The 288,358-nt window shown below is 27.4% G+C and overlaps 11 protein-coding genes and 1 pseudogene across 13 annotated transcripts in view; 6 read left to right on the top strand and 6 right to left on the bottom strand.

The window, feature by feature from the left end:
• The first annotated feature begins 9,841 nt into the window (after positions 1-9,841).
• Positions 9,842-35,087, top strand: LOC113548637 (FK506-binding protein 1). The gene is made up of 3 exons (XM_026949612.1): positions 9,842-10,180; positions 32,879-33,042; positions 34,290-35,087. Exons 1-3 carry the CDS (start codon positions 9,966-9,968, stop codon positions 34,583-34,585), a joined length of 675 nt encoding a protein of 224 aa, XP_026805413.1. The 5' UTR covers positions 9,842-9,965; the 3' UTR covers positions 34,586-35,087.
• An 18,713-nt stretch (positions 35,088-53,800) lies between these two features.
• Positions 53,801-62,070, bottom strand: LOC113548482 (vinculin). Its single transcript, XM_026949376.1, is given in 11 exon segments — positions 53,801-55,843; positions 55,926-56,659; positions 56,751-57,012; positions 57,014-57,078; positions 57,157-57,287; positions 57,359-57,495; positions 57,574-57,993; positions 58,051-58,250; positions 58,333-58,477; positions 58,546-58,995; positions 61,707-62,070. Coding segments are annotated over 11 exon segments (2,862 nt in total). The 5' UTR covers positions 61,764-62,070; the 3' UTR covers positions 53,801-55,582.
• A 13,539-nt stretch (positions 62,071-75,609) lies between these two features.
• On the top strand, positions 75,610-79,329 carry LOC113548600 (U1 small nuclear ribonucleoprotein A). The gene is made up of 6 exons (XM_026949559.1): positions 75,610-75,812; positions 76,299-76,385; positions 76,500-76,672; positions 78,187-78,370; positions 78,895-78,985; positions 79,050-79,329. The coding sequence occupies exons 2-6, from the start codon at positions 76,319-76,321 to the stop codon at positions 79,207-79,209; spliced, it is 675 nt and encodes a 224-aa protein (XP_026805360.1). The 5' UTR covers positions 75,610-75,812; positions 76,299-76,318; the 3' UTR covers positions 79,210-79,329.
• A 14-nt stretch (positions 79,330-79,343) lies between these two features.
• On the bottom strand, positions 79,344-83,018 carry LOC113548598 (leukocyte elastase inhibitor-like). Of its 2 annotated transcripts, XM_026949557.1 has the most exons (7): positions 82,829-83,018; positions 82,023-82,484; positions 81,738-81,958; positions 81,448-81,672; positions 80,130-80,270; positions 79,729-80,065; positions 79,347-79,658 (listed from the first exon to the last, which is right to left on the bottom strand). In XM_026949557.1, the coding sequence occupies exons 2-7, from the start codon at positions 82,482-82,484 to the stop codon at positions 79,347-79,349; spliced, it is 1,698 nt and encodes a 565-aa protein (XP_026805358.1). In that variant the 5' UTR covers positions 82,829-83,018. The 2 variants fall into 2 exon arrangements, with proteins under 2 accessions (XP_026805359.1, XP_026805358.1); XM_026949558.1 differs by lacking the exon at positions 82,829-83,018 and having other exon boundaries at positions 79,344-79,658.
• Positions 83,019-97,518: 14,500 nt separating this feature from the next.
• On the top strand, positions 97,519-101,125 carry LOC113550463. Its single transcript, XM_026952294.1, has 5 exons — positions 97,519-97,826; positions 98,985-99,269; positions 100,398-100,686; positions 100,796-100,875; positions 100,963-101,125. The coding sequence occupies exons 1-5, from the start codon at positions 97,773-97,775 to the stop codon at positions 100,984-100,986; spliced, it is 732 nt and encodes a 243-aa protein (XP_026808095.1). The 5' UTR covers positions 97,519-97,772; the 3' UTR covers positions 100,987-101,125.
• A 570-nt stretch (positions 101,126-101,695) lies between these two features.
• On the bottom strand, positions 101,696-105,374 carry LOC113550462 (serine/threonine-protein kinase Aurora-2-like). The gene is made up of 7 exons (XM_026952292.1): positions 104,652-105,374; positions 102,992-103,180; positions 102,723-102,914; positions 102,518-102,649; positions 102,234-102,392; positions 101,928-102,159; positions 101,696-101,855 (listed from the first exon to the last, which is right to left on the bottom strand). The coding sequence occupies exons 1-7, from the start codon at positions 104,987-104,989 to the stop codon at positions 101,766-101,768; spliced, it is 1,332 nt and encodes a 443-aa protein (XP_026808093.1). The 5' UTR covers positions 104,990-105,374; the 3' UTR covers positions 101,696-101,765.
• A 624-nt stretch (positions 105,375-105,998) lies between these two features.
• On the top strand, positions 105,999-107,980 carry LOC113560482 (FYVE, RhoGEF and PH domain-containing protein 4). The gene is made up of 7 exons (XM_026966375.1): positions 105,999-106,110; positions 106,179-106,309; positions 106,373-106,594; positions 106,664-106,850; positions 106,928-107,358; positions 107,422-107,565; positions 107,641-107,980. The coding sequence occupies exons 1-7, from the start codon at positions 105,999-106,001 to the stop codon at positions 107,752-107,754; spliced, it is 1,341 nt and encodes a 446-aa protein (XP_026822176.1). The 3' UTR covers positions 107,755-107,980.
• A 190-nt stretch (positions 107,981-108,170) lies between these two features.
• Positions 108,171-109,878, bottom strand: LOC113560483 (uncharacterized protein F13E9.13, mitochondrial). The gene is made up of 7 exons (XM_026966376.1): positions 109,449-109,878; positions 109,255-109,337; positions 109,053-109,193; positions 108,791-108,990; positions 108,555-108,682; positions 108,345-108,465; positions 108,171-108,262 (listed from the first exon to the last, which is right to left on the bottom strand). The coding sequence occupies exons 1-7, from the start codon at positions 109,522-109,524 to the stop codon at positions 108,199-108,201; spliced, it is 813 nt and encodes a 270-aa protein (XP_026822177.1). The 5' UTR covers positions 109,525-109,878; the 3' UTR covers positions 108,171-108,198.
• Positions 109,879-112,019: 2,141 nt separating this feature from the next.
• Positions 112,020-113,893, bottom strand: LOC113560853 (annotated as a pseudogene).
• Positions 113,894-114,198: 305 nt separating this feature from the next.
• Positions 114,199-131,417, top strand: LOC113550172. Of its 2 annotated transcripts, XM_026951871.1 has the most exons (13): positions 114,199-114,707; positions 116,688-117,275; positions 117,372-117,973; positions 118,286-118,399; positions 120,651-120,816; positions 121,084-121,305; positions 122,700-122,990; positions 123,411-127,047; positions 127,124-127,246; positions 127,798-128,872; positions 129,033-129,100; positions 129,281-129,438; positions 129,982-131,417. In XM_026951871.1, the coding sequence occupies exons 2-13, from the start codon at positions 116,692-116,694 to the stop codon at positions 130,463-130,465; spliced, it is 7,524 nt and encodes a 2,507-aa protein (XP_026807672.1). In that variant the 5' UTR covers positions 114,199-114,707; positions 116,688-116,691; the 3' UTR covers positions 130,466-131,417. The 2 variants fall into 2 exon arrangements, with proteins under 2 accessions (XP_026807672.1, XP_026807674.1); XM_026951873.1 differs by lacking the exons at positions 114,199-114,707; positions 116,688-117,275; positions 117,372-117,973; positions 118,286-118,399; positions 120,651-120,816 and adding an exon at positions 120,884-121,016 and having other exon boundaries at positions 129,982-130,465.
• Positions 131,418-135,537: 4,120 nt separating this feature from the next.
• On the bottom strand, positions 135,538-258,303 carry LOC113561352 (adenylyl cyclase 78C-like). Its single transcript, XM_026967707.1, is given in 26 exon segments — positions 135,538-137,270; positions 147,678-147,894; positions 150,453-150,598; positions 151,658-151,772; positions 152,175-152,281; positions 153,116-153,242; positions 153,436-153,546; positions 153,548-153,760; positions 153,762-153,953; positions 154,215-154,514; positions 154,753-154,944; positions 155,026-155,084; positions 157,594-157,747; positions 157,830-157,923; positions 158,001-158,137; positions 158,561-158,710; positions 158,783-158,862; positions 159,273-159,422; positions 159,499-159,691; positions 160,294-160,475; positions 161,130-161,303; positions 161,719-161,904; positions 188,969-189,020; positions 189,094-189,193; positions 242,344-242,406; positions 258,111-258,303. Coding segments are annotated over 25 exon segments (3,996 nt in total). The 5' UTR covers positions 242,400-242,406; positions 258,111-258,303; the 3' UTR covers positions 135,538-136,761.
• A 29,842-nt stretch (positions 258,304-288,145) lies between these two features.
• The window catches only part of LOC113559044, a 10,747-nt gene continuing 10,534 nt past the window's right edge, over positions 288,146-288,358 (top strand). Inside the window, exon 1 of the mRNA XM_026964671.1 lies at positions 288,146-288,328. Within this exon, the coding sequence (XP_026820472.1) occupies positions 288,189-288,328 (140 nt within the window). The 5' untranslated portion in view covers positions 288,146-288,188. The remainder of the gene's footprint in view (positions 288,329-288,358) is intronic.

Genomic DNA, 288,358 nt, shown 5'->3' with positions numbered 1-288,358 from the left:
TTCTTATGATTTTGAAATATAAAATAAATGATTTATATGAAAAAAAAATGTTTGAACTATTTCATATTATAATAATTTGTAATATACCTTTTTGTATATTATCAATTGTAGCTATGCTACCAACTTTTTTGAAACATTTAATATTATTGTATTATTGTTTATTTTAGTAGGTTTTTTTATACATATGAGTAATTTTTATAACTAGCATTTTTTTCATTTTTTTATATTATTATAATATATATATTTTTATATTTTTGCACATTATATGTATAATCAATTTTATTTTATCAATTATGGAAATCTTTAATATTTTCATACATTTTTTATTTTTATTGACTGTTTGAATTATAATGTATTGCATTTTTTTTTTATGAACTTACCTTCTATTATTTTTTTTGTCATATAATTATTTGTTGCTGCAGTATGTTTTTATTTTGTCTAACAGGTAGGGTACTATTTTGTAATAATTTTATAAAATGTCAATAAAATAAAAACAATATTATAGACATAAATTTAGTTGATTTAAAACTAATATTTAAAATATTTACGACTAATATGTATGATATTATAATATAAGTACATATATCCATGCCCATAGTCTTGGTATATTATATTTATTTATATAGATTATATAAATATTATATTATATTATTCCTTTTCCTAACCTTACATTACATTTTGGACTCTACTAACCGGGCTATTTTTGTGGGCTCTATAATAAATATATAAACTTCCAATAAATAATAATACAATTCACCATGAATTATATAAGTAAAAAATAATCAGTATCTTAAGAAAAAAATTTATTTTTATTCCAATATTATTTTAAATGATTCGGATCCGGGTTCGGACTATTTGGTGTGTATATCAAAATGGCAATTTATGTAGGTATACATACGTATAATATAAAATGCGTTTATCAAAATTTTAAAAATTACAAGCTCATTGCAATGGCCCAATAAAATAACCGAACCATGTACTTCATATCCAACCACTTCCCATTTATGAGTACCCTGATATAGGACCTCCAAATCGTATTTGGTAATACCTTCTTTGGTAAAAATTCTTTGGTAAGTACTACAATAGATTCATTGAAAAAAAACTAAGAATTCGAATAAAATGTCGGTATACTTATTTGATTTTTACATTGATTTTGGTATTTACACATACAGTCTATATTATAAAACTATGTAATAATAAAATGAAAAAGATACAACTACAAATTAGTTAGATATTAAGACATTAAGTACCTGGTATTATAAATAATTTTTAGCAGTTACTTTTTAAATGTACGACACTGGAATAAGGTTCTGTTTTTAATTCTCCATTTTTTTTACTTCAAATATAGTATAGTAAAATTTATAGTTTATAGTTGGTGTGAATTATAACGTGGAGCTTAAAATAATTTTAAAAACTATAGTTAACGATCACCAAAGATTATTATATGTCATAGGCTCCGAAATGGTCATTTTTTAGTAATTACAATTAGGATTACCAGCCAAAATGTGATTAAAATTAATTAGTAATAAAAAAATATTAGTTGGGTAATTTGAAAAAAATTGATAAAATTTATTGTGAACAATTTTTGACTGTTTTTATTAACATTTAAAAATGTGTCAACCTACTCATAAGAATGTATAAAATAATTAAACATTATTCGGGATATTTTATCTGTTTTCCTATTGCAACGCTGGATGCATGAAACTCAACTAAACTAAATTACTAAAGGACGTCTGAGCCTTCGTGTAACATTAAATATTGCTAAGCCAAAACTTTGAAATTACTATTAACTCATTATTAGTAAAATGTATTTCAATTCAACTTTATTTATAAATAATAAACGATAAATGATTTTCCGATGTCTTCATTGAGGATACATGCTATTGTTATATTTATATTAAAACTATAATTCGTAAATATGTATTATTCATGTAATATAGTTATCTGTTCATATTTGTATTCTATTAATTTTTTAGTTATTCCTTATCCATTATAAAAATAATTATGAACATATTATTTATACCTAATTCAATTCGATTTGACTAATTTCTAATTAACAAATATACGCACATATTAAACTTAAATTTAATTGAACTGCGAGTCATATATTAACTTAAATCACATATCATAATAACTTAAATAAATACTTAAAAATAACTATGTAATTTAAAAGCTGTTGAATCCGAAACCATTGAAATATTTACAAAAATTATAAATATTCATAAATCATAATATATAAAATAAGATTTCAGAACCAGAGATAAAAATAATAAAATATTAATATAATATTTGAGTCTACTTATGTCTTATACACTAATACACTACAATAAATTCAATAAAATACTATAATATTAAACATTAAGAGTTAAAAATTGACCGTTTTCACTATCACTGCGATATTAAATATAAATAAATAATTAAACTAAAACTATATAAATTGAACGGGTATATAAATAATTTACATTTATGAAAGAATTCTAAAATAATATGTATTATTTATTCGTTTAGTTGCTAATACCTATATCTAATACGTAATTTAAAAAATATCAAATGATCAAAGAATCAAATATTTTACGTGACATATGACAGATACTTTACTATATCCAGAAAATCTAGACATTGAACCATTATAAAATGGGATTTATATTTATATCGTGAGGTTAATCAATTGTTGTATACGTTTTCCTCTTTCCCGCCAGGAGTGGTTGTGTATTCAAACGTGAAAGTTATTTTGCAATGAAAACAAGAAGTCTCATACCACTTAATTTCTCTGCCTCGTTTATAAATCTAAGATATACTACCACTGATCCGGCTATGTACAATATAATATATACATAATGGTACGTAGCTTAGATAGGTATTATGTATAATGTAAATCTACAAAGATTTACGGATTCTCGTTAAGGCAACAGGTTACTATGAGTAGTACGATATGTTTGTATGTTATATCGTAAACATTTAAAATATAAAACATTATGCATCAAACTTATAATTTATTATAAATAGTTTATCTACGTCTCTTACGATGCGTATAATGTTAGGGTCGTATTTTTAATGTTGTGTTTTTAACTTCAAAACGAACGGCTGCATCCGAATTGGTGCCTATACCTGAAAATTGACATCCGGATTGGTTCCCGATAAAGACTTACGAAAAAGCAAAATACGAATAGAACGAACTACTAATTGCTGTGAAATATTTCACTAACATATTTCAATTTATGGATGTATTAAAAAAAGTTCAAATTGAAACTTATATAAAATTGAGAAGTTCAAACAAACTACAAAACCTGAAGTCTAAAAATAAAGAAATATTCATAAAAACAGAAATGAACAAATATAAAAATAACGAAATCAGTAGATTTGAATTTTTAAAAAATGTAAAAAATGTTTGTTATAAGTTTTTACATCAATAATAGAAAATAATAACTATAAAAAAAATGTACGAATTTAAAAAAAATGATATACCTATATTTATTATATTATTAAATTAATATTTGAATTTTTTAAAAATGTATGTTATAAATTATTTATAAAGCCACAATTTTTAACAACCCGGAAACCAATTCGGACACTTTGAAACGAACAACATTAACAATTTTCTCTGACAAATAATAACAGAATATTAACAAAATTTGGATGTATTTTTCATAATCTATTCTGCGAAAATAAACTGTCAAATTTACACTTATTGTTATTCATACATAATATACATATATATTATACGTGTCCCAAAGTGACATATTCAATAATATTAAAAAAAAAAAAAATAATTTACACGAGTATTTAAGTATTTTCTTATATTGTAATTCTATCTCATATAAATTGAGTGATTCTTTTTTAACAGAAAATATTTTTATCTCAAAATATATCAAGGTTTTTTTTTAAAATATTTTTTCAAAGTAATATTTATTTGAAATCATTCAATATAACAGCACAACAGTTTTTCGCATTTTTGAACAACAACACATATTATTAATTTAATATTCCAAAGCAATATACATATATATTATTTTTAGAATTATTATGATGAATAAATATCGAATTTGTGTAATCTAAAACTCAGTTATAACTTCAATACTTTTTGAATTAAACAAAAATAAAATTTTCATGATTCTGTTGTCAAAATAAAATGTTGTCAATATTTTATTACCAAACAACTGTAAAAAAATATACCCGGCCAATAATTACAAAATTATTGTCAATTTATTGTATATAATTTCACAATAAAGGTAATAGTGTAAAACATTTTTAACTGAATTAATAATTGCAATAATTCTATTAACTTTTTTCCGAAAATAAAATATTCCAATCATTGACGCCTTGTAAACTTTCTCACAAAATATTAATGATGTATGTCTCTAAATAACACTATTAACTGCTTAAAAGTTAGTTATTTTTAGATAAAAAATAATTATTATATTGTTAGAAACAATTGTATGGTTAAAATTATTTTTATGCCTTCGAAAAATGTTTATTTATTTTGTATATTATTGTATACAATCATTTTTATAAAGATTGATATAATGTATTAATTTACTTGTAAAAAAAAGTTCTAACTGTTTGAAAGTAAAAACAATAAAAAAACACGTTTTTGCCTTTCTTGAAACCCTCGAAAAACGTCGCTTAGCCCCTTTTGCTTTGTAACCATCGATTTATAACAATCTTTCTTCTCATTTTTATCTTTAGCTAGCCGGCCGGCTTTAGGACCACAGACTTCATCATTTCCTTTGTAATGTGTAGACGGTAGTAAATTGTATCACTGGCGACCAGATGAGAATCTAAAACAGCCGTCCTTTTCGACACGGTTATAAATAACGGAGTGGGTACCGTATGTTTTCGAAGACGGTGTAGGCCAGTGGCGTCGGCAGTCCCGTAAACTGCCATGGTCTTGCCGGTGGAACAAGGAAACCATCGGTACTTGGGGATCAACAGATACAGCGGGATTTTTCACATAATTTCCGGTGGAATAGTGGCTATGTCTGGACTCATCTTCAAAGTCCAAGCAAATAATATTCGCAGTGTTCTTTATTACATCTACTCTACACGCAAACACACAAAAATGTATTTGATGAAAACATAATTGATTTCTTTTATAGTTAAGGTTGGGTTAGGCTATAAGTATCATACAAAAGTATAGAATGTATTACTTTCTAGGGTTTCAATCCACGTCTCCATGTTTGCGAATCAACTTTTCCGTTTTCCCTAAACAAACGAACAACCGCATGCGACTATATACTATATACTTTATAAATGTTTTTTTCTTATGTACAAATAATGTATTTATATATTATTGAGTTTAAATTACTTTCTTTGGAAGCAAATTTCATTTTAAGGTTGTTGAATATTATTTTCAACTCGTCATTACATTTTTTTTTTTATCGTTTCAATATTACGCCCAATGTTCCCAAGCATACCGTCGATTATATCTGTATATAATAATATGACTGCTAGTTTTTTTAATAATTTTTCAATCTTGAACCGAAGACTCGTAAAATTTCAACGGTATATACGTGTATGATTTCGTTAGTAAAACATCATCGTTCTGACATAACTGAAATTGAAATAAAAATAATTTATTACTTTGGTTATACATTCATGCATTACGATAAAAAAATATATTTTTTTTGTAATGAGTAAGATCTCTAGACATTTGTTTCTTTTTCAACTGGTCTGTTTACTATTATTTTTTTCGCATAATATACGATAATATTAATATTATTATCTATCATATAAAATAAATATCTTCAAACTCCGTATGAATTCTTTATTTTCTCTTTCTACACGTTTTTAAGACTATATTATCGGATACAATATATAATATAAGTACAAATTAATATTCCTTGTACACCTGAATTCTTTCATATTTTACGCATTTTTTGAATTTTTTTTATTTTTATTATTCAATCCAATCAACCCAGAAATCAAAACAATTACATTATTATATTATTATCTACTATTAATAATACGGTAAGTTGATTTAAATTGAAAAATGGTTTTCTCGTAGGATTTTATCATTATGTGGCTTAAAAGATTTTTCTTTATTACTATTTGAATACAATGGCACACCGCACGAATCACGCTTACATTCTTATATGATGATGTGTAGTCGCCTCCGAAATAGAAACGGTGAAAGGGGAGAAAACAAATTAAATAAATCCCGAGGCCTATAAGCGGCGTCAACGCCTAAGACCTTATTTCCATTTTATTTTATAGGAATACGATTCATTTATTTTGTGGTGTTTATATCTACATAAACTGTGAAATAATAAAATAAAACGTAAATATAATATTCATTATTATAATATAATAAATCGTCTTTTAAAGACAATACATATTTATAATGTCAACGTACAATGACGACGCAATAACAACAAACTAACAATCATATATTTTAACAAATTCTAATGACGAAAGCTGGTGCAGTGTTCGGTGAGTTTCAAGTTGAGTATATGGTGTGGGTGTCACCGGGCGATGAAAACATCAACCTATATAATATCTCTAACGATATTATTAATTATTATTATTGTATTTAGTTAACAATTTGGGCGGCGCGTACTGCAACTCGACGGCAAACCGATCCTTGTCTACCGTGTTTTGTTTATTTTTTGTTGTTGTCTAAGTCTAACCAAGACGTACGACGCTATAGAAAACTCGGGTGGTGTGCGGCTGCTCCACAACACAGCAGTCTGTAGCGGTAACGACTTTACGAGGGAGATGAGCAATATTTCTACTATTCAGCAACTAAAATAAACAAAGCGCAGCCATGTTTGAACGAATCACAATATTTTATTATTATGTTATACATAGTATCAGTTATTTTTATATCGAATTTATAAAAATATTTAAACGGATTTGAACTATTTGTATTGTTTTGTTTCCGTTGATATTTTTGATAATACATAGAACATTAATTGCACACTATAGGGCTTGAATCCATTATACTACAATTAATATGCTATTTATTTTATATTTTGTAAAAATGTAGAAAATATAGTCGATATTTTGGTAAATTAACATGAAAAGATAACATATGATTTAGAAATTAAAATTTAATATTAAAAAAAAATATTTAGGTCAAAAATCTTTTAATTGTTTAAATAATATCTTAGAAAATATTAAGAACAAATTAATGGTATTTTTCTAAATAAAAAAATAGAATACTAGGAAGGGACTACCATTCAAAAGTCAAAACAAACCGTTTTACAGAAAACCAACTAGACCAATCGAGCCGGACTTATCGCATTTTAAATTCATTACAGGCTAATCTAAAATTATGTAACAGGCTGGACCGAGAATTTAATAAAAACAATTATTAAAAAAAAATTCTCGGTCCGGCTTGTTAAATATTTTTGGATTAGTCTGTAATGAATTTAAAATGCGATATTTTAATAATTATTTTCACGATAATATGTTTTTATTAAATTCATAATTTATTACTTTTTATTTTACTAAGACTTAGTGTTTTATAAAATACTACCAAATAAATTATTTATAATTATTATTATATTAGATGAAAATTATTAAATTTAAATAATACGTATAGTATCTAGGCAACAAAAAAATTGAAAAATACATTGAAACCTGGCCAGGTTAGGCCAAACCTAACTGGACGATCCGATCCCGGCTAAAAATTTCAGTTCTCACATATCTATATCATATTAGTATACAAATACACACACACACACACACACATACATATATATATATATACGTACATACCATAAGTCTATAGTGTATAAGTGCACTTAAAATTTTACATTTAGAGAAACTTTAAAGTATAATGTCCCGTACAATATTTCAACATTATACATGTTACCTTTAAGAGGCTTATTATGTTTTCCATCAATCTTTACTTTTAAATCTAACAGACAACAGCTAACATTATTTGTCACTTTATGACACTTAATTTATGTTATATTAATAATTATTAACAACAAATAAATATTTGTACCGAACCAAGTCCGCCAACGTATATTCTCTGTATATTAGAGTATATAAAACGCATGTTTGTCGTTTATTATATTATATATTAAAATAGCTGGTAATGTCCTAATGTGAGAAATTTAATTCTGAACCAACAAAAACTGACAGGATAAAATCTTAAATCGGTGTACAATGGTTAGGAAGTCTTATTATAAGGATTTTTTTATTTTATATATATTTTAATATTATTATATTTTAATCGAAAATAACAAGTATCATATTATATATTATTTCACTTTGAATTGTATACTTAGGTACTACGCAAATTTTGTTTAAAACAATATAAAAAACCCGGGTAACTCACCCTGTTGCGTTATATTTATTGTACTGCATCATTGAGAAGGTCAGTATAATAGATGTATTAAAATTAAATTTCATGATAAATCATTATATACAATAAAAAGACATTCTGAATAGAATATCAGCCTATAATGGATATAATATTATAATACACCTATACATTTTTATTAATATAATAGTAAATATACTATAAGTTGAATTAATTTTGTCAAAAACAAATGGCATTAATGAAATAGTAATTATGCACTATTAATTCATCTATAATATTACTAGTGGTTTTAACTTACAACTTACAAGTCGATATGGACGTATAGTAGAATGGTGTGAATTAGTTAGAAGAATAAATAACTTAAAATTAATCTAAACATTTTGAAGATTCCATTGTGTACAGTGGTAAGTAATAATATACGTGGTAGTAAAAAGTTTCTAATCCCCATGAATAATGCTTTTAAATTACAGTAAAATAATTATAAGATAGTTATTTTTTATTTAAACATACAATTTCGTTAAAATTTAAACTTAAAATGTCTGTAAGAAAAAACATTGTGTATAAGATTTTTTTTAATTTAAAGTTTCCGTAAGATTGTGAGAACGACTTATAAGAACTTAGTACCTATATAATTTTAAATCTTTTCTTCTAAGTTCTAAAATTTAAAAAAATTGTAAATAATTTTGTTATTTCAACGAATATATAGTCAAAATGTTAACTTCAAACAATTATGAAAAGATAACCGTGGCATCGTGCTTATATATATTTCCAATATTTTTAAATAATTTCTATAAAAAACAACACATTATTTGAAGATAATGTTTATTTTCAAGATTCTATTTAGTTTTTAAGTTATAACAAGAGAACTGCTATAGTATCGTCTGAGAAAGTGAGAAGAAAAAGTGTACATATATGTCGTCAAAATTCAATCGACTTTTTTTTTTTTTTTTATTTAAAGAAAACGCTTCAACGACTAGGGTTATGCCTGAATCGCTTTTTTCTCGATTTTTAAAAAAAAAAAGTACTGGGAATTTTAGTACCAGCTAAAGTCTAGATCCGATTTGCTACCTACCAGAGACCATTATCGAAAATTGAAAAATTGAATCATTTTTTTTTTACTGTTTCAAAAGACGGTGAAACGAAAAAACACACGCGTCATTGATTGTAAAATCAATAAGATTTAAAAAAAAAAAAAATACGGCTGTGGCTGTATTCCGTGTAAGCCGTTTTTATTGTTTGAGAATATAAAAAAAAAAAAAAAAAAAATATGAAAAACTTTTAAAACACAAATCTGGACCAACGGAATTCTCACGACGTCTATACGCGGACGACCGGAGCGCCACAGCGGCGGCGACTGTGAGCAGTATATTATAGCCGCGACGGACGAGAGAAGCAGTGGTGGTCGGCCGCCGCCGCGTGTACACAACGATGACGACGTTGCGCGGGTAGGGTGAAGCGCGGTGGTGCGGCGAAGCGGACGGTGGAAGATCGCGGCGGCCAAACGGCCACGGCGGCGTTCAACAGTCGTCAGTCCGTCAGTCGTCGTCAAACAGTCGGCCGCGCGTCACCGTTCACCGTTCACCGCTCCCGAGACCACACGACCTGCCCACGTTTCCACTAGCGGAACGGCAATTTTTTCCCGATTTTTTTTTTTTTTTTTTTGCTATCAACACTCGTCCCCTCTCGGCCGACGATGAGGTGCAGCTGGTTATGCGCGTTGGCCGCCGTGGCGCTGGCCCATGCCGCCGAGCAACAGGCCACCACCGGCCAGTCCGAGACGCTGGCCAACGGTCTGAAGATCGAGTACGTGTACACGCTGGACGGATGCGAGCCCAAGTCCAAGATCAACGACATGCTGACCATGCACTACACCGGCAAGCTGGTGGACGGCACCAAGTTCGATTCCAGGTAAGCTCGGCCACAGTGTTTTTCCGTATATCGCGTTATATCATAGCAGGCATATCGATATATAGCGGATACCGCACAACAGGTGCACGCTCGTTTGACGGGCGCTCCACGTTGTTATTTGATGACACGGTGATGATGACGTATCAGACTTACACAACGAGGACGACGCGTCGCGTTGACACGTCCTGCGTCCGCTCGTCTGCGCGTCGAAGTATAAAAAAATAATTGACATCGTGAAAAAAACCAAAAACAAAAAAAACACGCTCAAATCAATCAGTGTTCAAGTATTGGCTATACATTATCGTAACGGTGGTTTTCGCGTTGTACAGTTGCTATAGTCGTCGGTTCATATACGTTCTCCTAAACACGTTTGTCATTATCAATCATATCGCATAAATAGGTAGCTACCTACCATACGATTACGGTCCAAACAAAATATAATATTATCAATGTACAGGATTTGAGCGTAAAATATCTTCTAGTGACATAATGATTTATGTATTGTTCTGAGTAAATTTTATCCGCTTTGATTTGTCAGTGCTCAATGTCACTTTGCGCTCCTACGGACAGAATAATACTTATAGGAAATCATCGAGCAGTAGTGTCCGTTTTCGGTCAATTTTACGTGTTGTCGTAGCTGTAATATTCAAGAGTGTCTCCTATCGATATTTTTCTACAACACTGCTCTGTACACAGAAGTATTTGATAATATATGACCATCCGTCAATTTGTTAAGACATCGTAAGTGCGCGTTTTTTTTTTTTCTAAATAACACGATGCAGTCTCGAAAGATTTTTTTCTCGATCCGAAACGAGGGCGCCAGCGTGTCACTGCACCTACACGTCATATCATATCAATACCTACGTGTTAAAACACTAGTCACCGCCGTTTCCAATTTCGTCCCATCGGATTATAACACGGATTATGATACACCGACACGGTTACACAACAAGTGGCGTTTGTAAATCGCTGCTGTTTCGAAAACTTCGGGAACATCAATGATAATAATTAAATTATATTGTATCGCGTATTATTAAAATATTATATTATTGCAGACGCGTTTTTATTGCAGCGATTGAATCTACTGCTGCTAATAATTTATCTTAACTGTCTACACAACAGACAAACACGCACATGCCGTTATGTGTACGGTCGTTACGGTTAATAATAATAACGTCATCACCGCCGTATCGTCGCTCGTGTTCGTACGTTTTATGTACGAAAACGCCTAGGCGGCTCGGAAGTCCTCGACCCGACATACGCGTCCGTTATCGAATAGTCGCGAGATGGGCGTAACATTTGAATTCCACGTTGTTGTTGTCGGACGTGTTAATGTTTAATCGTCAAGTTATTATATAACACGAATTTTTTGGCTGTCGCTATGACGTGTTAACATCGTGAGCATTTAAAATATAAAAAATTGTCCATTATACTTATACCCAACCACCCGTGGATTGCGCTTGAGTCAACACATCAACGGGAACGACCATTACCTACCCGTAGGGCAGTTACTTTCCAGATTTTTATGTAATATAAAAAAAATACATAATATAGTCGTAATGAAGTTCACACAGTCACATTAACAGATTATCATCGCTTTGTGGATACAATTATCCAAGCCACATCGCCCCTTGAACACTGTTTCAAAGATATATTTCTCAAATTTATTAAAATTTGTAAATACTTATTAGCACAATAATATATCTATTTACAAGCTAAAATATTATTTTATCTTAGTTTATAGTCAATCATTTTTTTTAAACTACAAGTATTTAATTTATACCTATATATATATATCAAAACATTAGAGGTCCATACATATTTCTGTCAGGTCACCCTCTTCCTTTTTCTTTCTATAGATCTTGGCTACGATGGTATATCATGTACGACATGACACGTTTTAACAATTAATGATTTTCATACGCGTTTAATGGTGGATACAATTCCGCTGGTCATTAGATTATTTTAGTTATACATGTATATTACGTACACAGTGTATTATAAATTAAAATTATAATACTATAATAATAGTAATACAATAATACTATTGTGTGCATAGAATAGAAGTTGCGTTTACAGATTAATATTATCATCGTGGACTCTGTTCTAATTAAAAACAGACTGATAACAACAGTTCGACTGAATGAAAATATAATTTTTAACGATGTTGATGTGTAACGTGTGTAATTGACAACTGTTACAAATAGTTTGTGATATAAGTGTACAACACGTATATTATACGCATTTATACCCGTATTATCGTTTTAAACGACTTCTTAACTATTTAAAAACCGGTTTTGTCGGAGAACGTATAATATCATTTTCTAAACTCGAAATACTTGAAAAACGTCTAGAATTAATATAAAAAGAATATTACTTTACCTGCGACACGTAGCCACGTAGGAACTGCGACGTGTAACCTATATATTTATTGTTAACCTAAACATTGCTTGTCGTAACTGCGGCAAAGGAGACTACGCATAGTACTGTCCAGTGTATCGGCTGTCCTTGCTTCGTTACAATGCATACGTCCTTTTTATCGTTATAACATAAAATTGTTCACCCAACGTGCATAATGTGCTTCGTCCAAGAAAACGTTTTTGAACTCTCGAGTCATAAACTTATAAGTATATAGGTACATAGTACAAAAGAGAGCGAACGAGACTTTTATGTTTAACTTTTGATCATAGCATTTTTATTTTTTGACTGTAATTAATGGTATTCATCTATGCGACAGACAACTGAAACTTGGTAAACCAATATTGTGCAGAAAATGTGCCAAAGAAAAATCTCATCATTAATTTTGAATAGATTTTCTGCCTTCACCTCACCGTAGGTATATACACCTACCTGAAAGGACCTGAGATATCTCGAGCCACCTCGGTAAACTGCAAATTAATAGCTTTCGCCCCTAATTCCCATCACGCATCCGCGCCACCCCTTTTATAGCTTTGTCCCGTGGGACCACGGTAGAAATAATTTAACCAATTTATTAAAACACGGCGCTCCAGACGACATAAAAATCCAACGCCTGTAGATAGAAAACGATAACGATAATACGTGAATTTACAGGTGAACGATTGCTCGTCAGACCTATTATTAAGCTCGGCGTGAGATGCGTATTCACAAAGTCAAGTGCGATCAATACAAATATTATAATAAACACTCAAATCGAATACCGACTGAATAATATAATTTATATTTTCCAGTTGTGATCAATAACATTTTGTAATGTATGCTCAGTAGTTTAGTACCAATAGTACCAGATAACATAGTCATGAAAACGCTCCGTCAGTTATATCTATTAATAGTGGCTGAAATATTACGTGCAGTGCGTATATACTGTATTATATGTTATTGTACAATGAGTGCGACAAGTTAAAATGTTTTTCTAAACTTAAATGATGTAAAAAATAATCAATAATATATAACGACCGGGTGATAAGTATATATTGTATTTATGTGCAGGTTTCATCGTTAAACTTGTGATATAGATATGAAGGAATATCTATAGTCTGAGTGAAACTGAATAAACAGAAACGTCTATACATAACATAATACTACAATACGTCAATAGGTTAAATTAGAGGTTAAAATATAGCTTTTATGCTTGAAACATTATTTACGAAACATTGATTGAAATCGTACCAACTATTTCGGCATTTGAAATGCTGCTGTCATCTGCATTCAAACAAACTCAGTAAGAAGCTATAAGATAACAAATTAAAAATGCACGCGTTCGTATTTATTATTTATATAGCGTATTTTTTACATACATTTATAAATATAAACAATAACGCGTAATCGTTCGGTTGATCTAAATTTATTTAGACTTATTTTGTTTCGTATGTTATATTGTATTTCGCATCATAAATATTCTTCACTTCTCTGCGGCCACAATTATTGTCTACTTAAACACGGACAATAAATATCGGACACATTCTTTATTGACGCTAATATATTCATATGCGAATAATTAATGTTGATGATGAGAGGAGTTATAGTCGGCTGTCAAACTCCGTTGAAAATCCAAAAGCTTCAATAATGAAATCCGTCACCGCAGTGTCACCAAGTTTACCGTTGCGGGTCAAAAGAACAATGGGTCGAAATATTGTGACAATAAGCTACGTGAAAATCCTTTTAGTGACAATGCTCGGGGATGTGAATGTTGCACATAAACCGCCAGCCGTTACAGCAGGAGTACAGCGATATTAAATTTATCGTTATTAGAAGATTCACAAAATATGATAATTTAAAACAATTTTTCGAAGTTATTATCTTTCACTTTGGCATAGCTCGATTAATCATAAGTCATACAGTATAGAGACGTAACGCACTATACCTATACAAAACATACTTTTGCATCCTTTCCGCAGGTTTTTGAATTTCGTAATTTTTTTCCTCGGCAAAGGAATGTAGGGAAAACCTTTTTTTGTTTTTTTTTTTTTTTAACTGAGCGTAAGATCCAGCTAAGAAACATATATTCTGGAAAAGCCGGTGTAAATCATTTGTCACGTAGTGCACGTTGGTTCGCATAGTGAAAAGGGGGAAGTTTTGTAGAATACCGTTAAAAAAAATAAAATAAACGTCCGGGTAATCGGTTCTCATTTTCATTGGGAAATGTAGTGTAGCAATGTGAGACCAAATGATAAATGACCGTATTTTATGATAACTAAATATCGCCAAAGCATTTATATTACATATATAACTGACATACGTTACTTTTTCTATGACACTACGTTACTATTATTATCCGTACGACGCTTTAATATAAATCATACACTACACCATGCTACTCTGGGCAGAAACATCGGAAAAAGTAAAACCGTTAACTTTTTTTCGGACTCGATAACATCAGCAGCAAATCCATCGAATCGTTTTCAATACGTCTTACCCTCACATCTCATCACAAACTGTACAAGTCATAAGTTTCAAACTATTCTCAAAGACGTTTTAAAAGTACAATTATTTGCTATTATCCTCAAATAATACTTACTATCAAGAATCCATTCCTTTCAAATCACAACGATAGTGGGTACCTATATACCTGTACTTATAATATTATCATCGATACTTTTCTGTAATCAATGAGTACATAATTATATACACAATAATATTATTCTAGCTGTACCTACCACAGATTCGCATGTACGCACCTGTCTACAGTTATTAAAATACAATGTTATTCATTTTATTCGAACAGAAATTTTAAGTAAATATTATTTTTAGTGATACTCGAGTACTTACCTATGTCTTGTAAAGGAATCAAAATATATTATTGTTACCACCTCAATAATATATCATGTATATAACTTCTATTATAATCATTTTCACAAATCTTATATTATATCTTTAGGTAATATTATCTTTAATAGTGCCTAATTATACCTTATAGCCTATACTGGCTATGCTAGACTATATTTAGTAGGGCGAAACCCTTTACAATCAAATTCGTACCCTTCGTTTTTTGGCCAACTCAAAAAGTTTAATAATTACTTTATGTTATACACATATAAAAGAATTAAAAATATAAGTTAAAATAAATACAATTAATGTAATATCAAAATAAAATACATGCTTATCTACGTAATTGCTGTCATTAATTATTTATTAGGTAATCGTCAAGTTTAATTTAATGACTTAAATACTTAACTACCATCGACATACAATATATACCAAGACGTAAATACTAAATAATTTTTATAAAACTCATATCATTTTTAATAGTTTTCAATTTATATTACATTATATTCTACTTATACTATTGTATATTATGCAACATAAAGTACCCAAATGTGAATATAATGTTTGCTGCATAGTAAATTGTAGTAAATACTGATCAAATAATTATTGAAAAAAAAAAATGGTATATTTTTGTTTAAATATAATATAATCTGCATACAACATATATTGTATTTTTAATACTTTTATGTATATATATATAAAATTAAGTGAATACTTAAATTTTTGATTCGACTGAAAACTACGATTTAGTATTTTACCCGATACGTTCTTTATAAAAAATCTACAGTATATGAAATCATATACAATCGAAATCATTAAAAGTAATAATAAGACAAGTGCCTTATGAATTGTTATTACAACATATATTATTATGATAAACGCGTGGTATAAACATAGAACCTCGAATATTTTATAACAATTTATTATATTTTACTAATCGTAGTTATTATATCGTTATTTCTGTAGTTGTAAAACCTATTATGTATACTTGTCTTTTGTTAAGCGACATAAAACGAATTTAATTTCTACTTAGTGGAAAATATACGTTTTTTATCGTATTAGGTACCTACTTAGTCTTGTGAACTCTTTATAATAGTATATTTAAGAAAAAAAATGTATTAAAATATATATTTTGAATATATTATTTTAGTATTTACATTATTATATTCGAATACCTTTTTCAGAAAAAAAAATATTTAGGAACTTTTTATTTATAAATTATAAACTTGCAGTTTCCATAATTTAATCAAAAATAACCTAGATGTCTATAGTATAGAATAAATAAGATTTCATTTTATTTTATTTTTAAACATTGTATAACGTAGAATTAATAAAGAATTTAAATAACCAACATTTAAAAATTGTTCTAATACGTCTTATTCGGAATAATAAGGTTTTGCTCATTAATTTGAATACAAAATAAAAGTATTCTTTACAAGAACTATCACGAAATTACTATAAAAATTAAATAAAACAGATATCCAATATTGTTTCCATTAATTCTTGTAGAATAGGTCTATAATATTATAAACAGCAATGATTCGAATAATGTTCATGTATTGCAACAGGTATTATTACCTACCCATATATCTACCTTGACTTTGTGTGTAGGTATACATACTACACTTATATATTATGCTTGTTGCTTAATACAACAGTGTGTAGCGCATAAAATTGTCTCTCATACATCTATCAACGGGAAAAAAATGAAATGTGTAAGTATAATAATATGCGAAACATTTTCGCTCTTATCCCTCGTCATTTGCAGGGATTCGTCAAGACCCGTTCCAGAGTTTACCTTATATTATGATACAACATTCGACTCGATATCATGTCGTCAAAATCATTACATTATTGTGTATTTGTGTATAATATTTCAACGAAGAATTCATACAATCGTGCACTTTTAATCAACAAATGCGTTTGGATCAAATCAATAGCTGTACACCGGTACAGGAGAAGATCGGCTTAGACGTGACCAAAATATTATACCGCGGGTCGTTAAACCGGATGAAAATAGCAGTTTTAACCGAAAATCAAATAAAAAATAGTCGTATACTTAAATTTTAATAGTTATCTTCGGTAGTATACACTCTCAGTATATTTGTCCTTTTTATTTATGTATATATAGGTATAATAGTTCGCCACAGCGTTTTATATTACCGCCGACGTTGCACATTACATTATATTATAATATTATGGCGCATCGCGTAACAGCTGCAGCAGAAACCGATTTCGAACATTTAGCCATCGCTGTACGATATAATTTTAACGACGATAACAATAATTAATACTGTCGTGGCGTCTTGACATCATTACAACAGTTACTGAAAAATAAACGTATAATCGTAAGTGGTGTTTATTTTTTTAATCACGTATATAAGCGTATACAAAGAAATTTCAATATATATTAGATTATATTATATGCATAGCGGGTTCGCGTCACATGATATCGTTTCAAAATAATTTGTTTGAGGTTCTGAAAAACGTTCGACGAGATATAATTTATCAGTCCGACTAAGAGGTAAAAACAAACAATGTTTTCATACAATCATATGATATTACATTGGGCGCGTTGAACGATGAAAAACGATGACGTCCCGCCAAGGGAAAAAAATCGGGAGTTGTCGAGCCGCAAACGTCGCCGATGGTTATTATAATAATATTCGCGTTGCATATCATTGTAATACACACGTGCAATCGTACGTGATTATTTTTTCTACTGAATTGTTATTGTCTTATCTGCTGGATTCGACCTGGGCGACCGGGTTGCAAGTGTTGGGGGAGGGGGGCGCTACGGTTTTTAAACGTGCGGCTTCGACCCTTTCACGTCCCCCGAGAGTCGAAGAGGGTTGTTATCACGTAGGCGTGTGCCGCAGCAATACCTACAACACACGCACCTACCTATATATAGGTATATATATTATATAGTGTGTATAAGCTCTGGTGCGTTTTTATGAATATTTCACAAGTCGCTTGATTAGAACACCATACTTATATATATATACACATTTGACTATGTATATAAACACACGAGAATTTGGTGATTTTTACACACACCCCTCGTACGGTCGCCGACTACATATTTATAATGAACAGACTGCACTCGGTTATACATAATAATATATTTACAATATTTTAACGGTACGTTACATACGGTGAATATATTATAATGTTATCGTCGTCCGTCGCACTTCGAAGTTCGTTTGTTATGACGTTTTAAACGCACGCATAACCCACTACAATTTATAGCATCACACGATCGGAACAACGTTTCTACAGTGTTCAGTCACACATGATTATCGATCAAAGGTTAACAAAAAAAATCGGTAGTCTGCGATTCCAGTTTTGCAGCGAGATTTATACGTTTCCATCTTCTCGGGTCGTATACGCGTGTATAGGCTTTACGCTCGATTTTTTTCCAATTGTATAATATAGTATAAAAAAAATAAACGTGCGTGTATACATATATATATATATATACACCTATGTATTTGTGGTACAGTACCTGCAACCATTCGACCGAGGGGAATAAAAAATGACCTCGCGCTCAGACTTGAGACTTTATGCACGGGGGAGAGGAGTTCTCCATTAACTTAACGTAGCCTGGTAAACTGGAAACCGAATTTTTCGATTAACCCGCCAACGAGTCTACGAATTATGGTGCGTGTTTTCTAAAGGTTTTATATCAAATACCATGCAGCATAATATTTGTAGAGGTATAATATACGCACGTCGTGGTGTTTTAAAAAATAATTTTACCGATTATTTTCTGGATAAAATGCAAAAAGATAAATATTTATTGTTGACTTACAAAACACCAGAAACACAAGCATAATAATATGATGGTTTAAATCTTGTTTAATTTTTCTTCTTTCCTCATAATATACATTATACTTACGTATATAATGTACTAAGATAAACAATTTTCCTATAAACAATACAAATAACTCTGCAAAAATCGTGTCTATTGCGCAGTTTAAGTGTAAATAAATTATTATACCTGTAACAAAACAATAAATCACTGTTTTGAAAATATATGGTTTAACAACACTTATATGGATATACGACATATTTTAATTTCTATTCTTTTTATTTAAACTAATTCCAAACCAATGTACAATTGGTTGTACATTTGTAAACGTTTTCAATTTTTTTTTCTGAATAAAGCTCAACCGATAGGAGCCTTTTGAAATATCAATCAATATTAGGTTCTTAGCAATTTACTTTAAAAATACTCTCGTTCATCATGCGTGTATACAACTGCTAGTTGAAGTTTTCTAAGTATTATCAATGTAACGAATCTCTTATTGATTTTATACTAGTTCTATGTCCGTAATTTATTACAATTCTTCAGAAACTACTCAAAATATATTGGTAAAGGAGATAGAGATAAGTCATGGCTGGATCCTGGATGGATAGTGGGAGTAGCGGTGACTAGCGAGAGGGGCGTAAAAATCAGTCACGTCGCACATATTTAATATTAGGTATTATTTCTTTACGAGTTTCCAAACGGGAAAAATACGATTTTACAGTAAAAACTTATCCATTGCCGACCAAATACATGGCGAATACATCACACATCTGTGAATATCCGGTATTACATGTATATATCCGAAAGTCATACTATATAGTATATCATATACACTGCGTGAAGTAAAATAACATTATGGACGCAATGCGTTTTAATATTATTACAGACATTATGTATGTGGTACATTTATATAATAATAAACTGATGTGGGTTCGCGACGCCGCTGCCGGTCAGTGTGCGTCTGAAAGAAAAACACGAAATGGATAACGGAACTCTTTATTCCATTTATTTTTTCACGCATTTTGTGACGAGCTTTATATTATAGTAAACATGAAACGTTATGTACAACGTGGCGATACTTAAGCCATTCCAACAAAAGCGACCACGGTGGCGTAGATTAGATTCCAACTTAGTTAAAATTAAGGTCTGAAAGGTCATTTGAATTTTAAATGACCCAAAGAGAGAAAAATCGCTTTTGAAAAATATAATAACCCTTCCCGAAGAATTTTCACTTTTTTCCATTTATGTTTGTGCCACGGAAAAAAAATAAATAATAAAATTAACCAAGCTCAAAGCCGCTTTATTATATATTATACTACGTCCAACCCCGCGTCATATTTTTCACCGTAATAATGATTTGTTTTTCATTTTCAGTTGTATGCATGTACGTTACTACGACTTACAGTCGTATGAAAAACAAAAAATTTCATACCAACACCGGTAATACCGGTTTTGCATATTATACTCGTGACCACATATTTTGATCTTTTATACGACAGCAGTTTTTGCGGCTAAAAATACCTGCGACTTAACGGGTCGGGTGTTTGACGAGTTTGAGGATTCTGTCCCGGCAACAAATAGCATAATATAATAACAATAATAACCAGGAGAATTATTAAACACATTATGTACAGAGGAGGTGCATATAAATACTTACACTAAATACACAGAGTTTATTTACACAGATTCACCTTATGATTTATAATTTAAATAATTATATTTTATTCGCACAATATCTTAGAAAGTAAATTTTAGACTTCCGAAAGTGGCCGGGTTATGGGCTTTACACGTTGACGTCACGTTTATAACAGTAAAAACAATATACTTGCACGCAAAAAAATAGCTGTCGTATCTTTATTTTTCTGCTGGAAGAGATACGATGTATTATTATATTAATCTATTTATTCGTATGGTGAAATATATATATATAGTAGTTGGTTACAAAGACGCGAATATTAACCGACGTTTCTTTAAAAGTTTACGAATAATCTTCGCGTCATTATTTTAACTAATTACATACAATTCAATATGATTTTCTATGAATATGACTAACGATAATGATAAAAGTATTTGAAATACAAAATTTCTTCTTATAATATTATACAAACCCGCCGGAAGATTGAAATGTACACGTCGTCATCGTGTAATACACCACTCATAAAAATAGGAGTCAATTCGTAACAAAAATATATTTTATAGGAAAAGTCTACGAAAAACCAAAGAGGCTATATGGAGGCTACATCTTAAGTATAAATACGAGAGTCCACAATCTCTTTACAAATTTTTTTCTCATAACTCTACTTTTCAATCGACTGCACAAACGTCTCAATATATTATAGCTTATTTAATTCTTATACCAACGTTAATCATAATAGTATGGCTTGTATATTATGTAAGCACTATATAAATAATATTAAATAGGCATATGCCATATAGCCAACTATTTTTGTGCTGTATTTTGAATTTCTGAAATAATTTTTTCAACACTAATTAGATTACCAACATCAAACGAATCCCCGAGGAGCATTGTTCATGAGACGACAACAACGAGTGGGCTAACCTTTTTGCGTTTACATAGATTATACCTCTAATAACTAATATTATATACTACATATTAGCATATTACTATAGGTAGGTACATACGGTATAATAATATAATAGTACGTAATACGGTAATATTACCTATACGGTTTTGCCTCGAAAGAGTTTTCGTTTTTCTTACATACTTATTTTGTTTAGTTAGTCTTATTTTTCATATTATATATGTATACTATACCTATATACCTATATTATACGTAAGTCTATGAGAGGTACCTACATTATTACTATGATTTTATGAATGACGTTTTATAATACTTTTTTTTCAATACTGACTCGAGTAAATCGTATATTTTTTTGCCCCGCTTGTTTATATATCATATAACAATAACAATAACATGTAACCTATACAACGTTTTATATAGGAAGGTACTTGATAATTTTCGTAATACAATAACCGAGAACGTGAGCTGACAAACTGAACAACTACAACCGTACATCAATAGTTAGTAGACTGTAATATGACAGGGTAAAAATTATATTGTGTAAAAAAATAAATATTGTAAGTTGACACAAAACAAATGAACGCCTACGCACAATTTCGACGAGAGTTTCACTACACGAATCATAAAAGTAATTTAAGTGGAAAATACTTTGTTTCCCTGCTGTATATATGAAACATTCAATGTACCTATGTACTATACAAAGAGTGAACTGTAAAAAAATGTAATTAAAATCCATGCACAATTTAATAAAAAATAAACGCTTGAACGTTTTAGAGTAATTTATTATTAAAAAAAAAAAGGAATTTTAAACTTTTATTACAACTGGATAATAATTTTATAATATAATATACGAATAAAATAAAATACGATGTATAACTAATTTACTCAGCTGCTTGAAAACAGTTGTAAACATTAGTGATCACATCATGTTGTGGCACGAACGACGAAGTTTTAAATTATAAACTTAAATCCGATCGTATCGTGTAATTTTATTAATTTAGATTCATTTTGTGTGTGAAAATCGAAAAATATGCTGACAATGACAAATATTATAGCGTCTGTTGCCTTTCAAACTTTATTTTCTACCGATTTATTCATTCACATAGTCATTAAATAACCCACAACCGTTTCCACAGTTATAACTATGTTTTAGTAATTGTATAAGCATATTAAAAATAGTGCAAATATAAATTCAGGTGGTTTATACAATTATTTTCCAATGATCGTTTAATAACGTGGTTAAAATTAATAATGGTATAATTTGATTAGGATTAAAATTCATTCGTATGTTTAAAATTTAAAAATAATTTTAATAAGTCATATGTTAAAAAATTACGACGCGTGGTTAAATTTAAACTTTCTCTGTCAATTGATTTTGGATTCATGATTATGGAGGTTGGTCGGTTAGAATTATAACAATATTGAGAATACAATTTTGTATGCTATACATTTTTTAAACGGTACTCTTTGTTTACACGCATATATTATGTTTATTTAGGGCGTCAGGGCGACGTTCGTATTTCGTATTAATTATTATCATGTATTTTGTACGCGTCCATTGGTGTTCAGAGAGAAAGGGTGAGAGAGAGCTTTGAGGGGAAATCAGAAAATTGAAACGAGTTCGCTGTGTAACTGTACAACACACTGTAGTAGTACAGTTCGTACAACCTGCCTACCTACAGCCTATACTACATATTATTGTTATACGTCGATATTCGTGTAATATATAATATATAATTTTACCGTAGGTGACTAAATTCTGGCGCGTCATCATTAGCTTGCTGCAATGTGTCGCGCGCGCGTTAAAATTGACATCCGGCGGAGTTAAAAGGAAGTCCTCGAATGACAATACGAAATTTTATATATCGACTAGATGCCAGTCAACGTATACACAAGCAGTGTGTTTAATAATATTGTGCGGGTTCAGCGTTTCCCTTTGAGTAGGTATCAATAACAAAACGGAAGTAGATAAATAAAATATACATATAGTAACTATATAATATGTGGTAGATACAATACTGCACGCCATTATGTAATACGCGTAACATATCATTATTATTATTACACGCATCGTAAGATTCCGCGAATTTCTTAAAAAACACATTCGATTTAAATCGATATTATTATGAAATAAATAATTATAATATGTGAGTTGCTTCCATATAATTACAACATTTTTACGAGTTTACTAAAAACTAAATAAAAGCGATAAACAAATCTGCCCAATATTATGTTACGTACACAACTAGTATACCTTTATATAATAAATATTATAAGTAATATGCTGGCTTGCAACTTCGCTGCGGTTTTATTTGTTTGCCACAAACAAATAAAGTATCTACATGTAGTTCACCTTCACCAAAACCTTTTATAAAAAGATTAATTTTTTATTTGGCGCGCACCAGAAATAACAACTCAAAACAAATACACAAAAATGGAGAAAGTTATAAAACAGTATTTGCTCCGATATATAATTATCTACGATAAACAGAACGATTGATAAATAGTAAACATACCGTACAAGCAAAATTATAAAACTAAATCTACATATAATATAGTTTTTGAATAAATGTAAGTTAATTAATTAGACAAATTATCAATACTAATTTATTATTGTTGTACAGTCTTGTTAAAAAAATAAATTGTGGTAAAAATATAAATTTAATAAAACATAATTTAGGTATTAAACCTATACAAATATGGTTGTGATGATTATTCACCAATTATCCATGTAGAAAGAAAATGTAATATTTATGGAGGTTTAAAAAGTAATCAAAAATGACTATGATGCGTAGTATGATGTGTGTAATATAGATTAGACGATTAAGGTTCTGGAATTATTTAAAGATGAGATTTTACTTTCAATTAGTAATTAACAAACGTGTTAAGATATATCTAAAATTTTCCTTCAGATTCAAACGATTACAATACAACAAGATACTAATTATTAATTAACAACAGCGCAATGTACCTAAATATATGTTACACGACATACATTTTCAAATCCTCCATACTCACTATGGGTTTACATGGTACATGGACGACGTGCAATTTATAACCGTTGGTCCCGACGTGAAAAATAGCGTTTTGTCAGAACAGGTTAAAACGAACCTATAAAAAATTACCCTCTATCTGGACAGGTTTAATATAGCAATTAATAAATACATACGAGGTATCTCTTTATTATAATGTATTCGTATATGATTCAAATATTTTATAATTTATAGTTAGGAAAGTTAATAAAAACCATAAGCACAATAGTTAAGTGAACACGATATCATTAAATTAGAAGCTGATAATCAACAAGTTATACATTTAACTTACTAAGGTGAAGTTAATATAGAAAATAATATTAACTTAACTCGGTTACGTGAATATGGTGATTGGTCTATGAATAAATTACATGAACAGTATTTTTTACCTATCTACCTAATTATTGTATAAAATTATTTTATCAAGAAACCTTTCAGAAATTATGGTATTATTACTATTTTTATAATTTATTGTAGAATTACCCATTACAGTATTATTAAATAATCATATGAAATCGTAAAACCAAAAATGTCAAAAATAGTTTTAATTTAAACTTGATGCGGATTATTTTTAAATCACCTGAAAAACCGTTGTTATTTCAACAGCCAATTAAACTAGTTGAGGTCTTAAGTTAATTAGAAAATGAACTAACCTTAAAAGTTAATGCCCTCGCCCTTCGCGTACACTATGTACCTATAAAACATATACGACGTATACCTTAACGCAGTGTTATCCATAGCGGATATAGTGGATATCCGATATATCGGCCGACTGACGTCGGAAGGGAGTTAGCGAAATGAAAAATAATAACGATAATAATACCAAACAAACAAATAAATAAAACGCGTGTACGTAAAATTGTCTCGCCCGCAGCACCGTCGACTGTGCCAGCAACCAGTGTATCATAATATAGTAAAACGATATACGATAAACCGTCCGACGGGCGAAAGGTCCGGCGGCCTGCTACTTACCTAAGCACTACACCTTTATTGGGTTGTTGTCGTCGTGTGGGTAAGCGGCTGACTTTCACCGTGCACGCTTTCCAAACCGGATATGCGATCGTAACGATATCGTTTGCTTCCGACTGTGCGCGCGAGCGAGCGAGCGTCCGGCGCGGAGCGCAGAACGACTTTCCCGCGATTGCGTGGGCGGCCGCGTTCATAATACAACGATTATAACTATTTTAATTCAATTTATAATTTGATTACGCGCGTGTGCCGTCGCGACACGTGCACAAGGCGTTTTGCGCTTTTGCGTAGTAACGCCAAATACTATTATTTAAAAAAAAAATTATAGATTTTTACAAACGTTAAATTTATGTAGTAAGTATAATAGTAATTATGTGAAATGGTATCTAATAATACTTTAGTGAAACGTGCGAATAGCTCTCGTAAACGATTAAAAAGTTTGATGATTAATTAACAATTAAAACGCTGATTTATAGTATAATCGATGGTAGTTGATAGGTACACGTAAAAACCCGTAAAACAATGATCATAAATTTAAAAAAAAAAATGCAGTCGAAAGTACTCAGAGTATACAGATGATAGAGGAGTATAACTAATAACTATATACCTTTTCTCAAACAGAGATTTATGAATTGGGCACCCCTTGAAATTGACCGCACGACCGACGGTTGACGTCATGAGACTTCACATCACAATATAATATATGACCCGTATACGTTTGTACACAGTGCCAGACGATCATTTGTATGCGTTATTGTTATTACATATTTTGCATATTTGTCTATGTGCTCGTGTGATTACGACAATGTTATGACGTCGTCCAAAACGCCAATGTAAAAACGCGAAATATTGTAGTGCGTACGATAACACTTTTGCGAACATTTTGTTTTTAACTCCTGACAGTTTAATCCTCGTTTGTCGATTTTTCGGACTCGTAGGCATTTCGGTGCAATATAAATGAATAAATCAATATTCGCCATTAGTATTCGTGTTAAACGAGAGTGTAAAACAAGCGAGTTCCATTATGTCTTAGCTTATATTTTAGCATATCGTATTCGTAGCGGTACGCATAACATGTCTAACATACTATTAATATTTAACATGTGGTTTGTGGTTACACGTGCACCAGGTAATACGTTATAGCCGTTATAGGTATTAGTTTTACGACTGCACTATGATCACGTTCCGGTGCGCGTTTGACAATACGATCCGGTGTCGATATATGAGACAAACTATTTCATATATGCGGCCCAGGTCTATTATATACCACGCCAGCGGTACATGTTGCACTTTGTATTTTGTACATTTTTTATCGATTTTTTTTTTTTTTGGCCGAGGCTATTGTTTTATTTAATATGGCACACACACGAAACGTGTACAAAAAAGTGCTGATAACGAAGTCAGTTGCAAAAAAGTTTGGCAAGGCACGTCATTAAAATAATACCCATCATATAGGTAACACTACTCACTGCCATCGATACAACCAGCTATTCCGCACGTTCTACCTAAGCAAACCCAAAAACATAAACCTTTGATGTTTAATTGAAACTGATCATAATAATATACGCTTTCATCGCGGATATTTCGCAGTGCTATCGCGATAATAAATAAATAATTTTTCCGATCTATAGGAGATAATATTATATTATAAAGTACATAATCGTAAATGATCCCCTCCACGACCACAAAAAATATAACGATCAATAATTACGTACACGACGATAGACATTATGCACCCGGTTTCTTCGATTTGTGTTTTGTTAATTTTCTGTTTAACATATTTACCGTTTTGAAAAGTTTTCCAGGAGTTTTCTTTGGAGAAACAAATTTAAAATAAACAATATTATAAATTTCGCATGAATAATAGCGCAGTGTTATTATTACCAAATCGCGTAGCAAATTATGTATAACTCGCTAATAACTTTTTTTCATCTAATATTTACGTGCATAATATTATGGTTTGTTTTCATATATATATATACATGAGTCAAACGATTTGAATAAATAATTACGCTTCAAAAACGATGACGTTAGCCCGTCTGTTAAACTATTAAAATTATAATATTCGAAGTCCATTAGGTATTATTGATATCGTACATAACAATATCTATTATATATTATATGCGTTTGCTTTTTTTAAAGCGTATTTCAAATATATCATTTAAGACATACCTACATATTCCGAGTTTTAACTTGATGAGTTAACTTCTGTTAAAAAAAATTTTGAATAAATTCGCATTGTCAATTAATATTTTTATATATTTTTTTTTACACAAAGTGAAAAATGTTTATACAAATAACGTCTTCGTATTTGATAATCATTATGGACTTTATCGATTTAAGTATAATTGGTAAATTATTATTACTTACTTATAAGTTTTTAGCGTACATATTTCTCCGTGCAGAATATATAAAAAAAACATTTTGCGTGCAAATAAATCATTTTTTAATCACGTTAATTTAATATTTTAACGTGACTTGCGAGATAACCAAATTCATTTAATACACCGCGCAGGACTTTATTGAATATTACATAATTTATACAATACGGCTGTGGCATAACGACACGTTGTCGAATAATGAATAATGCAATATTATATCTCGTTGCTGTTTTTAGTTTCGTGAATTATCATGTGTCATCAATATATTATATGCACGGACTACGCTGCGTCCAGAAATTACTGAAAGGTATAACGATTTTAAATATATCTGGTGCCCGTATTTGGTAAAATATTATTTTTGGTCCGAAATAATTTGATTCGTTTTAGCGGCTTTACGCGACTATAATATAGAGCTTCAGAAATAAAACGTGCTGTCGTATAAAAGTAATAATTTCAAAAACTAAGTTTTGTTAAGAAATTATTGGAGCTTTTATTTTCTTTTTCGTAAACGACCGCTTGTGGTGCTATTTAAAGTAAGTGTTTTTTTTCTTTTTATTTTTGTGCACGTCGTCTACACCTTTTGGATTTTCTTTCTTATAATTACGAAAGTTGCGGCGGTTATTGCAGAAGCGTGTACCTGCGCGCGGCTGTGAAGTTGATTATTTGGAAATGGTAGAGGTTTTTTTTATACTCGTCATTTTACAATCTTTTTAACGATTGTAATATCAATATATACATTTTCCGCGACACTTTTTTTATTATACACGTGCACACTTGTAATATTCGTCGTAAGAAGTAATTTAAATTCAAAAAAATAAATATAAAACGAAACACAGTTTAGTTCCAAAAACAATTGTGGACAACACAATTATTTATTTTTCAAAATACAGAATTTTTCACAAAGCTATAAACATTTGTTATAGACATTTGAAACTATGAATAAAAATTATTTTACATTCGTAATAATAATAATTCAATAGATATGTTATAATGACATAATACTATTACATTTACAGGTACAACTATTATAATATTATTATACCCTTTAGACTATATTTATGTTTACAATACGAATATATGATAATACATGCATATTATAGGAAGTGCCTAGAGGATATAGGTGTACTAGTTAATATCATTATTACGGTTGCAAAAATACCTCGACGTTTCTACGAAAACTGTACAACATGTCAAGAACACGTAATAAAGAGATGGTCATCATTTTATAATATTATATTTCCACAAAATGTCCTGTGATATTGAAAAAGTTTTTATGATTATTATTATTATTATTTTGTATTGTTGATGTGAACACTTTGAGTTTAAAGGGTTAAAACAAAGAGAGTTTAGGAGTAAAAATAAGTAGTAAAAAATCTTTTCAATTACAATATCCCTACGTGTGTCCCACACTCACTGCTTGTATAAAATAATGTATACTGTATGTCATGCGTCGTACGTAATATACATATTATAATATGTGCTTGACGTGGTATGTTCGCACCTCCCTAACGATGCAAAGGAAAGAAGGAACAAAAGACGAACAAAACGCCGACAACTAGTTTTTAAAATGTCAGACACTCCGTATGGTAAATTATCGAATTTTTTTACATTTCTAACACTGACATAAATGTACATTCGTTTCTCTATAGGTAACCGTGTGTTTAACGAAAATAATAAAAAATTAAAAGTTTGTCCACACAAAAAATCATCCATTTTCGATAAAAATAGACCGTAAAGTGTAGGTAGGTAAATAGGCTATTTTTATAATTATTACATTGAAAAAAACAGAAAATGGTTTGTAGATATTTAATAAACGCAGCGTAGTCTTCATAATATATATTATTATGTATTCATAAATTATTCATATAAACCGCATGGTAGAACTTTTTAATTATTACATTATAATTGTAGGCACTTGCCAGTGCTTTTTTTTTTTTTACACGTTTTGCGTGAAACTAAATCAAAACCAAATATATTTAAATAATGAAGCACGGAAAAGAAAATATAAAAACGATGGTCATAGAACTATACTCAAAAAATATTACGAAAATTCCTAGACGTTTTCATGACAAGAAGCAGGTATAATATATTTAGACTTCATTATATGCATCATTCGATATTGATTTATACCTTGAAAATATGTAAACACGATGATGATGATAATAATATATAACATATACCGTATAGTGGGGGTGGCATCATATTATGAGGTTTTGTCTTCGGAGGTGCACAAAAAGCCAATATTCTCTTGTGTGTTAGGGGCGTCAAGCCACTCTTTCTTCTTTTCTTTTACGATTTGTTTACGTGATTTTACCGTTCTACTCCTCCTCCTCCTCCGACCCGTACGATGACTTTTATACACGCACTTCTATTAACTTGCATGTCAGGGATATGCCACGGCCACAATATGCAATACACGATATATCGCACACACATATCAATTCGACCGCCCCGGTTCTAAAAACTTAGAAAACAAATTTAAAACTCCGAACCGTCAATTATTTCGTCAGGGCTGATAATCAAAACGCCATTCTTTACTGTCAGAAGCTAACTGTTTAGTTAGCAAATTCATAAGAAACCTCGACGTGGCCGTGTATCCTCGCCATGTCTTCGGAGCGTATAGTAAAACCGAGAACAAAAGTTGTTGTGGTCTTTTTGTATGTAGGTTAAACGCGATAGTCGTCTGTTTGAATACAAAGCAACGAAAAGGCCACCGAAACCAGGAAGCAACTTCCTCTCCAACCTCGTACGTATTTTTATACGGGAAGTAATAGATATGAATTTATCGTTTATATTTGAGAGGGTGAGCCTAACATGTATTGTGCGCTGTAGATGATGACACCCCTGTCCCAATTCCTTACTTCCATATCCGGTATCTTAAATCTATATGAAATTATAATATGACGGTCTTCTCCACTTTTCCCTTGTACGGTTATCATCGCTTAATATATAGCTCTTTTATCAACTATTCCTTCTTTTAATTTACGATTTCTGAGTGTCATCGCCGCCCCCTTCCCCATCACAGATCATAGTGATATTATGTACGTTTAATTATATTAGTACACACACTTGCACACATATTATACACGACTAACGTGCGTTTGTGTATTTATATATTTCTAAACTTTTAACACACCGGGGTCGTGTTTTAATCAATGATGGTGAGAACTCGTTATACACACATGCCGCGTGTCCAAGTAGGAAAATAGTTTTCGCCAAACACGCGAAAAGTTACCTCATTTTCAGTACGGCGTTCAATTATAAACGAATATATCCGGAACGCGGCGAGTGCGATCCACCTGGTTTTTTTCCTCTCCCATAGGTATAATATATATACAACGCCAAACCGCACAGACTTACGTGATAATAAGTAATATCGTAAGTTTTTTCACAACAAATACTATATACGTACAGTCGCGAATAGAAAACGAATTCGCAATAATTGACATCATACTGACGACTGGCATGGCTGGATATTCACTTGTGCACACACGTCACACGCGCGCGCGCCCCATCGCGTCCGTCGTCGGTCACATCCAATTTTTGCGGTGATTAATATTGATGTATAACATACTGCATATATATTGTATACATTATTTTACATTACGGTCCATTCGTATTCGTCCACTGCACGCAAACACGTGCGCGACGATCCCCAACCAAAAGTGCAAAATATACATAGGAACATCACACGATAAATTCATTGATCCTGTTTCAGCTGCATATATACGTTAAATAATATAACACTATGTATAAATATGCTTACCGCTCAACTCTTATTTACGGTTATTTATTATTTATGTATAGGATATCTATATTATTTCGGCTATGAGGTCTAAACGGCGTATTTCTAATTTTTTTCTTGTTTATCATGATTAGTTCATTTATTTGGAATGGTAACTATAATGTATATGTATTATAGCTTATAACTTTTAAGGCTACGAACATATATAATTTATATTTATACAGATGCATATTTTGTGCCTCTTATTTCTAGATACGCCCACTACGCTTACATAATACATATAATACGATATGTGCTTTACTTTACTACTTTACTATTTATTTAAGAGAAGGTATTTCTAAAATATATTAAATAATATATGGATTTCGTTCTACGGGAATCAAAAAATACTAAAGGTTAAATTTTTCGACACTGCAGCAGCAGCAAGAATACATGTATAGGTATTACGTGTACGCACATTCCGACCCGCGGTTAAGAGGAAAAATTAATTTCGTTTAATTTTCTCCTGCGATGGTCGTTTCTTGGTGTCCGCGCGTTAAAAGTTTGGACATAAAAATGGGAGAAAAACAAAAAAAAAAAACTTCACAATGGCCAAAGTTTGGCATGGCCATAATATAATAGGATGAAGCGACCGCCACCGCGTTGCTATATATATACTAATTATATCCGCGCGGTCGCCCCTACAGACTCAAAAGGTCCTTTGGGGCATCCGTGGTTGTTTCGTCCACCTCCTTCATGTGTGTTGTGTATATATATATATATATAACTTGGTCTCGCACCCGATGAATTCTTTATGGACATGCGCGTGTACGACGACCTTTATGCTCGCGAATTTCTATTTTCTAAAAAAAAAAACCAAAAAATTATGTGTAACTATACCTATTCTTATGCTATATACGTTATGTGCATTTTAAAATTCATGAAGTTTGTAGATTGTAATACGATTTTGTTTTTTATTACATTTTTGCAGTCATGACCGAGACCAGCCATTCACTTTCCAATTGGGCGTGGGACAAGTGATCAAAGGATGGGATTTGGGATTGACCAAAATGTGCGTTGGCGAGAAGAGAAGGCTGACCATACCTGCCAATCTAGCTTACGGTGACCGTGGAGCCGGAAACGTCATTCCCGGAGGTATTTACTACTGTGAAAGCAACAACAATTTTTTTAATATATTATTGCTAGTGCGGTTTAAAAAACTTTAAATATTCACATCGTATAAATAAAGGATTGTAATGAAGCTCTGCGGTATTCTTGCGTATAGAATAAAACATTTTTAGGTGCAACTCACTTGTTACAATAGCATCAAAATATTTTAAATTACTATTTTTTTTGTAATCATATAAATATATAATATGATCAGACAAATAAACAAAAATCGATTTATAAATTAATTTAATTTAATAAATTGCGTGACTGGTGCGCACTTTTAAAGGCAATACCTTCTCAAGTAACACATATAAAATAACTTTACACAATTTTAATTTTAAAAAAAATTTCTGAAAAACTGCATTACAAATTGAAAAAACGATACAATTAAATTTCATAAATACTATATTTTAATTACTTTTTTAATAAAACGCATTTACAGCTGTAACACAATACATCCAATAACTAGTCTGCCCTGCACATATAAAATATTATGCTACGTATTTTATAAATTGTCACAAAAGAAAGAAAAAATAACAATTATAATTGTATTAATTATGATTACAAAATATATAATTTGTCTAAAACTATTAAAAATCCTTGTATACGCAAGCTGTGTGATTTTATATTAATATATAATAACATGGATATACCATGATTTATACATGTCTATAATATAAACATTAACCTAATAATTACAATAAATTTTTTTTAATATTTTCTTCTAAAATACAAATTTGCAAAATTTTATATTTTACAAAATAGCATGAATATACTCATTGTGGGAAAATAACTTTAATTAACTGCAGTGAAAACAGGCGAGAATATATCAAAGTTCATGTTTATAATGTTAAAAAAAAAATTATGTTCGAAGTATTTATATAATACTATATAATATTTTTACTATATCATTTTTTATTACTTTAAACACGGAGTAATATACTAATGGGAAATATCTTATGATTATCTAAACTAACTAATCAATTTTCAATAAAATAAAAATATCTTGCCACAAAATTGTGATAATAATATCATATTATACACTGTACGCAACCAACTCAATTAGCGAGTGCAATTTTGTCACAACTTCAATTTAAAAATCACGAGCATTGCCTTTTAGTTTTATCAAATAATTAAAATATTTATTACTATTATTTATTATTAATATATTGTGGTCTTCTACCGCATGTAAAACAGGACTGTACTAATAAGCAGGTATATGATATGTTTAGGAGCCACTTTGGTGTTCGATGTCGAGCTATTGAACGTTGGCGACCAGGCCCCAACTACAAACGTGTTCAAGGAGATCGACCAAGACCAAGACAAACAGCTGTCCAGAGACGAGGTGAGCGAATATCTGAAGAAACAGATGGCTGCGGCTGAGGGTGCGGAGGGCGGCGATGATATCAAGCAGATGATGTCCGACCACGAGAAGCTCGTTGAGGAAATATTCCAACACGAAGACAAGGACAAAAATGGTTTCATATCGCACGACGAGTTCACCGGGCCCAAGCACGATGAGCTTTGATGAGGGACACGGAAGATGTATGTGTATGGGATGGGAGGGGGAGCGGTTCGTGGAATTACGCCGCGCACGTTATCATAATATGGTATACTACAATATATAATATATGTATACGCATTAATATGATATCTGGACGGAAGTGCTCGCTTAATCGAGGTACTCCAGCATTATTTTTCTTATTATAATTATTATTATTGTTTTTATTTTAATTACTTTAATTTTTAACGGGAAGTTCGCCAAAAACAAAAAACCAAAATTCCTCCTCGAGAGGAATGTTTTTATTATTTTATTTCTTTTTACGAATAATATAATATAATATTTATTTGATTCAGACACAAAATTAGCATAATATACATCTTTATAATATTATTATATAATATAGTCGTAATTGGACTACTACTATAAGCATATACTATACATTTTTTATAGTCCGCGGATTTTTTTGTTTAATTGAAAACTTTTGTAAGAAGACTGTTGTAATAAAATGTTTTATATATACAATTCATACTGTGTTTATTTTTTTCTATTTATTCTTGTAAAGTTATACGCATATTTATTGTATATAATATATAAATGGTCATACGGCACTAGTAAGTATAACCATGCCATCTAACCCAATATAATATACAATATACATATTATTATTAATTTAAAAAAATATTTATTCAAAGAATACAAAAACATTAAGTACCTATTCATCGACAAAGGTAATAATAGAATCAACCATACATGAAACTTAAAGCTCTTCAAAATGCAGAGAAAAAATTATTTATCGTACCTGCAAGACTTTTGATATCCACCTTTGTTCCTAATGGTAAACTCATGCACTCCGTTTAAATACGTAATAAACCTACCACACAAATTGACGGTTTTTATGAGAAAGGGCTCAAATCAAAAATTGTTATTTTTCAGGAAACACATTAAACCTTCTAACTTTTTGTCTTTTTAATATTTTTAAATTTTATATTCATAACTATGTCTAATATATTTATTATTATTTTTTCTATTCAATACAATTTTTTTTTTTTATATATATTTATACTAATGACTTACCTATTGCATATACCTCATGTGCCTTAATCATTTTCGCATCATGACATATAACCTACCGCATATGCTTTTATAGGACTTACACCCTTTGACGTAAAATACAATACTATTTCAACTACTTATATATTTATTTGATAACTATGATGAAAGCATATTATTTTTATTGATTTAATTCATATGTTAAATTCAAAATTAATAGCACAGCATTTAATAAAAAAAAAATTGTATAGATATTTTTAGAAAATAAAATTATACGCTTTATAGCAAGTTTATTGAACTAATAAGTTTACGAATTAAAAATACATTTTAAATAATATAATAGTTATAAGAAGCTCTCAAATTAAAATATAATTGCATGGAAACTAGTAATACTCATATACAAAGAAAATAACAATAACAATACTAATTTAATCTTGTTTAAATATTTAAGTATAAAATATTTACAAAATTAACACAAAAAATAATAAAAAAAAAATGTATATAATATAATAAACAATCATGAAACCTCAGTCGAATTCCTCAACTAAAATATGGATCTGTGATATCTCCTTTTGCCTTCAAATTTAGTTGATATTCATGAAAGACATGGGGTATTAATGGCAACAGAGATAAAATATATTTTTATTTTCATTTGTAATTGATGGAGTACCATTACAAGCAATTGACAAAATTACATCATTTATAGTTTTATTAATTTTTATACAGGACAAATCTAACTTTTTTAAAAATAACATCGTCCTTAAGTAAAGTTTTGTAGACATTTTTTTTTCCTTCTTTTATATACACTTTTTGTAGTAGGTAATCATTTTACACTCTCTCTCTCCAAGTTAATTTTTCTTCTTCATTTTGTACTTTTTTTTTAATGATTTTGGAAATTATTGAATTAATATCTTCGACCTTAAACTTAAGTTTTACTGTCCATTGTATTAACTGTAACCAATCATAAGGATGATTTATTGATGACTAGGACCTTTTCGGAGTTTTTTTAATCTTGACTTGGTCAGATTTGCACTCCATTCTAGTGTGTCCAAGGACTATGGATTTATGGTACATAACTGAAATAGATTCACCCTTCTCTAAAAAACCAAAGACACATAACCATAATTATGCTATTTTTGTTCTGCAGACCGCAACAAACGCTACGTATTATTACGTGATTTATTTAAACTGAAAATTTACCTAAAAACTTAAATAAACATGAACCTATTTCATGATTCCTTATTTTAGCTACAAACTCACTCCATAGTCCACATATTATAACAGGAGGCAGCTGAATAAAGAATATTGTATATTTTCATTATTATACGCCCTTGTTACTTAGGATGGTCTACTTGGTCACTATCATCTTCAGAGATTCCCGGAATCATATTAAGATAATAATTATCTAAATAACTATTACTTCTTGTACTTGCATTGTATCATTAACTTCGCTAATTAAGTTATCATGTTCTTGCTTTGATATAAACGTAGTTTGTAAAAAAATTGTATTGTTTTATAAAATAATAATAAATTATTACAACGTATATATTATATAGGATATAATATTAATATAAAATATATACCTATGTTTATTATAATATAATAAATATATTTAAAAAAAAATTCAATTATGAATCAAGCATCATAGTACTCTTCATTACTAACCATTTGAATTATCTATTAAAAATATAATATTAATTGTATAATGTTATTAATTTGTACTTTCCAGTTACCGATTATCATTGACAAAAGTTAACGATTCTTTTGGACATTTTATATAAAATCTAAAAAACTAGGAAATAGATATTAAGAATTACATAATATGGATTTTGGATTTAAACTATCAGCCAAAAACCAAAACCTTTGCAGAACTTACCAGTAATCAAAAAGCTCCCGCTGTTTGCACATATTTCAGATACCTACATTATTACAATTTATTTTTAATTTCAACTCACTAATCAATCCACTAATTACACTTCTTTTTCAGATCTTAATACTCTCATTACCATAGACTCTAATTATTTTCGTCCAATTTGCCATCATATAATCTCATCTACTCTACCTATCGGCTATCATGCCCTCATTATAATATCTTACACATTTCAACTCCGTTTCAGTATCAAGCTTTAATTAATATAACCATATCATCATAAAATATACTTGTAATTAAAATATTGTGTACTTTAGTATATTGTAATTATTATAAGCCATCTTAGTTTATACTTGTAGTTATAAGATAAAAAAAGAAAGAGAAAAGTTTTAATGTAAATAGAAAATTAAAAAGTGACTTAAAGTCCTTTCTCATAAAAATCGACCAAATATTATGATTTATATGCAAACATTCATCCGCTGTGTTTTCCGTGCACGGTAGAAAGGTTCACACCTACATGCTTGTTGAAATTGATTTCTTTCTCCGTCTAGCACATAACGGAATCGCATAAAATTACCTATTCAAACAGGACGTATCGAAATGTCAATCAAACTACATATTATAATACATATACCCACGCGCGCAGTTCGGAGAACAATATTGAGATCTATACATTATACATAATATTATAAATACCATTATATCTATATGCATAATAATAATATTGTGCTATATAAAACGAACACGAACGTTTCGGCGTGGTTGTTCTAACGGAAGTAGATAATAAATAGGTACGTAGATACATAAAATAATAAATAATATTTATTGGCAAAAAAAACAAAATAAAGATAAAATAAACACAAAAATAATTAATTACATCACATATATTGTACAATATACGTACTTACTTTTCTCGTGTAATGTATTTTTTATTCGATATTACAATATTTATAAATTATAACTATATACAAACACAAATACATTTAATAAAAATTAATACAATTAATTTTCCAATCCTAAATTATGAGCGATACCTTGTCGAACAGTCAATCTCTACAGGTTCGTTAGCCTGACAAGCCAAATTCAAACTTTTTAATAACATTAATAATTATTAATCAACAATTTGAAATATTTAACTCAAGTCTTATTTCTGAAATTAATTTTTATTTTTGATGGACTTTATTTTTACTATTATAATAATAAACTAATGGTTTTAAAAATGTATTTATCGATAACAATATTTATTTATTTTGAGGACTTTTGTCAACTTTTAATTCCGGTCACTGAATTTTTTGAAGACATACAATGAAATCCTGTATTATTGAATAAGTACCTAACCTTCATTTGAATATTAAGCCACCTATTCACTTCCTCTATATGATTATTAGTCTTATCACTTTAGAAAGCTCATTTGTGAACTTTCCAAAAATTTGAAGACATACACTTTGTCGTTGATTTCTTTAAACCCTACCTATTTATACTTTATTTTAAACCAGAACCAATGTGGCTGATAGAGAAGTAATACTAACACGGTTTTCTTTTCAAGTTGTCAGTACAATACCATATGAAAAAATGTGTATTATAAAGTATGATATTGAATTCGGTGCTTCAGGGAAATTAAATCAGAATGAAATATAATAAAGAACGATCGATATACTGAAAGCTTATTGAGTACTCGGCATCCCCGTTTCAGTACGTTCGCGGACTACTATACATAAACAATTCACATATTAATTATTATTATAATATAATATAGTATGCATATGAGTCAATCGAGAACAAGGCGCTTCAAAATGAAGAGTGAAGAAAGGTTACGGTCTAAGGTATATAAACAACGTTCAACCATTCATTATTATAAATTATAATACCCAGTGGTGTAAACTAGGTGATGCAAATGCAGCACTTGCACCACCACATCTAAAATGTTTTTGCTACCCCCAAAAAATCATTGAAATATATAATATAATATATAAACAGGTACAAAATTGTAATTTTCATGCATGTATTAGGCATTGTCAATTAAATTATTATTCTATCTATATTCTAAAATAGTAAAATCAAAAACATGATAATAATTCAGTACCTGTCAAATTAGAATCAAAAATAGAATACATAAAACAAAATTACATTCAAAAAGGTTTTCCATTAATTACAGGGACATTAAAAATATGCCAAACAATACCTACTTATTAGTACAACAGGTTGCGAAAGATCTTTTTCTTGTCTAAAGAGGTTAAAAACTTATCTTAGAACGGCTATGGGACAAGAAAGGCTTAGTAGTTTAGCTACTTTGCAGCTCGAAAAAAAGAATAATATTAATTTAGACCAAGTAATTGATGAATTTGATTCGGGATCTGTAGAAAGAGGACGTCGTCTCAACTTAAAATAAATAAAAAAACATTTTTGACTGTTTTTTTATTAATGTTATAATAATAAAGGTTTTACTGCTAAAATAATTCAAAATACATTTATAATTAGGGAAGGATTTTACTTAGGAAGTTGGATTATTAGTGTGTTGGAAATAATTATAAGTTAAAAATATGCCACTGCACCACTAGAAATTGGACCCAATTTACGCCACTGATAATACCCAATATCTTTCAAAAGTTTCATTCAAATAATTTAAGTAAGTATCTACAATATTAATATATACAATGATAAAAATAATTGCACACCGGGGCACGGTACTATATTAGTTACCATGTAATGAACAGAATATTGGCAAAGATTTCAATCATATTAATTAATATATCAAATAAAATAAAGAATGGTGTATGTATTGAATATAGCTTCAAAACAATTTTATCGTTTTTGAAGAGTAGGATTTGGTAGGAGTCGGTTTAATTTAGGTTTCAAAGGTGACCGGTGAGCTTTTAAATTGTTAGGCAACTGATATTCAATTTTTAGCAATTAGTATATTTAAATAGTAAATAATAAAACAAAATAAAATATGAAAAGTTGTTTGGAATTTGTATGACGAGTAGCGCTTTCAATAACTAAAAACTTTAATGTAATCAAAAAGTGTACACGATATCACTATGAATGTGATTTGTGATTATGTTATCAAAGATACTAGCATACTATTAATACTCGGAGAAATAAAGAAGTCGACGGTCAGATAATTAAATAATACTACGGTTGTATATAACTGACAACTGTATATTATATTGTAATTATTGTATTTTATATCATCTTTAGTAGTGCTTTATACTACATAGTTGTTGTGGTTGTTTTCTCAATATAATAAGTGATAAGTGTTAACTTTTCAAGTACAATATTATTAGTTTAACTTATATCAGTGGGGCTGTACATTTGTGAAACACTGCATTATTAAGTTTGTTGTACATTTTTGAGAAATAGCGTTTCAGCGTACATTTTATATTATTTTGTTCGGCCGAAACGATACAGAAACCAAGTTAAAAACTCGAATAACATATTTTATACACGTATATATGATGCCATAATAATATAAGTACGGTCAGGCGCCACTTCACAAAAGTTTTTTATTTCATAATCGATAAAACGATATATTAGATATATGCACGCGTGTGAGTGTAAATGTAAAGTAAAAACAAAAAAATAAAAACGGAGAACGCACAAAACATTTCTCTTTTCGGAACGCGAGAGCGTATATTACTATAAAATCCGGTATGTCCTATATCCGTCCAATCATCCGCGTTCCTTATAAATTATAATATAGGAGTATATAACCTATTATTGTAATTACAATTTTAAAATGGTCGACCATTAAAATCTATGTATTAAAAACACGTTGATGTCGTCTTCCGCGGCAACTAGCTCGGTTAAGTCTTTATTATGATACAAATATTGGTAACAGCGTAATATTTTAGATTTGTATGTCTATACTTCATACAGATCATACCGAAATATCGAGTGTTATCATTTGCCAATAACGAAAATAACTACCAAACTCGGCTTTTATAAGTTACAACCATGTTTATGTATAATATATATATATATATATATATTAGTAATTTTCGAAGTGGAAAAATATGAAGGGGAATTCTAAGTAAATAAAATTAAAATAATTGAATTCAACCTAACTTTCTAACTTGTGGGAAGGGAAGTGAATATAATAATAATAAGTTATATACAGACATACAGTTCATCAAGTTGAATACCAAAAATAAATATCTAGATATATCTTATTCAACACAATTTCGCGAAATAAAAACTACATAAATAATGTATACTAAAAAATATATTTTAAAAAGAACATATACCTATACCATTTTCTAATTCTAATGAAAATAAGTATTATATGTGCTCTCGATAAATAAAAATAATAGATAAGTTTCGCCCTCTCACATACACTCTCAAAATTGAGCATTATATAATATATATTAAAATATTAGAACATACCTATGTCTATTGTCTATACCTATTGGCTATTACACGCATTTACGCATCTATTATAATAGGCTATTATTGTGATATTGAATTCGATGCATAGAAATGTAAACTGAAACATTTCAGGTTCAAATTGAATTAAAACCGGATTGAAAAATTCATTTATTTGTTATCCCAAATAAATTAAGCATTTTCGGGACAATACACCACTAGAGCATATTTTGGTAAGAGTCATAACTATATTAATTATATTGATCTATTAACCTGCAGTGTTAAAGATACAGTAAATTTACGTACCCGACTAGGTAACAAAACAATCTTGACCGAGAAATTTAAAATTGTTGTTTGATTATGCACCTCGATATTGTATCAACTAATGACCTTAAAGTACCACCAAACCACCGAACTTTTCAAAATAAAATCCGGGCTGTTTATAAATGTTTAACTATTTGTTATTCAAGATAGTTATCATTTAATGGTGTTGATCTTCCATCTGTAATACTCCAGTAAAACATAATTTGTGCTACGTATTGTTACACAATGCAACTAATAAAATTATGTAGGTATCCAAAATCCAAAATTGATTTGCTTTATTGTATCTTAATAATTGAATTAAATCACAAAATTCAATTGTATTATCCCCAGTATTATAAAATCTATTGTACTTAAATTGCTTTCCTACCAGCTATCATCTTCAAAATATTCTTATATAATAGCTGATTTTCAAATACCACGTATTTCTACTTTAAAAACTAAAATAACAAAATTTTATAGTAAAATTATGTTTATTAAATATATTATGGTAAATTCGTGCAATATTAACGCGAATAACATGTAATCTGAAAAATACATAATTTCTAGAATGGGACCACTTAAAAAGTATAAACTTCACATTTCAAATTTAATTTTTAAGTACTTAATTAAATTATTATAAAAGCTCAATCAACAATAACTTTTATTTTTTATAGAAATATATAATAGTTTATAGGTGGTTTTATTGGTTTTAGTCTACACTTTTTAATCATATACTTTGCGCTTGAATAAGCTCCCATGGTGACAGTAATAGATTTATTATTATCTACTTATAAATTATAACACTATGTTTACCTAATTAAAAAGTATATTTATACTGAACTTTTTTATGTTAACAAAAAATTAGAGTGTTGAAAAAGAATTTTGAGCCCGTACAATCCTCTACTACGTACATAACTATCATTTCCTACCAGCAGAGTAGTTCTGAGCTTTCTTTCTACCGGAATTGTGCACGTATCACTGAAAAAAATAACATCGTAGAAAATTCTGTCCACAGATAATATACAATATAGTAATAAATTATAATTTTAACAACACGAAAGTAAATAATAATGTACATATTTGAAACCGAAAAGCGTGGAAATAGACTTGTGATTTTGGAAAATGAAAACAGAAGCTTGCGATAAAGTTTTAAACATTCGTAATATTCATTATTCGTTTCTTCTTGTAGAATTAGCAAAATCATAATAATTTCAGAAAAAATATGGATATATAATATTTAGGTATACGCAAAAGAAAACTTATAACCAGGATAATCTTACACACGCACCGTCAACAGGTTATCGAACAGTATTTACCTCAGAATAATATTATACTTGTATAATATTTTAATTTCTATAGTTGACCTTATATTTAACTTATTTCGATCATAAAAGTAAAATTATATATTATTATATCTATCGTATTTTATGATTTTCAGATTGAAATCGCGTAAATTATTGTTATTGGTGATTTAACGTTAGGTAATATTATCTATTTACTATGATTACTATATTATTATTATTAAACCGATAATGTAACGTAAAAACGATTCCTATTTTTCGAATTCGGTTTGTTATCCAAGTAGAAAGAGTAATAATGCAATATACAAAATGCAATATGCAGTATGTATACACAATATATAAGTGGAGATTTTCTATATAAACGATTTGAAGTCACCGCGCGGCGGTACATATAGCTAAAACGATGTGCGTTAAAACGAGAAAGAATGTAATAATAATAATAATACGAAAAACAACAAGCACCTACCTATTACGTCACTAGGTTCTTATAGTATAGAAAGTCAATTGCCCGGCGCGGGGTAGAGAAAGTGCGAGCCTTAACCCGACGACGACTCTAATAATAATCACTATTTATATACCCACGTACATAATGTAATATACGGATGAGAGATACGCATCACGATGACTGTGTCTTGGCGATCAGCCGCAGGGCGCCAAGCTACGTAAGTATCGTGTGCATCGGATACATTTAACACTCATTGGAACAACAACAATAACGACACAATTATAAATATTATCAATAACAGTAAGACTTGAGACGTGCTTACACAATTATTGCGCTTATATCTGGTTCTTACCGCGGTCCACCACGTATTTATTATTACTATTATAAGTAGTTACTGTTATATACAAAATGTATTATGAGTTACTTACATTCACGTCAATCACCAATCATTTTTTTCGGGATTTAGTATGTATCATCGATTGTTAGTTTAAAGAGGATTTAAATGTAAGTACCTCTATTCGACGTATTATTTTTTAATTTTATTTCCACCTTATCAGTCGCTAATTGTCACGGCGTTACAAATAACATCATTAATGTCTTTGCCTCCGAAACCAGTGCTACATCGAGTTCGTAATGTAAAACACAATATTGTTATAACGTTGTAAATATGATTTTCAGAATAAGAGTAGAAAAATAAGGGCAATAACATAAATATACAATAGGCAACAATAGACATTAAAGAAAAAACTTAAAACTTTTCGAATCAACTAGTATAATCTGCCTCTGAAAGAACCTCAGTGCATGTGCCGCCGTGGTGGGAGTATTATAAGTTTAACCTTTATAAATATAGTGTGCTGCAGCTGCACAAAAGAATAAAATACGATATAAATTACTCACTATATATCGTTTTAGTTCGTACATTCTCGTGTATAAAATATAATTTCCCATATCTTATGCTTTTACATAACTGCAGCAGCTACCATAGGCGGACGTGATGCTTAGTGGCGTGAAGCGTTCGGAAGTTCCGTACACGCGATATATCATCTGTGGCCACTGCATCCATGGCACTCACGTAAATCCTCAGGCCAAAACGCCCAGAGCGAATTAGAAATCACGTGTAAATGTATAATAATAATATATTAAATAATTCATACATTGTATTATACCACCATCGAGTGGACAGCGTCGTCATGCCGCGGAAGTGTTTCAGCTCCTCTCGAGTGCATTACGAATATATTTTTTTATAATACTTATACTACGTTTTATATAGATAAAAATGAAAAATTAATTATGTGAATCGGCTTTGGGCAGCTTTTCTAGAGACTCGTTTAGACTCGCGTGGTGGTGATATGCAACGGTTTAGAAGTAACTCGCCTTAAATTCAATGTATACTTAAAACAAATCGAAACGATATGTCAGTTAAGTGCCGAGGGGCTATCGAATTATTTACTAGCGGTATAATAAAACATTTTAATTCCAATCAATTATGATTTATTGAGACGATGTAAATAATATATACTAATACTAGCTATACGTAAACTACTGAGCTCAGCTATAATTCACTACGATTTATTTACGACTTAAAATTAATACAATTCACATAAGGTAAAATACTTTTAAAGGTAAACTACAATCATATTTGGTGTGTCGAAAAGAATGAATGTTTTTGGAAATATTTTTCATTCATAATAATTTGAAGAAATTATACAAAATTATATTTTTGATAAAATTCATACTTTTCGAGATAATGAGCCAATGAGTGTTAACTGTTAAAAAAATAAACCTGTACATAATACGGAAAGAAATATAAACAGGTAAAAATGATTTACGTGCGGATTACCAATGCACGCAGGGTTTTGATGGGTTGTTCGCAATATCATCAATTATACAATACAAGAGCGACCCGCGGTGGCGCGCACGAAAAGCAACACATGTCGTAAAACGTAAATAAAAATAATAATAAAAACAGGAAACGATAAATACCCGATTGCAGTACGTATATTATGCAGTTTATTACTCGTGTGTTCGCCATACATGATCATGAGACATGAATGGAAATTATATTAAGCAAAAGAGGTTTTTTTTGAAATATACATATACATATATTTTAATTACAACTTCAACTTTTAATTTCATAATATGAATTAGAATATAATTATGAATATGTCGACATATAAAATATAATATTGAAAATAGTTTCTTGAAAGCATATTCTGTACAATGTGCGTTAATGTTTGCACATGAGTTATTATTATACATCATTTAAAGTTTAGATGAAAGAGATTAAATGAAAATAAAGACGTACCACTCGAAACGTTTGGTGCCCTACTCCACTCATCCGAACCGAGAATTCTCATTAATAAAAAAACTGTTTGTTTAAATTGATGTTGAAATTTATAAACTAAAATTAATCGTATGTAGAATTAAAGTTAAGGGTATATTCATGAAAAAAAAAAAATAATAAAATAAAATAAAATACAAAAACCTAAGAAATATATTTTTTTTCAAAAAGTGACGTTTGTTTAAGTATTGATATATTAATAGACAAGTAACAATAGTATACTTTAAATTCAAACTACTACATAAAAACATGACTGAGATAATTTAGAATAGGTACCTACACTGTTTAAGACAATCACTTAATTTGCACTTATACCTACATATCTACTGAAAATATACATGAATTTATGTGATGCGTATTATACACGGATTGTTACAAATTTTATACGCTATTGCGCCGACTACCTACCAAACAACGGATAAACATCTAATCTTACACTTTCTTCTACGGTGGTTTTATACAACTATCATACGTATTTATCGTGAAATGGAATAGTGCTAAAAACTCGGGTAACATTATTGAAAACTTAACCTTATTATTTGCTTATAATACATTATGTATCGACGTCCATTTTAAAACAACTTCTCGTCTAAATGCGTTTAAACATTAAGCATAATATTATATAGGTACTATACATTTGCATTCTGCGTGTGTGAATAAAACATACGTTTACTCGAACTAATAGAATATTTTCATTTTTAACGGGAAACTATATTTTTGCAGTAGTGGGCGTAATAATATATATGGTGATTTGTAACGTTATGTATATTATAATAATCGTTCAGTAGGTATGATACCTGCAATGTTCGACTATATATATATATATATACATTATTTATACGTTTTCCGTTTACGTAGTATCTTTGTGGAGGTATGTAAAGTATGCAATAATTATTATGTTAAACATAGTTACTCGAGTGGTTGCATTGTTAAAGACAACAGTTTTACCCAGTTTATGACTCCAAAGTAGAAAATAAATGTAATATATACAGTATACACATAACGTATATTGTATAGTATATGTAATACACATGTAGAATATTATTCTATCAATATTTCGACTTTTTAAATATAACATATTCATAATAATTAAATAATATTTAATATATTATTGCTGCTTATATATCTATATAAACGACTAAACCCAATATTATATTTTTTTTTATTTTCCAACACGGCCGGTATTTAGTTTTGAGTTGTTCTATCGGTTGTAACGACATCTATAGAGCGAATGTTTCGCATGTACCGCGATTCGCGTGTGTATACAAAGGAACAAACGCCGTAGTCCGTAGTATATAACGGCGGCTTATCGCTTATCGTACACTCTGACAGCGCACGTTTTGAAGACGGTCTAGCATCGTTTGAAATCGGCGGCGTTCAATACCTAAACGGATGTTGTATATACATACCGTCCAGCACTTTTATTGTATAAAGTGTAAGTACTAAGTATATAATATGTATTTTATAATCGTTTGCAGACACGTTCGGGTCTTATTGAAAATCCGAAAGCCACACCTCTAAATCCGCATCCGAACCAAAATTGTATTTGTCGAAAACATATATAATATGTCGCTGATATTCGATTACTTAATCGTTACCGATGATGATTTGAGAAAGACAGACACATTTTTCGGGTAAATAGTGTATCATTGGTCTGGATGCAGTGACTCCAAAGCAGCTAGACAGCTACTAACCAAAATAATACAGCTACGCTAAATCTGCGCAGATCTCCTACCCGTGTTTATACGAAAATTGACTCAACAACAAACATAGCGCTAACTACAAAATTATATTAATTACTTTACTATACAAAAAAATCAAAAAATGTTACATAATTATTAGTTTATGTTTGACTTGATTGAATCCACCTCCACACAACTACCACTGTGTTGCGACTCGGCAAGAGAACAAAAATGTGTGATGAATAATTTTATCAAATCATTTTTGTCTTTGTCAGTGTATACTATACAGTGCATATACTTACCTAATACCTATTGACATCTTGGTAATGAGATGTCTGGTCAGAAAAGCGGTTGAGATTGACTCGATTTGTTTTTATCAACAAAAAACTATTGGACGATTTAATGTGTTATATTATATATTTTTTTAAATGTTTATAGTAAAGTCTGAGAGTTCGATATAAACATTTGAGTCCCACCCTTGCAGCTATATTATATACAGTAGTTGCAACACTGATAATATAAAGCCATATAATATAAAATCAATAACAATTGTTTTTAAATGTAATCGAAAAAAGTTCCTACAACGACTTGCCTACGTTATGTACATCGCTATACGATGTTTTCGGGCAATTCGTAAAGTTTTCCCAAGCGTTAATGGTTTAGATGGGGCTAAAAAAATAAAACAGTCAGCAGGCAGGTAACCCGCAATTATATAAAACGCGCGAGAGCATTCAACTCTCTGTACGAAAACTTTTATACAATAGCGAATCAATTGAGCAAAGTTTAATCTTCGACTATATGATGATCGAACAACACGCCAAATGTTTTATTTTTCCGCGTGAAGTGTGTTGCTATACAACGTATAGGTAGTGCGACTAGGAAAACGAGGTTAATGGTGCTTAACTAAGATTTTTGGCCATCCCCGCCACGTCCCAAACAAAAAAAAAATAAACTATTGACATGAAATTTTTTTTTTGTCACTCGTGTTTTATGAGTAAATGAATTTCATATTCGTAATTAATTTTAAAAATAACTGTTAGCTATTAATAGTAATCGGTGTACAGAATTTTTCATTTATTTAATGATAATTCAATATAAGTACTATATTTATATGCCATTCAACAAATAAAACATTAGTACACTGCGTTTAAATATTTTTCTTCGTATTTCGCATGAATATCTTAAAATAAATGTATACATTTATGAACCGAATTTCTTAAAAAGTGCAAAATGTCCCATCTTACCCACATTATTCTTTATAACAATATAAAGAAACATTATCATGTTTTTCTTAAACGTGCCTTTTAACGTTAATAAACAAATATCCAATCATTGGCAATAGTACTTATTACTATTATTTATCCAATTTTCATACTGATTATACTCACAATTCAGGAATAATCAACAAATATTAGTATATTATCTATAGTTTATTGATAATTAAAGTTTTTGATATAATATTGTTATTGTACAATGTGATACATTATTCAGTCTTCGCACGACGAATGTACGAACGAAACAAGGTCCCCTCACTCCTCCTCATACAAAAAACGGTTTTAAAAAATACAGCCTTGCGCGTATAGTATTGTAGTATTGGTATAACGTAGGTATAGATTTTTAATTAATTACATATGAGCCTTGTTAATAGAATATTACGCCTATTATATACTTAAACGGCGTACAATAGCATCGTATAGCTGGTATACTATTGTCGTTGTATATTGTCATTTAACAATTGTACTTATCTACCAATAACTCGTAATGCATAATTAATCATTACAAATATCTTAGTTTATTGTGCAAACACACATTCGATTTTTAATGCGTTAAGCTCATTATATTATACTACAGCTTACAGCAGTGTTGTTTTGAACTTATTCACGCACGCGGATCAGTTTGCGCCAGTTTTCTCGGCGTATGCGATAACCGCGCGGTATGCACACTGCATGCAAACCTTGTACATAGGTACCTTCCTATAGGCATAGTATTATGATTAATGAATTATTATATGGCGTACGTATATATCATTGGAAAACGAATTCGCAATCGCAATAACATATTCCGACCAATAGACTATATAGTGTGTGATATGTATACCTCTACCTTCCATAGGTATTCTACAACCAACGGTATGACTAAATTGGTAATTGCCTACGCTATATATATATATATTATTATACGGTGAAACATAATGTTGGCTATTTATGTGTAGGTATAATAATAGGTATATAATATAATATATTATGCGCCGCGTTATATTCCGACAGGCGACAGTAAATTGTCGCCGCCGCCGATCGGATTTCTTTTCGACGAGAGAAATTCAAATAAATAATTGCAATTATTCTGTGTGATACACTGCCGTGTAGACCGTACCTATTGTACACATACATGCGGCGTGTCAGCGGTGTAGTACGCTGTACGTCGCACGCGCAATAACGTTGTACAGCGTCTCTGTTTAACAAATAATTGTAAATTTATGTCCGTACGCGCGACAGCCCGCCTGCAATTATATCGCAGCACGTAGTACGCTGTCGTACGTCTGTACAATATTATATATCTACGCGCGTATAATACAGACGTGGTACTCGCTACGGTGACGGATATTTGTACCGCCGGCCGAGTCTCGACGCTCTCGACTCTCGTTCTCACACCTTTACTCCCGCGCCGGCCGAAGCCAATTATTACATTATTATATTGTCGTCACAACCAATACCACTGTCGCTGTACGGGGGGGGGGGGGCTGCAGACGCGGGCGTATCATCATTGTACATTATGACGGTTGTATATCGACTGGGCATACGGCGTATGACGGAGGCACCCATATAACTATATACGTGCAGTGGTATAGACGGCGTGTGTTATATATAGTCGCACGTAATAATATTTTGAGATGCACGTATACACGCCTATATAGAAGTAACCTTACAGCAGTAAATTTGATTTGATTTCTTTTTTAATAATAAAAAAAATGAGAAATACAACGCGTTACGATTCGGTTATGGTTCAAATCGTCGTATAATAATATTATGTACCCACCAACAGACACGGGTACATAATACATATATATAATACGAATAATAAAATAATTTTAGAATAAAAATAATGTGTGAAATGGTTGACCGCCCCTGGGTACTAAATATAGGCAGTACTAGGTTTGTGTTAATTCGTAAAAAAAGAAATTAAAATTACTTTTAAAATTTAGGAGCCAATTTGAATACACCTTTTATAACAACCCGGTAACCCATTCGGACGCTATAAAACTAATTCGGATATTTCGGTAAATAACTAGGTACCACATCGCAGGATTATGGTCGAATTTCACTTGGGTTAAAAGCAGATAATAGTCGAACTGCACTCGGATTTGGAAAAGGCGTTTCAAATATCACGCACTTGAAAAAGTTCAACGTTTTGAAAAAACGCTTATTTTCTTTCCCGCTTACAGGCTTAAACTTTAAAAGTGACAATGATTTTAATCATTTGCATAATTAAAAAATAATTTATAAATTTATATAATTATGTTATAAAATGTGACATAATTTTTTATAAAGCGTTCTAAAACTTGTCAATTATTTTTTGAATTAATTATAATAAACTAAATTATTAAAAAGACCTGTTGATTGATTTTTGAGCATATAAGTTAATATATTTTTCAATTTTTATTTATTTTTTGGTTCCTATTCACGTACAAATAATACGCTATTAAATACCTACGTTATACGTTCGTAAGAAAGATAAGTATAACGTTTAACATTAAGTTTATTTTTCAAATATTTTGTTGGAACCCCTTTCTCAAACGACTGCGGTTTAAACATTATTTGTTTTTAACGCAAGTGCAATTCGACTATCCCGTTACATAGAAGGTTTTGAAAAGGTAATAGGTATAGATGACGATTATCTATTAGTCTGTAGTCTACCGGATCTAAGAGTAAATAACCGTCATAGTCTAATACGTAATTATGATTAATGATGTACATGTATTAAGTACTTATATGAAATAAAGATTTTTCTAAATTTAACTTATTATTTTTATAATGCCCTGTGAAACTGTTTAGTGAACTTTATTAGTCATTTATATGTACTATGGCGAGTTTTCATTTTATTTTAGCCAATGAGACTCTTTGAATATTATGATTACAATTATTTTTAAAAAAAAGGCTCATTTACACGAAAAGATTCCGGACGGTGCACTCTAACGGGTACTGATTGCCATTTATGAAATCACCTTTGAAGTGTAAAAGCATATAATAATTAAAAGGTATATACAAAAAAACATAGTGCAATAATAATTCAGGCACGTAGCCAGGCAATCCATTATAGTAGCCAGTACGCATAAACAGTATTAATAATACACCAAGCTATAAAGGGATATAAGTTTCATATTCACAGGCCTACCACATAAGATTTTGGACCCATGGACTAAATATTTTTCCTGGCCCTATACTATGCTTTCAATAATAAAATTTACCATAAATTCTTAAAAGTTAATAATTAGTATTAATATACCTATAATTTAAATGATTTGAATCTGAATTCAGGGCTTAACACGCAGTGTATTGCTGCAGTTGCACAATATTGATCAAATCTAGCCTAAGGGCTAAATAATAGGTGTATAACCCAATACAAGCGTTACGAGAGTCACATACAGGTAATCTCATCTAGGTAATCAATGATTAACTTGTAAATACTCCTACAGGTCCAACCACCTGCCACCATCCCTTGTACTGCAAGGCTTGTAGTGGTCCTGCGTGGTTGCATTTAAATTATATACTATAAACATTGTAAATCTGAGAGAGAAGAGAGTATCCTCCTTCCTCAAATTGCGTAAATTAGAAATGATTTAAATTCGTATGTCAACCAAACATTCTAACACAAATCAACAATTTTGATACATTTAAAAAAATCTAACGTGATACTCTTCATTGCTTATTAATTTTAAGTTTATTACTAATAAACTATTAGTTATTAGTAATAAGCAATACGTTTACATAGCTACACAATAATGTGTTGCCTCAATAATTGATTCAATTATACAAACATACAATATAGCAAAGCTAAATTCAGTAAAACCGATTTGTGTCGTATATCTAATATAAGGGTGAATTGACCCATAATCAAACTTAATTATAAGAGCATTATATATTTTTGTACGTAGGATTTGTATGGTATTTTAAATTTAGATTAATGAACATTTGAATATTATTATATATTAAACACTCATAACTTGCTTAAAATGTATAAAAGTATATTTTTTTTAATTTTTACTTTTTTCATTCATTTTTTGAAGCAAAATATTTTTGGAATTTGAATTCACATAAATTTAAATTCGGATGAATAATTTATAAGTTATAAGTATTTAAAGTTTAGGTAAGCGAAGTAGTAGACCAACATTTTGCGAGATATCCCATACATCAAAACTCCGCTCACTAAACACTTATAACAGTAACATACTAATTATCTCATAAATAACTCGTCGTGATTTCGATATTTGTGTATAAAATTAAAAATTTATGTTAGCATTAAAATAAAGTAAAAACTTATAAAATATTTTGAAAAACATAGATTTTGAAATAATGAGTGTTGTTTGATAAAAGAGTTAGTAGAGTCACACTGTATAGATCTGATAACTGAAGATTGTTATGCTCGGAATAATTATTTTTTGTCAATACATTTCCATTTTAGAAAATCTAAAATCAAATTACATTTCTTTTAACCTTAATATTTTATAAAAATTCAAAATCTTTTATAAAATATAAATTTTTGTTATAATAACTAAATAATTTTAAAATTTTAAGGAATTACTAAAATACAGGTTGACTAGGTAAAAGGTAAATAATACAAGTTTATAAATATTAAAAATATTAACATTGGTATGATAAAACACATCCTGAATAATGGTAATAGTTTATTAGCACCAACTATATTAATACAATATTTTGTGTATGAGTCGCTTATGAGTAAAATAAAATATACCAAAAAAAAAGGGGGTAAATATGCTAGTATAATAGTTTTAGTTAACGCGTTGAAAAACTAGAAAGTTAGGAACTGAACACAACATTGTTTATTAACGGCAAGTTAAAATTGATTCTTTTAAAGAATTTAGCGCTAGCCTAGTTAAAAACCAGGTTACAGCATTTTTTTTCGATGTTAGTCATTTTTTAATGAGACAATGTTGTATGAAAAATAAATAAAAATAAAATAATAAAACTCAAGAAAGAAGTTAAATACAAATAAATACAATATTAAATTACAGTTAATGATATTTAAAAAACTAATATGTGATAAGAGTATACAAGAAAAAAAATAAATAAATCATATATTTTATACATTTTATATGATGGCGATTCTGTTTTCATATTCAGCAATACATTGTATCCAAAACAAAATTCATATTGTACACAACAATAAAATAGAATATTTACTGACAAACATTTACTATTTTCAAATAGTGATTTTTTAAAAATAAACATACTATTACAAGCAGCATAAAAGTCAATACTAACTTAAAATAGAAAAAATAATGCATGGAAAACACAATTGTGACGGCTATGAAATGGCACTAAAAAATTTACATTCCGAGCCACACAAGTTTTGTTTAACATCAATATTTTTTTACTGTCTTAAACTAATTTTCTTAAGTCTTATATTATGGATGTGAATGTTATTATTTTGTAATATCATTGATATACTATGTGTATTTAATATTTATACATTTAAAAGAACATAAAAAAAATAAATCATACACATTTGATACATTATTATAAGTATAAAAATAATACAATTGGAACATAGTATTATTAACAATTATTATAGATACAAATCTTAACATGTAAGTGGCTCGGTAGTTTTTGTAAATTAAAATAACAACTATATTAACGACTTAATAAAATTGTTTCGTTACAAACATTTTAAAGTAAAAACCAGATATTATAAAATGGAAGCACTGAATACCTTTACAACAGAACATCTAGAAGAACATTGTTGCAATTATAAACATAAATTCATAATAAAAACAAATAACAATATAATATATAAATATTCTAAAATATGTTTGTATGAAAAATATTTTTCTAACAATCTTTGATTTCTATTTATGCACATTATCAATGCAGAATAACAAAATTATAAAAGCCTCTTTAAATTACCCTATATAAAATTATTTAGAGGCATTTAAAATAACAACATAATATGTAATTAAAAAGATATTAATTCGTTGTGAAATTGTCTCATTTGATGATTGAAGCGTCTATATATATATATAGGTAACTCAACAATAAAAGTTAAAGCTCGATTATTAATTATTATTTAAATTTGATTTAACACTCTTAAACCAAATAAGTATGTTTAATATTAAATACAACTCTAAGCACCGCAAATCAATATAAATATAAGGCACATGTCGACCCGTTGGAATGATTTAATTGCCGAAATATAGAAAATAAATTTTCCAAATTTGTATTATTTATTTTATCTATTTATTCCTAAACCACAAATTCAAAGACTTTTTTTAATGTAAATGAATTATAGTACTGCCAATGAGCCAGAGACTACAACCTATCACACATTGTGCCCAAAGTGATTTATACCAATTACTTTGTTATAGCTTATAAATACTTAAATAATATTGAACACCTAATTATGGCCATGGTATTGGAGGCAAATGGAAGTTATTAATAATGATACCATGGTTGACGTCTGACCCAACATAACCGTATACCAGTGTCAGTTCTTATTTTAATTGAAGCTGCTTCAGCTGCTCTTACGGTTTCTTTAACAGACTGCATCAAGTTTTGTGCATTACCTACCAACATGTCAGTAGCTTCTTGATCTTCTTCTGAACCATGGGCACCCAACATAGTTGCTTTTACTGTGGATAAAATCTTCAATTGAGTACCAATAGTCGGTATACGTTCACACACTTGCAGCAAGTTCTGAAAATTTAAATTAAATTTAATATTATTATAACTTAGAAAGAAATTACTAAGTTGTTATTATTTTTAAAAATAAACTTACAGTTCTCATTCTCTTATCAGTGCACTCTCTAGCCAATTCTTTGGCTAAACGTGTTACTTCTTCAGAAGCTTCGGCAATTGCCTTAGCACAAGCAATAAGATCACGTTTGGTACCAGTTTGTCCGCGAACCAATTGGGATAATCTGCCCATCAAAAGTGCCATTTTCTTTGCAGCAGCAATGATCTTGTTATCTTTACTTGACCATTGTCTCACTTCTTGATGAAGTCCATGAGCTGCAGCCATAATAGGTTGATTAGGTAATGGTGCATGCTTGAACATTTCATCTTCATCATCAGTTTCAGCAGGTAATGGTGGTCTTGGTGGAGGTGCCTGTTCACCAGGTAACGGTGGACGAGGTGGAGCTATTTCAGGCTCAATAGACAATTCATACAGGTCTGGTACAACAGTGATAGCTCCACGCACACCACGAACCGCATCCAACAATACATTATTAGATTCTCTCCAACGTTTAATAGCTTGATCATTATTGGTATTTAATGCTACTGGCTTAGCATCTTGGACCATTCTTGCCACAGCAGCTTGTAATATATCTGCTGCTCTATTTAATGTTGCGTGGAACACAGGATCTTCAGAATTGTCAGCTTCTTGCTTGGCAACTTGATATACTCTGTTTCCTAGACGAGCAATAGCTGTCGTATGTTCTACCATTTTATTGGGATCGTGTCTGGCAATAGCATCCTCACACAGTTTTGCATGTTTACGCATCTGGTCCTCTATAAATAAAAATTAAGTAATTAAATATTAGTATAAAGGAGAGCTGAAACAAAAATTTCATACCAAATAATTATACAATTTTATACTAACCAGATAATCGAATAAAAGTTGCTGAATCTGTAGCCTCATCACAAAGATTTCTTATGTGTGTAGCTGTATCGGCATACTGAGAACACAAATTGTCAAAATGCTCTCCGGCTACTTTATTATCAGAGTATTGTGATCGGATTTGTCCACCATTTATTAACTGAGGTCCAAGAGATTCAAGTTGTGTGGCAGCTTGATTTAGAGCTTCAGACAACTTTTTTCCACCACTACCGGTCGCAGCTACGAGTCGTCCAGTTCGACCTGCAGCGTTTTGACCAGTCAGATAACCTAGTTGCTCGATCAGCAAAGTTTGCCTCTCTACCAGGAGTTCCTTAACAAAGTAAAAATAAAATTTGCCATATATTAAATAAAACAAACATAACAAATATTGTATATTATGTAAGCTTACCTTTTGGTACATGCACTGCATCTGTAAATTGTTTTAAAGGTGTATTTATGTCAACAAAATCTTCCACAACACGACTGACCACTGCATCTTGTATCATTTTTTTCAATTCATCTAACTTGTGAGATAATTTTCTAGAAATCATAGCATTACAGTTATAAGCTTATAATATAATATACAAAAAAGACAATTTATTGATGATTACCTGGCTATTTGTTGCGCTTGAGGGGAGTTACCTTCACCACGGCGACATAAATCATTTAATTGTCGAGATAAGGTATCAACCTCATCACAGAGATTCAATATCTCTGCTCTTTGAACACCAGGAAGTCCATCAGCCACCTAAGATATTTCATATATTGAATAATGAATACTAATAACATGACATAAACAAAAGGTATTAAATTTTCTCTATTTTACCCTATGTGCTTCATCAATTATCAACGAAATAGCTCTTTGCCCCAAGCCATTATCATTTCGTTCTGGATGTAACAACCATTGTCTAGCTTGATCTAATTGTCCGCCAAGTGTATGAGCCACTTGCTGTCCCTTAGCAGCAACTCCACTTCTCTCTGTGTCATTAACTGCACGTGTAACTAGTTTCACTAACTCTCCAATTCTTTCATCAATGCTACGCGATAAACTTTCTGCTTGAGCAGTAGCGCCTTTTCCATCATGTCTCAGTTCACAAAGAGCATCAGTCATAGTGTTGATTTCTGAACACAATTTCTGTATTGGCTCTCGAACTTTAGGTGAACAGCGCTCTGATATTAAATGAGATTGTTCGAGTAAATGGCGAATGGACTTTTCACCCAGACCACCAGGCATTGATAATGGTTCCTAGAAAACAATTTAATTTAAAATATTAGCTAAAACTTTATATTATTTAAAACTTACTTGTAACCAATCATGGGCTGTATGGACTTTACCTTCGATTACATTAAGAGCTTTTCTCATTACAGTTATGTTATCGGCTTCCCATTCATCTTCATCATAAGTGGTCAACTGTAATACTCTTATTATTTCTAATAACTCTCCTGTCATTCGGCTAGTAAGATAATCTCTATTCTCAGCTGCCTCAGCGGCACCCTTACCACCTAAAATTAATATTTAGTTAATAAAATGTAAAAAATAATAAAAAAAGTATTTTAAATTATAATAATTTTTTGATTTTACTACCTTCTGAAAGAATATGAATATAAATTTTCATGCTACATATAAGTATTGGAGCTAATGTCTTCACTTGATCAAGACAACGAATAAGTATATCTCGATGAACTTGATGAGTAAGTTCTTTTTCACGAGCTCCTACTTCTCGAGAAACCTAGAAATATAAAAGAAATTTTAATTAGTTCAATATTATTTAAAGGAAATAATAATTAATAAACTTACTTTACTTAAACATGGACTTAAGTCTTTAAGAAACTGCACTAAGTCTTCCATACTTTCAATAACTTCGGCAACAGCTAAATAATCTAAAACTTTTTTACACTCTCTAATGATTTTTCTAACTTCAGATTCATCAAAACACAACAGCAATGATGATGTTCCTTGCAAAATTCCTCTAGATCCTTCTATCAGTTTTCTCCGAGCTGGTCCACTATAAGGATCTTGTTTTAACATAGCTGAAGCTTCTTCGAGTAAACGAGATGCCCCTTCAACTCGATAAAGGGCTGAAGGAAGATCTTGTTTAAGTATTGGATCATCACTACTGTTTATAGTTTCTTTTCCAACTTTGATAAGGTTCATAACTGCACGACTAACAGCTTGAACCGGCTTTTCCAAGTCTGGCATTGCACTTCCATCTTCAGCATCTTCATGTAAAATAACCAATCTGGATACCTATAAATTTAATAAATAGATATTATTATTATATTAATAATATTTAAAAAATGTTTACGACATATATTATTACAAGTGTTATTATAAAAATACAATGAAATATTACAATGCACTTTCAAATAATAAACTATTAATACACTGTAAATCTAGTAAACAGTAACTAGTAAGTAACTAGTCATTTAAAAATATTGAGTGTTAAAGAGTCATTTGGAATCCATATGTATCATGTTCTACTCTAAAAATAGTAATGTTTTGTCTCAACTGTAAGACTACATTAGTTATAAAAATAGAGTAGTTAAAGGGTAAACTAAATTATTTTAATATACATCTCTCTTGGGTTCTTTTAGTCAAAGAAATATAAATATATACAAGAAACCTGAGTTTGAAATACATCCTGTTTTGAAAAACATATTACCAGAAGAATCACATTTTTTACAAATATCTTATTATATATATATAGATAAATATAAATTATAACTAAAATATTTATATATCATGTAATTTAAACTAAATATAATTTTAAGCTAACAAAAAATTATAAAAATATGACAAATAATAAATTAATTGTGAAAATTTGTCAGAATAATAACATCCAATATAAATTTTTAGTTTTGATATTATTGATAAATATAATTATTATAATGTTTAATACAATAAACATGTTAAGGAAATTAATTATTAAGTAATAAAGTAGATAAGTATTTAAATTTTGAAAATTCATATTATACCTAACTCTTTACAAAATAACTTTTAAAAGTATCAAACAAGTAATATATAGGTAACTATCAATTCGATCCAACTATTTATTGATTCATTAATATATTAAGAACCCAAATTTATCAATAAGACAACATTTTTAATAAACTTGGATTTTTTTATATTTATTTTTGCTACAAACCTGCCTCTTAAATATTCTTGTTATTAATTACTATAATATGGTATATATGGATATAAATATGGATTATAAATCATCAAACTGCATTATACTTATAGTAATAATTAACATAAATAATAAATGTAATAAGTTAAAATAATTTATTTTATGCATTTCATTATTGGATATCTATTTATTTATCTATATCTTTCATTATTATACCTAATATATTAATAATATTTTAGGGATTTTATTTATCATAATAGACACTAAATAATATTATATGGCAGTATATTCCTAACTAAATCCAAAAATTGTATAAGATATATTTTTCACTAAATTATTAAATTATTTGTTAATTTAACTTTTAAATAAAAAGAATATTCTGATAGTAACAAAAAAAAATATTTTTTAATAAATATTAAAAGTAACTTATAGAGTTGTGAGTATTAAATTTTTTATTAAAATAATAATTTTAAAAATTTAATGGTATTTAAGGTATTGAAGCTATTCTTTTAATTGATTATTAGTACAAGGAAATACATTTGGTATTTTATTTCAATTACTCAATGTAAACATAAAAATATAATTTCCAATTTTAAAAGATTATCATACTACTCAAGTTTTTTCATAATCTTTTATCATACCAAGAAAGAATTAATATGAATGCATTCTGTATTTGAAATTTGAATTGTTTACAGGTAAGGTACCCATAATTTATCTATGTGACTTCAATGTCACATGACTCATGCCCTTATCAAAACTACCTATAGGTACTTTAAAAAAATGATATTAACATTAACTGTACTTTACTACTTTATTAAATAATACATTTCTTGAATTTTTATCAACATTAAAAAGATAAAACAAATTCCTCAATATAAAACCATGTAGTTTTGATTGTTGTAAATAGTTTTCTAAATAATATTATGTTTAATAATTAATAATCTACACAGTTTACAATAAAACTTATTAAACTACACCAAATTGTCATTGAATATTATCTATCATCTATTCATCTGACTATTAGAAATACCGTATAAAATTGTTCACCTTGTCAATTTACAAAAATGTACTAAAATAATAAAAAGAATATCAAGGATAACTAGAAGACTCTCTCAGGCAAACTAGGAAACTCGAAATGGTCAACGTTCAGTAATCAAAGAGCTTACAACAATGTACTACAGTAGCAAAAGCCAATGAACATACATGACGGTCGTTATAAATCAATCATCATGTAAAACATTGCAAACAAACATGATATGAACATGATGGAAACATTAATTATTGAAGGCACATTGGCAGGAGTCCATCATACATTATACATGAAAAATCCTTGAGATCAGATCAAAAGGAAAAAATATAATAGTAATAATAATGAAGTAGGTATCTATATGTATTATATAAACATATATATAAATAAACATAATTTTTCATTATTACAATATAATATTATAAATTGGGTCAAGCTCGCTGACGAGAAAAGTGACAAGTGTAACACACACACACACACAAGCACAATAACATTCGATTATATTCTACGTACACGACAATAAAATATAGATATAGTAGGACAACGATTATGCGAGGAGTGTTGTTGGCATTGGGCAAGAGCGACGGCGGCGGTCGCAGCAGCAGATGGTCGTCCTAAAGGTCCGAGCTCGATATTTACAAAGCCTAAATTACACGCAGTCTACCTACACATGCCTACACACGTCAGACGTGATACAATAACGATAGTATACGTAAGTATAGGTGTTATGCGTCAAATCATATCGTATAGCCTAATATACACCTATAACACTTGGAACGGGTACGTTAAAAAATTAAAAATTACCTGTTGGGCAACGGGCTCCAATATGCTCTCGATGGTTTTCGTGTGAAACACCGGCATTTTGGCGGCAGAAAATTCGAAAAAAAAAATTCAAAACCCTTACGAAACTCGTACGCCGACGGGACGTGGATAGGTACCTATCTATCTGGCGCGAGCGCCAATAACACACGCACAAACGCGACTGTCGCGCGGGCGGTGGTGTGGTGGGTAGGGGCGGTGCGGCGCACAAAGGTGCAAAAAAGCGGGCGCACGCAGCAACACGAGCACAACACTACCACTGTCAATGGACCAGCGAAATAACCATTTATAGGAAACGACGTCGACTTCTTAAAATAAACACAATTCTACTGCGGCTGTGTGCGGTTAGGCAGACGGTTCAGCAGCGCCAGCAGCAGCACTGCGCTGCCGTCGCCACTCGCCGCCACTCGGACTCGATCCGCCGCCACACCTCCTCACGCACTCCCACCAGGCGCGCGGCGTAGACGCCGTTTGGTAGTCGCGGTAGACCCGTCTCTGCCACTCCCCCCCCACACGAGCCGCCAAGACACCGACGACCCATCGCGTCGGCCGAAATGTCGTCCGGACCGAGTTAATTATATTATTATGTGTGTATGTTGTATGCATATATATATTATTTTGCCGCCCATTTATTCGGCGCCCACTACGATAAAATTGAAAAAAAAAAAACGTATACGACTTTCAGCGATACATCAACAAAAATAATAACCGTGGTACTCATGCAAGTGATATTTGGTTACGATATTTATTGTTTTAAAGAGCTTTCTTAATAATCAAATGCTCTCGGGGCTCTCTAATTATTATTAAATTATTATCGACGATACCGCGCAGTAAATTATTATTTAATGCGGATAATATTTACACGGGAAGAAAAACAAAGCCGCGTACGAAATTTGCATTGTTTATAAAATATATTATTTCTATAGAAGTTCAAAAAATAATTCGATAAGTATGCCCATATTTATAATTCCTTTAGTTTTATACAATATAACCCGTGTTTTTGTTTTTTTATCATCGGCTTTGTCAGACAATGAAAATTAATCATTTTTAGAGAGATATATACTAGGCGTAAAACCAAGAGTGGATGGCCAGGCTTTGCTAGTCATGATAAGCTAATTTAATAATTTATAGTTATGTAGTTACTTAGTTAATCGTGGTGCTAGTGTGCCATAGATTGTAACTTAAAACACTGGTCTGGTTCAACATGTTGGCCTGGGGCCGCTGAACTGCTGAACAATATTACTACTTATTATACATATAGTTTATTAATTTATCATTGTAAAATACAAGACCGCATACCTCCCAGTCCGCTCCTGGCAGGCTAAGAGTAACCCATATAATATAGTTCTATCTTTTTTCTTCTTTCTACTTCCATTAAAATTAAAAATACCTTATAAATTAAACATTAATACGTGTTAGTGTTACCATAATTCCCATAAAATTGTTATCAATATACACGAAAAGATACTCTTATATTATACTACAAGTATAAGAAAATAAAATAGTAAAATAAAAAGCCAAAGGGACGAGAGAAACATATTTTCGACATTTCCTTATACTTCTCATAAATACGTCACTGCCGGACTACCCACTTATATTATTGTGATATTGCAAATTTGAACATTATTAAATACTAAATTATATATTTCGTGTTTTCGAGTGAATGAATCTGCAAGGTCCAGTCCTCTTATAGGACAGTGTACGTTATTGTCGCCCACCGAACAAAATTATATTCTTTAAGTATATAACAAATTCATATTATTATTTTATTAACATAATAATATAATATACGTCTACATAGAAAGTTCGAATTTTGTATAGTTTTGCGTATTAATATGATATTACATTTATTACCATACAAATCGGTACCTAATACCTATGAGGCTATATGTACAATATATGAATTTTTATATTTTTATAGTCATCATATATAGATACATACTGTATACTTTCTATTAACCCAATTATTTCCATTTGAATGCTATTCAAACAAATATAATTTACTAATCACGGCACACTCACTTATCACTTAGTTACAGTTATATTAGTTATAATAATAATTTGATAAATGAAAGAAAAACATCCACACCCACCGAATTCAAATTCAAATATTTGAATAAATCGTCCTAGCACAAGGTTTAATTATAATTCTTTCGATTTCTTAGCCAACGCACTAATCTGTATATTTAAATCGACTTCAATATATCCAACCCGAAAACGGAAATATTTATAATCTTCTTAGTTCTTGCCCATTTTTGTCAAAAGTACTCGGTGGTCAAGGCCGTCTTTAAGCTTTTTGAGGCCCTAGGCAGTGGTATAATGGGGTCCCTATGACTTGGACAGAGTAATATTTTATTAAAACAGGTAAATAGGGTGGTCAGTAAATAAGAAAAAATCTAGATTAATTGAAAACCTGGGGGCAACAACGAGACATGTCCATGCTTTAGTCAAAATCGCATTTTCACGTAATAAAATAGGAAAAAAAACCCGAATCAATTGGTGTAACAATCAGATATATCCGACTGTTATACATGGAGTTATAATATAAATGGACTTTTCTTGTTGTTGTTTTGGTGCAACAACAAGATATATCCAAACAATATTGCATTACGGTGCAACAATAAGATATGTCCAAACAAGTTTTTATTGCTTTCTTAAATTATTATTAAAAGTTAAGCATTACCTATAAGTGCATAAGTTGTATGTACCCTAAAACTTAAATCTACCATTTTTTTAAATTAAATTTTTTTTTTTTTAATTTATAATGTTTTTTTGTTTTCTGAATAAAAATAAAAAAGGACATATGTCCTTGTTGACCCCAGGTCTTCGATTTAACTATAATTTTTTTTTATTTTATTATTATTATTATCTATAGGGTTCAGATTTATATGCTCTACAAATCCTAACCTAACTAAAAAATATGCTAAAAAATCTGATTTAATTATTTTTAATATCTTTACAAAAAATTATTTTATATTATGACAAATTTTCAATGGTGATGTCACATATTATAATTTTAATCTGAAAAAGCAATAATGAAAATATTTCTTAATAATTCGATATGTGACTATATGAAAATAAATACATGCCAAAAGCAAATAATAATATAACTATAAATACGTTATTTAATTAATATAATCACAATATTATATATTATATTATGTATTTAAAACCCGTCTATATGTAAAGGAAAATCTAAAAATACAGAAATATGCTCTACAGTGTACGTGTCGAAAAATGGCAAAATATGTAAAATAAAACTGTATTTTAGATCTATTGATTGTAATTCAAACTTGTAGCTTATCTATAGCTACTTTTTGGACTGTTTGTAAAAAACATACAAATGCATATAAATTCAAGCCCTAATTATTACTATTAGCGATTATCCTTTGATTTTTCTCGAAATAAGTTTATTTATCGGTAATAAATATTGATTATTGGTTCCGCGCCCAAAGTGCCCAATGGGAAAGAAGTACCTGTCAGTAGTGCGCTACTACTCTCCCTCTACGCACAAGAAAAATTAAGAATTATAGTACGATTTTCGTATGTAGATCTCAAATTCTCAATATCCCGAAAGAGTGAGAAATATATCATATCTATATTCGTGATCTCTAAAAATCACTTTCCTTAGATAAACCAGACACAACACAAATACATATCTAATACGTATAATTAGGAATTTATAAAAAAAAGTTTATTTTTATTGTACTTTTTAATCTTTTTATAGTATTCAATTAATGTAAAATATATATTTATTCACATGAAAGGCGTGTTTACTATAAGATAGAATGAACTGTAAACTGTACGTGGCACGTTGACCTACGACCACCTACGCGTTTTTAATTATATAATATTCTATATAGGCTGACTAAGCACTAAAATACATTTATATATTATATATTAACAGAAATCACCATATCGTTGATTTATTTCAACGTAGATCGCGGATACGTCATACATAGCCCATAGGTATCTATCATAAATAATGGTTCTAAAAAATATTAAACAAATCGGATTTTTGTGTCTGCGCATCATATACCATAGTCTATACCGACTATACCCCATAAATAATAAATAATATAGATACGTGATAATATTAATAAATTATAACATTGTTATTATATTTATAATAACGATTACGCGACGCTGATGAAATGTTTTTACTTTTTATGTACCTAATAAAATATATTATAGGTATATTTATATATTAATAAAATCCTGACAGTCTGACTCACTGCATGAGAGCGCGACTACATCGAACACGTCCAAGGTAAATAAAACCAGACGATGGATTTTGTGACGAATGGTTTTTTTCCACTTCCTTTTCCGACGATGACGCGAGAACAATAATTGTCGTCTACATAGTTTCCATCATCCGCGGTGTAATATTTTATCGTGTTGTCTGTAATGTGTATTTGCGTTTGTACAGCACGTACGTCGTATAATATTAAAATGTCCGTGCTTACAGTGCGCGTAAATAATAAATAGAATTAAGCGTGTGCCTAAGACACGACTTCTATACGATTTAACACTCGCACATTGTTATTATTTTTTAACAATTGATAATTTACTTTTAATTGATATAATTACCGTATTGATTGCTATTTAATTAGTATATTATGTTTCGTATTGTTATATAATTATTGGCTACCGCAGCAATGTAGCCGTACACGGTTAAACAGTAATTATAAATTACGATAGTTGTAAGTTATGTATATTATGTAGGTAATATTAATGGTAACTGCAGTTTATCATAAACGACTATATTGCCCGTAATTTCACAAACTGAATGAATGAATAAATGGAAATCTATTTTGGTCATTATTTATGAAGACTTAACGAAAGGTCGATTTTTTTGTCGCCTTTGGTCGTTTATGAATCATTATATGTTATTAGTCATTAGTATCATTACTCATTACATAATAGAACTCAAGAAGCGTTAACAGACGCATGCAATATATATATATATAGTTATTAGTTACTCACATTAAAAGTATATCATAAACATCATAAAACTTATGACAGTATACGGCACGATCGTAATTTATATAATAGACAGGACCATTGAAATGTTATATGGAATGTACAGCGGGTGGTATTTAGATATTTGGTAATGATCAAATCTCGCTGCAGTATATATTACATAATATTTGAACTGAGGAAAATCTAGTATTCTTTGAGAATTAATTTAACCATACGAGTATACAACATATCACATACATGCTTCTTACCATATTATTTTCATACATCTAGATTCTGTAGTCTAGTAGTCTACTAAAACTCTTCATACACTATTTTATAGTGTATAGTTATAAACTTTTTATTCATAACTGTAAAATACCACAATTTAAAAACATATAGCTAGGTAAATCTATATTATAATATATAAATATATACAGAATTATTGGGCAAAATATTATCTAGATAATTATTCGAATGATTTTTTTTTATAATTTTTAAATAAAAATGTAATTGAATCATTTTCAAACATAATGCCAATACAAAATACAATTAATAAATTCAAATTCTTTACTGTCTAATTTCTTCTTTAAATAATTCTATATTTGTTTCATTTATTAGTATTTTTCTATTTATTTCAAATAAAAAAAGATTTACAAACGTGAACTTAAAATACAGTGCTAACTATTGTTTTTTAATAAGTAAATATTTTAATTAATAAAATACCAACCATATGTTAACTAAAAAAAAATTACTGAAAATTATTCGAATAACTACTATGTTTAATAATTATTATACATATATAAATGCATAAAAAATGTTGAAGTTTGATTAATACATTTGAAGTTTGGATTATATAATTATAATTCTTAATACTAGTTATAAATGGGATGGATAAAATATTTAATTTATTATTTTACAGGCTGCAATATTAATATATATTATTATATAATATAGGTAACTAAATTATTGAGACTAGTAGACTGCTCTAAGTTTGAGCGTAAATTAGTAACTTGGTGTAAGTATAAAATTAAAATATTCAATTTTAAATAAAACTAAAGATTTGGGCCACCATGTAATATAAACAAATAATGGAAAATATGTCTCTAGAAAAAATGTACTGAAGTGTCAGTAACAGTGTACAAATCTCATGTAAAAAAAAACTTAATATTCACTCTATATAATATAATAATTAGTAAGTTTTGTGTAGAAAACAAGTAAATACAATGATTAAGTTTAATTGCACTAATAAAATGTCTTGGTATATAGGAGTGTAGTCAGTCAGAGGAATTATAAATCATAATATTTTATTGTGAAGTAAAAGGTTAAAATATTTTATATTTTTATTGATGATATATTAATATTAAGTATACACATATAGATATAATACATTTTAATTTTTAAAATTCAATAAAGTCAACATTATAATAACTTATAAAATAATACACAAAACCATCATAGAAAATTGTTTAAATATTTTTATAGAATTATTAACTACAGCTGGAAATATTTAGTAACACTGCACTACACGTCTACACACACATAATATTTTTATAAATATTACATTATTTTATTTTCGAAAATTTTCCCTAAGAATATTTTTCCAGCACTTTTCTGTTTATCATTAATATACACACATTATTAACATAACTAACTTATTAATTATTTTAAGATATAATAACTGCAGTAGTTTGCATTGGCGTATTTCAGAATATAGTTTTTACTCGTAGAGTTGTAGACTTATCGTACAATACATGGTATTATATTGTACCTACCTATAAATGTGACTAATGACTATGCCTCCTCATAACACATTGACGCTTTATTTTTTATTAACTTAATATAATATTTAGATATATTTTATAAATATGTTTATATATATTAAATATATAATAACAATAAATATGTAAACCTATTATTTCATTTTCACTTGCCAATTGGCAGTGTTACAAAATAATAAGGTAGGCATTATAAATTGTCAAAATGTGTTATACATTAAGTTCACGAGGTCGTGTGGACATTCAAAATAATTGGCAAATACGTTGTGTTTATTGACTATAATTTTATTTTTATAATGTTGATGGTAAACTGTGTAGTATACAGTATAGTATTGTACATGCTGTTGTATGCTGAATAGTAGAGATGGTGAGTATGTCACTATAATGGTTGTGTTAAATTTGAATGCAATGACAGGTATTATTGTATACGAAAAACGATTCTGAACAGAGATGATTTGTCAGTCTAGGATAATTAGTAGGATATAATATTATACTATTACCTATATTTAAATCGTAATATATCGTTATTTTACTCGATTTCGTAAAAAAATTAATTTCATTTGAAGAAAGATTAATTGAGAACCTTGTATTGAGATTTTTATACACCGTATGTATAAATTACAAAATGTTACGAATTTTTAAATTCAAAATTCCTTGAAAATTTTCTCGATTTTGACATATTTCGTAAATATTTGAACTTTAAACGCTTATCAACAACAATTGTAATTAACGATTTTTGATTTTTTTTTTTTACTTCGATAAGAACAATTTATGATAAACCTTATATTAAATTTTAAAGACTTTTTGGAAAGCCAAATTTTTTTTTATCGGCATTTTAGGAAAAAAAAATTAGAAAAATCAAAAATGTCAATGGTTTATAAATAGTTTAAAAAACTTCTAAATATTTTGAAAATTTAATCATAAATATATAACACATAATATAAACATTTTGTGAAAATGTCGAGTATTTACAATGATTTGTTTTTGAGTTATAGCAAAATCAAAAAATCGATTTTGTCGAAAAATGGTTATGCGTAAAAGTTCCCGTTTTCCGTTACTTTTTCGGAGTTCTTCCTGACGCTTTTGAAAACTACTAGAAATTTTTTACTTTTGACCCCCCCCCCCTTCAAGTATCAATTAGATTCAATTTCCTTTTCAAATAGGGGCTTAAGTCAAAAATCAAAGTACTATTAGTAATTACTACTTCAAAACGTGACGACAGACACAAAAAAAAATTGAAAAAAACACACATTAACACATAACGTTATATAAATTAAAATTCTCGAAAAACTGGGAAAATCGTATATATTGATATACCTATAGTAATTACTAATTAAAGTAGTTATCGTGTGTTACAATTTTATTTAACAGGCCAAATTAATGAAAGTGTTAAAATACTTAAAATTGAATTTAAAGATAAAATAATGTAAATGACAATGATCATACGAAAAACGATTCTGATCGAAGATGACCATCATACTATATTATTATAAGTAGATATTTATTTTTATTATGTATTTATGTTGCTATTAGTTATAATATGATTTGGTTGAATTAATTGTTGATAAAAACATTACATTTAATATATTATTATAACAATTAGCAATTATTAAAAATTTTGTGTCAACTGTCAATACTGACTTACTATAACCGTGTGTGAATAAATTCGTGATAAACAGGTGTATATATAAAAAAGCAATAATTCAAAATAAATCTAAATATTTTAAAATGTCCATTGTTTATGTATAGTAAAATATAATTGTGTACGTAAAACCGTAAAAGTTTTAAGGTAATGTTAATATTTTTAAATTAGAGTAATAAAAAAAAATAACTAAAACGATTTTTTTAAATTTTAAAAATTTTAGGTATAAATAAAAACTGCTTATATAAAAAATTATACTTTATTTTCAAGCATCAGCTATTAAAATTGAAAATATACATTCTTATAACTACAAAACAATTAAAAAATTTTTGAATTTGCGGTATTTTATCAAAGTTTTTAATTTAGATACTTAAAAATATAACCTAACCTATATATTTTAAATATTTTTAAACTTCTTTATAATTACAGTTTATGTTCCGAAATTATTAATATAGTTTTATTTAATGTTCTGAGAATTTAATACCAACTGGCAACTAGTTACTAGATGCAATTCGCGCTACCAGAAACAACTCACAATAGGTTGTATATCGAAAAAGCGTTTTTACTACTCTAAAAAGTTATGACATGGACACAAAAAAAAACATCTTTGTAAAACTAATACTTTCATCGCTGGGCTCATAATTTAAAAATGTATGTATACATTTTTCTTTTAAACATTCATTAAAATTATTAGAACGATTCAAATACCCAATCTTAAAATCTATTTACACGGCGCATATAAATGAGTATATTATGACTATGTATAAGTGTTATTTATGACAACATGAAAGACAAATTAAATGGTACCTATACGTATTGCCCAGCAATAAAACTTTTAAAATTATTTTATTCATGTTTTTAAAATTTAAGATGCATACCAGGTATGACATAATTTCAATGAATTGCATTACCGTAAATTTTGATGAGATTATTGGGAATAATTATTTCCCTCTAAATATTGGTTGTCATTCGCCCTCTTCGTTTTAACAAATAGTAGGTACTTATATTTTTTTAATTTCGTTTCAGTTAATCAGTAGATATTGAAACAATAACTATTGAAATTCAGATGAAAAAATCAAAACTATAAATTATAAATTTATAAATCACAAGCTATTGTTATAAATTGTAAATTATAATATTATAAATACTCGCATTATAAAGTTAACACAATTTTAATATTGAAAATAAAAATGTATCAACATTAATGTTATTTTGAATTATTCAAATGTAATAATAATTTTATAAAGCGGGTATCAATTTATTCTTGCAATGAGATGTCTTGACTCTTGAATCTAGATTGATATCTATTTTTTTTCATTTAAAACTTTGAGACTGGTCATGTTTCACTGTCTCTGTGTCCTTATAATATAGTTATTTGAGTAAAAATAACAAATGTGTATTTATAGGCGTGTTAGTGTAGGTGTACTATTTTGTTTTTTGCCAGATTGTTCAAGTCACTAGGTCTGAGTGACTGATTCCTTGTTATTTTATCGCATTTAGAGCTACTATATTAGAATATATTCTACAGTATACGAACACGGTGGACTGATTTTTTTTATCTACCATCTGCTTTTAAATTCTCAAATCTTATAGATATTTATTAATTTGAAAAATATTAAACTTATAATATACCTAGTTTAAATTAGAATGTAAATATTCATTTTAATAGAATATTTAAAATTCATTCATATAATTAGTATTAATTAAAAATCATATACCTGAAAAATAAAATGTTTAGTCAAAAATATAATGTAATATATTCAGTTGAATTTAATTTATCATTCATTTATAGTACATTCATAGCCTCATAAGTGTGTAGGTACTATGAGTCTGTGTATAGAATAATGCATAACTAATATAAACGTAGGAAGAAACGTCCTATAATTCGAAAATACATCAACCTAATTGAATAATTATTGTAAATTAGGGCATACTAATTCCTAGTAGTACTTATGTACCTAGGTAGTATTCATTATTCATATAACTTAATAGTTAATACCCATTAGTATCTGATGGCCGATTGCCCAACAATATTAATGATTTATAAAATATCATTCTTATAATATAGATAATTATTAATTAGTAATTATTGTGAACAATGTATTGTAGGTATATAATTTTACATTAATGTCATAGCCTTATTGATACTAATTGTGTTAACTACAGACGTACCAGTGGGCAATAAATCACCAAATTTATATTTATAGTTGGTAAAAACATGTAAAAAAATAATATTGAACAATAATACTTTGCCTTTGGTAAAATAATTAATACTAAATACCATCTCTATAATTATATTAACAATAAAAATTACATATTTTTATTTGTAAAAAATCATTTTCATAAAATTACTACTGGTATTTTACAGTATTCATTATGTTTTTAATATTTCAGTTATTAATAGGTAAACAATAAATAAATATTATCTAATATTATAGTCCATACAAGTATACAACAATACATCGATTTATAATAATACATTAATACATTATAACTTATAACTTATAAGCTATATTATAAAATATCTTATTGTTATTGCAATAATCTATATTGTGGTAAAAAAAATTTTCGAGAAAAAACTGTCGGAATAAAAGTTACGGTTTTATAAAAAAAAAATAATAGAAATAAATGATATAAGAGTTACTTTTTATAGTTTAGTAAGTTCAGTTATCAGATCACAAATATTTTTTGTTAGCTAAAATTATATTGTGATTAATAAAAGCTTATAATAATTGTAAAAATATATTCTACGATAGTTATGTATTTATGTATATACATATAAATCTATAATAATTATTTTCTGTAGCAGTAAAAAAAAAATAATTCTAGCTATAACTTTAGTATTAATCACATGAGCGTTTTTACCAAAGTCAACAGTTTTCCTATACCTATTAAAATACAAAATTATTATTTTTAGTCATGACCTCGTAGTAGATATGTAATAGTGAGACAGCAGAGACTTGAGTCCTGAAAATATTATCAATTAACAAATACTACTCATATAATGTGATACTAATAGTTGTAAATGTACACTACGTCACTACTCACTACTACCTTCCAGAAGTTTAACCGGTTGATTTTCTTCTGTCGGGGTCAATATACGCTAGCATACACATTTTTTCTCAAAATTCTACATTATGCTATCTGTTAAAATTAAAAAAATATATAAGCTTAATTGATAAATAAGATAAAATATTTACAGGAAGAATAGTAAGCACTTAGTTTGCTATATCATAAATATTATAGCAATAGTGAATAGATGATTTTACGAATAATATATCTGCACGTCTAACGAGTCACGGACTTCATTGAGAACAGAGTAGGTAGTAGTAGCATTGATTATAAATAGTATTTATAAGTGTACAATCAGTGGTAGTAGGTACTGATTATCAGACGTCATACCGTGGTTAATTACTAAAATAATATTAATGAATGTGCGTAAGTTTATTTTTATTACTGATGACGTGTTTCCGAACAATTAGGAATGTTTGGATGTTAAGTTTCAAGTACACTGTAATACAGTACACTATAGTATTATACTATTATTACTATAATATGAGTTGGTATATGACTATAGTATTATATTAGGTAGAACCAAAAAAACGTTCTATGGTAGAACGAAGGCAAATCGTTTATACGGTAATACAAACAATGCAGTATAGTATAATTAATATAACTAATGCACCTATATACATAACTACATGTGTCCAAACACCGAATTGAATTCGACATTCTTAGTGTATTAATTTAATTTCTTAAAATAATGTGTTATCTTTGTACTTGGGTGTGTGTTTGTATTCATATCACAATAATCACATAAACTCATAAATAACAATTCAATTATGTCCAAACGACACATCACACGTATGACATGTACGATGTATACATTTATATTTAATATCTATTGGCTATTATAACTTATTGTTATCCATTTAATCTCCTTTTTCTCTTTTATTCTTGCATAGGTACTTACAGTGTTATTTACTATATTTTTGCTATAGTTCGATTGCCACGTAAATATGCAAGATGCAAGATATGAATACAAGACAATTTACAAGAGTCAAGAAGACTGTGTTTAAAATTAAAATTTATAATTTATAAGTATATTCCGCATTGAACGATAACTTTATCGTTTTTATCAGCTCATCATTGTCACGAGAATTGTTGGTATTTAATGTTTATAATTAATTTCTAAAACCTATACAGGCTAATGGTTATAACCAGTGGCCGGTGGCGCCCGTGTAACAAATAAATAAATATACAAATTACAAATATATAATAAATAAATAATGCTAGTATTTTTATTTAACAGTTTAACACACACATAATAATAGTACATAATAAAATATATAATAGTATAATACATACAACATAATAGATTAATAGCAAACAACTTGTTAATTTTACCTGTGGTATTGGAAAATGGAAATATATAGGTATACACATTTTGCGAACTAATGGTCACATAGAAATTCTCAGCACTTACAGTACCATATAGAGATTGAACAATTGGGTTTGAACTGTTTGAACCATTAGCAATAATGAAATCTAAGTTGACTTTATCTAGGGGATCTGTACTATCTGTTCATGATCATAAAGATCACGACTAGCGAGTATGTTTCCTTTACAACAGAAATTACAAATATGTTTTGATAATTATTGGTTTTATGTAAAATGTGGTAAAATTAATTATTATCTATCGAGTACACTAGCTATATTTCATAAAAATATAATTAATGCGATACCTACCTAATTTTTAATTTTAGCTATAAAACTGAGCGTTATAGTGGCTATTATGGAAAGATTCTGGCCCATTGGTTGTTCTTGCTTCTGTTGATGGTTCAATTGCCCAATGCTCATACAATTGGTAGAAAAGCGGCATCAGATGATATATAGTTGTAACCTAACCTAGAACTACGTTTTTGAGCCAAAAAGTTAAAACTTATTTTTTGTTATATATTTTTTTTTTTTTTTTAACGTCTCGTAATAATTAATAATTACTACCTAATTGGTGTAGTGTACTATTATAATTTTTTTTTCGATTATACATATTACGTTATTATTAATGTTGGTAAATTTTTTGAATTAAATATTTGTGTTTACTCAGAGAAAAAAGGTAAAAGATGCACAATCGTATTGTATTTTCTCAAATATAAAAAGGTGAAAAGTGCACAATCATGTTACGCCCGGCAGCCAGGTAGGTAGTCTGGTAGTAGGTATTCAACTCAACAGAAAACGGCATGGTGTATAGCGCATACTGCATAATATGCACTTACGAAGTTATGAATTTACGATATTTACTATAAAGATACTAAACACGGTTTTATATTATAATAAGAGTAATAAGACCGTGATACTATTATACGTCATATTATGTTATGTCAATGTTTTTGTCATTAGTGGCGCCATCTAACGTCGTTCTTCAAGACTAACAAAAACCATAAGATACAATGCCAAGCGATGGCCGGACTGATTTTGATTAGCATTAGCCAACGCCGTTTTGTTTATGATGTGCGGTTTCGTTATCGTTACCAAAGTTGTGGATGTCGATTGTAGAAGCCGAACTCCAAAATTGTCATGTTTTGAGATTTATTTTTTACTGAATATTGAATTGTTTGTCCCGAAAATTAATTGTGGTGCGTTCGATTAATCAACGTTTACCGATATCTTACAACATCAGAGTAAGATTTTCGTCTGTACATAATTGATTAGGTGAGTACGTTCGAAGTTTTCATCCTCGACGACGTTGTGTCGGCGATGTGTTTTCTTTAAATATAATGTTTGAAAACACGTCATTGGATTTTCAGCGTCGAGCTTTTGCCCGTTATTATTAACTATCCTACGATATTGCAGACATCAACTCGATGAAATAATGTATTTCTATGCACTTTATTTGACTTAATATATTCCATAGATTTCTTTAATAAATCACATGCATATATAAATATAAATTTTTTTTTGTATTAAAATTCTACAGTTAAAAAAGTATTTATCACATATTAAGATACAGTAGTTAATATTAATTGTGACATTTAATTTACTATAACTTCTGTAATTAAAAATTATGCATAAATTCTGTACATTATTCTGCAATTCATAAATTAGCCAATTTTTTTTTAATGTGTAGTCAATATTAGCATCTTATTTTATTATAATTTTTGTATTAAATATTATGTTAATTAATAATATTATTTTCAGTTAATAGAAATTGTGGAAAAATGTTGGACACACGTCCAAATCATACTATATATATAAACAATTTAAACGAAAAAATAAAAAAAGATGGTAAGTTTTCTTGGAGTCAATTTACTAAGAAAAATAGTTATTTAAAATAAGTGTATTGTTCTAAAATATTCAATAATTGTTTACTATAATTTTTATATTTTTTTATTTTTAAAGACTTAAAGAAATCTTTGTACGCAATATTTTCACAATTTGGACAAATACTTGATATTGTTGCAATGAAAGGTATTAAAATGAACGGACAAGCTTTTGTTATATTCAAAGATATAACTAGTTCTACAAATGCATTACGTGCAATGCAAGGATTTCCATTTTATGATAAGCCTATGGTAAGATATATTTACTTACAGCCCGGGAAAATCATAATTTTAGCGGTCCTTAGTACACTAATGGCCCTTTATATATATATATACATAATTATTATATACTTTTGCAAACACAATTTAGCTTTTAAATTTTTAAATATTATAATTAATTTGTATAAAACAAAATAAAATAAATAACTATTTGAGATTCTATTTTTAATCTTGTTACAATAAGTTGTCAACAACCACGAACTGGCTGAACACAAGCCGGTCAGACATTTTAAAATAAACAGAAACCTGGCTTTTTATGTTTAATAATATTACATACTTATTAGATAATAATTTCAGAATAATAATATTATTAATATTATTAAATATATATTTTATACAAGCAGTGGCCCATCGGGAAATTTCCCAGTATCTTGGTTGTCCAGTCCGCCACTGGACGTATTATACGTCTATGCATTAACTGGCTTGAGTTGATAAGGATAATACTTTCAAATACTTTTAAATTACTTTAAAGTTTATTTAATATTTTGTGGTATTAATATATTTTTAAAATACATTTTTTCCTTTAATATTGTATACCATTAATTGATGGTTTTTAAATTGAAATCTACTGAAGATTGAACTATTCTAACCTACACTATATGATACGTTCTTTAAATAATCCCGTAATACAAAAAATATAAAACAAAAGTAACTAACTTAATTTTTAGGTTACATCTTGCATTTTTTGTTTTCCTAAATTACTTAACTGTATTACTATGTAAGATGTCTCTAACTTTGCTTGATCTTGTTTTTGTATTAGTCTATTGATTAGTGTATTCTTGAAAATTGATATTGTATAAATAAATAATACAAAATTTATTACATAAATAAAAAACAGCTTTAAAAAATAATTATTTTGCTATACTCTATGTCTTATATTAAAGATTTATTAATTAATTTCAATGAATGATCAAATTAACTTGGTTTTTTATGCAGTGGGCAGATTAAATTTTCAAGTGAACTTTCTGATTACTATAATTTATAAATATTTATAGTATTTTACCAGGGCCATCAATAATTTTGACATTCACTCTAGTTTACATAATCTTTTTCCAGAATAAAATTATGTGTTTAATTTTAATACATTTTATTAACAGCAGTTTTAATACATTTTTATTCTAATATTTTAATCTAGTTTTTATTTTAAACAATTTGATTAAATTATTTTTTTGCACACATTTAAGTGCATAGATATTTTTCTTCGTGTATCATAATTTATTCATTTAAATTTAATAAAATTCTTGTATTTTAATCATTTTTTTAATATTTGATATAAATTAATCAACATACCATATTCGTCAAAATTAATAATATGTTTTAAGTCCTTGAAATAGAAATCATTCTAGTCATAGTCACTTCTAAAATATGAACACTAATATAATACTAATGTACCTATAATAAACATAATCAAAAATTGAATATTTATACTACATGTGTTTGAACAATATAGTATTGGTTTGTAGAATCATTTTTATTTTATTTTTCAGCGTATACAATTTGCTAAATCAGAATCAGATATAATTGCAAAAATGAAAGGTACTTTTGTTGAGCGCCAGAAAAAACCTAAGAAGCCCAAGGATGATGAAGAAGCAAAAAAGAGACGTAAAGCAGCTAAAGAACAGGCTCGTGCTTTGGCACAACAAAATAACCCAGGAGGTGTATCTGGTGGTAGTGAGTGTTATTTATACTTTTACTTGTTTTACATTAAGAGGAAATTGTGTATATATGCATTCTTTGTCTTACTAATGCATAACATACCAAAATGTACGTCTAGTAGCTCCAATATTGTGTTGTTAGCTTAAGTATTCGAGTGAAATGACTTATTATTAAATTCACAGTTGAGAATAATATTTGTGTTGTCTTGTTTATATTTTACAGTACTTTAACTTTTAAGTAAATTATGAGCATTTTTAAATATTAATAATTGACATATTCATAACTCGCTTAAAAATTAAAATACCATTAAAACCCAACAAGAGAACTCAAATGATGTTCTTAATTTTGGGTTTGATAATAGGCCATTTAAAGTGAAATAGGATCATTTCACTCTAATATTTAAGCTAAACACAATTAGAACGGCTGATATATATATTTTGGTATATTATGTGTCAGTAAGATGGAAATGATACATGCAGATACGGCGCTTTCTTAATTTTCTTGTTATTGTATCAATACTAATTTTTGTTCTTCAACAGATGTACCTGAACAGCCACCTAACCAGATTCTTTTCTTGACCAACCTTCCTGACGAAACGACTGAGATGATGTTATCCATGCTTTTCAACCAGTATGTTTAATTCTATCGTTTTATATACAATTGAGCTTAATGTGAGCTATTTTAATTTCTATAGGTTCCCTGGATTCAAAGAAGTACGACTTGTACCAAACAGACACGACATTGCTTTTGTTGAATTTGAAAATGAACACCAATCAAATACTGCCAAGCTATCATTAAATGGTTTCAAGATTACACCTACTCATGCAATGAAAATTACATTTGCCAAAAAGTAAAATTGTTCATGAGTAATGCACTGATCATTTGTGAAATAACATTACTACATAACATATATATTATTATATTTGTATAAGTATTCAAGATTACAATAAAAAAAAAAAATTTAATATTTCAAATTATACTAATAGGTGATTTATGTTTTTTTATAAGAATTTGAATTTGGCGGTGTTATTGAATATGGTGTAGGTTTATATATAGTACTCCAAAATACTATTGTATCACTTTCTATGTGATGAATAAAAAATATAAATGGCTTGTTTACATTAAAAATAGCCTGGCCTCCTCTTGTTATAGTTACTACGGTAGCTGCCGATGCCACTGTACCAACTTCATTGACATCAATTTCAACTTGGTGTAAAATCTCACCGATGTAAGAGCCTGGATCTATAGCCATATTTGATAAATCAGCCTTTAAAGGGTCAAACATTTTGTTAATTCCTATATTCTAAAAATAAAAACAACATATGTTAGAATAAAACTATGAAAACATATAATTAAAATTATATATTGTGTACCTGTAACACTGGCCGTAGGTTAATCAAAGACTTAAGAGTCATTTTAGGCACAAAGTATGTGAATTCTGCAATCTTTGTATCTTTGGTTATGTTTTTTAATACTTTCCCATTCATTTTGGCAGTTAAACTTCTTAAACTAACATTTGTGTCAGGAAGCACAAAATATGTTATAAATTGATTGCCTTTGTATGGTAGTCCAATGGCTTTAAATTCTAATTCTTCATTTTTATGAAACAATACTTCACTGCTACCTACCATCATTGGAACGTAAATGCAACCTTTGTTTTGATTAGATGACTTTTTATCACCAGTATATGATCCATTACAAAATGGTTTTCTAAAATAAAAATAATATTTATAATAGTTATTATTTTAAAATATATTTTAATAGTTAAACTTACATTCTGGTGTAATTGACAAAAAACGGATTTTCCCATTCACCTGTGAAGTATAATGCACTTGCAATAATAGTTTTGGTATCCGCTGGAGGAGTGTCAGGCATAATATCATTGATTTTTCCATGTGTCTGATTAGATATCCATCTATTTAAAAAAAAAAACTTGTTATTAATCATAATTCATAATAAATTTTAAAATATTAATTATATTTTTAGTATAGAATATAGATTTAAAAAAAAGTTGACTGAAATTTTAGTTAACTTATTTTAACAATCGTTGTGCTAAAATTTAACAGTACTCATAACATAGTTTTAATACATATCATTAAAAAAAAAATAAATTTTATTAAACCTAATATATTATTCTTGAGTAATTTTTCATCACTTAATAAATGTTTTTATGTAATACTATAAATGATTTAGTTTAATGAATCATTTTATTACTATAATTAAATAATATATAATTATAATGAAATAATTAGTCTTCCCTATTATAAAATATAATGATGGTAATTTGTAGTACTGAGAAAAAAATATCATTAAAATTTATAAAAACTATATTTATTTAATAATTTAAAATTGATAAATTTCAATAAGTAAAAATTGATTAAATTTATTTGTACTAAAGGGATTAGATGATGTTATTGTGATGTAGAAATAAATAAAATTAGATTATAAAAACTAGTTTTCAAAATTAATTATAATCTATGATTAATCTTGTTTATCTTTATTTGTATTAGTTATAAAATATATTTTTAATTATTATATTATACTGACCCATATAGGTAGTAAAATATTGAATAAATATATATTTAATGAAATTCATGAATTTCTAGTTATAGTCTATAGATAAAATTCTCGTAAACTTAAATCATCAGTTAATCATCTACCTAGTTTTTTTTTTTGCAACTGTAGGAATTATTATATCCTTGTGAATTATTTAGTATAGTTTATGTATTAGCTATAAAATATTTTGTCTTTAAATTACAAATTGATCAATTACTTAAATTTAATGAAAAAATAATCATTTACTTAATTAAAAGCTTTATCATTATAAAGTTACATTGTAAAAATCTAAAATAAATGTATATATTTATAATAATGATTTTTAGAAATGTAATGTATAGAAACAGAAAAAAATAGCTGAACATAAACCAGACATATCAGATTACATAAAATATGTATCAGTTAAAATAAATATTTGATAATTTAAAAACAACAATCATAATTAAAACTGAAATGTATAAATAAAAATGAACTACCTATTTAAAACTTCATGATTTACTATATTTAATATTATATGGTTTGTAATTAATACGCACTGGTTGATAATCTGTTTTGCTTTTTCTCCATCTGATTTGAAATTAACTGTAATCAATTTGCTAGTTAAATATTCTTCAGCTGCTTTTATATAACTTTTTGTAATATTATATCCATTTTGTACAAAAACTGCTTTTGCTAGATTAACTTCGGAGCCCAATTTTTCACCAGAGTTGGCTTGAAAATAATTTAATAGCATTCCCAAATTCTTAAAATTTTGGCTATTGCTATGAATATATAAAATATATTTTTAGAATATAATTATTATAAAATAAAATGTACAAACTCTTACTTATCAGCTAAATGGTTTGTTGTGTTCTCATCATAACCAAATAATTTACCAACTTCAGTTTTAGTTTCACCATTAGCTCCTAAAAGGACAAGTGACATAGCAGCCGCCATACATATTGGTGATATAACTATATTATTGTCACGATTAGAGCCGTATGATCGCAAACTATCAATTGATCTGTCAATATTCAATGTTGCATCAAATAAACCTAGTGACAATACCTGAAAATTTAAAAATAAAATTTACCAACAAATTCAATATAAAATTATAGATAAAATTATTTACTTCTCCTTCTGCATTATTTGAAGTTGAGTTGTTTTGTATGTGTGGATGAACTGTTTCATTATTCATAGTTTCAGTTTCATTCATATTTAGTGATTCATTCATAGTTGTATTTATCTTCATAGGTTTAGTTTCATTAATAGTTTTATTTAGGAACATAGCGCTCATAGGTTTAGTTTCATTACTAATTTTATTTGAGAAAATAAAACTCATAGGTCTAGTTTCATTAATAATTTTATCTGTGAACATAGAACTCATAGGTCTAGTTTCATTAACAATTTTATCTGTGAACATAAGACTCATAGGTCTAATTTCATTCTTAGTTCCATTTTCATTTACAGATAGGGTCTCATTAGTCTTCACCATAGGTTCCAAAAATATAATTTTATTATTGCCATTATTGCCATCCACTATTGACAACAGAATGTAAATATTTAAACTTAACAACAACATTTTTGACCACATCTAAATAAATAAAAAAAATATATGTAGTTTTTATAGATAAATTACTCACACAAAAAAAAAATAGTACATTGTGTTCAAACTAAACAGTCATTTATAAGAAAGACCATTTAATTTTAAATTACATAATATTATATTACCTTTTTTTAAATAAACAATTATATGTATTGTGTAAGTGTATATTAAAATATAATATAAAATATATCATATATACATAAAAAAAATAAAAAAAACAATCCTATTTCATACACAGGTACCGGGGTTCACCAATTAGAATATTATAAATATTGACGATGATAATAATTATTATTATTTTAATACTATAACATTAAAAATTTTAAATATACCTCTGCAGTAGGTCCGACGGGGTAGTATCCTATGTAGAGAATGTGGAGTTCACGTACTTCGCCGTGAATTCATTAAGTATAACTGATCGATTCTCAATTCAATATTTAATAATAATAATATAATACTCGTACGTTAAAGTAGTATAAATGATAATAATGGTCAAGGTCTGACTTGTGTGAGTGTGCTTATAGTATTTATGTATGTGCGGAGTGGTGGGGCCGTGGCGTGCAGGAGCGTATGTATATGTACGTTGGTACAGCGGTTCGTACAGGAATGATTCGTTTTGTTTTTGTCTTCCTGTAATTATACATTATATCAAATGAATATATATGTATTTATATTTTGTATACACATATCGGTGATGTTGGCCGTCGGGGCGCTCTCAACAAAAAAACTCGTTTTTGCACGTTGTAAATTGTACTCCATTTTACTGTTCCATTTCATGTATATTCGACGCGTAATAATATTATTCCTATACTTAATATTATATTATACATACATATAACTCGCTCCGGCGAGCAGTTTAGTCTCTTTTTTTTTCTGAACTTGATAAATAATCACTAACGTCGTGTAGGTATGTACCCACTATAAATATAAATATCGTGAATTCTGATGTAGAAATGCGCGAGGGGGAGCTAAACAATTATTGATGTTACATTATTAGGAAACATTTACAAACAGCGTACCAGTGTCTCAGTATCTGCAGTAAGAAATATAATTTACGCAACGTGTATTAAACACGTCGTAGATATAATAATAAAACATAAACCCATTTCTACATATTTTGAAGTATTAGCAGATGAGCGAACAATGAACAATATTCATGCACACTGTTGTATTGTTGGACATTTTAATCATCATATTATTATTGTTGGCCCGTCGTTTCCGTGTATATAAATCTTTTACATCGACGTCGCGATATCGTATAAAATCGCATGCATTTTTAAACGTTTAGATTTAGAACATTAGAACAATACCAACTATTGGTTAAAAATACTAATCACCGACATTTTACCAACCACTTGTCAAACAGTGATTGTTTTTTTTTTGTGTAGGTATGTGTAATACCTCCTACGCGTTATTATAAAATAATTAAGGTACCTATTGCAAATGATCACGAAAAACTTGTGAGAGCGAAAAAACAAGATTTTTTGCATATTTTCATCAATAGCCAGTTAGCTATACCTGCGTAATAATCTATATACGTATAGGAGACCGCTCCTATTCACTCATCAACGCTCAGACCTAGTCACTAAGAAAGGATTTTTCAAAATTCGACCTCTAAGGGGGTAAAAGGGGGGTTTTTATACAGCTTTAGGTCTATAATAATATGTATTTTTTAATTGTTTAATAATGGTTTGTTGTATTTTGTTACAGTACATTCGTACAACACGTATTTATTCGAATACACTTTGAAAACCGTTTAATCGACGTGAGCTTCACACATTATTAACGCGTCTAATACAGGGGTAACGCCGTGACGGAACAGCTATAGTATAATATAAATATGTGATAGGTGTCTACCAGGCATCCACTATTTTATTAAGGGTGGACAGTGGTGGCAACAAAAATTGCAGTCACAGTCCACCGAAGGTGTAAAATGAAAGCCTACCTGTCACTTTATTTTCAATTTGCCCTCCATTCTAGAAAACTTACTAAAAACAAAAATATATAGTATATTTAAGTATGTAGCAATCAAAATATCAATTGATCGCCAAAAGATAAAAGTACAATGAATTGTGGCATTGTACATAAACTATGTCTTAATGACTATATACATATTAAATATTTTGTGTAATAAGTAGGTATTTACTGTTTTACCTTTACCAACTACAGTTTAATTCTCACTACTTACTACTTTTGAAGATAGTAGTTATACGCAAGTACCTATCTACACAAGTCGACCTATCGATATTAATTTATTATAATTTATAATTATAAACATACTTATTACATAGATTAATGATTATAGTTTTAATATAGATAGGTATCTAATATATATTTTATTATCGTGCACGTTATATTATTAAAGTAAAATTATATACAGGTAATATATATATATATATACAAAAGTAGCCTACGGCGGCGTCCATGTAGAGTGCAAAATAGTGCAATTGCACTAGTTTCACATTGGTGATGGGTCCCGGGGCCTAAATAAAAAAATTTGGTTATGGACTTGCAATATTTTTAAATTTATTTAAGGAAAACATGAGAAGTTTAAAAGTGTTAACGCGTTATGCATTATAGATAACAAATTGTAGCATTAAAAATATATATATTTAATATAACATATTTGAATTAAGTATCAAAAAATAAATTTTGAGCTTAGAGGCTCTATAATACTATAACTGCACTGGTTTATGGAAAACCTGTGGGCGCCACTGGCAGCTTGAACATTTTTACCAGGGAAACAAAATATTTCTATTGCACCATTCACACACATCTAAACTTTTTATTAGCTCAGTAACATAATTATGGGAGAGAGAGTTGTCTCTCACATAACATGACATGGTTTTATTACAAATTTATTCCACTGAAAATCCTTATTATGCTTCAATAAAAATAATTTGTCATAATTAAATAAACAATGAAATGAAAAAATAAATTTAAATAATAATAGATAATTGTGTACTTGTATTATGTGTACCTTATAACTATTAACATTGAGTATTCATAATGTTAATGTATGTATATATTTTTTAGAGTTTGAGTGGAGTGAAACAGCAATGAATGTATGATTTTATAATCATATGTACTCTAGTGTTTTTTTTTGGGTATTCATGTTTTATAGTATGAAAAATGCATTGATTTTAAATTTTAATATCTTTTCCTGTAAAAAAGTGAAACTAGTTAAGCTAGAAAAATTACAAATTCCTAATATTTTCAAAGCAATCGAAAAAAACAAAAAGAATCAGTAAAAACGGAACATTTTACGCAAAACTAAAGTGTTTTACAAGATCGATTTTCTTATTTTGATACATTTTTGCAGTCACATACCTAAATTGTTATATTAGCATTTTCTATAAAATTTTCAAAATATTTAATTCTTTTTATGCTATTTATAGATATTTGAAATTTTAGATTTTATGATTTTCTTTTCTTTAAATATTATCCATACAATTTTCATTCAGTTAAAACGCTTAAAAATCTAATGGATGATTCAACATAACTCATAAGTCATAAGTTGCTATTTAAAAATATTAAAGTTGTAGGTATACAGTTTTAGAGTTGGTACTTAGAATAATAAAAAACAAATTAATAAATAAATACCCCCAATTTATTTTATAGACATTTTAAGTTCAAATAATTTTTTTGAGGATTTGTAACGCTTATATTATTTTATACACAATGAAATTTTCAAAACAATTCAATAAATATTGTGCGAATGGTTTTGCGTAAAAATGTCCATTTTACATTATTCTTTTACAATGGAAAGTAATAACCATGAAAAGTATATTAACTTCCCTCTTCAGACACATACATAAGTGATAGCTGATAGTCAGAAAACTTTAATGTTTAGAAAATTTACGGGACGAATTGTTTATAACCTTTTGACGAGCATTTAGGTACGTTTAAAAAATGTAGACACGAGGGTCGAGGAGTATTTGACATAAATTTATACGTTTTCAAAGCCACCGATGTTTTTTTTTCTTTATTTTATAAGGTTTATCTTCAAAACTCACGTATATATTATACATTTAAGATGTATTTGCATTTCTATCGTTAAAAATATGGTAATAAAAATGATACGTTTTTACATACGTCATTGCTTCAAAGTTTATAATTTTTATTTCGGTTTACATTCCTTATCCGCTTTCTGAGCAGCGCCTGCAGTGTATTATATATTAATATATTTCAATATTTGTATTGTTCGTCCAAAAAAGTATTAGCATAACTGTGTGTATGCAGTAATAGTGTTATCATCATACATAATTACCTGTTTTTCCATAAATATATATTATACCTTTGAGCCTTGAGGGCTATACAATATATTGTATATTTTGGTGCAATTCCCAATCTTTAAAATTTTTTTAATACTTATATATTAGTCTTATGTGTATTTCTATCTCTCACCTATTCTAATTTCTATGTAACAATTAGCCAACTGACGTCAAGACGCCAAATAAAACTGCTTAAATTAGCCCGCAGTGCACAGATATTATATAAATATATATATTACCTAGCTATGTACCTTAAACATATAATTATTTGAATAGAACTACACCACTGACCACTATACTATTATTAGTTCACAGGTGTTAAGTATACGTTATTTATTAACATCTTTCTAAATATTATTATTAAGTATTTTGATCAACTATAAATATCGTATGATTATAGGTTTATCTACACTCTACAGTCTACACACTCTGTTGTGAAAATTAATATACTATAAATATGTGTTTGTGTGCACTCTATTATTTACGGACTATTTGTTATTTTTTAAAAACCAAGGTCAAATCTGAGCCCAGGCCTGAGAAGTCTCCCAGATGTTTAGAAATGTATACATTAATTGTATTCTTTTAGACTTATTTTACAAGGGTGCGAACGTAACAATTTATAAGAGGTTAAATATAGGGAATTTTGACGAAAAATTAAAAAAAAAAACAAAAATTCAATAATTTAAAAAAATTTCATGTTACGTTGCGTTATAATTTTTTTATATAATACTTTTTTCTAATTTTTCTAATCAGAAGTTCTGTAAATTATTTTTATTCGATTCGTAGTCCTTCCTAAGACAAGTCAATACGGAATGTATTGAAAAAAACACGTTTAGGTACTTAAAATATTTAGATAACTTATATCTATATATAGCTATACCTAAGTTAATTATAAGTATGGTATTTTTTTTTAACTCTTAAATCGATTATGTAATATAATATATATTTAAAAAATGCAAATTATACTTCCTAATGTTTAAACGCGTATATAAGATATAAATATAATGATGGCATATAATATAATATATTAGTATTTAGTACCATATTGTATTCATTAGAAGTCCGCAGTTACATTAAATTAAAGCTTTTGAATTTACTTTACTGAACAAAATAAGTTTCTGCTATGTACATTTAATAGATAATAAAAGAGAATATAAATGTTTAAAGTATAAGTATGAATTGATTGGTAAAATTATTGCTTTCTCGAAATTTTAATCGACTAATATTATTATCAAAATAAAAATTAAATTGCATTAGTCATCACTCATTACATATTTACGTTGGCAGTCACTAGTCACTGTTTATTTGTATACCAATACTCATACCCAAATAATTTAATATCTGTTAACAATTGTATTCCTTGTATATGTACATGTATATTATAAAATACAGATAACCTATGATTTGAATTTTTAAAAGTGCTGTAAAATGGTTCGATTATATACTATAAAGTGCAATTATGTAATAAAAACAATTTTTAATACATTTTATAACCTAATATTAATACAATTTATAAGGTAAAATATTTTACTAAAAAGGAGCAAACAAATTAAAACCATCAATGACTTTTTAAACTATTTCATTTACCGTACCTATGTTATATTTATTATTTACTGCGTGAATCTATTTATAAACAGCACATTTCATACGCATAGTATTTAAAAATGCTGTTCTCGATTTCTACAAATATTTACTTAAAACTATTTTCTCTTATTAACATAACTTAAATCCACGTTAATATAACGTGGATTCAAATTTTTAAATGTCCCTAATGTATTATGATGATTACTTTTATGTGCTTGTAACCAGATTTCGCGCGTCTAAGCAATTAACTACAAAATAATTTGTATAAATATTTACTGATTCTATCGGCGAGATCTAAGATATATTATAAGTGATTTTAGCGATCATTGATAATACATGTATAATATCCGTGAAGGTATTAAAAAAGACTTTTACATACTCACAACAAGTGTAAGACTGTATGACTATCATATTATTTTACCGTTTACTGAAGGTGTGGGGAAAGTGAATTTGATTCAACGGAAACTCTGATTTACTTCCAATAAGTCGAAAGTGGTGTTGGGGTGTTTAGATACTAGAAGTCAATAATTTGTAGGGAAAGTCGATAACTGGCTAGCAATTTACAAACTACCTTACTAAGCTAATTTTAGTTTTTACTATATGTACTATTTAATCTATAAATCTAAATTTACAAATTTATTATATAATAAGTAAATATATATATATTAATCGGTCATCTATACTATTTTCCTTGTGGTCCTAGACAATCATCATGATAAATAAAAATAAAAATAAAAATCATGATGAAGTAAATTGAATAAATTATTGATCACAAATAGTAATACAGTCTAAATTGTGAATATCGATAGGATTTAACTACAATAATATTATCATTATGAATATTTCGTTTATCGTTGCTATAACTATTTTGAATACTATTACTTACTGGCTACTATCTGGCGTATTACGATGTCATATATATAGCAAATAATGTATGCTCTTTTTTTCTCATTCATACGTTTATAACATATAAAATATTTAAATATTATTATTATTGTTTATTTCTTCGAAAATATAATATATGTATAATTATTATAATTTAAGTATCTGTAGCGGTAAAGGTCAAGTTGTCTAAACGAAATAAAGATCAATTAAAAAGAAAAACAACTAAATATTAAACCTCAATATTGTGTCACATAATTACATCAATCATTAAAATATTCTAAAAATATTTAAAATTATATTTACCTATAATTATATGCATAATAAAAGCAGATACTAAATGTACTGTGGGTATTCATGCATAATATAATATTTATTGTTAAAACCCAAGAACCTGGTTAAATATTTAAAATACTAATTATTATCAGTTAGTTATATTTATTTATTTTTAGATTTTACTAAAATATCACTGAGCGACTGAACAGTAATTTGGAGTAAATATACATCTTGTATAAAATTTAAAAATCACATGCAAATGTGTATTAAAGCCTGACAGTTTACGGTTTGATTTGTGTAATACGAATATATAATTTGTAGTCTTGTAGAAATTATATTCTATAAAAAATTATATAAATTATTTATAATTGACTGATGATCTAAATGATAACTTAACCTTGTGCTATTTTTTTCTTTTGACATTTGCCATGATAAGTCTTTGAAAATCACCACAAAACTCAATGTCACATTGTAACCGAATAAATAAAACTAAGTAATTAGAATCTGATGTTGTCGTTGAAAATTATTATGATTTCTTATTTTTTAAATAATTTTACCATATTATAATAATAAATACCTATTTAATTAAAATATACCAGAGTATAATTTCAGGAAATACTTTTTGAATATAAAATAATACATTAAAATAATTATATCCTTCAGGGCTCACAACAAATTTCACATAGGAACGTTTCGTACATAAAATGTATATATAGTGAATATAATTGAGCCTGCTATAGTGTCATGATACTTTAATACTTATATACCTGCTAATATCTAAAGAAAAAAGAAAATTGAAAATTTTACAAAAAAAAATTTTAAGTATCTACCTAATAAAAGTGTGTTAACTATTAAGCGAATAATTTGAACGGAAGGATAAAAATTATGAACGTGAACTTAGGAGTATACTTAATTTATACCTACTTACTTAAATAATTTGCATTGAATTAATATATTATGCACGTAGCTAATATGTTTTGTTTTAAAAAATTAAAAAGAAATAGTGATAAATAATAGCGTTATCTATGTGTAAGCTATTACACGATACATACATATTCGAATTATTAAGTATTCAGTATATCTATTCATAGCTGCAATGTCGTATTTAATATGGCTTCTTAGTCGAAAATTATACTTGGCCAAATCTATTTAAAATTATTTTTTAATACCATTTCGTTTTTAATTGATACTTTTACCTAATTATTAAAATATAATATAACTTATTAGTTTTTATACATCTATTAATAATTAAAATTTGAAAATTTTCAATATACATCCTATTTATTTAAATATGAAGGCGAGGATTAAATTAAAAAGGTTGATAATAGAAAACATTTAGTAATGCATTCTAATGTATTAATATTTACAACTTTAAGTTATGTAGTTTTAATAACATTGTCAAGGTGTAAATCATAGTTGTAGGGCGATGAATTTTTTTTGAAAGGGAGGCTTATTATATATTTTTACTGTGCAGTTCAAAGTGGCGAGGGAAGTAATGCTAACGCAGGTCATGTTAGCATTAGGTTTTGTAGAAGGAGGTATGTCGCCTATGGGTGTAATCAATGCGAGATGAGTGGGTGACATTGGGCACCCCTGAAAGGCGTGTGGTGTACATGATAAATATAAAATTATGCGATATAATTAGGCGATAGTAAATCACGTATAATATAATTATTGCAAATGGCAAAATTTATATCTAGTTTATTAGTATCTGATCATCTTTATTGCTATACTCAAATGAATTAAACAACTCGCCATTACACTATAAAATTTACTTAAAAAATAATTATTTATAACTAATAAATTAATTAATATTTATTTATAATTTATAATTTATGTATTTTGATTATTATTACTTATAGTTACATAACACATTTTAGTCAGATTAGCAAAAAATTAATAATCGTCGCTTAGAGATTAGTGAACATCAAAATATCCAATTATTGATGCTAAAACATTCATGAAACATTAATACAATAATGCCAAAAATATATAAACATAGACGCAATATACGCAGTTTATTTTTTTATGCATTATACCTATATTATTATATCAGACTGACAGAGCGTTAATACCTATTATGATTTATTGTGGTGACGCGTATCGGACTATATTATTATAGAGGAAATAATTTTTGAACAGAAATTATAATGTTTACATTTTAATGTTTCATTATAACAATTATAACTGTATTTCCACTATTACCTTTTGTATAGGTATCTATATAGGAAATAACTTTTGAACAGAAATTATTATGTTTACATTTTAATGTTTCATTATAACCAGGGCTCAGATTTTATAGCATTTGCTAATTATTATAGGATACAGATAAAAATAGCAGAGTGAGCTATACATTAGTTTTATGTACCAGGAACTCCAAATATGAAAATTTACAATGCTATTTTTTGCATATTTTAAGTATTTTAGATTTTTAGTGCTATTTTTCAAGTTTTAATGGTGCATTTTTTTGCTAATTTGTATAATTTAACATTTTATTTTGTATATTCATGAATCTAGTTTATATTACGTGGTATAAAAATTATAAAAATGTCATTAATTTTATTTTTTTTTTTCTGTATACATTTGAAAAATACCCACATTTTTGTTCACATTAAAGTATATTTTTAAATAGTCCGGCGTATTGGCCTATCGAACGGTAATTAAAAATGTAAACAAACAGTAGTTTTTAATTAATTATAAATTTACTTATTAAATATAAATAATTAAATAAATCTTTAGTTAATAAATATAAGTTATTTTAAATTATGAACAGAATTATGTGTTATATCTATATGTACCTAACAAATTCGTCCATGAACTTCGAAATGTTAGGTGCACTGCAGTGAAATTATTATTCTTCGTTTAAATATTTAATTTATTCCAAATTTGAGCTTAAAATGTCAGTATAAAAAAATTGTACCTATATATATTTTAAATAATTTTATATAGTTATAAGAACTAAATATGCGTAATTATATGTATATGTATTAAATTTTCAAGCTCTTTAACAGAACCTTAACTTCTTTATCGATATCTTAAGTATAAAAATAATAAATATAAAATGTTTATAAATACTTAAAATAGCTTAAATTTAGTTCAAACATTTTGAAAATGTCATCAAGTATCGAAAATAATAAATTTAAAAAGCTGCGGAATGTTTCTACTTTCTACGGTTAATACTTTTAATTTGAATTACTTATTTACATTATAGATTAAAATTGTTATTTTATTTTACACTACAAAATATTTTAAAAAGTTTAAGTGGTTTTTCTTAAAAATTTCAATATTATAATGGTTTCTGATTATTTAATATACTGGAGAGTAAAAAATAAACATAAATATATTATAAAAAAAATACTTTTATTGCTATATGCTTAGAATCTAAAATTATTGACAGCAAAAATAATGTAATTTAATTAAGATTTTATGATTTTAACATATATTGTGCTAATATTTCATTAATATTAAATATTATGCTATATGAAAAAAATATTCGTCTCATAATACTGGGGTATAAATAAAAAAAAAATCAGGGGATGTGGTTAAAATTAAATGATATAGGTTTAAATATTATGTAATGTAAAATTTTTTTGCAACATTTTGACGAGAAGGGGATTAAACCAACAAACGGGCCACGCTTTATATACTTGCTAGCCCAACGGTTGTATACCTACTTATATATACAGCGTATTTCTTTTTAAATGGTCTAATCGATAATTTTTGATTTTGGTAGAAGAATTATATAATAGTATTATTTATATTTAGACAACTATACGGAAAATGAGAATTTTTTATACGTATACAAATAATGATATGCAAAACAAGTAACAACTAATGATATCGATGACGAATGTTGCTGTGCGAGTTTCATAAATCCGGTCACGGTTCAACGATTGTGGGTTGTGCACTTGTGCAGGTAAATGTGTTTATCACGGGAATACCGTTTGTAGGAAAAACCTAACATTTTTTTACTCATTACCATACATAAACAGTTTTAATTCCCGACAACCCGGGGCTGATGTTTTTGTTAATAAATTGTGCCATATCGATTAAATTAATCGGTAATTATGCATGTTTAATAAATAACAATTTTTTCTTTTGAATTAACTGTTAACAACTAAATAAACAGGATGAGTACTTTGGTGTCTGGTTGAATATTGTTGTAAATTATAATACATATTTGATTATGTACCAAAATGCAATGATAATTAATTACTAATAAATTTATAAAACAATTTTAAGGTTGAGTTGACTCGATTTCAAAAAAAAAAAAACCCACAAAATGCAGTATTTAAATAATTATAAGTACCTATGTATTAATAATTGTGGTAAATATCAAAATTAGCTAATAATAAACAATTTATTATTTATTACACCACAAAACGTCATAACTACAAAAATTGATAATAACATTTAATATCTCATTCTTTAATCAAATATAATAGTTGCTACCATAGTCCAAATTATATCATTTTTTTATTGTACTCATTCATACATTAAAAACTTAATAATATTGTCATACATAGTATTTATATATTTTGTAATTAAAATGAAAACACGAGTAATAATTATTAACAATAACACATTATGTACCTTTTTAATAAAGAAACAACAGCTATTTCATAATAAATAATTATGAAATTCCAATGGTAGATGAGTATAAATTATAAGTACAACCAAATTTAATAGCAACACTCAGTTGTCTCAGTTAGCCTTAAATGATTTATAAGTATTTATTAGGTACTATAGTAAAGCTTTACTGCTCTGCTCCAACTAACCATTGTCCATTGACCATCCCTATACACCTATCACTTGTGAGAACTCTTTTCGTTATTTTATTATTTAAATGTGTTTTAATTATTTATCACTAAATAACTAGGGGGGTGTTAATTGCGGGCATGCATTTGCATTTCATTTATACTCTATTCCAAATTTCCAAATAAGATCAGCCTTATTCGGTGGTCAAGTTGTGCTCATGTACGCGGCTTTACAACACAGCAGGCATACATGTAGGTTAGGATAAACGGGTGTTGTCTGACCGCCGCCGAAGTCTGTTCTTATTTAGAATAGAGTATAGACTAAAGATGCTCTTTAAAGTTAACACATTTTATATTAAAATTGATAAGTTTGATAGTATCAAATAGTATTGTTGGTATTCTGATACAGTGATATTCATTTATCAATATCTTCAATATTCTGAAAGTTAAATCTAACTTCTTTAATATAATTTTTATTCCCAGAAATAAATTCATTACAATAATAATAATGTTATTTTATTATAAATATATTATTCAGAACACAACCAGCGTAAAAATGAGATGGACCAATTAAAATATGGTATTTTAAATGTCTCCACGGCTTGGCTGAGTTGCTCCTGGCTGGTGGCCGGTACCGGCTGATCAGGCATTTCACCCTTTGTCACCAGTAGGTCTACCTCCACCGCTACTATGAAGGAGAAGATAAAAGCCAGAAAGAAATTGATAAGCTAGTTAGCTAGCAATACCGACTAGCTATGCAACCTGCGCCAGGTTGTATGACTAGCCAGTATTGCTAGCTTACCAATTTCTTTCTGACATTTATCTTCTCCTTCAGCTTTTGGAACTTCCTATGGTTCCGCAACTGCTGTACTTCCGTCCTCACCTTCATCACTGGTGTGCACGATGCCCCTATACCGGTGCCGGCTCCTCGGACCCCGGGCATGACGGGGCTGAGTTCACTCGCTATTTTTGCTGTGGCTTGATGTTGCAGTAGTTGTTTTTCTGATGGCTATGACTGGAGTGCATCCCTGTTTGGTTGCAGCAGTAGTGATCGCTGGATGTCTACCGTCCGGTCTGCCCAGCCCCGGCGGTATACATAGCCACCCGCAACGGGTTCTGCAGTAGTTGATCGGTGGACATCCTGTCGAATGGCCAGTATGGGTGATGACATCCAGAGTAGATATTTTTATTGTAATATATAATATATTACATTTTATATATAAGGGCAATATAGGGCAATTATAGGCTATTAAAAATAGATTAAGTACTATAGAAATATTTTAAGTAGGTATACAAATATTTGAAATATTACAGAATGCTTACGACATAAAATTTATAACGTTACAATATTACGCTAAATTCTAAATGTTGATAATAATTTAGAAAATTAATTCACAGAATTATTATTAAATATAAGATACATACTATGTTAAAGTTAAAAATATAGGATTCAAAATTATAAAAGAAATACACTTGTCTACAAGTAATACAAGTAAGTGTAATACCTCCCGATACCGACTTTAATTTACTATTTCAGATTTAAGATATTTTAATAAAAATAATATCAGGACAGTATATGGTGCCCCTAAATCCGTGGTTGTGTAGGCTGCAGCTTATGCTACTTATAACTTAATTTGGGTCTGAAAATCATCAAAATGTTTAATGTCCTCTCCCCTATAATATTTTCTAAAAATAATATATGATCACTGATCAATACCTAACTATTAAGTACTATTACATTTCGGCAGAGATTTGAAGGCATAAGTCCCACATTTTCTCTTCTATTTACGACAATTGCTAAGTACTAATACCTAGCTATATATTTTATTTTATTATATATTACCTACGTTTATACAGGATAATTATTAATTACTCATTAGCCATTATTGATTCACCTAGTGGCTAGTATATTAGTAATGTCGTAGTGATTTAAGCTATTTTTAAAATGATAACCTCGTTTATTTTCTATAAATTATTAGCAGATAAGTTTATTTTATTTATATTTTATTAATTATAAACATTTGACTTAAATTCGATGTAAATAGAAGACTTTAGTCCTTACATAGATGCAGAGTGATTCTCCAAGCTCATCTCCATTTGATCTTTTAATAATGTATTTTTTCAAATTTTCATCAAGTGAGTGCGATGTATACACTTAGAATACTTAAAAGTTAAAGACCATATATTTCTGCCATTTCTGATGAGAAGGTTTAAACCCGACTGCCCACTCTCCCTCCAAAGTGCATACCATCTTTGTACATATGGGAAGTTGATACCGAAAATCATAAACGACAGCATAATATATATATATAAGCTATTATACCTAACATATATAATACACACATTATATAATATTATTATTACGTACGTCCTTATAAGTTATCGCATCTGTAATAAGAGTGCAGAAACTCGAGTAGGTTTATTTATATTGTGATAATATATGAACAAATATATAACATATTAACATTGTACCTATTCATACGTAACTTCTCCGGTCCCATTGCAGACATCCGTAAATGCCGTATAAATCTCGAGACGATTAATCAATTTCAATGATTTCAATGTCAGACGTATATTTTTTAATAAGACGCGTGTTATTATGTATGTTTGCTGTTTGCATTATTCCGCAGGAATAATATTATTGTATACGGTAGTCTTCTGTAATTCAATTTTCGAAGTGTATATAAATAGGCGTATATATTCATCATATATATATATATAGATATTCCTTTATTATTATTGTCCACTTAAGACACGGAAACATATTTCGATTCTTTCGTAGCGGCGAGTCCATCTCGTCTATGTTTACGCACGTAGGTATGTACCTCGCTATATGTATATATATATATATATAATATACATATAATAACAATAACAACAATATACCTATATTATTATAACGCGCGCGACTCTGTAAAATGATATATACACAATTTTGTATCGTTGTCGCGGATTTATGAGGCGTTTGTTCTCCAATTGAAATGACGACCATTATTGTTCGGGAACGACGGGGTGTTGTATATATGCGGCGCGCCAATTTAATTCTTTAATTCTCACGTGTACCGCACAAACAGGACGCGTCACTTATATATAAAACGCGTTCGGAGGGAAAATGGAAAAAAAATTGACGTCCTCGCGTCAATTTGGTCTCCGCAGAGACATTGCATTTCATTGCTATTTAATGTGCACAGAGGTCATAATCATAACACCGCGACAAAGGCACCCGGGCCCCTATAAAAGACCTCGGGTACCGCGGCCGGGCGTCAGTCGAAATCACGCGTCGATCGTTGTACGAGGTGACATAATACTGCAGCTCATCGAAGAGACCACAGAAATCAATATTGCCGTCGTGTCGCGTTATAAACTATTGTATATATAAGGACAAACACGCGGGCAGACTTCATTTAATTCATTACACTGCACAGTGCAATATCACAGATCATCGTGCGAGAGGATCAGCTCTTGCAGCAGCATCGTGTGTACTCAGTACATTCACCGACATTATGAAGGTATCTGCAGCGACCGCCGTCCTGGTCGCTCTGGTCGCCACCGTGCAGGTAAAGTCATTTAATACTACATGATGATCGAATATATGTATAACGTTAACAGTAGGATAGTTGGTTATTAGTTATATTCTACTTATTACCCATCATGTAAATAGGTATTTGAATAATCATTATATTTATAATATTTTTTTTTACACTGCAGCTTTTCCGTTGGGTATAAATAAAGAGTTGAAAGGTCGGGGTGCTTTTCAATAGCTATTCTAAAATTAAAAAAAGATTATTAAAATGTAAATGGTTCCACGACAAAATATTCCGTGTAAAAAAAAACTTAAAATGTTAACCGTTAACCTTTATTATAAAAGTTGTGATAAGATATAATAATCAAACTTATCCAAAGCGATTGTGTGTTTTAAACATTTTTCAATTAATTTTTTTTGTATTTTATAAATGTTAAAAATAGTTGTATTGTATTACTATTAATAATATCTATGTACATTTTATAAAAAAAGTATACATTTTGAATTAATATTTACTTGGGATATTTTGTCAGAGATATTTTTGACGTGTCACTAGTTCGAAGAGTGCTATAAGTATGTATTAAATTAGCAAACAAATATTAATTTTAATATAACAGGACGCCAACATTTTATTTAAGTACACCTGAATGACGTACAATCGAATATTAGTTATTTACCTAGAATTATTTCATAAAAATCGGGATTCTATATAATTAAATAATTATATTCATATATATTTATGAAAATATGAATCTTCTATAAATTATACATACCTACCTAACTGTGCTAATACTGCTAATGATCAATGTTAACGACTTAGTAAAATCTTAATCTGAAGAGTAAAGGTTATTAACGTAAAATTATGAAAGTTCACAAACATATGAAACACATTTGAAAATACAAACATATTTTATAAAAATTTAAGTATTGTTATTAAATTAAATATTTGTTAATCTTTTAACATATCCATTAAAGTGCATACTGTGTATAACAAAGTGGTTATCAACTTGATGGTTTTTTTTTAAATATTCAATTTACACATATAACATATAAGTGTCGTAAATAATAAATAATATTTAAAATTGATAGCAGCGAGTCTAATTAAGTTAAAGACCATTGGTATTGGTATTTAAATGTACCTACACAATGACAAAATGTAAATCATCATTTCACCTCGTTTTTTCGTCTCTAGAGCTCAGACCCATGTAATATATCCACTTGTTACAAGAGTGGAACCACGAAGCCACCGACGACCGTGACGCCCACTCGTCTTCCGGTGCAGTCATCGTCTACGCCAACCAGCCATCAACAAACCACGTACGCTAAGGACCATACGCATAGTTCGATCGCCGCTAAGTCTGGAGCTAATGTCACGGCTACGACAGCCAGCGGAACGACTGTCAACGGCACGGAACGGCCAACCGTCGCAAAGTCTTCCTCCGGGGTAGCTGGAAATGCCACCACACCAAAACCAACAGTATAAATCACTATAAATTATTATCTAAATTAAATCTCAATCAACCTGACTTTTTAGAAAGATAATTTACTATGAACGAGAACGCGCGATTTGTTTTGACTTTTGGCATTGACATTTAATTAAATTTAATAATCAGTACAATAACAGACTAATAAAATAAAATTCGAAACTAAACGTAGACCGTTTTGAATTTTTGATATATAGTGTCAGATTAGTCTCTGAAGACCGAGGTGCAACTGTAATTCGACACGTTAATTGTATAATCTTTTGGTTTTTGATAATATTGATGGTGGATTTAAAAAAGAAAATATTTCAACTAGGCACACCTCATACCTTATGTGTTCCTATATGAATCGAACCACTAGCTCATAACAGTTTAAAATAAACAGGTGCAGATAATTTCATAAAATACTTTTTTTTCTTTACTATTAATCAATATTGTTCTTAATAATTTATCACTTTTCAAAATTATAAAATCTAGGACATTAATCTGACGCCCTTAAATGTTAAAACAAACTCAGTCTTAATGAGACTCCAGTGCATTATTACATTTCCCTTTAAATTCGGCACTGCGTATAGGCAATATACACATTAGATCAATGGTAGCAGTTATTTCGGCATCTCGCATACAAATATGTAAAGACGTTAAGTTAAGACACGCTGCAACACATCCATAAGTCAGAAATCACGATCAATCACCATGATGTCAGACTATGAATATACAAGTGATGAGGCTTTAATTTAATGCATAATACAAAAGTTATAATTTAAAAAATAAAAATAGCAATTTATTAAGTGTAAAAAGTTTTAATTGACAGAACTTAATAAAAATAGGTATACTTTACCTAATTCAAATTTCAAACTTTCCGTCAAGAAAACTAAGTATAATATTAATTTCTCTACAAATTCATAGTCCTATTGACGATATACCTATTAACGTTTCTTAATAGTTAATCAGCAGGGGGGGGGGTTAGCTTATAGTTGTATTGAGTTTTCAACTACAGAATAAACGCTATTAAGATTAATAATATTTATGTTTATATTAATATAACTTACTAATCATCCCTAGAACGGTTTAAATTCGTATTATGTCTGTCACTCGAACTCATATAATATTCGTTTATACAGATGACAGAAGGACATGTAGCTTTGAAACAGAAGTTGAACACAATTGCGGTAAAGTGCAAGGATGAGCTGCACGCACCTCAGGAAATCATGGCACTGGTCAGCAACACGGTGGTACCACAGAATGAACAGCAAAGGTGTTATTTAGAGTGTGTATACAAAAATCTAAATTTGATCAAGAATAACAAGTTCAGTGTGGACGATGGCAAGGCGATGGCTAGGATACGCTTCGCCAATCAACCCGAAGAGCACAAGAAGGCGGTGACAATAATAGAAACTTGCGAAAAAGAAGGTAGGTTGGCGATTGTGAAGATAAATTGAAAAGTCGCGAGTCGGATAAACATTCAAGTATACAAACACATCAGAATGATAATCTAATGGTTTTTGTTTTATTCTTACAGCTATTATCGATCCAAAAACCACCGAAAAATGCGCGGCTGGACGAGTGATTAGAAATTGCTTCGTTAAAAACGGAGAAAAAGTGAGGTTTTTTAGTTTTAAATTTTGAAAAAAATTAGGTTTAGTTTATGATATACTTATATTTTAAATCTATATACTTACTATTTAGATAAATTTCTTTCCTAAAGCATAAGTCTGGTTATGTGAACAGAAAACGGAAAGTATGAGTTTGAACATTTCAACCAAACACGGATATACTATAAATACCTATATTATGTAATAATTAATTATTTAAGTTATGATTTTTACCAATAAAACATAAAAAAACATTATCAAGTATTTATTTTATTTACTTAATTCATAAAAATATTTTGATTTACAACATGTTAAAAACTAAACATAATGTCAAAAATAATATACTATTAGTATGTACAAATTAAAATTATAGTTTGTTTTTAATATTATACAAGTATCCAATCCAATGGAATTTATTGAGTATACATAATCACAGTTTAGTGTGCTTATTTTCACATAGAGAGGAAACAAATTACTTAAACTAATATATAAGAAAATAATAACTAAAAATATTCCACATTTTTTTTTTTGTATCTGCATTAATAATTAAAGAACAATTGCAAAATTGTATTTTACTTAGTACATATTTCATATAAGTGTAGTAAAATATAATGATAGGTGCATATAAAAAATATGACACAATTAATTTTTTAAAATATAATAAAATTACCAAAGTAAGACTTATGAGCTTTTAAAATATGATAAAGTCTTATATACAAAAATCTGTTATTAATGCTCAGTCAATAATTATTAATAATGCAATTCAAAGTGACACTATCACAAATAAAATAGAGAAATTTAATTAATAAAATAAGTCTAATTAAACATTTTTTTTTTTTTTTATATGGTTATGTAAAAAAATAGAGATATCATAAAATTGAAATCTTAAAATTTTCATTACTTTAAGAGATTTGTGTGTAGTTTTATCCAGTCATGTAGTAACAATTCTTGGAGAGGTAAGCGACTCTCCGGTTTTACTCTTAATAACTAAATAACAGCAAATATAATTATTATGCATTAAAATATGTGAAATGAAAAATTATGTTTAAAAATACTTACACGTGATATGAGATCTCTAGCAAGTGGAGCAACATGTTGTGGGAAAATATATTGGGCATTTAATATTCTTTTATATGTTTCTTCATATGTTGGAGCTTCAAAAGGTGGTTTACCAACTAAAATCTCATACAATAAAACACCTACACTCCACACATCAACTGATTTATCATGGGAATTGCCACTGACCATTTCTGGTGGTAAATAGTCCAAGGTTCCACATAACGTCATACGCCTGAAAAATAAATTTTTTTATAGATCATAATTTAAGGTGTAAATATTAAACTCAAAGCAGTATTTAAAAATTACTTGGAATCACGTGTATGTACAGACCACCCGAAATCAGCAATTTTTAAGTCACCAGCTTTAGTAAGTAGAAGATTCTCTGGTTTTATATCACGATGTATAATATTTTTATCATGGCAATATATCAATGCTTCTGTTAATTGCTTAATATACAATGCTGCCCTATTTAACACCATAGTAGAATAAATCAAATTTTTAGTTCCAGTAAAATAAATTATAACAAGGTAGACCTTTAGAACTATTTAAATCAATAATACATATTGTAATTTTTTTTTGTAAATATTTACCTCACTTCAGAGAAACGTTGATTTTCTTGAGCTTGTAGTTCTTTATAAAGTTGTTTGGGTGCATACTCTAGGATCATATATACTCTAGCATCATCATGGAAATATCCAAACATACGTACAATATTAGGGTGCCTAAAAAAAGAAAAAGAATCAAATTGTATTTCAATCCAGATTTTTATTTTTATATAATTGCTTGAATAATTACCTTAAATGTGTTTGAATTTCAATTTCTCTTTTGAGCTGATGCTCAACATTTGCTTTTAAAATTTGCGTTTTAAATAAAACTTTAAGAGCAACAATAAATCCAGAGCTCTTTTCTCTGGCAAGATACACATTTCCAAATTTTCCTTTTCCCAAAGCTTTTCCAATATCAAAATTATCCAAAGTCCATTTCATTCTATTTTAATAATCAAAGCACACCATTATTAATGATCTTTTTAAAAATTATATTGATTTGTTATGATGCAAACTTACTCATCTTTTTTATCTGTTAGACCCATATTTTTATTATTTTCTTGTTCAGTACAAGGTTTTTCTTCAAGACTGGCTGCTTTCATATTATTCTGGAGTTGATTAACCGTTGTAGGTGGTTTGGTCACTTGTGCATTTCTTTTTGGTATATTGGCAACAGTTGGAATTTTAAATACTTCTTTGGAGGGAATCCTGAAAAAAGATAATATATATATTTTTTTTAATGGGTACTGTTCATTTTAAATTATTTTCAAAAGTTATTTATGGTTTATTCATTATGATATAAAATAAGGTTTGTAATAGAAATTTAAAAAAACCCTACATAAATCATGGTCATTAAATAACATTTAATGAAATTGTGTAAATACCTTACACACGAGACATTTAAGATTTCTAAAGAATTAACTAAAAACATAAATTATGGAGAGAAATTAGGATAATATGATTTAATATTGTAAAGGTTATGAAGAACAAATTGTTTTATTTTATTTTAATTAATACTCATTAATTGTAGGATATTATAATATAAAATATTGGTTAATAATTAATCTAATCTTTTAAAATATTTATATCCAAACAAATATTACTATGAACTAGTTATTATTATTTTAAATCATAACAATATGATTACATTTTAAAAATCTATAAAAGAATTATTGATGAGGGAATTTCAAATATATATTAGATTATATTAATCTAATCATTATTTTGTATGCTGAGAATAAATTGTAGGATGTTATAACTGGTGATTGACCGTGATGGACTGAAAATATTTTTTTCCCAAAATAGTTTATCCTGGTTCAACTTCAACCAGACCTCAAGTCTATAGAATAAAATAGTTCTGTGTTTTAAGTAAAAACACTATGAACAATATTATGTCCTTTTTTATTTTATTATTTCATTTATAGTATCTTAATTTTTAAGACATTTCTTCTATAGATCATCTTTAACCTATAAGGTTTTACTTGAGATTTTATAAATATTCATTTTAGATTTCTTTTTATTAGGTACTTGTATATAAATCCAAGTACATAGCTAAAAATAATAGTTAATTAGTTTTTATTTTAGTAAAGAATATCTACAACTTGTTTTCCAGCACAATATTAACAATTAAAATAAATATATAGTGATAGGGAAACAATAAAAATGAATAATGATAAGTATTACTCTCTAGTATACCTAATATAGGTAGCTAGAAGTGAAAGATTATCCATTGATATAACTTGATGTTTTTAAATTATTATTAAATAGTAAGCTTCCTGTAGACTGTAGATATACAATATTCATTTATAAATTGTAATATTTTATTCCTAATACTCAGAAATGTATTTACCTATATTATAAATCATCACAGTTTAGATGGCCAAGTCAAGGGAAAATTATTTGTAGTTTTGAGTAAGGTAAGAAATAAGATGCATTAATTATGATGTATTGATTAACCAATTGGAAATATTGTACAATATACACTGAAATTACATAATTTTTGTCAAAAATCTGTTAATATGGTAGGTACAATATATTTAGTTCAATACTCAGGGACAACCACTTTGTACAATGTGGTATTATAAAACCTTAAATCTTTTCTCAGACTACCACTATGTCACCGTTCTATTTCCAAAACAAGACAATTCATATCCATAGGTTAAATTGACAAATATCTCACCTTGCCTGGGCTGTCGGTTCACATGGTTGTGATGGTGGTTTCTGTGTGGTTTTGGTAGGCAGATTTTTAGTGATGTCTGGCTTGCAACTGCGGTTGGACAGCTGTTGGCCACCAAACTTGGGCGGGTGTAATAAATCCGGTGTCTTGCTAATAGTAGTAGTCACTGATCGGCGGTACTGCGCACCAACTGGCTTTGCAGTTGTAACGGTGGTCGTGGTCGTTCCAAAACCCACGGTGCGACCAGATGCGGACGATGTGTTTGAGGAAATGGTGGTTACCGGAGGTATCCGCGGTCTCTGCATTCGGTTTTCTTTTGACTTGAGCGCGAAACTACTCATGGTTAACAAATGGGGAAAAGGAAGGTCGAAAAACAGACGGAAAATTGTAAATGGCAGAAAAAAAGATTGTCTTAAGGATTTGAAAAATGTTGATTGGAGAATTCGCAAAAAACTAAGAACAAACGAGACCGAAAATACTATGTGAAATATTATAAAACCCTAATGAAAAATGATTTCAGGAAATCAACAGGCGCATAAATGTCGATTGTTGATAGTGTTGATATTTGATACTTTGATATAGTTATTATTTTGAGACATCAACACAACTACATAAGCATAATATACAGAACTAAAGAAGTTGGAAATAGAAAATACAGAATTAAAAATATTCAATAGATAATGAAGACAAAATTCTTTGGACAACGACGGTTATTTTTAAAAATTGTTGTCCAATCCACGAAGGAACTTATCTGGCAATATACAGTGCATACACAGAAAACGAACATTACATCTTTGAGAATCAGTGTGGCAAACTAATATTGGCTGTAGAATTATTTCCATTTTATGTTTTCTCGGTTAAAAAAAAACAATAACAGGTGCATTGACAAATAATAATTAATAATTGAGTCCATAGTCGGCGTAAACATATAAAATGATGAAATTCGTAAGATAATTTTAGGTGAGACGATAATGGATTGACAGGACAAGTGAAGACAATATTCGACTGTTTTTTATAATCTTTATAATTTTTTACGAAACAACCAGCGTTATATTTTAATTGGCAACGGTATCTCCGACAATATGGTCATACTGTAATGGTCGTAACGTACTTTTTTTACGTTTTCCGAAAAACGTAATTAATTCGAATACCGATTATCGCTGCAGCCGATTTCTCCCGTTTTCCCGGTTTCCCACTATAATAATAATATCCAATCGCTAGCCCTATTCCCCATACGCAAGTTTAATCTTAAATTTATTGGCTATTTACTATTTAGTTAATCAGTTTCTGCGATCAGTTGTTTTGATCTGTTTCTGAGCATCGCGTTCGCTGAATTAATTGCTTAATAAAATGGACGAAATGAATTCGTTTGTGCCTATGACGCCGCCGAATCATTTTGTCAAAGAACTGCGAGGAGTGTTGGATCAACAAAACATACTTTCGGCCAAAACCAAACAAAAAGGTAAAAACAAAATAACACTAGCTTCCATTAATTGTATGCTTACTAATTATTTTGTTGTTATACAACAGTATTGCGAGACTTGGACCAACATATTTGTGATGACAATGAAAAACGCATCGCAAAGTTGAGGATTCGATCTATTCAAGAAATATGCGTCTCCGAAACAAATTATATTCACCAGTTAGACAAATTGATCACAGTGAGAAGTTTGAGTCATTCACTCCTTCACATTGTTATTTAATATTCAATTTTCTGGTTACAGTATTTTAAACGTCCAATGGAAGAACAAAAACTTGCTTCAAGCCAAGTCATCAGTAAATTATTTGGCAATGTTGAGACAATTCTGAATGTGAATAAAGAATTATTGGTTCAATTACATCCGGCCAAAGAAAATATTGGACAAGTTTTCTTGAATACTGCTCCTTTTCTTAAACTTTATTCAGTTTACGCATTCAATTACAAGAACGTATTGGATACACTTCAAGTAAAAAATATTTCTTTTATTGTTTATAAATTATAATCAATTTGAAAACCTAATTATATATTATTTTAGGATTTACCAAAATCTCATCCAAAACTTTATCGCTTTATATGTACACAAGAATCAAGGCCAGAAGTATCTGCTAAATTGAATTCACTTTTAATAACTCCCATTCAAAGAATACCTCGTTATCTAATGCTTTTACGTGAACTTCAGAATTATACTCCTATTGAACATCAAGGTTATAATGATATTAAAGGTATGCAATTACAAAAACTAAAAAATTCATTATATTTTATAAAATTTATAATTGAATATAATATTTTTTGTTTAAAGCTTCTGTAGAACAAATAAGTAAAGTTGCAGACCATATTAATAACTTAGTTCAAGAACAAGAAAACATGTCCAGATTAGTAAGCATTCAACGTAGTCTTTCAGGTTGTGGCAAAGTTAACATTGTACTACCAGGACGTAAATTAATTAAAGAAGGTCCTCTGATGAAAGTATCACCTGAGGGCAGTACATCTATTCCCCGTTACTTAATATTGCTTAGTGACATGATACTATATTGTAAAGAGTGGGTGGACCCAGAAAAGTTGGTTTGTCTCAGAGTATTGCCACTCAATAAGTGTGAAGCCAAATCTGTCATGTACAAAAGAGGATTGTTTTCAATAAATTGTCAGTCTGTAGAATTTGTATTTTACACGATGGATGCACCTCATGCTACATGTTCTTGGGTAGAAATGTTACAGCAATCTATTGACAAGGTATGCTATTGATAGGTATTATTTATAATTAATTATATTTTTGTACAAATTATTTTACTTCAGTGCAAAGCCAACTCTTTGATGCCAGTAAAAAGATGCGGTCCTTTGAAATTAGTCAAAAGAAAAAAGGAAAATAACACAATTAGAAATGATGACAATTGTTATTCAAGTCCAACTAAAAAAATGAAATCATTAAATAGTCTTAAAGTAATATTTTAATATTCAACATTTTTTCTTAGATATTCCTATATGTCTTGTTATTAATTAATTTTTCTTATGCAGGATACAACAATTGTTAAATCAAATCAACAAATGTCATATATGGCTTCAGCAAGAAATCTTGTTTTTAGTTTTGGATCAACATTAAAAAAATTAGTGGGAAGAAATTCAGTATAGAAATTCAAAAAATAAAATATTTTCTTTTTACTCCATCCATATGAGATCTCAGCTATGTTGTCCATTTTTGTTTAGACATAGTTTGTAACAATTAACTAATAATGTTTGAATAATATCTTTTGTGGTAATACTTCCTAATGCAGTAACATATGTTACTTAAAAGTAAAAATTATAATGTTGTAATTATTTTTAAATTTGAATATTTTTCACATTTATAAAGTTTGTGTGTAAGTAGAACAATTATTTTTAGTATTTAATTTATTTTTATTAGTAATATGTAACTAGTTATTAATTTTTATGTAAAATACGTATATTTCATATTAATAATATTAAAACGAAGTCCATAATATATTGTGTTAATGGCCTCTGTCAATTTTCTGTGTGGAACCTAATATACAATAACATACATTCAATAATGAATAATAAAATAAATAAATCTTTATTTCAGTTATTTTTTAAGCAGTTCATAAATTCTAAAATAACAGTCTCGTTAAGTTCATTTTGCCACCTGTAAACAAGTTACGGTTATTAATATTGTTTTTGTAGAATATGTATAAATAATTATTGATGGTAGTATAGAAGGTGCATACATGCCATCTTTCTTGAAGTGAGATCCAATTATGAATCCATCAGCACCTTTGTACTTATGTACATTGTTAACAGTTATACCAGATCCTACAAGTACTGGAACAGTCACACACTTTTTCACTTCTATATTACATAATGGTACATTTATCAATATATAAAATATCCATGGGTAAAATAAAATATATTAATATTATAGTAAAAGTATATTATACCAACTACATCATATGGTTTGGCGGGTTGTCCAGTTGCAGTACCTGTTACTATAACTCCATCAGTTAAAAAAAATTCTGCTGCTTTAGCAGTTTCAATCAGACTTACATCTTGAGTGATAGCATGTGAACTTTGAGGAACAAAAAAAAAAACAATTTTTTTCTTGTCTTATATCTCACAATTTTCAGATATTTAATGTAATTCAATAAATATAATATTTTTTATTCAAAGAAATTACCTGTGTTTTTTTTTTATATCTGTAAATATACACACATCTTCTGCTCCTATTGATTTGCGATATCTCAATAACTTACCAGCACATGCATCCATGTAACCTTCATCAGCAACGTGGCCAAAAACAAAACCTTCAGCCCTAATAAACTGGAAATCTGTTGCATGTGCAACAGCAATTGCTTCTTCATTAGCTGCAGCCAATATCTAAAGTTGTCATTGATAATTTAGTAAATGCTGTACAACAATAATTTCAATTTCCAACCCACTTGGAGACCACAAGGTACATGTTCAGGTACCACTTGTTTAACCGATGTACAAATTCTAGTCATTGAGGATACAATTTCTGGACCTATTTCTTTGGCAGGCACGTAAGGTATGTCATGCATATTTTCAACAACAATACCGTCCTATAATTGATACTTATTATTATATTGGGTGTTGGAATAAGTATATCTGTTGAATGCTTACTATTCCATATTTCATATATATTTCAGCCTCCTTGCAGGCTGAGTATATTATTTGTTTTATACTTCTACCATATAACGGTGTACCTGAATATAATTATTAATAATTTAAAAGATAGAAATCAATTTTTATCTAATAGGAATAGTGAAATATATATGTAGTTTCTCGTTATACTTAGTATACTAATACACTCTTACCTGGTAATGGTTTAACATGAATCATCCCAAAGACATTATTCAATTTGGCCTTGAAAATATTTTGTATGGTGTTCATTATAAAATATATAATTATTTCACATTAATAATGTGTCTCCTATTAAAAATCAACTATTAGAACTTCTTAATTATCATTCGATAATTTCACTATTGTGGATTCATAAGTTGATAGATAATCACTATTCCCCAAATGTTTTATTGTTTGAAATATACTTATCACATAGATAAGTCATATTTGACAGTTGTTCATAAACCATAACATGAAATCGCTTTTTGTCTTTTGACCTTTGTTGAATGGTGCAACATAGTATTTTTTAATAAATACTTCCATAAGTTGTAATAATTTTAATCAAAAGTAACATTTTTTTTTGAATTTATAACTCCACTATTAGTTAGTTCATTCAACTTGAATAAATTCAATATTAATTTTAATTTTTTTATTTAATTTTCTGATGGCAAACTTATTGATGTTGAAGTATTTCTTTTCTCAATTAAATAAGGATTAATAAGATAAACGACAATGATTTTTTTTTGTAAACTATATAATATATTATATTATATTATATATATTTATTAGAATTAAATTTAATTATAATAAGGAAAATAATAGGATCTAAATATTGATAAACAATCTTTTAAAGAAATTATGATAAATAAATGTTTGTTTTCATAACAATAATTTTATACTTAATTGACTTAATGTATAATATGTGTATGTATATTATAAACTCTTTTTCTTTATTTTTCATTTTAAAATAATATTAAGAAGACAAAGACTAGAGATTGACCAAGGGGATAAAAATGAAAAATGGAAAGAATTATTACGGGTTTATCAATAATATATATTACAAATGTATTTATTTTTCTAGATTACCTTAAAATTTAAATAGGTTTGTATGATTAACAATAAGTAGATTGCTTTCAATTTGTTTTTAATAATTGTCTAAATATTATTCATTATCCACAGCCTATATGTACACATCAATATTATATACAATAAAGCAATATAGATCCTCACATTTGACATAATTTTGTCTATTTATAATATTGATATAAGACCATACATAATAATATATGCTATTGAGGTTTTTGAAAATTAACAATACAATTTTAAATAACCATCTTTAATTTTTTGATTTACTTTACAATACTTGACATAAAATGTTGACACCAAATTAGATTTATTAACAGACGTATATAAATTCTGATTAATGTGTGAAATGATTTAGTTTGTTTCAAAAGAATCTTAAATTAAGTGTGGGAAAATATTAAATTTAAAATGGAGAAAAGAAAAGAACTAATGAGGTACAAAAAACTGGAAGTATCAAAATATTGATGAATGCACATGAAAAAGAATGTAAAATAAATGTAGATAGCATTGTTCATTCAAGTTGGAAGTCATAATTAAAGCATGAATTGTACTTAATAATAATTCAAAATTATCTGCGCGTATATTTAAAGCGCTTTAAACATTTGAGCCAAACTATATATTTTATTTTTATATCAGTATAATAAATAATAATGTCTAGACTACTTTTAATACTATACAAATATTGAATACTTAGATATTACCTTAACTAATTAAAAAAAAAAAATTGCATCAAGCTTTAAGAAGAAAATATTTGTGGACAGGGTTTGGTTGGGAGAATATAGTCACACTATGTAGAAAAAACATTAAGAACAATATTTTATAACACTAAATAAGAACAATATCAGAACGCAATAGAGCGTTTTACATAATTCTCAAAAAAAAAAAAAATGTTCATGCAAGTTAAACAACAAATTTTAAGTTGTCCTCTCACTAAGTCAGCAACATACATACACAAAGATGAAAATGGTTTAAAAATAGATTAAATGTTAAAATTAATATACAATATAAGTTTATGGTACATTCTAGGATAATGTGATGAGTCTATAAGAGAATCATTTTACATCTTTCTCATTTCCCCCATCTTATACATACAGTTCAAACAAAAATAAATAAAGTTTTTAATAATTAATTAAAATGATGGGCATAATAAATATAACCCTCTAATTGTTTAAATGAACTGGTATCCCAACCAACAATTTTAAGGATATTTTTAAGTTGTTTTCCTAATTAGAGATTACTGATTATCATATAGATTTTTAGGTATGCTTAGGGAGACATCACGCAAGGTTTAAGCACATGTCATCACAAAACGAATATCAATATTTGATAAAAATAAATTTAACTGATCACTGGCCATTTCCTTATAGGACTAGTATGAAAACACTAAACTTTTGTTTCAAATCATAAATACTGAAAGTTCTTAAATATTGAAACAATTTCAGTATCTAAAACTAAGTTCCTCAGGAAAAATAAAATAAAATATAAATAACTTTATTGCAGTTGCAACTATTAAGTAAATCCATACTTAATATTTATCGACTTATAAAAATTTAACATAATTTTAATAAGATCAAAAATACCAAATTGTAAATTTAGCAATTTTTAATTAATATATTATTTAGTGGAGATAATGAACTTTATTTATAATCATTTATGTTTATTATTGATTATAAATTCTGTTTTTATAATCAATGATATTATGCTTGATTTAAGTTAATGTATTATCTTGTTTAAAAAAATCAATTATGTATTGAAATAAATATTATGTCCATTCTTCCATAGGGGACAAATTATAATAACTTGCATTGCAATAATGGTAATTAGCTTTAAGCCCAAAATGGATATTTATGAAATACTCCTTTGGTTACATAAGTTATTAATCTAAATTCCGATAATCTAAAATATAACATACAAGAGTAAAGGTGATCCACAGAAATGTCTTAAAACACTATAAAAGAAATAACAAAATACAAGAAGCGCATAATATTGACAGCGTTTTCACATGACACGCTGGGAACTATTTACAATGATATTAAGTAATCTTTAAACCTTTAAGTGATAAATAATAATTAATAATATAAATATACATACATTTTGGCAAGAATTTTTTCTAAATACCAGAGATGATGAGTTGCTTTTAAAATGCCCACAACTATTATGGTATGTAATACTCTGGATGGTCAGAATCTTTTTCAAACCTTTTTGCTTCTTCCTGCATACTTTCTTTAATTTTCAATATTGCCGCAGATTCATTTTGATCATTGTCCACAGGTCCACCATATCCTCCTAGGTTATAATCTCCCATACCACTACCACTATCATCTCTTGGTGTGCTCGGCCCATCAGGGGGAGATCGTTTTATACCTTCAATACCATCACCATTCATTACAGGGCCCATTGAGTTTGGTCCCATTGGACCTAATGGTCCCGCAGAGTCAGGATTTCCCATCGAAAATTCACCTGGCATACTACCGCCAGGTACAGATTTCATCATTGTATACATGTTTTCACCACCAGAGTTTGAATCTTGAGGACTTGCCATTAATGGTGTACCAGGACCGGGGGGACCTTGCGGGTAATTTCCAGGTGATGAAGAAGAATAACCCATTGGATGATTTGGATTACCTGGTGTCCACTGTGGTCGACCGACTGGACCCATGCCCATACCAGGATGCATTCCAGGGCCAGGGCCGGGGCCCATAACATTACCAGGAGGCATACCTCGCATTGGAGGACCATAGCCACCCCGTGATAGATTCATTCTCGGATTCATTACTGGTGGTCCAGGACGCATAATATCCATATTATTCATCATAGGTTGGTTTGGGCTATTGAAATCATTAGGCATATGTGGTGGCATTCTTACACCAGGCCGAGGTCCACCGGGATACCTAGGGCCCATAAAAGGCTGATTCATCATTTGATTGTGGGGAGCATTGGGTGGCGGATGAGGGCTCGATTGTGATACAGGATGAGTGGGAGACGGTCTCATGTTTGAGTTGTTGAAAAAGCTTGGCGGCATTCCGGGTCCGGGAGGAATTGAATCGTTGGGCGGCATCGGGCCCATCGGTCCTGGGGATGGTCCAGTGTTGTGTCCAATGCCATTGACGCCACCGGGGTTGTAATTGGTCGGATTAACGAAACCATAGTCGTGGAATGTTTTGGCTTCGCTGGAATGTTCGCAGTTGTCACGGCGTTCGGGCGCCGCGCAGTATAGATCCCAAAATACGCACCACCAAGAACTGAGGAACCCGGGTGGCTCACCTAGTGTGATGTTTTTGTCCCAGCGAATCTCGCTGAGGAACGTTTGCGCCGCTTTGGAGGCGCCTGTGTGTAATAGGTATTCGTAAACATAAAGCGCTAACCTTTCTCTGGCCTGTGCGTCCGACGGCACCGACGACCCCTTGCCTTTCGAGTACATGGCGAGCACCGTTCGCCGAACACAAACTCAACGGTCGATACGAAAGTCCGCCAAACCTATGTCAGACTGATCTTGGATCGCATTAAATACATAATTTTAGCATCAATAAAAACGTAAACACTACAAAACAACAAAACCATGATGGATTCTACTTGATTTGATAACACTGTGCGAACCCCGAAAGAGTCATGGAAGAAACCACGTCGACAAAGACGTTGCGATCTACGAACTATAAATTGCGCGCCGCATCACCAACCATCCTGTCTACCCCACCAATCCGATAGACGATAACCTACGGGAACCTATCGTGCCGCAGTAATAGTAACGAAAAAAGAATAAAAAGTAAAAACCATTGGCCAATGGCGGTACCTCGTATTTTGTTATTGCAATGATGCGATATTGTAATTTGTTGTTAGTATAATATTGAATATTTTATATTTTTATTATACCTTTTACCTGTAAGAATTAAGTTTATAACATAAAATATCTTATTAGTTATTATATTATTATGTAAGTGTTACAGTAATGAGATAATTATTAACTACAAATATACACTATTTTATCGATTACCGTGTGGCGTGTGCGTTTTTGACTTTTGATATTTTGCACACGCTTTGTGTCGTTTTTTGATTCGTACGTTTCAAATTGTTCATGTCGAAACTGACGCGTGACTACCTTTCGGCATTTGTCATGACTAATGTTTTGATGGTTTTTACCTATGTGAATTATTAAAAATTAATTATTGTGTCTCGTATTGTTCCTATTGTGTATTATCATTACCAGAGAACACCGCTGAGAACCGATTACGGAATAATAAAATTTATAATGCGTTGCCCGTCTTTTTGCAAGTTAAATCGTCATTCAGTGGAGGCCATTATGGCACATTCGACCAGTTGAAATCAATTAGAACGACAACGAAAATTCTATATCAACAGCCATCGTTATAGAGGTAAAGCTATTTTCTGAAAACTTTGGTTTTATTTATTTTTTTTAATAAATGATGTACTTATAAATCATTTGGTATTCTCGCCGTTGACCAGATGCTAAGTCTATTGCTTCGGACGGATTTATAGACTCCTACTACTATGTTACAGTCTTATAGCCTATTTAGCTATAGATGGTTAGGTATAATGTGTGAACATCAATGTATAGATGTTTTAAATTTTATGGTCTTGTTTGATTTGTCGAAATAATCATTAATTATTGAAATGAACAATTTGTTGTATCTTGTATTCAATATAATATAAAATAAAAGATATTGAGTGAAATACCTACTCCTTTTTAAATAGTCTTTAAAAATGAAAAATGATGGGAGGCCTTGTATAGTAGTTGTTGAAATTGAGTAATTATATATTAATATAATGTCTTAATTGTCATCTGTATCATTGTATTAAATATTAAGAATTAAGCATAATTTTAAATTGTATACAATAAATTTGTTTTGATAAGTTTATCATATAGTATTATTGTACTAGATTCAGAACATTTTTATGATACAAATTACAATTTAAGTATCTTTAAGTTATCTTTAAGCACATTTTTCCATGTGACATCCTACCATCAAAACCGGTTTCATTATGACTGGATATCGTGTGGTGATGAGCAGAATTAAAATATTCTCTTGCTACACAAGAGTATAACAATATACCTACTTAATAATACAAAATTATACAATTTTTTGAACCTTCATTTCTGTTTATAAATATCTAAGAATTGAAGTTTTGATAAATTTATAAATCCACAATATATTTCTTTCGAGGAAAAAGTTGGGTCTGTGATTATAATAAATTCTGAATTTGATCTTTTCCGTAAAATATTATACTTATAATGAGAAAAGAATAAAGGTACATATTTATTTCATTAAACATGTTATTGAATTAATAATAATAAAAACATAACATTTTCTGAAAGCTTGGACATAAGAAGTCATTTATTAATGACACTAATAATTAAAACTTAAATTTTTGTCTCAATCTTACGTAAATTTTAAATACATTTTTAATCATTGATAAATTAGGTAGTTGAGTTCAATGACTGTTGATAATTTATATTTTATTACAATGACATATTAGAATTATCATTTTGTAGGTTATGTTTGTAAATTTGTTAAAAAAACAATAGTAACTATGCATTTAGTTTTCATATTTTAAATGATTTATTTAATTACCTAACAATAAAAATTCAAAATGTGTATCTGTTAATGTTTAGGTACATTCTAATAATGTTTGGCAAGTTCTTAAACACTTTACAATTGTAAATATATTAACTTTAATATTAAATTTGTAAATGCATAATATGTGAAAATATTCAATTTCTATACAACAGAATTTTTGATTAGTGCTATAAAAGAAATAATTTATATTGCATTTATTAAATACTGTTATCAATTACAAATCATGAAATGTTGATAATGTTTCATTAAAATTTAAATAAAAATGTTTAGGAATAAACAACTGTTTAAACAATGCCCCCCATTAATTTAAAAAAATATTTATCATTAAAATTAAAAAAAACAATCTATATAATAAATATAATTATGTTGTTGAATCCATAAAATGTTTAGAACTATGAAAATGCTTTATGTGTTATTTTTATTTGTTTTGTTAGTTAATTTATACTTAAAAAACTAATTATAAAGGATTTATTAAGATTTTGCATAATAATCATTTTTGTTTAAAAAAAAAAAAATTTATTTTAATCTTGAGTCCTTCATTACGTGATTATTGTACTCAAAATATTATTATTGAAATATTTGCTGAAAAGTAATAACAGGTGAAAATGTACACTTGAGTATTTTTATAGTAGGTAGATACTAAATTTATATTAAATTATTAGATAGATTGAAATTGTGTAACTGTTATTACTTTTACTATTTAGTTTTTATAATGAACCTAAATTTATAAATTTATAATGTATTTTTTACTTTCAGAAACATGGATAATTCTGAAGCAACTGAGAATTCTATGTGTGAAACATCCCAACAACAGTTATTACCAATTGAAAATAACTGTCAGCCAGTTGGAGATGAATTATTGAACAATGATTGTATAGAACCTTTAAAAATTGTAGATCAAATTAATAATTCTGAAAACCAAATGCTTGTAGAATCAACTGATGTCAGTAATCCAAGTACAAATGTTACTACTGAACTTAGTTCGGTTGTTCCGGCCGATAATTCTATGCCACCTCTTCCACCACTTCCCAAAAACGATAATGGACAATTGACGCAACCACCAGCAGCACCAGCTGATTACAACATGCAAAACTATGCAAACTATAATAGTTATATGTATAATTATAATAATTATTATGGCTATCCTTATCCTCAATATCAATGGGATTACAATAGTCAACAATACTATCAACCATATCAAAATTATTATAATTATAATTTTAATCAAGCAAATCAAACTCAAACATCATCAAAACTTCCTCCACCTCCACCTGATTCTGTGCAATTGCCAGTTGAAGAGAAACCAGCTAATAAAAACATTAATACAGTTGATGACTCTAATAGGTAACTTATATATTTCATAATTGTTCATAAATTTTTAAATATCAAAATAATCATTTAGCTGATTTTATTAATACATTTATGTATTTTATGTTTCAGATATTCTCCTACAGCAGAGACTGATGATGATGTATTATCAGAGAACTTAAAATCTGATATCCTTATTGTACAACCCGCTCAAACCATCAAAGCGGCTCTCATTCAAACTGCACCACCTGAACAAACAGAAGTGCAACAAAACATACCCGAGAACATAGACAATATTTTTCGACAGACTGTTGACCCTTCAACTTTATCTTCAATTACACCAGTGCAACAGCGTGTTCCTATGATAGCCCAGGTACAACCATACAATATGCAGGTTCAACAATCTAGCTATCCAATTAATCCACAAAGTCAAGTGCAGCAATCCACTGAAACTGTTAATGAGGCGAACAATCAACAGCAAAACTTGCCTGCATTGAATGGAAAAGATGACCCTATTGAGAAAGTGTCTAAAGCATCAACGGTGTTGGGTAAATCCCAAGCTAAAAAACGACTGATGGCTTTTTCAATGATGAAACAAAAGTTGCAAGAACAAAATAATTCAATTACTGATAATCAGAGTTCAGACATTGGAGAAGGAAATGATGTAGAATTTGTGCCTGAACTTAATGTATTCCAAACAGTTACAAAAAAAAAAGTTGTGACTAATAAAAAAGGTAAGCAAGTACCAAATTAGATAATTATCAGTTTATATTATTACTATATATTATATTTTTTGATCCTTATAAAGAACAATTTTTCATCATATTTTTTTACAAATTCTGTAAAAAATGAATTATCGTTATTTTATTATTTATATAGGTTTATTGAGAATTTTTTTGTATTAAAATTCATCTACTCAGATACTATGAATATTAAGCAATAATTCAATAACTTTCAAATCTTAAAGTATTAGATTATTATTTGATAGTATCCCATTTAAAAATTATAATATGTTTGTTTACTATAAGATTCTGTTTATTTTATAGTTGCTAAAGTTATCAAGGCTCAACAAACAATTGAACAAATTGAAGAAATGAAGAAAGATGAACTGTTACAAGGAAATAATGCAGCATTATATCAACATCTCCTTAGAAGTGGTGGTAAATATAACATTTAAATGCAGTTATTATAGTAATATGTTAAATCATGCATGTGTTAGGGTTTAGTGAAAACTAATAAAAATATATTTAAAAAAAAACAATAAAATAATTTATATATTAGTTAATTCTGAGTATCATTTTTTATAAAATATTAATCACTATAAATTCAAATGTTTATTTTTAATTTTAAATACAGAAATATTTTTATTAGTTTTATGGCAATTTAAAATATAATCTATTCTCTAATGATAACAATTTATCAAATTGAAGGTTAAAATATATAAATATCTTTATATTGATGTTTATTTTCAATATAAAGTAGTACTATATTATTTTACTTACTTAATATCATCCAGGTGACCAGATGTATTTAATCTCATTTATTGTTAGTATATCATTAATACTAATATATTACGTTTTGTATGTATGTATTTTATTAAATTCTAAGCAAAGCAATGGATGTATTGAAATTATTTATTATTATTGTGTCTTTAATACTTTTAAATAGTCCTTAGTATAAGCGTTTTTAAAGTATGCATGTATCTGCACCCCCTGCAATTTCAGATGGGGCTCACCTCAGTCTCATCATAGCTATTATAGTCGTTTAGACCAACATTCCCAAACTTTTATGGCCTGAGTATCCTTGAGAAATAGTTTTTGTTTCATGTAACCCCCTTTTTAAAATAATAATTTCTAATAATATAAATAATCCAAATATAATATTAAACAATTTTCTCAATAATCATATATATATATATGCCGGTATACACTGGGAAATGCTAGTTTAAACAATAGAATAATATTTATCAAACATGAAATTGTACTAGTTGTAGCCAATATTGTGTTTCACAGTTACCACTATCTTATAAGATTAAAATCATGATAAACTTGAGAATAACAGAACTGTTAAAAAAAGAGAGCTTAAGACCCTAAACCCCCTGTGTATGTGGCAGGTATAGATAATTGGGATGGTTATCAGTAGCAAATTTGACTTGGTGTTTGTATTTAAGTGTTATAAAATAGAAATTTCTCAGTATTTTTAAAAACAATCTAACAGAGGAATATGAATGTTTGTAAAATTTCAATATTAATAAGATAATTGTTTGATAGTTGTGGTTAGACAAAAGTTAGATCAGCTTTGGTCAGAATTGTTTTGATTGGTATATCATTAAATTAAAGTGATTCAATTAATGGCATTCATCATCTCAATTTTTTTTAATATATGTCCTAGAGTAGAAAAACTGCTTTGATCTTCAACCATAAGGTTTGCTTCTGATAAACAATTTGAATCCAGTTAGTACTTTTGAGAATTGAAAATTGAAAATGCTCAATATTTTTTAAAATAATTGTGAAAATGAGAATTTTTACTCAAAATCGATTTTCTTATTTTGTTATGTAAAAACAAATAACTTAATTGAAATTTTCACTTAATGTTAATGTAAGCATTCTTTATACATGCAACAAAATACAAAATTTGAAAATGATTTTTTACATAAAAATACAATTTTTTATATAATTAAAATTATTTTTAATACTATGCAGTTACTATTTAGTTCATTAATTATCTTGATTTTAATATGTTAAAATTAGATAGATTGGTGCCATAATCTATTAAAAAATGAACTTAAATAGTTAATAACTTACTGGAGCGCCCTCTACTTTTCTGTGATTTTTACCATAAATTTCTTTTGTATTATATATTTTTATTTTTTATATGTTAACATTTATCATAACTGCCTTTTGTTCTTTGCTATAGATTACTACTATTCAGTTTAAAAAAAATTATTTCTAACTTTAAACTTGACATGGTTCTTGGGTATTTAATAAGAGCCTATTTCATATAAAGATTTTTAATTAATACACATTTAATGTGTTTTTACTATTTTGTTTTATAATATTTTATTTACTTAAAATTACTTTTATTATGAATAAATCACACTTTCATAACTCACCATATGGTGTTGTGTTTTGGTTTTAATTAATAATTTAATATTATAAAAATAAAAAAAAAGATTAAAAAAATTAATGCTAATTTTTGTTGATATTTTTAGAATTTAGCTCATGAATGTGTTTTTAAGTTAAAGTTTATCATGTTAAAAATGTTTGAAAAGAAATGTGTTATTTTGTGGTTATGACTTCCCATAATATTTTATTCACTATTTATTTGTATACAATGTATAAGTCTACTTTAATAGAAGCTTTACTGAAGTAACTAAGTGTTGAGTTTTAATTAAATTTATTTTAATTTTAGGCAACGAAGCTCCTATCCTTCAGAAACTTGGTATAGAATCATTAGCAGAAAAATATTCAGCTAAGATAAGAGAACAGGATAAACGTTCAAGTAGACAACATCACAGGCGTCGAGATGAATCCAGAAGAGGCCACAAGTATCGCCGTCGTTCTCATTCGAAATCCAGGTTATTATTTGCCCAATTTTTATTCCTCAGCACAAAGACTGTACTAAATCCAATAATAAATATTTAGCGCAAAAGTTATCCACAGAAAACAAAGTCCCGGGTCGTCAGCATTGCTGCAATATTATTCTATAAACTTTAGTGAAGGAAGCGCTGAGCACTTTTTGTACCTATTTGATATTTACATTATCATTTAAATAGAGGTATATCAATTACCCGAAATTATTACTGCTTAAAATTCATGTCTCCGTGACATTATTTTTCTTTTAGGACTAGGTCAAGATCAAGATCAACAGAGAAACCAAAGATGCGAGCACTAGAAGTCAAGAGTTGGAAAGATTTTGTCAAAGGTGGATTTCACTTTGACAGATTTAGAAGATTCAAGATGGATGAAACTGAAGAAATAAAAGAAAAAGAGCGCAAGTCCAGAAAAAAGAAAAGGCATGGAGACTCAAGATCTGATAGCAAAAACCATAAAAATGAATCTAACGTGTAAATTATAATTAATATTAAATTATATAAATTAAATTAATTAACAAACCTGAAAAACCAAAACATTTAGTAACTTCATACTGCCCTATAAGCATACTACTGATTTTAGTAAACTTTAAGAAAATGAAATCATACCTAATAATTAATTCAATTTCTACTCATATCATTCAACAATTCCTCGAATATACGAAGTTACTGATAAAGTATCAATGTATTTAAAAAAAAGAACACTGCTCAGGTTTATTTCTCGATCTCGCCTAAAAATTTAATCATGTCTGGTATGATAGGTTATTGTTTAAATTAAAATTGTTGCTACCTGCTCTATGTTTCCTTATTCTAAAATTAATTTTGAAGACCAATTCTTCATTGTTAAATATAATAACTCTTACTCTTCTTACTACAAAGTCAATACTAGAGTACTTAAAATAAGTGATTTATCACCTATCCCCTATGGTGTCACATTTGATCCTCCCTGAACAATTCATACAACTCTAGCAACTTATGCTAATAATACAGTCATTCATAAAGACCAAAGTCATTCTAGCTGCCCACAATATTCAATACAACTTAAACCAGATCTCAAATTGAACAAACAAATGAAAAATTAAGGTAAACAAAAATAAATCAGTTCAAGTAGATTTCACAATCAATTGTCTTTCAATAAAATATCCTTATAAATTAAAAATATAACCAAGTCTCTAAGAGTCCTTTTGGATAATAGACAAACTAAACTTGGTCCAACATGCAAAAAAAGAAAAGAAAAGAGTAACATTCGCTTACACTTTCTCCACCCATTATTTTCTTCAATGAGTGAATACATCAGACAATTATAACTTCTCTGGTCATATAGTATTCAAATCTGGGGTCAAACCAAACCCTTCAACATAAGACCAATAATGCTCTACATAAAGATCTACAAATCCTAACAATTTATGAAACAATCCGCCATTACAAAAAATTTCATTTCAAACTACTAAATCAAAACCCACTAATCTTTCATATATCATCAATTACCATTCTCAACAACCAACAAAGAAGACTAAAGAATATGGCCAAGAGAAGTCCTAAAATAAAAAAACTGTCCCCATCCAATCTATCTTAATTAAGAGATCCCTTAATAGATAATAGATGGTTCCCTCTAGTCATTCAAGCAAAATTCATATTATACTTTCATACAGTTTACTGATTATGTCATATTTTGTATAGATTGTAAATAAAACTTTTTTTAAATAAAGTCCATGTCAATTCATTTATTTTTTTAAAACTATGATCAGTGGTATATTTAATTTCCTCAATGTATTATAACTAACACTAGATTATAGATATTTACCATATCCAAAGTTATAATTAGGTACCTACTATTTATTCTAATTTTTATGTTATCTTTATTAAAGACCATCCGAGACAGAAAAAGGAACCGGAGATCAGAAATTACGCCACAACATATTAGAACGCAAAAAAGAAATTCTCAAGGGTCTTGAAGTCAACACACTTGAAGGAGATTTTACAAAAGATTTTCCCAGTTATATTATTCGATGCACTAAAAATAAACCAGTCATTAAGTTTAGTGAAAATCCAGCAAATGCCACATACCATCTCCAGAACAGACAGCAAATGTTTGCCACACTTCTTCCAGAAATTGAAGCGATTGTTCTCAAATTCTTATCTTCAATGAAACCAAAAAAGTAATTTTATATTTAAGATTAAAAATATTATAATAGTGGGCTTAAAAAGTAAATTATATTGATATTAATTTAAAAATTAATAATGTAATATTATACTTCGGTCCACAAAATAACAACTAAATTTTACACCTCTAGAATGACATGAGCTTTGTCTTAATATTTCTCATACTTTTACATTTATTTTTCCACTCAAGTACCATCTAGTGTATTCAATTACTATAATCATATATGTACACATCAACCATAAGCCTATGCCACTAAATCATATTTTGTTACCAATTGATTTGGTCAATATTATATTTGTCCTCTGGTAGACTTAGTGTTACATAGTAAATATTTTGCTGTATAATTGTGGATCTTAAACTGTAATTGATAAATTGTAATGCTCTGTACATTTTAATTTATTTACATTTTTTTCAGGCTCAAAGAAAATTATACTGACAATAACTTAAATAACGTTGACGAAAAACTATTAGTTATGATGAAGGATAAAAATATTTATCCATTCAAAGGTTGGTGGCCCAAAACAAATTTTATTGTTACACAAGTCAAGGAAGATCCAAATGTTGAAATAGATGAAGACGTATTGATGAATGAAATCACTACTAGTAAACGAACTAAAAAATCTAGATTCAATGATGATACATCTCTTGTTGATTTAAGACCTACTGTTCCATCCAAATGGGACAGTGATTATGACGGTAGTCCAGCTGCTGAGAATAAAGTTTCATATGTTGGAGTTACTCAAAATGTAGAAATGAATACTAATGATAATGTCTGCATAATCAAAAAAGAAGAAAACAGTCCTTTAGATATAAGCCATCAGGAAGAAGCAATGGACACAGCATCAGATGTTGGTGAAGACGAACCAAAGATTGAAGTTAACATTTGTCCAGTTCTACCGATTCAGATTCAAGAACCGCAAGGACACGCTAAATTGAATACAGAATATGAAGAGTTTTTGAAAATTGTAAAAGCTGAAAAGGAAGAAAGTGCCAATTCCATCATTACTACAACTAATAATGTAACTATTCAAAATGACAATGAAAATAATCTATCTACAAAGTCTGTATCAATGAATGATGATTCTATGCGAGACGAGTCTGAAGAGTATATGTCCACAAAATCTTCAGATGATTCTATTTCATTACACAATGCTGCCGAGGAGTCTGATTCAAATGATGGATCATTTGTTGAAGAGTTATCTTCTGCTATTGATTTAAAGATTAGAAAAAAGAAAAAATCATCTAGTAAAAAGTCTAAGACATTTAAGAGTAAAGAAAGTAAGAAGAAAAGGCATAAATCAAGTTCCACTGAAAGTTCACAAGATTCAGAATCAGAAAGTGATAGTAGTTCAGATGATAGCGATTCTGAATCAACTGATTCTAGCTCTACATTTGAAAAAAAGAAGAAAAACAAATCGAAAAATAAGAAAAAAAAGAAAATCAAAACAAATTATAAAAAGAAACATAGAAGTGACAAGAATAAGACCAAAAGTCCCGAAGACGAAAAAGAAGATGCTAATAGTAGTATTCTCAATTTAATCGAAAAAGCATTAAATGTTGAAATTAAAAAGAGGCCTTCAGATAGTAAAGAACTTAAACAAAAAAAGAAAAAAAAGAAACACGAAAAAAAAGAAAATAAATCAAGTGAAGAGAATGATGATAAATTTGAAAAAGTTAAGGATTGTTTAAAAGAAACAATTACAAAATTGGTTAAAACTGATAAAGTGAATAAAAGTCAGTCTCTTTCATGTGATGACACTGTCATTGAAGTATTAAAATATTTAAATGATAAAGAAAAAAAGAATAAAAAATCAAAGAAAAGTTCAAAAAGAAAGCACGATTCAGATATATCTGATGATGAGAAAACACTTAAAAAATCTAGGTTAGCTGATAGTTGTTCAAAACCTAAAGTTAACGATAAGAAAAAGAAAAGTAAAAAGAAAAAATCTATAGAAAGAAAATCTGTTGATTCAGATGAACACCTGACAAAAAAGAAGTCTAAGAAAAAACCTAAGACCACTGATACTTCAGAGGCTGAAGATCTAGAGGAATTAAACGAAAATAAAAGTAAAACTGATTCAGTTCAGTTTTTTGAATTGCGACCCAATGAGTGGAACATTAATAAAAATAGTTCCATGAGGGGAGTCATCCATCACTCGGAAGTAAATAATAAAAAAAACAAATCTGATTCCATTAATTTAATAGATAATTGTCATTCTACAAACAGAAGTACAAATAAAAGTGAAATATCTAAGTTGCCTAATGTATTTAAAGACCATGTTGAGGAAAAAGAAAAAAGAAAAACACAATTACAAAAGACTAATGAAGATGTCAAAAGTGATAAAATCGACAATGTTTCAAAAAATATAACTGTAGAAAATGTTTTAATTAATTTTAAAAATTCAGACTTTGAATCTAATGAAGAAAATGATGAAATGTCGAAGAAATGTGTTGATAAATGTCATAATGATTTATTTAAACTTAAAAATGAGTTACAAAAAACTGTGTTTGAGAAAAATGATAATAGTGAACAGCATGATAAAGATAAAGATCTTAAGAGTATTTTTAAACCACAAACCCAAAACACACCACTTGATCTATATAATAAATCTCCTATTACTTGTATTGTCAACAAACCTGTTACAGAACCCATATCATATAGGGACAAAGTAAAAATGAATTTAAAGAAACTTTCCACTTGCCAAAATATGCCGTTTGTATTTGGATTTTCTTCACCAATCAACCTAATTAAATCAAACAATTTCAAATTGGATAAAACTAAAGATTTTAAAGTATTCAATGAAGAAGATAAATCTAAAGATGATGATCCAAAAGTAGACAATCCAACAGTTAATGAAACCAAACTTTTAAATTCTGATGAACCAAAAGTAATTCTTCAAACACAAATGAAAGAACCTCATGTAACAATTACTGATAAAGAATTGCCTAAATTCAATGTTGAATCAGATAAAAAAGCTGTAGATCATAGTTATGATTGGGATGATTCTGAAGAATCCGATACTGACCAATCACTTACTACAAGCACGGATACGTCAGAGCATTCAAGTGAACAAATTAATTCAAATTCATTGGTGAATGATTCGCCAAATATAAGTAATAAAAATAAGACATTCTCAAATGATAGCAAAGAACTTGAGGAACTTGTATCTAATGTGTTTGAAAAAAATAGTTTAGATTCAAGAAGGGAAGGACAAGGATTTCCTTTAGAAGTTGACAATGTCCTTATAGAGAAAGAAATAACCTCTTTGTCAAATTTCGCTGATTTCTCTGAACAACATTTAGATAGTGATACTGAAGGTTTGCGAAGTGACGTATTAGTTAAAATGGAGAAAAAAGATTCGGTTAGCGATGATCTACTAGAAGTTTCTAAATCTAACAATGAACTAATTACTCAATGGACGTCAGATTGGATAAATTTGGATAAGTCTGTTACTGAAATTAATCATTCAAGCAATTCCAAATCTGGGGATGAGGAATTACAATTAAAAAAGAAATCTCGTTGGGACAAACAACCCATGGATAATAATATAAGCAGATCACAAAATCTTAATAATGGACTGAAAGAGTATAAGGATGAAACTGAATCAAAAATCTTGACTGATGAAGTAAAATGTATTAGTTCTTCATCCTATAATGAAGAAATAAAATGTATTAGTTCTTCATCTAACAATGAAGAAATAAAATGTATTAGTTCTTCATCTAACAATGAAGATGACCTTTATAATGAACAAAACCAGGCATGTGAAATAATGTCAATAAATTGCACAAATGATATTCATGAAATTAGTCCTTATGTATATGATGATTATGTTCAAACTTATGAACAATATAGTGGTTTACCTATGTATTCTGAAATGAAAACTATTGAACATGATCTATTAAGTCCGATTGACTATAGTGTGTATGAAAACTATAATCCAAATTATAATTACCATTCTGAAGATTATGACATGTGGAAATCTATAGATACAGAAACATCTGATTATGGAGTGATTAAAGCCATTCCAACAACCGATGAAACAGTATCACAAGTAAGATGATAAATTATTTATTTTATCAGTGATTATTTATGAATAATGTGTATTTACCATTTTATTTATTATTTAGTATGACAATGCTTTTGAAATGTTGCCCATTAACAAAGTTTCTATTGATCAAGTTCAATTTTCCAAAGAGGAAGTAACAAATGAAAACGTTGATATTATTATTACAGATATTCAGGACAATCAGGTAAATAGATAGTAATTAGACAGTGTATCGGGGTTTTCATGATTGCACATTTTCTTAAAAAGACTCATTCAGATTCTCACTCTTTGATTCATCAATACCACCATACACTTTTATAATCATACTATTTAATACTACACTCATAGATATGTATTGTATTAATAACACATGCATTTATTTAAAATCACGCACTAGTCAATCATTTTATCATAATCTCAAAATAACATTTTTTGGATAATTTGTAAATAATATTACTTAACGTTTATTCAGATAAGATACATCTATGGTACTTATTTTAAGAAATTAAATTTCTACCATCAATTAACAAAATATTTATAAACTTTTTAAATTATTTCAGTATATATAAATAGTACTTAATATTATTTAATATACTGAATGTTAGTACTCAAAAATTACAGGATTGATTTATATACTCTAAAGTGATCCCTATTATAAAATAAGTGCACTTTGAATAAGGTTTTTGGAGTTATTTATAAAAATATTTCATTTACTTAATTGTCATTAACAATACTAAATCACAATATTGTATTTAGGATGAAATTGTCAAAAATGAAAAATCAGATAGTGCAAGTCGTGATGAATTATTTGTCAAACTGTATCAACAGCATTTTCAACATTACAATCAAAATCCAGTTAAATACTCGCTGAGCGATCCTGTTATAATTAACACAGAAGAAGTCAAACTAAATATCCCAGATAGTTTGTTATCTCAAGAAAAGTCTGAAACTGATCTAAATTCTGATAATATAATGCCCATACCTTTACAAACTCGAGCTTACGTATGTATACTCGAAGATGATAATACCAATCTTTATCTCACCAGTGACAACTACATGGCATATTGTGCTGTTGAGGATAGATGTATGGTGCACATATCTGTAAATCCATGTAGCCGTGATGGAATAGAGAATGATGTCCGACATTGTTTCAATATAAGCTTAAGTGGATCAATAAATGAATATTGGCTGCATGCAGATTTAATTCCATTTAACGTTCCATCTGATGCTGAATCAGGTGTGTTCAGTGATGACGAGATTGACTCTTTAGAATCAGATTCTGGCCATGAAGAAGATTTAAACAATGACAACAATGAAAATGATGATGATCTAATAGAAAGTGAATGGGAACTAGTTGACAATTTTCATGACGATGTCAATAGCTGGCTGGATGAACCATATATACTTAAAAAATATAATATTGAAAATGATGTTAGTCATATTAATGAAGATCATTGTATGACTAGTTCCTCGGAATCTGACACAGATGGAAGTGAGTTATCAGATTCCTATGTTGAAATGTTTACTGATAAACAAAATATTAATGAAAATAATTTTCAAAAGTCACTGGAAACTAAAGATGATAAACACAAATACCAAAATGTAATCGATAAAGTGATGCCTATAGATGTTTCTGAAAAAACTGAAAATCCAGATTTATTAGTAGAAACTGAATTATCTGAACAATTACGTATGGACATTGAAGTTAAAGAAGAAATTAATACGTTGGAGGGGATTAATGAGAATAATCTAACTTCAAAAATAAATACAGAAGACAATTGTAATGTCTCCATAAAGTTAGAAGATAAAGAAAACCATGGAAATGAATCGGGTAATAATAAACATTTGGAATAAAGTGATAATAATAATAAAAGTAAACTTTGTATCTACATTTTCTTAAATGATACAATTATGTTTCTGATCTTTTATATAATATTACTTTAGTTTTATATTAATAGTAACTTTTTAATACATTTATTTATGTTTTATAGGTGCATTCACAAAAGAAAAAGTTACTGTTGACGACCTTTCAATGATGGATACTATTATTAATCAAAAGGTATAAATAAATTAATATTAAATAATAATTTTAAATTACTTTTTACATAGTTGTAAAAAAAAATGTAATACCCATCTTAAAAATTTAAATTTTTTATAAAAAAACTTGTGTGTAGATAATTTCTTGAATTATATTTGGTTTTAGTTTTGACTAATAATTTGACTGTTGTACATTATTCAGATATTAATTCAGAAATTAAAAATTCGCGCAAAAGAAAAGATTCGTGAGAAACTGCCTGATACAATAATGGTTCGTTACAGCGACAACATGGAAACCATTAAACATCCATTTTTAGGACTGTTTCAGCCACCAACTAACAGTATCCTATCTAAACCAAAGTAAGTTCACACATACATATTTAAATGTATGAATATATTATAGTGCATTTCACATAGAATGCGACTCAATTAGAGGGCGTCAGTTGATAGTACTCAAATCAATGGTTTGTAGATTTATTATAGTAGAAAATCCTTCTGTAAATATTATAATAATTCTAAATTTTCCACTTTATTTACGTACTATTATTAATGAAAAACTGCCTCCTGGCACGCTATGATTGAGTCGCATTTGATGCAAAAGCACTTAAGTGCCTTGAATTGCATTGAATTATTATTATTTATTTTTTTTACAATAATAGTATTTATAAATTACTTTTAATCAAAATTAAATAAAAATTTATCTGTATGCTTAATATTTTTAATTTATATGAACATATTACCATATCCAAATTATTTATATAAATTTATTTTTCTTAAATATTAATATGTTATTCTTAATTTATTTGTTATTACTGTACTTATGTAGTGTTTTGCCTTATGGTATTTAAGTCAAATATAATTAAATTATTTACAAAAACTTTAATTTTTAATTATTGTGTTTAGGTCGATTGAGCCACTATACACTTCTAACTTGTCTAAACGTGTGACTTTTGCTGATGGAATCCGTCCTGGTGACAATTTGGCAGCGTCTCCAACACACGATGATTTCGGTCGTCCATTATCACCTCCTCCTCTTAAAGCATTAATGCGGGAAACATTAAAATTCAAACGTAACATGTATCCATTTAAAAGATCAAAAGTACGCACTAAATTGAAAATGGAAAAAAAGAAAGTGGCCAAAGTAACACCTTCAATTAAGGCAACCAATTCATCAACCATTGAATATTATATCAGCCGTCATCGTCTTGCTGACTTACCTATTGAAGAAACTCCTAATAGTTTCTCAAGATCCGATTTTTCATCAAATAATGATAATGATAGAACCGAAAAGATGAATACTCCACCTAGACCCACAAGAGAAGTCACTCCAGTGCCATCTGATACAGAGTGTTGGAATGATGATGATGTAATTAAAAACAACAGATAATAATTAAAGATTAAATGAGCTTTATATATGTGTGATTTAAAACAAATATATTAGAATATCATCTTATGTCTTTAGTTCACCGTTATATAAATATATATACATTTATAATACATATATATAATGTCTATAAATTGTATTTACACCATATACATATACGTATTTAATAATTTTACAAATCTATTATATTATTTTGTCTGGATCAAAATATGTATTTTAATATTATTTATTTTTATTACCTACCCCAATTTTATTATTTTGTGTAAAATTAATGTTTATTGTATGAACAATGTTATGTACGGAGGGATGAAAAGACAAACTGTTGCCACATTTTGAGTGCATAACCATTTTTTTTTAATTTACTTTTTTTTTTTAAATAATTAATTATTTATTATAACAACATCACTTAAGGTATATTATTGTCAAATATTGATTAAAAAGAATACTGAAATAACTGTAACTACTACTGCTATAAATAATGTAAAAAAAACATCTGATTTTGGATACAGGCATTATAAATCTATAGAATATTTTAAATCTATACTACTTAACCACAAATGTTTTTTCTATGTAATGTTCGGCACATTAAAAATGTTTTTTTTATTAAAAAAATTTAAATTTATGATTATTTAAATACCTGAATTGTTAAATTCATAAACTTTTTATCATAAACTAATTTTTAACCCTTACCTATTTTTCAGTATATATAATTTTTACTGATTATCAAATTGTCTAATTTACTAATACTACAATTTTATTATTTGATATTTACGGCAGAATATCAATCCCCGTCATTTAAAATCTCCAAACCTTTCCTAGAATAAAATGTCTAGGTAGTTATAAATTCATTATTAACCATTTTTAATGTTATTATAAGTTATTTTAAATGACAAACTATAATTTTTTTTAAAAATAATATTGTAATTGCATTTTTAAATTGAGTTTTTAACTGTTATTATAATATTATGTAATGTGGTGTATTATATATTATGTGTATTGGCGTATTGTAACTATATCAAGTAATGTTTTAAAAAACAATAAGTTAATAATTTTAAATTTGATTAAAACTAAAAACAGATTTTAATGACCTAGTTTATTCACAGATGTAAAACCATGATAAATATATTAGACATAAAATAAAAATTAAACTATAAATACTCTGAATTTGATTGATGACCTATTTTAAAAATTCCAATTTTGAAAAATTGTATGAACGATCCGAATGGTTGTTATTCGTTTTATAACGAACAACGCTGCTTACCTGAGGGTACTTTGGTCAAATCGTGTAATAACAGAAGACCGCAGATGTGTGATAGGACGGATAATGTACAAGGGTATAGCTATGAATCGATGTTGCTTAATGACGAACAAGTGGATATATTTTTAAAAATTTTAATTGTATTTATCTTATCTTACAGTAATAGAAACACAATATACACATGTAGGTAAATAATAATACGTAGGTAGGTACCTAAATATATTTAAAGATCGTTGGTTCAATCGCACTGTACAAAATGGGAATAATTTATATTATAACGAACATCGAAAAATACACTTATGTACGTCTTACATAAATAATAATATTGTTATAAATATACGGACGAGGGCTGTGCATTAGCATTCAAAAGCAACGAGGCCGTCACGAGGGGGCGGATAAGAATAATGTAGGTACGAACTATGAACATAGCAGCAGTGTACGATATATTAATATATTATAGCTATAAGTAACAGTAACCTTTAATAATGTTGGGCTTGGCTGATACCTGTACACCGAATTATTCAGTTTAATTATTTGCGATTATTGTATACTATCGCGAAGATGTATGTACCTATGTAAACTGGTAGAGTGTTTGTAAAGTATATTACTGAGGTTAAGAAAATATGATGAAAGGCGTTTGCAAATTTACAATAGGCGCCTACCGTAGTGTACTCTAATACAAATACATAGGTATATATATTCATTGCTGTACCCAGAATGGCTTCGGGGCTAAACTCCCCCCCCCTCCAACAAAAATAAGGAAAGTAAGAAAATTAGTAAGTCTCGTCGAACAAAAATCCTGAGCGTGCCTGTTGTATGTATACAATATAATAGATATTTATAAATTCGGAGTTCGAATTGTATGATAAGTCGACGATAGATGTCCTACGAGTTGATTCCGGGATTAACACACAGACCATCATAATATATATATATATAGGTATATTATATGGCTGACCGAAGAAACGTGTAATACGATCAAAAATACGAAAAACTAGTAACTACTGTTACAGAAATTGGTCTATACAGTACACTTTATTGTATATAGTACCTACATTTCGTTCAAAACTAATGACCGACGACGTCCGCGTCGACGCAGTGGCGTATCTATATATAATAAGTATACACGGAAAATGCTTATCGAAAATCGGAATTATCGTAAACACTAAACAGTGTATAATTTTAAACTCGATATTTGAATTAGGGTATTCATAAAATTAATATTATGTACCTACAACGAATCCGTTTTATAGATATTATGGGTTTATGATTATAACATCAATGTAAATTGTAAGTATACAATTTAATAGGATAGGTATGCCAGAAACTATTTTTTTCTGAACAAGTTATATTGTGATGGATAGGCATCGACGTTCCTTAAATACCTATTTACATTGAGCGGTACACTTGTATAATTTTAGTATGGAACTTATCCGTATGTTTGTTTTTGATCACAAGAGAGATTGATTAAAATTAAAAAAAACCAGCGTCGAGGTGAGAAATAAATTGTTATCATCATTTCACCCCGGGTAAAAATACACTGCATCGAAGGAAACCGATCGTGTACATATACAAACATTTTTCCTAGTTTTTAGAAAAATTGGAGGAAGAAAATCGATATGAGTATTTTAAATAATCAGAATGAGTAACTAATAAAAAAATATGATAACTAATGATACTCATACTTATGATTAATTTTTATTATTTTACAGTATAATTTAGTGTTACCTAATAAATGAGTATTATGTTTACAATTATTACGATTTTTTAAGGGTCACGAAGAGTTGAATTTAAAATGTTAGGGTCACACGCTTATAAAAGGCTGGTGAATCACCGCATTACATTCTATAAGTATCTATACGAAATCTTAATATTTTTTAAGCGTTCGTTCGTACCTATTATAACCTATTATGGGTAATAGGTGTGTCCATAAGTTCCGTATCATAATAATAATAATAATAATAACAACAACAACAATAATAATAATGATTAATAGTAATAGGTTATATCTTATATCATACACGCCGCTTATATGTTATATTGTACATTACGACTAGATTAAGTGAGGACCACGCTTTTGGGTTTTCAATTACTGCTTATATGCATAATATAAATGGGTAGGTATATTTTGTTATCAAAACATTTGTACATTTTTAACAACTTTTCAAGAAAAACAAAAATCTGATTTGTTCTTAATTAATTTTCATTTTAAGACCCATCATTTAAATTTTGGTTGAATTATAGCATTACCTACTATATAAATTAAATACTTTAAGACTTAAGTCTATTATAGTCTATCTATTATATATATTATATAATATACAGCCATACACTATACAGGGTGATTTACCAATTATGCTCACCCTCATTTTTCATTTAAAAATGAATATCATTTTAAGAATATTTGTTTATTCTAAAATATAAAATATACTTAATGACCATATTTCTAAATTGTTCAGGTTTTTGTACTACTTAACAAACGTCCTATGGCAGGGGCGCACCCAGGAATTTTTTTCTTTTTTTTTTTGGGGGGGGGGGTCTGAATTCAAGTCATTTATAAATATTAATAGTATTTATACACAGTATTTATATACCTAATCAAATTATCAAAATGTTTGGGGCTAACCATTGGGGGGGGGGCTAAAGCTCGTTAGCCATCCCCTTGGTTGCGCCCTTGTCCTATGGGAATAAAAACTCTTGTCTTTCAAATGAGAACCCCATTTTTTACTGTAAATTATTTTTTGAAAATGTTGGTGTGCCTAATTTCTAAGGAGTAGTTTTTCAGCTATTAAAATATTTATATTAAGGATAATAGTCCTTAGAAATGGTTTTATAAAAATATAAAATAAATGTAATAGGTATTGAATCTAGTGTTTATTATACCTGAATAATTTTCACAATATTATAAATGTTGATAGATGGATTGATATACATTTGGTTTACCTTTACTAAAACCATATTACCATCACATTGGTAGTATAGTTCACAAATCTTCCAAACCCATTACAATAATGGTTCTATTATCCTTAATACACAAAGTTAAATAATACAATAAATATCAATAAAAAAAAAAAAAAAAATACTATTAAAATTTACATTTTGATACGTCAGAGGCGGATTCAGACCAAAATAACAGGGGGGGCGATTTTTAAAGGGCACACATTAATTTTGATAAAGTATTAATTTAGGTGCATACATAATACATATGTTACTTTCCACAGTCTCGTACAGAACAAAAAAAATATTTTTTATAATAATAGTAGTAAAAAAATATATCACTATAATTTTGTTACCCTTGAAGTATAATTACGTCAATAATTAAAATCAGGGACTTAAACTATTTTTTTTTGAGTGAACGGGGGGGGGGCGATCGCCCCAATCGCCCCCCTCTGGTTCCGCCACTGTGATAGGTAATCATTTTTAAAATATTATCTATTAAATAATTTATAGTAGAAAAGGGAATTCTCATTTAAGAGACAGGAGTTTGTATCTCTATGGGATATTCATTTTTCGTAGCACAAAAATCTTGTCATTTAAAATATGGCCTTTAAGTATATTGATAAATTCCCGACATCAGATTTTGAATAACTGCGTTATTGAAGAATATGAAAGGGTGAGCAATAAGCACGTTCAGCGAATCATCCTGTGATAAAAAACTTTTTAATTTTTTTTAAACCTTAAGTGACAAAGGACCCTTTTAATAGATTCTAATGTTTTACATATACAATATCAAAATAATATAGTACTTGTAATATTTGTACCAACAATCCAATTATATTTCATTTATTAAATCCAATAGAATAAATAGGTAGTAAATATTAAAAAAAAAACTCAAATTAAAAATGAAAATTTGATTATTTTTTTTGAAAAGTTAAAAATGTAAAAAGGTACCTTTTAATAAATACCTACCCATTAAACATTTTTAATACAAACATTTTGTACGCACGTTGTTTAGATATGGCCGAGTATCTTATATAGGTATTCAGTCAAAATATCCAAACTTAAACAATTTATTAATAAGGATTTTACGTCGGTATTAGATAATAAAGTTAATAATAACGGAATAATATAATCTAAGCTCATTAAACTCAGCTTATCGTATAAACAGTGTGTTATATATGACGTGTAGTCGATATTAGCGGAACATTCGATTTTCAAACTTAATAAGACGTATTATTATCAATTCAATATAATTCAATCGATTTGTTTAATATTGATTCAGGTTAATATTATCGATGTATAAATGTTTGAAAATTATAATTGCGAAAATGTGACTAGAACAAGCAGCTGACAAAATAATAAGAGCACAACGTACGTGAATTGGGTATTATTTGAACTGTCACCGTGGATCAAATCAGACTTATAATAATTATTAACAGTTCAGTGTTACGAACGATAAATCTTCGAATTTGGATTATTCTTATTTACTTTTTCAAAACCTCTTTTACCGGCATACATTTTTCCTGGATACATATTATTTCGTCTGTGGATATTTTGACCTAGAATACTTTTATGACGCTATATGAATATTTCTAAATAATGTTATGTCTGTCAAAGGAAATAAATTCACCATAATGTACTGTATAATATTTTACTCTATACTCAAACATGTGACTCATTAGATCCTTTTCAACAAAATGGTGTGCAGTTATTAAAATCGCCGTCGGTCTACCCTCCCGGCCCTCAAACTGCGAGTTTTGCACTCGATAGGACGCGCCAAGACATATATTTTCTGTGGGTTTATTATCATAATATATACATCACGCACAATTTTTCTTATACATAATAATATACTTAATGTGATTTTAGAGGTATTTATAACACACACGTAATAATTATTGACAAATCAATATAGAGAACAGATGGTACTTTAACAAACCTTTCGATCGTACCCCATCGAACGTTCGCTTTCCGTTTAAAACAATATTCATATAATAATAATAATAATAATAATAATACGGACTCTGTTCCGCTACAATAGAACGCTGCACTCGACCGCCGCCGCGCTGCGTCTACCCGCACCGGTCATCACTCATCATCATCACCTCGGGAACGAGTCGACGGCCGCCGCCGCCGCCGCGGAGCTGCGGGCCTGGAGGTTCATGGACGCCGACCTGGGCGGGCTGCGGCGCGCCGGCGGTTTCTCGGCGATGGGCGACACCGACTTGCAGTACCTGAGCGACGTGGCGGCGGTGACCGGCCTGTGGTTCTTACTACGCGAGTCCACCCGGGCGACCACCACCGCCGTCGCAGCCGTCCCGTTGTCGCGTTGGTGCTGTTGCAGCGCGCCGCCGAAAGCCGACGCCGACGACAACAGACGGCTGCCGCTGGCCGCGACGGCCCTGGCCACCGGACTCGGTCCGCCGTCGTCGACACCGTCGCGGAACGTCTGCTGCTGTTGTCGCTGCTGCCGCTGTTGCTGCTGTGATTGTTGTTGTTGTTGTTGGTGCCGGTTGGACACACGAAAACTGCTAAAGTTCACCAACCGGCCGGGTTGCGTGCGGTGGTACTGCGACTTGGTGCGCGTCAGGTTGTTGTTGCCTGCAACATCTGCAACACGCGCTCGCATCAGTCAAACATCATCGTACACGACGGGACGTCCAGTTACAGGTGTCGTGGGCGGTGTAATTGTTATGTTATTGTGCATTTATTGTTAATATACGTATTTATGGTATCACATTATGGCGGGCGAGTCGCAAGGACGACATATTAGGTTAGGTGTAAGCCGGTGCGCGGTGGCGCGCCGTGATGTCTTATGTCGCGGGTAAGCGTTAAAATAAAACACTTCTAGTTAATCTCAAAAAAAAATATGATATTTTATTGATACAACACCTACAGTGGAACTTTGATTATCACCGGACTAAAGCCCTGACAAATATAATCATCAAAAATGTAGACGGTAAGTCGGACGTTTGAACGATTTCGAAATTTTATGTTTTTATGAAAACGAAACGAAAAAATTGATTTTTAATTTTCGCGCATCGTTGTACACGTGCGTGTATTATTTTTATTATAAAATGCCGTGGTGCGCGTACCTCTGGGGGTACGTGAAAAAAACTTATTTCATAATATCTTATTTGTATTGTGTGTGAATATACGATAAATTGGCATTTGGGCGTACGTAAAGCAGTGGTAATAGGTCAAGGGGTACGTACACGAAAAAAGGTTGAGAAACGCTGCTACAGTGTATAATAATTCAAAAACATTGACGCGATCGACGGTCGTTTAAAATAAATCAAATTTTTTCCAACGATGTATCATAATCAACCACTTGACTCGGCGATCAAAATCAAACTGATACCCGACCGAATGAATTTATCACACATTATCGAATTCTATTTTTACCATTACGGAAATTTTCAACAACGATAAATGTTTATTATTTATAATGATAAATATTTTTCATTTATTAAACAATAATTATTTTTGAGTATCTATGATGGTTGAACGAAGTTCCGCTGTATTCTAAACGTATTTATTAAATTTAATAAAAGTGTATTGACGATGTTCATTTTCCGATATGCAGCGGCGCAATTTTGAAATTACGTTTTTAAAATTATCGATGAGTCCTGATCGACGCGGCAACATTCTTGTAATACCTAGTGGTTAGTGCTCTCATCGTAAAGAAACAATAAATAAATAAATATTGTCTGTACAAAAAAAAAAAAAAAATAATAATCTCACTTCTTTCGAAAAATACTGATAAACTGTTATAAATTGAATAGTCGTACAAGAATTAATGAATAGTAATCATTTTAATGACGGATTAGTCACATTGTCGTTTAACATAATGAATGTTAAGCTTTTTATTTCATCCTTTTCTGCCAGCCATGCCGTTTACCTAACTTGTCCTGATCGCACGCCATCGGTGTAAACATATTAATTAATATCTTAACGAATCGCCGTAGAGAGCTATAATGTGGTAACCGTTAAACACGATTTAGGTATAGTGACCAACGATTGGTCCATTAAATTTCAGAGAACCATTAAATCAATCGTTTTTTTTTCATGTGATCCGGTATAATATTTTATACTCGTATATTTAATTATAAGTTGTATACTCGCACGAAAGTCTTTCTTCAGGAACTGAAACCTCGACGGGTTTTTTAGTTCGGTTCCTGTTTTGGTAGGTACGGTTCATAGGAAATACATAAATGGTGCTTTCAGTACTTAAAAATTAAAAGCATATGTCTGTATAAATATAGTTATTAGGTTTTAATTAATTTCAATCTCAATGAATGATTAAAAAAAATAAATAGCAAATCAAAACGATCAAAGCCATTGACGTCGCGGTAAAATACCTATTTAGGATTCTCAAAATATTGGTTTTGGTTTCTAAAATATTTAAAGTAGGGTTTTAATTAAAAAAATTGTTTATAGTTCTTTTCTGTACAGTTCGTACGCGCCGAGAGTATGGACGACAATCGTACTTTCCTTACTCCCTCACGTTACGAGCGACGGGCATTTACTTCATATCATATAAAATACAAGAATACAACTGCATTTATGAAGCGACGACTGGTTTTCAAATCTTAGTATTCATATTTACGTGACGGTATTGTCGCATATTCATAACGATTTTTATAAATAGTTGACAGTTGCATATTTGTGACATTAAAGGTACGGTTTCCCTACAGCGTCCAGTGTTACCTACTAGTCTGGACATAGTAAGTGCCATGACGCCGCAGGGAAACCGTACCTTAAAGCTTTTTATGCTGAGCTAATTAAAAATCATCACAACTAAAGACGTGTTAGACATATTAAAATGCAGGTTAGCAGCTAGGCCCAACTATTACGAGTTTCGTGCACTTAAAAAAAATTATTAATTTATTAATAATTAAACACGCGGAAAAACGTATCCGAGATTACATAATATCGATATAGAAATTAAATAGTCAATTTTGTTGGCCAAAATTGAGCTACTGAATAAGTGTAGTTCTTTAAATTTAAACTTATCTTTCATATTTGTCACAAGGAATAAGAAAAAACAAACATTTAAATCTCATAATATTTATAATAATTCATTCACATTGATTATTGTTTGTATATAGGTATAATAATGTGCATCAATGTATCATATTTATTATACATAAAAATGTTATACTAAATCAGAGTTCATTAGATAATCTAAAACAGAAGAATCGAGATACTATAAAATCCACGGGAGTCTTTAGATTGGAGAGAAGTTGAAAAAAAAATCAGATATAATGAAAAAATCACTGGCACTCATATTTGAAAAGTATCACATTAGAAACAAAACCGTAGAACAGAACAAACCGTTCATTAAAAATCACGAACTAATATTATATATATATATATGTATGTTAGGAAGTCCATAGTTAAATTATAATAATAATGATTACTTAAAAATAGAATAAAGCAAAATTATAAAAGGCGAGACATAATAATGTCTCATAGGCCATAACGCAACGGTAATCACTACAGTTTTCCGATTCTCCTTGCACGTCTGTTTGAATGAGACAAATTCAACATCGACTTGGTGTGTCTGCAACTAGTATAGATACTATACTATACTATATATTTCAATAATAATAATAATTAAAAAATAGAAGCTATTTATAATATAAATATAAAAACGAAACGTTAGTATATGTTAACATATTATTATTACATTCAAGTATGGTAAAATAAATTTTATTTAAATATAATAAAACCAAATCATTTATATGCGTTTTAATTGGGTATGTGCTGTCTCATTAATGTTTCGAGTTATGGTACTTCGCTACTGTTATGGTTTTACTCTTTTACCTTTATAATAATGTATATTGTTTTCAACTACAATAGAAAAAGCGCCATCTTAATTTTATAGGACATGCTCCAACAGAGTTTTATGCCAAAGTGATAAAATATATAATGAATAAAAAACAAATTAACACACGAAAAAAATAATATAAGTTCCGGGAGGTGATGGTATATCACTTTCCGTATAATTGCGCCACTGGGCTATATTGAAAACGAAATAAATACTCATTTATTGTGCGCGGACGTGAAATAGTTGCTCGGCAATATTGGAATTCGCCCAAAACGTATACAGCAGCCGACTGCAAAGAAAACGACTGCGGTCGAAATACCGATTGGAAAAAAACGTTTTAGTCGTGTATAGTTCAACCTACGATAAAAATTTGACGTGCTTCGCACAGAATAACTGAACGTCATTCCTTAAATGTTTTTATCCAATTGCGGTTCAACATATAATCAAACTTGCTGGGCTCTCCGTATACCTTTATTTGTATATATAAAATATAGTTATATTTTTCTTCTCGTAGGTTTTTCTCGTCGTATTAAAGCTGCGAGTCATAAAAAAAATCCTCGTTTTTCTAAACGGTATATAGGTAGGAACATCACATATTAACATGCATGTAAATGTCACACCATGTAATATAATGTGAAAACATAAAACGCACGTTTTCACTTTGAAATTTTGTTCCGCTTTAACGGAGTATGGTACACTCGTATACAAAAATTCATCATAATCTTTCAAAAATATTAGACATGTAAACTTCTATAAAAATATTTTAATGCATAACTGTTGTATTTGAGTGCACATTTACATTTTATATAATAAGTATCTGTATATACATGTACTACATTTCAAAGTTTAAGTTAAATATAATATATTATTTAGTTACTTAAAAGTTGAAGTTTGAAAAAAAAAATAACAAGGATTAAATAAAATATGTAATATATATATAGATGTATAGTAACAAAAAGAGATTTTTCATACTTTTTTTTTCTCGATGATGAGCATGGAAACTGAACACGCTGCACAAGATAACGAATGTATATATATATAAAACACACTATAAATAATTATATATCAGTTCAGAAAACGTGAAAAACCGAGAAAGTTCTAACGTTTCATTTTGTGATACGACGGCGAGTAGATTATTGCATGACATAGGTAACATAGTTTATTTATTATAATGCTTTTACATAATGTAGTGTTTTGTTTCGCAACCGAGACGTGATTGTGACCAAGGAACTGTATTTTCTGCATGTGATGACTATATATTATTATATTAGGTCCAAAACGGATCCCCGCGTCGACAACGGTTTTGGATATCTCACACGACCATCCCGTAACGGACCGTGCTGCTGCAGTGTGTAAATATCGATTTTATATTCTCACACGCGTGTCATCATCATACATATTATATATATCTGCGCCCACTGCCTGATCATTCCTGTAATAATATGTGAATTTTGTTGAAAATAGGGGTGGTCGACGACGTTCTGCAGAAAATCGGGTGTCATCTGATCGAAAACAGAATAAATAAATTCAATATACAGCGAGATTGAACAAAATTTTTCATACGGGTATAATTCTTCGCTGTAAGTACGAAACGTATAATCGAGAATTAAAAGGAACTAATTTGGAAAATTTTCATTCAAGATAAATAATAAACAAATGGTGAATATTTATTGGGCAAGATGTTGTAAAACCGAACGTTGATATTTTAACGATGTATTATAATTCATAATTGTCTGGACATTTTACAAAAAAAATATTGTGAAACACGTGAATGAAATTGTTCAAAAGTATTTATGTCTCGTACTATGATAGACATTTTAATATCAATCATACTATGTCGACGGAGATTCAAATAACATATTTTGCCATTTGTTTTTAGAAATTCACAATAATTTCATACTGTTTATTTACCGATTTACAGCTGTGTGATAGTTTCGACTTGAACTTTTGATCTACGATAGGTACTTTGTTATGATAAATCGTTATTATAGTGATGCGTTGATACTACGAATATTTTCATTTTATTTGATTATTTTTATTTCGATCTCGAATAGGATGACCCGATTTTCTTATTAATCACGGCCACTGTTGTTTCCAACAAACTAATGCTGTATAGGTAGTGACATTTAAACACAGTTAAATTGACTGTTCATGGCTACATGCAGCTAACGTCACACTGATGTCTATATAATAATACAAATAATACATAGATAGGTATATATAATATACTATAGCGGAACAGACAAATTACAATAACAAACGAAAAGCTCCTGAAATGTTATTCTAACGACTAGGCCGAGAATAGATTTTGCTGGATTCCTGTGAACATTTAACACACTTACATTAAATGCGCCAGATAAGTTTGTAAAACGTTTCAGTGTAAATCTCAAACACAACTGCTTTTGTGTTGATTTAAGTATTTTTTTACGACAAAGTAAACATATATGTTCTATATTAACGTGTTGGAATATTTGTATAAAAACAGGTAATGTGTACCTAAAGAATTACAGTAGTGTTGTTGTTTATGCATCCGTGAAGTAAGGATGATTGTCTTGTGATATTTTTTTCTAATAAATTACTAGTTGGATATTAAAAGATCTAACAAATTTTTAAAACGAAAGATAAACATGAAAAAGCTTTTGTAATTAATTTTTGAAAAGTTTATTTCTTTTTGTCGTTGCCCATCGGTGTAATAGTTTAAAATTTAATTTTTAGATTTATAAAGAAAGCATTGTTTACCAACACCTTTATATGACCATATATTTATATTACAGAGCCAAATCAAAGCAAACGAAACCATAAATGAACAATAATATAGTTATTAAAAACACAAAACAAAAATTTAATTTTCAATGGTACTAATAAGTTAGGTTAAGTTAGGTCAAACGTACTAAAATAGTGTAAAATATTATCGAGGTTTAGCGCCTTGTTACATTAACTTAAATAAATGTGTGTATTTTGTATATATTATACAATAATTTAATGATTTGTATAGTCAATAAATAATGGTTTTGAAAAAATGTGTTCATAAAATGAACATCAAGATCCTCTAAAAACATTTTTTTTTTTTTTTTAAACAATAGTTTCAATAAAGTTAATTAATTAATTTTTATTTATTGATATACAAACACAAATTAATTATATATTGTTATCAACATTTTTGTTTCTCGACATTGATTCTTAAAATATATATTTTTAGAGTGTAATAAAGATATTCGTATATAGCAACGTGGTGTGGACTCTAGAGATAAAAACGTTATGTAATTATTTTAGACAATAAGTACTTTGAAAACTAGAGACTATCTATTTAAATACTAAATATAAACTGTGACAACTGTGGAATATAATATAATAGTTGAAATTATATACTGATTATAATGAGGTAATATTTTAGTAAAATTCTAGAGATTTAACACATAATTTTTTCTTCAATTAAGAGGTTTCAGTTTTTCTCACCCGATTTTCAAATCAAAAATTTAACTATGCACTTAATTTCTCTACTAATTTATTTTTTCAATTAGTTTAGACATTATTATATTTATTTATTTATTCAATTAAATAATGTACTTTTCTTTTAATGATCAATCAACATTAATGTATAACATTTTTTTATTGTACCAAATAGGTTACGAGTATAATAAACTTAAATGTTGTAACAAATTCAAAAAAAAAAATAATAAATAAAATACCTATTATCCAAAACTTTACAGCATCAAAATCATACACGATGAAGTACTAACATATCAGAAACAGTTTATATGAGCAAAACGTAATGGCATTAAACAGTTAAAGAAATAATTTTTTATATTAAAAGTTTTAGCAAAAATAAAAAAAAAATATCATTAAAGTCGAACTCTTTAGTTCTAAAACTACTTAGCGAAGTAGGTATAAACAGTTGAACAAATAAATAATTTCTATTAAATTATCAATGGTTCCCGTAACACACTTCTGCGAGTATAAATTAAAAAATAAAATGTTTAATCAATATGTATATATAAACTATGTATATTGAATACTGTATAGTCCGGAAAGCCAATAACGAAAATCCATCTATTATTTGTTGAAAAATAAAAATTCAGTTATTAGTAAAAGTAAATCGTTGGATAATGAATTATTTTTTATGATGGTATAAAAATATGTCAAACACGTACCTATATCTTTATATTTTTTGTACAGGTTTTTATTTATGGAAAAACGTCGGCTGTCAGAAAAAATGTATGTATTGTGACTCTTTTCAACAGTAAAAACTCACTACATTGGAAGTATTGGTAGTTAAAAAAATATTTTTTATACAATTTGTAGTCATCATAAAACAAAAATATTGAAAAAAAATGTTTTCTATTTTTATCGTTAGTTATTCGTAGAACTGTTTTGAATCACAAAATGTATTTTAATTTTATGTTCCAAAATAGAATGTTTTTCTGCGAATTTATATATCGAAAAATCCGATTTCAGACGAGTAATTAATTAGTTATAATTTATAAGTATTTAAAGTTTAGAGTGGAGTTGAGCGGTGCAGAAGTAGTACCTTGCACATTATTGGTATACTACAGTTTTACTTTGTGCCGTCGATCATCAAAACTTTAAACATTCTTAAGAAAAAAACAATTTAAAAAATGTTAATAGTTTTCGAGATAATCAGTGTTTACTGCTAAAAGAATTACCTGGTAAATATAAATTGTTTCCGTAGAAATTATTTTGCATTATGAACATTGTAATTTTTACATATTTTTTTACTAAATAAATCACGGCTTACGGGTTTACATACATCAGCTGCTTAGTGCTTACTGCTTATTACATTTGAATGTTGATTTATTAAAAGGTACTGGTTTATTTGATTTTGGTAGATAGGCACACGGTATTCTATAAATACCTAGTATTATATTATTATTATTGTAATTAATCTCGTTTTTTCGGTATTCACAGCTAAATCGGTTTATTGCGTTATCACGACGTTCATATTATTACAGTTATGTTGTTATATGTACATATAATATTATTGCGACGATTATGACGTTAGGATTAAGTCGTTATAACAGTATACCACGCAAACACGGTAATACTGTACACTCGATAGATATCCGTTCAACGATTGCGTGGGATTAATGTTAGATATTAGATTATTGCATGAATAATAATACTTGAATAATATTATATTGCGGTTTTCAACAGAAACCGAAATCAAAATTTTTTAAATTGTGGTGGATATTTTATCTCGCAAGACATATTACAAGACACAAAGTATTATGACCCTCGTATTTGATCGATTTAAGACTCTTCAAACTAATCTTACCAAGTTACCTCGGTAGTCACAAGAGGTGTTTTTACGACAGCTTGTTCTAAAGGTTAACCTTACTTAACCAGATTTCTCACAATATCCTAGCTGCACATAAATACACATAAATATCCAAGTTGAAGAGTTAGTAGAAAATCAGTCGACGAAAAAAATTGTAATTATTTTTTTTTCTTTGTAAAATTGTGTGAAATAAAATAACAAATTATCTTTCTATCTTTTCGTTTTCCTTGTATTATAATATCTTGACCTCCACGGACAATTTTGGACTAATACTGTCAAAGATTCGGTTCGACGTATAAAAAGATTGAAGATCCCTAGGTTTGTGGATATCGGGTGTTGTACGACAAAAAAAAAAATCACCCTGTATCTTAGACATAAATCCTTTTCGGGCATCTTGTTGACCCCGAGATTCGTGTTACACATAATACGTTTGCCCGAACATCGTGTCATTATAATAATCATTATTATATCTACACGTACGCTGTACGCTATATATTATTATATTCACGACGACGGGTACAAAGTATCATATTACTGTAATAACCGAATCGCGAGCAGATTCAACAAATCACATATTATATCGTTGTCTACCTAGGTATCTATTTATCTAAATATGTGTATAAAAATGATTGTTTCTTTGTCCGCTATGGGCTAAAAGAACTGTACTGGACCGTTTTCAATAAAAGTTTATATCAATAGATTCCTCGGTACCTACGAGGGTTGTCGTAGTTTATTTTTTCAACTCTTATATACCGCTGTGCTATAGATCACATAATATGTATTATTTAGATTTGGCTCCTGAAAATCGAATATTTATTTTCTTGTTTAAATAAATAGTTGCCATTGATTATAGATTATATTGATATTATAGAGATATATGGAATAGTCAATTTAAAAAAAAAAAACCAATCTTAAAATCAAATACTTATGGTCGTATCTTGATGATACATATAGCAACAACATTAAAAAAAAATATATATATATATATATATCGCCTTTTGCCCACGTCCCTGTCTTCCCGTAAATACGTCACTGCACATATACACATATTATGTAAAAAAAAAAAGCCTATAACGAAGACGATGCCAATATATTATATAATGTTGGTGGTTACTGGTCGGTGGTATATTCTTGTTGCGTATATATGTGTACAATGTTCATATATTATTATGGCCGCCGTTCTAAACGGTCGTGTAGAGTAGGCAATACCGAATTAGCGTAATGTTTTAGTATATTAATGCAAATGTTACGTTATTAGTTAACGGAGCATGATTGATGAGATCCAATTTGGTGGCGAAACCGTAAATAATTACGATGTATTACCGTCGATACAGTAATAATAATTATTATATGACCGCGTTACCCGCGATATAATCTCGCGCGTGTGTTTACTGTTTATATACTTATAATACATAACGACGGTGCAATTACACGGATTGGTATATGTTATATGATGTATATACAAACAATAAACATTTATCAACGCGACGTGGTATATTACACGAGTCACTGCACGCGACAATATCTTACTCGGGAGTTCGTCACGGACCGACTGAATAGTTCAAACACCGCGATGTGATTGATTCGTGGTTCGCACATTCTGTGCCCAATAATGACAACACAACACCTAAACCGTTTAATATATATATGCATCCAAGCTCGCGGTTAATGTTTGTTAATAAATCGCAGCGAAACAAGACAAATAAGTCGAAAAAATGTCGGCACACATAAGTAGCATAATGTACAACACTACGCGTACAGCCTTCTCTCGTCACCACAATAATAATAATAATAATAATAATAATAATATTAATAATAACAAAGCCGTACGCCCGTACTCATTAGGTATGTATTTTATTATTAGTGTTGTTAGTAAAAGCGCACTCACGATGAAAATGTCTTTTTTTTACTGTGTTTTGCCGGCGTCTGGCTTGCACCATCCCGTAGACGACGGTCGCCAAGCTGCTGATCTGACTCGACTGTCGGCTCAGGTTGTTCGCCACGGCTCCCTTTTTGCCCACTACGAAGTACGTTTTCATCTCGCCTTTGCCCTTGACCGCGATCGAGCCCCGGAACTCCGTCTCGTAACCCCTGTCCATCAGGATCTACACCAATGATGATAATAATATGTATTAACAATAAAAAATATATTATTAATAATAAACGCGGACAACAAAGTTTGATAACGCGTCAATATATATATATAGGCACATTACATGTATATTTTATATGTATCGAAAATCGATTATGGTTCTTAAATAAATAAAATTATACTTATAGATTTTATACGTATATACTATGTAGGTATAATAGGTATCCATGCAATATTATCGTATAAACTGAAGTTATGACATTCAATTATAATACCTATTGTACGCATAAATGAAAAAGTATTATTCACGTTGCTTCACTGTTTGGTTGTGCCTATACTACCAAAAGTGAAATTATTGTTTCTCGACGCGTTGATCAAATGTCAGGCATTCCGCCTTGATCTGACATATTGTATTACGCGAAATGTAATTTTCCGGAAGTGCACTATAGTGTACGTACCTCTAAAGATTACTACTGTATTATACATATATGTAGTTAACATACATTCAAAACATTAATAATTTAATAATCATGTTCTAACGCTGTTGCGTGCACGTGACAACATTTGAACACAACCCGTGCGCGGGACAATTTCGCATGACGTTATGATGTTACACGATGTAACAAACGACATAAATCTTAATAAACGATTCTGCAAAATATTACCGTTCGATGATGGCTGCGTGTGACGATGAAGACGTAGCCGTTTATTATCGAAAGAAATACAGTGTTCAAAGTTTAAAGTGTCCGACAGAAGAATATGTTTACATAAATTTGAAATTTATGTATACCATTATACGAGTATGTACTATGCGTCGAGCGTTCTGCAGAATAACAACACAGGTATACGCGCCTTGCGTGTCTACAATATAATGTAAAAACGCACGCATCATCCGTAGTCCAATAAAGTGAATTATTTTGTTTATTCCGACGGACCTGGTTGGTCATCTAAAAGGATAATATGCTTATAGTCTACCTCTGCACATTACACTATTTTATTTTTCAAATTGATCCGTAGTATCCAATTTTTATTTAAAAACAAAATAACATGAATAATGCATGAAACGCACGCGTAGGTATGTATTATGTAATATACCTACCCTTCTGTAATATGTTGTATTATTCTCCGATACAAGCTTAAAACTTTTCATCGTACTCTTGTGCATTTTTATTTTGATTAAATACATTTAAAAACAATCTCCACAAACAGGAGATATAATTCATGAAACTTTCACTCGAATAATCAATTAAAAGGAAAAAACAGTGGGATACACAGTTATGCCGGTCACAGTTGCAAGAACGGGTATTGTTGATCTCGTAAAACGATTCCAAGCAATCTAAGTATATCTCGCGGCTTACCCAAACAAAAAAAAGGTCAAGATTTTGTTTTTTAACACAGGCACTGGAATATATTATTTTTGTTGTTTTTTCCATAAACTATATTGATAAATTTGTAAAAAGGTTTTCTCAAAGTTAAACTTGTATGTAGGTAGGTACATAATTTCCTATAAACTTTTAGGAAACTTATTCTCGTTGAGCATAAAACACTAAGACAATTGAATTCGGCTAAGTAATGCATTGCTGATAAAATAAGGGCTTAGACTGTTTTAGAGTTGTGTTTTAGTTTATGTGGAACTATGTGCATGAAGTATGATTTACTCATATATAAACAATAAACGTTTCAAATCATTTATACCTATGCAGAAGGGTTTTGTTATATTTTATTATAATAGTTGTTGTAGACACTTGTAACCAAAATTATAATAATTATTGATTACATAGTTTTAGTTATAAGACATTGATAACAATTTTGTATAGGTACCTACGTTATCTATAGTCATCTATTAAAATATTAATAATAAGTTTTTATTAATAACTTATGTTGTTAATGAATTTAGTTAATTAATTAAATAAAGGAAATTATAAATAATAATTCAAAGCTTCTTTACGACTATACCTATACAGCGAGGATTTATTTTACTTTATTCTAAGGCACAATCGTTTGACAAAATTATTCTATAAGTACGTCACGTTACGTAGATTTATGAATTGATATTATGTAATGACATGTATAACATGTGTAGTACAACAATGATGTTTTTTAGTATACTCATGTAATACAAATTGCTATCGTCCTGCCAAAAACGTTTACAGTGAATACAATTTTTATTGTACCTATAGTTTGTTATTCGTTGTATGTGTGAAAAATATAATTAAAACAATTTAACAATGCAATAAATTAATGTTTTTTTAGACGCATTTTGTATAATTTATTACCCGTATAATTCTTTTATTTTAATTATACGTCATGTAAATTGCACATAATATTAGATTATTAAACATCGCGATACGATTATTATTTTTCAATTTATGAAAAGAGACAAAAAAACTCCGGAAATAAACTTTGGTCATTATAGCCGATGACACGCCGACGACAAAAACATAATAATATTAAATAAATGCGAACAACGAAAAGCGACGCCAAAACGGAATGATGTAAATATAAATAAATTATAATTTCAAAACGCCATTTGTAGTGACGTTAAAATTAATTCAATTACACGATTCTTACTTTGGCCGTGCTCTCGGGCACTTGTATCCGGCCCATAGTGCCCGTGGAATCCATCCTGGAAGCCTCGTTCACGGTGTTTCCCCATATGTCGTACACGGGTTTCCGCGCTCCGATGACTCCGCCCACTAGGGCACCGCAGCTTATTCCTGTCGGACACGAATCGATCGAAATAAAATAACGTTCATCAAAGGATGTAATTTATATACCAAAATAAATATACGGGTTTGATGTCTACAAAATGTTTTGTTTGTGCTCGTAAAACTTCGATATGTACATAATATGATCATCACGCCGTTTGCATTAATTTCGTCATACTTTGGTAGTTCGGTGTATATTCCATAGGGCGACCCTCACCGTTTGTTTATCCTAATATCCCCCGGACCCGGTATATGTACATAATATGTGTATAATGGTATGTACATTCGTCTAATCGTCTGTCTCCCGACTATGCGTTTTAAATATTGCTAGCGTATTTCTATACAACTAATGTTTACACCATTATACCGCAATTTGCTCTAGAAAATTGGCAGTTTCAGATTTTTAAGAGACATTACGTTTATTTTGTAGGTGAATCAAAAGTTAGAACGAACTACAATCTCATATGTATAGAAAAATACAAATTACATGTATGATTATAGGAATTATAGAACAATAATAATTGTGTTCTTATACGGTTTATACGGTATTAATTTTCTGAAAATAAAAATATACAAATACAACTGAAAGAAACTTGGTGAAATGTATAATAGGGTAGTAATTTTATTTTTGACCTTTGATTTTTAAAAAGAGTATAAGAATATTATATACCTACAGTATGAGTACTTCATTTAAATTACAATTGATTTCATGGATTTTTTTCTAATTTTATGAATTTGTTATAAAATCTATTATACAACAGCAGTTACTTGTTGTTATTTTACTATCTTTTATTGATATGTTTTTTTTTATTCCTTCTTTTATTCATAGCGAAACCTATTATAATTAGTTTAATATTAAATAATGTATAATTATTTTATATGGGGCTACGTATAAATTAATATCAACAGTATAAATAATAAATATATATGTGAAATATAATATTTTGGAATGATGATGGTTTATTTTTATGACGCCAGCTTGTTAGTTTGATCATAATGGACAAAATGTAGTATATTTGTCCATTAATTTAAAAAAAAATACTAACTATTTTTTTAATAATTACTTACCAACCCTGAGCTGAAAATTATTAAACGAGTGCACATTGACATCTTGTAAACATTGTTTCATAGCTAATGCGAAGTCGACAAGAGCGCAAAGGTGACCGTATTCGTCTTCTCCGTCCTAAAACAACAATATAATAAAAAATATGTATTAATATTATATCGATTATTTAGTGCTAAATTAAGTTTTTACGTATTAGCCTTTAAACTACACAAGGTCGAAAATAATATAAATTGTGGACATTTTAATTAAACATAGAATAATCAATATTACCTACAATAATATTTCCAAGAAAACAAAATTACTGGTCGATTTTTTTGAATTATATTCAGATAATTTTTAAACAATAGATATGTAAATGTTAAAACAATAAAAATATATTGTGATATTATGTTTTGAAAAACATTATAAAATAAATAAAATCCTATCAACCTAAATGATATTAATCGTATTAAATATATTGGATTTGACAGGTTAGAAACAATATTACATAATATTTAATAATGGTAATAATATTCTTGCCTTAACACCGGGATTTAACCCGGACGCGGCCATATAGCTTGCACCGACGGTTTTGATTTTTTCAATCGAACCAAATTTCGATTCCGATAACAATTCGTCGAAGTCAGCTGTAAAACAAAATAATTTATGACATTTAACTAACATCGTAATTTATTGTACTGCGTAGTCATACACGCACATTAATCATTAAACACTTATGTTCTTAAATTCTTTATCGTGGTACGCGTGTAATAAAAACCTTAAAACAGGTTAAAAGTTTAAAACTCTTTCGTGTGAAAGTTTGACCCTTATGAGTAGTAGACACACGACACTATTTCCAAAGGAAAAAAGAAAACTTAACACCGACCAAGTACACGCTTAATACCTATATATAATAGTTCATTAAGCGCCGTATGTATAATATATTACAATTTAGACCACGAATGCGGCGATAATCATGATAATAATAGCTATACTATATTATAGTATACTACCATAATATATTACAGCGCGCATTTAGGTAAGTGACAGTTTTAATCGAATCCAACATATACGCACTTAACCGACACAATATAATAAAACAGCAGGTACCCACAGAGTGCACGACATAAAATATAATATGATGTATAATATATTCACGAATAATGTATATGATACATATTTAAATAATATAAATATATGTGTATATAATGTATATATAGATCACGTGATGTCAAAACTGACGTTCACCCGTACAGCATCGACCGCCTGGATTACTACAGACTTCGTATTGTACAAAGTTCACCCTCCCCAAAGATAGCAATGGGTGAATGGGAAAAACAGGCTAAATAATATCATATTTTAATATGAGTAGATAGTACTCATTCTCTATCTACGTATAAATATATATATATATATATATAAATACCATTAGGCAATAATATTATTAAGACATACATCGTGTAAACGCCTCATGTGCTTACCGATTATTTCGTTCAGCAATCTGATGCACTCCATGCCTTTGTTAATGTCTTCAGAATAAAATTCTGTGAAATTTGGAATGCTTGCAAACATGACGCCAACCTTGTCGATGGACTGCGAGTACAGTTCCTGTGAACAAAAACGTGGTTATATATATAACTGAATGAGGTTAAAATAGCAGTCGCATGTTTATTGCCACGTGTCCGAGGGGATTGTATTTAAAGCATATTTGTGGTTCAAACCACATGCTGCTCATCGAGCCTCTCCTCCCCAACATCATGATAGGTTTTCATTTCAACATTGAATACCCGCTTCTACTTACGTCCGTAGTGTGCCTGCGTGAGGACGACAGGAAATGGTGGGCGACGTGATCGGGCAGTATATTGCGCAACAGTTGTCGGTTGTTGGTTCGGGTCTCACGCATTTCGGTCAAGTTCCCGTTCGGCTTCCCGTTTCCATAAAAAGTCTAGCCGGGAAGTGACTTCTACTAGCCGGGCGTGATAGGCCACTAGTACTAGGAACACGATCAACAGCAACAGCATCTGCGACGACAGCGGCATGGTCCGGTGTTCAGTGTCGGTCTGTGAGAATACCTGTGGGTAGGCTAGCGATGTGAGTCCTGTGTACACGGCCACCATGATGGATGCCTAAGAAAGTCTTGACCAGGAAGTATAGCTTGAGTGTGGTGGCTAAGGCTATTAGGCAAAGGACCCACGTGAACACTAAATACTCTGGGTGCACACAGTCGTTGGTTTCTTCTGTCCGGCGTTTTGTCCTTCGGCCGTCGTCTCCGTCCGAGTTGTCCACTTTCCTGATCAGGTGCTCGTCGGGCGTAAACAGCTAAATTAAATTAATGTACGTAAACATGTATGAAACCTACTGATTTAGACTGTAAATTAATTTTATTTTCGTTTTTTAACATTGAACGGAACGATCGCATTCGCTTAAGTATTTTATCCGTTGATTTACGTTGCTTAATTTTTATTTTACTTTAACAACTGACATTTTTTGGTCTGATTTTGTGAAGGAGGCGCTTTTAGATAGGAGACTTTACGTGAGTGTGTCGTTATAAACCACAATATTAACAGTCGAAATACTCACGAGACTAAGAGTGGAGGAAAAACATATAAGTCCGACTACAGCGCAAATGAACATTGTCCGCCTGAACCGGTTTTGCACCAATACTGAGGACATCCTCTGCAAAGCAGACGGCAAGTGCATGAACTCTTCTGCCATGACAAGTGTTAGCGCAGCGCAAAGCACAACGGTGGTGAATGCTAAGGCAACCAATAGTTTCATGCATCGGGGCAACATGATCGTTTGACAACACACGACCAACAGCCATATGATAAAACAACACGCCATGTTTGATTTAAACATGTCTTCGCGTAACTGACAAAACTAAAAATAATAATATAATATATCATCAGTGGTTATAATCAAATAATATAATTTTATTATTGAAGGTATGTTATTATATGATTTTAGTTTTGTATTGATAAGTTTTTATTGGCGAGAAATTTCTTTTAATAGAATTTTAATAATATGTATTATTATAATCGTTACGAAGGTAATAAAAAAGGATTGAATAAATACAATTTTTCATATTTAATATTCTATAATAAATTGGTGATCTTACTTTAGTTTCAATTTCTGGTTGTTTGAACCTTAATGTCCATCGATCTATGTTTTCGTTTCTCATTCTTTCATTACTCTCGACTTCGATACAATGATCCATAATGTCTTCGGCGTGTTCGACGTCTCCTTCGATCGTTATAGGAGTACCACATTCACCGTCTTCGATTTCCAATTCTTGATCACTTGTATTTAACTAAAAAAATAAAAAAATGAACAAATTCAACTTTATAATTTAGTTTTAATACGTTTTACTATTTTGGTATTTCAAACTTACGTTTTCAAATGGTATTTCCGGAGTCCATTCATTGCATTTATTGTCATCGATATAATCCTCTATAAATCATATTAAAATTAAAATTATAATAATCATTTTAAATAAAATGTAAGTACCCCATACTAAATTTGGTTTTCATCTAATTATTCATGTGAATTCTAATAATACTTAAATTCTTATTTTCTAATTATTGGATGCGTCTGCCCTAAAGATATTCAAAAAGAATTGCGTCAAAACTGATATGTTTACCTACTAAAATTTTACTGTTAGTTGAAATTTGGAGTGTATATTTATCAATTCCGCCTATTTCATATCGACTTCACAAAGCTTTAAATTAATACATACATATTTAATAGTAAAATTCATATTAATTTAAAAAAAGTTTGGTAGTTGGTTTAACGTGTAATGGTACCTATTATGTTAATAATTATTTTGAATTATATAAACTGTTTTATTTAAAATAATTCAGTTAAATATTAATGCAATGTAGGGCTTACAGGTATACTTATAAACAGTATGAACTATAGATAATATCCGATGGAATCGACTATTCCTTGATTTTATTAAATATTTGTTGTCACTGTGGCCTGAATATATAGTTAATCAATCAGACCTAATTTAATCATCAATTTAAGTTTTTTAATTAATTGCGAATTTTCATTATTTTTTTATTCTATAAACTATTTTTTTGTAATTTGTTAGTTGTTACGACTGAAACATTTTCAGTTGTATTTATTGTTTAATCATTTTATGTAGGTACATTTTTAAATAAATAGCACGTCAGGTACATATAATATGTCTGCATCGATAGTCAAATGGAAATGAAATCTATAAATATCGGAAATAGTATGAATTCTGCATTCTGCTTGCGAAATCTCAATAAAGATCTTTGAAGGTAACTATTGAAAATCTTAACTGAAATGACAGAATAAAACGAAAACGTAAACAAAAGATAGCACAACTTGTGAATTCTACAGATAAAATTCTCTTTGTTTCTGATAGTATAGGAAATTTTAATATAAATAAAAAAATAATATGTTATCAAAATACATCGCAACTAACTAAAATCATTTATTTTAAAAATAAATAATGTGTAAACACTAAATACTTACTGAATATTATTTAGAAAATAGTTTTTTATTACCTAATAAATAAATATAAACTTTTACGAATATGTCTACCTCTTATTTTTTGCATTACCTAACTTATTTAGTCATTAAATATTTTTGTCAATTATGAGAGTTATGTACGTTAACATTTTTGGTTTTATTTTTTTTAGATGTATGATTAACTATTCTTTAATAAAAGTGTATTTAATGTTAAATAGTATGTACTATAAGATCACGATAAAAATAAGTAATATAAGAAAAAAAAAACTAGAAAAATCTTACGATGATATATCTATAATAATGTGCTAGATGATTGATGATTCGTGTAGGCTAGCAACTGTATACCTTAAACGAGGTTAAGAAAATCAAAATATCTTAAATCCTGATTATGACACCTATTTTTAACGACCAAAAAACTTTTACAAGCCAAAGATGTATACACACTGCTGAATGGCCTATTTATTCATGATGGTATATATATATATAATATACACCGTTCGTGGTATTTTTTTTTAAATTATAATTTATGAATTTATTTATATATTATTTTAGCGAATAATATTTTTAATCTCTGTAGCCTAACCTAATTTACTATTCAACAAATTTGCTTGTTCTAACAATATTGAACAATGCACATGTACGGAATGGCTCACGCCATACTATTATAGCTGTACCGAATGTATCGTAACAGTACCGTGAATATTATTACTAACTTTGACTTATTATGTTATGATACAATATTTATTATTTAAATTAAAACAATGTGTTTATTGTTGAATAACATAAAGTTAACTAGCTACGTGTATATGTATAAATCATGTGTTGTAACTATCGATTTTGTCCCACGGTATGTTTGTTTGAATAAATTAATAAATTATTCAAAGATTAAATATACTATAAAATAAAATATATTTTTTAAATAAACTAAAAGTACCTAGTTATTTGAATATCAATCGTAAGTTTTGAGATTTATTATTTTTAAGTGTGAATCATAAATAGGAACTGTAAAAATAAGTTTGAATATACATTTAACTATAATATTAGTCATGTTAATTGAATAATGCAATCAATGAAAATGTTAGTAATAATTATTATTGATCAACAAACAGCAGGCACCTAAGTACAAGTACTAATATTGTATTGATCTGAGCCGTTAAAATTATAAATAATTCAATAAAAAATTACAAAAGATACTCGTACAAATATTTTTATATTAAATATTATATCATGTTCAAAAATGTAAATATACCTATATTGTACAGTGTATTATTTAATGCAATCATGAAATATTAATTAGCCAAGAAAGGTATGAAACTTAGTTATATCATATTTTGTGTGTTGTATGCGTACAATATACGTATTGCATTGGATATTTTTTAAATTGTTTACATAGTAGTTATTCTATTACTATGTTAACATTTAGTTTATTTTCTAATGAATTTTATAGATAATAGATTACCAATTTTTGGCGATACTAGTTTCTGCGTATTGGAATTGAAACACAATTTCTCGTCCGACCATAAACGCGGTCTCGAAGAATTAATTTTCTGTAGCTTTCGGTGACCTCGGCAAGGTTCTTGTTCTTTAATCAAGAACGTTTCAATCCCGTGATCCTGCAGCACAATAAAACACAATATCGTGTCATATTCTCATGATTTTGGATAATAGTATAATAATATATTATAATAATTATACCCTTAAATAAGCATCGCGATTTTCCCCATGACCGGGTTCTGTATCGTAGGCTTCTTCTAAGCAATCTAGAGTAGCCTTGGATATGTGAACACGTCTAAAACCGAACGGTGTGTAATAATTAACATTAAAGCGAAGGCGGTAAGAGAGAGAGTAAACGTTTCAAAAATATACCCAGGTATTCCGCCTGACTCCAAGTGATTGGCTAATGTCACGTCGTAAGACCACACGTCAAACTGCCATTTTCTGAGCCCTAAGACGCCACAAAGAACCGACCCTGAATGTATTCCGATGCGCATATTTAGATCAACCTGTTTCAAATCCAATAATTTAGTGTCAGTGTTTTTATTTAATCTGCATGCGCGACCTATTTGATCGTGGTTCACGTACGACTCAAATTAATTAAGTATCCACTCGAAATTGTTTTTTATATAAATAAGGTGAAGTCGTGCAACTTTAAATTTTTTTAAAAAGCAGCACAAACTCATTAACTACCCTGCTTATCCGCAGCATCTCGATAAAAAGCTAAATGAACATCAAAAATTAATATAACGATGAATGGAAACCTATTTTATGGGTAATATGTTCACGATATCTACGGTGGCAACGATGCATGGTGTACAAAACGGGCGGATACGGCAAAAATGTAGTTTTATTTTTATTTATCTTTTGGGCACAAATGGGTTACACCACTCGCAAGTGTAAGTATAACTTATAATATTATATGTCCTTACGTTCAATTTATTTCGCACTTCCTTAATCGCGTTTATCATATGCAAACCCATTTCTACACAACAGACGGCGTGATCTTGTCTAGTTTGAGGAAGACCTGAGACACAATAATAGCAATCGCCCAAAAGCTTGATACGAAGACAGTGGTTTTCCTGATTAATAGATTTAATAAGTTGTAATCATTAATAAAACATATTACTTTTTAATAAAAATTTCGTATTTACCGCAGCTAGTTTATCAAAATTAGCAAATAGATCGTTGAGTACTCTGACTAATTCTTGAGCACAAGTACGACTCGCCCACTCTGTGTAAACAAACAAAAAAGTGTAACAATAGGTTAAATAAATTAAAAAAAAATTATTTTCATAAATTTATGATTAACATTTCTGTAAACATGTTTAAATAGTTATTTGTTAAAAATTAGACTTATTAGTATTTAAATATATAAATAATAGTTATATAGTACTTATACATAATATAAAAATTATAAGTAGGTAACTGAATAATGCATATGATAATAAAAACTGTATCACTTGCTCGACAATAATAAACTGTGTAAATTGTGTAAATTGAGAATAATTAAATAAAAATACAAATATGAAGGGTATACTGGTTTTTATAAGATAATCAACTGATTTAAATAATTTTAAATAAAATATTAAGATTTAGCCATTATAAGTATTGACACGTGTAGATTATAAATATTTCACTGACCTGTAAAACCTTTAATGTCGGCAAACAGAATACTGACGTCTTCGTAACGATGAATGTAAATTCGGTGAAATTGATTTGGCATAAAAGGTCCTTTGTCCGTTTCAGAAGCGATGTCTTTGATTATTTCCCTAGCCACGAAATCCGGCAAAACTACATCAAACAAAATATGTTAATGACATTCTACAACGACCGATTTGTATAACAATATACTGCGTTGTCAGCATACCCGAGAGTAAAAGTTTTTCTTGTTGTTCGTTTTCCTTTTGGGTCTTGAATCGGGCTTCGGTGGACCTATGCGTTTCTAAAAACGCCTTTCGTTGACTTCGGTCTGTTAGGTACTTTGTGTACATTCCGGCAAAGTTGACGGCAGCGTACAACAAACTCATTGCGGTTAGCTGGCGAACGACGCACAGTCTATTCTGTATTTGCGAAAGAAAAAAAAAAATGTTAAAAAGAAAAAAAATTAGAAACATTTAAGATCGGCATCAATCATATTGCACGCTCACGAGGATGTCACGCAAGCTTCGAGGCCATTATTATTGTTACTTTATCGTTTCTATTGCGTATTAAAGGTAGATAGCAAAAATGTATCATGTGTTCATGCGATGACCAGTCACGGACGATTAGTAAGTTATTTTGAAACTAAAATCTCTATAATATATAGGTGCTATAAATTTTAAAGTAAAACAAATTTTCGATACATTTATTGTTGAAAAAAAATTATCAATGTATATCGAAAAAAAAGTATATAACTGGTATATATTCATAACAAAAGTATAAACGCGTCGAGCTGTAATGGCACAAAAACATGTGTGAGCTATCACCTATTATTCTAAAGTCACTTGCTAATCGTGTGCGACTGGTATTGACGAGAGTGAATTCTAATGTAATTTGTTAAGTTTCGATTTTATATAGACATCATCATCGCATACGACTAGAGAACTCGGACCTGCGAGGCGTGTCCCATTGATGTATCAACTATCGGTATCCGGTATCCGAATAATTAGCGCTACAAAATTACTTTTTCTTTTGACGATTTCGTGTAACTGGTGATGAGTATGTGTAAGAGTGCGGTCGAACAACCGGCTAGTATGCACCACCTCAACGGAAGCGGTAGCATGGCATAAGTAACGAAGACGATGAACAGCACGTACCACACCAGGTATTCTCTAGATCCTTGTCCATAACTCTCCCATACGAAACCTATTTAATATAACACATTATATACATTATACATTGTTAGGTGAATATTTTTATATAATATTACATTAACTATTATCTATGTACTTGCGCCACGGAGGAAAAACATATAATATGCAATTACGGATAACCGGATGGATTCAGTATAATACAGAATGATTCAAAGTAAACTCACCCCTATTTTTCCTTTAATAAATTCTGTTTTTTTAAGTTTTTAAATAAAAATAAAACAGCATACATAAAATATACCATATTTTCAAACTATCAATTTTTCGTACTACTTAAGGAGTGTCCTTGTGACGATACAAATTTCTTTTTCAAATGAGAACTCTCCTTTTTTTCTGTCAATTATTTAGTGGATCATTTTATTGATAATTTTCATTGTTACTTTAATCTGATAGTTAAAATTCCAAATTGCTATATACAGTAATAAAAATTACTAACCGTGTATAACTATATGCCTAAAGGTAATATAAATCGAATGTTATTATCTTATGATATAATAGGAGAAAAACTGATTGAATACAGTATTATCGGAATAATTTTACACCAGCAAAACTAATACTTAATTATTATGCGTGTTATGGCAGTTTATCACTAACGTTATTCTACCGTGCGTTTTTTATTGTAATAAATAATATATTATCGCGTGGGTACCTTGTATATTAATGAAACACCAAGTGAAAACGGCTGCCCACTGGAGATAGTTATTGGCGAAGCATTTCCACCAACCTAGCAGACACACGGTGAGATTGGCAAACATCGTCAGACACGTCCATATGGCCCTTTGACTATGGTACGGTTCGTGATAGGTCGGCAACAGCCACACACCTGTTTTCAGAGGAAAATCATTACAGTTATTAAAATGTACACAAAGCACGTTTAACAATAATATTTTATATGATAATCGCCGTAATACGTAATTATATTATCGAATCCGAAATCCCTCGTTCGAACGTATATTCGTTAACTATGTCATATGTTACAAAATGTGCGTGGACCATTTACTTAATACCATAGATTTTAAATAAATATAATAACAGTATAATATGCAAGTGCGACGTGACGCTATTACTATGTATGCTTGGCGTTGTACGGACGGTATATATATATTATTATAACTGCTTCGTTACATATATTACTCTATATTATTGTGTTATTATTTTATTTTTACCTTTGAAATTTCTTCAATAACACATTTAATCAATAGTCGAAATAATTTTCGTAAATCTGAAAGACATTTTACCGGCTAAGACTGCTTTAAGTGTCATGTCGACGAAATTAACGATGATTAAGGACTTCTGTCGTTGTCTGTGCGAGTATCTCTGATACGATAGCTCGAGACTGGGTTCTCGAAAACTGTTGGTGAGCGTTGGACAATAAATGCCTTTGTAAACTCTGCCTTTTTTGAACACAGGCTCCGTGTACTCGACTGTAACAAATAATAATTATACTATTAAGCATGCCGGCGCATCAAGATTAGTGTCACAATAGTATAATACTACTATAATTGAATATTATGCACTATACTGTAATTGGAGTTCAGAAAAAATTATCAATTTTTTTTTTCATAAATTACGAAGAAAGAGAAATTGTTTAAAAATATTTGCAGTTGCTCGTAAAAGTTGTGTAGTGAGATTTATGTATATTTAAAATAATTTTCAGTACACAATTGTCATTAGAAAAGTGCTCTTACAACACATTTAAAAATCGGTGCAATTGTTTTGCCGTATAGTAATAATATTGAGTGTACTTCATCATTGAGTAAGTTGCTGTAATGAATGTGTTAAATTGTAATTGAATGACAACGTTTACATTTTTTTGTAAAAACATATATTATTGATGAATAATCATACTTCAAAATTTAAAATATTACACTAAATCCTGCATGTTTAATAATAGATACGCAATATTGTATTCCTATATATATGTGTACATATCGATACCGATGCTAAACCATAATGAGTAATGACGAAAACAGATAGTGATGGTACAAATAGGGAAAAAAATAAAAATGTAGTAAGTTTACATTATTACACGAAATCAAAAACAGCGAGATTAAATTAATTTATATACTTTTTTTTATTCACAAAAGGTATTATGTTTTACCATTTTTTTTTTTGTAGATGTAAAGTACAAATCGCCAACACTCTTATTATTTCAACCCTTTACTGAATTATTAGTCCTTGGCATTGAAGTATTTGCCGATTCGTAACAATTCCATAAACTAATTGAATATTTCAGTATAATATTTTTTTTAGACCTTTTTTCGACCCATTGGGCGTCCTATTCAGTTGCCAATAAGCGGTTATTAAATGTTTTCGTTATCTATAGAGTATTGTGAACCTATTAGCTTCTCAAACGCATCTATCACAAGATTTTCTGGTACATATGCTAATGCGAATTTAAGAGCCGTATCTGTAATGAAAATGACACATTCTATGTATAATTTTGGCTGTATAATGGATTTGTTATATTTTACACCAAATACACGAGCGAAAATAAAATTTGAATCTTTTATGTTTTGAATTTGGAAATACTTCTTTAAATCCATTAATTAATCCCATTTAAAAATCTGACATAATTGACATAAGCGATACAATTGGTTAATCTTTTTTTATCGACTACGGAGGCGTACACATTTAAATTAAAAAAAAAATACAACACAAGTACAATAATACGTAATACACTTGATCTGTACTAAAGCTTGATGTTCGTATAGCCACTATAATGTTATAGTGTATAGATAGTGTGTGTAATTGTACCGCGTTCACCATTTACGATAAACGCGATAACGGATATTGTATCGAGTCTAGACTCTAGACAGTTGTTACTTATTGCTGTAATTGACTTACATGTATCTGATTAACGATGTAGGTTACAATAAGAAATATAGATATATTATTATTTACAATTTTTCACCAACCATTCTTTTGGAATGATTCAGTTTTGTTACATTTTTTTCTATGGCATTTTTATACTTATAATAATATACTGTATAATATTGTCCTTATTATACATTACGCACGGTAATAATTAAAACCAAAATATTATATTATATATATATATACATAACTTAAACAGTATAACTTGTAAATAAATACCAATCGTTCATAATATTAAAAAGTATATCATATTACGGACGCACAATATTATATATTATAGAAAGATTTAAACGAGTCCTCGAAATTTCCGGGTTACCGTCCTCGGGGAAATAACTATATTAAACGTGTATTATTTTCCACAGAGAAATACAATTACAATTCGCGGCGGCTTACCGCAAGGGCCGTTTACCTGTGTATAGGTATTAGGTATGTTGTATAGTTCAATTTCTGTACTCTGTATAGACATACCTCGAAACGGTTGTTCGCCCAGCTGTGGATTAAAGTATAAAATAATAACAATAAAAAAAAAAAAAATTAAAAATTAACATTCTCATTGCTAAAAATTTTAGTATTTAAAACGTACCGTCGGGATACGGTATAAAATTAAATGTTTTTTTATATTATGTATTTAGTTTTCACGAGAAAATAGAATTAACCGACCCAACAATAAACCTGATACGGACTTTCTAAATATTAAAAAATAAATTAGTAAATTGGATTCAAAATATTCAAATATATTATTATTCATTATGTATATACATACATAGATTTAAACAAATATGATATATCCCTGCAACGACATAATCTATTTTATGTAACTTAAAACGATTACATTCAAAAACTAGTTTCTCAAGTGATGACCGATGAAGTTTTGAATATTTATGATAGTTGTTGTAAAAAAACGTAATTATTTTTACCCAGAATAAATTTTAATTTTTATATTTTTTGTGTGTTTGAAATTTATCGTGAATATTAATTTTATTTTATATATTCTATGTACATAATATTTGTTGTCAACTGAGTTCAACAAACAGTAAGCACATAACTTTTGTAATTAACTTATGTGACATAAGTAATGAAACACACACGACACACACACATAGTATAAAGTAGCAATAACATATAAAAGCCAAACAATGCTAAATCGATATTCATAAAAATATATTTTATAAAATTATTATTACCAGAAGTATACGCGACTAAATCGTATAGGAAATTGAAGAAAGAAATATTGTCCTCGTAATTTAAATTTAATGAAAAATTATTTGCCATATTATTATGAAATAATCACCATCGTAATAACTGTAAAGCAAAGGAGTCAAAGGCTATGGTCGAGTATAATTTCACAGCGAGGAGGGGTAGGTTGTATATACGAATTTAAGTAATAGTGTTATTAAGTATAGATGCCTATAATTTCAATATATTATAATATATATACATAAGAAATAAAATATCGTAAATTTAAATTATGCAGATTATACAGGTACTCGATGATATTAGAACTTATAGTTAAAATGATTTTCTTATATTATGAATAAGATTCGTTGACAGTATAATAATGTTATAGGTAATTATTATCTCACTATCAGATATATTTTGTAGAATAATATAAGTTATGGAAATGGAATTATGGAAATTTACTAAGTGGTTTGAATATAGGTTTATAATAGATTATTATGAAGTAGTATTACCTATTGTAAGTTATTGTTACTTCAACATTATAATATAAATTTCTTGGAAATAATGAAAAAAATCATTTAAAATATACTAAGAGCGTCTTAAATGTACAAAGCTTTTAAATTTAGAAACACAAGCTTAAAACAGTGGAAGAAATTAATGTTCCTCGAATGATTGACGGCTTTGCTAATTGAAAGTTTAAACTATAAAATAATATATTATGCACAGCATACGCTACGTATATTATTATAAATGATCAATTTAAATAACATTACCTACTATATTTTAGACATTTTGGGTTCAGATACAAGGTTTACTAAGGCCGCAATCTGTTGTACTACTGAGGTCAAAACTTTGTGGGCAAAATGTATATGTTTATATTATAAATATTTATCTAATTTACAGGCTACCGACGTAAAAGTCTCGGGTGTGTTAGGTGTATCGACTAGAGAGGGATTGCAAAGTGTATATTAGATATCAGATCTGCTGAAAATGAGATGAAGTGTTACCGTGAATTCTGGTTTTTATAAAGTCTGGTCGCATTTAATATTTAAAGGTGTTTCAGTAGCTATAATAAGTGCACATTTTTATAGATTTAAATTCAATTATTTTGTGGTTAACTAGAAAAATGAAATTTCTGACTATCTATGCCAATCAAATCGAATTTGTAATAATTACTAATAATTGATCGACCAAGCGCTTGTTATAAGTTGGGATGATTCTGTTACATATAGGGAATGAACGCTTTAACCAAGCGCGTGGACCAGAAAAAATGTATACAACGGTATATCAGAATAAATTATAAAATAATAAATATAGCTGTAGCATGCAAATATAAATATATAATAGTTGAAACGTTAATAATAAATATCGTAAATAGAATATCATAAACTTAAGTCATAATAATATAGCAGTAAATATACACAGTAGCGTGATGATCATTTCAAAAACTGTTACAGTTTTTTGAAAATATTTAATTTAGAAAATGCAAGAGTATGAAACGTGCAGACCTAATGTGTTTCTAATATTTTTTCAACCTTTGCTTTCAATTTTCCAACAACAAAAATGTCTGTAAAGGTATAATACTGTATAACTGAGTGGGTAACTAAATCATAAAAAAATATATTACTATGTATATATAGTATCTACATAAATTTCTTGTCTAAAACCGTGTTAAATACTCGACTTAAAATTTAAAATTAAATTAAATTAAATGAATCAAGTGCTATGTGATGATTTTTTAACATTAAGATCTCTGTATTTTAAAAAGTATTAAAGTTTTTGTAAATATATTTAGTTTTTTACTTAATTAAAAAAAAAAAAAAACTTTTTATTGATATATTTTAAATTTTACTATTTTGAAAGACTGCTAATACACCTACATTTATAATGTTATTTTTTAAGGAAAAAATGTGTCTAAGTTACACATTTCTAACCAATAATAAATTTATAATAACTTATAGTTTATAACTGTTATAAGTATTTAAAGTTTAGATTTAGCAGGGCATGACTTGTTATGTAATTACTTGAAATTAGGTAAAAGAGTAAAATAAATAAATAGGTATATATATATATATGAGTATAAAACAAATAATTTTTGAGATAATGAGTGTTTATACTGTTCAAAGATCCATAATGTATATTATTCATTAAATAGTAAAAATAAATAATATGTACACACATTTTTTATGCTAATATTAGCTTAACATAAAAAATTAACAACAAAAATACATAATGAATGGCTGGATCTTTTTCAGCGCCCCTTAAAATAAAACCGTGAAAATTTAAAAATAAAATATTTCCAGTTTCCTTTAACCACAGAAACCAAGTCCGGGATTAAAAAAATACGGACCGTTATTAAAAATTTAAGACTGAGGAAGTGACGAAGACAATAACTGTATAGAAACACAGTGGCCTATATTTGTGGTAAAAATTGTGATAAAATAAATAAAATAGGTCGTTAAATAAATAAGCCGAACAGTGGGTAATACTATTATTCGCGAAAATTACCTACTTATACACTTTAAATACACATTCTGCATTGAGCCGGGTGACGACTATTACGCGGCGCAATTTTGGCAATTAATTTATTTCGAACAATGAAATGCGCGTTGCGCTTATAGTAATAGCTGTACGGACATGCGGCTGTACGTACTAATTGTGTTATTCACGCAGAACAATAATTGCGTTGTAATTAAATATGTTATACCTACACCATTACAGTGTATAGTAGTAAAACGCAAACTGGATGCAGTGATGTTCGTATTATATTATATAGTATTATTATAAAGGCGAGTTATGATCGTGTTTAAAATAAGCATCCTCGCGGTCGTGTTCAGACCGCCGAAATCGAATTATTCCGACACACAGCGTATAATATTATGGATATATAGACAGACACACCGGCAGTCTTCAAAACAGACGCTTACCCGGTCACGCTTGTCGCATCTCTACGATAACACTATATAACTGCGGGGGCGCTCGTGCTCCAAGAAATATCGAGACATTTTGTGGGTCAGTATTGTATTGTAGTGTTCTCTCCGCGGTCTGCGCAGTCAATAAAATATTTGGTGCCAATACATATAGTAATAAATGATTATGCGGTTTTCAATACACGAGTTAAAAGGTTTAAGTATAGTATAGTTTCTGCACAACGATGAATAACCGACGCTCCGAAGTATATTATATTAAATAGTTTTATAAGAGGGGATGTGATTGAAGTGTATCGAAAAGCACGAGTGCCGACGGATTTGACATTTTTCGTCAATTGAATATAATATTTTGATAAAAATTAATGACTGCAATATAAACAAAAATAGTATTTATACCCAATACATATATAATATATATTGCCGGCGCTTTCTTGTATGTCGGTCGAATTTATCTATGATACTCGATACACTGATGTCAATCGCAAGGGTAATATGCTGCTAACAGTGGCGTGACACGGGGAGTTGTCAGTGGCGTAAGCAATCACTGATAATTATATCTACCTATTTCGCACAACGCAAGTATCTGTGCGGAGAAGTTAATTATAATATTATTTTACTTGTTTACACAAATGATAAAATTAACATATTTATCGTGATCATCGCATACATCATAAAATAAAATTAAAGATGTAAATATTATGCACAATTATTTAAATAATTGATTACTATCACTAAATAAAATAATAAAAAATTACTCGAGTAATAATAGTTCGAACTTGGAAGTCAATAAGCCGATGACAGTCCCAGTGTCGTATCACCGCGATGGAATAAATATAACGATATCGATTAAAACCACAACGATTGGTTGCATGATAAAATAGATAAGTAGTAGGTATATCATCATAGTTTTTCGATGCGCACCTCTCGTGCAAATATTTCTTCACTTCACCTCACTGAGATGGATAACAAAGTAGTTGTTATCTATCTCAGTGCTTTACCTATATTGTAGTTCTCCACTTCTTGTTTACTTGACATTATCATTGCCACATAAATACGATATGCGAAAAACGTAATAATAAGGAAAAAATAAACCAATTAGAAGTGAAGAACTATGGTATAGGTCAGAGGTGAAGGATAATATGCGCAATACTATACAACTGTGATGAGAAACCTATTTTTTCACGTATAAAACATTTAAAAATCGCTTATACACCACTTATGTACATTATATACTCTTTATACTATTCCATACACTTATTCTAATAATCTAATGCAATTACTTTTATACTATAAATAGCTTTAGCATTAGTAAGTTGCAAACAGACTATTGTCACGTTACGTGAGCGCACGTGCTATTATATCATGTTATCACATCACGGGAACAGAGTATAAATTGTTTATTTATATGTTATTTTTATGTATCAGTAAGTTCCACAATATTGTCACCTCACGCTCGCGTCACGTCACATTTTATGCCCTGGACCATTTCGCAATTCATGTCTTAAATGATGAAATTCATCAAATTTATCTTCTTTTTTACTGATTTCGTGTACCCAGGTTCACAGGGTATATTTTTTATTTTTTTTTTATTAAAAAATTGCTATTACAGCTGCGGTTTTCCACTCTGATGAACTAATTGAAGTCACTCTTTTCATTTTAATTTGTATTTCAGAAAAAAAAACGTGCATGTTCATACAAAAAACATAATGAATACTTAGAACCGTAACGCGATAAAGCATGGTAACTTGATGATTTTACTATATAATTTATTTTTAAGCATGATATCCCGGTTAAAATATGCTAACGTGATAGCACACGAGTTCACGTGGTGTGAGTGGTGTGACAATAGTGTATTCGCAGCTTATGCTGTAGTGGTTTCATACACAAAATAGAAAAGGGAATTTGAATAGTTTACACCTTACACACCTTACACACACACGCGTCATATTTTTTATAATTATTATAAAAACTGCACTGTTGACCTGTTGTACTGAAAGTTTGAAATAAATTTTACCGAGTATCCTCAGTTTGTAATCTTTCGACGGTTGAAACGTTAGAAATCAACGTTATTATTTTTAGATGCCAACAAATAACAATAATACATTAACAAATTATGATCTATAATTTTACATTATTAGAGCTTTGATCATGGCTTAAATTTAATTTTAATTTGTTTATTTGAATATGTATTCATAACGTGTTACAACTGAAATTGTAAGCACGCTGCTTACACTGCTTTAAATGCACGCGGCTCCATTGGTTGCCGAAACCAAAGGATGTTGTTCGGTTATAATAATGTATGTTGCCATTGCCAAACATGATTTCGATGGATATAACAACGCAGTGTTGAAGTTAAATTGGTTTTGTCTAGTTCACATCGTAATTAACAGTTCTTGTAATTATGTTGTCAGAACGATGGTTAGTCGAGTGACGAGGGAAAGGAATGAACACAGAGAGCTGTCAAGAGGAAATTGCAAATATATAACCCGCCGGCCCTAATAACATAGTTAAATGAAATCTTTCATAATAATATCGTCATCGTCCGTTCGTTAGTTGTCGGTACTTGGTAAAGATATAATACGTAATAATCAGCCTGAAAACGTCAAACGTTTAAAGTTTATCTATTAATAACATAATAATATGTAGGTAAGTACATAGGTATAATGCGTATTGTGTATAGTGTATGCTTATTGTATAGATGTTTAGAGTTTATTTTTACTTTAACTCACAGATATTACGGGTATTACCTATACTTATCACAGATTTTTACTTAAACTAAAATATTATTGAAAAATACAACCATATGTATTTATATTATATACATAAATGATGAAATATTTAGTTAACAACCTGCAGATCTGCGTTTTTATTTGCATAAATATATTACAAAGTTAAGTAAATGTACCCTCGTAATTTGATTTAATTTCAGATTCGTTTCAAAATATGAAAATGTATCTAAGATTCTAAGAACAGCATTAATAAATAAAGCAATCTATCAACACCAGGTCAGTTTTAAAGTTATGTTCTCGATGGAAAACGGTACACATAATATACTGATGATTTATATAGCTGAGTGTTGATCAAATTTGACGTAACCCAAGGGATTGTTTTGAGTTAAACTTAATTTGTATACATTTAACGTTAAAATTATGTATATATGACTATACGAGTAGGTAATTATCTATTTTAGTGTACGTTTACTGTTCTGTTGGATTAAATTAATTTTGTAATTCATGGAAAATATATACGAGCACTCTAATATACACTGACATTACTCAAATCATCCCATACTGTCACTTGGAATAAAATTATTTTAATGCTGATAAATAATAATTATATTTGTTTACAAATTTGAAAATATAATAATTCTTAAGAAAGAAATATCTGTGTAATTAAAAAAAAAAAACAATTACTAAATTGTATAAAATAATAATGGTACTATACAAAATATATAAAAAAGTAATATTATATTATATTTTTCAATCGAATATTTTTTAAAACTTTATAATATAATATTATTAAATACAATTTAAACATCATAAGAAATAATAATCTATCTTTTTTGTTAAAAATAAAATGATACATTTTAGATCTCGTATAACTAATGTACTTAACTTAATCTTTATTTAATGTTATTGTTAAATGATAAATTGTACAACAAAACAAGACATGGTCAGATATAATGCAGGACATTGTGTTTTATATTAGTGCAGGATATAACTCTTCGATTCTACAATAGATAATGCTTATCATGACGATAATCATCATTTGGAGTTTCTGCTAAACTAAAAAGAATTTCATCTGTCCGGATTTTATTGCATTGCATTCATATAAGAAAGATATTAATCTATTCTAATTGTAAATACAACGTTAATTTAGATTTTGAACAAGATTTTAATAATACATCGTATGTGATAAAAATGTCATATGATCTAATTTATTTAAATTTTTATCTGCGTCCATATATTCTAATAAGAGTAGTAAGCTAATAATTACTATTTATTTTTCATGCATACTTAGTATAATTGTATTATAATGTACATATATAGATACATTAAGTACACTACACAACAGTATGATATATACTGTATGTACACTGTACAGTATGCAACCTTAATATTGATTCTATCGGCTACCAATACATTTTTCCTTATTCGTTGTTTAGGTAGATGATATTTAAGTTTGTGTTTTCTAACACTATTTAAGTTTAATCATTTTTTCTAATATAAATATTCTTATTAAGTTTAGAAATTTGAAATATTATTATGGTATACAATTAATAATTATTTATTTGAAAATAATAAAAAAAATTAATCGGAGGTATGCAAATAATTAAAATTAAATGATAAGTACAACAATTCATGTTTTATTGTTTTAGTTTAAATATGTACAATAAACAAATTAATTAACTAATAATACAATATTGATAATAATTTAAGAAATTTAGATATTAACAAAAACAAACAAATAATAATGTACATTGAATATATTAATTATTTATTTAGTATAACAACTATTTTAATGATGTATTTTTGATTCTGAGGAGAGTGATGAATATTTTGATTTTATAGTGAAACGTATTTTTTCTGTCTGTTGTCATTTTTAGGGATAAAAATGCTTCAATTTTTAACTTAAGAGTAGTTTCATGCTGCAGGAAATTGGATCTAGTTGGGAATTTAGGAAGTTAAAAGTAAAAATAACAAGGGAAAAAAAATTAAAGAAAAATTGAATTTTTTACACAAAACCAGTATTAGACTAAAAAGATTTTATATTTACGGTGTAATTTAAAAACGTATAATCTAGATATTACTTGAGATTTTTACTTTAAATATTGAAATATCGTTATAATACATTATAGTGACTATTACTTATCAATAACGAATTACAATCGACATTTACTGGAGTACCGATTTTGCTTTTTTTATATTAATTTCTGAGTAAAATATAACATTTAAACTATTACAGTATTTTTCTTAAAATCAAGCCAAAGAAATTAAATACCTACTAAATTAATACTTATCAAAAGAAAAAAAAATATTTAATAATATACTATCAGATAATTAAGAACAAACACATTCACACAAACACAAACTAAAACAATAGATATAAACATTATAGTAAAATTCCTTAGAAAAAAGTGAACCAACGATTTAATTAAGAAAATGTCAGAAGAACAAGGGTATCAAAAAGGGATTTCGTTAAAAGAAAATTAAACGATATGAAGTCATCTAGACAGTATCGTTTGAACTTTGAAGGTATAAAACGAATAGTGAAAACAAATACGAATGCTATAAATAATTTGTCATGACATGATGAGTAATGATTTAAAAGTGGTTTTTTTGCATATTTTTATAATAATTAATTATACGTTATAGAAGCTAAAAATGATCATTGGTATTGTTTTATATATGCACGCTTAAAACGGCCGTACTTGTAATATAGTTATCGATTATTCGGGTCCGTAGGCAGACAATTTGAAAATAGTATTTATCAGTTCTGTCGTAGGTGATATGAGCTGAACCAATTGTAACCTTAAAGTGAAAAAAATCGTGTTTACTCATATAAAACATTTGTGCAAAGCATTAAAATATTTAAAAGGGTTAATGTCTCTTTTGATCTATACTCATGCACCGATGCACATGATCCGCAATTCCTACTACAGTGAATTGAAGTAATATTTCATTGCAGAGGTAAAAATATTTCAACATTTGTTCAGTCCCAAATTTTGTAAACAATAATAAACAAACCTCGACTCAATATTAATTTTTTTTTATTGTTATCAATGGCTATAACAAATAAGGCATGATTCTAATAATATGATAGTATAGTATTAAATTGAATATACATTCCGTGATCGCATAGTACTATAAAAGTCTGTGTTGCAAATACAGAGACAATTAAATATTCTTATCTGTCACTATAGACTTATCATGACTGGGATTGTCGTTAAAAGTACAAAACTGCTATCGTTAGAACTCGCGGACAATAAACAACTATAAATTATGATTAAAATGAAAAAGATTAATTAAATTCAAAAGCAATATAATACATATTATTTTATTATATTACATTGTACAAACACTCGAATTCAATCCTCGAGTATTGGGTTTTAAAGCTCTTGTAAGTTTTTAATAATAACATTTTCCTTGATCAAAATGTATGTTATTTTACAGGGTACTATTGATTAGAGCATAGGTTCTTAACCGGGGGGGTCTGTAGATGATTACTCGGGGGTCCACGGAGTGGCTGTGAGTTTTTTTTTAATAACCCAAAAATAAATACGGTCCAAGATTTCAAGATAATTTTGGAACCAAAACAACAGGAAATGTCACATTAAAATTTGTTTTTGACTAAAAGAAAAAGTGATTATTCACAATCATTTAATATTGTATTTGTAGTATTACGTGTTAGATTTATTATCATTAAAATATATTTAAAATAAAAATTATATCTATGAATTTATATATATATTTTTGGAGGGGGGTCGGTAATTGTATTTTATCCTTTAAAGGGGTCCATGGCCCAACAAAGGTTAAGAATCTATGGATTAGAGTAACTATATAATATGTAGTTTATTATAATTTATAGTCTTTTCAATTTTCCGCCTTTCTATCCATATTCTTGCTGAAATTATTTATAAAAAATATTTGAATATACAATTTTTTATATAATCTTGTATACAAAAAAGAAACATAATCAATGAAAATTAGATTGCTCATAGTATATTTTCATTAATTTTTTGTACTCTGAAAATGCAGCAACTAAATCATGATAATTTCAAGTCCACAAAAAATCTGCTTTGATGTTCAATATTGTCAAACTTTTGCACCAATTTTTTGTTATGTGCGTACTGACGTGTATTGCATATATGTTGTAAATAATATGTAGTTAGCTGTTCAATTTTGAGTGAACGGACGCGATATAATTTAATTTGTATAATTACAAATGATGTAATAATATACATTATTTATCGAATTTATAATAATAATTTGTTTAAAAATAATTTTTATATTTAAATATTAGTAAAAGTATGACATAAATCATATACAAATATAAAAATATAAAAATTTACCACCCTTAAAAATTCGCCATTCTAGGTCCACAGAGCTATGCCAAAATACGCCTTTGTCTGTGATCAGTTTTTTTTTTTATTATATTTATATGACGGTTAGCATAAAATAATTAAAGGCATAGTTATTTGTTATGTGAATCGTGTATTAAATTGTATAATTGTTTATATAATTTAATATTTGTTGTAATTTTTAACAAATGAAATGCCACCTGAAAATTATTACGAAACAATTAAATAATAGAATTATTTATGACTCAGTTATAATTTATAAGTTCTGTTATACTTAACAAAATCTGTCCAAAAATAAGATTGAGTCAAGTGAAATAATAACAAGAATATGGTTATTTCAGAGACCAAAAACGTGTATTACCAGCTTCACGTCCATTTCATTGTATTTATGATGAATTATAAAACTGCATTAAAGTAATTTTGACTAAATATTACTGTAGGTATTCGATATAAATCTTCCATTTTCTCTGGAAAATATTAACGAGTTTTCCCATTATAGTGCGTCACATATTTTTATTCTGTTCCCCACTTCACATTAACGGACAAACATTATTTGAGTTAAATGTCAATAACATCATGATTTATGAGTTTTTCTTTTAATTTTTTTTTTGTTAACAGACCAACCGATTAATAAGAAAGAGTTGGTAAATTGATATATATTATTATGTTTTAATCATTGTTCATTTAGTTTCGTTTGAAAATCGCGTAAATCACTCATTAATAGCATAATATAATAGTTAAATCGTTTATTGCGCTCATTAAGGATATTCTGTATAAACGTTTACGCCGGCGAAACGATAGATGTAACGACAAAAAATATCTTTTTAACAACGTGATCAATAATTTTCACCTGGCAATTTATGACGTAGAAATTAAAGTTGTAAATCACCACAGCCTACATTGTATATACAAATGATTATCCGAAAATTCTATTAATTTTTGACATGGTTACAGTTTGTTTGCGCACGCGACGAACGGAAATTGATATCATGGCAAACAACCTATATGTTATATTTTGATATTTATAATCTTTTAATGCGATTTGAGTTCAGAATAATCTTTGTATAGTTTAGAAAGTATAGAAAACGAATATGTTTATTATAAAACAAAGTTGTGTACTTTCCCGCGGAAACGTAAAAATAATCTCGTCCTTTGTAAAATAAAAATCTGCAGTAAAGGGTGAGTAAATGTCACAAACACTTTCAATAAAAATCTACACATGTTAAAATTATGTAAGCTATTATGTAAGCAAAATTATGCAACAAGTATATAGCTATAATGTTTATGTATACTGATTGGAATAAGCAAAACGATATATTTTGTTAAAACGTAAATAATTGACGATTTAAATTACATCCATACGGGACAACTTTATGTATAAACACAATGCACCTATATTATAACTAATATAACTATAATTTAATGTTGATTTCGTCCTTTTGAAGTCGAACGTAAACTGTTTAATTTCTTCAAACGTATAGATGATTACGGAAAGTTATACTATATGTGTCTTCGTTTTCCATATAAACTTTGCACCTCAAGCAATAAAGTGCAAGTTAAAAGGATTATTTTGCGTCTAACTTTAAGCATTAAAATTGTGAAGATATTTTCATTCGGAATTAAATTATCCTTAGAAAGGCTTAAAGATTTATCTACGAAATGCTGAAAAATATACGGAGTTTTATATTTTCACTTAAAATAAAATGTTAAAGTAGTTTCAATAATATTTTATTGTTATAGATTCCTTCTATATAATATTTTAATATGTTAATGCATTTTTAATATATTCTTTAAACTATACATTTATACTTAAAAATTTTAAATGTAATTTAATATAATAATATGTATACATTTATTATTTTAAATAATAATGTTTAATTTTTATTGAAACATATTTTTGTCAACGTAGTATTAAAATCAAAAAATAAAAACATCGTCTTTATAAATAATATTTTAAAATTTTTCCATAGTAAAATTTTATAACTATATCTTGTATTTATCGTATGGATTTCTTAGAGTATCATACACGGTATTGTAATTTGTAACTCAAGATTTTCTTATTTCAAATGAACACACTTTATTTCTCCACGTGAACTATAGAGGAAACTATGTTACCATTGCTTTCCGCAAATAAACATACAATATACACTATGCCTTTATATTATTATATCATACATAACTACATAAGAAACACATTATTTATAAATAAAAAATCTAACTAGGTTTATACCTTCTTAAGTTTAAACGAAATAACTATATGCCGGGAATTGGAAACAAAAATATTGACCATAAATGTTTTGTATAATGCAATAAATAGCCATATGTAAACACGAATTCTAACTGATTAAGATACACATTAAAACACATGTTGTTACTACAGTGTTTATTAATTATATCTGAGTCAAAAACTCAGACTTCAATGAATAAGTTTAATACTAAATAATTAAATGCATGAATAGTGCATATACGCAATGGGCAATATAGGTTAGCTATACATAAGCAAAACAAGTAAGTTAAATAATACGTAAGAGTACCTACAAGATATTATTCTTGAAGTTTACAGTTTATTTACCTTTTAATTTAAATAAACCAATAACTAAGAAATGTGTATACTCTAAATAGTATAAGTACATTAAAAACATAAATATTACAAACGATACTATATCGCAAACAACGCATTTATTATATTATAATACTTTATAACAATTTTGTTCAAAATATTTTATTTTCGATATCGGCGATATACGTTAGATATAAGTACCTAAATTTTTATCATACTCTAAACTGGTGATATTTTTAATTTTTATAATAATAAATTAATAATAATAGATAATATACAAGATAAATGGAAATGAGCCGGATATAATTTTATGTAAATTGAACAACACAACAAATAAAAACAAAATTACTTATAACTGAAAATTTAAACGTCAGTAACTTAGAACTATTGAAGTCATTTTACTTGTTATAATCATAGAATTTTACACATAGAATGTAAATATACAACTGAGTAATACGTTTATTTTTATAGATTAGTATATCGATATAGATCTCGTGGTCGTTTCGTTATAATATTTTTAGTAATAAAAAAAGTTGATAAATAAAAATGTTATTTTTATAAATTCATGTTAATAAATTTAAAATATTTTATTTGAAACATAGTACGTTTAGGTTAATTTAAGTATTTAACAATTATTTTTAGAAACAAGTGGGTTATACAATTATAATATTTATAACGATCTTCTTCATTTTTTTTTTTTTTACTATGATTAATAAAAATTATTATAATCTTACCAACATAAAAAACAGAAAATTAAAAAAAATTCATTTATAACAGAAAATAGAATATTGTACTAAGAAGTAAGGACATAGTAGTTACAGCCTGTTTAATAATGAAATCTAAAAGGATTTAAATTAGATTTACGTTATTAGTTGTTAAGAAATTGACACAAGAAAGGTTTCTATTAAAGGAAGAGGTTTTTTTTTTAAATTGTCTCGTTTAATGAAAGAGTAGGGAAATTAATAAAGAAGTGAAAGAAGTCACAGAAGTCGACTCTGCATTTGAAGGGGTCACGAAGGACCGTGGTTAAACCCTAAATTGAAACCGTATTTGAGAAAGTAAATTGCGAGTTTTAACATAAACTTTAATTATCATACTATAGAATTCATCATGATTGTAAAAAAATATTAATAGTTGCTCAGAATATTGCAGTGTAAAATATTTTTTCTCATGAATGCAAAAAAATTAAATTTTAAAGACGACATAGAAAGTTTTTCTTTGTGTATATCATGTATAGATACCTATTTTATGGTTTTTTGAAATTTTGAATAAATGTGTCCAAAGCATTATATGTTTCAATTTACTGTGCAAAACCTGCAAAGATTGGCTAGTAAACTATAAAAATATCTATATATTATGTACATGTACTAATTATGAAAAAATTATTGATTTATGATGTTTGAAATAAATAAAAATAAAAGCTAGGTAACTAGTATAATTAATAACTATTAAACAGTATTTTTAATTCAATTTTAATTTTATAGTATTAATAACACTATTTAAATAAATTATTAAAGTATAATGTATTTTACGTATAAAATTTGATACCTTTTTTATAAAAAATGTATGCTTTGACAAATACAATAATAATATAAGGTTTAATTTTATAAAGTAATTAATGAAAAATACATTTTGTATACAATTTTCAGTTCTTTTAGTTTAATCAAACAAACTCAAAGCTTCATGTTATGTTTAATTTTGTTACCATGCACACATCTACCATGTTTTTTTTTAATAAATGACTAATTTGTTTTACTTAATATTATCGTAGTAACCCTCGTTAGTATTATGCTTTGTTACTACTAGCCATGACTTATTGTGAGCACTTAAACTTTAATAAAAATATAAGATATCATATAACTATTTTATAAAATTAGTTATAATAATTATTGTATTTACAATGTTACTTGTTATTTGTTACTTATTTTAGTACTTATTTATTTTTATACTGAACGTTTCATCAAACAACAATATTTATATACGATTTGTACCGTTCATCACAAAATCATCATTTAAAGCAGATAGATAATGTTTAAATTTTAAAAACTTATTAACTTATCTTTTTTGGCTAATTAACAAAACTAATATAATGGACATAAAAATATTTTTATAAAAAATTCAACATACAAAAATACAATTTTCATAACTCATCTATAATAGATCAAAACATACTTTTTTAGTATAATACTAAATAGCAATAAATATATTATTGTATAGGAATAAAAACATTTTCTCATACTTAAACTCGTATAGTCGGTTATATAATTGATTTTTTTATTTACTTGTGGTTGTTTATGTATATAATGTATAATATGAACGTGCGGTAAGTGTTGGTATTATTTTTACTGTGTTGCAGATGATGTATTGATGTTACACAGTACGCGGTAATGGACGAATGTAAATGTAAAAGATCTTAAATTTTCTAAGTATAATAATAATAATAATAATAATAAATAATTAACAATAAAAAAAATCATATACATGATCAAACGATAATGATTAACTCGGAGTATATATTATAATTTAATATTAGTAGGTACTGCACTGAGAAGTAAGAGTGTGCTTGGACCTGGTGTACCGAAGTATGTTTCGGTATTTTCGATGATGCGGTCGTTTGTCATTTTGTCAAGTGTACAACTCCACACACATACACACCATCACATGTGTATATACTGCAACACAAAACTACTTCACCTTATACAGTCGTTTCTCCACGTTGATTCGCTGTAGGTACATAAATAGATACATCTAAGTTTTGTCACGAAAAATCCATTTCCTCGAAGGGGTTTATCAACTTTCACCCTTTCCAAATATAAAATCATACAACACGCGTAGCCTCAGGAAGTACCCACGACCCCGACATCGAAAAAATAATATTATAATAATAGCACAATATTATATTAAATATTTGATATAAATGTATGCGCGGTATATTGTATTGTTCATATTATAATATACTTGAATCGATAAAGTCGGGTAATATTCGGTTTTAATTTTGATGAATATCTTATCGGTAAAATCGGTAAATACTCATTAAATCGTTTTTGAAAAATTATATTTTTACTATTTTTTTTTATTGTTATTAGTCTTGATGTTTCTTTTTTAGTTTTTAATTAAAATAAAAATGAGTCATTTAAATTTTAAAATCATAAACACAATATTTTTCTTAAATTTTCAATGTATATAAAAATCGAATTTTGAACTAGTGGTTAATAAGTTATAAGGATTTTTTTAATGAGTAAAGTAAATCAACATTTTGTCGGGCACATGTCATTCTACTCCGTTTATCTATATCTATATTTTTTACTTATTAATTCTTTCAAAATTCAATATTAACATATTGAAATTTTCAGAAAAATATTCTACTAAATAATTTGTTGGAGTATGAAATTAAAAATGTTGACTATCAGATAAAAAGTAAAAAATTATAACAATAGAAATACTAAAAATATAATTTTTCTTTTCAAAATGTTTTGTTATGACATCAAATAACGTGAAAAAAAATCTTCAAAATAAACTACGAGTTTTGGAAAATCTAGTATTAATCTTTAAAATAATTACCTTTGTGTGCTTCATTATATTATAGCCACGGAAACTAATAAATATATAATATTTTGATTTTTTTCCAACCTAACTTAATCTAACTTTTAACCTATTTTATCTTCAGATATTCTATTTTTAAATATTTTAAACTTCAAGATGTAAACGGAGTTGACTTGTGGGTCATAGAGGCAAAGTTCTTATGAGTGTCAGTGCTACTGACTAGAGCCACTGAGGCATCTTGACCCCACAAGGGTTTGCGAGCGAAGTGAGCAGCCCCCTGGTTATTTATGAAATGTTTTTAGTTTGTCTATTTTTCTAAAAAATAAAAATTAGCGAGATCGTTAATTTATTGATTAAGTTATTTTTAATTGTATGATAATATTATTATTATAAAATACGATGTTCAACCAAACTATTCTCAAACTTTTTTATCTTTACAAAAATTCTGTCGTAAGTATACTACACACAGTGTATGCGTTACTTGTATAAATATACATAGATAAATCATCAATGAGTTTTTAATTAATTTATTACGGTAGAGGATTTAGTACTCTTAAAAAAATATTATTTTATGATATAAAATTGTTAATTAACGGTAAACGTCATAATATTTTACTTTTATTAAAAATTCACATTTATAGTTGTAATATATTAATTAAAATTATAACAGTTATGTAAGGTAAAGCAAGTTTGTATACATATTACAGATTACACACAGTATGTACTGTAATAGAGGCTAGAGAGATTAAGTTACAACCCTTTAAAAGTATTTATAGTTACTAAACTATATTTCTTTTTGATTTTATTTTTGGAAATAAATCACGTTCTGCACCTATAAATTATATGGATCTAAAACCAAGCTGTATAAACTCAACAATAACTTTCATTATTATATTTCCTTAAAATTTCAAATGTAATATGATTATTGATTTATGCGTATACAACGAAAAGTAATTTATCATCATTTAATTTTTAATACGCACATCAAATCCTTTATTTTTTAATAGTTTAAAATAATAGTATGGAAGTACAATTCTATTTTCATAGAATAAAAAAAAAAAAACAAGCTAAGAATTCGACTATTATCATGAATCATATAATATTTACATTATATTGTAGAATATTATTTATATAAATGTTACGAATATTTAATGGATTTTTTAAATTTTTTAAAACAGGGTTCAAACACTTCGGACAATTTGAATATGTGAAACTATATCTCGCTTACCTATTAAAGACATTTTCAGCTAACATGCCATTTGCGTTGTACTGGTGATATTACGATTTTAATATGTACTCTACCCAGGATATTATTAATGCTCTACCGATGTAATAATAATGTAATTCGTTTTTTTTAATATACATAAAATTAATTAATTTAGTAAAATTTGTTTTTTTATTTTAAATTAGGAGATAAGTTCGGAATTCCAACAAAAAACGATGGAGGCTAAACATAGGTACGAATAATTGCATTTTCCTATGTAGTATACCGTAATCTTGGTACGTTGATCGGTGGTAGAAAGCATTTTGTTTAGTGCGCAATAATATGCACAATAACCGCATTTTCTATTTACTGTAGAAAAATATTAAATACCGGAGCCCGGAGAGAAGTTACATCATATCCAACCTGTTTTTCAATAATTTTTTCCAAAGTTTTACTTTCTTTACCTTTTATCAAATATTTTTAATCTAAATGTAAATTAATAAGGGACTAATGTCCGGATATTATAGAAAAATAGAGATATTTGGGCGAAACGTGTTTTTACTAAAATATCGTGGGAAATATGTAGGTATTATAAATGTATTATGTGTGTTTATATCTAACAAACAATTTTATTAAAAAAAAATTTATTTTGAAGGTATTATATGTTTTATAAGAATAATCGAACGGTATGTGGATGAAAAAAAATAAGTCGAATTGGTAGTTTTTGATTATGACACTATTTTGTAGAAAACTAATGTCTCACGTAGTTTTCATCTTCAAAGTATTAGATTTTTTTTCTTTTTCTTAAACTTATATTGTAAAAATAAATTGATTCTAGCACAGCTCTATAGTGTCCACTTAACCACTACCCATGATCTATTTTTTTTTTAAATTCTATTCATTCAATTACTTTTTTATTCAAAAAATTAATAATAATGTATAATGTAAATTATATGTTTAATTCATCCCCTCTTTGAAATGGACAAGGGACGTACCTAAATAGATACAGTAGTATATTATATAATTCTATGAATGCAATACTATTTATATTTTATACTTATCATTTAAAATTTAAAACATTTAGGTAAATAAATTTCCACAGAAATTATACAGAATTACTTATATACTATTTAAAAACAAACATTAAATTTTATAACAACGTTTTACCTTATGCGTTATTGAAATACTATAAAAATAGCTAATAAGTATTGATGTAAGCCGTAATAATTGTACCTTATCCGGAATATTATGCATATTAAATGTAATCATGAAAGTTTCTTGTACTCAATAGTTACAGCGTAATTTGTAGTATACTTGCAGTATTTAAACATAAATATAGTATGTATGTAAATATGTTAATCGACCTTACCTTATTAACATTTTGTTTATGTCACATTCGTTCAAATTGAATGTATTATAAAGCTAATTGTCTATACAGATATAATTCAAAATAATGAATATAATTCATCAATGTTCTATTGTAGAAGTTTAAAAGTTTTGTTTTCATTTTAATTTCTTTAAATTTTTTTTTAGCAGATCACTAAACGTGTGAAAAAATTCAGTAAAAGACGTGTATTGTGTCTTATGGGACAGAAATAACAAAGTGTTTGCTCATGTTTACTGTTTGTATAACCAACCAATCGGGAACGTTTTGTAAAATGCTTAAGAGTTGTATTATGTATTAGAGGATGTCCGTACAATATTTTTTGTCCTCGCCGTTTATCATTGTACAATGTATAGAAATACTATTCTTATAGATGTTCTTATTTTGCGCCTGTATGGTATTGTGTGGTTTGGGTTAAGATAACCATAACTCAATATCTATATATATATATATATATGTTATATAAATGAATGTTTTTTTTCTTTTTTTGTCCACTATAGACTAAAAAATCGTCCAATTCCATGCTTCAATGTTTTTCTGGAAAGCGATTTACGTCCGTCAGTCATTCGCTAGTATATTGTGGCTGTAACTTTTGTGTTTTGTAAATATACAATTTTCCAAACAAAAATCAATTGATCAATCTGCACCTCAAGTACGTGAGAATGGTATTGCAAGCTTCATAAACGAATGAGCAAAAGAAAAAAGGATAGGACTAAAATTGGTATATCTATGTATCTCACATTTTCAGATGTAGGGTAAAGAAAGTTATGTTTGTGATATATTTAATTTCGTGATATTTCTTTTATTAAACTAGTTATCATTTAGGTATGATTTGACGTTATTTAGATATTTACTGAAGGTATCTATGTTCATTATAAACGCTAAAAGAAATATCACGAAATTAAATTAAATAAAAATTACAATTATTACTCGTAAATATAAAACAAAGAAATTTATATTTATATTATAGGAAATCCACCTCTGTATGTATTATGCACACGAAACGGAAAAACTAAAAATACTGTGTATCCAACGCACTTAAAACGAAACGTTAAAGGCTCGGAATTTTTTCGTAGAAAATGTAAAAAAAGCCATAAAAATTATTTAAAATAAAATTAATATTATAGCGAGTTTTCTGTACATACCTATTCGATTTCGGACGGAAGCGTAGCAACTCGTCCAGTGTAAAATATATAATTTTAAATGAATACATAGAATAATTGATATATAACTTTCAATTTTGTTCATTTAATCTATACAATATACATACTGAATCTAGCATTAGCGCGGCATTGCCGAGTCAGCAAGTAAATTTTAAAATATACTATAAAAACATTATTCGACATACCGTGAAATAATATTTTTTAATTTTCAATACACCAATTACTTGTGTTATGTATTTATGTAATAAATTTAAAACTACTTAATTTAAATTCTTAAAAAAGTAGAATATATATAACATAAAAATATAATATAATAATATATATATACAATATATACTAGTATATGAGTGTATTGACATACAGATATTAGAACTGGGTAATTTTTTATAATCGGTTATTTCAATATAAATATCATCATCTAGTCGGAATATGAGAAATAAGAAGTGGTGTTTATGTAAGTGATCGATAGAAACTAAATTTGGCACCGCATCTTTTTAAGATATTATAAAACAATAGCGTTATTTTTAAAAAATATGTTTGTTATCATTGTATTCTGTATATTTTGTAGATGAAAATATAACCAAAAGCAAATTGAACATGCAATATTTTACGAGAATGTAAATTGGTATTATAGATACGTCTAGTTTTTATTTATTTTTTGATAAAAAAGAAAAAACGAAATCCGGTTTGTCGAGAGAAATATATTCAATACGTAAATATTTAAGATTAAATATATTTTTATAAAAATAAAAATAATAGTTTTTTTTAGAATAATTTTATATTAAATAATATAAATTAAGATGATTAACAATTCATAAATTGACGTGTAAATGTATTATAAATTAAGATATATATTGAATAAGATACAATCTATATAATCCTAATATCGATTGAAAAAAAACGGGTCATAATAAAATAATATTGTATTAAACCCATTTGATATGTACCTTTATCGTTATATTGGAAATTTTACACATTATTAGAAGCAACATAACGTTAGATGTCTTTGATAATTTCTCTCCAACTTACTGTGCTTAATATAAGATACAGATTAAATAACAAAACAATTTAAAATAAAGTCACGATAATATTATGTATATCAGTTTTAAAAGTGTTCACGTTGTTTTGTCTTTAGAATTAGTTTGTGGTAAAAATAATAATTGTTCATTATTTATTGGGTATTAGTTTTATTGAAAATTATTGGTTATAATCGATTGGTATATACAATTTATTATAATGGCTTGCATATGATGATGATAGACGTTAACAGTGGCTGTTCAATTTATGAATTATGTTATGAGTTTTCATGTTAACATATATGAAGAGTTCTACAGTTTTAATTAAATTTTTCATTTAGCTAATATTTTATATTATACCTCCTAATAATTCGTATTGTCTGTCTAGTAGGTACCTTCGTACTTTCATAAATACAAATCCCATATGACTGGCCTATGGGCTTTTCCGCTTCAATAGGACTTAAGTAATGGGACAAAAATACGTATATATATATCATATATCGGACTTAGTAACTTAAAAATAAAAGACATTCAGTTGATTCAAGTTAAAAAATATTATTCTTTAAAAAAAAAAAATGTAATTTACTGAATTTCAGTTTTACGCATTTTGACGTATTAAAAGTAAAAACAGATTTCTTATAATATTTTATTATTGTTGTCTATTTGTACTAGGGGCCTAGTTTTCTGCATATACGTATATTATACGCATTTATACTCATAGATAATACTCATAAGTCTAAAAACGAAGCTGTACGCTAATAAAAACAATTAAGACGTAGGAAAGAACTTGACAGGGCATACTGAAAGGGTGTCAGTTGAACTGACTCAGTTCAGACACTCGATTCATTCGCTTCAGGGCTGTATTATTATTTATTATTGTAAATTCAAATCCTATAATAGTAAATCATTGGAAAACAATTTCTCTGAACGTAGCTTTGCAATTAAGACTATATCTATAATATAAATATATCGCAAGTTTATGGTATAGTTTTTTGTTTCATTTGAAGTAATAACTGAGAAGATCGAAAAATTGTATCTTTATTAAAGTATCAATTAACTCCTCAATTTGCAATCGATAGTACTAGTGATAATAAGCTTAAAAGACAATTATTAAATATTTTTCATTTATTAAAAAGTCTAAAATAAATAAATTAAAAAATTAGATATTTTTATTTTCCTAAGTATAAATGTGTATAAACGTGGAGCCATATAAATTTTAATTGATTCCAGTCTTTAAAATGATGACAATATTAAAATGTTTTCGATTAAAAGAATATACAAAATACCTTCAAAAATCTATCATCATTTATCAACGTGAAGAGTTTAAAATATTTTATATTAAGCATTTTACACTGTATAGTACACTGTATTAACAACAATCTACTAATGGTTTCAAAGTTTTCAAAAGTATTCAAGTTTATAAATCAATTAAACATATTATACAGTAAATTATAATATTTAAGAAATTATTTTCTAAATATTTATGACATTATACTATATTATTTTAAACTTTATTAAATTTTAAAATTAAAAAAAAAATGTTTTACATTAAACGCATTAAATAGCAAAAGTTTTAGTTTCAATCATTTCAATTTGTATTCAATTTATTTCAATTACCTACATACCAAATTAATAGTTACATGGGTAACTCATACCTATAATTTTTTTAAATATAATTAATACCGTATTACTATTGCATTTATTGATTTATAAATGTTAATTTAATAGAGATATGGTGATAAGGGATAACTCATAATTAAATTATAAAATTATTTGAAAGGATTTGTGCGAAATCTAGAGGACAACTGTACTTACATGAATTGATTATTATCTTGCTCTCAAAAATAAACAAATATACCTAATAATAGTCTGTTATCATAAATTTAAGTTTTTGAAGACATATATAGTAAATTAATTATATAAAAATTTCACGATTCAAAATTGAAAACTATAATTACAAACATAATTTAATAAAATAATATGGTATTTATAATTTATTATAAACATAAATTATTTCTCGCGACTAATCAATTGACATACATCTCATTAAATTATTACTATATTTACAATGTTTTAATAAACATACAATATGGTAATATGGTTTTATAAACATTTCTGAACAGTATAATAAAATAAACATTCCTACTACAAATAAACCAAATACAAAACAATTTCATTACACTTGAGAAGTAGAAAGTTCGGTTTTATAGAACGATTTAATGAATAATATTTTAGTGGACAGTGACCGAGATCATTGAGAAAATTGAATTTTCTTACGATGATTACAAATTGAATTTTTATAGTTACCATCATTACTTTGTTGTAACAAGCTTTTATGTGATACATAAATACAAAATAATCTTTAATAATGTTATTTATCAACAATTAAATACTGTAATTTTTGAATTATTACTTTATATTATTATAACTACTTATACACAGCTGCTTACACAGTTATTCATATTTGTTACACCTGAAATTGTTTTAAAGTTAAATGAGTCCTTTTTAATAAATCTAAGTAATATTATATAATATTGAGATAAAAATGAATTAATGTTTTAAATTGTAGTTTAATATCTCATAATTCAATATTATGTATACGAATGAAAGCGTTAAAAGTAATAATTAACCACCTGAGGTACTCCTAGTAAAAATATTATACATTTTAAAATGATGTAATAAAATAGAACATATTGTTGTATAATACATGAAATAATTGTAATTTTAGATTTCATAATCAGAAAATTTATATTTAATTTATATTTGAAAAAATATCTACTCATTTTCAAATGTATCTGTTTAAAATGAATTTTAATTATCAAAAAATTATTTTATCACCCTTGAATTGACTTTCCTAGCTTAAAAAAAGGTACATAATATGAGTAATAGTTTGTTAATTATTTCAATTAATTATTTTGATACTCTCAATTAAGTACAATATATTTATATCTATGTAATTGAAACATCTTAAAATGTATGAGCTATAAATATTCTGATGTTATTACTTATGTTTTTTATGAACATTTTTGGGTAGGTAATAAAAAACATCTCTAAAAATTCATATACTTAATCCTATACATTACTTGGAAATTAAGCTTAATTTAGTGTTAGTTTTTCAATTTTATAATAATTATTATTTATTAATAATATATATCGTTATTCGTTACACCGTACCAAATTGAATAAGACAAATGAAAAAATTACTTTTTTTAATTTTATATTTAGTTTTAATTCTATTAATAACGTATAGAAATTGAAAGTAAATTAGCCATAACTTACCATGCCTTTCTTTTTATAAAATGTATTACACTTTCATTGTATAATATATGTATATAATATAAATATATAACTGATTTATATATTATTAAATGCACATAAATTTCGTTAATGAAGTTATTTTTTTTTTTCGGAAATGTTTGATTAATTAAATAATAATTATAATCATAATTTATATTTCTAATTATTCTTTGAAGTATTTAGAGTCGTTCATATTTGTGACAAATGGAATAATATTACAACACCTCGTTTAATTACATAAAATATCATATTACTTGGAATTTGTGATGTATTGTTGGTGTTGTAGTCTGTACCGTCAAACGTATCCTAGAAGAAAATGTTATTATAAATATTATTATGAATTGTTATTTAAACTTAATTTAAAAAAAATAAATCGTACCACTGTCATGTTTGAAACAGAATTTGTCTTTTGTAAATCGACATGTTGATTTCGCCTTTTCTGGCTGTGAATCCGATGTATCGCTCTCAGCCATAGCTCTCTAAAACACAAAAAAAAAAATTCGAATTAAGGTGATTATAATAATAATAATTGTATAACATTAATTGAATATTAGTACTACCCATTGCCGTATATAAAATATGGTTTTTAAACTAACTAATTTTACATCAACGGTTTACAAAAAGGATAATATTTTATTGCTAAATAAGTATTAGGTATCTTCCAATCACGGAGTATAAGTATATATTATGCGAATGACGCTATGTACCAATATGCTATCTCTTGTTGAATCAAATCATACAGCTCAAAAGAATAAATCCGTGTTGCTTCAGCTATAAACAAAAATATCAAAAAATAAATAAATTGAATTCTCATCTCTATTATGTTTTTTTGTTACTTAAAGAAAGATTCTCCAAACAATGTAGTCTCTATGTCAGAATATTCGTCATCAACCCGTTGTTGAGATATCAATCTAAATAACTGTAAGTACGTCTTGTTGTAACATTTACAAAAACCTTTTTCTTTTTATTCAAACATAAAATGTACGAGTCAATCAGACTAAAACATGATTTATTCGTAGATTATTACCAGTCTGATATAACTTGAGTATATCCAGTTAACGAAACAGATATGACTATTAATAATATATTTACATCATTTTAACATGTATAAATAGCAAAACACCAAGAGTAAATTATATATAAATGTCATTCGGAGAGTTTAAAATGGAAAAAAATGGCGAAAGATGCTGTAATATTCTCTGTATGATTTCCATAATATTTTGAACTTCTACAAAAATTTAACTTAAATGATTCTGATTTTATTAATTGTTATTTTAGCACGTTGTTGTAACCGATGGTAGGGAGAATTCTTGTGTTCACTAATATTTCTTAACTCTAAATAAAATACCCTATAATGATATAAATTAAATTTACATATACACTTTTCATTTTTGATACCATATTTTATTTTTATTCTTACTAGCATAGATTTCTTCAGAATTTAAACTATGTGATGATTATAAATCATCATCTTTAATAAAAACATATTTTTATGAAATAAAACAATAGAAACATTAATTGAATTTGGAACTTACATTACACGTACCTATTAATTTGTCTCGATAAAATAAAATATACCAAATAAAAAATGTGATGTAAATAAAATAAAAAGTATAGAATCAAACATATTATGGAATAGTGAGACGATAAAAAATAAATGAATAAGTTAATTCTGTATGTAATGATATTTGTAGGAAACCAAAAATGTTTTAATAAAATAACTTCATAATAAAATAATAAGATTTTGATAATAAATAATTATTTTTAACAGAGGAAATAAATTATTTCCTAAGATTCAAATTGAACGTTTGAGTGTACTAGTTTACCATTTAGAGAAAATACTTAAGAGAATGACTCCTAGACGTGGGTCAGAAGTAGAAGGACTGATAACTATTGCGCCGTCTTTAAATCGTATCAATAGGATATATTATTTAGTGTTCTCACTTATCATTAATTAGATTATTAATATAGAATCTCGTGGTTTTTATTGTATAAAATAAATATTTGTTTTAATATGAATTTACATCTATCACGCTTGAATGTTACTACTGGGTATGGCTACTCTTTTCAAGCTTCCATGTCTTGTATGTACATTTCCCGAAATGTTTAAAAGAAGACATTTTAAATAATAAGGTATAAAAACATAATATAATTATAAACATTAAATTTATTTTGGGATTAACTATGTTTTAATAATGTTCTACGGAAATTCGGAAGAGTATGTAAATAAGGGCTAAAATAAGAAAACTAGCAGAATGATTGATGTCGTTGATGAAATAACGATATATCGTTTATCATACATCGCTTAATCGTTTATTTAAGGGATTTAAAAGTCATCGTAAAGAGTCTTATTTGGTTATTAATATTATTAGGATGCACAGATGATTAATTTGATAAATGTTAGTACCTTCGTTGATATTTGTATATTTTATATATTATCAAGTATTAAGTCAATTTAAAATCTATTATAACATTTTAATACTGTATATTATATTCTATATATTATAGTATTGTATTATTAGTTGCTACATATAATTAAAAAATATAGCTATTAACTGTCTATATCAAATTATAATTTAAAAAATGTGTTTTTATGTAGGTATTATAATATTTAAAAATATTTTTCTTATTAAGTTTACATTTTAATATAATAAAGTAAAACATTATAAGACACTTTAAAAATAATGACAAAAAATTAATCAATATTAATTTAGATTCTAAAGAAAAGCTATTTTAAGACCTAATTATACTAAACAGTTTTTTTTTACTTGTATAACTAACAAATCAATAGTTTATGAAAACAATTTTTACCATAAGAATATATTTTTGTAATATTAGGTATAATTTAAACAAAATAAATACCTATTTATATTTTACACAAATAAAATTAACAAACCTCCATAAATAATTCGTATTGTATTTATTTAACCGTTTACATTTAAATATTTTATTAAATCAGTGAATATAATATGGCTATGTCAGTTAAATAGAACAGATTTTGACATAGAGTGAACATTTTCAATAAAACTCGTAATATTTTTTAATAACACTTTATTGCGTCGCGCATAACATGTAAAACGTATATATATCTAAAACAGTCTCAGCATACAAATTAATGTTTGTCTGGGATTGAATTTTAAGCACGTGGACGGCGTTGGTATTTATATTATATTTATATATATATATAGTTACCGGTCGCTTATTAAGATGATCTATTTAAGGCATATTACGTCGCTTGCGTTCATTGTTAATCTTCACAAAAAGCAATGCAAACACATTATGAGTCACGTTTATACTTTCAAAATTAATTATTTATTGTAATAGCTGTGCACGATATGTACGTACCTATATATTATTATGGTATTTAATGGCACCAGTAAATAATATACAATAATACATTTATTATATACCTTTTTGTATATCATTCAATAGGCACCGGACAAGCTCAGTGATATAAGTTGCGGACCAGTCATACCGAACGGTTCATTCAGCCGGTATGTGTATGTAGGTATCAGTCAATTGTGTTCATATATAATATGATAATATGAAATCCGATGTTGACGTTGTCAATGAATGCATTTGTAGAATTGAAGGACACCATTGATATGTTTTCAGCTCAAAGACACTTTATTTCTCCCAAATCACTGAAGTTTAAACATTTGTTATTCCGTTTGTCCGCGAATTTATTCTTTTAATTTAAGATTTTGAATTAAATTCTTATTAAAAATTCAATAAGAGCGTCTATGTTTTTTTTTTTTTGAATTACATACATATTATATGAATGCATAGTAAAACAGTTAAATTCAATAACTATGTAGAGTAATAATTGATTTATTTATTGAATACATATTAAAATAATGACAATTGTTTATTTTTTAACGCGAGAAAACTGGACGTTAGATAACAACTATACTGTGCAAACCACAAACACACTTGCTCGAACCTATATAACTATATAATGTGACGGGTAACGACTCTACATAAAATGAAGCAAACATAAACAACATCGTTTCTAATTTTTTAGGTGAATTTAAATCTATACTTTATCCCTTACTCGACTAGGTCATTTCATTTTTAAGACTAATCGAATACAAAAATAAAAAATAACTCATACCTCAAACTTTTTCCTTATAACTCATAATAGTATAGAATAGTATGAGTTATTCCATAATAAAAGGAAAAATAAAGTGGTGTTGCTTGTTTATCTAAAATTTAGAAAAAAAGAAATTAAAAATGTAGACTATTATTATGTGAATTTAATACAACAGATATAGGACATAGGTGTATAACTATAATTTCATGATGAAGTATTTTCAATTAGGAGGCCTCTTAGCTCATATTCTATTTTTGTATTTTTGTATCTATATTATTTTATCTATTGAGCGTACTGTTTAGCTCTATGGTATAGATAAAAAGTTGTGTTAAAAAAAAAATTAAGGTAATAAATGTAAGTTAACAACAAAAAATCATTAAAATAATATTCGTTTCAAATAATTTGCAAAACACTTAAAAAAAAAAAAAATTGAAATCAATTTAACTATAGTAATTGAAAAAGTTTTATATACACACACACTCAATCTAACATAGCTTGTTTTGGTTCGTTTGTGTTCGAAATGATTTAGAAACATCAAACCAGAACTAATAGAAACAGAAACCATTATATAAACGAGTTTGTTATTTCTGATGCAATAACAAAAGATTTATTCCAAACTTCGATTATTTTTTTTTTTTGCAATTGTCAGGTATCTATATATAATATAAAAGGAATAAATAAATAATACATTTAATCTCTTTCTGCCTGGAGTATATCATAAGATGCCACATTATTCGACGACATATTTATGACTTCCGATAGTAGAAACTGGAAACATACGACTATAATATTAATGATACTTTAATTTATTATTATGCATGTTAAAAGTATTAATTTGTTCAGAATGTATTAAAAAAGTATAAAGTTAAGTTCAAGTAAAAAAAAACAACTTTATAATAGTAACATATTATGATAATATAACTAGGTATTTTTAATAAAACCATATTTACAAATGAAATATGGTTTATAATGTCTAATCCATCATTTATTCCTGGATCAATACCGGGAAATGATAAAAATTATCTTTCAGAATAAAGTTAAAAATAATTTTTTTTTTTACAAAATTACTAGACTACCTATGCAGAAATCAGTGGGTATTATATGAAATTTAAAAATAAGAAAATATATAAGTCGATATTTACTTTTATAATTATGAAGAAATGTTATTTTGGTTATAAAATAAACTATCTAGCTTATTATGATTCTTTTATACTAAATAATCGTATTATACTTATACTTTTATGATGATAAAATGTCATTAGCTGTTTTCCATTAAACTAAAACTGTCATCTTTAATGCCAGTCATCCTCATCTCTCTACTAGATTCGTCGGTTATGGATATAATTATATATAATGCTACATGTGCTAAAACACTAATAACTACATATTGACAACTATGACAATACAATTATGTGAAAGTTATAACATACTAAATATTATAAAATATAATCAATAATAGTAAGTCAGTTGTAAATAGTTGGAATTAGATAAATATTATATTATAACAATAAACGAGTATATTAGATATTATTATATTTTATACATTCAAAACTTTTGATAAACAAAAACATTTTGTCAGTACATATCTACCGTTATAACTATTATAAAATACAAGTAGAATATTCATTATAAAATGTTTGACATTTTAAATATATTATTATACATATTGTATTATTTTATGTTGTATGAATACAAATTGCTAATAATCCTACATGTTTGTAAGTAGTTAAGATTTGCTATGTAAAATATAGGTATATTATGTTATATTATATACACAATATGTAGTCAGGCATATTTTTACGGTATAGAAAAATGAAATTACATAACATTCCATGTAACCCACACATTTTTGTAATGTAACTTTTAGACGGTTAAATTTGTAAATACAAATAAAAAATGAAGGTGATATTTATCATAAAAAATTATTGAGTACCGGGATGATAATTATATTTATTGTATTTATACACGTTTTTTCTACTTCAATTGAAATTGTAATACGATCAACAGTTCTATGTATCGGTGACTCTATATACTCGTATGTATCTAACCTGAATGTCTCCAACCTTACAATATTAATCCATCACGACATTAATAATGCATTACTTTACCCCTTTTTCAACCCTAGAAATACCTGTCACAGGAAAATAAATTAATTGCCTTGAGATAGAAGTAGAAACCCATCGAGAATACCAAACAAAGAGTATTTATACATATCATTTAAAACGTTTAATTTCAATGTTTTTAGATATAACTGATTTATCTGTCGGCACGTATAATGAGATTGTTTTTATTGAAAGAAAGTATTGCATTTATGATTAGGAGTTAATGAATTATCATTGGGATTATTAAACTATAATTAAATTACTAACATGTATATACATCTTATTTATCGTTTTATATAAAAATATAATGTAATACATAAATATACAATAACTTTGGGATAACGCGTGCCTACAGCTAATAAATAACTTGACTTTGACAAGCATGTCTAAAAATATTAAACGAACATTATATCTAGTTAACTCGTCTCTTCTAGATACCAATATAGTAAACAAAAAAAAATCAAGTTTGATAATATTATAAAGTCTACACGAACAACTGTATTTTAAAGGGTAATAGTAATCATAAAAATAAAATAAAATAATTAATAGAAGAAAAATATGAAAAATGTAGTCACATAACGAGACACGACGGGTATCAATTATGCTTTTATTTTAGCATTCAACAATATGAATTATTTAAGATTATATAGATAAAACGTAAAACGTTTAACTATCAATGAATTATTGTCACGTGACAAAGCATATTAAACTAAACAATTGTTAAATTGTCAACGATATGCAATATGCATAAAATAATTTGTAGACTCTATTATTATATAAATTAAAATGTTTACACATTTTTTTTTTTTATATGGCGAGTAGATAAAGGTAAAGATAATTTAGTTGAAAAAACCCAGTTGACTCGTTTAAATTATTAAAGTTGAAATACATAGTATATACTACAACATCAAATTATAGATCAATTTAATGATGTACTATAATATACACGTTATAATACTATAATTCATCAGTTTTAATCCAAGACAATTTTTAACCAGCAGAAAATTTAAGATATAAAATTTTCCAAAATATGATATATTATATCGTGCACTATACCGGTATCAGATAAATATGTCTTAATAGTTAATACACATAATATGTAATTATTATCATTTTTTTATTTATTTAAAATTGTTTAACAATACAATTTTTAACCATAGCGTATACCATGTATAGTATAGTTTATGGTATATTCAAATATTTACAAATCAATATTTCGACATTTAAATGTTTGATCTATGTCAACTTCATTTTATACCATGATGTATAAAATGACAAGTTCTTTATATTTTCTTAAGGTGACAGTTATTGAAGAATACCGAAAGATGAGGTCCTCTGGGAAACCTTTTTGGTACTCAAGTACTTATTTAAAATTATCTATATGGAATTGTATAATAAAAAATAATTTCAACACGTCTACGAGTATATTTATGTAACTAAATTTAATATTTTTGAGAAAATTGACACACATATCTTATTACGTACATTTAAAGACAGAATTAATTCTAAATTCATTAAACATACTCAAAAACTTTTAAAAAAAATTCATCTTGAAAACTTCAATTATATTAAAGGAAATTGTATTGTGATTCACACAAAACATTATCACAAGCACACATTATCACAATAAATGAATGGAAAAAAAATCAAATACATCGTTAATCTTCAGTTGTTATTTATAATAGAATATCATCATAAGTGTTTGAAACAATGTCGTTAATATTATGATTATAATCATAACTAAGCGAGACTATTCTAATTAACTAAAATGGTTCTTAGATACTAATTAGAATATACATAAGTCTACTCTATAGATGTAATAGCATTATTAGTGTTAAGTATCTATAATCTATATGGTAGGTACATTACATTACGAACAATTAATATCATTATTTAGTAAGTTAATATCAGAATATAGTTTATATAACTTAATAATTGATATACAGAGTGTACCAATTATACCAATTTTCTGAAAATATTGACGTTTTAACATTTTAATTTCATCAATTTCCTGATTTTTAATATTTTTTCTAGTTTCGAAAAAACTGCGAATTATTTAATACGATAATGCCATAATGGTATCATTGTATCAAACATGTGGCCCGCGTGCTCGAACGGGTTTCAGTGTGGTTCGCAATAAATGTCATATTTTATTTCTTCAACATTGTTAAATTTTTAAATAAAGTTAATAACTATTGTACAAAATATCAATATGTACATTTTTGTTATACCAAGTATTAAATACGGTTATATTATAATAATTATAATAAATAGATAAAACAAATGTATTTTGTTTACTTTGAATTTAGTAAAAAAAGGTGTTTTATCCGGCAACGTATAAATACGTAATAGTTAATATTTTATGACTTGTTGGTAATTTGAGTATGGCATAGTTCACAATTTAAATACCTAATTTAATATTTTGATATTATTATCTTGTCCCATTTTTTGGCAAGACATAAACATAATAATGATTTTCGAGTTTTTTGGAAACTAGAAAAAATATTAAAAATCAGGAAATTGATGAAATTAAAATGTTGAAACGTCAATATTTTCAGAAAAAAGAACTCTACAAAATGGCTATCTTCAATTTTTTTTAAATAATTAAATAAAAAAATACATTTTTTAACTTTTTTATTAAAACATAAAAATAAATTAAAATATGAAATATTTGTATTTCTTGTTCCTGTGAATCTTATTAAAAAACCAGAATTATGATATCTCCATTATTTCAGGTGATATCACAATGGGTAAATCCTCGCGGGACACCCTGTAGTTCAATATTTATTTTAACTCACAGTCATATAATATTTTTTTATAATTTCAAACTTAGTTTATCTATTAGATATAAATTTATTTTAGTTCCAAAATTTAAAAGTGAAATAAGCAACGTTAAAAAAAAATTTTAATAATTATATTAAAGATTTAATTAATATTTTACTTTTGATAAACTTTCACTTTCCCCACTTTAAAAAACAATAATATAATAATATTGATAATCTCTGCAATATATTGTTATATTCCAAAGTGTAATAATAAATAGAATAATTGCATGAGAAGTCAAAATTATTCTATTACTAAACACTATTTCAATATTTCATAATAAATACGTAGAATGTTGTAAGTTTACTATTACATTTTATAATACTGTTAAAATAATTTAATGAAATAACTAAAGTAAAGGAAAGTTACTAAATGTCTGTAACTATTAATGTTTAATAGATCATTTGATAAAAATGCAATTTTACAGCTGTGAAACTTCTTCATTTTTAATTAAAATATAAAATTTGATGTTTAGCTGATATACTCGTATTTTAATTTTGGATTTTAAACATAAATATTGTACACTATATTTTTTTTGATTTAAAAACAAAGTTATATTTTTCGTAAGCAATAATAAATAACTTGACGATAAAATAAAAACAATACGTTCGCGGTTTTTAAGGTATAATATTAAAAAAATATTTACGCCACAAAGAATAATTTTAAACATTTAAATGACAACGAATAATTATAAGTTGTAACATACGTATATAATACGACTCAAACTGTTATTCACATACACGCACACAAACATTAAAGCAATGTACCACAATATAAATTACTATATTAATCTGTTGTAGGTATATACATTATAATATATAAGTATTACATATAAACATAGTCTTTTAGTCGCATTAATCAAATCCCCGCGGAGGAACGATGGGTAAGAAAAATATCAGAAACCGTTCAACAACAAGTCGTTACGACAATCCGGAATATTATAAAACTTTCACATACGCTTGCAAAGGCCAATGAACAATGTTTTTGAACTTTATTACGATCAGACCCCGACTCTGCTCTGCCAACCGACGTCAATCCTTCGCGTACTTTGCCATGCCATACACACGCACAAATGCATACAATATATATGATATTATATGTACATAGAACAGACAAACACCCGTAATATATATTATATATTTCTTAAGCCTTCCCTTTGTCATAGAGACGTATGCGTATGGGGAGTTAATGTGAATATGTGCGTTTTTGTGATTTGGTTTTCACACACAACGATATCTTCGCGCGATGCACGTGACGTACATTTTTATTGTCCACTCGGCTTTTAACGGCCACCAACATTATAGTCGGAATATTGTTTTCTCCTGCTCGTCCTATATACCAACATACACCATATTACTACACGCACCCTTCTATTTCAAACATCCGACGGGTAACGGTATTATGGCTTTTCAAGTATGTGTGTATACTAATGAAATCTAATAACAAGGTCAGCATCAGAATGGCGAGAACAAGGAAAATTTACGATTGCTCTCTCTCTCTCTCTCTTTATATTATATATATATATATATATGCCAACCCATCAAAACCGAAATCCCAAGTAGGTGAAGGTATATTAAATAAGATGAAAATATTACTACGAAATGTGTGATATTCTTATATTTTATACGAAGCAATATTTCTCGAATATCAACAACTATAAATGACTATAATGTTTACCTACCGTATGTAAATTCTATCATTAAATAGTATTAAAATCTCAGAGTTGTACAGACTATAAAGTAATACACACACACACACACACACACACACACACAAAGTTAGTTTTAATGCTTTTGTATGACTAATATTTTATTTTAAAAATATGCTATTATATGAGTATACCTAACCAATTTCATTTGTATGGTTTGTATAATTTAATTTTCAAGTAATAAAAATAATGTTCTTAAATTTACGTAGCAGTAAATTCCAATAAATATCAAATCAATACATCACAATAGTATTTGTAAACTTTAAGTATTACATTTTTTAAGAACGCACTAATACTAAGTGAGTGTATTAAATCATAACAAGTGTAGCAAGACATTTAAGGTCACACAGAGGAAGATACCTATATGTACCTTGTACCTAGTTAATTAACAGCTAAATGGAGTTAAATTAACTCTGTAGTGCACTGATTAAGACATAAATTGTTGGACACATGAGTTGTATTATTATACAAAGAATAAAAAAACAATAGGTAATAATTCTTGTGTGCCGCACAACTATACATGTATAGTGATATAGATACTCAAAACGTAGAGATTAATAATTATTCGATAGTTTCTAGCAAAAAAATCAAATATACCTATAGCTTAAATTATAAATACATTTTTATTTTGATTTATTAAAAATGCATAAATTAAATAAATGTTTTTAAACAATTTGGTACATTCATAGTTTGAACAATTACTAAAAAAAAAATAGTTAAAATATAATATTATATTTACAGGTTGAGTTAGTTATCATGTTGTTCACCTTGTATATAGTTATACCTTATACATTATGTGAAAGTATAAATTTAGAATTTACTATAAATTATAATACATTATAAAATAATTTTTAGGAATACTAATAATGTATATATTTTATTTATTTGCATTTTTAAATTTACCTAACTTAATATTCTAAACGTTGAGATCATTTATAATATAAATACATATTTTCTTATAACAATAGAAATAAAAGATAAGAATTTATAGGTATATTATTTATAAAAAAAATAATAAATAAATGATAGTTATTTAATAAAAGAATAGTGAATTAAAAGTGCTTTAGTATATTTATATTTGATATAACATATCATAACCGTTTTTTTAAAATATTAATGACGAAATAAGTACTAATATATTATTTATGACTGTAAAATGCATAATAGTATTTAGATCAAAGGCTAAACATTAATAAAACATGATATTATAAAAGCATTGTTTTTTTATAAACCCATTTCTATATGTATAAAATCACATTTATAAACATTTAAAATGAAATAATAGTAAAATAAGCGAAGTGTACCTATTTGAATTTAGAATTATACAAAAACTTTTAAGACTGTTTGAAGTATACGTACATATATGTTTTATTTTTATACCGACTGTTTCATCTATGCTTGACTGTCAGTTTTACGTAGTCTGAAGATAAAAAAAATATTACTTATATTTTTAAAGTTTAAATCATTTTTTATCAAATGTTTTCTTACGAATATTTCTCAAATCTATGAAACATTAGTTTTTATATTATACACAATTCGATTTAACAATTTAATATCAACTTGATATATAATATTAATTGACAATGACGAAGAATTAGTTTTTCAATTTTAAAATAAATAAAACTTATTATTCAGAATAGCTATAGCTTTAAACACAAATTTGCATAATTATAGGTGCTCCTATATTATAAAGATATATTACCCACTTACAGTAAAATTGATTAAATTAAATATAAATTTGTATAGTTGTAATACGGGTTTTAATTAAATAATAATCTTAATGAAAAATGTGATACTATGTGATATTATTATATGTACTATTTTATATATGCTCATATTATCTTCAAGTATTACAGTTTGGTAAAGAGATGTAATGATACTAAAAGGAAATTTAGTATATGAGAAATGTTTATAATATTTCACCAAATCAAAGCAATGCCTTGTCGTTTTATTATATATATTAAGAACATTTCGTTATAAAAACGTGTACTATTATTATCTCTGACCTTTATTTGGCTAAACCTAATCCCGAATAAGGATTGACTGACCGAACGGGCCGACTGTATTCCTGACAAAAAAAATATCACTTAGACAATGACAAAAGAGAAGAGCTTTTTATATGTATAGAAAATGTGAATTTATTTGTGTAACTAAAATTAGTTTAAAATTTAGTATGAAAGTACACATTTAGTATTATGTAATAAAATAATAGTAATGTAAATTATGTATTATGTATTTCATTATGAACCACGATTACCATAAATTATAATTGGTTCATTATAGTTTAGATAAATATACAAAAATACTATTTCTTACACGATAATGTTACTGTTTAAGAAATATAATATGAATAGTAAAATGATAGTTATTGATTATGACATATTACTGTTATTTGCTTTTCAGTAAAAATCTAAAGATTAAGAATATAGGTATACAAATACATGCATAGGATTTTTTTCTCTACGAATAATATAATATTATAATCAATATTTGATGTTTAATTATTTTAGACATATATATGACATGGATACAAAACAATAATACATAATTTATTATAGGTAGAGGACTCTTCAGTATTTAAAACTGTGTAACATAAATTGTATTTTTAATCGAGAATTTCAGAAACAGGAAATAGTTTTTTCTTTTTTAGTACTTTTAAATAAGATTTCATGTTCAATTGCACTTAATGGCGACATTACATTTTCATATCGAATTATGTGCACGTGTAACCGATCCATTACTGAAAGTTTAGTGTCACGTGCTCACTGTAAAATCCAATACTATAGTTAACATGAGTAATTTGACTCCTCTGGTTGTCAACGTGTAATACGATCATACGGTTTTTAAATATGCTGTTAGAATTGTAAACATCTACTGTACGGAAACTATGTATAGGTCACTCAGCTAGTTGTTTGATTTTACTTGATGTATTCCGTTCTTGAACCAACAATGCCGAGTAGGAATACATTAACGACCAGTTGTAGGAGTGATGGAATTTTCAAATAAAGCCCACAGGAAAAGGGTATATATGATGAGATGTGGATATTTTTTTTGTTATCGTATATAGGATATACATAGACGTGGAAAATAAATCTAAAACGAAATGACAAGGGAAGAGTCAGAGTGCGGTAAATAATACATTGATAAATACTAAACCGTATACTAGATATGAGTATTGAAAAAAAAAATGTTGAATGGACTGTCGCTAACTCAACAATGGCAATGATCAAAATGATCGTGGTCGCGGATTCGAGGGAAAATATTGAAGTTTGTCTCCACTTGTCGCTATAGGTTTGTATGTGGCTACAGTAATAATTTATGAATATTTCGACCTATTTCACGTTCCATGTCAAATATTTGAAGTTGAAATTTTTTTTATAACTCACATTTTAAAATATTTCTGCTTTTATTCTGGCAATATTAACAAGTTAATTTATCATAAATGTACTAACGATCAAAGTTTTAATACAAAATATCTTAGTAACTATTATTAATAAACAAACTGTAAAAAGCTTACCAAATATAGTTGGCGATTAAAATTTCTAAAGTTATTTTGATCCATGACTGATACAAAATTAAAAAATAAATCATTATGATAAACTATTGTACTTTAACTAAAAATGTAAATGAACATGATAATAAATAATATATAGACTATAATAGCTTAAGAAAATATATAATATATTTATATATACTTCTGGGTTTATTCTTCAAAATATTTAATCTATTTGAATAATTATTAACATTTATGTCGACTTATAAAGTATTTTGTAAACAAATATTTTTAAAAGAAACTATAGTATATATTGTCATGATGTGAATACGTAATAAGTACAATTAAAACAATCTATTGAATGACAAGTAATTCAGTGATACAATTTTTATAAATAGTGACGAAATTTATTTTTTACATTGTTTTGTCAGTTATTTTTAAAAAAATAAACTAATAAATAATTTAACTCAAATAAAAAAAAAAAATCAATTGTTTGTGCTTAAACAGTATAATTTATAGTTTTATTAATTTATTAATCTTATATATTTAATGTTATGCTAGTGTTTTCGTTACATTTAAAAGTTATATTATATTTATAGTTTAATAATATTGATAATATTGTTAGTAATTTTTTTTACCGAAAACTAATGGATTTAAAATAACCTTGTAATTATTTATCTGAAAGAGTATACTTTGATTTTTGTCAAGTATAATAATAGCACGATGTTTTGAAATAAAATATTTCGATATTGGACCTCTTCGTATAGAATCCAAACTTCCTAATTAGTCAGCGTTCGAATACAATTTAAAAAAAAAAACGAATATAAAAGGATAGTTCAAGGGGGAAAAATGTGGAATTAATTTGATTCGCGCACGCAGTCCACGTAAAGTAATTTAAATTGAAATTCTCTGTAGATAGAGTTTACAGGATGCCTTCGTGTACTGTAATCCTACATTTAGATGAAAGGAAGAAAAGTTTGTTTTTTTTTTTTAATTTTTAAAGTATTTTATAAATTCATTATAAAATTTCCGACAAAAATTAAATATTTTCAATTATTTATTATTTGAGTACATAATTTGTTTAATTGATAGTGATAAAAAATTGTATTTATTATTAAATGTTAAAGATTAGAAAATAATGAAAATCGTTATCTTTTACATTTTTAACGCCCTTTATATAAATACTTAAAGATATATTTATTAACAAAATATTATGATACATATTTAAAAAAAAATAATATGCATATTAAAGTTTTGCTTTTAACAATATCAGTGTTGATTACTTCGATGAATATTGTAATATTTAAATTGTTGTTAATATACATGCCTTATAAGAGTTGTGATGATTAACATCTAAAAAATGTAAAGTTTGTTAAAAGCTGTAATGAAAGAAGATTTACAAATTATATTTCAAAATTAAGATAATTTAAGCAATTCATTATTGTTTTTTTTTAAACATTCAAGCTGTTTCATTACGATACAATAATAATTAATGCCATGAGATAAGGAAAAAATGTTAATTATATTGTTTTATATTTAACTGACTTAAATAATAATATGAACAAAATATGAAATTGAGTTGCATATTTATAGTTTAATTGTTTTTACCGTATTTATATTTAGAATTAACCTTGGTAAATTATAGGACTAATATGAATTAATAATTAATATCGTAAAGCTATTAAGCTATCTTTGAAAATTAGAAACATTTCTTTTTTTACTTTACTAGAAGATATAATCGAAGAATTACCAGAAAAATTATATAACAAGCGTATATATCATCAGACGAAATTAAGCCATAAATTAATATAATTCCAAATTTGGGATTGAACTTTATAACTCCAATAGTATTTAAATACGTAGAATAAAAAACAAACTAAAAAATACATTGAGTTAAGTAGTAAATATCAAAAAGTTTTAGTTTCATATAAATTATCTATACAAAAAACCTATTCGATTCATCAGGTTTTTTTTTTAATATACTATATTTGTATTTTGTCAACATGTATTTTATAAAATGTGCACTTTAATTTATTATTACTCATCTTATATACTTCTCCTAATTTACACATTTTTCCTAATATACATTCAATATTCAAATAATAGTAACTTCATACTAATATAAATGTGAGTTATGTACTTAAGCTTAAAATATTACTAAATAAATTAACACCAGTTTAGGTTGTAGTGTACCTAAATGTTTATTAAAATGAGTTACAGTAAAACGAATAAACATAATATCAAGATTTATTGGACTGTAATTTTCAAAACAAGTAGATATTTTAGATAAATTAACAAACTTTTTATACTTTATGAATTAAAAAAAAAAACTAAAAAGTTATGTTTTAAAAATAACTGTACTCTGCAGTTTTTTTGAATGTATATCAAAATAAGCGTTTACAACGTGAGTAGGTGGTAGAATTTCATGGTTAAGATTTTGCTAATTACTATGTATAAATGTATAATTATAAAATCTAATTTATATGACTAATGGAGTATAATATATAGTGTTAAAAAATTTAATTATTTATTTTTTGAAAAACGAAGAACAAAGTAGTAATTTTATCACGTACTTTTAACATGATAATGAAATGTATTATATAATCAATACTACCGATTTTGATAAACCGCCTACCAATGTAAACGTGCTGTAGTAGAATACAACGCGATAAGGTGAAATATTTACCAAATTCTAGTAAGACGTTTGCAAACAAGATATTTTTATTATAATTTGTACTTCAGAAACAAATTACAATTTATTAAATTGTATTTTATTTTAATTAAAAATAATATATTTCACTAATACCTATTACATAACTTTTTTTCTTTGTTCATAGTCAAAACTTGAATTTATGTGTGTTCTAAATCGTTATTAAATAGAACATACGAGTAATAAAGATTATTTAAACAATCCTTAAAAAATATAATAATAATAACAAATAAATTAGTAACCTATAAAGTGGGAATTATACAGATAAAAAACTGTCTTTATTGATACAATCTAAACAGCATCATTTTAAATTCAATTTGGCTTAAAACACTCGAATCAACATCTTAGTTAATCACACAGCTGATAAAATATTGTTTTATATTAAATGTATTGACATTTTTTTAAATCAATATTGAATAAAACTATTTTTTAATTGTTTAAAATGACTGAAGACAACATAACAAATAGCAGTGAATCAGTTATTTCGACTTTCGGTATTTTCAGATACTTCATATAAAATTATACACTGTTAGTGTACGTAGATTAAATTACATATTTTTTGATATTTTTTTTAGAAATTAAGAACGATCTTCAAAAAATTATTGTTGATGCATTTTCATTGTTTACAAGCGCAGACAATATTAACATCATACCAACTACTGATCTAGGGAAGGTTATTCGTCATATAGGTACGCATAAGACATAACGTACTTATGTTAGACAAATTAATGGGTTACAAATATGATTCCTAATAAAGGTTTATTAAATTTATTGAATTTAATTATATTTAATGAATTAATTGCAATGAATATTAATATAATATATTCAATATCCATATAATATTTTTTTAAAGTAATAAACAAAATATAAAGTTCATAACTATATACATATATTATGTATAGGTTATAATTAGGGATAATCATAAATTGTAATAACTAAATATTATACTCATCAATCATCATCATATACATAAACTATTTATCAGACTCACACAAAATAAAGTTGGATACATAGACAATTGTCTGGTCATCATTTCGTAGCCAATTCTCTATATCTCCAACTCCATTTTTATGAATATATAAATACTGAAACGGGTAAGGATTTAACTTTTCACGTAGTGTGTACACTTAATTGGTGAACAAGGAACAACGGACGTGTCACCCGTCTACGCATACATTGTATAATATTTAAGTATGAAAAATATCTACCTCGTGTATTTTAATTTTATTATTATTTAACTATTACGAGAATACCTGCATGAGACCGTTTGACGTGAACTTTGTAAAGAGAGTTTGGGTGGAGCGGGAGAAAAAACACACTGGCGCCATAAAATAATTTCGTGACGAGAGCTTGATGTAGGTAAAAGAAAAAACCTCGGTCGACCCGTCCAGTGAAATAACAGAGAACGTCGTTTATCGACATAGAGCGATCGATTTCAGTGATAGATGTTTACATCTAAGGCCTGCCGCAAACTACAGAAAAAAGAAATTCACAGCACTGATATGAATCCTCTGCTCTGTACCACCATGTATAAATTCATGTACCAGGGCGAGACCTTTGATTTATTCTGTGCGCCAACGTTTGTGATGATTTATGGAGGAAATATATAATTATTAATAATAATTTTAATAATTTTATTTTGTGAAATCCAAATGGATAATTTGCCGTCCCGTGCGGTAGACAGGATGAAATGATAATTCCATGCGATATACTATTATTACTCGCGAGTATTAAGCCTTTAATATTATTTCTGTTCGATTGGTATTTGTAAATGAACGGACCTGCGACAGTTGATAGTAGCGCATAGTCATGATTACCTCAGCTGCTGGGTGGGGGGGGGGTTTAATAGTTAATAAGTAATGATGTAAAATAACACCTATAATTCTGCACATTAAACAAGGTTATCTACTAAGTTTGAAGTATTGCAAATAGTAGATAACCGTGGACCGTGGTATTAACTGATGGCGCTACCAAACAGAATTTCAGGAAATTTTAAAAAAATTCATTGGTAAATGCAATTACATATTGACAAATATCTATTAATTGTGTTTTGAATATCTTTAATTATGTAGTGCAGTACGAAATTTAAAAAATTCACTTGTGTAATATTAGATTATATAGGTATAACATACGTGATACGTGATGCACGAAATTACAAGTTTTAATGATGAGTCTATTTTTTATACTCAAATTTCTGTTTGATTTTACTATCGGCACGTATTATAATATTTACTTTCAGTTGGAAAAAATTAACAAAAAACGATTTGGTTTGGTTTTTTAAATTAATTTTTTTTTTTTGTCATGTGGTAGGTATACATAAAAGTAACGTTGACCTATATTATTAATATACCGATGAACAGAAATTGTTTAATAAATATTATTATTCATGAGTATGTATATGTAGTATATGTAGGTACTATATTATATAATATATACGATATACCTTTGTACTTTGTATACCTAGTTTATAGTATTGTAGGTTTTTAAGTTAAAACTTTTAAAGTATTAATAAATAAGTTATTTGTACCTATAAGTAATGTATTATGTAACTTTTAAAACGTTGAAATGAAACAAAAAAATGAAATAATTATTAAATCTATTTATAATATAATTATTTTTATTTTTTCATTTATTACATTTTAAATTTGTCAACATATTAGATATGTTATTACAAATTTTTTAATACAATTTAGAATTTATTTATTAAATATGGCATGAATGGTCAGAAGATATGTGATGCATGTGTGAATTAATTAAAAAGTGGGAGTGATGGGGAGTGAGATTTGGTTTATTAGGTATGTTAGAATAACTAGAAAAGGATTTAAAATAGTAAAACAGTAAGGTGATCTATAATTTTTCAATTTAATTACAAAAATCGATTGTATCATATCTATTATTTTTCAAGAAATCCAAAATTAACCGATATAAAAACAGTGATATTTATAAAACCAGCTGCCATTTGAAACGTTGCCAACGATACTAATCAATGATTTTCCTTGATTGTAGATATTATTATTTTATCTACTTTTTATACTTGTAGAATTCATTAAATCAATTAATTATTTTTACACATTTATACATATAAATATATAATGCACTACTATCATCATATTTAAAGTCCAAAAATCGAGATGAGTAGATATATATATTAGAATAAATGGAAGATTATATATAATTTACACATGATATTAAATAAAAATAAATATAGTACATGAGTAGGTAGTACGCCTATACGACTGCATCGCATAGGTATATAAGCCATTAGATATAAGTGTGTTTATATAGGTAAGTGTAAGTTTAATAAATAACTATATTAAATTGAATAATTACTTAAATTATTGTCTTTATGGAATTTTATACTTTAAAGAAATAAAATAAGTACTAAAAAGCGAATGAAATGGAAGCGAAACCGGAAACATAGGTACTATACGAATACATTGAAAATGGCTTTCCGACAAATTTTCATACTTCATTTAAAACTGAATAGCTTTTTAAACCAAAAACCCAATCGAATAATTTCTTTAAAAGTTGTATACCCCTTCTTTTAGACCCCTTTCAGTGTTATTATGTATTTTATACGCGTGGATATTATATCTGCGGAGCGAAAATAATGTTCAGGCAGTCAATTCAACTAAGATTGTGTGAAATAAATGATATTTTTGCAGTAGTAAGCAAAATTGAAAGAGGGTTTGTAAATCGTTCTATTCAAAGCGGTATTCGAATTAATAATAATGTCGAGGACCACAACGGATGAAATACGAGGTTTCAAATCACGTAAAAAAAAAATCGATAGTAGTTAGTTTTTCAAAGCTGAAATAATATTAGTGTGCTTGGAGATAATATATGGGTTATGTCAACCGATCAATTACAAATTTCAAAGCAGCTGCAAAATACATTTTGCGAGGTAATCGAGTTATTTCATTTTCAATGTTTATGTTGTAGGTACATTTTAATACTAAATTATAAACATAGCACTTATATACTATTGTATACATTATGTATGTACATATTTTACTTAGTTTTATAATTATCAAATGGTTCAGAGTAAACCGATAAAATATGATCATATAAAATAAAAAACACAACTATCATCAGAATACTGATGTATTAAATGGATAATTTACGAACAAATTAAATTCAATTTATAACATAATAAATAAATATAATATAATGTTAAAAAAAACTAAAATTCTTAATTATATATAATGATATGTATATGATTTCTTAAATATATGATCATTGATAATGATAACCATAAAAAGGATTAAATAAGCAATTTAATTAAATTACTAATTTTAAGTTTAATGAAAATATTGTTGTTTTGTTAAAATGACTTTAAGGATACTAAGTGACCAAGTGTAGGCAGTGGCGGATTTTCAAAATTTTTCTGGGGGGGGGGCGTCCTAAATATTATAGTATATTGTATGTGGACCTAAAATTAAAAATTTACAAAATAAACTCTAGTCTTATATAATTATATATATATCAGTGTTTGGGGGGGGGATCTAGACCAAATGAACCACACCCCCCCCCATAAATTCAACACTGAGTGTAGGGCATGATAAATTAGGTAGTTGTACCGATGAATTGAAATACTTAATGGCACAGTATCTAATCTATATTATTAATTGGTCATCTTAATGATATATTATCTGGTTATCGTTTTAATAGATATATTACAATCTAAATTATTATCTTAATAACTTATTATATATATATATATATATTTCTTTCTAGAATTAAATGCTTTTCGGTTATATTATATACAGTTGTCTGATTTTTATCTTGTTCTTATTTTATTTCAACAAAAGGAACTAAGATTTCAAACAAGAAAGGGCGATAAAATGAAATAATACACATTTGGTTAAATGTATTATTCAGGGTTGTTCAATACCTCGAACATTCAAACATTATCCTGGTTGTACGTTTAATCAAGTTTTCGTAAATTCGAAATAATATTCGTAGCAAAACATACTTAGTCAATAATATGTTATGTATATCTATTTTTGATATTTAAATAACAAATATTTTTCAACTTTTTGTTTTATATTTCGATAATCAATTATGATGCACCATTACAATCAATGTTATAATATCATGTTTATACGTTATAATTTAAACATTAAAATCAAGAAGCTTAACTTAACTAGTCTAGATGATCAGCGAAACCCATTAATATTAATTAACACAGACCATTTCGATATTATACTTAAGTACTATGCGTTAATAAGATAGTGCAAACAAACTATAACGTATGAAACGACTGCATTAATTGTATTAATAAAGTTTACTAAATTAGTTTGACTTGCACGCGTTTATGCAAACTAAAAAAAAATGTAATGCTAACCCATAAACTAATGTACTATATTTCTTAAACATGTTATATTTATCAAGAAGTTTTTGTAACGATACTAATTATTATTTAGGTTGTGTCCCAACCGAAGAAGAACTGATCGAATTCACAAGTTTGGTGGAAAATCAAAATGAACCGAATATAATCGATATAAATGTATTTGTACCGCATATGGAAAAACAAATAAGAGCGTTTAGGTACCTAAAATGTATTTAATTTTTAATCACTTTATATATAAAAATATCTGAAATACATAATTCCTATGTACATTATATAATTATAAAATCGCTAAGACGTGTATGTTATATAAACATACAATCAAAAAGTGAATAAAAATCATGAGACGATATTCAACAAAGTTAATATAAGATTTTATGACGATAACCGGAATATGGTCAAGACGTTTTTATTTTTATGGCTAAGCTAATTACTTGTTTTATTTTCAGTCTTAACTTAACCTAACACTTTCAGCAGATAAATCCACAATAGGACATACGATATCATTATAGACCTATTACCTTATTTCTGAACAAACAGCAACTGAGAAAGTCTTCTTTGGTATTTATAATTAATAACTATTTTAGGTATAAACCGGGGACGGCGGACGAATTGCTGCAGGCATTTCACACGTTAGACACAGAAAGTAAAGGCTCGTTGTCTGTGGATTTTATGCAACAAGTGCTTCGTGAAGGCGATTCGTTAGATCCCGACGATATTACTGAAGCAATTAAGACCGCTTACGACCCCGATTTCCAGTGCATACATTACGATATATGGATTCACAAGTTAATGGTAAGTCTAGTCACAGCCACGGTTTCGAGATTTAAAATTATGAACGGTCACACCTTGAATTCTGATTTCAACATTCATCATCAACTCATAAATCATAATGCGATGATATATAGAAAATAAAATATTCAAACCAATCTGACAGGTACTAGATAAAATATGTATTTTAAAAATCGAAGGGCGGTAGACAACATTGACTTTTTCATAGTACTTGCAGGAACTATCCAAGTTTTGAATGATTCTAGTTTATAATATGCATAATATTTTGTTCAACGACGACTATGAATACTAATTTGTAAAATCCGAGAATCTATGGCCATCCGTAAAACGAAAGGTTACAATAGTTAAAGTAGATAAGTAATAAACTAATAACCTGAACCCAATGCTATTTCATAATTTATTTTTGCGAATTGTATCGCGTAGTAGAGCGTAAAAAAGAAAAGCGAAAAGTATAATAAAAACCCTCAAAATCACGCAAACGTACGTGACTTAGTTCCTTTTATTAATGCGTCGTATATTAGGGTGCGGGATCTGACGTATTATTATTTTCATTGGGAAAACAATCGATACATTTTTTTTTCGTTTTTAATTTACGTGTTTGTAAATTATGTGACGACGGTGGTAATAATAATGGCGGTAAACATCACAAAGGTCGATTAATAAACGAGACAGAAAATCGATCGACAGCAATAAATCCTCTGCGCAATTCCGAGCGTGGTGTGGTAAACACGCGTAGCTATAGGTACTCGGAGGCGCACTATATAGTTCTAATTCCAGGGATAACTTTATAAATGAGACAGAGACAAGTAAATGTCCTCGAAATTAATTTTAATATGCTAAAATACGTTTAAAAAACTAGGGAGAGGCTATGGATAAAACTGGGTAGGGGATAAACCCTCCCTAATTGCGCCTATGTAAGTACTGCAGTATGGCCAGTAAGTGCTCATAATATACATTGTAATAATTATATTTAAGTTTTCGCGGTGTATTGTCCTGTATACTGGTCATATATTATATCATTCATTTGTATTTAAAATTTTATTTTCATTTCCGCTGCTGCAGGGAAAGACTAAAACGGACCCGTACGCTTTAGTCACCAAGGATCTCGTTTCGACTAACCGGGCGAGGGCGGAGGAAGACGGAGAACTGAACCGACTGTTATTGTCCTCCAAGAATAATGATATTGACCCGGCTGTACAATATTAGAATTATACTGTTCAAAACCAATAAAAATATATATATATATATATATTACGACTCTGCGATATTTTACACGTCTTATATCGTATACAATATACGTCATATTATATAATGTTGTGATACGTCATTATATCAATATTATATTTATAATACGTGCGTATACTGCGCGCGTGCGGACGCGATACGACATGACTCCAGCACCACCTGAACTGTTGACGGTGCGCCACGAGGGGTGGGGCAGGAGGTAATTGAGTCGTAAACAGGTCAGTCGCCAGACAAAAGAAGAAAAAGGGGAAACTATGTTATATGCTTCGATATAGAAAAAGAGCGGAACGCCGCCGGGGCGGTGTTGGTAATAAGCTCTGCATACGGTTTTGACACGGTTTCAAAAACGTCTTTTGGTCGTAAATGATATACATACCTATATATATGTGTGTGTGTGTGTGTGTGTGTATGTGTGTATGTGTGTGTGTGTATACATTTTTTTTCGTTTCCCGAGGACTCGCTTTTATCGAATTAATCGCGTCGAGCTCGTGCGATGATGGGCTTTTCGGACGGCGTGCCAAAAACCGTATACAATACCAAAACGGCGACGCGACCGACCGACCGACCGACCTATACCGATGGCAGCTACGGCGACAACGACGACGGTGCATGCGTGTCGGACCTAATGTCCCGGAAACGTGTAGCCAACGAGGCGGTTCACGAGCGCACACGTCATCGTAGTTCGCTGTACACATATATATATATATATATACGCGCGATTATATTTTATGGAACAGTGTGCCATCCCCTTATCTCTCCACCCTCTAACCACTCCCCCACCAACCATCAAGGCTGTGGTGGCCACTCAAATGCCATTATTTGTTTTCTCTGTCTCTATAATAATAATTATTGTATCTCGTACTCGGCACTAGCGTGGTATATGTATTAACGAAGATGAATGTTATGCTTCGCCTGTTCCGACGGCATCCGTCATCCCACCATTACGAAATCACATGAGAAGATTTTTAGCACAGCCGTTCGTTTCACGTACAGCTGAGTACAATAAATAGTACACCCAACCGTTATACCATATACATTATATAGATCCGTAATTTTACTACACGCGTGGAAATTGTTTATTCGACGAGAATGCAATATAATATCACCATGATTAAGGTAAAGCATCATATTAGAACATTTATATCAAATTGGGAAATTAGGTAGGTAGTTGGGGTACGCCTTATTCGTGTTTGTCAATTAACGACATTTTTATTATAATTTTTTACATTACATGGTATACAATGTACGATAGGTAATACCTAACCTACCCGTATACGATTCATATAACTGTGATTTAATCTAAAAATATTTTTGATACATCAAAAGAAGAACCATTTTTATACTTGACAATGTTCTTTTATCTATTAATAAGAAATTGAAATTTGTGCATTGCTAAACAATAAATGTGCATTGATATTTTTTTTGTTTTAAAACGTACATTTTTTTTTTTTTGTTTAATATTATAGTATTTTCAATACAACAAAGTATTTCCAAATTGTCAAATTTATTTTTATTTTAGTGTTAATACTTTAACTTTTTTTTATTTTTATGTTATTTTAGTATTAATTAATATTAATTTTATGAATCGCAGATTATTATTTATTTATTTCATGTTACACTGAACATTAGACTAAATAATATAACATGTATTTTATATTTTAGGTAAACCACTATTAAAGACTATTATCCTCTTAATTCTTACCACATAAAATTTAATAACTCAAATACTAATCGTGAATTTATTAAAAATGTACAACACAATTTAAGTGGTTTTAATTTAAAAAAAGTTTATTTTACCATAGGATGTTTTTTAAATGAAAAAAAAAATGGGAATAAGCATATCTTGGTAAATCAATCTATAAATAGTGTATACATTATAATAAACTGAATTCGAGTCAGCAGTAAGAATTTTTTTTGAGAAGCAAAGATTTTATTATATTACTTTTAAATTTAATCACATCAAAACAGCCAATGGCTATTAACTATAGTATACACTATAAACGCGAAAAATATCCACTCTTATTTCTATTGTATTTGTTTAAATACGTTAATGGAAGTGTTTTTAGTCTCCCTTCGACTTTCAGTTATCAATATAATCAACTAATATAATACATAATACATATATAACCTTCACCACACACAAAGACAGCTTTATAATTTATATTATAAAATTAATATAAAATCGACTACATAGTATAATATATTAACTAATTTAACCGTTAACCGATACAATTTTTTTAATATAAGCGTTTCAAGTTACGATGAATTGTTTAAAAATTAAAATAATATATACCTAATCAATAGGTAATATATTATGTGATAATAGTAAATATCAATGGTTTCCACACAAATTAACATCAATTCTATATTATGACTACATTATATACAAGTATTATAAGTACCATACAAATCCTAATAATTCTTAAGTATCCTGCGTAACGTACAACCGAATTAATCCGATTATTGTGGTATTAACTATATAATTATTTGAACATTAAGGGTTATACTGCGTTGCAATGAATAAAGGGTAAGACACTTTTTATTTATTTTTAAGATTTTATTTCTCCATTCCGTTTATTAAAACTTTAAATAATTAGCCTAGCCAGTCTAGGTTGATACTTAACAATATTTTCATGATTAATTTACTTGGTTTTGTAATTTAAAAATAATGTACATGATTTAATTTAAAATTAAAAGAACTATTCAGATTATCTTAAAAAATCGATCAATTTAAATACATTTATAAAAAACATCTTATATAAATTGAGTATTTAGTTTACTGCTTATGTGTAATAAATATTCCTAATGTTGTATAATATGAATTGACTGACATCATATGACCACTCGTTAAATTCTTTAATCTAAAGTTATTTTAAGTTTTTTTAATAGTTTTTTATAGAATTTTAAAATTTGTATATATTCCCCATCGGTAGTTAACATACAATTAAATTCATTATAACAATATAATTTTATCATTTATTTTAAGCAAGGTATTTTTTAAAAATATTTATATTTGATTTTTGATGCTAAATAATTAAATATGATCAAAGATAGTAAAAAATAATAATAAAAAAAATTATCTTAATACAAAATTGCATAATATTTTTTTAATATTTTATTTACCTAAACATCAGAGTTTTTTTAGGAAACTTGATGTTAAAGTATACTTGTCAATTGTTTCATCAATGTTAATAATTATGTTTGTTAATTCTTTTTCTGTAGTTAATAAAACTAAAATATCTAATAAGTTTTGATTTAATGTAGATAAAATGTGTGTTTTAATAAGGTTTAACTTTGAAAAACATCTTTCAATTTAAATACGAAGAACAGAAATTGTATACACGGGTCTGTATGCTACATGAAAATCATAAAATGCTGCGATTAAATCATAGAAACCTAAAAGTTGAAGAATTTTAAAAACTCTAACTCAGTTTCATTATTTTTGTTAGTACTTTATTTTTTGACATCACATAGTTGTTTTCATTACATCGTTCACTATTTTCTTCTTTATTAATATAATATATAGTTTTTCTAACTTAAATCCTACTTGTAATTCATTATAACAAGAAAAGAACCTTTTTTTTATAAATTTCTGGAATTCAAATACACCTTTTGGCAAGGGACTTTTATTGCATACAATTAGCAATCTGTTATAATATGATAGTAATAACTGATAACTAATAAAATATATCTTTTTAGGATTCCGGGTTTTTTTTAAGCTTTATTTTCTTTATAAATAATACTTACCTAATATAGTAACATTACAATTACAATTATTAATGTTTTCATATGCTTTGAAATTATTTACGTGGTCGTACTATCGCAACCAACTATCGCAACAATTATTGTCATGGCCCCTTTAAAAACATCTTCGAGATGTCACTGGTTAATATTATTATAAAAAATTGATTGATGTACCTCATTCAAATTTGTCTTAATCTTCATCACTTATGTTGACTTTTATTAATTATTTTCAGAATTATATGGCGAATAGTAATGTGTTATACAATTTTATTATGATTCGATGGTATCATAAACTGTTATAATATTATTCTTATACCTATTTAATCGGAATTTGAAATAAAATATTTTAGAAATATCTCTATTTTTGTAAAATGTTACTAAAAATTGAAATGACTTTTTTTTCAATTTAACTATATTAACAATTGAATAAATTATTATATATATTTTAACCTTTTCAATATACGCATATTATACATAAAAAACCATGTGTATGTACATATGTTACATATGTGTAATATAGCACGAATGCACGATACGTTATTAAAACTTTCTAGACACAGTGATATACATATATATTTTAAATTTATCTAAAATTATTGTTGTATTTATTCTATACACTTTTATATATTTATAAATAATCCACGTTAAAATAAATATCTATGCATATCGTATAGTTATGATATATATGTTTTTTAATGTTAAATTGTCAACAAAACATTGATTGAAATTGTAAAATATTAATATTGTTACTGCATACACAACAAAACAAAAAATCATTCTTAAATAATTAATTCAAGAATTTAACTGAAGTGAAAAAAGGTGAACCAAGGCTATAATATTTGTATTCCTGCGTAGAATATTGTGGTAATACAGTCAAAAGAAATAAGAGAAGAACAAAAATCATTGACAATAAATGACATCTATTGAGAAATGCATCTATTTATACAAATGCAAAATCAATTTTAAAAATATTATTTAGACTTGTGTATAATGTTAAATTTAACTAAAAAATACTTTAATATTAATTAGAATTTTATTTCAGATTAATATTTTAATTTTTACTAATTCATTCGTTATAATTGGTCATATAAACACTGACGTAAAATAAAAATTTTAGTTCTGAGTGCCAAGACAACGTGTAATTAATTTTAAATTTGCTATGCATATAAATATCGTACGACATTATATTTTATTATTATTTTAATGTGGTTGCCGGTAGGTATACCAGAATAATAATTCAAAAATACGATAACATATTATTTTGAATCGATTTTTATGTAGGTGCTAAACGTCAAGAAGACCACACATAATATTTTGGAATTTAACCAAATTACTCCCCTGTAGTAATGTCCATCAGACTTGACATCTTCTAAAATTATGTCGTTGAGTGACAAATTTACGTTCTAAATATATTCAAACGAATTTTTATGATATTAAATATATTCTATTTTATTATTACATATAATAATCCTTTAAAATATGTTTAATTTGATAAGTAATTTTGTTTTAATATTCTGTTTAAATAAATATATTATACCTAAGGAAGAATATTTTTAATTTAAAACCATGAAACACAATTCAATTAATCAAATTATATGAAAGAGATAAAGAAAAATGTCTTGGGCCAGAAATACATAGGTAACCGTCAAAAAGTGAAAATTAGTTATTTTTTAACACCTATTTTAGATTCTGAGTGAAACAAAGAATGTGTTAATTTTACAATGCGTGTGCTTTTTTTGTAGTGTACACATTTTACAGAAGAAATAAATACTTTGATTTTAAACTTCAATATCTTCTCTGGTCGAAAATTGAATTTAGTTGGTAGTTTTGAGAGCTTTTTAACATTCGAAAATCCCAGTACTTTTCAAAGTAATTGGGCAAAAAAATAGGGAAAACGGGAATTTTCACGCAAAATTAGTTTTTGACAAAATTGATTTAGTTTTTTTTTGTATCAATCAAAAACGAATAACTGCAGTAGTAGATACTTGAAATGTTTACCAAATGGTTATTGGCATTTAATATACGTTGTATGCTTTCATAAACGGCTCTAAATTCTAAATCCATCTTAACTCTATCATAAAAAGTCTTTCCACCCTTATACTCCCAGAAAATCTTAACCACGGGTTAAAAATAAAATGGTGACGCGATCTTTTACATAACTTTACTATCTAGTGCTTTTTAAAAAATAAAAATAAATATATGTAACCAATTAGTTTGGAGTCACTAATAGGTGGCTGCTTTAATCAAAAAGTATATGTTTTATTATTATTTTCATCGTATAAACTGATTGTGCTGATGGTATATTTTGTTTATGTCAAAAAAAAAAAAAAAATATATATGGGTGGCTTAATTTTCAAAATATTTTCACACATAATTTATATAAATTTAAAATATTCTATTCTTGATAAAATTAGTGTTTACCTTTAAAATAATCATATTTTATAAATATAAAAATATGTATGGCGTTTCTTCTTATTTTTTGTTATGTGTTTACAGCAGTGGTTCCCAAACTTTTTTCCATCGCGATACGTTATTATAAGTCACGGCACACTTTGGATAAATATTATCTAGGTACTTTCCAAAAATAAATGGTTTAGGACCGGAAAAATAACATAATAAAGTTTTGTTGCTGCACACCTTTGAAATTTCATCGTACATCTTTTGGGAAACACTGGTCTACGTATATATTATACTTTATACGAACCGAAAATTATAATTTTATTTGATAATGTTACCGATAAATATAAAGTGAATTCTCCAAATGAACGCATTTGTGTATAAAATATACTGCTCTTACATAGTTATGCATACTAAACGAATAACTTTTGGCAGCTGGCCTTTTCTATGTGAGTACACAATTTTAAAATAATGAATTGTTTTGCCAAGAATCCATTTCGTAGATTTCTGTCAAACTGCCTGTATAATAAATAAACCAACATAAAAAAATTATTATTTATTTTTACAAGACCGATTACATTTTTGAAAACAACATCAACATGTCATACGTGTTAATGTCATATAAGTTACGGTATATCAATAATTTTTTCTTGTTGGTAATATCGTGTATTTGTGTTTATTAATTCATTAATTTGTAAAAAATACTAAATTTCTATTGTTTATTTGAAAAAGTTACAAGTGCTTGAAAAAAAAATAACGAATCCATCGATGGAACAAAAAAATAATTAATATACACACATATTATATAATATGATAATTTTTAATGTTAATTTTTATTTTTATTAAAATAAAAATGTGAAAGTATTTCAACGGTTAGTTTTGCGTTAATAGCATATTGATATATAAATAGTGTATAATATAATATAAGCTTTAGGTCATCTATTCTAAGATTTCTAATTAATTTAAGTTTCTAGAAATACGCATCATTAACAATGATATGAGCGCTTCAAAGCAAATCTTTATAAAAACATTAAAAATAATGATTTTATTACGATAAAAGCCAACAATTTTTAAGACTACATAAGATATTGTAACGTTAATTCACATACGCGCTAATAGGTTAGTTAAAAGTTGTGTTAAGAAAAACAGAAATGTAAAAGCTGGTAAACAACTCACAATAATCATAAATTACCCGGTGCAAAGTACAGAACATGATGTATACGATATTTAAAATTTATTATATTTTTCAAACGTGTAGGTTCAATATATAAATAATATCACGTGTAGGAGTCCAAGTACAGGAGTAGATTATAACGGACGTTTAAGCGCGACACGGACACAAAACACATACATAAAGGTATAGACTATAATAGCATGTCGTCTATGCTCGTGTAGCCCTTGTTTAGCTGATATAGTAATAATAGTTTTAAGGGTATTCACATCAGCGTTCGTCTCGGTCTACTGCCCCATATTATGTCCTACATCCACCATCACATTCACCATCAATTATATGGCCAACAAGCCTCTAAAGACGGTTGATGTCAAACACCAATACAGACCATAATTTTAATTTTTAAATTTATTTTAATGAGTTTAATAGATAAGTTATGTAATATTAATATTGTAAACTTCATTAATCGTACATCATATTCACGTATTTAAAGCTCAACCCATATCTTAATTTTATATAAAAGGGGGAAATACGGGAAAATAGGTAATCGCTCTGCTATACCCAGATAGCGAAGTCGAGTGAAACTCGTTATTGAGGAGTAAGGCACTATAAAATATGTGTTAAATTTAAATTAAATGACAAATCATTGCATCCTATTAACGATTCTGTGCGAAAACCGTCTGTCAGACTATACCTATTACTAAATATATTTCATGGTATATTTACATTGTTATTGAAGTAATTTATTTTAAAATATAATAACATTTAAAAATTTTATTGAGTGTATAAAATAACAAAAATATACTAATTATACAATAAAAGTTTTAAGTGCCCATATTTATTATTTTTCGTTTAAATAACTAATTTCTCTTCAATTTTATCTTAAAATGTTTACAAAATAAATTGTTTAAATAAAATTAATAGTTTAGCCTTTGGTCTCAGTATGAACTATTTATGACGAATCCTATACTAAATTGTTAAGCATTATCACATATAAAAATTGATCATTTTATACATTTTTCATTTTCTACTATAAAATAATTTTAAAATTTACGTAATTTTATGCTTATAAAAAAAAATTATGCCGATCATTAATATTTTCATAGTGGTAACTGAATAACAACTAAATCATAAATCATGTCTTAAATGTATATCAATAAAAATCAAAAATTTCAAATGTTTAAAAACAATTTAAAAAATCATAAAAATATTTTTTTTGAAAATTGTATTATGTATCGAAAATCTAAAACTACATAAATTATTTTGAAAAATATTTAATAGATCGTTTTTAGAGATACCAGGAAAATGTAGAGTAGTTTTAATCACGTTCAAAAATATATTAAGTGATATAAATGCAATCCACAACAAACGAATTCATTTACAAAGCGAAGTACACCAATATCAATGTCCAATATGTCCGTGAACTGAGGTATACTAAAACGTCTAAAACCGAGATACACCTAGAAAGCGCAGTATTTAAAACTTGTTAATTTATTCACGTTGTAATTAGATTATAAAAGCTAGTACATTAATAGAAATAAAATAATATATAGTTTTCTAGTGAAACAAGACACGTATACCATACGAATTAGTTAGCAGTTACAAATCACGTCACAAAGCAAAATCAATATAATATTATAATATGTATACCTAATGCAAATTATAATAACGACATCGAAGATAATATTGTTATTTGTTATCATACTATACGATATATTATATGATTGCTGTTTGGGATTTCGTAAATTTTGTAAACGGCGTTGAAGTTGTAAACCGTTATATAAGCAATGTGAAAATCACATTACTGCTGTCTATAACAATTACTATTACCTACGTTTTCGCACTATGTCGATAGTAATATTATTATTATTATTATTTTATAGGATTTACGTCGAGGATATTATCCTGCAGCGGGACATCTAATGAAAACCACCTGATAATATATATATATATTAATACATACACCCTGAAAACTTACAAGATTTATTGATATAATTAAAGAATATTTTCAATGAAAAAAAAAACAAATAACACGCAAACATTTTAACAGATTAAACCGATTTTCTCTCGACTCATTGGACCACATGTCGAGTTCACATAAATAATAATAAGAAGAATAATAAGAATAAATAACTGAAAGAAAAAACCAAAGAAACGCATAAACTGTCGGTAGCAGAGTGGCAGCGACGGTAAACGAAAGATATTGAATAGTAACGCCATATCCGTTATATTGGGCATTTACAAAGAAAATAATGTAAATACTAAATATATTTTAATGTATTAATATATTCGTTTTGAATATGATATGGTGCATTAGTATACACGCCAAAATCTATATAAATAAGCAATTTTGTATACAATTTTATTCTCTGTATTTTTTCCTCCTCCGCAACTAGAGAATCTTGATTTAATATTAAAGCTACCTCTATTATTTACAAGCCTTTGTACAGGAATGGATAGTTTTATACGCTTCTCTAATTCGTTAGTTAGAAATTAGTATTTATTGTATATACCAGTGGTGAATTTAAGGGCCTCCTTAGCAGGTATAAGATATTATATTCGTAGTTGTAACTATATGAGTTAATAATAATTATGAACGCGCCTTTTTTGGGCCCTCTCCAAAAAAAAAAAAAACGTATATCAACTACTGGTACTTCAATATGAGTATAGGTTTTGGAAATCCAAGAAAAACCTATTGGTAAAATAATTGAATGATACAATTTTTAGTATAGACACAATAATAAATAAATTTTCGACAACGTATGGTACATATTATCGTTGTTGTTTTAACGACACCACTCTTTGCTGCTCCCCATAACGATGCTTGTGCTTATCAAAATGGATGTATATATAATAGTGGGACATAAACTGATAATATTACTATCATGTATATAATATACCACATAAACAACGGTTTTCCGTCTTTTATCGCCTGTCATCGTTACATTATAGTTGCTTTATAAAACCTCTATACTTTAAAATTCGATTTGAACAACTCTATTCTTTTTCATATACATACAACATAACTCTAAATATACTCATTTATAAATTATATTCAAGCATGATAAACATATGATGTGATTTATTAACCACGCTCGTGGTTTTTAATAAATATGTTTTTAATCAAAGTCTGATACTTAACAATTTTAAGTATACTTTTAAATTATTTTTTCAAGTATATAACATTTTTTTATGCTATTTAAAAAATGTACTGTGTCAATAAAATGTTTTTTTGAAATTAAAATAGGCCTATTTTACTATAAATCATTGAGCATATGATTTTTAAAAAAAATTATGTTTCTTCTACCTACCTATATAAATTATAAATGAAAATTTGAATGTTTTTGAATTATTGAACTTAATGTACTTATAATAATAATTTAAAAATAGAGGGGGATGATTTGAAAATAATAGTAATTAATATTATTAATTATAGTAGATTACAATTTTCAAACATTTTTGGAAAAACATTATTCAACCACTGCAAGACAATTTTTAAATGGTAAAATTAATTTAAGGCATTTAAGCATCTAAAAACATGGTCTTAAAGTATAGCTTTTATAATCAAAATTTAAATATAATATATTAAACGATAAAAAGGGTGGGTGTAAATCTTTTTGTGAATCATTTCACATAATATTATATTAATTAAGAAATAATATAATATAGATATACAATGTACATTGTACATTCAATATACTCATTCCAGCTATTTAATTATGAATAATAAATATTAATAGTTAGTTAATTATAAATCTTTGTGCACGTAATATATGAACTTTTTTCACTTGTATTATAGATATGTCATATGTGCATCGCCGTATACTATATTATTTTGAAATGGAAACAAATACCTATCGATTCACCTTAATTACGAATTTTCCGTTTATAAAATTAAAAATAGGTTGGTTTTTAAACACATAAGTAAACCGATATAATAAGGATGCCCTATTCAAAGACCATCCAGTAACTATGCATGTATTATATTATAGTGCTACTTCGAAATAAGTTCATTAAATTATGAAATTAGCTTTAGGAAGTATATTTTTTGGAATGTATTGTTTTATTATTTTGGTTGACATTATATTCAATCTAAAAGTAATTATAAAATAAAAAAAATCACAAGCCTTGTACAAAAAAAAAAATAATAATAATAAAATTGTTATTTAATTTTATTGTTATTAAATTTCCGCGAGTTCACATAAATAAATATGCGTTATGTCATTGAATGATTTTTAATTAATTCATATTTAAATACAAATACTCTTAAGTCTTAAAGTATTAAGTAACACAATAATAATATTATTATTAATTTATAATTTGATTTCATTATTCTTTCGAATTCTTTTACAATATTTACTATTTACTAAAAAACCAGCATTAATATAAAAAAAAAAGGAATGATACAAGCCCAACTATATTATTTCATTATTAAAAATTCATATTATAAAATAACCTGTTAACATTTTACTACTGTTATTTATATAATATTCAAAATTCCATATCAAAAACTGGTACGATAACAATATACGGTTATTGATAACAATACAAAATCTAACTTTGGAGTGAATAAAGTATCATTCAGTGCATCGTCTAATTATTGCGTTGAAACAAAAAATGGATAAATAATAGATTATTCTGGAAAATTCTCAAATCTATAATAAAATACATATTACAAATTTAAATTATTATTTATTTCATTTTTACGTTTTAAGAAGCCTTTATTCGTTTTAAAATTAAATAACTAACATGAGATGAATGGAGAATGGAGCTAAAATTAAGAAATAATCTTACATTTATAAAATTTAAATGTTTGCAAAATCTAGGTGAAAATTTAGAGAAAACCTGATTATATTGTGCCATTATAAAACAGTAGCAATTTTACATATCATCTAATAGCATATTGTTGACTTATTTATTATAAAACATACACCGTACCCGTGGGACTTTTGCTCCTTTTTATTATGTAATATTTAAAACCATTGATAAACAGTAATATTACATAGGTAATTAACATTTTTTATAGAAATTATTCTATTATATGACTAATATAATAAAATTATGCCGTTATATTATTCTATACAATATGTGTAATAACTATACATTAATATTCGTATATATAATATGTAACATATTATATAATTGATAAGCAACTGGGGCATTTACTGTCAAATTGAATACTTTTATATATGACATACATTAACTACATCCCGAATTGTCACTATATATATTATAACACAATAATTGCGTGAGCCAAATGACGTAAAGAATTTACGGTTTTCAACAAATATAATATACCCATCATTATTGGTCATCGTATCCTGTATTAAATCATAAGCATTAAAAAATGATTGTGTAGATTTTTCTCAGTACTTATGTATTAATACAAATATAAAAAGAAAACGAATGCCGCAAAATATAACACAGAATTTCTGACTGTTCTATTTCTTAATAACATTTTCATCAAATTATCATTTAAATATAAATATATAAATTGGTTCAGTATACAACATAATAATCTTGAAAAATTATATTATCGTAAAAAATTTAATATCACAAATCTTATGTCAATATAATATACTTTATTATGAAAAGTAATGTATAGCCAGAATGTAGTTCCTTATAAACTATAAATTGCAGTTCAGGCATATTTTTTATAGACAATTAAAGTTCAACAATTTAAACAAATTAATATTTAAAAAAAAATGATTTTCATTTTAAAGATTTATTTTAATGAGGTCATTGAGATTTGAAACTTTTTACAACTCCAACATTAATATTTTCAATATATAATTCAATTTTTAAAATATTTTCATTATTTATTATTTTAATCTATGAATTTATTTACACTGTTTTGCTGTACATCTTTATTAACTCATATTTTATAATAACAATATAATATACATAATATATTACAATAATTAATTTATGATGCGATGTGTTTGGTAAAAAGAAGTACGACCTAGCATTATAATAAAAAATAAAATACTCATAGTTTTATAAATTAATTATACAATCTCCTTAGGTATATTGACTGACCATTAGTCTTCGATCAGAATAATTTTTATAATTTACAAATATCATTGAATTAAATATAATCATTAAATTAGTATTTATATTAATGAGTAATAAGTGACCTCAATGAAGTAATACACATGAAAATCAAAACTTACTATACAGCAGAAAGACTTTCTAATTTTAATTTAATCATATTTTAAATGGTGAGCGTATAATAACTAATATATAATAAGTTTGTTTCCGCGGTCTGTGATGGCCAGCAGTACACAGAAAATGCTCTTCGCCACGATTATATTGTGTCACATATTAGTAGTTCATTTATTTTATCTGATTTTATTATGTACAATAAACAATAAAATAAAAATACTTCGAAAATATCATAGCAATAGTTTTCAAATCAAATGTGTTAAATTAAATTATTTTCTTTACAAATTCGATTAACTAGCCAATCCGAAAATTACTGTTTAGTCTAGTCATACAATTATTAAAACAATTTTTACTGTTTTATTTTTATTTTTTATTTATTTACTTTAAAGTTTTAAACGAAAGTCAAAATGCGGCCATACTTTACGCATTAAGTAAGTGTTCCATTCCGAGAAAAATGCGTGTAAAGAATGTTATGTCAAAATCTATAAAAACAATTTAGATCTAGCAAACTTTTATGCTGACACTGATGCGATTATTATAAAACTGATCATTATAATCAAATATGTTCCATAAAATTTCTCAAATATTATATTATAACAAAAGAGGTCATAATATATTTTAACAACAGGTTATAAAAATTGGGTTAATCCTAGAATTATATGTAATATAAATATAGCTATACGTGGCTTACGAAATAATTTAAATAATAAATAAATATGGTAAATACAATTTAAACATTTTAGTACCTACCCATAATACACACAATTGCTTTAAAACAGTCTTCTTTTATATACCTATTTTGTTTCTCCATCAAGTCGGCTACATAAAAATTTTAATAATATATAATCTTTTCATCGGTTTTTTTTATTTTTTATTTAACACTCCAATTTCAGTATTTTTTTTTTTTATTTGTATTTACAATTGAATACCACAAATAAATATATGAAACCACAACAAATTTAACACTTGACTACAATATTTAATACATGGAATACGTATAGCGTTACGTATCGTATATCATTTATAGCGAAGACTTATGGAATTTTATAAACGCATTCACAATCAACTTGAAATATCGTATGTTTCAATATGTGTCAAAAATAAATGAACTTTTTCATATCTTGAGTTTTTTTTATTCTACATTTGCGCAATTGCAGAATTTGTAAATATAAACAGTAAGTGTGTCTGGCAACACAACATATTAAAATGTAAATCAGTTATTACTTTACTAGTATGTTAAGTTATTGTAAATTATCGTTAAGTTGATTGGACGAGAGGCAAAGGAAAATAATTTATTTATAATTTTCTGGAAACTACAAGTCAAAGTCCGTAAAAAACTAATAATAATAATTTAATATTTTCTGATAACAATTGCTAATTTACAATTGCTTAAGCTGTTTGAGGTATATTTTATATGAGTACAAAATTTAACTTGGAAAAATATACGATGTGTAAGTACCTAATAACAATAAACCGTCAGTACCTACGATCACTGTAGTAGACAATAGATTAGATATAAGTATAAGAACTATTTATATATTATAGTGTTATATCTGTCGCAAATACTTTATAATGTATAGGACATAGGCTATGTAATAAATTATGAAATATATATTATATACTTATACATGATGTTTTGACACACAATATAGGACATTACTTTCGAAGATTCCTTTTTATATAAAATTCAAAATTTTCTTTTCGTATACATTTTTATTTTTTATTCATAAAAACTAATCCTGTTACTAGTAAATAGAGCTTGTTCGTCAAATAAATTTTTGTCAATATCATATTACAAATACTAATTTACTATTTCAGTGTTATTTTGTGTACAAATTATAGTTATTCTAACAACAACAAATAATAACAAAACACAAGTTGTACAAACTAAAATATTTTTATTATTATTAAATATCTGTTTGAACGACCAATGAGTAACATTAATAACACAGATATAAACTACAATATACTACAACCATTATAAACTCCTACTTAGTACAGTAAACAACAGAAGCTCTACATTTTAATTGTTAATATATTTTTATTAAGCTATGTTAAAATAAATATTTAGACTAATTTTTTTCAATTTAGAGAAAAATATTTTCCGGTATTATGAGAGAAAACATATTCTTAGTTCTTACGTGTTTTTTGTTAATTTGATCGATTTGATAATGTATTGTATAATTTTTTTATTGATTTATTTGTAACATATACTAACATACCTATATATTATATTATTATATATACATTTATTATTATAAAAGGAAAGAAGCGTCATTTAAAAAGCATATGAAGAGAATTTTTTATAAGTCTTAGGTCATTGTAATGCATTTTAAAGCTTTAAATGGGCGGTAAATATATATCTGATGGTTTGGTATGGCTCCAAATTTAAATGCTGTAAGACCAAGCCTGTACTATTTTGTAAAAATAAAATCTTATGTATCCACTTTGTTGTAGTTTTTTTTCCATTAAATCTATCACTTAAAAATGTTGAATTATTTTCCATGTTAGATCCTATTTAAGTTATTTTTAATTTTATTTAGGATAATTCATGAATCAAATTAGATAGAACGATTATTATTATATAGCATAATTTATCACCTACTCCTAATTTGTTCTTTAATAATAAATAATTGAGATTTTTCATACCATCTAAAAATTGTACCGTGGTTATAACTTGTTTTTCTAAATGAGAATCAACTACTTTTTATAAATCGTTAAAAAGATGATTCCGGTGAATCTAAATCTAAATATGAGTAGTTTTCAAATTATTAAAATAGATATACTTACTAAAAATAATAGTCTTTAAATTTTTTTTTTTTATAAAAATATATAATAATTGATGTAGTATTTATTATACTTAGGACCATTTTAAAATTTATATAAAATATTAACAGATTAATGATTAATATAAATGACTAAAATGTTCAAATAATCATACCCCAAATCTTTCAATTCTATTTTCCTGAATACACAAAGTTCAATAACTCAAAAACTTCTCATTTAAATTTTCATATAGATACATGAAAATTTTCAAAAACCTCATCTGTTGGACAATTTAAAAAAAAATTAGTTACCGTTTCTAAAGTACAAACCTTAAAAAATCTAAGTATTTAAAAATATAGTCCTTGAATATATACTTAAAAATTCCAAAAATCATTTAAACAAACTCATTATTTTAAGAAAAACATGAGGGCGAGTTTCCTTAGCGAACCATTTTACGTAGCTATACAGTGCTCAGTGTTATGATAAATATCTACATGATTATCATTTGTCAGGATTGTTGTTTCTGTATAGTTTTGCATCTTAATACTAATAATACCACCTCGTTAAATAATTATTTTAGTATATTTATCATGGGTTATGGAAAATGAGGTTAAGTGACCTATCTATATATTGGGCTGGAATCGAAATATGTACGTTCCAAGTTCAAACACTTTTCTTGCAAATTAAATGTATCTTCTATTATACAAGTTTTAGTCATCATCATTAAACAATAATAAATGTTTGAAGATCTTGTTCGCTTATTTCAGCAATATTCTTATAATAGAAAGTATTAAATCATATTTAAAATTGAGTTTAAATAAAATACATTGTCTGTCTTTCAAAATTACAACAATAAGGTCGTAAAGTTTTTTAGTTCTAACTTCTAAGCACAAAAATTATATAAATATTTTAACCACTCAAAGGCCTTAAAAATTGCAGCATTCATATAGGAAACTATAATAATTATTAGTTTATGTACCAAACAGCCCATTCGTTTTAAACAGTTAACGATAGAATGAGCGTTTACAATTAAAATTATAGCTTTCTAATGAAGTTAATAATAAATACGTAATACTACACGATGAAAACTATACGAGTAGTAATCAAATTAAAATAAATTTGCATTGATTTTAACTAATAATATCGTATCTTATAATAATATGTAATGATTACAATGTATATCCATCAAATTTTCTCTAACGGATGGATTTTATGAAAACTAGTAGCTTTAATATGACTTATAATGCATTTTTTTTTTTTTTTTTTTTAATGCTCGATTTAGCATATCCAATTAAACATTCAGATCATATCCTAAGTGTCGTGACTTACATTAAAAGAAGCCATTTTAGTTTAGTAAATTTAGAATGTTATAAATAATGTTTTATTATGTAAAACTAATACTTGGTAATGTATTAGTATTTTTACTATACTAGCTAGATAGGTATTACAAAAAAAAAAAACTTTGTTGTAAAACCAATATACAAAGTTTCATCGCATTACTCAGAATCTAAAATCGTATTTCGTTGATAATGGTTGTAAATAAATTGGTTACGGTTGTACTTTGGTGTTTATATAATATAAAAGTGCGAGTGTACACACCCACACGAGTATGTATATACAAACAGTGACAATAATATTGTTATAAACAAATCTTGTGAAATCACGATTTACAAAATGAGTCGGATCCACCAACATTATATGACTTTGCCGGTCTCCCTTATATTATATTATTTTTTTCTGTACAATAAACTATAAGAGTTTTTCCAAATCGCGACGCGTATAGAATAGATTATTTGAATGTCTACAACTACAATATGTAGGAACTTCCGCGTAACATTCATTTTATGAAAAACAGATCGATTTTACTTTGTTATCACGTTATTAGTATAGACTATAGGTATACTAAACTTATGAAGCTTAACAATATTATCATATGATCATAACAATATTAAAACGACTCATAAATTGCTGCAACCGCTTTTCGAGTCTTTATAAATTAACCTATACGTGGTTACATTATTAATAAACGTATAAACGGATAGTTTTCAAAGACAATTTGCCAGCTTGAGTGATAATAGTATAATATTGTCTTAGATAAATCGTAAATTCGTATATATTAACTTTTGTTGTAGATGTAAAAGATTAATTGTCGACAAATACGAAACGTACTGACGACCTCCGACTCAAAGGGCCGACATGATTGTTGATATTCTTATAGTTGTCCATATTATTGATAAAAATACAAAATATGAAATTTCATTTTTTTAAAATAAATAAATAAATAATCTGAACTTATTATAATTACTTGGATTGGACGATTTTGTATAAATACAAGATAACAGAAACATAATACGAGTTGTGTCCCAGACACTATGAGAACACTTACAAATTACGAGTAGTAAAATATATAATAGTTGGATAATGGAATATCTTGGATATTATACACTATAGTTGGGTTGTAGCCTCGCAGGACACTTTATACAGTCACCCAGAAAAAATTAAAACCTTAGACAGTTTGAACTAGTTCAGGTAGAAAAAAAGAGCGAATGTAAGTTCCTACACAAGACCTAGCAAGTAAACAAATACATATGTTAGATCCTATATGATAGAATAATGTACATATGTAAGTTCCTACACTGCGTATATCATTAATTATAATTTATAAGTTATCAATATCAGTTATATCATATAATACTGTCATACATTTTAATATAATATAACAGAGGTGGCCAAATTGCGGCTCTTTTCATCGATGTAGCTCGCGGTCTTATTAACAAAAACCAAAATTTCAATTTCTTTTTGCATACATTTATATAAAAAAAAAATGTTTTTATTATTATCATTATTATTATTTTAAAATTTCATATTTTTTAATTTGATATGTTTATCGGATGTTAGCTATCTTTATTATTTTTGTGTTATAAAAGTATTAGATTACAGATTAGATAATTTGGCTCTTGATATAATTGCATTAATATATGTGGCTCACGTACATAGTCATGTTGGCCACCCCTGTAATATAATATAATAATTCATTTATTATATGGTTATAATATTTCTTCACTTACTCCACACTATTATATCTTCATATAGTCATCAGTTTGATAACTTATAGATATAATATTATATAAAATGTAATAAATATATTTTTTTTGTTTTTACTATTCAAATATATAAAAATAAAATGTTCAATGATATTTTAATTTTTTTAAGATAGTCTCATCAGTTTAATAACTCTTAATATTATGTATAAATATTATACCGCCGTGTAGGAACTAGCATACGTACCTTTTTTTTCGTGTAGAAACTTACACATCACATATGTAGAAATTAATATATGTAATTATTTACCTGTTGCTCTCGTGTAGGAACGATTCCCCGAAAAAAATGTATACATATCATATAATTTTTTATTAAAATACACAGGTAGTTAAATTTAATAATTTAATATTCTGATGTTATATTATAAAATAATTTGATACTGATAACATATAACTCATCCATAAAGGTTTGTAGTAACTTTACCTGTACAATTCACTTTTGAACACTTCCAACGAATATTTGATTTATTTATTCTTAAAATGGTATAATCATAACCATATTAAAAAAAATTTGGATTTGGTTCAGCAGTTTGGTTTTGGTTCAGTGTATTTCAGAGTGTATAGGTTATGCTCTATTGTGTCACCAAACTCATGTCTCATACTGATTGCAATCGCGATTCACGATCTGAAGTTTTGAGTACCTAATTAAATTTAATCTTATCTTGTAAAATATATTTCCCAGTTTATTTATACTGTATAAAGTGTCCGCGATCGATTTTTACCAATTTATTTTAACCGTACAAAGTGACCGTGGTATGCAACTCAAACAATAAATAGTACAAAGTGTCCGTTTACCATTATAGCTGAGTTCCTAATTATAATAAGCGCTACATAAATTGGGTCTTGAATGTATTTCGGTAAGTGCTAAAATATAATAAATTCGAAGTTTGTAAATTTGGTGAATTTTCAAGCAGATATTCTTATTAACAATATAAAATTATTGTAATATCAAAAAATTCCGATTTCATAATGTTTATCCATTGATAACCGGGTAATCAATGAAGAGTTGAAAAATATATTGTATTTGTATAATGGGAATATATTAAACATGTAATAATTAATTAATATTAAGTAACATAAATTAGTACAATAAACGATATTGGATAATAAATTTAATGATTTGAATTTTAAAAATATATAGAGAAATGTTCATTAATTAAGGGATAACGACCATAACATATTATTGTAAATTTTGGGGAATCGTAAGTTCTTACACGAGAGTAATAGGTAAAGAATTACATACATTAATTCCTTCATACGTGACTGTGTGTAAGTTCCTACAAGGAAAATAGGTACGTATATGTTAGTTCCTACCCGACGGAAGACATGGTATACATATGTAAAAAAAAAAACCATATCTTATATAATCTTATAAGTTACCAAACGAATGATACTGTCTTAAAAAAAAATAAAAATATAATACATTTTTTATAATATTATAACTATAATAGTTATCAAACTTATTATATGAAAATAATATCATTTAGAAGAATATAATAGTGTGGAGTAAGTAAAGGAATAATATGACCACATAATAAATGAATTATTATTATATTAAAATGTATGACAGTATTATATGATATAACTGATATTAGATTGATAATTTATGAATTATATATAATAATATACGCAGTGTAGGAACTTACATATGTATTTTTTACCTACTATGTCTCGTGTAAGAATTTACATTCACCCTAAACTTTAGTAAAGTACTACATCTACGATCTAATAAAATGATAAGAGATTTATAATAATGGAACGATGGGAACTCGTGTGATCAACCTTTGGACGGTCGGTTTATGAACTGGTATCATTTCATCTATGAACGAAAGAAATCACCTTTAAAGAACTCGGGAAAAAGTGACGATTCACAAAATAAAACAAAAATTATGATATCACTATTATATCATATAATATTTGACGAAATATCGAAAGTATCAAAATTACTGCGTCGAATGCATTGATATAATATAATTTATCAAGATCAAACGACCAAACAAAAACGTGTAATAGCTAGGTACCTAAAACAATCCTAGACTTAACTAGTGTAAACATTTAATTTTTGGACTCAACTCGTATGCTATTACATATACATTACAATAATTTGCTCTGGAGTTGATATTGTTATGTAATATTAATATATTATATATACGATTAACAGTCAGAGTTTACGATTAGGTATAACAATTATCTGCATCTAAACCTTTAGAATTACACATTTTCAGTTTAAGTTATTTGTTTATCTTATTTTTTTTTTCTATCGAGGCAAAAATTTCAGAGAAGCTAAGAAAAATTGTGTTTGCACAACACATAGCATTACTTTAAATATATTATTATTATTACGTCTTCTGTCACGATATACGGCGCACCGTCGCGGCACACAATATTCGTGAATGTATATACGTAATTTTATTACATAATAAATTGGATTTTAAACCATTACACATGCCATGGTCGCAGACGAGGTCGTCAATATCGAAGTCCAGTTGTTATTATTTTTGTTTTCGGTCCGTCCATTTATTTCTCTGTCCTAATCGATCGAAAAATATACGACTAGGCTTATACAGATAGATAAATTATATCGACAGAGGAGATAAAAACAACAAAAAAACATAATGGACAAGATTGCCGGCTACAACGGTGAATCGGCGATAGCGAGAAGAAAGCAGTACCGTAATACGGCGCCGGAACAGCTGACGTCTTATTAGCGACAGTCGCCGTCGGGTCTATCTGCTGTTACGCTGTCGCCGCTGAAGTCTACGCACACTAAATGACTCGACTAAAATATTTACACAATATGATTTCTATAAATTTCATCACTGTAGCAAATTTCGATCAGTAAAAAAAAAAAAATGACCAGTATAGATTAATAAAATGAATTAACTTATTATTATTGTGTACAATATATTTTGTATTGTAATGTAAAATATCAACACATTAGTTATCATATCAACAACACTTAACTATACACATCTGTTATTTTTTGATATTTTTATTGAAAAAAATGTACGAATATGCCATTCAAAATCAAAACAACAATAAAAATGGGTAGAGGTAGACGTACAAAAAATAAAGTAAATACGTAGTAAAGCAATTGATAATATTATACGACTTGTACAAGTTATAATATAGAAGAAGTAAATTGGACGGCTTAAATTTTCCAAAAAGACTAAACAAACATTTTAAAATCTACGGTTAAATTAAAAACCGTAAAATATAATATCATATACTGCCCATCATCCATAACTCGCCACATCATAATAGTGCGTGAGAACTGATTTCCGGCTTTCTTAGTATTTAGCGTTTTTATTAATATTATTGCACAATATGCGTTGGCGCATAAGCTATACTATATTATTGATAAACAGTTTATTTTAATATTTTATCGTATATGGAATGAAACATGTGTCATCTCAGGATTGAGTGATGTAATAAAGTATCTCGGCTCCAGTCAATTACTTATAGTGTACTACACGTATGTGATAAGTATATTCGTTTTCAGCGAGGAAATAAAAAAATAAGCTGGTATATTATATTGATATCCGTTATTATACCTATAAATTATGTAACCATCGTTCAAAATATCAGTCGACTGTCGAAATGATACTGAAATAGACAATATACCTAATATTTTAAAAAGACAATACGACAAATATATTTAAGACTTACGTCAGCAGTGTTAGAGAATGTAATTTGTCATTTTTATGTATATAACATATTATTATATAATTGTGTTTATATATGAAAATAAAAATAATACGGAATTAATATTATGGTGCTAATTACTGACCACGGTGTGAGAAAATACGAATATAATGATTGATTTTGAACTTAACGCTGCCGAAGAAATAAAAAAGTTTTACATCGTTGTTTTTTTCTTCTCTTTTTCTACAAAATGCGTTAAATATTTTATATAAGGAAGACGAATGAAACAAATGGGAACAATAATCTGCTACCAGACAGAGTATTAAATTTCGATTAACTTTAGACTTGATTGATTATAAATAAATCGAAACTTTCCTGTAAAGAGTATTTGGTACATGGTGGTACACATATAATAATAGCTATAATCACATAAATACGAACACAAACAGGAAGATTTATTACAATACAGTTAATATATAAGGATACTAGATTAGGCAGAAAGCAATGAAGTAAATTGTATATGTTCGAATAAAATCTAAACATGACTATGGGATATTTTGTCAATATGGAAAAAAATGACTTGGGTAATAAAACCGTTATGATTTCGTAAAGTTCGTTAAAATTTCACAATGAATCATAAACTAGTTAATGAACAATTTGTATACGCACCTATTAATTATTAAAAGTACTTAGTAAGTACATTGTCAAACTTGATATTATAACGAGTTTTTGTGAGACACATTCGAGAGCTTTTGATAATGACAGTTTCAAATCTCCAAATTAAATCATGACGCCCCCATTCGTGATTTAAATAGCACGTTATAAATTATAAGGAATGCTATTAACAAAAATTACTTTATCTGGAATTAATTGAGGTCCAGTTAAACGAGATACTTTATCATTTTGTATGTTAAGCTTTAAATATTTAATATAATTTTACATTTATTTAAAATTCCTCAAATCTTTTTCAAAATCATATTATAGTTTATTGAGCTAAATATTATTATACTAAAAAAGAATTATTTTATATCATTAGGTCAGTACAGTATTATATTAACACAATCATGACAGATAAATAAAATGTTCATGGATTTTTGGAAATTAAGTCAGTTATCATCCAATGATCTAAAATTGAATCGCAGTCACGTATAAATGTGTATAAAATCATTAAACATTTAGATACCAAAATTATTTAGTACCATATTCAAACTCTACAAAGTCGTCGACCGGAGCACTTTTGACCCGCAACCAAACCGTTTGTATGCCAAATTGTTGTACTATACATAAACTCCTTATATTCAGACTTTTTGGAAGTTCCCAATAAACATTATTAATTTAGTTACGTTTCACTTAAGAATTCGATCTACTGTACGTTTATATCAGATATAAATCAGTGATTTTTAAGAGATTTTGAACATACCATATATTATTATGTTTTCTAAATACAATATCTGTTATCAAATACTTGTTATATTTATAGCAATATTTTTTAATTTTAAACCACTTAAGTTTCTATAGTTGTTGAAACAAACTGTTATAAAAAAATGCTTTATTTCTCAATAAGGTAATTTTCAGTACTTAAGATTGGTACTACTAGAAAATATGAATAAGTATGTTTTGATACTTTCTTAATACAGAATTTTTGAACATTCTGAATTGATTAATCAAACCAGCGATTAATAATAAAACTCTTAAATATTTCTAAACTGTATTATTATTGATTAATTATTACATATTTAATTTTATTATACTAAACATTTGCTAATTTTTAATTCAATAATTACTATTTTCTTAAACTATAACTATTCTAAACATGATAATTTATTTTTATTATATTAACTATATAATCTCGTTCACTATATGACGTGCATGGGTTACGATAGCACCTAAGTTTTTTTAAATGTTTTAATTAATTATAGTATTGCAACTTACTGATAACCATACTTTATTTTTTTACCGTTTTTTAATTTGATCCTTATTGTTGTTTGCTTACTTTAACTATTATGTTGTTTTGTTCTATTGAGCTCAAAGCCTGTTAGTAATTAATAAATAAATAAATAATTGTTATAATTATTATTATTAGATTATATTTATTATGATACCTAGAAGTTTTGTCACAGTGTATCTTCTATTATGTATATGTACATAAATACAATTACAAAATATTCTATTTTCCGATATTATCCAATCTTTGATTGTACTATACAGTATACACAACTTATATTCTGTATACTATAGTATCAATTTAAGTACCTTCATTCAATAAACTGAATAAATATTATAAACTAAAAATATATTATGTCCATGATTCTGTTTGATTAAGAAATCTTATATCGAAAGAATTTTATATAATTTATTACTTTTAGTAAATTAAGAATAGGCAAATATAATTTAATACTTAAATATATTATTTATTGTAACATTTTTTTTCGGAAATTATTGTCTTCGATAAAACTTAAATTTTTATTAAACACTGTTTATTTATTCGAATTACAATGTGTTATATCTCTGTATTATACATGTACATAATGTATAGGTAATAGAAGGGAACGATACGGAAATACATAATACAATCGATTGAAGAAATTAACAAATCAAAATATGTTTAATGAAAAATGATTGTATTATAATCAGGTAAATATTCAAAATTATACCAAATCATGTAGTTATTATGTTTATTTGAATGTGTCAGCCACAGCTCATGATTTATCGATGTAATGATTGGTTTATCAACATATTATGCAAGGACCCATAAAACGATGAAGAGTTTATGATTATGGACCCTATAAATTACAGCCCTGCAATAATTCGGCTATCATGTATACTCACATAGGGCTTATAAAATTATCGAAGTATAAAAGTAAAAAGTAATTACCTATTAAAAGGAAATTATTACATTTTAAAATAATTGAAAAATAAAAAAAAAAATGTTTTCTTTCCTACCTTTATATAGATAGTTTAACCACGATATTAAACTCTGTACATTTTAGAAGTAAGTATTTAACCGAATAATCATTTTATACATGAAGGTTTGTTTTTAAAAATGACTTTCAAATGAAAAAGTCCACTTGAGTTTAGCTTACACATTAATGTTGAGAAAATAGCCAATTGTCGAGTTAAATGTATTTCCAAGAACCAATTTATTGCCACAATTGGTAAGCAATATAATAAAAAAAACAATAGGACGTATAATAAATATAAATTATAAATACTTTTTAGCCTTCTAAATATTTGTTCATTGTTGAATAAACTATTACGTTTGCTTAATTCAAAAATATCGTCTTCCTCCACTGGTCGTACTATACGAGCAAAATTTCAAGTTTCATCTACATACATTTTTTTTTTCATAGAACTAAATACTGCTATAAGCATTCATAAAACGTTTCAAAATAAAATTTTGTCCTAAACATTATACTTTGATTAGCGTTGGGCTATTTCTAGAAATGAAAACTTGGTGGATACTCTAGGGAATGACTAGGAATATCGAAATTTCACGAGAATCAATTACTCTTTATTAATTTCGTTCGTATAACACTAGGAATTTCTAGGCGTACCGACCCTGTTACCCTGGGATACAACCTTATTATCTTGATTGTGTTAGATTTTGCTCCATTTTCGTCTACTTTAATGACTAAAAAGTTTGCCGTATTATTTTATAGGTTACCGTAATGACCATGTTCATTACCCTTCATTTCTACGCGCTCAGTCAAAGGGTAGCGGGTGTAATAGGGATCCAAGGATAAAAGAACATTAAGAACACATCAAAGTCTTGTCATATTTTTTCCAACGTTATAATAATATGTACTTTTACTAAATAAAGAACGACTTTTCCATCACAAAAAAAATAATATATTACAAATAAAATTGAGATATATTTATATACTAATAATGTGTACCTATCACATAAAAAATTACATAATTTTTGTTATCAAATTTTAAAACTTTTGCAAATACATCTACTATTATTGGTTGTCAAATTAAAGTACCTACAGTAGAAATATACATTTTATATTTCCAAATAAATTAATAAAATTTTTAGATTATTAATTCCTGCATAAATTTAGTTATGATTAAATATTACTTTTATCAGTTATCGTACGTATAATAATTACTATAAAATAAACTTTATACTTTAAACATTTTATACTTAATCAATTTCTTATTCGTTTTAGTAACACAAAACATGCTGCAAACGTATCTTTATAATTTTCTATAAAATATAGAATCGATAATGAATAACAATTTAGGAAATAATAGAAATTAATGGCAGCAATAATGTTTTTACCTACATAGAAAAAAAAATTAATTAGTAGTTTTACGTATATCGAATATCAAGGAAAATAATATTAATTCATAAATAAATTAAGGGTTGGTCATATGAGTCATATCATTAATTTTCAAATTTGAATTCTGTATTTGTACATTAAAACATTGCATAATATACATGTTATAAGATACTACCTATGGTATGTAAACTACTATAGAACGAAAGAAGATTAAATTTTTGGTAACTGAACCTTTCAGTTTACGATCGTTTCCCTAATGTATTATTTTCTTTGTAAATATTAATCTTTACATATTGTATTTTAAGACAAGAATTACTTAATAGCTTGTCCAACAAAAAAATAAGATATCTATTAGTAAAATCAGAGAAATTGAAAAAATGTTATTCATAAAAGTTTTCAACAATTGTTTTCTCTTACTACCACTTTCAATCCAAATTGAACGGTAATTATTATTGAGTTTTATGATAACAAACACAGTTTTTATAATTATTAATATAAGTTTTTTCAACTGTTATTATTGATCGTTTTGCATTTACTTACGTAATTTGTTTGAATAAATGTATTAATGTTAAGTTCTTATCTACTTGTTAAATTTCAATGAACAATATATAATATACTTATCATAACAATATATGTATTATTTTTTATAATGATGTATTAAATTTTGTCTTTATACTTAAATGATATAATATAATTTGAAATTCTAAATCTTTAATTACAGAAAATATAATAATATATAATATATATATGTATATATATTCAAGTTTAATCATTTCATGTTTGATTATAAGTCGAAATTTATTATAGGATAATTTAACGTTTGTTTTTTAAATAAAGTAAATAGGATATTTTATGAAATATGTAGGTACTTAGTGCCACAGTAAAACATGTTATTCTATTGCTCAAACTTCAAGTTTATTTTTTTTTATTATTATTATTGCACATATGTGTGAAAGTAGAAATTGACTACGTACACATACGGAATTACAACAAGTTTAATGTACATATACATAATGTTATACTAACTGTAATTTGGTACCAAGAGAAAATTTATAACAATTTTTTTTTTCATGATTTAATTTGCTAATCATAATATAAGATAATTATGTAATTATGCAGTTAACACTGTTTCACTAATTTTGATAAACTAGGGTTTACTTTTCATTTTTATTTTTTGTTAATAATATTATTCTGCTTCTATGGTTAAATTTAGTGTGTATCGTGCATATTGCACATAATCGATGTATACTTGTCTAGTGTTGTTGTGCATAGATGAATAGATGAATAAATAATATACTTATATAATTAATTATATAAGTTCTAATTTGTTGTTTATTCGGCTGGTTTTATTAAATTTTCTTAAAATTAATTTTTCATTCAAATATATAATAATATAAAGGTTTTTAATCGTTTTTATCAAATTATCATATTGAATTGTTATAATCGTAACATGCATATCGAATCATATAGTACAATACTTTCATATATTAATATATTATATTATTATATACTAAATTTTTAGAAAATTGACTGTTACAAACAACAGTACACCTCAGTAAATTACAGATTTACTCATTTTTTATCAAAGAATTGACACTAACTATATAGCATCTCCCGGTTCATAGTATCATCAACACAAATTTATATTACGTAGAACCAATTCTATACTTTTCTACAGTTTTTTTCAGTATACTTTCAAGAACAATGCATTACTCATGATAAGGTATAAAATAAATGCTTTCACTAACTAAGAAATTTGATATTGTATTCATTCTACAATTTTTATGGAACTATTTTAAGCAGCTATGTTAAGGAACAAATACAATTTATAGGTACTTAATATATGTGTATATTGTGTCATAGATAAAATACTGTTTATGATTGAGTTATGAAAGTCGGTGAAAATAAAAAATGAAAAGGATTATTTTTCAGTAAAATTTAAAGTAATTTTATGAACGTTTGTAAGATAAAAATATTACACCTGTTGTAATATATTTTCAAAATTTTTCGAACAAAAAATAAATTATTAAAAACTTACTTGTTTTTGGTTTGTTTCGTTGTAAGAGTATGAAGTGAACTTGATTCTGATTGCATTTTCCACCTGTAAGAATATAAATTATTAAACATTGTGTTATTCCTATTTTTTGTTATTTTCGTTATTAGTATTATATAATTCATATATTTATCATCCAATTTCAAATTGGTGCTTTTAAATAATAACTATTATAAATGATTTGATATATTAATTTGTTATAAGTAATATATTAAATTATACATTGATTAATTTATATTCTATATATGTTGCATTATTAAATATGTTCATATGGACACTATATAAAGCTACAATTTTAAACTATAATTTAATGATATAATTACTTTCATGTATAAATATTAATATCTAAATGCTTACCTAAACTCTGATCTATGGGTACCTATAAATGCACACAAGCATAAGTATATAGACCAGTTGAAATAACGATATGTATATTATATGTTAAATAATAACAAATGTTTGTAAATTTTAAAATTGTATTGTACAATATATTACATACCTAGAAAAAATAAATAAATAACTGAATTTCATATATTGTTTATGTAAACTATACCTGTAGCTTTATAGGTAATATATTTAAATAAATGAAGTATTTATAACATCTACATTAAAGGTAGGTTTATTGCAATGTTTTTTTAGCTATTTATACAAAATTTTACCTGACAAATTATTTAAGTTGAAACATAAAATATGTATTGGCTTCCTAAATTCCAGTACAAGCTACTTATGAGGAAAATTTTATTAAATTATCAAACTTCACCTATAAGAATCGATTATTTCATACATTTTTTACCACAAAATATTTGTACAGTTTGTAAAGTTTTGTAATTTTTAGTTTCAAATTAATAGTATAAAAAAAAATTGTGCATATTTATTATGAATATTTTTATACAGATATAAAAACAACTATTATGTGAAATTTTAAACTACATTTTCAACAATTTTGATTCAGTAAATAATTTTTATTATACTTTAAAGTACAAAGTAGATTCATTTTCCTACCAAAAAATATGTTGAAGTTATCAAATCAATGCATTTATTTATACTTTAATACTAAATACTTTTACTTAAGTATTCATAAAAAAAAAAAAAATACGTCTTTGTGAAATTCATATATTTATTGGTCCGCTCAGAATCAATAATATACCTACACTTTTTCATAGTCAAATTGTATTTCAAATTTTAGATTTTTATCTTGTACTAAATAATATATAAACAATGAAATAAGTATTAAATATTGTACTTTAATAAAACTTTCAGTGAACTTTATTAGTAATATTGATGAATTACTTTTATTTAATAATAAAATAATAATAACAATGAATACTAAATAGATATCAATAAATATTACAATATCGGTTTACTCACTAAAGCAATATTAGGCTATTTTATCGATAGAAGTCAAATAGATTTGTATTACATTTTTTTTTAAATTTAAATAATATTAAAAATTTTAACAAAATCTACTGAAGCAAACCATTCATGACAATCTTCGTGCCAATAAAAACAATTATAATATACTATATATTTACATAAACCTTTCTGTAAAAAATAACAATACATATACATAGTATGTTTTTACACGTATCACGGAAGAATTTTTATTACTTTAAGTTTTAACGTTATAAATATATACACAAACATCTAGGTACTGTGTAGTTCCAGACACATCTCACGTTACAAATGCTACTCGTTTCTACTACCACAGGTCAAAACCGAGTTCAATATGCTAAAAAGGGGTTTTTGGAATTGTTTACGGCGTAATTTTTTTTTACGATTTATTTTGTTTTTTATAATCATAGTTTTCAAGAGAGAATAACAAAATCGCTCCCATTTTAATTCATATACTGTGTTTATTATAAAATACATACATACTTAGGTAATATTATTATGTTTAAATTTATTTGGCACTGGTACTCATTTATATATTTATTAGTAACCGTTATACTTTTAAAATGTAGACACGAGGCGAAAAAAAAATATAATATATATAAATTATTTATACACTATACAGAGTGGCCCAATATTTTATTTACTCGCTATTTTTTCATTAAAGTAACATAAAAAAGGAAAAACGTGAAAGATCCGTATACTATACTTTATTTTACTATAGTTAAACAATATAACGGTCGAAAATATACGACGAAAATCAATACAGTAGGATACTCTGTATAGTTAGTATATTATATAATATATTTTGGTTTCACAATCCCTCTCTTAACGACTGATTACAGTTATCTCATCCTATAGTTATCATAAATTTCACCATTTGGAATCAGTGGTCGCTGATAATAAAACTTAGTGGAACTAGTATAAAAGTTTCAATAAGTATACCTAATGTGTTTATGTACGTAAACTTTTCTAAACATTTTGTGCGAAAAAACAACAGCTTCATACGGCAGGCGGACGTTTGGTTGAATTTTTGGCGGGATAGTGTTATCTATAGTAACGTTGCCGAGCCCTGATTTCTATTTAGATGTATTATGTACATACAATTCCATTTTTAGGAAGACTATTGAAATTTAGAAGCGGACTAAGCTTCCAAAAGCCCTCGCCGATAACCACCTTTTTGACTGCAACGTCAATCCAATCATCAATAAATCGAGCCGAAAACCTTCAACCTTTCGAAAATTAATCGTAAACACAAACACAATAATTAATATTATGTTGGTGCATGTCTCTGGTAATATAGTACATAGGTACTGTATATACTATATACTGTGTTCGTATCGCAAGCGAAAAGGGTATGATGGTAGGTAAAGGATAAGAGCTTTAAACGAAAAATTATTGAAAGTAACATTCAGAACTTACAAGTACGTATAAAGTATAGAGTCTATACTCTATATCAATGATTCTTAGCCCAGAGAGCAAGCTTTCCCCCTAGGGAGGTGTGAAAGTTAAAAAAAAAACCTCAAAACATGAAAACGTTATTACTAATTATTTATATTTTATCGGGCATTATTGAATAATTATATTATCTGTAAGTACTTAGAGAATACCGTTGAGAAGTTGGGTTATAAACAAAATTGATATGTATTATATACTGTACACATATTATATATATATGTATATAGCATATATATCAGCTATATTCCTAGAATGCTAGATAGAAATAATAAATAAATAAATAAATTCATTAAATGACCAACAAAAAAGGCATGATAGGTATAGTATATAATATATAAAATATAATATCCTATATTAGTCATACTTCAATCTTGTAGTGGTAAGAGGAGGTGTGATCTCATACAATAGTATGAAAAGAAACATGGTCCTTAAAAGGTTGAGAACCTATAATATAGACTAAGGAGGATTTTTGTCACCTCTGTGTGAAAATGACAGACAAGCGTATAACAAACGATAAATAATAATAACACAATATAGCAAGCACTGTATTATTACGGTTACATGTTTCGGTGTGCGTTATCTCCGTAAGTTATATTTTATACCTTTATTTTATTCAACCACCAAAGCTCGTTGCATTACAAATTGAATTTCAAAAACTTATATAGCCGACAGACAAGGTGTATGTCACGTTTCCCACCTGAAGCATTTCTTGAGAAAAAATAATGTTTTCACAATTTACCATTACCTGCTTATTATATAGCTATATGCAGGTATACGTCGCTCTTATTTTTACCCACTTCCGCCACCAAGCAACTTGTTAGGACTGCCGTCACTGTCACTGGAAGACGGGAAAATTTCTCACGACATAAATCCACGAACGAAAATATGAAAATTAATCCATCGACCCACCCGGCTCCGACATTACTCGGTACACTAAATGTGTAATGTGTCGTAGGATTTTATACATCAGAATTCTACACTATAGTTTTACATACAACTTTTCATCTGCTATACTGCTAAAATAGGAGCGTTTGATGTATAAAAAAAAATAATAAAGAGAATACCTGTAGTTCATCATTATTGGCCAATGGTCATAAATTACTTACAATTGTGTGATTTGTAAATTTATCGTTAAATCTGCATGACTCCACTAAACTAAGTCCTTATAAAATCATTTTTAATTGTTAACATTAATTTATTATTGCATGATCCATATTGTAATATGCAAATTAATTATATTATATTTTGTTACTGTCTGGATCCAATTACTACATATTATATAGTTAATGTTAGGATTTACTGAACACATGTAGTTTGGGGAAAAAAGTTTTCCTTTACTAAATACTATATATATATATACACGTTGCATAGATTCTAAATATAGCAAATCGTTTTTAAAAGAACCAAATAAATCGATTGCGGAAAAGTAATAAAGGTGAAATTAAGACCGATAAGCTGTGTGCTATCGCATTATTTTTAACCACCGGATATTTTCAGTGTCAACTGTAAGTGCACCACGATTTGATTATTTGTTGTAGAATAGACAGTAGATTACTATCTTGTGGCTTTAGAATTATTTAATCACAACTTGTTTTATATTATTTAAACTTCTGAATAGCGCAATAATGATTATTTATTTTATATTTAATTTTATTGTGTTTATTAATATGTGCGTTGATGATCATTTTAGCTTCTGAGTGAATTACGAATGTATTGATTTAACAATGATGTAATGTGTTATTCATTTAAAATAAATTCTCAACAAATCGATGAATGTACTTATTTTACAATGATAATGTGTGTTTCTCATGTTTTGTTTTTGTGTCTGTCATCACCTTTTGGAATATTAAAAATGCATTGATTTTCAACATTGAGGGTGATTTATACTATGATAGTACGTTGGATCTATTGTGCACTTTTTTCAAAAGAAATTAAAAGTAAAAATGTTCAGTACTTTCAATAAAAATTGGGAAAATTTAGGGGAAACAGAGAATTTATACATAAAAACAGTTTTCGATAATTTTCTTATTTTGTTAGGAAGTAATAATCATCTACTTACATATTTTAAATGTATACAATTTATATCAGATTTTTTTATGCACAGTAAAATTTTCAAAATATTTTTAAACTTTTGAAGTATCTAACCTAATTTATAAATATTTGAAATTTTGATTTTTTTTTTTAGTTTATTATTGATAAATGTTGATAAAAAAATTTTCCCTTGGTCACAAAAAATGTGAAATCTAATACAAGGTCTTTGTTTAGTTATTTATGATATAATTTTTATAAAAATTGAACACAGAACATAAATCTATATTTAAGTTATTTTTTATTGAGAAAAGTTTTGAAAAAATCGTCAAAATCACGAAAATCTGAAAGTGTATTGTAGTTGAACATCTTAAATAGTCATACCTACCAAAAATTTGAAAATTCAATACAATGTTCAATTTAAGATTTGTTTACAAGAATAAAATTATGAAAAAATACTTAATGCGATTCCAAAAATAATATTTATGAGTATTTAAATATTGATGGAATTGGAATTCGTGCAATGATATTTTGAAAATATCTTGATTTTAGAATTATTAGCGATATAATTATATATTATTACCGATTAATTATTAATAACCGTATTAGTAATGGTAAGTATAGGATCAATATAATATGCAATTGTCAAGTATCACAATAATAATATTAAGCATTTTATAATGTCTATTATAAAAAAAAAATCGATTTTATACGGGTATCGATAATCGATATATTATATGCATTATACATATAATACGATATATCATCTTATGTGATGAGTAGGACTATGAATTTAATGCTCTAAAAACCTTAAAATGCCAAAAATTATAGCATAATGTATAAAATGCACTTAAAATGGTTTTTAATTTAATTTTTATATTTATATTGATATTACTGTAGGGCTGGAATTTGTATGTAAATACATATTTCTACTAAAACATAATACATTAAGTATTACAAAATGATCAATTAATTTCAAGTGATTTGCAATAAAATAAAACATATTTTATTTTACATGTTTTTACATATTTTGTCATAAATACACGTTTTAACATTATTTGTAAAATGTCTAAATTTTGAAAATTTCGGTGGTTTAGTAGTATTATTATACATTTATACTTCAATAATAGTACTCGTAAAAATTGTAAGTGTATAATACATATGGGAAATAAGTATATGAAAGTATTTGTTAAATATTAATAACTTGATTATAGTTTATCTTATTTGTTTCTGTTCGATAACTATACATTAATGATCTTAGATTATACTTTATATTCAACAATTATTGGACAAAGTATGTTTACGAATTTTCAACAGTGTCAGTACTTGCGTTTGCGTAGTTGTGAAAATATCTTTATTTAATTGAATGAAATGTGTTTCTGATCGTTTTAAATTTTTAAGCCCGAAATCAATTTTTTTAAATGATAAGTCTTCCCTAATTAAATCTTCTTATGATTTCATTCAATTTTATAAAGATGATATAAATTCAGATTTCACGCGGCAAATTGTGTGGATAAAAACAAGAATTCTATCTCAACATTTAAAAACTATTACAGTATAATATAGTTTAACGAGTATTTAATATTATTCATTCATTTATTATCGGCTCTATGTTCCAATTGATTTATACTTGTCTTTACTTTAAATAAAAATGTAATTTTTTATCTTTTTTTAGGTAACGGGGAATTATAAAATATTGAGTTCAATATATTAAATTTTTTTTAAATTTCTCAATTTATATCAAATAAAAATTTTAGTTCATTAAAAAAACAACCCAACTACCTATTAAATTATAACTAATCATTAATAATTATAATTGGAACGTAAGGTTTACTCGATGTACAGTATTATTATAACAATGTATAAATAAAATAAAAACACTAATTGGATGTCCAAATAATGTCTTTAATTGCTATATGACGTATTTATTAAATATCCTATTTCATAACAATTTATTCAAAAAGTGATTTTTAACGTTTTACTAATTACCTACATATTAAAAAAAAAACTAGTTTTCATTATATATTTGATGGATAAACATATTATACTTTTAATCTATATATGTATGAGCAAATTTTATAAATTATACTATCATATTTCTTAAGATAATTTCTCAAAATAAATCATTAATATACAGAGATAATAGCTATACCTACATTTATTGGTTTATAGAATATTTTATTAAAAATATCAATAAATAAAGCAATAGGTAACATACATAGCTACATACCTACTACCTACAGATTAGTTTTATTAGCATATAATGCAATCATAAGGTTATTTCATTTAAACAACTTAGTTTTATAAAGGAGCATATTTTAAAAAACTTCCAAAGAAAGTTCTTATTATGATAATATTAATGTGGCGACATTTTGTCTTGTGAGGTATACATTGTCTGCATTGTCAAATGGTCTTACATTTATTTTTCAACCTGCTCTCCAAACCATTACAACCTAACACATTGCAGTAATTCCCTAGGGAAAATACAAATAATTTTGGAAATAAATAACAAACTTTAATGACCATCTTTGAACTATTCTAAAAGGATTTGACATGAGACAGGATTTATGTGAAGTAATAATAAAAAACCTGTTGAATTACCAAAATAACTCTGTTGACATGGTTAAATAATGAATTTTTTTCAAACATTAATCTTTATTAAGCAATCTGTTACAATATGAATAATAAGCTTAAGTAATAATTGATACAATGATATATAGACAGGAATAACGGATTGAAGAGCCTTCTCAGTGGAGGTAATTCATCAAGAGATAAATAATGATAAATCAATTTAAAAATTTCATATGAATGGTTATATTTTAAAGCGTACTAGTAAATGTTTTTATTAATTTTACTACATTAAAGTATATGTCACATTATTTTTGGTAGTATTATCAACAAAGGTCAAAGAGTGAATTTAAAAAAAGCTATTTTAAAGTTGTGAATTGTTAATGTTAAAGAAGTCCATGAATAAAATAATATTATGTTTAATTATAAGATGAGCCACAGGTGTCTCTATATTTTTTTTTTATTATAAAATAATACTAAATACATGTATTATTGGATAACTTGGATGTCCTGGACGACATATATATTATACTTTTTCGACTTTTTGTAGTAACTTACTATTCATATTTTTAATTTTATTGTATTCTTAAGACCAAGGTGCTTAAATTATTAACGTTGTTAAAAAAATTATACCTGGAAGGAAATGGGTAGACATAAAAAAAACATTTACGAGCAATGATCTAAACTCCAATATATAGGGTTTTTAAAATTTTGAGAACATAAATGATTGTATTGATTTTATAATGATATTTTTTTCCCGTCTGTCATCACCTTTTGAGACAACAAAAAAATATATTTAACTTTGAATATAATTTCAGCCAACAAATTGCATCTAGATTGTACTTGGGGTGGGGAGAGGGAACTGAAAAAGTCCATGTACTTTTTTTTTTAATCGAAAAAAAGAAAGTTAAACGGTTATTTATTTAATTTAATTTAAAAGCTAAACCAGTTTTCAACAAAATTAATTTCTTTATTTTGTTATAATTCTAAAACAAATGACTGTAGTAATCAGACATTTTCACTAAATGTTTACATTATCATTTTCTATAACTACTTTCTTTGGTAAAATTTTAAAAACATTTGACACATTTTGATCTTTTTATAGGCATGATAGATTGTCGATTATTTTCTATAAATGTCAATACAAAAGTATTCTATGAGTCAAAATAGTAAATATATTAATATTATATAATTAATTTATAGTTATAATAAAACAAATTATAACTAATTTACTCATTGAAAACTTTTACACTGGTATGAAATTGTGTTAAATATATGATATTTAAATCAATTTAAAAATCGTAAATGAAATATAATTATTATAATTTTCAATTTCATAAATGAATCATTTTATTTTATTTTTAATTATCTTTCAGGATATAACGATAAAAAAATATATTTTTGTATTATTCATTAAATAATTAATCGCACCATACTGACTGTTATAGTTAAATAATTTAAGAGGAATTTAATAATTTAATAATTCAAAAAATATTAATTAAATAAACTTGAAAAATTCTACTTTTGCCTAAACTATTATTTTCTATACACAATAACATTCAAAATATTTATAAGTACTTATTTTTAAGCTATTTATACCACGAACCTATTCACTCATTCTCGGAAATTGGTTTAATAATAAGTACAGGCAGTAGCGTAGACGGGAGTTCTAATTGGGGAAAGGGATATAAATACCCCAAAAAACTAGCTAATTTTCGTAAAAAAAAATTATTTTATAATTGTTAATCTATAATATTATGTCTATTTTCCTAGATTTATGTGAGATATATAAAAGATATATTTTCGGTAAAGTATACATATATTAAAAAAAAGTCATGGGGGTCCATCCCCCCCATAACCATCACGTGTCTACGCCTATAATATAAAAATTATAAAAATATTACAATATCATACAGCAGAGCGATTTACATCACTAAAATATTTATAAATATATATATTATATTAATGAATAATCTAAACTATCTCTTTATTAGCTTTTCTTAGGTCAGTCAGGTCAGGTTAAACTCATACAAATTAAGACCCGATTAAGACTTTAACAAATTGAACTTCGATTAACTGTTTTTAGTGTGATTAATTGCTTTTAGAGTTTTAGACTTAGACAACACTACCAGACAAGTAATAACAACTCAAAACGTGATTCCAAGAGATCAACATAAACTCTAACGAATACAATATGCTATTAGATGTAAAATTGAGTAAACTCATAGAAATTTAAATCATTGTATGCATTATAAATATTAAATAGTTACTATTTTAATTATTTAAACAGAATATAGAGTATAATGAGTAGTTATAGCCGTAACATTTCAGAAATCATACATAAATATCTTAATCAATCATTATTATTTCAATAAAAAATATTATGTTTATACTAAAGAATGAATAATTTAGGTTATATAAAAATGTAAAACATTTAAAAAAATCTAAAAAAAAAACTTGTTCGATAATAACTATAAATTTAATAATAATATATTTTAACGATACCCCTATGGCCTATACTGCAGTACTATAATAAAATAATAGAATATTCACAAGGATAAATGTTAACATTTAAATTTTCAATAATACGTATAATAGGTTATAAAGTATATAATATTTTGGTTTAATCTTAGATATGTTAAGAATATTTTAAAAAGCAACGTGTATTACTTTAGAAGTTTTACAAAACGTAAGAAACTATTTTATTTTTATTATATATTTATGCATTATGTAAAAAATGATTTTATTACACAGCTACTTCAATAATCACTATATTATTTTTTATAAAAGTTTATACTCCTTGTTTATGTAAGTAAATGTATTAACTAAACTAAAAAAATATATACAATTAATTATGTAATCATGCCTAAATTTACAAACTATCTATTAATAAAATATAATAGTATTTTAACGTTCAATTTAGGCTGTTCAAAAATTTAAAGTTTTGAAACATGAAATTCTTTAAATATAACCACTATAAAGTCCCTTTATTTATTCGAATTTATGTTATATATCTATAAATATAACTATAATTCATAACATATTTTAAAATTAATAGCAATATAACATTTAAAAGGAAATTAAGCTAAAAATACTAAAATATGAATCCATTGAATAATGAAAATATGGGAGTGCACTCCATCTTGATTAATAAAATTACCACTGTACATGTTTTTTATAGAACTATTAATAATAATAGCTGCCAACTTAAAATATTTTTTTTAGTTTTTTGTTTTTAAACATTTAAGATTCAGGGTGAAACGATGAATGTATAAGTGTTACGCTGATATGTGTGTGTCAGTCGTTTTATTTTCGTTTATCACCTTTTTGAGTAATAAAAATGATATAATCTTTAACTTTGAGGATGGTTTCATGTATTCAACACCAGTTTTCGATCAAATTAATTTTATATTTATTTTATGTAATTCAAAAATAAATAACCGTAGTTAGATTAAATGTTAAAAAATTAGTCATGTTAGCATTTCTAAACATGATACATTTATTATTTATAGATGTAACACTTGACATTTTTAGTCAAAAAATTTGAATATTGTATACAATATTCCTTATTATTTATTATTACAAAAATTAAAAATATTGAATGTACATAATCATGTTTTTATATAAATGTAGTAATGTAGACAGTTCAAATTTTATTAAAAATCATGAATATTTTAAAGTTTTATAAGCACTAAAAATTTAAGTTTTTCTTACTGGTATAGAAAAAAAAATGAGTAAACCACATACATATTTTCGGATGTTTTGTTCAAACTGTGTAGTAAAATTGCAGGATACTTAAATATAAAATAACGATTTCTTATTGCAATTAATTATAATTTGTAATTCAAAAATATAAATCGCAATTACATACAATTTCTTACCATTGTAGATATATTATTATAATATTATACATAATTTTTAAAATATTTAGACTAATTTTAAGGTATATACATGAGCGTAGCGAGGGTGGGGCAGGGGGGAAAGTGCCCTCCTCTTGCATTTAAAACTAAATTATATTTCTTACATCTTATAAATTGAGTTTTAATGATTTAAAATTGGCTATGTCACTGCCCCCTCCGATTGAAATTCTAGCTACGCCCATGACTATATACCTATACCACAAATAAATTTAAGGTACCGTTCTACTGTGTTAATATTGACGTATTATAAGTTAATAACATTCATCTATAATACCTACATAATTGTATAAATTAAATAATTATATAATACCATGACATTTTTGGCAAAAATTAGTTCAACATATCGAATTACACATCGAATAATGATTTACTAAAAGTAACATAGATAATTTAAATAAAAACCATAAAACATTGTTGAATGAGTTGAAGCATCAACAACAAGAGATATCTCGCAAAATTGTTATATACTATCACCAATTAATTTCCTCTTATGGGGTATTTTTAAAATTATTTTAATTTTAAGTTAGTCATTAATTAATTGACTAACTTCTGTAAAATTTAACTTTTAGTACTTATTTAAACGTAATAAAAATGTAACCAAAATGTAAAATGGACTTAGTCACATATTATAAAATAAAGGATAAATATAGTGTATAGGTACTACACTTATTTTTTATGATGTGAAATGTATAATTTGGGTTTTACAATCAACATATTTTAAAATGTTGAAACCTTTAACTATGTTCAAATTTGGTCAATCGTAAAAACTTTGTTTCTTTTGTAGTGTTCGTTGTTATTTCAGTACAATAGCCAATAAACAAATTAATAAGAAAAAATTTAAATTAAGATTTAAATATTCCCTATAGTTATATATGGTTAAGAATTAGGTACTTACTACTTTTAAATTAAATACTATTACATAATTATTGAAAACTGGAATATAAAATATTAGTAAGATTAATAAAATGTATTAGTATAAATAACTTAAACAGGTTAACCTACATTAAAGTTTGATATTTATCAATCACTTAACATTTATCTGATTATGCTAAATTTCATATTCCCATACAACAATTATTAATCTTACAATATATTATGTAAATAGATAGAAATTAAGACTCGTAGTTTTACAATTTATATACATACATTTAAAAACCTATTTATACTTATTCATAAATTTAAAAATTAATTTTGTCACTTAGAAACTTTACTTATGGTAACCCGAAATGGAGTTAGTTTAAAATAACTTATACTTTTCTCCAACCGTCATTACCAATCAGTATTTAGTACAAATAATGTAATAACAAAATTATCTGAAATAGCATTTTCGCAATTACGATATTAGAAATCAATACAAAAGAGATTTATTTATTTTTGGAAATATATTGAATTTCGAGTAAGTGTTATTTTTGTTAATTCCAATAGTAAGAAATAAGAACACTCTAAAAACTATATATTGTGGCTAAATTTCTAATAATAATAGGTTAATAAGTATACCACTGAATTATTTCAAGGTGAGTTAAACAAAAACAGTGTCTTTTTAGTCCACGTATATCCTATTAGTAGTTTATTAGTTTATTATTATAAAAATAACTTGGAGAATCCTTATAAAAATAAATAATGATTTTTATAACTTTAAATTTATGTGCAAAATAAGAGTAAAATGTACCAAATAACATCATTTTTTTTATGAAGTACATGTAATGCAATGCACTTTGAAGTACCTAACTGATAAGTGGTAATTAATAAGCTACATCACTGAAACCTTTATAACATAAAATCAACAATAATATTATTATAATTTAAGTAAAAGTAATATTATGTGTTTAATTTTACAAATTGTACAACACATAATGGATGTGTTAAATTTGAATTCAATGAACTAGATCCTATAAATATCTAATACAAAATATTTGTAGTTAACAAATTCGGGATTTTGATAAATTTTGTAACAATTTGAACTTCAATTATATATATAAAAAACATTTTAAAAATGCACCTTTAATAATTTTATAAAGATATAAAAACGACTTATATATACTTTTGTATACAATTTTCGATAATTTTTACCCGTTCATAAGTTATTGTTAATACATTTTTATAAAATAAAATAATGAAAATTTCAATTGTTTATAAATAGCTCAAAAACAGTCAAAATAGTTTTATAATTATACCTTTTGGTAGAAAATGACTAGGAAAATAATAATATAAGCAATTGGTAACTTCAAACGCATATAAAACTGTTCTCTAAAAGAAAATATCAAGTTTTCAGTCATTTGTTTTTTAATTATAAAAAAATAAAAATAAATTTTTCAAAAATCAGTTTAGCTTAAAAATTTACGTTTTTCATTCATTATTTTGAGAGGCTTTCCCAATTGTCGATAATTAAGAAAAATACTGGGAATTTTTTGGTTTTGGCTCTCTAAGTGCCAACTAGATCCATTGGCTACCTAAAACCATCACTAAAGTTAAAAATAAAAACATTTTTTTTTTTTTACTGTCCCAAAGGTAATGACAAACAAAAACTACACACACATACAAACACACATCATTGTAAAATCAATATATTCATTGCTCCGCTCAGAATCTACAAAATTATTTTAAATCTAAATATTTTCATCGCACACCGTCTGTGAAAATTAAAATCATTAAAAATGTTTTATTATTTTTTAATAGTTATCTCCATAATAATACTTAAATGAACACCTTTTTTTATATTAGTTTAAAATATATTCAAAAATAGTTATTTTTAATTATTAAAATGAAATTATTGGTATCATATTCATAATTTAACTATTTAAACATTATCTTTCTGATAAAAAAAAATAATAATAATAAAATGTGGGAGTTTACTTTTGATTTATGATTGTCATATTATTATAATATACATACATAGTTTATACATCATTATATACTTATTTTATTATACAAATATTATATAATTTAAAATAAATAGTTTTATTTTGTTATTCGAGTGTGTATATTGGATCGACAATAAGTATATATCTATTCGAAATTTCGTTAGCAATCTTAACATTTGTGCCTACTTATGATTTTTGATTGATAATTTAATTAAATGTGGAACACATAAAAAATAATAATCCATCATAAAACTGTGATGCTAACCCAATTTATAGGTATTTTTAATAAATGTTGGCTATCGTATTTTTAGAATGTGAGATAAGAGAATTTCTCAAAATTTACAAACTTTTTCTAAGGATTTCTATAAGTAAACATAATTTTGTTTTTGTTATTAAAGTCACACGTGTGTTGACGAAATCAATAAAGTAATTTATATAAATATAAACATACGGAAATACATACATATAGATGAACTCAGGTTAACTCAACTACCTACTTATGTCGTTACGAAGTATAATTATAATCGTCAAACAAATGTAACAATTTAAAATAGTTTTATTTTAACTCTCTTAAATATGAGTAATTTGAACATAACATAAATGTAAATTATAATATTATACCTTTTCATTCATAAATTCTACAAATTGTTCAGTAGACTAAATGCGTTGCATTTGTAGTAGATAGTAGGTACCGAATTATGGAATAAATTATGTACATTAAAATTAAAATTGTTATCAACAATATTTTAAATCTCAAATTTCTATTAAGTCATGTACGTATATATATCATACTATGAATAATGTTTTATTTTTCATCTAATACCTAAGACTATATTATGAGATGGATAATTAGTAAATTTTCAATTGAATAAAACTGCATAATATACCTATGTAAATTATTTATAATAAAATTATAAATAACTTATTAATATAAATGTTAATTACCTATACTAATAAAATATAATTTGCATATTTTATAATGATATAAATTTAGGCATTTTTAAATAATAAAATTAGGTAGTTAGGTATCTGATAATTATACAATATTTAATATTGTATATATTATAATCGTAGAACAATTTATTTAAAGAAAAAAATATTGTACACTTGTACATATCTACGAAATATCAAGAAAAATATGGCCCGATGGATAATAGTAACTGGTTACTTATACACTTGATGTGTAAAAAAATCCAACGATTTTTCTTAATTTAATCGTCTATTAGTATCAATAGCTATACCGGGAAAAAAAATATGAAATATCCAAGTTATAAACCCAAACAAATAAAAAAAATACCAATACCGACGAGTAGGTATTTATACGATTGCAGATTACATTGTTTTTCAGCGTACCTGTCTAATGGCTACATAACACAGTAAATCACCGTCGTCGGAGACTCGGGTGTGTTCATAAAAGCATTAGACATATTATTAAGTGTATGAGTTAGTAGAAAATGTCGTAGTCATATTTTTTTTTTCTAAAACCTATAACTAACTATAAAGTGAAAAAAAATATTTAATTACTTACCTATACTACGTTGACGACGGTCCTAGAATCTTCTACGACGAATAATATTTTATAAACACATATATTTTACTATGTTATTATTGTTAATTATCTTTTTCGGAACACTGTAAACTCGCGTACGGTAACGAAAACAACGACGACAGTGACGACAACGGCACACGGATGCAAACGACGTCCGCGTGAACTACCGTCGCGGCGACGGATTTCCAAGCTTTTGGCGGCCCATGTGGGATCGTCGTCCGAGTCTCATTGCCGCGCGCGGGAGGGGGAGTATGACCAACTGTCTGCGGCGAATAACCGTGCGCGTTGCCACCGCCTCCGACGCAGGCAGCATTACGGTGCGACTGCGACGGCGGCGTTCGGCTAAATAATAAAATATTATAATGTATATTATATTGAAAATTTATAAAAAAAAAAAGATGTTTAATTCTTTATGATTATTATAGATTATACACACGCAAGGTGCATAGTACAAGTAAACTTAAAATTAGTAAACAAGTTGTAAAAAAAATTAACAATTTTCAAGTGAGTCCTAGTGTACACTGTACACCTGTAGTACACAAGTCGAAATCTTTCAAAATTAACACAGATCGATGAATATAATTTTTCAAAAAATGTCTGTAAAAAATAAGAACAATTGGTAAAGTAGTGATGGAGGTAGTGAATGTGAGGTAAGTCACTTGAATAAACAATTTACCCTCCTCCCATTAAGATGTTTTATCTTATCTAGTGATCACTGATCTATAATATAAATACTAGGTACATCTAAAGTGCGTTAATATAATTTAATTTAATTGAGTACATACAAATTAATCAAATTAAAAACTTTTAATACAATATTTCAATCATAATGATTTGTGTTTTATTTTTTTTTACTGTCATCACTTTTTGGGACAGTAAAAATACTTGAATTTTTAACTTTGAGGATGTTTTCTGATAGAAAATTGAATCTAGTTAGTACTTTAGTGGAACAAAAGTAAAAAATTTCCTGTAATACTTTTCTTAATAATCAAGAAAAACAAAACAAATTAATGAAAATTGGAAATTTTTTCTCTAAACCTATTTTAGAGGAAATTAATTTCTTTATTTTAAAAATGAATAACCGTAAAAATTTGAAATTTTCACTGAAAAGTTTTATAAGCGTATGAAATTAAAAATGTCTAATGATCAATTTATAAGCTGTGAGTATTTTTCAATAAAAAATTTATAAAATTTTAATTTTTTATAGGTAAGGTTTTTTTAAATTTAATACAATAATGTTTTTTATAAGTTTTTCAATCTTTAAAAAAAAAATAATTTGTATTGGAAAATCAAATTAATTTTTTTGAGTGTTTGAAATGACAAATTTTCATGACATTGCATACCTAATTACCCTTAAAATAATAACGTATTTCTTCTAAAATGATATTTGTTATTTTGTTGTAATTGAAAAATGAATAGCCGTATCTAGTATACTAGAAAATTTTTACCAAATATTTGTATATTATCATTTTCTAAACATAGCATACTTTTCAAATTATTTTGACTGTTATTTTATAGACAGTTGAAATATTCGACTTTTTTTAAAAATAAAATCAACTTTTACACAACTAATTTACAGTTTTCCTGGCATTCAATCAAACTACTGTAAATACTAATAATAAAATAAATTACTTTAATAGAAATATTAAAAACCACATAATGAAATATACTTAGTTATACAGGCTGTCAGACAGTCTCCGCTTAGAATCGTTTTCCATATACAATAATAATATACCATTGAATTCAAATTTAACACAACTATTTTATACTTAAGTTTATAACAGTCATAAAATAAAATAAAAACTAACCATTTTTGTTTCGAAGTATATGAAATATTGTATATACTATAATTATAATTATATTGTGATGGCATTTTTTAGTCTATGAATTTAAGATTGTAAAGGATTTACACAATTTGAAAGTATACACATATGCGCTACAACAGTACGACGATTCATCCGAATGTATATTATTATGTTTGCTTTTTTCCCCTTTTTATGTCGTTTTATTTAAGAATCAATTTAAATTTGAACCCTAGATAAAACGTAGGTCCAACCAATTCTATTATTTGAAGCACGTTTCAAGCTATGGTCGAGCTATATCATATCCTATTTTTATTTTTTTTATTAATAATAAACAAAATAATGCGTTTCGTGATCTAGACGATTGTTGGTTGGCATAAGAGTGACAACAATAACCGTATCACGTAGGTGATATGTATACGAGTATATATAATAATAAACAATAGTTGAAAAATATATTCTTGTATAACGTATGCTTGTATTTTATGTTCATTTATGGACCGAATAATTTGTTCATCGGCAAAGTTTAGTCAATTTAAGCCCACTTTTAAAATTATCATGTATATATTTTATGTAGTTAAGACTTTACTAGAACAATAAGTAAAATAGGTATTATAGGTATTTAAGTACCTATATCGTGAACTCATCAGTGGCGAATTTATGTTTTTCCCATTCATAGACACTTACAAATTTTCCACCTCTCTTTCCTTAACTCTCCTAGAAATATTTATAAAACATATTCAAATATATAATTTATTATACTATCATAATACAACAAAAATACCTTATTATTAATAAAAATTAAAGTCTTCGTAATATATTTTCTTGCAATTCACAAATTAATTATTTATTTTTTCATCTACTTTTTTCCTCGAAAAATGCATCAATTAAATCATGACAGTTTTAAAGTCGACAGCAAATCAGCTTCGGTGTTCAATATTGCCGAACTATTGTGCTCATTTTCTTGTAATTTATACATCATACTGTAGGTCCATATTGCATATAGCCGTATAGGATATATTATGTATAAAATGTAAATAGCTTTTCAATTTTGAGCAAACAGTCGCAATCGTTTAACTAGTAATTATAAATTAAAATATTATATCATAACTTAATAAATAAATTGTATAAAAATAATTTGTCTACTTAAAAAATATAAAAATTTAAATTCATCAAATAAAAAATACTCAAGTATTTTATAAAAGTAAAGATTATTAAATTTGCCGATGCTCTAGGCCCAAGCCCGGGATAGGGCCTATACTTAAAAATGTCTGTGGGGAAATTTCTACACCACAAACATCCATTTAACAACATTTTCTATTTAATGAAATAATTTTGGCTACCAAACCAAATTAGAAACAAATTTATTTAATTTTATATGACGAATTTCTCTAAAATATGAAAAAAAATTTACCGATACTTCGTAATATGCATAATAAGTTTCATAGTAATATAATATAGGTATATTATATTCAAGGGGTATACGACTATATTATTATGTGACGTATACACAAAATAAGTTTCGTTACATTTATGTGTAAAAAAAATATATATATAATAACTGACAAGAGCCAAGAACATTCATTTGTTAAAGTCAGCAGTCAGGTATTCAAAGGAATTCTATTTTTAGACACTATAACAATATTATCTAAATAATTATTTTAATTTGGAAAATCAAAACTCTAAACTAAGATTTATATTTTTAATCGGCTAGCTAATATAATATTTAAATGATTATATTTTTATTTTGTTTACAATTACGTTAATTCGTGACTGTAATGTGCCATATTATACCATTATGTCAATGTTTATATAATTTTCAAATTTATTAGAAAATTAAAATATACCTACCTAAAGCATAAGCGTAATTTTCCACATTGACAGCATCGTAAAGGATGTAATATAACAATATACGTAGGTATTACCTTTACTGCAGTATACATAATATGGTTTACATTATATTTATATACCAGCCATCAGGTGTTCATTATTCAATAAGTTTGGAAACTCTTAATTACTGTATGTATATTTCAATATCTACACGGAGTAATAACAGATTACACTGCTGTTCATGTATAATATAAAATATTTAATAACCTTATTAATTATATCATATTATCGTTTATCAGTCCCAATTAGTCTAATGACCGTTTGCAAACTTACTAAACACCCTATTTCAGTGACGTAATTGAGGAGATGAGGGGAATAGATTCCCTCCCAAAGCCTTTTTTTACTAATATTTTGCAATATTTATAATTTAATAGTAATCCAACTATAATATTATAAATAATTGTGTTCTTAAATCTTAATAGAGTTAAAGGTTTTTTTAAGTGATACATAATATATTTTACAGTTTTCTACTGAAAAAATTGAATCTCAAAGCAAATTCATAATTACTCCACTGCCCTGTTTATATTTAATATTTATTTATAATTATTATATTATAAACATGCAAAGACTCTCGATTCAATTTAATTTTTTAATTTTCGTTACCTAACTTGTTGAAGCGTCATAACATTTATTTAAGAAAGAATTGTATTTATTTTTTCATTAAAATCTAAGTATAATCAACATCAATTAAAGCAATATAAACTAATTAAATAATTTATTAAAGTTATCTACGTTTAAACTTACCAATTCTTAAAGTATCATTATCCTTTATCTCAATTTAAACGAAGCTATAAAAAATTACTTAACATCAAGAATGTTCCCCTTTTAATTATAGAAGCAAGTTTGCTGAACTGCAAACAAGAAGTTTTATTGTAATGAAATGATACAGTATTATTGTTGTATAATAATGAGTTGACAAAATGTAAAAATGATTTAAGTTAATATATTCATGTTTGAACAAAAGATAGTATTATCACAGAATGGCTTCTTCTTTTACATTTTTTATAATATTTTTTTTTTTTTTGTAGCATACATTCTTATTATGCCCTAGAGCACAGATTGTATATTTGTAGTAAAACAAAAAAAAGTTAATATATCGTATTAATAATGATGAGGTTTACGCTACAGTAATATTTCAAAAGTTTCTACCTTCATTGTATTGTATTTATATAAATTTTCCCTGGGTTCGAATAGCTAGTATTTGGGTTTCATACGACTTCCTAAATAATTCACTTAACGATTTAATCTACAATTTAATTTTACAAAATATGAGTCGAAGTTATTTATTTTTCATCTAAGTAATTCCAATCACACCGTTTACATCTTCATCAACATAATAAACGTGACATCCAGTGGCATAATTACGGAGGAAGAATCTTGGTTCCGTGATTTTTTTTTTAAAACTAACACACCACATTAACACTACTATAGAAAATGTTATCGACATAATAAAAAAAAAACCGAATTCCCTATACCAATACCTAAGTAAGATAACGGGTGGAGAAAGAACACAAATTTTCTACATTTACTTAAAGTATTTAAATTCTTACTTTGCGTATGGAACGGTTAACAAGACTGACAAAAGTATTTAGTATTTATATTACACGTTTTGTCTATGAGGTTTCCGGTTTTTACACAATTAATCTCAAAGTACAATCTTTTAACTTCCTTATAAACTTTGAGCAACTTCTATGTATATACTACATCCGTTGTAAATGTAATCGCAGATGAATTCTTCGCTATACCTCCATTTATACACGTCGGAACTATCATTTTTCTCCGGAACCACGTCTTAAATTTTAATATAATAATATTCATACCTTACAAACACTCCCAAAACGTATTGGTTGTAGGTACCTATTAACATCTAACGTTCAACATGTTTTGTTACAGTTAATATATTTTTACTTCAATTAGTTTACTAAAAATGTCCACCTTAAGTATTTCAAAACTATGTTTTACTTTGAGTAAATTTTAAATTGGCATATATTGGTAACAAGTGTCTATTTTGTTTATACCACATTTTACTGTTTAGAACTTTGGGTAGGTAATTGTTGTTATGCTTACTTTTTTTTAATATGAAATATTAATATTAGATAAAACATTATTTGATACATTATGCATATTAAGTGTATAAATGTTGGCAATGCTGATAATGATATACTCGTATTAGTCACATTTTGTCATTTATCTAATTACAGTTAAAATATATTTTAGTACATTGTAACTATCGTGTTAAATGCCGAAATTATGACCTTGAATTTTTCAACAAAATATAAAATATAAATAAAAACCTGAAAATTATATAGTTATAAAATATGATAAAAATATATCGCCATTCATTATCAAATAGCAATAAAAATACAAACAATTTTTCTAAAAAACTATCTATTATCCTTAAAGCATTTCATTATTAAATTATAAAATAAACTAATAAGTATATTAATATTATCATAATTTATTTTTATAAATAATATTTTATTTAAAAAATGGTATAATTAATACAGTAATATATAATGTAATGTATATAATGTATTTCTGAAGATTATTCCTATATTATATTTAAAATATTATAGAAATTATAGAATAATTGTGTAGGTTAATAAGTACATAGTACATTGTATAAGAATAAACAATTAATATATTAGAACATATATAACAGATCTAATTATCGAAATTTAAATTTAAATGTTAAACAATTGTGAATGATATACAATATTATACATTATCTACTTATATTCAACAGTATTACCTTCATCCATGAATGGAGCGTGTCGATAGCAACGATATTATTATGTATCTACTATCTATTATATCTATATAATAATTAACGATTAAATATTTTTAATAAACCTATGCTTAAAAACATATCTTACACCTAACGGGTAGTGTACAAATAGGCAAAAACTAAGTAGTACCTATAACTACATAATCATTCAACTATCTATAAATATGCCAATGATATTAAAATTAAATTAAAAATGTTTTGATTGTAAACCGTTTTGAACTTCACCTTAATCATTTCATTTCACCTTGTAATCAATTTTAGATTTTGAACAGAGCCATGAATGTATTGATTTTACAATGATGTATTTTTTGTTTCTTTCTATCATTACCTTTTGGGACGGTAAAACTGCTTCAATTATAACTTTGGTGGTGGTTTATGGTATAAAATTAAATCTAGTTAATACTTTAAAGGGTAAAAACTAAAAAATGTCTAGTACTTTCTTCAATAATCATTATAGTAGGTGGAATTGTGTATTAACTACATAACTTTTTGAACTAAAGGAAACATGAAAGATAAATTTATTCCTAGAATTAAAAGCCAAGGCTTTGAAACCAATTGCTGATAACAATTCAGGACAATCTATTAAGCTATTAATTAACCTATACACAAATATATCATTAAGATATTTTCTACGATGAGTAGCGATATTAGACCAATTCTGATGTCTTTAACAGCCAATTTATACTAAAGCAATATGAAGAAAACGTATTTTTAATTTCTTGAATTTTCAATTTAACTGCGCAGAAACGGGTGTTAGATTACTGACCCAAATTTTAAAATCAACCTTACCAATATACAGTAAAGTGCAATAAAACAGTTTATATATTTAAATTCAACATAATTTATTTTCAAAAATCCAAGCACTCTTAAAGCTTTTAAATAAATTGAATTAATATGTGGACTAAAACTAAAGTCCTTAGAAAAGATTATTCCTAAGTTACAAACTTGATCCACTTGTATAATTTCTTCATTTTTTAACATTTGGGTGTGATCTGTCAGATAAAAATAAAGCCATGACAGAAAAGGTTTTCCAACATCCATTTTTCTTAAGCTTACCTATTAATTTGTTGTGGTCAACACTGTCAACAGTGTCATTTTTTTCCCCAAGTCAGTATACATCTACTTGTTAACGACTGGATGCTTTGTTATAACTAAAAATAAATAACCATAGTGTGCTAGAATAACAAGTACTAAGTAACCAGAAATACGTTTTTCCAGTATTTTTCTAGTAAAAATTAAGATTTCGGACATTTCCTACAAATATATTTCACGTTTTTATATCCGTGAACATGACAGATTCGTTTCTAAAATATATATATATGTCCCCAGCCCCACGTAAAAATTAAAAAAAAAATTTTAGCTAATATTTAGCAGTGTATTTGTATGCCAAATTTTGTATTTTGCATTTTTTTTATTTAAGCGTAGTAAAAAAAATATGAATGGGGCACATTGTTTGCCAAATTATTTCTAAATTAATATTTAGTATGTAATTAACATGAATTTGTACGACTAGATCATTCCCATCATATAAATCCGTCTTCCGTAACCACATATTTCCCAAGTTCACCACAAAAGTTATCGAATGGTGTGTGTCATGTTGGTATCAGCATACTATTCTAGAGCTAAATTATAGTTTAAATTGGCTTAATTATAGTATAAAAAATTTGTTATATTTTGTTGGACCATTTATTGAATTTACTTGCGCGCTTGAACTTGACAAATCCACAAACAAACCCGGGATCATCGGCACATTGTTCGATTCCGAAAAGAATATGGATAAATAATTATTTGCCCGGATTTACTAGATTTTGCTGATGTATGTGATATGTCTTGTTACCTTCAAGCGTTTCCTCCAAGTTTCATGATTTAAATTTGGCGTCAGAATCAGTCATTTCCTGTCTATACAACAAAAGGTGCTATATGCATAACAACTTTCGAAGTTGTGACTTCGTACAGACTAAAATATTATTATAAAAGGTAAGCTTATTTGAAGTATTAAATATTTTTTGTGACATTTATATAGTTAACATATTTCAAATATCTATAAATATAATATAATAAGTCATTGATGTAAATTGAAAGACTAAGAGATGCTTCTCGCTGTACATAACATGATGATGATATATTATATTATATTATATATCTGTATAGTAAATAATATCGATTTTTTTTTTAATTTTACTAAAGTTGTACTAAAACCATAAGTGTTATTATTAATCAAATATGTTTTTACAAAAATGTACTTCGAGGTGAAAGCCTTTCCGCTATTCGTAAATCACAAAATCCCATCTACCAAATACGATATTTTAAATCATTTTATAATGGCGTCGTTCGGAAGCCGTAAACGACGACTTAGACAATGTCGTCTCCGCAATTCCCGCACGTCGCAACGCATACATGTCTACAATTTACCGCGAGTTCTCAAACGGATCTCTTTTTAACACTAAAATAAATCATACCTCAATTTTAGCCTGAACACTTTGTCGTGGCATGTTTGTTCAATGTACCGATCCAAGCACCACGTGTTATGACAAACAGCTGAGAATGTTGTCAAATGTTCGCTTTTCTCTATTTTTCAATGACGGACGCGATCCACAACAAATCTGAAACACAATTGTAGTCAGCACTCGGTCGTTACCACATCACTCTACTCGTGGTTAACAGAATAATCATGTTCGCAAATCGCAATGTTCATAAAACATTCGATCACGGAATATCCACTATACACTTATTCATAAATGCATATGTTAACGAGTGACTTTAATATCATAAGAAATATTCAACAGTAAATATCAAATAAAGTAAGTACTATATCGTATTGAATGAATGAAAAATATCAATTTGTATTTCTTTATTTTACACACAACTTTTATTGTACATTTGAGTTTTATCCATGATGGTTTTTGAATACTTGTTCGGCCAATAATTAATATACAAGAACGACGTATATGGTAAATAGCAATAAAATGTATGCGGGAAAAATAATTGATGTTAATAAATATAATTTAGAAACCAATCAAGGTCAATATTATATAATTATTACTATTATATTATACTGCATATTATGTACCTATTATATTCCAGATATAGTATTAAGTCTGTGCGCAATATTCTGGTAATAACGCCAATCAAACGATACACGACTCGTGTCAGAAGTTAAGTGTCCGAGTCCAAGTATGATTATTATTATTCAAAATACACCGGTGAAGATGTATTTTAATATTTTATCTATATTTTCCAACTATGTTCATATAAAACTTACTGTACTCATAACTATGTCAATGCCATCGTTTCAATGTATTTGGACTTGAGTGTTAATTGTCTGGTTACTAATTTATATAATTATAGAATTCAATCAAACGCTCATTTAAATGCAAATTGCACCCACTCTTTATTACGTATATAGATTACTATTTATTGAAAAACCTCGTGGACCAAACACACTTTTACGTAATATAAATTAGATAATTTGATTTATCAATATATTATGCTTACGGCGTACCTATATCATTATAGTCATTATATCCTGAATTCTATTCCCACACCTAATGAAAATTTGTCACTGTCACAACACTATTTTCGTGTTTTATAGGAAATTGAAAATTAATAGGGTACATCAAAAAAAGTGTTAAAAATAAAACCAATTTAAAAATAAGTAATATGCGTGCAAAAATTCTATAATATTATAAAAAAACTCCAAATGGTTCATTACTTCGACGAAAAAATTGGCTCTTATTTCTTAAGATAATCAATAATCTATAGAAAATAATAATGTAAGTATTTAACTAAGGGCACAATAGTAAAAAAAAATGTTGATTTTTATGATATATAAATGCATATTATTATATAGCTTGTTCAATAGGAAAAAAAATAGGTACATAAGCACAATAATATTAGAAAAATAAACAGTAATACAAACAAAGTATATGGAATAGAAATGCATACATAAATTATTAGGTACCCTAAATTGTTGAATAATATTGTGCTACGGATAATACTTATGACCTTATTAAGATATAAAAAAGTATGTGATGTTTGTTTTGATGTTAATTTTTTAATTTGTGTTATGCAAATCTTTTAATTTTCTCATCATATAATGTTATTATATTTTAATGGGTATATTAAACCATACATTGAGTTGAAAAATAAGAGTTAGTATAAATACTATAAATGTACATTATGTATAAGCTTCTATAAAATAACTATAATTATTTATGATTTAATGAGAACACATATAAAATTATTGTGACTGGGTATAGTGAAGTTTATTCAATAATGACAACAAAATGGATTAATTAATACATTTTCCTGGTAAATGTTTCAATGTTTGTCACCAATTATTTACGAAAAAAAATGTACTATACAATTTATTATACCATATCTAGATATTATAAACAGGTTCGAATTTATTGGTAGCGTGGGGGGTTACACCCCTCTCCACTTAAAATGCCTGTTTCATTTTATTCGGCAAGTCGGCAATTATGATTTTATTATTTTGTATGATTATATTATATGAATATTCAAATAATATTTAATATAAAATATAATAAATATTTGATTTGATAGTTAATAACTTGTATTTACAAGTTAGTTGCTGGTCAGTAACATGCCTAACCAAACTAAACATAGAAATATTCTCTTTATGAGTCAACACTTTATTATTTATAATACCATCATCAACTTACTTTGTATATACTATACTACGTATATTAAATAATTTTTTTTCTATGCTGCTGGTGATCTATATTTATAGGTACGATCGCAAACTACAGAAATTATCAATTTGTCAAAACCTATTAAAGTAAAGTCAAATTCAAATTTTGATTTTGATTTATTGAATATAGAATTAAATTTATAGAGTATACCTAAAATTATAATTTTTATTTTATTATTTTACTTTGTTAGTATCCAATAAATTGTTAACAGAATGTCAGTGCATTGTTTGTTTTCTCTCTCTGGCCTATGCACAATATAGACAAAACGCATTTATACAGAATCATTAATTTTTTGTTTTTGAGTACCTACTTAATCTTAGAGTAAAATCACTCATTACAAAAACAATAGAAAATAATATTTTTGAGGGTATGACATATCGATTTGTTTAAATATTGTCTCAAACAATTTAAACATTATTGAAAATTTCCAATTTTTTTTTTTTTGAAAGTCAAATATAAAATCAAATAATAATAAAATATAAAACCGATATTTCATTCGCTCGAAAATATTATCAACTATAAATTTGTAATGAGTGACTTAACTCTAAGACTACTCAAATCATAATCATTTTAAGTGAAGTATTTATCTATGTTGCGGGTGAGATCTGAATGAGAAAATAATTTAAGCATACAAATGGGGTGAGCATGCTTAAAAAATTACCTTATATATAGTATACTAAAGTATACTTATATGAAACGTTTTATGGCGGGTAGCGCGAAGCAACAACTATAAGACATACGTTAATTTTATACAAAATTCTTCTATTTTTAGATAATAAATAATTTAATTTCTAAATACATAGAATTGTTATTATTATAGCATTATTGAATAATAATTCTCCTATAGTCTAAAAATGTTTCAACCTGATGAGATATATATTAAATTGTAACCATAATAATATTTGAAAAAAAATTCCAAATAGTTTGGCCACATGCCTATTATTATGAATTAATTTGGGGTCCGGCCGCCTGGGGCCCGGGGGTTTTTTGCACCCATGCATCTATAGAGTTTGGGAAAATAACTAAACCAATTATAGCAGAATTGTTTGGCATTTATATTTGATAAAACAAAAATGTTTATTGTTTAATGTAAACAATCTTTTAAAAAACTAAAATATTATCAGGCTGAATTAAAAGTAATTAATCTAGCTTGTATAGAATTTCTATCATAATCTTTAAAAAATGAATCAAAATCATAATTTTGTGAAGAAAACGTACTTTTTTTGTTTAAGAAAATGCTTGTTTTGTAAGAAAAGAAAAATATTGAAGAAAATTAATAAATGCACAGATTGTCATAAGATATGTCATCGCGAGTGCCTAAAAAACTTCATACAATCAAAAGAGAAGAGTAAATCAGAAGTATTAGAGCTAACGGAGACAACTATGGTATAAATAAATTTAATTTTTCAATTTATCCCCTTATCTTTATTCTTTATGGACTTATACTTTGTGACTTTCAATAAAAATTATTTGACATTTTGTAAAAGTATGGACTCGGTCACTTAGTACGTCAGTTATTGTGCGATATTACAGTTTATATTTATAAGTGTGGAAGTGATATGAAATTGTATGTATGTAAAGAGAAGGATAAAGAAAGAAAAGTTTTACGTATGCGTTTTTGTCTTTTGAAGGATATGGCGGAAGTTTTTATGGAATAACGTATATTTTGAGCGATTGCTACACAAATCAACAAAAAATAATGCATTATTCTATGTTCTTAATAACAATTTAGATACAATTACTGAACATTATCTATAAGTACTATATTTTTTTTATTTTTTTTTGTAAAATGATATTTATTAATGATATAGATTTTTATTTTTTGATATTTGTTGCTGTTTATTTGGTGAATAACGTTGACTTTCGTTGACCACAGAATCATATTTTATAATGTCTTGCATTAATTCAGTTCATACACAATAATAAATTGTTTATAATGGTTATACGTTTATACGTTTATGGTTATAATAAAGATGAACACTATTTATGAATAAAATTGGATATCGCATTATCGGAGAGCGCGTAACTTATTCGTAGAAAAACCAGCGAGGGTGACTCTCATATACATACATGCACAAATCAGTTAAAACAATTACTGTTCAGGAATCAGGATTCGTACAATTTTTTCGTCAAAAACTACTAATTTTTCATCAAACGATCGGACTCGTTGTATTGGTGGGATAAAACTTCTGAAAATTAATTTTAATTCAGCGATAAGTATACTTAAGATCAGTGGGGCCACTCTTTCAGTTTAATTTAATAATATTTGTTTTTTGTTTAACAATGCTACAAAATTTAGTATTTTTCAAACAATTTAAATCAAATTTGTGGAATTTTAAGGTCAAAATTAAAAAATGTAGTCCAATCGATTTTAAATAGACTTCATGTCGAATTCATATACATTTTCAGAAGTCTTATCGCTTCAATACAATGATTAAACTGATTGAAGTTAAATGTGTAGTTTTTGACGGAAAAGTTGGCCGGTATTCAAATAGCCGAAGAGTTTTTTACATTAAAATATTAAATATACGTTTATAGCTGATCAGTAAATTTATAGTTAAAAAAAAACAACAACACTTAACAGTCAACACGTATAAAATATAATGCAAGATAATATTTATCATTTTTTAGTATAATAAATAATATTGTAAAATATAATAAATATTTGTGGTAACGCCCTACGTAACAGAAATAAGGTAAAGCAATAGAATGGACCCCTACTAAAAAAAGATTAATCCTATAAATTAATTAATGAATTAATTCAATCGTAATATTGTTTTAAAGGATATGCATGATATGATGGAACAGGATGTACACGTTATAGACAAAAATATTGTCATTCTGGAAGAAAATAAAAATATTTTATTACTAAGTACAGACATTCAGTATGTACCAGGAATTGAAATAAACATAACAGCAATTAAAAACGTCCAACTAAGTATAGAATGTAACGGTGAAGTTTTAAGCCCAATAAATTTTATTCTGGAAGAGAATAAAATTATTTCATTACCATGCGAAGACATATGTACCGGATATTGAAATAAACACAAATAATCTGGTAGTGATGGACGAAAAAGAATTTGATGAAACGGTTCTGAAGACAGATAACTCCATGCCAGAATCAAATCTAGGCTAATCCAATTACCTACAATGATTCTATCAAATGGCGATAGGAGTTGTAGGACACAAAACTTGGTATTGTTCTATGCGAGTAATAATGGATGATACAATAGCGACTAACAGTTCGCACAATTAAAACATTCTTGCCATCACGGTAACCAATAGTTTCGACATTACAAGTGTTTGTCAAACATTTATAGATAGCAGAAATGGTGAATGTGTTTTGAAAGTGTGGATAAATAATCGCAATTGTATCACCCACGATTATAACTTACAGGGTAATTACTAATTTGTAATGTAAATACAAATGTTCATTGTAGCTATAATACAAATTATATTTAAATTACATTAATTTACATAATATAATAAAAAGGTACTGTTTTTATATTTTTAGTCTTAGTCTTAATGGCATGTGCTGAGTGTTGACTCTGTTTTACAGACGCGTAAGACATATATTATAAAATGTTGAGTTCATTATATATTTCACTCTATTATTTTTAAAATTACAGTAAATTGATCAATTATGTATATACAAATTAGTGTACAATTTAAAAATAAGTTAAGATTATTATCTAGAGAATTTCGGAGTGTTTTATTGATATTTTAAACATAAAGCAAGTTATGTTAATTTGAAATCTGCAAAAAAATTATAATTTTAAAATACTAACTTTCTTCAAAATTTAAATATCAATAAAATTTTCCAATATGCCCGAGTAATAATTGTATCTTTACATTTTACAATATATAAATTTACTCTAGTTTTAAAATAACATAATCAAATAGATTATTCTAATTATTGAATTATCCCCCACCCCAATCAATATTTGCTAGCGCCAGCCAGGGACGTCATTTGGGAGGATCAGGGTGTGCGGTTGCACCCCTTACTTTTAAAAAGTTCCAATTAGCCTGCAGCCCTGATGAAATAATGCACGATTATTTATATGATTTAAATTAAATTTTATTTTAAATATTTTGATTTTTATATTGACATCTATCAATACTGGTATACTGTCAATCATGATTACAACTTTAAATTACATTGGGTTATACACAAAGTCACAAATATTGTGCTATACATTTTTATTGTATATTTTAGTTTTTAAATTGATTTTTAATATTTATGTTAATGTATTGATTATATCTATGATGTATGGAAATAATTGGAAGCAGAATAATGTACATCTACGTAGTACTTCTATTTTTATATGGCCTGGTGAAAAATGGCCTGCTTGATACTTCGCACACCCGAAAAAACCCAAAATGACGTCCCTGACGCCGGCCCCGATTATAAATTAGTAATATTACATATGTATCTTAAACTAGGTTGCATAAAAAATTGATTACTTTAATGGACCAATAACAAATTATTAAATCATGTTTTAGAGATTATTAGCTATTGATTCATAAATTGTTTAGTGATTCATGCAACCTAGAATTATTGTTTTAATTATTTTTTTTTATTTTAGAGTTTCATATTTTGAATTTATCAAATATTTTATTTTGTATTCTTCTCATCCATTATTCCAAAATGCAACAGGTGAGTGAATAATAAAAAAATATTATACTATTGCATTATAATTTTCCAAAAAACTTTCAAAAAATAAATTAAATACCATTATAGACCTCTACAATAAATATATTTTTAACGATTCAGATGAAGTTGGTAATCGTAATTTAATGATCACAAATGGAAGTAAAAAAACTTTATTCCATGTTCGCAGAGACAAAAAATAATACAAATATAATATCTAAACTAGTTCTTTAACTAAAATAATTATTGACTCTTCACTCTTAGTAATATTGATCGACTTTTAAAAAGGTTTTTACCAAATAATTTATTATACCTCGTAATTAAATGTTTGAATTATAGTTTATATTCATTTGAATTCATTATCAAATTATTTTGTTTACAACGCTGAGGGTACCTAGGCCATAATAACCATTTGGTTGGATAAGATTATATTAAGTTAGCACAGTTAGGTTAGTTCAAGAACTTTTATAAGAAATAGAATTGTTTGTTTATATTATCACATACTTATGTTTAAAATATATTATATATAATAATATATAACATGAATTGGTTATGTTAGTATCGTCAAAACCAAACCAATTACACCACAATTATTGCACATAAAACATATTTTCGTTATTTATCTATTAACTAATATTTGTAATTCAAATTGTATAAAATTAATTTAAAGATTTCCTCGCATTTGTTTTTTCTATTCCAATCACGTACAACTTAGTAAATTTGCATTCAGTAGAACAAAATTTGTTGTTAGTTTTAATATTATAAAGAATTGAATTATTATTAGGGCATTTAAATTTAAAGAGAACAGCATTCTGTGTAGGTAACTACTAAGCATGTAATATGTTACAATTTTAAAATAATCATTAATTCATTATATAACCGAGAAATTTAAATATCGTAAAAAATCAAAATATAAACATAGTTAGAGGTTATTTTAATTTTGATTTTAATTAGCGTTATGTCCTTATTCTTTTGTATTCGGTATGTAATTTATTTTATTGTAGATTCATATACCTTCTATTGGGATAGGCCTGAGTACAAAAAAAAAAATATGTAATAATGACAGTGAAGCAATAAAATATGACGTAAGATTCTTGCGAAATTTAAATAACTGTTGAAGATAAATTAAAGAAGAAAGCTACCCTCCATCTACCTATAGGAGTCATTTTAGAATACCTTTTTTCAGCCTCTCAAAAGAAAAAAATTCAAAAAATTTTGCTTATGACCTTATACTTATATTTTATTAATTAGTTAAATAGGTACTTTATTACTTGAGTGCTAATATTATTTAAAGCGAAAGAAATATAGGAACATTAAAATATTGTACATTATTTCCACGATAAATAAAACACAGTCAGATGACTATATAATACCACGTAAAATGTTCATATATATTTATATATACGCGTGTGTCTAAAATACTAATAATTGTACACAAGCACTAAATACTTTCATGAAGTATACTTTTATGGTTTTAACTGCGTTTTTCGCATAGATTTTGATATATTTCCGATGTCATGAAATAAACAACGAGTTATTCCGTATATAATATATATTATATATACATGTATAAACAAATTTACGATGTTTTAAAGTAGTCATTAACATTTTTTGCATGGTTTGTTTCATAAATCTCATTTAAACGGCAAAAAAAATATTATAATGTTTATCTTACTAACCCTTTGAAGAGCAACGTCGTAGAAAAACGTTTAACAAAAGAGTTGTTGCGAGTTGTAACGCTTCGGTAAATATGTGTACGTCACAAGTATATGAATGTGCTGTGTGCACCATTACTATTACTGTTTGGTAAATTTATGAATTAAATTTATGATAGATCTTTTTTGCACTGCATATTTTTCAGTTGCTCACCTAATCTCATGGAAGTGTCTTAGACTCTATTATGTGCTGCCATCTATTACAGATACTTCACAGTATCAAATACAATCGATTTATAATTTTATTACAATAACAAAATACAACAAAAATAAACAGCTGTAAGTTGTTGATTTTTTCGTATCTTTATAAATATTATGTTGTACGGCTATATATTTTTGTTTTTAGTCAAATTCACGTATTTATCACTTTTAACGTTTTCTATTACGACATTTACGTATTAGATACAAATAAAATATAAATGTATTTTGAATTTTTGCTATAGCAACAAATTGTTTAGATTAAGTTTTTAATTTATATTGTTAGTAAGTTGATCTAACTTGAACATTATCGTTCATCGTTTGTTCTTTATGAATATTTTGTCATTTTTATTTAAATATTATTCTTAATAATATGATGGCATATATTTGTATGGTTTTAATAGTTATACAATCTTATCCCTGATGACGAGCTGCAATAACTGAAAAACTGTTGATGGGTTTATAGTTGCCTTAATCGATAATTTTTTATCAGCGCTCGCAGTCAACCGGCACTAAAAAAAAAAATTTAAATGGTGTGACATTTGTTGCATATGCTGCTCCGTAAATTGCATGTACTTTCTAATAATTGCGTACGTAATATTGTAATAATTAAGCACACCAATACATAAATACACAATATTAATAAACTCGTCAATGCATTTATATAATTTTTTCGTTTTTGGATAAAGCGACGACTTCGTTAATTCCGTTTTAGTCATTTATGTCACATTACACCATAAGCATGGGATATATGCACTGCAAATTTAAATATCTAAAAGGTTTTTTTCGTAATGGCTTTGCGTATCGATTCAACTGTTGTCAGGAATATAAGCTTTTATGTGTAACAGTAACATATTATTTATTATTTATTTATCGTAAATGTGTACTGTACTGTACAAACATCCACAAAATAATTGTTATAACAGTGTATAACATATACGTAGTAGGTAGAACATACGGAAATTCTTATTTTATATATTCATATAATATATTTATCAGTATGACAGTAGGACTTAAGTGTTTACTACAGAATATAAAACTATAAAACATCACGTTTTTTTCGACGGTTTTTAATTATATCGTATAATAATATTTTTATTATTTTTGGTGGTAATGTCCTGGGGTTAAGACCGCGTCGACAGTGTTGGGCCAAAAAAATATTACAGTTAGGCACTCGCTGGTTTGTAATAAACGACGGATTTCCTATCTAAACTTCAAATGCACGCACGCAAAAAATATTCAACAACAAAATGGTTTCCTCGATTGAAGATAACGTCACCAAAAAAGCTATATTACACGATGATATCCTTGATCTCGATTCCATCGTAGGTGACATACTGAACACCATTTGTCAACAACATCACAGATCATGAAGACGAGACAGTGGAAACTGTGATCGCTTACGTTATGGAGGAGCTGGTGCGGTTGGTCTGTGAGTCTTCGGCTGGCGGAGACGCCCCATCTGAACAACTGCCGTCCATCGAAATCTCCGATACCGAAACCGCTGCAGGACTCGCGTGTGATAGCCTCATGTTGGTCGAGTTTCTTGAGGTAAAAACAGTTTTGGCTAGCAAATTGGTTGGTTCGAGCCGCGTGCACGTCTGTTGTATCTATATATCAAAATATATATTTAGTTTTATTTATTTGAAACAATTATTGTGAAGGAAATAATTTTGACATTATGTGATTCATTTTAAAAGAGCTTGACCTTTTGGACAATAATGACGACGACGACGGTGGAGACTTTGGAACGAGGCGAGTGACGATCGGAGATGAGAACACGGACGTCGGCGCCACCGGACCCGCGGGAACTTGATTTTCAGACGGTGCGTGACTCTGTGGACAAAAGCCGGATGCAGACACGTGGCCGACAGCGACAAAACACCGCCAGTGCGAAATCTACGGTAAGCGTATTACAATATATTATCTGGACCGCGACGCAGTCGGCGACTCTCTTTTTCCTTCAGCAGTAATCATGCTGGCTGTGTCCACAGCATCATGTCTTCGTTCTAATTTTTTTCGTGATTCTGATATTTAATATTTTGTGTAATTTACGTTTAATTTTTTGTTATTATTTAAATATTAATAAAATTAAAATGTATTTACACAATTTTTTTTATTTTTTTACCGCATAAATATATTTTTATATTTTATTGAGTACCTAATCAAAAATAGTTGTAACTATTACCTATATGGTGAAACTTCGTGATAATACTATAGATCGGATGTAAGATGACACATGCTTCTATGATATATATAATATATCTTATATATATTAAAATATAAATACTATAATGATATTTCACACCATTACAGATTACACACACAAGCATTATATGCTGTCTGTTGGAAAAAAAATCCTAAATCGAATAAAAAAAAGTACTAACACAAAAACCATAGCTATGTTTGTATTGAATACGTATGTGTACCTACTTTTTGTACGTACGGCATACTAATTGAATTTTCTGAGCCGGATAGGATATCAAAATGTAATATAATATATTATGTGTGTTCTTATAGCTCAAATTACTTTTACCTCGAAAATCGGACATTCCTACCTATTAATCTACATATATTTTAGGAGAATTGACGAAACGTCCATTCCGTATAGTACTATAATATATAATTTTGCATCTTCTTCGCGTATAGTTGATAAATACAATTTATACTTTTGTTCAAACAAAGTAATTCGCTAACTATATATTTATAATAATTAGCTACAATCAAATAGTTATATGTGATCTATAAATAAGGTAAACCCATTACCCCACAGGACTTATAATAACAACCATTATGTGAAAGTACATGTTTTTTTTTTTGTGTAAGTTTTATTTACAATTATTTGATCTCATGAGTTGTTCATTTACTTATTAAAAAATATCAAACAATTGTTAGTCACGATAAATGTTTAAATTTAGAACTTTGATAAATCTTCTAAAATTTTAAAATCATTGTTAAAAATACATAAAAAAATTTTTATATCTAAGATTTTAAAATTTAGTATAATTTTTTTTTCTTATTCATTTGATTATTTTAAAGTTTTAAATAGTATTTTTTTCATAGTAAATAACTTAAGAATATTAAATTTTTATTTTTGTTTGGCCTGCGAATTTTTTTTTATTTGTGAATGTAGACGGTGAATCCAAAAAGGTTGTCGACCACTGTCATAGAACATAACATAAAATATACTTATAGTAATATAGGCTGATAGACCGTCTCCGCTTAAAATCGTTGTTCGTATACAATAATGATGATTTATTAATAAATTCAAATTTAACATATCCATCATAGTGACCCACTTGACACCTATCATACAGCAGAACGGTACCCATGCTTTCCCCCTTGTTTATTTTTTTAAATGCAATAGGTACAATGTATTATTATTATGTATAAAATAGTTAAAACACTTCCAAATAAATAAATTTATTATAATGATAATCTCCGTCATATATCAAAATATAATATCTTAGATTTAAAAACACTGCAGAGAATTTATTCAATAACTAAAAAATATAAAAAACAATCACAATTAACAAACCAGACAACTGCATTATATCTACATCATAAGTTACATAATAATTATTAATTAGTATTAATCTTAATATACTAAATTTCTTAGTATAAACCAAACAGCTTTGACAGTAAAAAAGATCATGACATATCACCACTTTAACCACCAACATATAACTGAAGAAGAATTTAATTATTTATTAAAATGATGAAACACTGAGGTTTATTATCTTTGTCCCTTGCGCGAAAAATACAGCAAAAACAAGTTTACGCTGATCGATCATAAATAATTGAATGTATTTATGTCGAAAACATCTATTACACTAATGAATTATGAAACCGTAGTAGTCCTTATAGGATTTATTTTCTTAACATATATTACCATTTTTATCCTAGGAAAAAGTGCTGGTAGATAATTACAAGGTATAACCTTTATAAAGTCTCTACAAAAAAAAATAACAAACGCAAAAAGTTTTATTATTTATTATACTTACTTTAAACTTACGTCGAATATACTTATAAGTCATAAGTTATGACGATAAAAAAAGTCAGTGAAAACAGAAATATTATTTTTTTCTTTTATAATACGGCCATATAGTTTTACGACAAATCAACCATCCAACCGTGTACGGTTTTTTGCTACGTCATAAATGTGCGAGAATTATAGGTTCATTAAAGGATAATGAACCATAAAAATAATTTTTAAGTGTCTCTGTTCTCCTATAATAGTGTATACGCTTATTGATTATTACAATAAAGATATTATTCGTTTCAGATTTCAAAAATCGGAGTAAGGGAATAATATATTTACTATTTACTTTTGTATTATATGTCGAATATAATATTTATTTAATTTTTAGATTAGCATAAATAATTGAAAAATTTCATAAACATATTTAGAATTCAAGGGTTTGAAAAATTAATACAGTCCGTAGAATTTACATAAAGTAAAATCTCATAACAGTACGTTTTTTGAATTTCCCAGCAATACACGGCGTATTGCACACGAAGTTATCAAGAAAGTTAAAAAGGAAAAATAGATGCAGAAAAAACGACGTATTTAAAATAATAATCCCAGCTATTTTTGCATAAATTAGACCTGAAGTTGTTAGTCAAATATTTTAGATTCTGAGCATATCTATTCTACGATGATGTCCGTTAATTTATAATTTTGTGATGAGGTACACTCGACACCTACTACACAAGATATAGCAGAGCAATTACCAAATAACCTAACCTAACCTAACCTTTTTTTCGTTATTTATAAATTCAATCAACTTTCATAAAGTAATAAATTGCTTTTTATTATACGTGTTTTCAACTATCTTATTTTTTTTTTTATAAATAAATTTTATTTTTTTTTTCAACAATTCGGTATCGTTTGAACTTTGTGGGAAAATATCTGTCAATTATCTCATAATTTCAATTACTACAATCCATCTTTTATTATTGAGTGAATGGGATCAAATATCAAAATAAATGTATTTTGTAGATATAATAAGTAAAAATAATGTGTCAAATTTTAACATTTTAACAGTAAAGATTGCGTAGGTGTATACATATAGTTAATTAAAATTTACTGAGCTTATGCATTCGCTTATAATTATCCACTAACATACAATTGTTTTTCTAATAACATAACTGAGTTTACTTTGATTCATTATTTTGCATTTTATTCGCGAAAAAAATTAATAGTGCAATATGTAAAATATATTAAGTTGGAGTATAAATAATAAATAATTTATTATGCGTGGACTTAAGTCATTTATTACCATTTCGTTAGAACATGCAATGTTTTTTAAATAACACATTATATTTTGTGTGACTGTCTTAATCAAGTATAGTATACTAATGTTTTTTACATTAACTTAATATGAAGTTAATCTTAAAAAAGTCAACATATTCATAACTTTCTTTGCATAAATCATACTAATAACTCATCTGTATAGGTAATAGGTATTCTGTTGTTGTTTTTTAAGGGGATTTCCATTTTCCGACAAAGTTATCCTCGATCGTTACACCGTGTCTGTTTACCGCCAAAATTATTTCCAGTTTCAACCAAAATTAATAAATATATTATTTTAGATAATATTTTTTCGAGAACTATTTGAATCCCACATTTTTATTATGTATGTTTATTTTTTTCATTTTTTTGTAATTTGTATTTTATTTAATTTTATAATTTCGTGTGTTTCCACGATAAATAGGTGATATAAGTATTTATAATTAATAGTACTTATATTGTCTTAATCTTTAAACTTTTACATAACTATAATACCTACAATTCATTATAAGAAGTATTTATAATCAATAAACAGTTGATTATCAGCTGCATTATTTATTTATATATACGGTAAAACACATAGTAAAAATACTATAAACAATGTATTAAAGTATGAATTTTATAGGATTGAGTCGTTAACTGTTAGCTAACTAAAATATTGCTTACTTACGTGGTAATTATTATAATTTATAAATTATAATTAAACCATTTCATTATTCTTTTATTTGAAATAACGTAAAAATAATCAGTCTAATAAAAACACTTTTAATACCTTCACCTGCACACATATTTTTTACACATTCATGCATTAAGACAATATAAATAAAAATGAAAAAAAATTTTCTCAATTGAATTTATTCTCAATGAAAATCACTAAAATCAGTAATTTAATATAACGATAAATCTCTGTTCTTTTTTATTTTTAAATTGAATTTTAATGTGTTATCGTAATATTATGTTATACAAAATAGTTTTGCAATTAAAACAAATACTTACGTGTTTTTTTAAATTATCATACAATATACTTAAAAATACACCATTGAAAACAATTTTAAACTTAATGTACCAATTCAAAGTTCAAAACCATAAATATTTAAATATTCAAAAAATACACAAAATAGTAGCGTACAGTATAATGTAAATATACGTTTTTTTCAAACAAAATGCAAAATATTCCAAAATATAAAATGTACTCTTCAAACTTCGAACGCCTTGATATACTTTATATTTGTACAGTGTATACAATAAACAATAATAATTGTAAATCAACCATGTACACAAGATCAGATTCAGACATATTACTTCCCACGGCTGATTTTAATACATATATTACAATTTATATAGGTATAGTAGTACACATATATAAGTAAAATATACATTATGCTGTAATAATACTACATTGATCTACCACTATAATTATCGTAAAAATCACATAGATCTTTCATAAAACTTGTGTTTGAGAGAAAAAACCCACTATCTAATTAATCTGGTCTTGGATTTACATAATTTATCATGAAGGTATTTAATTTTAACGAATAAAACAGGAGTTTTATCATAAGAAAGTTTCTGTTTTTGTGTTCCTTATCAGACTATACAATATTACCGAAGAATAAGTTAAGTTGTATGTTTTCTATTATTTCTTATTTAAAGTTTTTGTCGGTATATTATTTACATTATTATAATACTTGTAATAATAATATACCCGTTAATACCAGAATACCTACAACTGCATATGTAGATTTCAGATTTTATGCCCATATATGTCTAGTATTCTGTCGTGAGTTGTTGGGACGCAATAAAATGTCAACATAAATGCACCAATAAAAAATATATATAAATTTTCCAAAAAATTTGAATATAATATGAAGTATACTAGGCAATACTTTCAAATAATACCTATAATAATAGGTATATATATATATATATTTTAAATACAGATTCGAGTAGGTAATCATTTTTTTTTTATATAAATCTGTGTTAGTATAATCGACATTTCAAAATTTGTATTACTATAGTAAATACTAATTGTATTATGAATAATACTGTACCGTAAATACATATTTTTATTATAAAATTTTTAATTATTTGGTTTATTATTTTTTTAGACTTTTCAACGAATGACATTTATTATTATGATTTAAAAAAATTACAGGAATAAAAATGATTTCAAACCACGATATGAAACTACAAAAAACCTAAAAGGTTAAGCTTGAGTCAATGTCAACCTATCCATAAACATATTGTATTTCAAGCAGCTAAAAAGAAAAATAATGAAATTTATTATGAACAAACGTTATAATAAATTGTGTTTAATATAGTAGTTATTTGCTATATAATTAAGTTGCGTTCAATAAATCAATAATGATATTATCACTATACATGTACACCTGTGTATTATAAGGATAGGTATATTTAAGTACATAATACTTTTGTACAATAATTAATATACATTTTTAATGTTCGGGGATAAAATGTCACTGTTAAAAATTTACCGTTTTATTATCGGCACTAAGCACTATCTACTCTTTATATTATATTTGTGTAATCCTATTACCTATTACTTTTATCGTGAACTTTTTTTTAATTTCTTTTTAACGAATTAATTTGGCTCGGAAAACATGATATATAAGAGCTGACATTAAAGAAGTTTAATGTTTACAGCAAATCCATCAAAACACTCGATCACGCCTAACCTATACACTGACCAAATACACTTCATTATTCATCATCGCCCGTCTGTACACCAGGTAACATCATTATATCGTCAATTTTAATATTATTATTATATATTTATAAGTTATGAATGAATGTATACATCCCATAATTTTTAATTTTTTAACTTTAACTAAATCAATAATGAAAATTTGCGATAAATAAAATAATAGTTAATAATTGTTTGCAATGAATGAATAATAGTGATAGAAATATAAAAGGAAGTCTCACTGTTGGGACATGTGAAGAATTTAAATTATTTAATAATTATTCTCGTCATACAGTATCAGTTAGTTTCATTTTAGTCATCTAAAACTTAGCAGGGTTCCCTGGAAGTGATATAAATCAGATTTTTGGTTGATCGGGAATTAAGTTTTGCACGGGAGAATTAGTAAGAAAATAATAACAGTTTCATTGAACGGATTTTTAGGTCCATAGATTTTAGGGATTGGTTTGAGACAAATCAGAGTGCTCTGATAATTAACCTAAGTATTGTGGAAAGCTTGAATAATTCTCTAATTAAAGAGAAAAATTCCAGTTGAAAAATCAAAAGAGATTAAATATTGTTGGAGATTTTTGCACGCATCATTTTAATTCTGCAGGTACAGTTAAACATGATGTGACATAATATTAAATTCAGAGGTGGCGCAAACTGTTGTAAACTTATGACTTTCTAAATCAACATTGTTTTTATTCTAGTCTAACACGAGTGTACACATTTTATCGTAAAGAAAATTATAATACAATAATATAAGACTCAATATTATCATAATATATTGTCTAATGCGTGTTTATAAATCTTGCACCTCCGCCGAATGAGCATATCGAAATATTAAGAACGACGATAGTTCTAATTCCGGGGCGAAAACAAATATATACCTATTTATATAATACTACAGCCAACGATATTACCACGGTACTATAAAAACGTATGGATTAAAAAAAAAATTGTATTTTTTTAGAAGAAAAACTAATATGATGTTAAAAGCAATTTTTACGTGCGTTCTCGTTCACGTGTTGGTCGTTTCGTGTACACAAACGCTGTCAAAAAACGTGATGTCAGTCGTTAAGTCTTCCGATTCAGAGAATCACAGACTCAGTGAATTGCCCACCAATTATACTACCATGGCAATAGAAGATATGATTAATTATTCTTCTAAAGCTTTGATGGCTATCAACAGACTGCAGGCCAATCAAAAATCATTTAGTACGTACCTATTTATACAACTCAAATAATAGTTTAAGAATTTATTATAATTGGAAGTATATTTTGAAACTATAATTATTAATTATGAGTAATTAATGATTTATATTAAATGTATTGAATGATTTAGCTAACAAATTTCTAATTTAATTATAACTTTTACCTTTTAGTTATCGAATTAACGATTAAATAATTGCAAGCAGTTATTCGGCACTGTGTCACTAAAAATATTTAAGTTGCGTATTTTTAAAGTTTTTAAATTTTAAGAATCACTTGTTGAAAATTATATTGGGAGCCAATTCAATGCCAATTCTAAAGTTTCGTATCACCTTTTTTTTTTTCACTAATTAGTATTTGTATCTCTGCGATAAATTAATATATTTAAATGTGAGTTTATTACAGTAAATTATTAATAAGAAAATTCTAATTGATTGGCATAAGTTTCAACATTTTTTTTTAAATATTAAGTAAAATAAATGTTCTTTAGTAAAAATAAAACATCTTGTTAAACAATAATAATTCCTGAAAACACTGTCGTAGGATTTAGTATACGGGGAATAAATATCCTATATCAATGATTTTTAATATAATTTAAATAAATAAAAATTAATAATTATTAATCTTAAATTGATTTAATGTTTTTTTTTTTTTTTTTAATTAACTAGTATGTTACTTAAATAGCTTTAAGTTTTTTTTATGTCATTAAGTGTACACGTATAATACTAATATAGCCAATAACATTGAAGTATTATTTGTATGGGATACTTTATTCTACCAAAACTTGTATAGTTCTGAATAATTCAGCTAAGTAATCTGTTGATGATTCATGTACATGTATTGGTCCTCCACCAACCACAAATAGTGCCGATTTTAGGGATCTTATTGATTTCTTAATATTTCCATACATCATATTCTTCAAGTTGTTTCCATCTCTCCGCTTTATTAATAATACCTATCTAGTACATAAACAGCCAGTAGTTTAGCTATTATATATTCTACAACTATTTATTTCCTGTTAGCTCTTTCTTTATTTTTTCAACTTATAGATTTGAATGTTTTGTGTCAGGAATTTATTTTTTTTATTATTGCTCTAATGCAAAATTTGCTTTTGAATGATACAGACATTTTTGGATCTTTTCCTCTTCGAGTTTTTTTTTATTTATTTTAAATTAGTTATGATAACTAAATAACTATTCTATTCATTACATATTTAATTAGTTTAAACAATCGGTTTTATATAAAATACATTATATCGAAGTGCGCCGGTAAATGGTAATCAGTTTATAATAAAATTATTATTTATTGATATTAACAGATACTATTTGTTTATTACGAAATAACCATTTTTAAAAGTATATTGATTTTGGATTAATCTTCAATTAACTAACTAAACTACGATGTATTATTTAAAAACGGTACAGTATTTTATAAGCACTTAAAAAAAAATTAATGGTTAACTAACTAGAATTAAAACTTAATTTAAAAAATCAGCTCTTATTCAATTAAATTTTAAATAATAGTCATGATTAAAATACTTAAAAATATTTCAATAAAAATCCATGGATAAATAGAATGGTTGTAATTACGAGTCATCTACTCACCGTACATTTTAATTTTTTAATCTTGTTCGACTGAATATTCAAAAATTGAATATTACTATTATTATGACCGTCAAATTTCAAGCTCGAAGGTTCAAAATAACTTGCTATTCATAATCATTTCCGGTTCTGTTAATAAATAATATATGCGGGTACGCAAATGATTTATCAACCATGAACCATGATACTTTTAGCTTTACATTACTACTAAATGGACGATGTTGCATTACCTAAATATCGAATCAAGCACAACCATGTCTACAAAAATGGTTGAAATTATCAATATAGTGATGCACAAAGTGTATCTATATTTTATTCCTATATTAATATAGGTGATATTATAATGATTCTGAGTTCGTCATATATTGTATGCTTAATTTTATTATTCGACCATTATTAAGCGTGTATAATGTGCTGAGTACACTTTTCTCCGATAAACTAATTATTCTGTGTTTGTTTTTTCCCCGATATGATACAAAATAGATATGGCAATTTTAAAAGGAATATGCAACTCAGGGCAAACAATGTATTCGAGAATACTGAACAAATCCTTGAAGTCACTGTTGGAAGTTATGATTTCCGATCAACAGACATCTTTAGCACACATACACATTCCTGAATTGCCAGTCTTCAATCAGTCAGAAACGAACGGAATGAGGCGAGTACCTATTCAATATAATACAAAATCTATGTACCTATTCAATACCTATACAGTATACATATATATTTAATCAATCATTTTCGAAAACCAGATAATACTATGAATTTTATTTAACCGGATCGTGATTATATTTATTGTATATTATATCTACATTGTATATCACAGAATAATAGTATTAATATTCGATTATATTGATCACGCGTTCTACAAATTAAATCACAGCATTAAGTCACTTCTAAAACTTCCAAAAGTATAAAGACAAAGTTAAATTGTGTGTATTTATTTTAATCAATATTTTTACAATAATTAACATATACTAGCGACTTTAGTTTCGTAGATCTATATTCTAAAATTGCATATACCTAATAACAGCTGGTATTTAATACTCGTTGTATATATGTTTTCGATTTACAATTTGACTATTGGAGTCAATGGTGGATTTAGCGTCAGGCAAAGTAATCAGTTTCCTAGGGCGGTAAATTTATTTAAAAAAAAATAGTAATAGATTATATTTAAAAAATATTATATTGGTATACTATTTTCTTGGCTAGAACTGCAGTTTATGAACATAGCTTATAGTTATTGTTTAATATCAGTCTTTATATTTTATTTTTTTAGTAGTTATGTAACTTATGTTTAATAAGTACTTCAAAATACGTTTTCTCATTGATACATTTGATGGGACGGCAAAATAAAATTTGCCTAGGGGGGCGGCAATTGTGTAAATCCATCTCTGATTAGAGTATCACGTAGAATAACAATTTAAGTATTTTTACAGTATTTCAGAATTTAAAATAAAAAATATCTTATTGGAAGGTTTGGAAAATGTAATGATACAAAAATGTGATCTTGATGTGTGCACCATGTCAACTCAATTTAAAGTCACCATACCGGCATTGGCAATTAAAACCGACTATACATTGAAGGGGATTGTCGACAATTCTCCCGTTATTGGTGCCGGTAACATGACGTAAGTTTTATGTTTTTATGAAAAACAAAA

The sequence above is a fragment of the Rhopalosiphum maidis genome, chromosome 1 (assembly GCF_003676215.2).
Source record: "Rhopalosiphum maidis isolate BTI-1 chromosome 1, ASM367621v3, whole genome shotgun sequence".
NCBI classification, from domain to species: domain Eukaryota; kingdom Metazoa; phylum Arthropoda; class Insecta; order Hemiptera; family Aphididae; genus Rhopalosiphum; species Rhopalosiphum maidis.
Note: the sequence above shows the minus strand (reverse complement) of the source record. Positions and strands in the feature narration are given on the sequence as shown.

Excerpts from the sequence above, each read along its gene's own strand:
- LOC113548637 (XM_026949612.1), top strand. The coding sequence starts at position 9,966 with ATGAGGTGCAGCTGGTTATGCGCGTTGGCCGCCGTGGCGCTGGCCCAT. Across the intron at positions 10,181-32,878 it reads GGCACCAAGTTCGATTCCAG|TCATGACCGAGACCAGCCAT; the intron begins GTAAGCTCGGCC and ends ACATTTTTGCAG. Across the intron at positions 33,043-34,289 it reads CGGAAACGTCATTCCCGGAG|GAGCCACTTTGGTGTTCGAT; the intron begins GTATTTACTACT and ends TGATATGTTTAG.
- LOC113548600 (XM_026949559.1), top strand. The coding sequence starts at position 76,319 with ATGTTGGACACACGTCCAAATCATACTATATATATAAACAATTTAAAC. Across the intron at positions 76,673-78,186 it reads CATTTTATGATAAGCCTATG|CGTATACAATTTGCTAAATC; the intron begins GTAAGATATATT and ends TTTATTTTTCAG. Across the intron at positions 78,371-78,894 it reads AGGAGGTGTATCTGGTGGTA|ATGTACCTGAACAGCCACCT; the intron begins GTGAGTGTTATT and ends GTTCTTCAACAG.
- LOC113548598 (XM_026949557.1), bottom strand. The coding sequence starts at position 82,484 with ATGTGGTCAAAAATGTTGTTGTTAAGTTTAAATATTTACATTCTGTTG. Across the intron at positions 80,271-81,447 it reads GCAAAACAGATTATCAACCA|ATGGATATCTAATCAGACAC; the intron begins GTGCGTATTAAT and ends TTTTTTAAATAG. Across the intron at positions 79,659-79,728 it reads ACCTACGGCCAGTGTTACAG|AATATAGGAATTAACAAAAT; the intron begins GTACACAATATA and ends TTTTATTTTTAG.
- LOC113550463 (XM_026952294.1), top strand. The coding sequence starts at position 97,773 with ATGAAGGTATCTGCAGCGACCGCCGTCCTGGTCGCTCTGGTCGCCACC. Across the intron at positions 97,827-98,984 it reads CTCTGGTCGCCACCGTGCAG|AGCTCAGACCCATGTAATAT; the intron begins GTAAAGTCATTT and ends TTTCGTCTCTAG. Across the intron at positions 100,876-100,962 it reads TCGTTAAAAACGGAGAAAAA|ATAAATTTCTTTCCTAAAGC; the intron begins GTGAGGTTTTTT and ends CTTACTATTTAG.
- LOC113550462 (XM_026952292.1), bottom strand. The coding sequence starts at position 104,989 with ATGAGTAGTTTCGCGCTCAAGTCAAAAGAAAACCGAATGCAGAGACCG. Across the intron at positions 102,915-102,991 it reads CTAACAGATAAAAAAGATGA|AATGAAATGGACTTTGGATA; the intron begins GTAAGTTTGCAT and ends TTATTAAAATAG. Across the intron at positions 102,650-102,722 it reads GAAATTCAAACACATTTAAG|GCACCCTAATATTGTACGTA; the intron begins GTAATTATTCAA and ends TTCTTTTTTTAG.
- LOC113560482 (XM_026966375.1), top strand. The coding sequence starts at position 105,999 with ATGGACGAAATGAATTCGTTTGTGCCTATGACGCCGCCGAATCATTTT. Across the intron at positions 106,595-106,663 it reads ACGTATTGGATACACTTCAA|GATTTACCAAAATCTCATCC; the intron begins GTAAAAAATATT and ends ATATTATTTTAG. Across the intron at positions 107,566-107,640 it reads AATCATTAAATAGTCTTAAA|GATACAACAATTGTTAAATC; the intron begins GTAATATTTTAA and ends TTTCTTATGCAG.
- LOC113560483 (XM_026966376.1), bottom strand. The coding sequence starts at position 109,524 with ATGAACACCATACAAAATATTTTCAAGGCCAAATTGAATAATGTCTTT. Across the intron at positions 108,683-108,790 it reads GATATAAAAAAAAAACACAG|TTCACATGCTATCACTCAAG; the intron begins GTAATTTCTTTG and ends TGTTCCTCAAAG. Across the intron at positions 108,466-108,554 it reads CAAACCATATGATGTAGTTG|AAGTGAAAAAGTGTGTGACT; the intron begins GTATAATATACT and ends TATGTAATATAG.
- LOC113550172 (XM_026951871.1), top strand. The coding sequence starts at position 116,692 with ATGGATAATTCTGAAGCAACTGAGAATTCTATGTGTGAAACATCCCAA. Across the intron at positions 117,276-117,371 it reads ACAGTTGATGACTCTAATAG|ATATTCTCCTACAGCAGAGA; the intron begins GTAACTTATATA and ends TTTATGTTTCAG. Across the intron at positions 129,439-129,981 it reads AGTATCCTATCTAAACCAAA|GTCGATTGAGCCACTATACA; the intron begins GTAAGTTCACAC and ends TATTGTGTTTAG.